The sequence below is a fragment of the Phyllostomus hastatus genome, unplaced genomic scaffold (genome assembly GCF_019186645.2).
Source record: "Phyllostomus hastatus isolate PE091 unplaced genomic scaffold, TTU_PhHast_1.1 phas_scaffold_12, whole genome shotgun sequence".
In the NCBI taxonomy this organism is placed as follows: domain Eukaryota; kingdom Metazoa; phylum Chordata; class Mammalia; order Chiroptera; family Phyllostomidae; genus Phyllostomus; species Phyllostomus hastatus.
This window is the reverse complement of record NW_025334007.1, coordinates 16194976-16438768: the sequence shown is the minus strand read 5'-3', so window position 1 is coordinate 16438768 and position 243793 is coordinate 16194976. Positions and strand designations below refer to the sequence as shown.

At 41.7% G+C, this 243793-nt stretch overlaps 2 protein-coding genes and 1 pseudogene across 6 annotated transcripts; all 3 read right to left on the bottom strand.

Annotated features, from left to right (window-relative positions):
• Positions 1-311: 311 nt before the first annotated feature.
• Positions 312-139114, bottom strand: GPM6B (glycoprotein M6B). Of its 5 annotated transcripts, none has more exons than XM_045855924.1 (8): positions 38670-39111; positions 31470-31589; positions 13208-13394; positions 11306-11462; positions 9057-9228; positions 6678-6751; positions 5645-5710; positions 312-2295 (listed from the first exon to the last, which is right to left on the bottom strand). In XM_045855924.1, exons 1-8 carry the CDS (start codon positions 38728-38730, stop codon positions 2146-2148), a joined length of 987 nt encoding a protein of 328 aa, XP_045711880.1. In that variant the 5' UTR covers positions 38731-39111; the 3' UTR covers positions 312-2145. The 5 variants fall into 5 exon arrangements, with proteins under 5 accessions (XP_045711880.1, XP_045711883.1, XP_045711882.1 ...); XM_045855925.1 differs by having other exon boundaries at positions 2155-3879; positions 38670-39110; XM_045855927.1 differs by lacking the exons at positions 31470-31589; positions 38670-39111 and adding an exon at positions 138926-139114.
• A 43775-nt stretch (positions 139115-182889) lies between these two features.
• Positions 182890-183260, bottom strand: LOC123829969 (annotated as a pseudogene).
• Positions 183261-186421: 3161 nt separating this feature from the next.
• GEMIN8 (gem nuclear organelle associated protein 8) lies at positions 186422-207580 on the bottom strand. Its single transcript, XM_045856129.1, has 4 exons — positions 207472-207580; positions 200445-200489; positions 199433-199889; positions 186422-189870 (listed from the first exon to the last, which is right to left on the bottom strand). The coding sequence occupies exons 2-4, from the start codon at positions 200454-200456 to the stop codon at positions 189614-189616; spliced, it is 726 nt and encodes a 241-aa protein (XP_045712085.1). The 5' UTR covers positions 200457-200489; positions 207472-207580; the 3' UTR covers positions 186422-189613.
• Between the last annotated feature and the right edge of the window lie 36213 nt (positions 207581-243793).

Below are 243793 nucleotides of genomic sequence, written 5' to 3'. Positions count from 1 at the left end.
GAGATTTGTAAAGTGTTCATGTTACTTTATGTGAAATATAGCCCAGTGGGTGACACCATTTTCTCAAATTGCTCTCACTTTTAAGTGATTTGTCAGAGATGAAAAAATGTAGCAGTCCCTTATGAACTTGATTTCATACAAATGTGAAATCTTGATGATGCATGTATTTACCAATGACGCCATACTGAGGACGAAGGTATTTATGTATGTAAAAAGGCAAATGAATGAAGCTATAATTTTATTTCATTTCTGTTAGTACATCCATAGCTATTTCCACCTAAATAGATATTTAAAATAAGCATACACAAGTATTGACTATTATCTACAAATATTTATTGTAACACTTGAATAGAACTACAGGAAGCCCTTGGCACTGATAGAAAATATTGATTCACTGTTAGGTTACAAAAATTTATACATAGCAAAATTTAATGCTCTTTACATAAAAAATATTAGACTACTTAAACAAAACTTTCAAAAATTCTTGGTAATAGCTACCAGAATTAGAAAAGTAAAATTAGCCTTTAGACACTGCTTCTTCTAGAACACTGGACTTGAACAGCACCTGCACTGCTGGAAAAAACATTAAAGTCTGTCATGCCACAGGAGAACAAATCACCAAGCTATTCTGGAACGACTGTTCTACACAGAAGAGAGCTTCTCCCAATTCAAAAAAAATAGTCAAGGTCCAATTAGGCATTTTTAGGCATTAACAACAACAACACAAGGAATCGAAATGAAATGTACTTGATGTTCAGTTTTAATAGCGTATTGATAAAGGTATGCTTCCTTTCATTTTAATACATTTCCGTACATGTATATGTTTTAAAATCCAGGAAACAGCCAAACCACAAGTTAATTCCTAACATGAATATACATAGTTAACCCTATATTATGCAGCCCCTTTTAAAAAGCACTGATGCACCCAACAGTTATATGTATCATTTCATAAAGAACAACACAAAGCCTACCATCACTAATACCCAATACCTATAGTCACTTAATGTTCTGGAACACGATTTAGAAGGCAAGTTTCGTTTGAAAATGGCTTAAACTCAAGCAGTTGTGTGGTTTTTTTTTTGTTTTTTGTTGGTTTTTTTTTTTTTGCTGAACATTGAACTTGATTATTCCAGAAAACTAAGATTTAGATAAGAAAACGTGAAATAAATACCAATGCTAATTTAAATTACTGAAGTATTCAAGTCTATAAAAGTAGGAGGTCTGTGGTCTGTTTGTAATTAGGTTTTAGATAGTTGGTATGAAACTGTAAACTCACTTTTGAGACCACATAAAAATGGTTTAGAATGGTGGTCATTTTAATAAGGTAACACTTCTTCACTAAGAAAAACATTTGTGGAAAAAATTCTATGGAGGATTTTGGGTCTCCCATTGTGATACAAGTGCTTAGAAATTTACAGCAAATACTCATTAAGGCAGAGCTGATATTTATTCTCCCAAGAAGAGTGATGACAAGTGGGTCATTTTATTAAAATAAGATCTTGTATAAAATTGACTCTGGAAAGCTTGTCAATGAGTCACAATTCAGCTTCTTCAGTGGTAGGTATAGCAGAATTTATAGTAGCACATTTTCGCATTATTGAAAAAAGATTTCCGATTGGATCATGAAATTATTGTGTCCTAGTCAGCTGTAAGAATTCTGTTATCTTTGATGAGCCACAGTTTAATAACTGTCAGCTGTCGGAAGTGGAACTTCACACCGATTCCATTTTATCCCCTATTAGATGCTTTGGAGGACAGAGAGCATACGCGGCTTCACGGCCTCATCCCCTGATGCCGGCACATCACGGGGAGGGAGCACGCCGCATTCTCAATGCCTGTCCTCGTAGGATTGCTCCGGCAGTAACCGCGAGCATGCCACAAATTTCCAAAGGGTGAACAATCGTTTTGTCAAAGTGTTGCCTTTTAAAATGGCTAACATGAAACCTCCAATACCTGTTCTAAAGAAAAAGATTTACCTACTGGAAGGTTTTCCTAGAAATACATCCCAGCAGCTTGAGACAGACAGTGAAGTGTTTGTAGTTCTACATGAGTTTGTCTGATGGGAAACACATCTGTACTGCAGGGCAGCTGTCTGATGATTTGTCAGAGCTGTCAATTCGTCGGCCGAAGCACTCGGGCAAACATTTATGTGTAAGAATTGAGTTGTTCTTTTGACCGGGACTGGATATCTTGCAGTTCCTGTTCTTCCTTTGCTTTGATATCCTGGTAAGCCTGCATTTTGCTTGCATCCTTTAAGTAAGCCCAGTTAGAAGACAGTATCATGAGGAAGTGGATCTGGAAAAGAAGGGTGAGCACGATGGCTAGTGAGCATGTCAGAGGCAAAGCAGGCTGCTAGGTAGATTAGGGTTTACTGTCAAAGGGGGAGAGGGTTATTCTGTATTAATACTTATTCTGCGGTCGGAGGCATCAGGTACTGAGAGCATGCTCTGCTAGTAGGCTTAATATTAAAAGGCTGAAGAAAAGTTAGTATACAGACATAATGAACTTGACAAAATGGCCAACGTTATTGTTAAGAAAAGGCAAAAATAAAATACAAGAGGGTGCTTTTTGCCATTTCGAGAGGAATTTTAAAAACTATTGCAGAAGTTCTGAAACACGGTGGTGGTTATTTTTAAATAAGTGCGGTGCAAAGATCTTTCCTATCTGTGGATAAAAATCAATTCCCCAAAAGGCCCAAAAGTGTGAACAGCGTTTATTTTTGAGTAAGTAATAAAAAACTACATATTTAACATGGAAAAATTAAGTGAACGTCAAAACCAAACTTAAGAACTATAAGCAAAGCATGCAGTTTCTGTGTTAACAAGTTTTTAGTAGTGAAACTACATTTTCCATTTTATAACTGCCATTGTTTCATTTCACAAAACGTAAAAAATCCTTATTGTCATTCTTTACAGTTGATGCGGTACACACTCCTTCCCATTTATTTTCCTCATCTTTCCTGCATAATCTACATCTCAAGTTCCTTGTATTTCATATCTCCTTCTCATCATATTTGAGACTTTCAGATCCAGGAACAATTTCTCTTCCCATTAAAATCTTACATGCAGTTTGAGACCTGGCTCTGAGGAATCAGTTACTACTCACCAAAACAATAATTTAAGGTTATCAGTTTTATGGGCTCTGAAAGGAAGGATTGTGCTTTGTCCAAAACAAAAAACCCCCAAAAAACCCCAGACATATAAATCCTTTTTTTTTTTTTCAGAGAAAACAAATACATGGCCTTTATTTTATTTCAAATTTCATCTGACTTACTGGGGGGCATTTATTTGGTAGTGAACCATGTAATCATAAAAAAATGAATCAAAATTAAAATATATTTGTAAACTATATTCCAGGAGGAGTCTGACAAAACAAAATCCAGAATAGGACGGTTCTCTTCCATTGTATCTTCACCACTTTTCATTTTCATCATTGAACTTGGTCACCAAGCCAGCAAAAATAACGGAAAATGCAGGTATTTCAGACTTTTAATACTTCATTTTAGAGACACTACTTAAAGTTTAAGTTCAAGAAAGTTATTTCTTAATGGGTGCTCAGAATGTCAGTAAATAACTGAATCCTTTTCAAACTGGGGAAATAGCCAGATCTCATAACGTTTGTAACTCATGTACGGTAAGTCATCTTATTAATCTCCCACGCCAGATGAGTTCACTAAAGCTATTTACAAATTACTGGTACGAAACCGCAGAAGCCTAGCGTCTGCTTTAGTCTGGGGCGTCAGTGATATTCCTGCTACATCGTACAGCCCTCTAAAGCGCCTTAGGGGGCTCATGTGATTTAGAACTTAGTGCAGCAGTCTTCCCGACTCTTAAACTTCAAAACCGCATAGTTATATGTGGTAGCCATCATGTAGATCAGCTGGTGGAAGAGAACAAAACAGGACAGTAAGATACAGGCAGTGAGGGCCGGTGCCACGAGACTTCTCGACTTGGGTGGGGAGGGGTGCCAGCTCCGCCTTAGGCATTTCTCTGTCCCACTTACAATCACAGCAGAAGACGCTCATGTCTAGCACACAGAACTTTTCTCATTCCACATCTGCTACATCGGCCCTCAGCCCTGCCCTCGGTACATTTATTAGAAAGACGAGGACGTGTTTGAAGAATGACAAGGTGGAGTTCTGGCTCAGCGGCATAAGGTGAGGCTAAACGCCCCTGTTTCCCTCATCTTGCCAAAGGGGCCCGCTCAGCAGCACTCAGCCCCCCCCCCGCCCCCCTGCCTGGTGCTCAGCGGAGAGAGCAGGCAGCAGCACAGAGAACGGGTCGGCACTGTGCCTTAAGGGGGGTTTCCTGTCGTGGGCTGTAGTGGGAAGGGGTGAGTTCGTGGTGGGAAGACCTGGGAGTGACTCATTTCCGAGCAGATGGGATGTCCCCCTTGCTCTCCCGCTCTTAGGCTTCTTGAGGTCATAAACCCAGCCCTCCCAAATTACATATCGATGTGCACATACCTACATATACCTGTTTGTGGTTCTACGGCTGATCCTCATTATTTGAAGATTCTATATTTGCGAATTTGCCTACATAGTAAAAATTTTGGTAACCCCCAAGTCCATACTGATAGCACCTTCATGGTCATTCGTGGACGTGTGCAGAGCAGCGGAAAAGTTAAGTTTCCCAGCAGAGGTTGACCAAGGTGGCAGGCACTGCCTTATTCCAGCTCTCAGTCTGTACACAAGTGTCCTTTTTGCAATCTGTTTAGTACCATGTTTTTGGTTTGTTTTTTTTTTAAGAGAGGGAGAGAAACATCGATGTGTGGCTGCTTCTCATGCACCCCCCACTGGGAACCTGGCCTGCAACCCAGGCGTGTGCCCTGACTGGGAATCGAACTGGCCACCCTTTGGTTCGCAGGCCGGCGCTCAATCCACTGAGCCACACCAGCCAGGGCTGTTTTTTGCATTCTTGTGATTTTACGTTTTAAATGTTCTCTGCTCAAAGCGCTGCGTGGTGTTTTTAAGTGCAAGAACATTGTGAAGCGACTTAACAAAGAAATTAAGTGTGCTGAGTGATTTTCATTCAGGTATGAGGCAGTGATTGACGTAGGCTGTGAGTTCAGTGTTAGTCGATCAACAACGTATACAAAATAAGGTGCCTTTGAACAGATGCACACAAAACAAGGCCGTATATTTGATTGGTTCGCCAGAAAAGGTGACCAGAGGCTTGCAGAAACCTAGGCCGGTGTGTCCTCCAGGAGCGGTGGCTCCGTATTTGTTCAGTCAGTGTTCGAGGACACTTTGCTGAGTGTAACTGCTTGTGCACAACAGGGTCAGCTCTGTAAGCATGTAGGTACACAGGCGTATTTCCCTTTGGAAACTGAAAGGGGCAGTGCCTTGCAGGGCCATTTGTCCCTGGCTCAGTATGCCACAGTGCAGTGTTCCAGTCCTAGTTAACAGGTGTTTGGCTCTCAGTACGCTTTCTTCTTTCCACAGAATCCGGCCTACATTGCCTACAATCGGCGCCAGGACAGCCAGCTAGCACACCCTGCAGTCTAGACATGTGGTAGGTTTACACGGGTGAAATTTGACCAACCTCGAGTCGTCCCAGGAGTGTTTGCTGGAAGGGAAACCTGCCGTTATAGAGACTGCTGGGAGGGGGAGCTAGACTGGGCCAGGCTTCGGGCCATTACTCACCAGGGCAATGACGGTGGCGCCAGCTCCGGCACAGGCCACAATGAACAGGTGATAGGACATGTAGAACTAGGAAAGAAGAGGGCACCAACATAAGCATTTCACGTGTAACGCTGTGTCATCCTCCTGTGCAGCGGTTTGCGGCAAGGCCAAGTGTAAGTGTGCGCTCCCGGCAAGCGCATTGGGAATCCCCCGGTGGGGTTTAAAACTCTGCCATGCCCAGGCTGCACCCTAGGCCAGTTAAATGCGAGTATCTGGGGGCCGGGCCTCAGCCATCGGTACACTGCAATGCTGCGTGAGGACGCACCGTGCAGCCAACGTTGGGAGCTTCTGCTTTGAGCCAGGCTACACTGTGGATATACAGACTGACCAGCCAGGTCAGTAGGGGCTCACTATTTTGCTAAGTGATTGCTTTCTAGAAGCATGTTAGGACTCTCTTACACAGGCAGGCTCCCACTGGTACAGTTCAGAGTTTTATAAACAGTTATAAACCAGTGCCTGAAGAATATTCTAGGGCCCAGAGATTTTAAACCAAAGTGTGTTAGGATTTAGTGCCAGTTAAGGGTGAACGAGAAATAAGAGCAAATCTCTCTGGAAATAGAAATGATTAACTGTGACTTGATTGATAAAGATTTGGCTTGCATACAAATACAGGGGAATCTTTGATTAATTTGCACTTGTTCTGTGACAAATGTTCTAGTTTGAAAAACTATCTGAAGGTGAAAGAGAAGAGTCTATATATATATTTTCAGATGTGCAGGATTGGGATCACTCTCAAATTATTTGCCGAAAGAGGAAAGCTTTCTCATTGCTAAAATCCTCACTGAATGGGCTGGACCAAGTGAAAGGGCCATTTTCTAGGTCAAAGATGGCTGAATGTTGGTGGTGATTACGCACAGTTCACTCTTTAAGCGTCTGCAAAAAAAGGCTTCCCAGGGCAGCATTTGCGCTCTCCTTCCTGCTCTTTCTCCGCAGGAGAAGCGACCTTCTTTTTGTCAGGGGTCCTCTGTGAGCCTGGGACAGGAGAGGGGTTTACCTCATTTGTGTTGCAGATGTTCTCAAGGGCGGAGCCGCATATTTTTCCTGGGAGGGCATTCCAAGGAATGATACCTGTGAAGTGAAGGTCAGTGGGACGTTAGGCGTCAGTGCGCACTACTGCAGGGCCTTGCGCTCTCCACGGCCCTCACCGGGTGGGATGCTGAGAACACTGCCCTTGCAGGCTGCCCTTCTTCCTCAGCAGGGCACAGATCTGCCCTCTGCAGGACAGGCTTCTCGGAATAATGAACAAGTCCCACCTGGGCAGTAGGGCATGGGCAAAGTCAACTAGTCTTATAGACTTAACCCGATGCTGTTTTTCCTACACATTATTTAGTTGTGTTGTTTAGTGCTTAGTGCTTTGTTTAGTCGAGCTGGTATCCATAACATTTTTCTTTCTTTAATTTTTTATGTATTGACTTTATTGAGGTGGCATGGGCTAATAAAAATTGATTTTCAAAGCTAGGTTTTTCCTCATGTGAATTGATGAACTATAGTTATGCAGCTGCAGGCTGACTCCCCCCCCACTTCTAAAGCACTTCCTCATGCTGAGGTCAGGCCCATGTCCCTGTGATTTCCTGGTCTGTGGCCCGTCACCAGACTGTTTGTTAGCAGCTTGCCATGACATAACTTCCCAGATTGCGAGTCTGTGCTCAGAAAGTTCCGTGGCAGCTTGACAGAGTAATTTATGCTCATGTTATATAATTGGGGCTTGTATCTTGTATGTCTTTGCTTTTATATTCATTTCTCTTGTGTTTTACCAAATGCATTGGAACCACTTTGGGGTTGAAAGCCCCGAACTTGGTCACAGAGAGTGGGGCCGGCACGGCCTGAGGTCTCTCGCTGTAACCCTGACTCGTCCCTGCAGCGACGGGGCCCACTGGGAGCTGCTGCTCTCTTCGCCACTAATGAGCAGGTGAGTGCTTCCGTATGAAACACAGTGCAAATTACACATGTCCGCGGGCGCAAGGGAGGAGGGTTACAGAAAGGAGCCCTTGGTCCCATCCTTCCCGTGGGTCAAGACTAGGTCTCCCTAAATGGTCAGTGAAAACAGTGATTTCAAATACACACTTAAAAAGATGATCACCAATGACCCAGAATATGTAGTGAAAATGTTTAAGAGTAGGGCAACGATATACATTTAGACAGTCATTTACAAATACCTTAAAAATCAACTTTAGCCCTGACTGGGGTGGCTCAGCGGGCTGGGCATCGTCCCGCAAACTGAAAGGTCACTGGTTCGTTTCCCAGTCAGGGCACAGGCCTGGGTAGCAGGCCAGGTCCCCGGTTGGGGGGCAAGAGAGAGGCAACCGACTGATGTTTTTCTCTGTCACATTGATGTTCCTCTCTCTCAAAAAATAAACATCAACTTTAGGCACTGTTTTCAATCCATCAGGAAGAACAGTGTGGTTGAACCTTGGTCTTTATGAGAAGGGATGACGATTAGGCGGGTGGGCAGTTTTTGACAAATTTCCTATTATGTCCTAAGGTAAGAGTCCGAGGATAAGCCACATGGGAAAAACAAGCAAGAAAAATGAAATAGTCATCTCTTTCTCAAAAAGCTCTGAAAGAACAGTTATTTCCTCTTTGATTCTAATGAAAAGCTTTTTTTCTATTTGTTTCTGCCAAGCACAGGATTTCCTGCCATCCTGGCTAGAAGCACTAATTACACTCCCTACTCAGGGGCCGCTGCCTTCTCTCAGCAGGGAAGTCAAAGCTCAAATTAATTGACAGGCGCAGCAACGGCCCCTTCTGTGCCTTGTCAAAATGCACCAGCCTTAGCTGCCTCATTGGAAGGGTCCCATCCCTTTGAAAATATGCTTGAAAATATGTTTGAATCTGTTTCCAATAGCCGGCTTTTACAGAATATATTCCGATGACTTTAAAATACATTTGGATTTTATGTTGTGTTTTTCAGTATAGATGAAATGGAAGCAGGCGGTCATTTAAAAACTACCCGCTTTGAAGGGCCTGACATATAAAATAATTTGGATATACAGTACATGCAGTATTGTAGATAGAAAGCAAGATGGTACAGAACTGAAAAATTGAAGAAGAAAATGCATAAACTTTTTACAGCGACCATCCAGTGGTCTTTTTTTGATTGAACTGCATTATAAAGTAGCTTCTCATCATAAAAAGTGTTTTACTGCATATTTTGAAAAACACAACAAAATTCTGAATGGTGACCTTTGGCAAGTAAGAGCCTAAATGGGCTTTTCATTGAGAAATGGAGCCTGCTGAGGGAAAGAGTATACACCATGGCAATAGAGGAATGTATGCCCGCGATCACAGCGGTGACTAGATGCCCACGTAATGACTGAGGTCCAGGTGCACGCACGAGAGCAGACACAGTAATGGGGGGACTAAAAGGGAGCACCGTATTGTCGGATATCCACGCAGATCTGCTCCACGCCGGTGGTCCCGTTGGTCTGGGGCGACTTGATGACTTCACAGGTTGACCATATGTTGTAGAACATAAACACGGGCACTGCGGAGAAACCAAACACGCCGAGCCAGGCCACTCCCAGCACATAGGTGAGGAAGACAAACTAAGCCAAAAAGGAGAAGGAGAGAGAATCATCATTGAACCCGCGCCAAGGCGCATCCCTGGGGGGGAATGATTCTGCGTTTCCGACCCAATACGGAAGCTGTGGGATACGTGCAGTTCAGAGCACTGCCTGGGCCCACAGTAGCGACGAGGAAGAGAAGAACCGAGAGCTGGTGGCTGGGGCAGGGTGATCACGCTCTCCAGAGCTATAGGATGGAGAAGGTTACTACCTGGTAATTGAAAGTCCTTTTAACAAGGACCCAGGATCCCCAGAGCTGATCTCCCCTGTCCAAGATCACAGCTAATGAGTGACACAGCACCTCCCACGTGGCCATAAACATGAGTTCCGTACTTACCCCGGGACGGGGTCTGGGTGGTTTCACAGGCCACTTGAATTATAACTTCATAGTATTTTACCCCAAATTACCTTTATTTTACATAATAGGTGGGTGGTATAATAGCAATTGCTATGGGAAGTTCTTTTTCAAAAAGAACCTCACTAGATTCATGGTCCTGTGATATTACTAAGAGCATTAGATGCTTGAACCTGTATTAAAGATTTAAAACAGCCTTGAACACAAGCTTAATGCTCAGTGACTCTTGATAAAATTCTCGTTTCCCTCCGGTTGTTTTCATCTTTAACATTCACAGGAGCTCTGCAAGCAAAGCCCTGGCTTAGGACAAAATCACCCCGTGCACCCGCACGTTGCCGTGGGCAATTTCAGGAAGAATATAATCCCATTGCTTTACTTTCTTCCTAACCTGCCTTGACTACCAATTTCTTTGAAAGGCTGTTTAAAACACATTGTGGTATTTATATTTTGAGAACGTGCACCCACAGAGTTGTGTGGGTGCAAGTTTGGCATCCAGGTTTGGCTTTTTACTTTTTCAAGCTGATGCCGGACTTGAAGGTTCCATTGACCTTTCTGTCCTGCAGGAAATACCTGGATGGTGCCAGCTTGGCCTTGGGGCACGCTTAGATGGGCCACATCCTGTAGGTCACCCCAGGAAACTACAGAAACAAGGCATTTTATCTCAAGGACGTTGACACTTTTGGAAGCATTTGCATTTCTAAAAATAGTCAAAGACAGATTTCAGCAGTTTCCCAGCCTTCCTCCCCAGCGCTTACAGACTGGCTACTCCAAACTAGGCTTGCTTTTTTTTTTTTTTTACCCTGCAGAAGAAAACTTGACTTTCTCTCTAAGAACACCACGGAGACTTGAAAAAGGGGGGCTGGTGGTTCTTTGCTTGGTGAGCCTTGGATTCCCGCAGCGGTGAGGGCCCCCCAGGGCAGCCGGTGCCCAGTGCGGAGGGCCTGTCACCCGAATTCAGAGTAGCTTTCAGAATAGGCATTCAGAATTCTGGCCTTAGCGACAGACTGCGAGTGGTCCGCAGAGCCCACACTGCCCCCTCCCCCCCCCCCCCGCCGGCCCTGTGCAGACAGGTTTGCTGACCTCTGGTCTAGAGGAGAACAAAGCTTAAAAAGAGCTCATTAAAAGGCATGGTGGAGGGCACCAAGGAGAGGTTGCAAGGCTACTAGCATGCATACACCTTGATGTCCACAGTCCACGTGCAGGACGTGAAGAGCAGCGTGGAGACAACATGAAAGTTCCCTCCCTTCACAGTGGGGACCTTACATGTGAAAGCTCTTCAAAACCCTCACTGCCTGTACCTCGGTGAGGGAATGTTAGATCCCATACAACCAGCCGTAGATTTGAGCTTCTGCTCAATAATGCACTGAAGGTATTTTCATATTCCTAACTGTAATGGTTAAGAACAGCACAGGCATACTCCGCTGTTACTGAGCTTCACTCTATTGCTCTTCACAGATGCCTGTTTTACAAACTGAAGGCCAGACCCTCCCCCCGCTACCCCAGCAAAAATGACGACTCGCTTGGTGGCGGTCCTCCACTGCGGTGGTCTGGAACCGAACCCGCGGTGTCTCTGAGGTGTGCGTGCCTGAGCGTGTCAGGACTCTGCCTGCACTCCGAATTACCTCGTAGCTTTTCCTGGCTACAAAGGCCTACAGAGAGGTGTGGCTCTGGCTGTGGGTCCGAGAGCCCCAGGTGGGCACTCACCATTCCGCTGATGCACCGGCCGCAGGCGGTGGTTTTAAACTCCCCGTGCAGCTCCTTCACGGCGCTCGTGGTGTAAAAGCCCTCCGCCAGCAGGATGATCCCGTACAAGAAGAAGAAGGACGCGATTCCGTAGATGACATACTGCATCAGCTGGATTCTACCAAAGGGAAGGGCGAGAGCCAGAAACGTTACATCCCCTGCATGGTGACCAGATGATGTTTCAGCCTCTGGAGTGGGGACGTGGGACGTCTCCTGCCCCTCTGGGGGCTGCACTGGGCTTGGGGGGCATTCCGGGTGGGCGTGCTGGCCCACCCCACTGCAGCCTGGGCCTGCCTTCCAAGGCGGGCCCACTGTTGGGGTGGACCACATTCCCAGACACGGGGGCTGCTGCCTCCCATCAGGGGCAGTTGTAATCTTGGGGTACTTGACCCGAGTTCTGTGCTCTGGGGGGTCGTTAGACTTCTCGTTTTGCAAATAAGTAACCCCAGGCACTGAGGAGTGGAGTGACTCACACAAGGATACAGAGTTAGTGGCAGAGCAGCACCAGAACTCTGCTCCAGGGGACACCGTGTTCCTTCTACCGTATCAGACGCCTCCCAGCCAGGCCTAGTGGTTCATGTTACCCTGAAAAAGCCCCTAAGGACGCGCTCAGGGAGTCCATAAGTAAAACCTCAGGCAGATGTTTTTGGCATTGAAATTCCCACTATGTAAGTTTCAAGTAGCTTTAAGGTACGAAAAGTTAATTCACAACTAATTGTGCCCTATGAAAGCTGATGGACCCACATGGCGGTTCCTCAACCCTTGGCCACCCACTGGGGAGCTTTAGGAAACACTGGTACCCGGGTGCTGTCCCCAGAGATTATGACTTCATTGGTCTGTGGTGCAGGGCGGGCATGGGGAGTTTTTAAAGATTCGTGCAAGTTTGAGAGCCGCTGCTCAGGCTTACTGGCTACGTGAAGCAACACCCCTTTCCCAGGTTCAGTTGTGGTAAACACTCCTGGTCTTTGCACACAGTTGTATCCATTCAGTAAGTCCCGTGTGCTGCCTGATTGTCCTTACAACCTCCCCTACCTCTGCTCCTTGGTTTGGATGTCATTCGTGAAAAATAAAGAGTAAAATTCCCTAAGGACTCGTCCAACATGATTTCATTACTGCATAAAAATTCCTTCACGCCTTTTCCAGTCTGCCGGAGAAGTCTCTTATAACCACAAGACACCTGAATACTGGGAGGTTTGGGGAGTCAAGGAAAGACAAACAGACAAACCACTGAAGGCAGTGGCGAAAGGGGAAAGTATACGAAGGAATCAGCACACTGCCCCCGAGCCCGTATAGTTAAGACAGTCTGCATGGGAGTAGTTGGGGCTCCACTGAGAATCACTCCAGACTGGGGAGGCGGAGATCTGGGGCTCAATCCACCAAACTTCCCCTTTCGTGCATCGGAAGATGCTCTGGGATTTGTTCTGCCTGAAGCATTAATGCCCAAGTCCTGTTCCTATAGAATTAGAGGGGAGTTAGTCCTCAACAGGGTTCCTATCATTCCCAAGGATGGCCACTTCCTGTGCGGCCACTGGAGGGCGCCTGTTACTTGGGAACCACGATAACTGCGGTGTGATCATGGGCAGCATCAGCCTATCACCCTGCCACAGCCCCGTGTGTCTGCAGCTACGGTGTGCGGAGTGTCCTGTGCGTGCACCCTGCCATTCTCAGGTGGCGTCCCAAACACCTACTGCATTCTTGGCCCTTCCCTTTCCCTTCTCTCGTGGACCTTTTTCTGTCTGCATATGGTGAGCCTTCATGAAAAGCATCAGCTTCCTGCCAGGAGAGCACCCACTAGCCTTTAAAAAAAAACATCAGGGGGTGGTTGCATTTTCAGTACATTTGTAAAGGGAAGCAGGTACTTACACCTCACTCAGCAGGGCGTGGTCACTGGTGTTGGTGGAGAAGTGTTGCTCAAGGATCGCCACGGTGCCCGCGAGAGCCACGTGTCCACAGCCACAGAACAAGGCGACCCCAGAGAAGCAGAGGATGGTGGCCACCAGAGAGGCATAGGGGACTCCTCCCAGACACTTGATGCAGCATTCGAAGCAGCCTGGACCCAAAGGAGAGAGAATGCTGCTGTAACAAGCAAAATGCCTCTCGGTCTTCACGAGCACCACATGTCAGCAGAAAAGGTTCTACTTTTCCATCTTCCCCCTCAGACTCTATGGCTAATAGCGCAACATCCCGAGGGCCAGTGGCGGTAATTGTCATCGTGTCATATTCTCTGTGGGCCAGGACCCTGGGGCTCCAAGAGGGAACATAGCTTAATTTGCTTGGGATGAGTGGCCGAGCAGACACTGACAAATAATTATGCAGTAAGCCGCAATTCTAGAGCTTCCCAACCGACCCAGGGGTGATGGGGGGGGGGACCTGCTCAAGTGACAATGCAGAGCAATCATTCCTGCAGAAGAGCCACCATCAAGTTCCCCGCAACCCCCAAACTTCTGGAGTTTCTAGTACTTCTATTTCTGTAGCAGCCAATACCTTTGCCCAAGCCGTTACCTCCTGGGCAACCAGAAGCATCAAATGCAGTCATTATACTGTTGCTGCATTCAGAAAAATCTCAACGTGATCATTTTGGAAAGGGGACGGGTGTTTTGGTCCCTAGAAGAACAAAGTCACCAAGATCCACTCAAGTGGATCCCCTCAAGTTTCATTCATGTCATTATCAGAAATGAACTTTGTCATAAAAATGTCCCCCAGCCCAAGCAGCACAAGCAGTTTAGTCACAGTTCTCCTCCTCCTCCCCAGCTTCCATCTGCCCCCTTCCCCAACGCACGCGTTCAAAATAAGAACCCAGAACTGGTGGGTGACATTTACGTACTTGAAGAAGGAAAAGGAACAGAAGGGGGAAAAAAAAAGACAAAATGAGCATCCATGAAGTGAAATGAAGGAGAGAGAGCCACAATCCACTCTTCATCTTGACAAGAATGACTTTTATCCATGTTCAAAATAAACTTCGGACTTTCTGTCCGAAGACTTTTATGTTTCACTAGAGCAGCGCTGGCCTCAGGATAATGTCACTACCTCCCTGACCTCCTGTCCCTGTTTATATTATCCAGGCCCTTAAGTAAATGGCTTGTCAGAGAGATCGAACTCTGAAGGCATTATCAGGTCTAACGGCAATCAAGGGCAGTTCATTACTTCAAAGCGAGCACATTAAGCCAGCTACATTGCTTCTCCCCAAATGCTCTTTACAGTGGACAGGGAATGACTACCCAGCAGGAAACACTGGAGACAGGCTTTTCCATTTTGATGAGCACCCCATTTTAAGCCAGCATTTGCTTAAACCCACCACATTACCAGATTTCTCTTCAGTTCATTGGGAAAAAAAAAAAAAAGTTGGGACTTTATAAGAGAGTGCATTTCCTTTTTATTTCAGAAGATGGCGTGCTGTTTTCACCAAGACCTACCTCCCTGCGATGGATTTATGAAACCAGACAAAAGGGGAACCAGTGCACAATGCAGTTCAAGTTCACTAGCAAGTCAGTACCTTAAAGAGCTTCGGACACTTGAGATTTGTGAACAGGGATGATGGAGTTCCATTGCATTTTGTTATATGACTTTCTGGGGGCCGAGGTGAGGGGAAAGACTTCAACTAAAAGTCCAGGCTCCTAAACCAAGAGAAATCCCCAGGCTCAATGTGCCCCATTACATAAAAATCCCTGGCCTTGCCCAGGCCGGTGTGACTCAGTGGACTGAGCACTGGCCTGCAAACCAAAGGGTCGCTGGTTTGATTCCCAGTCTGGGGAATGTGCCTGAGTTGCAGGCCAGGTCCCCAGTAGGGGGCGCATGAGAGTCAGCCACACATTGATGTTTCACTCTCTCCATCCTTCTGTCTAAAAATAAATAAAATCCTTAAAAGAAAAAAAAAATCCCTGGCCTCAAGGTGTCCCATTACATGAGACAGAATCGACCTGCGTGTGTTGTACCATTCACAGCCTCCCCCACTCTCAGTCCGCACGACGTGAGGAACAAGATGAATGTCTGCCTCCCTGGCTAACAAAGTTACATCTGGTCCTTATTAGATAGAGATGTGTGACCTCGAGACTTGTGCTGTCCAGGACAGTAGCCTCTCGCTCTTGTAACTACTGACATTATTTACAATTAAATAAAATGGTAAATTCAGTTCCTCAGTTGCCCATTTCGCATGCTCAGGAGCCACATGCACTAGTGGCTCCCCCTAGTGGACAGAGGCAGACATAGAACCTTCTATCACCGCGGAACACAGCTCCGGAAGATAGTTTCACTTGCCATGTATTTGATTTTTGGTAACGCGACCTGGGTTCCGAGTTCCACTTTGGGTTTTATTCATTCAGTATTTTTTGAAGACCTACTGGGTGCTAAGCAAGCACTGTGCTTGGCAGTAGGGATGCAACTATGAAATCAGACATCTTTGTTTTCAAGGAGATCAGTCTAATGCTGCAGGCAGACACATAGCATAATTATTATAGTGCAGCATGATAAGCTATAGACTGCTGGAGAGCCAGTGGGTGGTGGGCAGGGATGGGGAGAGAGAAATGTAGTTCCTACTGGAGAGGGGTTACAAAAGGCCTTCTACAGAAAGACCTAGCATGCAGAACACCGCTGACATGCTGACACTGACATATAATCTGATAAAGTGCTCATTCATTCTTAAATGTTTATTCCTACTTTTTAAAAAAGATTTTTATTTATTCAAGCCCTGGCTGGCGTAGCTCAGTGGATTGAGCGCGGGCTACGAACCAAAGTGTCTCGGGTTTGATTCCCAGTCAGGGTACATGCCTGGGTTGCAGGCCATGACCTCCAGTAACTACACATTGATGTTTCTCTCTCTCTATCTCCCTCCCTTCCCTCTCTAAAAATAAATGAATAAAAATCTTTTTTTAAAGATTTAATGAATAAATAATTTTTAAAAAAGATTTAAATGAATAAATAAAAATCTTTTTTTAAAAGATTTTATTTATTTATTTTTAGAGAGGGAAAGAGAAGGAGAAAGAGAGGGAAAGATGTATCAGTGTGTGGTTGCCTCTCTCAGCACCCTGTACTGGGGACCTGGCCTGCAACCCAGACATGTGCCCTGACTGGGAATCAAACTGTCAACCCTTTGGTTCACAGTCTGTGCTCGATCCATTGAGTGGCACCAGTCAGGGCCATTCCTAGACATTTTTGTGTTATATGTGTTTATATCTATTTTGAATAAACCCACACCCTTTCCCATTATGTGCAGCTAGGCTCGATGTTACGGCATTGCACACTTGCCCTGTAACAATAGAAGTCATCCTTCCAGATCCAGTTGCCACTTCAAAAGTCTTTCATCCAAAAGGTTATAGCATTCTGCTCCTTTCAAAGGGAAAATCACAGCTGCTCCCTGACTCAAAAAGACAAGTGGGGTTACGAGAATGGTGCTGCTCAGACCCAAATTCCGCACTAGATCAAGGCTAAAGGTTTCCCTCCAGTTTATATCTCTCAAGGACTCCATACACCCCACGCTGTGCGTGTGGTTTTAGAACAGCAGGGGGAACCTGGCACTCAGGAATTTGGGGGATCACACCAACGAGTCCTAGTCTCTCAGCAGATGGTCTCATTTTTGCCTGTGGGAACTCTGGCTCCTATGGAACAGAGCTCACCATACTGGTCATCATTCCACACGCACAGATGAAACTCTTAGGGACCCTGCCGGTCAATGTGAGAAGAGGCTTATGGAATAAAACATGGGAAAGATTCCTAGGAATAAATTCATCTGCAGGGCTGAAACACACAGTTTCACCCACCTATGTCCACTGTGCCTTCCATGTCCATCTAGAAGCTCTTCCTGCCCTCAGCGTGTCAGGTGTCTGAACACTGGGCACTTTGCTCGTGGGCCACCTACTTTTCCCAGAGCAACCATAACTGCTGCGAAAAGCAAAAATAACCTAAACACGTTTCCTAAATATGGCTATCATTACTGTTTGTGCCCTCACGTTAACAGCATTTCCGACTTGAACACCGTGAACGCATGTCTGCGGCAGAGGTGGTGGTAGAGGCCATGATGGTGACGTGATCCGGACAGTCCTGTGGGGCCCTGGGCTCAGTTTAATGCCCTGCTCTTGCCATGTTGAAGTTCTTAACAATTTTTGAACAAGGGCCTCTGCATTTTCAGTTTGCACTGAGCCTACAAATTATGAAGCCAGTCCTCGATGCATTTATGTGGGAGGAGGCAAGGGGGATTCTTTTCACTCTATATGTGCACAGTTGCATTTTATTTCCCTTCACAGTGTTAGGAAGAAATACAGCCTAGAGAGGCAGACGTCGCCTTGCCTACCATATCATCCTGATGTAGAGCCACCACCAGATTCTATATAAAGGGACGACCTATGTCCTAGAATTAATGAGCTCCCCTTCACTTTCAGAGAGAGGAGCCATGACCCACCGTAGTATCCAAGAGTCCACAACTCAGTTTTCCTAAACCAGGGTGAGCCGGTAGTTCTGTAGTATGGGAACAGCTTACACTCATTTATTCACAAGCTGCGGCCATTTCCCCCTACAATGGTCGAGTTGAATGGCTGTCACACAGTGTATTGCTTACAAATCCCGAAATATTCACTATTTACAGGAAAAATTTGCAGACTCATATCCAGGAGCACCGATATTCAGAGTGTGGTATCAGAACCAGAAGCATCAGTATCACCTGTGAACATACTAAAAATGCAAAGTCTTGGGTTCCACCCTGGAAACTGAGGAAGAGGTAGACCCAGTAACCTGTGTTTTAACCGGCCTCTCAGGACATTTTCACATAACTTCGCTCAAATTTGAGAAGCGCTAGCCTAAGAAATCATGCAAGCTCTTTACTGTGTCAGTTCTACCGGCTTTTTTGTTGCTGTTGTTGTTGTTACCACCCAAATTCCGCTGTAATAAAAATCGAACTCCCCAGAATGATTCCTTGCTTCTGGCTAAGATGGATTAACAGGGACCTAATTCATTCTCCTGCCCGAAACAACTAAAACACTGGACAAAACATATGAAACCATGGCTTTTGAGATATTAGACATTGGGCTCTGGAGAAACGGATGAGTTGGTTATTAAAATACTAGAAAGACCCCAAGAAGCCATGTTAGATGGCCTGTAAGTCATTTCAAAGAAGCAGCTGGCCCAGGTTCACCCGAAGTCACAGCTCAGTCCTCACTCACACAAGAGAAACTCTTCCCATAACCTTGCTGTTATCATCACTCTGGGTATTGGGGGCTCTTAAAGGTCTAGTTTAATTGAAGCTGTCAGTTGAGCAGAGTCACAGATATGGGGGAGAGTGACAGCACTGGGAGGGAGGGAGCAGCTGTGCATTCACTCGTTCCATTTCATTCAATTAGGAAACATGCAATGCTCACCGAGTGTCTTCGGTGTCCCAAGCACTTTGCAGTGCTCTGGGGACCCACTGGTGAGCCGACACAGGTGTGGTCTGCACTCTAACAGACTTTATAGTCTATGGGCGAGATGGACGTTAACCATATGGTTCCAAGCCCAGAAGTGGTAGGAGAGCAAACAATGGGGACTTATGTAGGCTTCTGGGGAGTGGCCAGGGATAGCTTCCACAGCTTAAATATGAAGGATGGATTTGAGTTAATACGTAAAGGGAGAGAAGATTGGGTTAGGGAAGATGCTTTGGGAACAGAAGGAAGAACAGCTCTATGGTGGAAAAGAGCAGGGTGCCTTCCCAGGCACGAAAGAAGCCAGAACACAGAGAGTACACAGAGGGCGGGACAGAGAAGGCAGGGTGGGAGTTCTAGTGGAGATAGACCCTTTAGGGGCATAGGCCACCTTAAGGATTCTGGACTGTATCCTCAGAATCATGTGAAGCCACTGAGCACTGCTCATCACAGGGAGCAGACTGGCGTTGCAAAAGGTCGCTGGGGAGGATGTGGCGGGAGCAAAGTGGAAGCAGAGATGAGTAGGAGCCCGGTGTGATGGTTCGCATGGGAGATGACAAGAGCTTGGGCTGGGGCAAAGGGGGTGGAAGCAGGAGAAATGAATGGGTCCGAGAGGCGATTAAGGTGTCAAATGGGCAGGACTTGGTGTGGATTAATGGGATCATGGGGGTGGGGATGGATCGGTGAGTACCAAGGATGACTCCCAAATGTCTGGCGTGTACAGCTGGCTGGATGTTGTGTTGTTCTCTGAGTTAGGTTGACCAGAAGAGGGCTAGGCCTGGAGGACAAAGATGTTGAGTCCCCTCTTAGACATGTTGAGTTTGAGGTGATTGGATGTCATCTTAAGGGAGGACTTCTGGTAGGCAATTGGATGTGTGGGTCCGTGGCTCGGAAGAGCTAAAGATCAATGCCGTGAGCTTCTACTGGACAGCAGGGAAAACTTTCAGAGGTCAAAGAAATGAGTGGACCGCTTGTCAGTTGAAAGTGCTGTAGACCTTTCCTTTTACAAAGTGTGCTCCTTGGACCGGCAGCATCAGCAACGCCAGTGAACTTTGGAGAAATGCAGAATCTCAGGCCCCACCCCAGACTAGCTGAATCCGAATCTGCATTTTAACAAGCCCCTCCCCTCCTGGTGACTTGTGTGCACGAGAAAGTCTGAGAAGCCTGTTTTGAGTCAACAGCCCCATCTTCCCAGTCTCGGGAGCGGCATCCCGCACCCATTCGAAGCATCTGTTTTGTGTTCAACCGTGTTTGGTGTTTTCCCCTGAAAAGACGGCCCGCTGGGCTTGGCCATAGCTTGAGCAAATCAAATGGCAAGTTCCAGGGGCTGCCATGAAGAAAACAAAATGTTCCAAGTTGTTCAGCTGTCTTGAAAAGAGCGCAACTAGAGTGGTTTTTTCTGAGCCAAGCAACTCCTCTTAACCTCCGAGTTTTTGACAAAGATGCTTTAGAGCCGCACCATAGACAGGGGCTGAGAAAACAGATGGACCCCCTACCCCATCCCTCCACGGGGCTGGCTGTGCCTGGACAGACAAAGGAACCGGGTCTGTGATTCAGGCTGTCCCCGTGTGAGAAGTCACAGACAAGGCCGACGTTCTGAAGTACGGAGGTGGTGCCAAGCATCAGCAGAGCACCACACTGTTCAAGTTCACGCTAGCTAAGGCAGGTCAATGCTTTTCTTGGACCCTCCTATAGATCCGCACTCAAGTTTTCCCAAGCTTCAAACCAGCAAGGACAACATCCGTTAATGTGAACCATGAAAAGGCAAGGAAGGAAAGCTTTTCATTTTTTGGGGGGTGGTGACTATGATCAACTCAAGTAAAAAGGAAAAAAATCAATGCCAGGCCTTCTAGCACATTTTGCTAGCAATTCTCAATACCTCTCACTAAACCCCGAGAACCTCTTAGGTTAACAATGTTATAAGACTTCCCTTAGCTGGTCTCTGTGGCTCAAGAGAATGTTGAATTTTAGGTTTGGATTCACACAAAAACTCCAGTGTGCATTCGCCTCAGAGAGTTTAAATATAAACCACATAGTAGGGAGAAAGAAATACGCAGCAGTGCCCGTAACACTCAATGGCCATTTTGTCTCCAGCGTCTCTAGAACCTTTTGTGCGGAACAACAGAATAAAACACGTTTTGTCCTCGCGCTTGTGGATGGCCGTTGCCATGGCTGTGAGTTCAGAATGGCCCAGCGATTTGCCCCAAGTTGTCTGTGATCCTGGCCGCACAGTTAATGCTGGCTCAGAAGGAGGGCCAGCGGGAACAAGGGCTCAGATTCTTCCCCAGGGAATGAATGTCACACACACACACACACACACACACACACACACACACACCCCACACACTCTACACACGGCTTCCCTTGCTACTTTACTGATTCCTAATGAGCCACAAAATTCAAAAGAAACGGAGAAGTAGCCAAGGTTTGCCACTTTCAAAGAACCGGCATCAGGAAAAGGGAGGTGGTGAGAATCCTACGTAAAAGAAGCAAAAGTGAGCGTCAGCTGACAGATGCCTCTCTGATTTGAGATGGCCTGGGCAGAGGTCCTCCACAGGGGGTGACTGTGCCCTCAGGGGACATTCTGTAATGTCTGGAGATATTTTGGGTCATCACATTTGGGGGAGGGAGGCGCTACTGGCTCCAGTGAGTAAAGATGGCCCCCACCAAGGATCTGACCGCAAATGTCACCAGCACTGAGTTGGGGAATCCCTGAGACAGCGTGAGCAGAGAACTCTACAGGGTTATTTCTACAGTGGTTTTCAGCTGGGGATGATTTGGCCCCGGGACATGGTGCAGGATGCAGGGAGACATTTTCAGTTAGCACAACTGGGAGGTGCTGCTGGCATGTGGTGGGTGGAGGCCAGGGGTGCTTCTGAATGCCCCACAGTGCACGGGACAGCGCCCGCTGCAAAGAATGATGGGACAAGTGTCGACAGTGCCACAGGTGAAAAGAGCCCTGCTCTAAGGTGACAATGCACAATGCTGGTCTGAAACACCTACGATTTTAAAAAGAGGTAAGATAAACTTTAGTTTGTTTCAAAGAAATATGATCAAGCAGAAGTTCTCAAGATTTGCTTCACAGGAGAATTATCTGGAGACCATTTGAAAGCCCTGATGCCCAGACTTCACCCCAAACCAATATTCCATGAGCATTTCAGGGCGTGGGAGTCAGGACTGAGAAGTTTTGCTCTTTCAAGAACAAAGCTCCCCTCGGCTGGCGTAGCTCAGTGGATTGAGCGCGGGCTGCGAACCAAGTGTCGCAGGTTCGATTCCCAGTCAAGGCACATGCCTGGGCTGCAGGCCATGACCCTCAGCAACCACACATGGATGTTTCTCTCTCTCTCTCTCTCTCCCTCTCTTCCCTCTATAAAAATAAATAAATAAAATCTTAAAAAAATGCCTGTTCCAGCCTCAGGCAGAGGACTGGATATATTAAAAAAAAAAAAAAAGAACAAAGCTCCCCAGGGGACTTCAGTGGGCACCCAGGTTGAACAGCGAGTTTATGGAGCAGGGTGGGCAAACTGTGGCCCACGCACTATACACAGCTCTCCCTGTGGCCCACAAACCGAGAAGGCTTTTCTGCATTTCTAAAAAAAAATAATAATAAACCTCAAAGGAGAATACTATTTCATGACATATGAAAAGTATGTGCAATTCAAATTTCTGTGTCCATAAATAAAGTTTTGTTGGACCACAGTCACGCTCATTCGTTGATCATGGGGCTATTTTCAAGGTAAAAAGGCAGAGCTGACTGGTTGCCACAGATATTTACCATCTGATCCTTTACAGGAAAAGTGTGCAACTAAATCCCCTGGGGAGCTCAGGAAAATGGAGATTCTCAGTTAGGCAGGTCTGAGGAGAGGACCGTGCATTTCTTACCTGCTGCCTGGGGGTGATTCCGTTCTGCCCATCCACCAGCCCCAGAGCGACTCACGAGGGCAGATAACAGACTTGTCAAAGTGGGGAGGGGTCTGCACAGCCCTGGGAGAATGGGAGACTCTTTTGGGAGGTCTGCGAGGCCCACGCTTTTTATAACAGCACTAAGATGCTACTGAGTTCACTCTGTGGACACCTGCCCAGTAAAAGTGCTGATGGCTTAGCTCTAATCGGGCAGTGGCACCAAAGCGTGCCAATCAGCAGGGCATGCTTCGCCACCATGCACTCGCAGTAACACAGATCAACGCAAAAGAGCTTCACTTAGAAATGTCCTGGATGCCAGAAAAAAATGATGAATTTAATAAATGTGAACCCCTGAGTATACGTCTTTGAAAATTCCATGCTATCAGATGGGAAGGACGCGGAAAGCACTTCCCCTGGGTACCGAAGCGTGATGTTGTTTTGAGACAAAGTCCTTGCGCCACTGAGTTACGAGCTGAACTAGCACCTTTGTTTGTGGAACACCACTGTTTCTTGAAAAAATAGCTGACAAGCTATAGTTATTAAGACTTGGGTATCTGGCAGAAATTTCCTCAAAACTGATCCAAGTGAGCTTATCCCTTGAAAACAATTGATAGTATCTGTTGCCAATCAATTTTGGAAAACTTGCAACTGACATATGGGACATGCCAGCTTCCCAATATTTACAAGGCTTCTTGATAAAATCAGTGGTGATATTAATAAATGTGACTATTTGGATAGGAAATAATGAAAGATCTGCACAAATTAAAGAGCCAATATTTTTCAAACGAGCAATGTGTGATGCTACAAAATCATTCTCGAATACAGAGTCCAGATAGAGCAACAGATTTTAATGGAACAGCGTATTAAAAGGTCATTGATATGGTTTCAGATTGCATATAACAAATAATCTTGTAGAAACCACCGCTTGTTGAATTTTGGCGTATTACCAGGAAGCGCTCCACAAATAGAGGCAAAGGCCATTAAAACATTCTTCCCTTCTCCAACTACATATCTGTGAGACCCTGAGCTTCCTTCATATAATTCAACGAAAACTAGATATCCCAAGCAAGATGCCTTTGCGTAATTGTAGAGGCAGATACAAGGATCCAGCTGTCTAATATTGAGGCAGATATTAAGGAGATTGCAAAAAATGTAAAACAGTACTCTTCTAACTGAGGTTTTATTTTGCTTTGGAAAACAGCCATCTTTTCTAAATATTCTGTATGTTAACATGACTCAGGGACGTGGAGAGTGCGATAGGGACAGATGTCCTTGGTCTAGTACGAGGAGCTAAGGAGAGGGTATAATATGGTGGCAGCAATGTAGACAGGCCTAGAAGAACAGAAGGACCCCACAGCTAGGACAGATGGACAAGCCTGGGGGAAAGAGAGCAGGACCGACCTGCTGATGGGTGCCCGGGGGCAGTTCAGGGTGTGGCCAAGTTTATCAAGGGCATCAGTCTTTCTGGCTCCTTCCTGGACACTGCCCCGGGTCCTCGATGAACTTGGCTACACCCTGAACTCTCCTCACACACTGAACTCCTCCTTCCAGGCACCCTCTCTCCTCACTGTTACCACGATGAAGCCCACGAGGCGGCTGGCTGGCTGGCTGGCTTGGCGCCCCCTACAGGAGACCTGGAGCCTTGTGGGCTTCATCGCGCTGGCAGTGAGCAGAGAGGGAAGGTCTGTGAGCAGCGAGTGACAGGATCCCAGGCATGCTTTTAAGAGACTAATCTGGCACTTGGGTGTAGGCTGGATCGGAGTGGGTGCAAGCTAAACTCGTCCACTGTAGGTGGTGGCAGAGTGGGTCTTTTTGAGTTTTATTCAAAGTGAACAGGGCGTGTTCAATGGAGGCCAGAAGGATGAAAATCGGACAACGCTTGGAGCTATGAAGCAGTTACCGTCACATAACATTGTATGGGAATGGCTTAGAGAAAGAAAAAGTGGGAGGATTGATGGGAACAAATCTTCATAAGGGTCATTCCCGAAAATGTAAACTAATCCAGAGAGACAGAAGGCACATCAGGGGTTGCTGGGCAGGGCAGGTGAGAGGAGGGCTTTCAGAGAGACCTGGGGAAACTTCGAGATTGACGGGCTCATCACCATTTGCCTTGGACACATACATATGTCAAAACGTATCAACTAGGCTACTTTAAATATATGAAGTTTATGCGTGTCAATCACCTAAAAAAAAGTTGAAAAAAAAAAAGGTCTGCCTTTTAAGTTTGATATTCACGAAAGACACTGGTCATTTGAAAAGGTTGGTGGGTGGGGAGTGGTGGAGGGGGACTGGTTTGGTGGAGGGGAATGGAGGCAACTGTACTTGAACAGCAATTATATATATGGTTGTGAATCCCTTTTGGGAACTAAGGATTGGCAGCAAAAGTCAGGGGGCCACATTAATCTCTGTGGGAGGGGAGTGGTGGGGGGCATATAGCCTGTGGGTGCAGAATCCACAGGCTCCCCCTACTTAGTGACAGGTAAGTGAAGGGGCTATTGTCATGGAGAGGAGAAGACAGTGCTTTGTGGGAGCAAAGGAGGCATTTCCACTCGGAAACATCTATATACAGCTTGTGGCAGGCACCCTTCTCAGACACCCCCGGTGACCCCGCCTGCTGAGATTCACACCCTTGTGCCATTCCTCTCCCAGGCTGGGCTGGATCTAGTGACTTGCTTCCCTGATTAGGTTTCAGGAGCGTGTAGCTTCGCTCTTGCTAGCTAGCATTCTCCCTTTCTTGCTGGCACACCATCTTGCCCACTCACTTGCTCTCTCCAATGAAGCCAACTGCCATGCATGAGGGAGCTGTGGGAAAAGCCACATGGCAAAGAATCAAGGGAGGTCTTGGACCAGCAGCTAGCGAGGAACAGAGTCCTGCCAGCAACCACAGGGGCGAGCTGGGAAGTGGATGATTCTCTGGCTGGGCCTTTGCATGATACCCAGAGACAGAGGAGCCAAGCCCAGACCTCCAACCTACAGAAACTGAGATGATATAGGCTGTTGTTGCTAGCCCCCAAGTTTAAGATTAATTTGTTATGCAACAATAGATAACTAACACACTGGTGTTTGCCTACAGCTGCAATGGAATCTTTCTGCATTTTTTAGATACACGAAGAGGCAGTAGCAATACAAAAACAGCAAGAGGGGTTTGTTTCAAATTCAATAGCACCATCTGCTAAGGATGTGGCGATTTGGCTTTGGGCAACTTGATAGTAAATGTGTGTACAAGTTGCCTGAGAATTTCAAGTCTATGTTGGTCTCCAGAAAGGTGTTTTGAACTGATATAATACTTTAGCAGAGATGTTTTCATGAGGACCTATGTCCTTAACCATGTTTATGATCCTCTATGTATATGGTAGTGGTGGCCAGACTTGCGTGTGCATCTGACTCACCTGGGGAGCTTACTAAAACATACCAACTCCCGGGGCCCACCCCAAAGATGGTGGGTGGTGCCTGGGAATCTGAATGTCTACCCAGCATCCTCAGTGATTCTGATTCAGGGCATTAGAGACCCATACTTTGAAAAAAACACTTAAAGAAATGACCCCCAATATTACATATAATAAAATAGAAATAATCCTTTACATGGCACAGAAAATAAAGCTTGCTGAAGTACAATGAAAGGAAAAAAAAATGAAAACAACTCCATGGCATCTATTTAACAGGAGGTGGTCTATTATGAGAATGCTTAGAGAGAGCCCTGAAAGAGGCCAGATGGGCTAAGCTTCCAGAAAGAGCCAAGGGACCCTCTGGAGAAGGGCTGAGCTTTAGTCTAAAGCCTGTGAGATGTGGGTCCCCCCAGGACCACCCCGCCAGAGCAAGGATGCTGGAACCTGGATAGAAGAAGGCGGGGGCTCGTGGATGGACAAGATTTCAGGAAACTGAGTGACTAGCAAAAGTCTTAGGTATTCCCTACCCTAAATAGGTCGTATTTGCTGTATCTTGTAACAATGCATTTGCGCTAGGTTGACTTGGCAATTTTTTTCTGTAAAGGGCCAGATAGTAAATAGTTTTGGCTTTGCAGTGTGTATGGTTGTAATTGCTCTATTCTATTGTTGAAGCAGGAAAGCAGCCATCCAAGCTATAAATGAATGGGCATGGCTGGTTCTAATAAAACTTTATTTACAAAAACACCCAACCATGATGAAGGCTCCATAATGTACACAGAAAGATTAAGGTATTGTTCTCCCTTGAAATACATTTCAAGTGTTTTCTGGAAAAACCTCAAACCTATTGGCCTTACAAGCTCAGGTTAGGACGGAATGACACTAAAGAACATTAACAAAGTCCCACAGCATTTCCCAGGACTAATGGCCATGGGCGTCATTCTATAAAGTGGACCAGTGAGAAAGAAGTCCCAGGATTGGCCCAGCCTGAGCCAGAGGGATAAAGGCTGGAGGTTGCAGGGGGCCTGTCTTCTTAGGTCACACCTAGGCAGAGCCAAGAGTGTGACCTGAGTCACAGCAGTGAACACACGAGATACGTTTGCTTGTCCGTCCCTCCCACACTCCTCCCTCCAGGTTCTTACTGTTCTCTCCAAGTCCCTGTCCCTCCGTGGCTGCTCAGGAATCCCTTCTTGGCAATGGAAACCCCAACAGTTGGGCTTCCTGCTAAGCTCTCTTCCTGTGAGACGCCACCATTGCCCCATGTTCTCCCCACACTCCCCATTGTAGCCCGTACATGAGAGGGCTCTCTGGACTTCTAGCACCAGAGCACTTCGGATTTGGGAGATGGGTAGAAGAGGGTTATTGGTGATTGGTGAAGGGGTTGGTTTTTGTCCTTCTTACCTGTCAGAGTGAATGCTTAACTACAGGTTTACAAATGTATGAAGAGTCATTCTTGGCCCATTAGCTTATAGCCTACGTTAAGTAACAGCACCTTGCATGTCATTGGACTATATTAAAGAACCTGATGAGGGACGCGTAAGAATTCCTCCCAAGTTCCCATGAACTGCTTTCTCCTTGCCCTCTCTTTGCCACAAGGACATGAACCTTTCCCACTTTCACTGCTCCTCCCCCTCTCCTTCACCAAGATTTTAAACAAATGAGTGAGAGAAGGTATGCTTTCAGACAAGTGGATGAAAGAATGCAAGGTCACTGTGTTTCCAACTAACAAAGGTCACTGTCTGTGCATTAATGACTGCCAATTCTCGTGCATGCCTGTCCATGGGCAGAGAGGGGAAGCAGAATGAATACCTTCAGCAACTCTCTTCTTTCTCTAAAACCAAAGAGGGGTCAAGATCTCAAGGGTAAATTCACTTCAATTCTTTCCTGTCTTCTCCTTGCTCCTGGACCTTTCTCTAAATTAGTCCTCAAACTTCAATGTGTACAGGACCATCTGGAAGTCTTGTTAAAATGCATATTCTGATTCTGCAGGTCCGGGGGAGGGTCTGAGACTCTGCCTCTGTAATAAGAAACCAGGTGATGCCAATTCTGCTGGTCCACAGGCCACACTTGGAACAGAGGATTTAAATTTTCTTGTACGATAGCCTGAAGCCTGTGTAACACAATCTCCAGTAGCTCAAAGTATTTCCTCCATGGCAAGCACAATAGCCCATTGAACGCAGGTGTAGCACTGACTATTCCTTCTTTCACTAATGCTACCATCTCAGACCACCATCTCAGGCTTGGTCCCCTAGGGCAGCATGTGGCCATCCACCCTTGGATTTCCTGTAGGCCTAGGGAAGATGTGGGTATTACCCGGGTAAAGAAGTTTAAAACTGAAAAAAAAAAAAGAAAAAAAAGCAACAGATGGTGGCAGATTAACTATCCAAGTCCTAAAAACGTAATTCTGCTGGGAACTTACACCACAAAAGTCAAACATGAAAAGATCAAGGGGAAGCATGCTGGAGCTAGTGGACTTTTCCAGTGGGGAATAAGGACGTTGCGGGGTTGGGGAGAGGTGGTCTTGACCATAATAACTGGACAGGCAGGAGAAGCATTTTCCTTTGGAAAAGATCTCCCGGTCAGCTTGTATCACAAAACCTCTTCCCCCTGCCTGCACTAAAAAGAAACTGAGAACCCCGGAAAAAAAAAAAAAGACACAAGAGCCATATGGAATTCTCTATTTTTTCTCTCACACCATCTGGTTTGGAATCTAAGTACAGAATGGCAAGTGCATTGATTTAGAAGCCAACAGAATCTCCAAGCAACAGGGAAGGTGAGAACGTGGCTGAGTTTGGTCCCCTCACTCCAGGGCCTGTGCTGTATTCTTTATACTGTCCTACCCGCAAGGTCTCTGCAGCTGGTCCCAGATGCAAATGGTCCTGATTTCAGTCATTGCACAGAAAAAGTTAAAACTACGTGTAGCTTAGAGATCCTTTCAAGATCTCGGGAGATGATTCTATAAATCAGGTTCGGTGATTTTGTTTCTGCTGCCTCAGACAACAACCAGCTTGTCCATGGAACACGCACATGAAATATCACCAGCACTCCGGTACTATTAGCGCTCTACAATTTCTCATCACATGGTTCCAGATGTCTAAAAACTAAAGATCGTTTATCTATTTGTTGGTATATTTCATCTGGTAACAAAACCTGTTCTGATGTAAACTTATTTGGTGTCAGAACCCCACCTGAACGGACAAGAGCCTGTCCCCTTACAGGCCTTACAGGCTTCCTGTCCCCAGCGTGGGCTCTCCGCAAAGAATGACGTGTTGGATTTGCAGGGGCGCCCAGACCCTGCTGGTGACATCATGTAGCACACGGTGTACGTGCCATGTTACTTTTCAAACACCCAAACTCCTGAATTCTGGAACAAATCTGGCCCCAAAGCTTTCAGAAAAGAAATTGGAGCCTTGTGTTTTTCTCCTCAGCTGCCGCTGCTGCTTAGAATGCCCGTGCTCCAGTGTTTGGTGGTAGGGTCAAAAGCACACATTTTTCTGATGCTCTTCCAGGGAACCACTCAACTGGTGGACAAAACTCGTCAAGAGCAATTGCTAAGGGACTTTCCCCTAATAAGATATTGATGTTTACTCTTTTTCACTCAATCCAGGAAAGACTTATTTTAGTTTTTTTTCCTCAATTTCCAACTAGCCTGGTGTCTTCTAACACATTCTTAAAAAGGAAGACTATTGTGTCAAGAGTAGCTTGTGATAATTCTGAGACCTTCTTGTTAACAAATGCCCTTGTCTCTCATTCTGTGTTATTGAACTGCACATGTAATGGTGCTTTTTTTCGGGGGGGCAGTGCTTTTTAAAAAAGCTTTGATGAGATAGCTTACATAAAAAATTCACCTGTTTTAAGTATACAGTTTAAGGGGTTGGAGTAAATTTTCAGAGTTGTGTGACCATCAGCACTATCTGGTTTTAAAACATTTCCATCATTCCAAAAAAATATCCCTTGTACTCCTTAGCAGTTACCCCCCAACTCCCCAGCTGCTTGCAAACACACCTCTACTTTCCATCTCTAAAGATTTGTCAGTTCTAGAAATTTCATACAAATGCAATATTTGGTTTCTTGTGACTGACTTCTTTTATTCGGCATAATGTTTTCGAGATTCATCCATGTTGTAGTATGTCAGTCATTTGTTCCTTTTAACTGCTGAAGAGATCCCTCCATCGTATGAATATATCATGTCTCATGACAATTTTTTAAAAAAGAATCAAGATTCTAGAACCCTCCATTCTTTAAAGGACCTCTGAACACAAATGTATGATACTGCTCCTTGCTTGCCTTTTCTAACTAGCATTGTCCAGGTACACACAGAGCTGGCATCTCATAGCCCTATGTTGAATGGAGGAATGCATAACTTCAGATGTAAACCTAAATCCCAAGTGAGATAATTCACCTGAAGCTACAATTTAGGCTTTAAAATCAAAATAAAATTAAAAAGTTATATTTAACCAATTACAGGTGTTATGACTTTTGTCATTTGTAATTCAACAGGCGTATTTCATTGTACCTCAGGATTGTTGTTGCTAGAGTTGTAGATTCTACATGGTCATTTCAGAGGTAGTCCTGAAAGAGTAAGAAACTATTTGGGAAAAATGATGCTAAGGGTTCATGCAAAACTGTAGCAAAACTTTAAACCTATTGTGCTTATTTGATCTGTCACCATCCCCTTATAGTCACATTTTAGGTAACTTGAGGTCATTGAATTGTACTTAACTGAGTTGAATATTAAGGTGCATGCAGACTTTGGGAATGTGGTGGGTGGCTGTGCATGTTACTCAGCGTTCTCCCCTTCTGAGTCCCCCAGGTAAATGTCCCCCTGAATGCACATTTCTCTCAGGCCCAGCAACTAGCAGTTCTGAGAGACCAGTGTTCTCACAAGCAAGGAAACCGGAAACGGACCCAATGGACCTACCTGATGGGATTGGGTCCCGTTATCCGGTTCCCATTTCCTGAGCCTTGACTTTCCTGTCTCAAAGGCAATGACTGGTGTTACATCAGAGTGGTGCAAACCAGTGGGGCCAGCAAGAAATTTGGGGACACTCACAGTACTCAGAGCCAAGGCTCCTCAAGTGTCCTGGCCTAGTTCTTGGTCCCAAGGTGCACGTGGGTGATACCCTCCCCCATGCCATTATCAGTTCAGACACTGGAAATTTTGTGGTTAACCCCAAAGTGTAGCTCATTGTACACTCCTCCCTTTGAGAAGAAGAGGTGAAGGTGAGGGAAGGGGGAGGAGGGAGAAGAAAAAGGCGAAGGATGGGGTGGAATGGAGAAGAGAGAAAAAGAAAGATGATTAAAAAATTGTTGAAGGGCCAATTCCACCCACGCCCCTGTGAAAAATGAAGGCATCAAGCAAAACATAAAATATCACCAATCTGAAAGAACCATTACAAATAATATTAACGATAACAGTTGACTTGCTATGAGAATTCACCCCGAGGCTGTATTTACCTGGACTGCTCAAGGGGCTAGCCCTGTCCCCCAGGGTTGGCACGGGATGGTACTGGTGGTTCTTTGAGCCTGGGTACATCCAGTGGTACCTGCCAATTTCCATTTCAGCTCTGCTGTTCACTGCCAATTTCAGGTGGCAAAGAGTCAGTGTCTCTATCTCCAGCAAAGATTCCATATCAGCATTTTTAGTTATTCTTTTACCATATAGTTCAAGGAAAGGGGGAGTTTAAAAATATGAGATTGGAATGAAATCTTTCAGTACCATCTTATTAACTCAGCATGATAAATTGAGAGTGTTGGAATCTGTTCCTTCGTTTTTTTTTCAATTTCAGTTGACAAAAATCACCCCAATCATCTTTTCTTTCTTTATTTTATCCATCTCCCCCACTCCCACCCCTTTGAATGCTCATATTGAGCAGACAGTATTTATAGTGATTATTGCAGCTGCATGAGCAAAGGTCACGACAGGCTCACTCTCCATTATGGTACTCAGTCCTAGCCTTGAAAATCTGGCAAGGAAGCCCATGATCTGCTGAATCTTGGATGACACTTTTGTCCTCTGACTGTGATCTGCAGTCCTCTCTGTTACCTCATCTTAAACTCAGTACTTGAGAGCCTAGAAAGTGGAGTCAAAATGCCCACTGGGGCATTTGACTGGTGGAAGAACAAGAGGAAGGTCCATTGGTCTCATTCCCGATTTCCTCTTGCTAAAGTGGCCATGACCCCTTCATATGACCTCAAACAAGAGGATTCCATGTAGCTCTATCACTTTTGATCTGAAACATGTCATCCTCCTTTAAAAAAAATTTCTCTCTCTGTGCCCAACACACAGTAGGTACCCCCAAAATGTGTGTTGGATAAATATTTGGTTGAATGTAAAGGAGCTCCCTGCGACCCTCATGGACCAAGAAATGGACCCCCAGGTCCCTCTGCACACTGACCTCACCTGGGCCAGGCAATTCAGACACTCTCTGCACAGGATCTATGTATTCCCTGTCCTCACCTCCTCACAGGATGGGGAAGTCTCCATATATTCGAGCAATGAGACACAGGCTGCTAGGCAATGACAATGAAAACCACAAACTGCCCAACACTAATGTGTTTTCTGGGAACAACATGGCAGCCATGCCTGAGATGCTGAATTCAGCATAAAAATACTACCACTCCAGCAGATGTGGAGATGGGAGCGGGAAGTAGATGGAAGTTTTCCAATACTTCTGGGAAGGCCTTTTTAGGACAGTAAATCTTAAACTATGAAAGGAAAGAAAATCATGTCTATTTCATGTGTTGGAGCCGAACTTAAATGAAGACGTTAAACATAAATTTATTTGCAAAATTTCAAAGAACACAGTATACATTTTGTTTAAAGGACAGGGTCCTAACACTGAGAAGGGAGTCACGTGATTGCAGGGAGAAGCCTCAGCTTGAATGGTATATTATAGGTCAATTCTGGGTGACTGGCGAGAAATGGGAAAACGTGCACACCCAGGATCCTGCCTTAGAGAGGGAAGACAGCAACTGCTCTCCTGAGAGAGTAGAAGAGAGAGATGGACAGGAGACCCACCTATATTCTCGCAGAAGCACAACAGACTGCGGCATCTGAGGTACTATTTATGGCTGGGGCTGAGGAGAGTGGGGGTGGCTGGTGGCCGCAGATAAAACTGTGGTTAGTTATCACCACAGGTGGGTATGAAAGAAACATTGGGAAATTGAGGGAAAAACCAAACAAAACGATGCCTTGTACACTTTGTTTTCCTTTTCCTTAGTTAATGTGATTTAGTGACAAGGCTGACTAGCTGAGCTGCGGACTGCCAAACTTTCTAGTGTGTAGGCAGTTATCACTGGGAGCAACTGAGCGACAGAGACTGAGCTGCCTGGGAAGACCACAGTTACTGGGCGAGGTCTCTGGAAGATCTATCTATCATCCTCCATTTGTTTTTGTTTATTTATTTTTCCTTCTTTTCCAGCCTTCATGTTTAGTTATTATTCAAAACATGAAAGGAAAGCTTTAAGGACACTATAGACTATAGTGGAGGTCATGAAGGATGGCCACCTGCTTTTGGGAATAAAGTTTCATTGGAACACAGCCACACCCAGTTGTTTCGATACCTTCTATGGCTACAATGGTAGTAGGCTCGAATAGTTAAAACAGAGACTGTGTTGCTCCCAAAGCCCAAAATATTGACTCTCTGTCCCTTTGCAGGTGAGGGGTGCTGATCCTTGATTTGCATATGGCTATTCAGGCTGGAATATATAAAGAAGTTAATGCAATTAATCAAATCAACCAACAAAATAAATTATTTTCTCTTACTATAGGTTCTCTAAAGAGAAATAACACTGGGCTGGCTAAGGATCAAAATTCTCTCTGGCATCGTTGTCTGCTATTTCATTGCTATCTATCAGCAAAATTCTAATCAAAACCAAGATTAAACTACACATAATGCCCCCTACAATGAGTGAACATCTTTCTATTCCTATGACATGAGCTGAGAGGACAGAGGAAGGATGATGGTTCGAAAGAGAACACTATTAAGTGAATAAGTGAACAAATGAATGAACAACGAGATATGTTTGTGAGCTAGAACTGTAGCCTCCCTCTCTTCAAAGCCAGTGTGTGTCACCTTCTTCCTCTGTCCCACAGCCATCCTGTTCCTGGCCAACCATCCCACATGGATGTACATTTCGTTCCAAGGAGAAAAAAAGCAAGAGAGTGTCTTTGGAATCATCCAATTCATCACCAGTCCCAGTAAGGGGAAATCTGTCATGACGGTAGCTGGATATTTCACATACTCTCAGAAACATCAAGGCTAGTAAGTCGGGTTATTAAGATTATGTGGGGCTGTCCAACCTGAAGCCCGCAGGCCACATGCAGCCTGGGATGGCTGTGAATGTGGCCCAACACAAAATTGTAAATTTACTTAAAACCTTTTTTTTTTTTTTGCTCATCAGTTTTCATTAGTGTTAGTGTATTTAATGTGTGGCCCAAGACAACTCTTCATCCAGTGCAGCCCAGGACACCAAAAGGTTGGACACCCATACATTGACCTCTACTTCCAAATAACAGAGAAGTACAATTTTTAATGTTGTAATTTGAATGCAAGATTTCCACTCAATTTCAAGGTAGGAAAATCTAAATTTCTAGAACTCGGTCAGAATTCTTTGTCTAATGAAATAGCAAGACCAAGTCTTGAAAAGTATGCTAATGGAAACAATAATATGAAAGTAAGAGATCCACCAAATGGCTCATTGAGATCTTCTCCACACTTGAGTTGTCTAAAAAAAGTAAAAGAAAAGCAAGCTGTATCATACCTACCACATATGCCCAGCACCATCTGGCCGGCTACGCTTTTCGCTACAGCCTATCCCCCAGACACCCTCTCTTCAAATGTCCTCCTGGGCAGATCCTTATAGGGAAAAACTGCATCTAAAACATCCTCTGTACCATATGCATATCATCAAGTTAGAAAACATCAATAAAAATCTCAAAATCAAATAATTCAAAGATCACCAGAAATAGTGTAACTTGTTAAATGTGTCACTCTGGGTTTTCAACATACATGTCATATATTCTAGAGCAGTGATTTTCTTCCTAAACAAAAAAGAAGGTCCAAAGCACACACATTTTGCAAAAAAAAAAAAACCACCCCAAAACCAAAAACAAAACCTAACCATGTAAAAAATTGTATGTATTTGATTAAAAGGTTTAAATGGATGTGTTAATTTTTTAATCAAGTAAAAAATTTGAATTCATTTCTGACTTTGACTAAGTCCTGTAATTTATTTTTAATTACACACTATTTCCAATTTATTATATTTTTCTTCCTATGTGGTTAGGAACTTAATTTGGTGCCTAGAATTCTGGAATTTCTTTCAGCAATGAGTCATAGGAGCTCAACTAGCCTGATGATAATTGCTTTGGTAGATTCCAATTTTCTACATGGAATAAAAATAATTTTCCTCACAGATACTTAGACTTTTTCACGCAGTAGAGCAACTGACTCAACTGTTTTTCTGCCCCATGGTTCTGTACTCCCAGCAATTCCAGATGCACTGACTTTCACAAATGAATTGACATCAAGTAATAATCCACAGAAATAAATAGAAACCACCTAACTCCATTCTTTATTATTAAGTCTCATTATCTATTTTATTTGATTCTAATTCATTTCCTCCACTTATTCCATTTCAGTGAATCTGCTTACTCAGTCCTCACATTTTGATTTAATTTAATGCTTCCAATTTAAAAGCTGTCATTTGTAATAATTTGGCATTTCTTACATCTGTCTGAGAAAAACTGCTTGCTTTCCTTAAAAATTCCTGAGTAACTACTGAATGCTTCCTGTAAATTTTGATCCTTCAGTAGTGTTCCGTGGCAAAAGCTAGGAAACTGTTTCAAAAACACATTTGCTTTCTTTTTTAAGGGACTTGGAGTATTTTTTAAAAATAGGAACAAAGTCATTCTGATTTAAAGAAACAGCTCTTTTTGTCCTGCCAAAACTCCCGGGAAGTGATATCACCTAGAAAAGTTGAGGTCGATTTATAATGCAAAATTTAATTTATATTCTTAATAAACACTGTAATAATTATCCAAAGCCATTAAACCAGAGGTTTCTGGGTACTAGCCACTAGGCAATAATACCCCAAATTACGAGACAGATATCTCCTGTAGTGCTAACTATTAAAAACAAAGAAAGGAACAGACGGAAAAAAAATACATGTGCATAAAAACCGATGGGAAGTGACAAAATAAATAGGATTAAATTTGGTAAACTCAATCCCTTGCTGAAAGGTTTAAAAGGAAAAAAAAAAGAACAGCTCCATCTGCTCAAAAATTATATAATGAATGCTCTAATTACGTCCATTTTTAAAATGTTAATTTCAATGAACTAAATATATATTTTTTTAATTGAAAGTGAAATCTGAAGGAAGACTGGCATGGCAGACACGCACAAACATGTGTTATTCTTGTTTTATGCCTCGAAGGACGATGGGCGAGCGAACTGAGGCCACTATGAAGATGATACCTGTGTGAGTTCTGCCTTGTGCGGTAATGAACTTGTTAGTCTGAACGAGGGAGATTGGGACAGAGGCCGCCCTGCAGACCAACATGCATGGCAGGCAGTTTGCATAGCGATCCTAACCCCTGAGGCTGCAGTGAAACTACACTGCCTGGACCGTGTTCCTACTGCAGCAAGTGCTACATATGTGACCAAAGCTTGTGTTAACATGGCACTTTTGGGATCCTTAACAGATAGCTAGTGTTTATCCATGTTACATTTTTTAAGTTCCTCCAGGAATTATCTTTGGCTTCTAATTTTGTCTCCAAAAGCATCGCTAATGAGTCTTCCTATACGGATGGTCAACGGATGTAGTGGCAGCCTGTGGATTTGATATGAAATAATATTTCTTTGACATAAAATAATAATGGTCTGTAAGACTAAATGATGAGGAAACACAATTGTGTGGTAGGGATTTCATATTGGTTCTATGCCCCTTGCTTGCTTTTGGAGAGAAAAACGAAAGGTATGTGTTTACGGAGACCAAAATGGTTTTATCTGCCACTGGCAGACACCGTATTAATAAAAAGTGTGCACTAAACAGTCATCTGGTTTAGGAAAAACCTGTTATCAACTGGGGTAGGCTACTTCACAACAATGCGATATCGCTTCATTACATCCCCAAACTTTGCCTCTGATCATTATGGAAATGAATCTTTAAACTGTCACCTCAGTTCCTCAGCTTCATAAATTCTGTTACCACTACTTGCTCGCTCATGTACATTTAAAATATACACATACAAGAAAAGGCAGGGTTGTTTGGGGGCTTTTGGCTGTTTTTATTTGGTGGAAAGGGCAGTAGGTTTGATGCAGGGATTGAACTAAACTACCAATTTAAAATTGAAGGACTATGTACTTAATGCCACTGAATTATTATACACTTAACTGGTTTAAATGGCAAGTTTTAGGTATGTATATTTTATCATAAGTTGAGAATAATTAATTTAAAAAATAAAATTGCTCTGTTTAGGATACCATGTTACTAAAGTATTGTGTACAGGAGAAATCTCATGTAAAAACAAGCAGTGCCTTAACCCCGGGGCTCTGTTAAGTTGAAAACATGAAATTGCTGTTTTGTCATGTAAAATGGTTTGCTATCAGCAATTTCACACTCCAACCTACATATTCATAAGTAAAACCTCCATCCTGGACAATTACTACTGTTTAGTCACTGTCCATGGATGCAGGGCCGTGGGAAAGAATAAGCTTCCTTCGCACGGTGGCTTTTGATATTGGAGCCAGTGCGGTTAGAGCATCCGGTCCTGCTCCTCTCTGACAGTCTCTCCCTTTGGGGGAGGGAGATCCATTACCATGCTGAGAGATGCCCTTTCCCTAACAGCAGCCCAGCTGATTCTGTGGGCATCAAACTTGCAATCAGTCATGATCTCGGAAAAGATTCATTTTAGCTTCTATTTTCTGCCACATTCTTACCACAAAATCTTTCTACAAAAAAGCATGCTATATGTCAAAATTGTGACATATTCTAAGATTTCCTTTCTGGAACAAGACCTTTATCAATCCCCCCTCATCCCCCAAATCTCCAAATCATAAAGAGCAGAAGATCCCCCCCCCACCCAATTTCATCAGCAACAGGCAACAGAGCTGATGCCCCCCCACCCTCAAGCTCCAACTTTGATGGCTATGACATGCCCTAGCCAGGGCCTGATACACAGACAGAGCAATCGTATGCAGTCAGAAAATGAGAGAATGCCCAAACTGCTACAGCACGAGTGGAACCGAAGTGTAATTAACATGCATGCCCCTCCGGTTCCTCGGCATGAGCAGCAAACAATGCGTCCCATGTCCCTGGACTAGAACATGCAGAACAGAGAATCAAAGTGATGACATTCCATTAATTAAAAAAAGAGACAGTTTCCCCCAATCCAGCTCCTCAAGGTGACAAGCTGTGGACACCGTTCTATGAAATAGCCTGTTCTGTAGGAAGATTTGGAACAGGAATGGGTTGTAGAAAGGCTGTTCTATTAATTTAACATCAGGCTACAGGAAAAATAACACCCTGAAAGCAAGACCGTGCCATAGGGATTACTTTTGAGCTATTTCACAAGAGACACAAAACCGGGCTACCCCTTTTTAAGCACCCCCAATGAAAAGCTTTAAACAGGCTATTGTCAGCACTGGGTACCTTTTCTCTCTTGGCTTTGTTCAGTATTTTCCTCGGCTGCAGTTTCCATGGCTGGCTTCATACCATCCACCAAAAATGCTTTTCCCCGCTCCCCCCAACACACACTTTTCCCCTCCTCTTCCTTTTCTTTGGACTCCCCTCCGTCTCTTATTTACACTCGTGTGATTGAGAGGTTCTGTTCTTCACTACAGTAGATTACAGTCCCTTCCAAGATGCAAAAGTCTCGTCAGCGTCAATTCCCCTCTGCCTACTGGTCCATAAAGACAGCTGCCAAGGAGCAGGCAGCCATACGTCACCGAGGATCCCAGTTATAAAACAGCCTTTCTCTGTCCGATTGTGCCTCCAATCTCAATGCGGCTCAGCTCGGAGGGGGAAGGACCCGCTCCCCACCGGGCCCCTTCCTCCCTGCTCTCCTACACACGCTCTACGCGCCCTTCCTTCTCCTTGCCAACTGCGCCCAATGAATGCTAATTAATTCTCCCAGGAGAGAGGAGATTCGTGACATCAGAGGAGGGCTTGCGGAGAAGAAAAGAGCCCCCTCCCACCACGTGACTCAGCTGGCCGGCCGGCCGGCCACGAAGTGTGTGCTCTCAGGAGAATGCATGTCTTCTATAAGCAAACCCTTTCTTTTCCGTGGGACCCCTTTAGGAGGCATCACAACTGGATGTATTTCATTTACCACCCCGCCCCACCTAACCCTGGCAGAATATAGTCAAAGGATTTGCCAGGGTCCCTATTTTATTTGCTTTCTTTCAGATTTGTCTTTCACACAGTCTCTAAGTAGATAGACTAATGTAAATATATATATATATATATATATATATATATATGAAAGAAAAATACATAAGAGGGAAGAAAACTCAAACATGCGTCTAATAATAGCAGTGTAGCAATTTAGTATTAGAACCAATTTGCTGGTCTCTAGCTAACATGTGTGGCAGGAAGAAAAACTTTAGCTCAAGCCCAATTCATAAAGAGACACCTGTCCTTATTTTACAATAATCATAATATGCTACAAGTGTACCTAGCTGACATTTTGGATGGCTTCTTGGAATGAAAATCACGATAGAATGTTTTTGTTTTTTTTCTTATCGGATGTGGTTATTTCTCTATGGAGCTTTATTCATTAGAACCCCTGGCTCAAAGTGAAAAGGGTAGTTTCAAGAATATTTGAAACGTTCAGCATAAAAGCTATTGTACCAATGCTGATTTTGATCGCTGGTTTCACAAGCCTTCTCGCAGGCCAAAATACCAGTGGGACCAACATTCTCAGCGTGCCCATCCAAGCATATAAGCCTTATCGTGGTTGAGCCACGTGTTTCCAAGCACCCTTAATTTCTGCACCATGTTTTAAGCATTTGGTTGACTCACTTCACTTCATTTTCCCTATCAAAATATGTATAGGAACTCAAATCAAATACAGGGATAATCAATACTGATAACCACAGTGCAAAGGGTTCCGTGACCAAGAACAGAGTCTGGTAGTTGGTCGGGGTGAGCACCCATCTTAAAAGCAAACATAAAGGCAAGTTAGAGACCACTCTATCCCCCCCAAAATCTCTCTGAGGTTTTCAGGGTGTCTTGCTCAACACACAAAAATGCATAAGATCCTGAATCAAAATCCTCTAACAACCCGATCTTTTAACACATTAGGTCTAGATAATCCCCAAAGCCTTCTGCATTCAATACCTAAAGCTCTGCTAAACCAAAAAAGATTTTGAGAACTCGCTGAGCCTGTTTCAACATTTTCTTTTAATTTTACATCTCATTTTTCACCTTAACCATTGTCCTAGAAGACCTCGCCCACAACCAGCTGTTTCCTTAAATTATGGCCCCACTCAATTTCCTTGTCTCATAGCGAGGGGACTGACAAACATGGCAGTCTAAAATTTCAGATTTTCAAAAAGAGATTCATTATGTAAATATGGCACAGCTTTTTTATCTGCTCATCTACGGATGGGCACTTGGGCTGCTTCCAAATCTTGGCGATTGTAAACAATGGTGCAATGAACATAGGGGTGCATACACAGTACAATATGCAGAGGACTATTAGAGACTTGTACACCTGAGACCTATGTAATTTGATTAAGCAATGTCACCCCAATGGATTCAATAAAAATGTAAAAGGAGGATAGACAAAGAAGAGACAAATAAAAAACAAACAAAAAACCCCAAAAGAGGCCCATTTGTGATGAACTACCCTTACAGAAAAACCTGATGATGTGTCCAAACAGGATGGTCTTAAACATTTTTGCAAAGACTGCATAGGTGCACACAGAGAGAAAGATGGTAATTGTTGCTCTGTGACTGGTTTGTTCTCTCTCAGCAGTTCAAATGAGAATTCAAAGCAAAAATGAAATTCAATTCGGCCCAAAAGGGGACTGTTGTGATTAGCTATATTATTGGTTTTTATTTTAAAAGTATCTAGCAAAATCATTCAATTCAATGTACTTAAAAAAAACTGCAGAATAGAACAACTTTTTCGCTATGACTTAAGGATATTATTTTAAAATGTTGTCAAGAGTGGGGAGGCAGAATATGGAAGACATTCCAAATTTAAGGGCAACTCTAGTTCTGTATCATAGTCATGGAAATCAAAACCATGGGACAAAATAGTCACAAATTCTCCAGTTGATACTTTTATCTACTTTCACCCTGCAAAACTCCATGTATTATTTTTGTATCATTTAATGTACCATGTATCATTAAATCTATCATTTTTGCCTTATTCACAGCATCATCATTGTCTTTTCATTAGGTAAATAATGTATGACAATTCTAAAAGTTACCACTGTAACCTTATAAGCAGCCTCAAAAACCTCCTGGATATTTCTGAGAAACCATCTGATTCAGAAAAATAATAATAGAAAGATTGTTACTAGCAAGAAAGAGGGGTAGATATTTATAACATTTCTCAGGTACCCATCTATTTTTGGTCAGAAAAAAAATGAATATATAGAATGAGTAGGATGGGAAATGTCTTGTAGAACTGAAAGTAATTCTTTGAGCCACATACATTAAGGCATCTGGACTGAAGGTAAAAATACTTCTAAAAGCCAAAATAGGAATAACAAATACTGATACAAAATAGATGTATTAGATTGAAACATACAAAATTGCTAATGCTAAGAAGAATTGTAGTTTCATGTGGCTCAACTTATATATTTTCATGCTTTCTGTAGAATCCTAGCCGGTTCAGTACACATGCACAAAATAAACTTCTAAGTACTAATATCCACAATAAACATACACATGTACAAGAATCAGTAACACACAGACTCAGGAGACCCTCCTAAACCAGGGTGACCCTACCTGCTAGGTAGGAAAAGGTAGGGAAGGAAAAGGTAAGGAAGGGTAGGGAAGGGAAGGGTAGGGAAGGGAAGAGTAGGGAAGGGCACAGAAGGGCAGGAAAAAAACAGAGTGGATAAGAGTAGGGTAGGGTAAAGAAGAAATATATAGAGAAGGGAAAAAGTGTTCCAGAAAAAAATGAAAAAGAAGATATGAAAAGCAACAGTATGGTAATTGTGTGTGCGCGCACATGGGGGGTATAAGGGGACTAAATGGTAATGAAAAAATATAATACAAAAAGGGTATCATCAAAGTGTTGGGGAGATAACTCTCTGACAGAGCGTCCAGAGCATAGGGTATATGATGAGGCTGGTGGGTGGTAGGAGGGAAATGAAGGGAGATGGCTGAATCAGTAGGCTGGAAACCACGTAGACTGAACACCTTGCTAATCTGGGAGGCAGATGGAAGGCTTAAAAGCAGATCTGATCTGTGCTTTTAGAAAGGTCACTCTGTTGGTAATGTCAGAGAGAGTGGGGAAGGGCCAGACTAGAGGCTGACAAGCTATTAGGTGTCTCCTGAAATAGTATAAGCAAGAGACACTGAGGGCCTACATTATGGCATGGAGGGAAGTAAGGACCTGGATGATATCTGGTTGAATACCTATCTATGCATAGAAGTGAAGAGGGAGAAGGATGTGAAGGGGAGTTTGGAGTTTTTAGCTTGGTTGAGCAAGGAGACGGTCATGCTATGAACTGAAATGGGGAACCAAAGAGGAGGCAGCAGTTTGGTAGAAGAAATGAGCATGTGTGGCTCCTGGTGCCCTAGGACATCCCAGAGGAGCTGTCCAGGAGGCATTCAGGAACGTGGCTCCGGAGGAGAGGAGCTACCTGGAGACAAGGATCTGGGAGTCTGGTGCAGAGGAATCCTTGGTAGTATAAGGTGTCCAGCTCTGCCCAAATGCCACCTTCTCGGGGGATCCTCCTTGACTTTCTTGTCTAAAAGTATAGCCTATAAATGCCCAGTCCCCTTTCCTGGGTTTGATTTTCAGCCTTGCTTTAACCATGACCCAACACTGATCTCTCTATTTACTTCTTTATTGTCTCTCTCCACCCCCTCAAGAATATAAGCCTCTTAAGGGCAGAAATTTTTGTTTTGTTCTCTCCTGTATTACCAACTCCTGGAATAGTCCTTGGCACATAGTAGGTCTTTGGCAATATATTTTGAATGAAGGGTGAACAAATGACTAGGGAGAGAAACAGATTACAAATACTCTAAGATTAGAATTTAAGGAACATTGACTGTAAATATAAAGGTAAAGGAAAACCTTTAAAGGGAGGGTAAAAAAGGACTACAAAGGAACGATCAGAAAAACAGGGGAACAATGCCAAAGTGGGATTACTGAATTCGAAAAAGTTTCCATGGAGGGCACAAAGTTAACAGTGTCAAACAGTGCCAAATACTATAGAAGGAGCAACGAGGATGAGGACAAGCAGAAAGTACCATTTACCACCAAACAGTCACTGGAATTTCTGTAACAGTTTTGGTTGAATGATGGGGACAGGAGCAAGACTCCCAAGTCTTTTTCACCATCATTACTGTCAAAATCGCAGGCGCCTGTGGTCTAATTGAAATGTTAATCTCATACATACAGAGGGCTCATGCTTATGCCTGTACATCTTGGTCCAGTTTTCAACTTACCAACATAATCTTGATTTTTTCTTCGATGACCTATTCCACTCATAACCTTCCCAGGTTTATTTTATGGGTGAACAATTCTGGTCACCCATTCTACTTTATGTATGTGTGGTGGAGTCATCTCCCACACCACCAAGCAATTCCCCAACACCAGTAGGGTGTCCTAAAATTCAACCTCATTCTGACACTATCTCCCTGGAGATAATACCAGATCTTACAGGATAACAACACAGTCCCACAAGAACCCCCCTGCCCCCTCCCTTCAGAGGCCAGTCACAAGTCTTGGTTATCACCTGGGCTTCTCACCTATGGGCTATAGATGAGAGGTTCCAACAATCCCTTCCTTCGGTTTGATTAATTCGCTAGAACAGCTCACAGAGCTCAGAGAAACACTTTACGAACTTGATTACTGGTTTGTTATAAAGGATGTTAAAGGATACAAATTAATAGGCAGATGAAGACATGCATAACACAAGGTATGAGGAAAGGGATGCAGAGTTTTCATGCCCTCTCCAAGCAAGCAACTTTCCCCAAGTCTCCATGTCTTAACCAACCTGGAAGCTCCCCGAACCCCCATTCTTTTGGGTTTTTATGAAGGATTCATTGTATAGGCATGACTTGTTAAATCACTCACTGATGATAGAACTCAATCTCCAGTCCCTCTCTCCTCCCTGGAGGTAGGGGCAAGGACTGAAAGTTCCAAACCTATAATCACACTGTGGATGCTACTGGCACCGAGCCCCCATAGTTAGGTTCAGGAAATTCCAAGAGTTTTAGGAGCACTGTGCCAGAAATAGGGATAAAGATTCTTAATATAAATCATAACATCACAGTCTCTTAGTAAATTTGCTTTATGTGTCTTATATGCCTGTGATTTAAATAATTTATGGATATGTTGAACATAACAAGACCAAGGTGAGAGAATCCTGTGTATGCACTATGGGCATCATCCTGGTTGACTGATTGGTTCGTTCATTCATTCATTCATTCATTCATTTAACTGTTATTCATTAAGCACCAATTGCATGCTGAATATTGAGTCGCTATTCTACATTATATGATTATGATTGTTCAGCCAACTGGGAATTCATTGGGTTGCACAATCACCTGCCTACAATTCCATATCATAGTCACATAGCTATTAATAAAGTTTGTCAATGTCTATTCCTTTCAAATTTCTGGAATTATATTTCAGGTTTCTTTTGGCCCCTGAATGACTCCTTAGTGGGGAGTCATTAATCACCAAGAAGGGATGTTTCCAAATTCCCTCCAACTAATTTCATAGCACATTTCCCCCTCAAAGTCCAGCCTCCCACTCAGTACCCAGGGGCAGAGCCTCCTAGCGGCCTTGCAGTTCCAGGAGACAGAGCCTCATTCATCTTTCCATTCACCCCATTTACCACTCTTGGCTTTCTTTCTGTATTGTTTCTTTCCTCCTGGTGGTGCGTATTCCCTCCTTTTCAATGAGTGAGCATGTCCTCCAGATTCCTTAAGTTTCTTCATCACTCTACTGAGTAAGGAGCTAAGACTGCATTTGTGGAAGACATCAATGGAGACCAATGCCAACAATGACAGGTGACTCAGAGACAGTGGGTTTTCTGAGACATACCCCTCCCACAATGCTTCTGAGGCATGGGAGGCATTCACATGGCCCCACATAATTCACATACCCAGCATAACCCTTCCTCTTTGCCCATCAAAAGAAATCAATGTCCAGAGCAACAACCCCCAAACCAAAGACAACCTTGCTTCCTATTCTAGCTTGAAAATCCATTACCTGTTCAAATGGATGAATTTTAAATAAATTGTGTCTTAAAAGAAATCATTAAGTGATTATTATTTTCACATTACTCAAAATTAAAGATGTGCTCTAGTAGTAAGTATCTGAGCCTTTGAAGACAGTAGGATTTCAAATACTCCAAGAATTCTGAAATCTTACACTTAAAGCATAAAGTGAACTCTTTAAATAAAGTAATAATACTGTTCAAAATATGAAGACTTGTCCTATATTCAAAATTTTTAAATTAAGAAACTAGAAATATAGCATAGAGCCAGAAATTTAGAATGTGATTGGATCTTTTCCATAATTAGATCTTCCCAAAACATTATCAATTTGGCTAAGCTTTATCTCCTATTATCAGAATAAAATTTATTTTATAATTTATTGACTTGAGAGAGAGGAAGGGATGGAAGGAGGGAGGGAGAAAGAGAGATTTGTTGTTCCACTTATATATGCATTCATTGGTTGATTCTTGTATGTGCCCTGACTGGGGATTGAACCCACAACCTTGGTGTGTCAGGATAATGCTCTAAACAACTGATCACTCAGCCAGAGCTGAAATTTCCAATTTTACAGTCAATGTGGGGTTTTAATGTCTTTTGATGCTGTACTCTTATTCTCTTTCCTGATGTTTTTTCTCAATACCTTTTTTATATTTGTTATACTTTCCTTTAAAGGAAATAACACCACATGAAGTTAAGAGCTAAGATGACAAACCAAATTGGACGATGTATACAAAAATTCTTATTAATTGCAAAGCTCTGTAAGTGTAAGCCATCATCATTAGTGTTTCTCTTTGAATGTAGAGGTGGTTCCCAAGCAGGCCACTGTCATGATCCTGGGTAATATCTCCTAACAATGAGCACATAGAAAGCCTCTGTTAGCCAGTCTCTTCCTAATCTAATTAGCTGTTCATTTAACAACACACGGTGTCCCCATTAGGAACTGTGGGAGCCACCAAAATAGTGATTTTTGAGTTTGGCAAAAGCAACTCAAGGAGGTGATTAGCCTTTCTCTTCCAGCAAAAATGGCACTAAACCTCTTCATCAAAAAGAGAGCATGAGAATACATTTGGCAGAAGCAGGCCGAGGCTTTACAATCAGGGGTGTCCAACCCATGACCCACGGGCCACCTGCGGCCCAGGATGGCTATGAATGTGGCCCAACACAAAATCATAAATTTCCTTAAAAACTTTTTTGTCTCATCAGTTTTTGTTAGTGTTTGTGTATTTAATGTGTGGTCTAAGACAACTCTTCTTCTTCTTCCAGTGTGGTCCAGAGATGCCAAAAGTTTGGACACCCAGAGGGAAACAGGTATGGCATGAAAAGTTTCAACATACCAGACTAATGAATGGGCATATAGCCCAGGTGGTGCTGTGGCATGACACAGAGTGTGCATTTTCCTCACTGCTGTGGATCGTACCTGTCTATCTCAAAGTCAAGGTCAGCATTGCTGCTTCTCTCCCATCTCTTAAACCAGTGATGCACAACCTCAGAACTAGTGACATCTGGGGCTGGATAATTCTTAGGCATGGGGGCTGTCTGGTGTACTGAAGGATGTTTAACAGCATCCCTGGTCTCTATGAACTGGATACCTTATTTCCCAATAAAGATACATTTACAGGTACCAGATGTTAGGGCTTTAACATATTTTTCTGGGGGACACAGTGTAACCAATAATGGGTAAGGAGAGTTAGTGAGAAAGACTATCAAGTTGGGAGCCACGTGGACCATGTCTGTGCAGCTGCTCAGTCTGGGCAGTTTGGAAATGAAGACTTGAGTGTTACCAGCAGAGAGGAGCCAAGTATCATCATGGGAGTGGGTGAGATGCTAAGGGAGATGATACAAAGGAGAAAGCCTTGTGGGTGCCACCCAATTTGGGGGTTTCTAATGAAAAAACTACCCTCAAACAATGCAGAGGACATTGGAGGAGATCCAGGATAGGGCCTTGTTACGGGGAGGAGGGAATTTTGAAAGGGAGAAGGTGGTCCACAGTCAAAGCAGCCAAAAGGCAAGGATTTGGCAAAGGTCACTGGAATGGAAAATTCCAATTTTCTTACCAGCATCAATAGAAAGATTAGAACAGTTCCCATTAGAACCCAATTCAGAGGTGAGCTACTGAAGGACTGGGAAGTGAAGAAGGAGAAGGAGAAGAAGCCAACTTTCTAAAGAACTTTTACAGTGAAGAGAAGGTGAGAGAAAGATGCAGGCGGATTGAGGAAGAGGGAAAGATAGTAAGGGAGTCCCAAAATATTTTATGCTAAAAAGAAGGCGGCAGTTGAAAAAGAAATTGAAGAAGATACAAGTGAAGGTGGATAAATGACACATTGAGATCACAGAAGGAGTGAAGGGCCAGCTGTGAGTAGGAGGATGGAAGACTTCTTCTGAAGTGAAATTGTGGAAAGAGGAGATGGGAGGAAAAGGAGTTGATCCAAGGTTTAAGGAAGTTCATCTTATAAAAGGTGGTAGTGATATGGAGGTTAAGAGGACAACCTGTCTGGCATGGAAAGGTGTTCATTTGTTACTTCATTTCGTCTATGTTATAGCCCTAAGAGAAAGGTATTATCAGCCCCATTTTATGGGCAACATAACAGAAGACATGGTGGTCTTGGTCTTATTCAGTAAGGGAGGCAGCTTGCCCTAAGTCTAGATTGCTTGGGGACCTGAGTTTTCAGGGTATCAGAGAGCCAGCAAACCCCAGGGCATTAGAAACTGGAGGTTGAGTAAAGGAGATAAACAATACCCTCCTCACTGTATGTCTTATCATATTGGGGAGAAGTGGACCCCAACAGGATGGAACCACACTTAAAACCAAAACAGAAACAAGGACCAAATGATGGGTTTTGAAGTGGATTTGATTTAAAAAGGATAGTTTCTACTTCCTGTGTACACAAGGCATACATCAGGAGCCAGACAGCTGATCTACTGACAAAGTGCTTCCTGATTAATTATCACATCCCTGGGGGGAGCTGAGGTCCCCCATTAAGAGTGGTGCACCATCAGTGCGCTCCCCCTGCAAGGGCTACTAATGAACTCATCCACCAAGCGTGCCTCGGCCAACATGAGCAGGGGCAGGTTTTCCAAACCTGTTAGCTGTAGCAAAGGCAGCTTACTGGGGTCTCAGTCATGTCTTTTTCAAACATAAATCTGGTAGAAAGAGAGTTTTAAGACTGGTTAAAATCTCTTCATGGATTGGGGAGTGTAATTTTCAGTACAACTGAGACAATATACTTATGTACCTTTTACAATGAAAAAAAATAGGCTATTGATATGCTAGGATAGAAGGACTGTGATATGTGTCAGCCCTCGAATTGCCAGGACACACTGAGGTGATTGGGCTGTCACTTTCTTCTTCCTCTACTCTAGATGTGACTTTCCTGAAACCACCTACTCAGATGAAGAACATTGAATATCCCAAACAAGCTGTCTCACACCAAGTGATCCTGATAAATGCACTACAGTCTGGAAACATCAATTTACAGAAGAATATAATTATCCAACATTTAGCTTGATAGAATATTTGAGATTCACTAACACATAACTTGACAGAGTATTTGAAATTTACTTTCTGACATTAGAACACCTGCTCTTGCTAGTTCAGAACCCCACCCCCCCAGGACATGTAGATACATAATTCAAAAGCCCTTGGATGAAAGTCTACAGAAAACCAGTGTCTTGCTGGGTCAGCTCCTGGGCAGGCCAGGGTTGGTATAAAATATGAAATTAAATATGAGCTATTTCATATAATCTGCTTCTGATGAGAATTTACATTAAAAAGGACAAAACCCCCACATACTTTAAAATAGACTCACATTTATTCCAATGGAATATTTTATTAAATGACCTCTTCTGTTTATTTGGTGGGATGAAATTTAGGAGAAGTAGATGAAAGTTATTTTGGTTCTTTACTCCACTAAAATAGTCAGGGGGCTTTGAAAATTGGAACCATTAGGACAACTTGAAACAACAATCTCAGCCAGGTCAGACCCAAAATATTTTAGTTTGTAGAAAAGGCAAACCAATGAAGACTAAATCTTGGCAATCTCACTGGAATGTATCAATGATATTTTACATCCCTAAATCACACATGGTGTCTTCATATTGGGGAATCTACACACTCAGAGCATCTCGGAGGAAAAGGTAATCTGAGGAACAATGTATTGTCTTTGATCTCAGCAATGGACATGTCGTATCTGTGACTTGAGTTGTGTTCATCATGACTAAATGGGAAAGTGGACAATTTTGCTGGAATGTAAGTTTGTCTCCAGGCCCAAACAATAGACAGCAGGATCTTGAGAGGACTTTTAGGTGTGACTGCCTACCTGCTACAGATAATCACCGTGAAGGCGGAGAGGTGCTGGGAACTGAGACAAAAGCTGTCCTAAATTTCTCATGCAGAGAGAACAAAATTCTCTATCATCACAGCAAAAACTCTAGAAGAGATTTTTCTTTCTTTTTCAAAAAGATTTTATTTATTTATTTTTTATAGAGAGGGGGAGGGAGGAAGAAAGAAAGGAAGAGAGATATCAACTGGTTGCCTCTCATACACCCCCAACCGGGGACCTGGCCCACAACCCAGGCAGGTATGTGCCCTGACCAGGAATTGAACTGGTGACCTTTCGGTTTGTAGAATGATGCCCAACCTACTGAGCCACACCAGTCAGGGCTCTAGAACAGATTTTTCAGCTGATCACTAATGAATATTCCTAACAGGAAACTGATTTCTGTAAGCCAGCCTACATTCTCGAGGAAGAAGTAACACGAAACTAACTTCGGACTCATCATACTTAAATAACAGTAAATTAGAAAAAAATACTTTCTCGCATGAACATTTTATGAATCAATTTTATTCAAACCCTTCTTCTGCATCTTCAACATTGTTCATCCAACCAATCAGAATGTTTGTCATCATTGGAGCACCAGTCAGAGTTACCTGTTTCCCAGAGCCTGTTATCTTTGCTTCCTTCCTAGCTGTTTTACACCCAGCACTTCTGAAAAGTCTGCAACAGGTGCTGAGATCTGCCCAGCAAACAAGTACCCACTCACAGGACTATAACCTTAGACGGGCCAGGGAGTTTCAGTTTCTCCTAAATTGTATAATGATCATAATTTTTACATCAGTGGCATGCTGTATTGCTAAACTGAATATATATACAGGGTCTGGCAGAAGTAACACCTGTTTGAATGCAGTTGGTAGGGGAATAATATGGGTGTCATAATTGATAGTTTTAATTTGAACATTTCATGTAAAATGTCATACGGTGTGCTTGAATGTGATATTGTTATGTTACAGAATTATGTGCTTATGATTTTGTAATAAAAGATTTCATAATAAAAGGGATACTCTTTGTGCTAGACCCTGTATTTTTTTCTCTTTTTTAGTTGTTGTGTAAGTACAGTTGTCTCCATTTTCCCCACCACCACTGCCCCCCTCACCCCAGCCATCCCCACCTCCCAGCCTCAATCCTACCCTCCTTTGGCTTGGTCCACTTTTAGGATAGGATCACTACACCAGGTGAATGGCATCTTCTACCTTGACCTTGAGAGCCACTTAATAAAACCCTTCCCATAATTTTGGGACTAAGATCATGTAACATTGGCAACACGCTAGTATATTGTAAAACACTGTGTTCATTCTGGGCTTTCAATCAGCAAACAGGTCACTTCCACGCTCAAGTGGAATCAGAATGGCCTCATGTGCTTTCCAAGTGCTTTACTAAATGGTGGACATCAATGCAGGGAGGAAGGTTTCTAGTGCTGTGCCACTGGGCTTTGTGCTTGCTCTGTGCCATGGAGACAGCAATGTCACCCAGGGCCCTGAGAAGGCAGGCCACTTATGTTCATTTTCCCACCTACGCATTGAAGGTGATGTCACTGGAGTCGAGTCATCCAGAATTTCTTCATAGAAACTACAAGGGGAAGAATTTTGTTCAGTTCTTCCCTGATTTTCTGGCCCTGCCTAAAATAAACATTAAATGCACACAGAATCCTAAAAGCAAGAGGAAAACGTTAAGACTGTCTAGCTCTTCTCTCACTTTCCAGCTCGTAATCAGGAAAGACAGGACTAAAGATGCAAATCTCTTGACTCCCAGACAAATATGCTCTCTCTCTCTCTCTCTCTCTCTCTCTCTCTCTCTCTCTCTCTCTCTCTCTCTCTTTTTTTTTGGCCTGGTGCATAGTTACCAAAGTAAATATTCTGTTCAGATGTGGCCCAAATGCCAAATCTGCAGTGCACACACTGGACACAGGTATTCTTCCTAAAATATACAATATATCTTTGCAAAAACACATTCATGTATTTTACAAACTACCTTTTAAAAGTTCAATTGTATTGGGCCAAGAAAGCATAATAGAGAAGACAACATAAATCTTTGGAAATCGATGCTTGTTAACAGCAATTTATCTTTTGAATGAAAAGCCACTGATAAGCCACGCCATTGGATTAAGTGAGCTAATGCATGCCATGTGCTGCACACAGGAGCTAGGAACCCTCAATGAAAAGTAGCTGTTATGATTAATAGGGCAGCCCAGAGTGGGGTTGGAAAGGCTTTTTCACAAAGGCAATAAAGCTACAGGATGGAGCTTGTCAACCAGCCCCAGCCAGAACATAAGGAATGGATAATGGTCACCCACTCCACCCACTCTCGGGGGGCAACCTAGGATAACCAGCAATAAGCTCCCAAGTCGAGTCCCCACACATCCTTGCCCACTGAAGAAAGTGGATCAAACTGCGAGGGAGTGATGGTGGGATGTGGTAAGAATAGATGTGCACATTTTTTTTTTTTACAAAAGGAGAAAGGAAATCAGTGCACATCTCCCTGCTTCATTGTTAGGAACAGATTGGAATTTCCCACCAATTGTACCGCATGAGTGTGATACGTTCCACAGCAGAGTGGATGCTTTGGGGGAATATGAAATGCTCTAAGCACTTAGAATGATAAAGCATTAAAAGAATCCAAGCTGTTGTTATGTTGCCAAAGAGGAAATGCAATCACAGAGAAAAATCAGGAAATTCTTGATTTGGGCTAATTCTTCAACTCCCGGAGCTAAATAGGAATTTGTAGCATTTTTTAAAAAAGTGCCTGACGAGCCTATGGGTTGACATATGAAGGATACATTGAACACAGCATTGTGATAGAAAATGAAACTCAAATGTATTTAGAAAATTCAGACATGTTTATTTCTACTTGGCCATCCTGATAATGAGCTCTTTTAAAATGTCGGAAATCTTGTTTTGAGCCATTTGCTGTGTAACCTTTTCTGCTGCTTTGTTAGTTTCATGGGTGAAAGTGGGAGGTGATTTGTCATGTTCACACCATATTGATCAGTCAGTATGTTAATCATCCAGCATATTTACTCCTTTTGAGAGAGTAATTTTATTATTTTCACTAATTACTGCCAAACTTGGTGGAAGATTCAAAAGAAATGAGATATGAATTTCAAGCCTATTAACCCCATACTTGTTTGAGCATATTCACTGGGGGGAAGGACAAATGACTACACAGTTTAGCCCTCCCATGATAACTTTTATCATGGTAAATAAAAAGCAATTAGTACATTTGCTGTAACGCATCCCAGATAGGCTGCCCTAACCATTCTCTAAAACCTCTGCCTAAAATGTTAACTGTTGAACATTCAGCAGAATGCTTCCATTCCCGTGTCTTTGCCCTGCTCTTCCTCACTGATCAGAAATCTGGATCTCATCATTTCTGGATTAAAAACATAGTAAGGCTCACAGTCAGAAATACACCCAAGGTGACAAAGGCTGATTCTTTCCTTCTTAAGTACCTGTAATTTACTGCTAGCAACAGCTAAGACAAGTTATACATATTTTAAATTTTAATAACTTAGTTGTTTACTTGACACATGTTTATCAAGTGCCAGCCATGTGGCAGGGATGGTGCCAGGCACTATGGATCTAAAAAGACACTGGATCCCTGACTGGTGTGGCTCAGTTGCTTGGGCATTGTCCTGCAAAATGAAAGGTTGCCGGTTCGATTCCTGGTCAGGGCACATGCCTGCGTTGTGGGTTTGGTCCCCCATTGGGACAAAGGGCAGCTGATCAATGTTTCTCTCTCATATTGATCTTTCTCTCTCTCTCTTTCTTCCTACCTTCCCCTCTCTCTAAAAAATAAATAACTATTTAAAAAATAAAATAAAAAAAAGAGAGTGGAGATGGCTTCTCATTCAAGGAGCTAAGGTGCTTTTAGGAGCAGAGGGCCAGCATTTACTACTGATTCAGCAAATCTTTACCTGTCCACTTGTGTGGGGGGCACTGTCATGGCAGCTTTTAAGTGCTGGGCTTATGCCACCAGTTGAAGTTAAACAAATGAACAAACAAAATGTGACAAGCCATTGCATTGTGATCTCTGCAAGTTTGCATGAGACAAGTCTTGGGCTTACAATCAGTAGCAGTTGGCACTTCAAGTCACTAAAATAGGTGGCTGATTGCTTCTTCACTATGACCTGATCCTTGACCTTCTATGATTTCAATGAGAAAAATAGATTAATGGTAGCTGTTTACAACCTGTGATTTTTAATGCTAAAGTGTGCTTACCATGTTAGCCAACAGAATTCAGAACTTAATTTAAAGTAGAAACAAATGCACGCAGTCTCAGTCAGTACCTGCATGCATCCAGGTATGTGAGCTACTTGTTTGTCAAGGTGAATGAACCAGCTCTAACCCTGGTTTCTATCCCATGAACTTCTGTGGGTATAAATAGCTTTCATTTCTACAGCACAAGATTTATCATTTTAACTTTTCTAAATTTATCCAAATGAGAAATAAAGATGAAATGTTCAATTTTTCTAAAAAAAAAAAGCACATTAGAAACCATTGCAATACAGATATCCTGCATTTTTCTTTCACACTTAAAGCATACTACAGTCCACCCCCTGGGTCTGTGGGTTTTGCATCCCTGGGTCTTGTATCCGCAGATTCAACCAACCTCAGATCCAATAAATTTGGAGAAAAAAATCTCAGAAAGTTCCCAAAAGCAAAGCTTGAATTTGCCACATGGCAAGCACCATACTGAATCCATGGGAATGAAGTGATGTGTAGACATACCTTCTGGTGCCCTCTACTCAAATACAGCCTGCCCACAGGGCACTGTTCCAGGACCCTGCCCCCAACCCAGATCACCAGAGACTCGTGACATGGCATAGCATTTGCCCTCATATGAAATGGCATAGTATTTGTATATAACCTATGACTCACACCCTCATGTTACCTTAAATCATCTCTAGGTGACTGATAATATGTAATACAAGGTAAATGCTACATAAAGAATTGTTATACTGTATTGTTTAGGGACCAACTTTCTGGAATTTTTTCCCGTGAATATTTTCGATCCATGGTTGGTTGAATCCCAAAATGTGGAATCTAGGGATACAGAAAGGCAAACTGTGTGAATTCTATGCAAAAGCTGTGCTATTTCATGTAAGAGACTTGACTATCCTCAGATTTTGGCATCCATGAAGAGGGTCCTGGAACCGAATGTCCAAGGACATCGAGGGACTATGGCACCATCATTATTCATAGGTACTCAACACAAACCTAGAATTCAATTAACATTCATTTTACAGCTTCATGTGATGGTATAAAATTCAATTTCATGAACTATACAGAATACACTACAACTACACATGACAAATATACAAATTGCCTCCAATGAGTCATGTGAAATTTCAATTTGGAAGTACTTTTGCAGGTCTTAATGGCTGTTTGGTAATGTATGCATTATTCTCCAGTTATAAAATTCACACATTTAAAAAACTAACTGAGCTAAAATGTGCCCATAAGGAATTAAATCAATGCACTTCCCTGCATAAAAATCAGCCAGTCAGAGCAGGAAGGAGAACATGTTTTTCCTATGGTTGAATGTAGGATTCCACATCCAATATTGTCATCTCATTGTACAGAAATCCTGGCTAAGTTTGCCACATAAAAATTCAAGCTTAGCACATAAAAATTTAACTACACATCTAGTTATTCAAGCCAATTGAATAAGCTGAAGATTTGAGAAAAATAAACACAACCCAAATTGTATTAAATTGTGATAAAACGGGGCTTTGAAAGCACAAGTGTCTACAAAACCATTCAGTCATGGCCTTGGCATAATCAAGTGTTTGCTGCCATTTCTAAACACTGATTTCTTTTTTCTTGGCTACCCCTTGTCTAGGAGGAAGGTCCCCACCTCCACCCTGGGACCCTGCATAATTTCCCACCCTGATACATTTAATAATTTTAAGCAGACAGCCTTCCTGGGAAGGGGGCGGCCCGAGTTCCCCATAGAACATGTCTGTCTAGCACAGATGACAAGAGGAGGTGCCTGGGGGGAGGGCAGAGCAAACCCATGAGAACCCACTCAGCTCTGGGCAGTCCACAGACCCCAGGGGCTTCACGGGTGACTGGGAGTTGTCACCCTATTCATCCCCTTTCTCCCTGCACAATAGGGGAGCCCTGAGCCCGCAGAAAGCCGCCTTCTCTCTTTATCATCATTCATATCTCAGCTATGACAGGCCGAAAAAAAGACTCAGAGGGGAAATGTGCCTCAAATTAGCATATTTCTCCCCTTCACACAATGGAGGCTTTTGAGCTTCAGCTTTTTAAAAGCAGGGGAGAGAGAGGAGGAGGGGATAGCTAGCTTGCTCTTAGCAACTGTGTCTGAATGTAATGATTTGCCTCCCTCAAAGCGGCTTGTGTTTTTCAATTTTCTTAAAGCAAGCCTCCTCTCAAATGGCCTGAACACTTATTAGAAAATATTTATTGGGCTACTGTGTAATAAACATCCTCCCCCTTGTCATTAAAGTGCAATGAAACTCTTTGATTAAAAAAATAATTACAAACCCTAAACTCTTTGTCCAGTGCAGCGATGGAGTGGGACAGCTCCCTTTCTCCTGGAGAAATGGACAAAATGAAGAAATTCAGTTATTGTAACTACTTATTGAGGGAAGTACTCAAGGGGACTCCCTTGCCATATTTATTTATACACTTCCAATATCCAGTAATACTAATGAGAAAAAAAAGTTGAAAGGCAACATGGATGCTTAAATTACCAAGACTGACTATGAGGTGCAAGCCATCACTTCGGACCTTTCCTCAGAGGCTATCCCTGTCACCATTGTCTTTGCTAAAGGAGAGTCCTAACACTGCAAAGTGGTCTGGCAAACAAGACTAAAACGTTTGAAACGTCGTGAAACCATTAAGCTAGTAAATCTGTAAGAGGTCAGCCAAAGAAATCATTTGTGTTCTATGCCACTAAATATTAATTCTCCAAAAGACTGAATCTCAATTTAAGGGGGAGAAATTCAGATTTCTGTGGCTCAGGAGGAATTCTTTCAGAGGGTTCTGCCCTCCAACAATAACTCAGGACCACCTTGGGTGCTTCATATGACACCCCTCTTTACGAAAGCTCCAGTGCCTTGATCGTACCCCAGGCACATTGGCGTTCAAAGCCCCCAGGAAAGACAGACCCGGGAGATTCAGAGTGTCGGAGCTCTCCTGAGGGCCCTGGTGGAGCCAGGGGCCTGCTCAGCTACACTGGGCTCTGGAAGGCAGCCCACAGAGGGAGGAAGGCAGCTGGAAATGATGTCAGGGCCATCTGCTTTGCCTCCCAACCACACTCCCGCGGAGTTGGTCTCCTGACTTTATTAGCTGCCTAGACATGTCGCCCTCCGCTAAGCACAGGTCCCTCTAACAGGGACCAAAGTTTCTTTTGTATGTTTTATGGAGTCTACAGTCACTGATCCTGCCTCTCTCTCTCACTCTCTTTCTCTCTCTCTGTCTGCGTTCTCTTTTAGTGCCAAACCCTCAGGTCTGACCTCCATCTTGCTTTCTCATCTACAAGTCACGCAATAGCACCTTTTTTCCCTGTTGACTCACTGGCTTGGATAGTTTCTCGGTTTGGGCCTCTCTGCTCAGTTTAGGTCTTCTAGAGATTAAAGGTAAACTTAAAAAAATGATGTTCAAAATGATAGTTTAATTCTCTCCCATTTGATCTGTGGATCCAATGCAACCAAGGGAAAATCTTGGCAGGCCTTTTGTAGCTATCAACAAGCTGACTCTAAAGTTCTTACGGAAAGGAACTAGAACAGCTAAAATCATTCTGAAAAAGAACAAAGTCAGAGGACTCACATTACCCAATTTCGAGACACTATAAAGCTGCATCAATCAAGGCTGTGTGGCTGTAACAAAACACAAACATATAGATGAATGGAACAGAAATAGAGAGCCCAGAAATAGACTCAGCTGATTTTTGACAAAGGTGGTTTGATGGATAAATGATATTCTTTTCAAAAAATGGTGTTGGAACAATTGTATGTTCACATGCAAAACATGAACTTAGACACATACCTCACACAAAAATTAACTCAAGAAGGATTATGTGTAAAGAGTGAAACTATAAAACTACTAGAGAAAAATATACCAAAAATCTGTGTGATCTTGGGTTTGGTGATGGATGGTTAGAGACTAAACCAAAAGCCTGATCCATGAATGAAAAAATTGCCAAGGTAGACCTTATCAAAATAATAGCTTAAGAGAACATCAAATATGTGACTTAAAAGTTTTGAAAGATATCTACTTCATCTAGCTAATACATTTATATGAAATACCTCATTTTGGATGATGCCACTGCAGTGTCACAGTCCTGTCACATGTAGGGAACACCTGGCTGAACATCATGTCACCCACTCCTCAGGTTCAGCCCTGGTGTTCTTCTTCTAGGACCCCACAGTGCCTGGAGCTGCCCTGCTCTCTGAAGCCAGAGCACTCTCCTTCACTCACCACAATGGTATGCTAGTGGTCTGAGCATGATTCCTGCCCCCGCCGAAGGCTCTGTGAGGGCAGGCACCATGTCCGAGATTTCCTAGAGCATCCTGTGCCCTCACTTGGTTTAGGCCTCTCTGCTCAGTTTAGGTCTTCTAGAGATTAAAGGTAAACTTAAAAAAATGATGTTCAAAATGATAGTTTTGGTGCATAACAGTTGCACAGTAAATATTAAAGAACGAAACCTGCTGACAAATATTCACATGACATTTGTTGGGCTCCTATTCCAGTCAAATACCACCTAGAACACGTGCCCATGTGAGAAAGAATCCCTTCTTCCCTCAGGGCTCTCATCCACTGTTTGGGCCCCACTTCTCTTTCTCCTTGTGACCCATCTGTGAATGTTTAAGAGGCTCAGTGAGGTGACCAGTCTCTCTCTCATGAAGTCACCCTTTCTAATAGATTCAAGTGGTTCCTCTAGGTTGGAACCCTCAATTCTAAGTTTTAAGCCACAATTTCTTTTTAAATCTACAGTGGTTCATTATAACACATACATGTATATGTGTATATATATATATATTTTACACAAATTCATATATATACACATATATACACACACATATATGTGTGTGTGTATATATATATATATATATATATATATATGAATGATGAAACTTCTGATGAGGACAGGGAAGCTGAATTCAGCTTAGAATATTTTGCATTTAGAAGGATGTAAAATATTTAAATGAAAGTATGTGGATGTATATATGCATGTGTGCACATCACATATCTGCATGTACCATAATATATACATAAATACACATTTCATGAGCTCACAAACATACATATATACATGCACGCAGGAACACTCCATACATAGATGTGTACACACAGATGCATGCATGTTTACACACCCATGCACATAAACATATGCATGCACAAACATGCATGACAACAGCATGCACACATGTGCATATGTACACACAGATTTATGAATACACATGTGTTCATTTAAATATCTCACATCCTTTGAAACTCAAAATGGGTTATGTGGAATTCATCTTCTTTACACCCATCTGATGCCTCCCTCATCCCTCCCAATTCTCTTCTTCCTGTCAAAAATATCACATTCTCCCAACAACTTACATTTTATAAGTGTACAGATTTACCAGCTCCTCCATTTGTCAGCTAAGTCACTTTGGAAAGTTATTTAACTTCTACCTCTCCTGACATCCATTTCAACATATGTGTAATTGTCATAATATGTTCCCACACCACTGTATTGTTTGGAACAGTCATTCAAATTCTTTAAGATCCCTCTATATTTCTCCATCTTTCTCTCTAAAATACATATTAATGGCTATGACTTCTCCACCTCTGATTACTTACCAGATGAGTGTGTGTGTGTGTGTGTGCGCGCGTGTGCATATGGGCCGGGGGGGAGAGAGAGAGAGAGAGCAAGCTCTCGAACAAATCACTCCTTGGCCCTTTATCCAATCTCTCCTGGCCTCAGGCTTGGATAGTAGCAATAACTGTCTAACTGGTTATCAACCTCCACAATCTCCCATCTCAAATCCCCGATCAAGGTGTGTCTGTCCCAAATAAACACCTTCATCGAGTTGTTCCCACAGTCTACAGTGGAAACCTGCTTACTAGCTCAAGTTGACTCTCAGACCCACATGGGTCACTTTCCTCCAAACTAAGTCATCCATGCTCAGCTGCCATGCCCCTCTTGGTTGCTCACAAGTACTGCACCTTCTTGCTACTGCCCCTTTTTGCTACTGCCCCTTGGACAAATTCCCCTCATACTCTTCCCTTTCCCCTTCCACTCATTCTAATTCTATTCATTTTCAAGGCATAATTCAAAGGCTACAGCTTGTGGGAACCCCTCCCAGTTATTCTGTTCTAAACAAGTCTCAGGTCCATGCTGCCCAATTTACCACATTATGACATTCTATCCTTTTTTTCCCAAAGCATCCATGCATTTATTTAAGTCTTACATTCTGAAAAGACTTTGACCTTTGATGGAACAGAAACAACATATGTTACTTCTCTGGTGCCAGGCCACAATACCTAGCCTAGGCTTAGAAAAATGTTGTCACATTTAATGAGAACTCACTGATTTTTCAAATAGTAATTATCCAATTATTTGCAGTGTTTATGTCCTGTGGCTTTTAAAGTAAGAGTATAATGTTTCTATTTGAAAGAAATAAAAATGGACCACACAGAACCATATCTTTTAAGAAATTGGTAAGAAAATAGCACTTCATAACTAGAAAGGGAAAATTTGGAAAAGTATACTATAAAGTATAAATTTACATATTTAACATACTACATTGGTAGGGCTCAATATGTAGAAACACTAAGTGGTTTTAAATTTCCACCTACAGTTTGTGAAGCCCAGGGGCTCAAAATGACCTCGATGTTGAACAGGAGGCACATCCATCTGCCAGCACTAATTGTTTTATTGACCTGATTAAAGAACAACAACTTCCATGGTCAAAAAGATCCAGCCAAACCCATCAGCCTTAGGCACACAATAACAGTAATTAGAGATGCATATTTCCCTAATTAAAATATGAGTCAATAGGCAGAACATAAAATAATGTACTATCAACATTTATTCAACATATTTCTTTCACCGGTTATGATGTATGATTAAGCCAAAACCATTTTTTAAAAAGTGTATCCTATAATTCACCCACTTAATGTGTACAATTCAATGGTTTTTAAACTATTCCACCCTTTCCACTTATTCAAATTCTATGGTAGCAAATGTCACCACAACCTAATTTGGAACAGTTTGGTCATCCTTAGAAGAAATTCTGGAAGCACTCTCCCTCCCTGGAGTACGCCTGCACCTTTCCTTTCCTCCTCTTCTTCTCCCACAGGCAGGCATCTCTTATACCCTAAGGGATCCTATGAGCCTCGCAACTAGGGAGCAATGGGCAGCGGCAGCCCATCCTAGGCTAACCAACCCTTGACCATGTTCCCAAGGCCCCCTTTTCTCTGACTTCTAAGGGAGCCAAAGCAGCCCAGCTTAGGCTCATTCCTCCACCTAGTCCCTCTCCCATTGCTTCATCTATGCTAGGCTCTTCCTTGTCTCACTGTCCTCAGCTTTGATAAATATCCTCTAAAAATAGAAGAAACGAAATTCTGATCACATAGGCAGTCAATCCCCATTCTTCCCTACCCTACTGAACATCCCATCTCTGGTTCTACATAGCCACTAATCTACTTTCTCTCTAAATTTGCCTATTCTGGACACATGATAGGTGGTCCTTTGTAGCTGGCTTCTTTTACTTAGCATGTTTTCAGGAGTCATCCATGTTGTAGCATGTGTCAGAATTTCCTTTTTTTAATTGATGGATAATATTCTATGGAAGAGTATACTACACTTTGTTTATCCATTCATGAGCTTATGGATATTTGGGTTGTTTTTACTTTTGGGCTATTATGCATAATGCTGCTATGAACATTGGTGTATCAGTTTTTGCATGAACATCAATTTTCATTTCTCTTGGACTTATATCTAACAGTGGGATTGCTGGGTCATATGGTAACTCTATGTTTAAGCATTTGAGGAACTGCAGGACTGGTTTCCAAAGCAGTTGCACCATTTCACATTTCCACGTGCAATGTGTGAGGGTTTCATTCTTTCCCATATCCCCACCAATACTTGTTATTATCTATCCTTTTTATTCTAGTCATCCTAGTGGTGTGAAGTGGTATTTCATTGTGGTTTTGATTTGCATTTCCATAATAACTAATGATGTTGGACATCTTTTCATGTGCTTATTGTACATTTTTGTGTCTTTTTTTGAAAAAGACTTAAATCTTTTGTCTATTTTTATTTAGGCTATCTTTATATTATTGAGTTGTAAGACTTTATTAGAAATATATTATGGGTATAAGCCCCTTAGATATATGATTTTCAAATATCATCTTTCATTCTGTTAGTTGTCTTTTCACTTTCTTGATGGGACACTTTGCAGTACAAAAGTCCTTCATTTGATAAAGTCCAGTCTATCTATTTTGTTGTTGCTGTTGTACTTTGGGTGTTGCATCTAAGAAAACAATGTTTAACCAAAGTCATGGAGATTTACCCCCATGCTTTCTTCTAACAGTTTAAAAATTTTGGCTTTTACATTTAGATCTATGCTCCCTGTTGAATTAATTTTTGTGAATGATGTGAGGTAGGCATCTAACTCCATTTTTTTGCATGTGGATATTCAGTTGTCCCAGCACCATTTGTTGAAAAGAGTATTTTTTTTTCCATTATTGTCTTGGTACCTGTTTAAGCCATTCAGGTAGCCATAACAAACTACCATAGACTGGGTGGCTTAAACAACAAGCACTTATTTCTCACCATTCTGGAGGTTGGGCAGTCTAATATCAAGACACCAGCAGATATCATGTCTGGTAAAGCTCCACTTCTTGGTTCATAGACAGCCAACTTCTCATTGTGTCCTCCATGGTGGAAGGGGTGAGGGAGCTCTCTGGAGCCCCTTTTATAAGGGCACTAATCCCGTACATGAGGGTTCCACCCTCATGACCTGTTCACCTTCCTAAAGACCTACCTCCAAATACCATCATTTTGGGGATTATGTTTCAATATATAAATTTGGTGGAGGGTGGCCACCCTTGTTGAGAACCAATTGACCATAAATGTAATGGTTATTTCTGGATTCTATAAATCTATATGTCTATTCTTATGCCAATACCAAACTACCTTGATTACTGTAGCTTTGTAGTTAGGGCTATTTTGGGGGGTCTCAAATTCCATTTTGATAAAATTCTATTTTAACACAAATTTTGGCTATATTAGAAGTGACTGGAAAAACTTAATTTCACACGTGACTGATGCTCATTATATGGCAAAAAACTTTGAGTGCCTAATCTTATGATAATTGAAACATGCTTTAATTACATACACAGCCTATGAAAGTAAAGATCCCATTTAACAAATTCTTCAACTTAGTATGTTCAGAGTTATTTGAACAAGTAGTGTCAAAATTATTGTTCCAGTTGGATACAAGATGACTGCTGAGACTTGAACAGAGACTTGGAGGCTAAGGAACTGGAGGATGTCATTTTCCAAGTCAAAGCTGGGATCTCAAAGGATCTCCAAACAGCATTTAGGTAAGACAAAATATTTCATGGTGTGGTCTACAGCATTTTTTGGTGGTCTACAACTATAGTTGGTTCCTCTGTAGAACCTACCAACATATTTCCTAGTGTCTGGCCTATCTAGAGTTCTTGAACCATTCTTTACCACTGATTATATACTGTGAGCAAAAATAAGAAAACAAGAGGCAACTCATTGTTATTAATATAAAGTCAGACAAAGAAAGCTGGGATATACCTTGCCTTACTTACTCAATTATCATCTAACATCTGCCAGAATGTTTTCTTTTCTACAGTGGAAATTTAAGCACCCCAAAACCTTCTAGCTTTTTCAGTATTTATTTAGGATAGACTGTCACTTTACATCTCACAGAATTTTTGTTCATTTGCATGAAATGGCCTTCATCTACCCTATTCCTATTGCCTGTTCCAAAAACAAAAGCCTTCTTATATACATAGAAGGTAGATTTTCTTTTTCCATGCAAGCATAAGTTGAGGGTAAAAATTCTTTCCCACTAAAAGTTATTTAGTTTCCAGCTTACCACTAGTTATAGATTTATAAATTAGTTTTTAGAATTTTGTTTAAATCTTTAGCTTCCACCCACTTCTGTGGAATGCTTTACCTTCTCAAGACTAAGGACAACCAACAACTTTGCAGGAAACTTTTTATTAGCAGGTGTTGAATTTTCAGTTACATATTCTGTACGGAGTATACACCCACACACAACCTGGTGTAACCTTCAAGTCAATGAGCCTCATTATGTGTTTTTTCTGAAACTTTCCCTTCTTTGTGAAGGAAGTTGTATCCTTCTGAGGATTTTTCCCAAGCCACGAAGGGGAAATGTGTGCAAAGCGGTGGGTTCTTTGTCTCAGAGAGAATGGGTGAGTAGCCCCGTTCCCAGAAAAGAGTGCCAAAAACCCTGCTCTCCACCCTGCATTCCTTTCTTCCTTTCTTATTTTCCATCTTCTCTTCCTCCATCATTTGGCTGTCTCCCTGTAACATTTAAACCTCTAGTTTTTACAACCGAGCACTGTTCCTTTTCCATACATTCATTTTCTCTACTGAATTCTCAGTTTCCACACATCTATTGATTGCATCTCCTAGTTACCCCCAGAACTTCTAGATTCATTTGTCTAATTCTCATCTGTGTGCCTGGACACTACCACCCATGGTCCCAGGCCCTCCTTGAGGGTGGGAGGTGGGGGTGGGTGGAGCAGGGAAAAGTGGTGGTGGGAAAATGAAGACAACTGTACTTGAACAACAACAACAGAAAAGAAATGAATGATCCTGGTTAAAAATAAAATAAAACAAAAAACCAGACTCAGAAAATCCACTAGTCATGAAAAGGCTGTCTTACACTAATTGTAGGTCTATATTTCTGTTTTCTGTTCATATTTCTATTCCATATAGTGAAGTGCAAAGACCAACTAAGTAATACAGACTTCTTCTCTCTCCCACCCATCTTTTTTTTAAAACTAGTTTTTTCTTCTTTCACTAATTATCTTTCCTAGCACTGATTTACACTTTGTAGGCAAATGTTAGTACTGTGATGGACCACCAAACATGCACAACAATTGCTCATTTTTTGGCCTCAACAGATGCAGGTGCAATAAAGGTGAGTGCCCTCTGTCAACTACACCAATGATACTACTACTGGTGGACAGAGACAAGCAGATGGCTTGGTTGTTCTGTCAATATGTCTATTTGTATTGAGCTTTTTGCCCAGCATTGGTCATGTTTCCATATGTTAAATATATAAACATGGTACTATAAATTCAAAATCCTAAAGTCAGTAATGATATAAAGCTGAGACCTTATGAAACTGTTTGTGATGAGGGCAAATACCATTTTATACATCTACCAGTTCCCTTACCCAGGAGTTTTTGCCACAGTTGTCAGTGTTGAACACAAGAATTTCACAGAAAATCCGTTAAGAGAACAATACATCAATTTTTAAAAATAAAAAATATTTGTAATGTAATTAAATTACATTAATGATAACTGTTAATGTTTACCAATGAGTTTCTTTCTCAAAGCCTAGTTAAACAAATAAGGATTCTTGTTCTTTGTGGATTTCAGGATTTATTTCTAAATACCCCATCTAAACTCTAATGCAATATTAACTCCACCTATATTTTTGCATAGTTTGAATACCTGGATTATGATTCCATTCAGTCTCCTCACCATCACTCAGGCCCTCACAATATCAATTTCTTGATAGAAAATGGAAGTGTTCACTAATCCGATAGCCACTCAGCTTTAAGTGGATTAATGTTGGTGCATTAGAAAATGGCTCCTACATATTACATCAAATAAGTAATTCCAATATTGGACTTCATAACAAAGCCAAAAAGGCCTTCCAAATTACAGCTTCCACACTAGCTGAATAGCAGGGCTCTTTTCAGGCAACTTTACAAATACTGTGATTTAAAAATTGATTTTTGAAACTCTGTTATTTTTTTAATTATATTTGTTTCAAGATAGAGAAGGTTACATAGAGAACAAACATTTTCTTTCCATAGTCTAAACCTGGAACTACATGAATATTCAGTGGCCATTATAAAGATAATAAGGGGGATACCAAAAACATGAACTAGGATTTCAAACACTTTTCCAGTTTACTCAGATAACCGCCTCACATCACAAATGTTGTTCACTGGCAAAAGTGCATGTGAGAATGAGCTGGCACTTCATACAAACTAGAATGGCCAAGATCCAAAAGATAATAACAACTGTTGGTAAGGATGTGGAGACACAGAAACACTCTCACGTTGCCTCTGGCAGGGATGTAAAGCAGTGCTGCCCCTTTGGGAAACAACATGTAAGTCTCTCAAAAAGTTGAATATAGAGTTACCATATGACCATTCCACTCCCAGGTATATACCCAAGAAAAATGAAAACATATGTCCACACTAAAACTTATACATGAAAGTTCAGAGCAGCAGTAGTCAGAATGGCCAAAAAGTACAAACACATCCAGTGTCTATCAACTGGTTAACGGGTAAACAAAATGTCGTTCATCTATATGACTATAGTGGAATATTATTTGGCAATATAAACAAAGTACCAATACATGATACATGCTACAACACATATGAACCTTAAAAACATTATGCTCAGTGAAAAAACCCAGACATAAAAGAATATATACTATATTAGTCCATTTATATAAAATGCTCAGAGAAAGCAAACAGAGACAAAGTCAATTAGGGTTCCCCAGGGACCCTGGGTCTGAGGATGGGAACAGGGATTAACTGTAAGTAAGCTCAAGCTGTCTTATTGGGTGATGGCAACGTTCTAAAATTGGATTGTGGTGATGGCTGTACAACTCAGTAGATTTACTTAACATCATTTCATTGTTTTTAAAATTGGTGAACTTTATGGCATATAAATTATACCATAACAAAATTGTTTTAAAAAATAGATGTGGGTGAAATAGGCAGGAAGCAGGTACAGTCATTCAAGTCAGAGATGATGGTGGCCTGGACCAGGTAAGAACGAAATTAGAAGAAGGTGGACTGATTCAAAAGAAGCTCAGAAGACAAAACTGTCAGGATTTCTATAATGCTATTCCTTCCCCACTTTAGCATTCTGTGAACTCCTATGGCACCAACACGCTGTACCACTCATTTGGACATAATCACACACTGTCTTACATTATCAGTTGATTGTTTTGTGCATAATGTCATTGCTTGGAGGCTGGATGTGTACATGGTGCACCATAAATACTCATGGACAAATGAATGGCAAAACAATTAAACATAATCAGCCCCATGCTGAATATCATTGATTATTCTGGGTTATATTAACATTCATCATAATGTTCAGACAATAAAACTAGCAATTACCTTCACATAGGAGTTGCTAAAGTCATCAACACAATAGTAGAGTAAAAAATCAATTTGTTAGAAAATAACCACCATAACTGATAGAAAGAGGGAACAGAAGACAAAGTCAGGAAGTTAGCCAAGAATAATATTTGCAATATGTATATTTTTTGGGGGGGAATAAAAATATAGGAATACTTTGAAGAACACATTTGTCTTCTTAATTAAGAGTCTGTCCATTTACTAATTCAAGTCTGAAGCCCATGTAGTGCAGTGGACAGAACAGGGTCCAGGATATAGGAGTCTGGACCTTGGCTGAACCATTCATGTGAATTTGGACAGCATCCTTGAAAAAAAAATATGAGAACCCTAAACATCTTTCACAAACTCCATGGCAGACATTAATGAAATTATGTGTAGGCTTTAGGACATACAATAAATCAAAGTATTATTGTTTTTGCAATTATTTAAAATTATAGTGATCTATTTTACAAATGAATTAAAGCTATATTAAACTCCCTTCTTGGAAAAAACTGTGAAGTTCATTTGAAAAGAGTTCTACCTAATAGCTAATTTCTGTTCCAAGTCACTGAAGTAAAGGGAAGAGAATAGAGATTTTGAGTCAGAGCTGGGTTCTAATTTCAACTCTGCCACTTACCAGTTGGATGACCTTGGGCACAACTTAACCTCTCTGTGCCTTAGTTTTCTCACTTGTAAATTAAGGATGATAAACCCCTAATACTGGTGGGAAGGTTAAATAGATATAATACACGTGAACCGTGGCATATATTACCAGGGACCCAGCAGGTCCCTGATGAGCAGTAGCTAGTATCATTATTACTCATATCAAATCATGATTATTTAAAACATGACTAGCTTATGGTTCTACATGAAGTTTTTGCTAAATCACCAGATGTCTCAAGGAATAACAACACATTTTGTTCTGGAAGGATGGATGAAGTCATCTCAGACATAGGATGAGATAAACAGTTGAAATGGAGGAAACATTATCCTATCCTGAATACTGCAGGCCTCAGTTTCCCCTAGAGAAGTTCAGTGTCCATGATTTTTAACAATACTAACCTTTAAAAATAACATCTAGCTAGGATATCATGGCAAGAAATGTAGGCTCTTATCTTAGAGGCACACATATTTTTAGAAAACAGATCATATTACTTTGCTTCTTAATATTTCACCAATGAATTAATAGTGTGCCTTTGTAGGAAAGAACAACTGACCCCCCAGTGATCCCAAGCAATCACGCAACCCACATAGCACATACCAAATTCCATGGACATTTGTTCAAAGTTTATTAAAAAATGGCTTTTTTGAAATGATTGCTACTTGCCTTGCCTATTACAAATGAATGACCAAATCAAATTAAAATGTAGCATGACATCCTTAGGTAGGACAGCAACTTTGATTAAGAAGTGAAAACCACTTTTAAAGTTATCATGCACCGTTCTCATTGAACACATGATATGTTTAATGAGATGTGAAGACAATTCCCTTTGTACAGTCTAATGTATTTTTGTCTTTAGAATAATTAGGGGTTCTTAAAGAAAGATAACTCAGTACATGGAAAATCCTCTGGTGTGTTCATTTATGAAATACAGAAAGAATAGGAACATTCTAAATATTTCATATGTGAGCCTAAAGCCAACAAGAAAGATGTTTCATTAAAATCCTGTCTAAGTTTGAGTTCTTCCAGGAGCTGAGCCTGAAACAGGGCTTGGTTGCAAGTAGTTCATTTGGAAGCTGATCCCGGGAAATATGAGTAGGGGAATGGGAAGTTAGAGAAGGGAAGAGATGGGAGCCAATAAAGATAGGTTAACAAGCAAGTTACCACTATGGGTGACTGGGTCTTAGTCCCACTGGAGAATTCTAAGAGACAATATGGAGCACGGACCGCAGAGTCATCCCACCAAGGGGCAGGGGGGCAGGGGTTTTTATACACCAATTTCCATCAACCACTGGTTGGGGGTTTCTCCTGGAGGGTGATAGTTCTCTGGAACTTCTGGCTTGTCAACAGATGAGCAAGGCAGTCTCTGTAGGCCAAAGCCCTCAGTTGACAAAATGCAGGTCCTGTGACTTTGAATTCAGACCAGAGTTCGCTGAAGTGGTAAGGGGAGGGGACATGGGCAGGGCTCCACCGCATAAGCTACAGATACATTACTTAGACTGTTAAAAGGAAGCCTCACAAAACATACATCAAGATGAGGGCCAGAACCTCAAAATTTCCAATTACTGCTCAAAAGTGAGTCAAACCACTGGAAAATGAATCTGATATGAGTCCACAGAGTAGTGAAGAGTTTTTTTTTATTTTGTTATCAAATGCTTTTTGTATAAATGCAGCATTGACCTGAAAAAAAAAAGCAAATAAGTTAATTAAGATATAAACCATAATGAATCAATACAAATTATGGTTTATAACTTATTTGGGTACAGGGCTGTCAAACTTTTTCTGTAAATAGTAAAAATTTTAGGCTTTGTCCACCATATGGTCCCTGTCCCACCGACTCAGTTCTGTAGTAGCAGCCATAGGAGAATGGGTATGGCTGTGTTCCAAAATTTTTTACTGCCAAAATCAGGTGGCTGACTCATGGACCATAACTGATACGAACAAAGAGAAAACTAAAATCAAAGAATGTAAATTTTTTTTACTTTCATTTACAATAGCAGAATTTTGATACACCTCATCTACACCACCTCCTCTCAGCCCTTTTTATTTTAAAAAATTTAATATGTAATACAGTGACATGATCAAAAAAGCAAAACCTATAAGGAAGTATACATTGAGAATTCTCACTTCTCTGGCCTCTACTCACTGTCTTACTTGCCCCTCACAAGTTACCACGTTTAATAGATGAAGCATGAATACACACACTTCCCACCTTTCCTACACAAAAAAATCGCATAGCCTGTTTACCATTCTGCTGCTTGTTTTTCGTTTCATATGCTCACAAAAAAATCCTTTTATATAGCAATGTGTAACTTCCTCATCCATTTTTCTCCCAGCTGCCTAGCAATGCCTAGTGTGACTATACTGTGGGAGATTCAGCCAGCCCCTACAGACAGACACTGGTTTCTGGTCTCATGCTATTCCAAATAAGTTCTCTGGGGAGAATACAATGAACAACTTTCCTGTGTATCATTTTGTACAGGTATAGTACAGCCAAAAGATACATCCTCAGAAGAGGGATTCCTGCACCAAAGGATTGATGAATTTATGATTTTGATAGAGACTGACAACATATCCCCAACAAGGGTTTCTCTGCGTTTGTACTCCTACCAGCAGCACATGGGAGTGTTCCCTCAACTCATTTTCAGTGGGGAAAAAAGCAGAAAAACTACTTTAAATATTCACTCAGGTCTCCAAGACTATGCCTGTGATCAGATTCACTAGAAAGACTCATGGGACTCAGCATGTACTTGTACTCATGGCTACGATGTATTAGAGCAACACAGAATCTAAGGGGAAATGACACACGTAGGGTCTGGAGGGACCCACACGCAGGCTTCCTTAGGCTTTCTCCTGCCCATAAAGAATCACACAGGGCACACAGTCCTCTGCCCTGAAAACACAACATGTATGCCCAGGGAAGCCATTAGAGACTCATTCTAGTCACATAGTCACCCTCTGCCTAGACATATCATAATTCCAGACTCCAGGAAGGAAAGCAGGTGTTAGGCATAAAGCATATTTTTTTGTACAGTGTAGGCACTCTGAACCAGCCTTATCAGCTAGGAAAGTTTCATACCCATGAAGGCAACTGTTTACCAGTCGGTTTCCCAGTGGCCAGACGAGGGCCAGCATTGCAAGCAGGCCTTATTAAGGAGAACAGCCTCGGGCCTGCTATGTCAACTCTTTTCTGCACAATCTCATAGGGTAAAATTACTTCAGGTCAGCTAATCAGCTCGTTTGAAGCTAGATAGCCAGTGGCAGGAAGTGGATGTGGCTTTTGATGAACTCTGGCTTAGAGGGATGAGTTCTGGTTGGTCGACTGCTCCACTTCATGCCGTTTGAATCCAACTGTAGCATCCAGGCGCTGCCGCAGGAAAATGTGCTTGGCATGACAAAATTGTCTCCTAACAAAATTACTATTTATTTCAAGCAGCTTCTTTGAAAAAAAAATGACCCCATTCTTTCATTCTATAGAACTACCAAGAGCCAAAAAGGAACTGAGTGCTGGTGCTGCCTTTATAGATTTTCATGAAAGAAAGACTGTACCAGCTCAGTGAGAAAGCAGATGATAGAATAAGTATCTTTTGGTTTACAACTGAGATTTAAATATAGACATTCCTTTAAGAGAAGGTTTCTCTCTGTAGCATGTATTTTTTAATGATTCTACGAAAGCACACATACTTTCTAATGCAATCTACCTGCACACCTTTAAAAAAATCAAAACTAAATTCTCCAGAGACACATAGTAGAAAGGCTAATGAGAGGTTCTTCTGTAAACCTTCTAATAGCCCCATTTTAATTTTTAATTGAAATATAACATACATAACTGAAATGTACAAAAGAGAAATGTACACCTCACTTCATTTTCACAAGATGGATATACCTGTGTAAACAGATTCCAGATCTAACAAAATATCACTAGCACCCAAGAACCCCCTCCCTCTTGTGCCCCTACCACCCTCTTCAAAGTTAGCCACTAGTCTGATTTTGAAAACCACTGATATGTTTGCTCAGTTTTGATGTTTGTATAAATGGAATCATATGGAATGCTCTCTTTTGTGTCTGGTTTCTTTTGTTCAACAAGTTGCCAGTGAGATTCATCTACATTGCTGTATGTCACAGTGGTTTATTTACTCTTGCTGCTGCAGAGAAATCCACTGCATGAACATGCAACAGTTTATTTGTCCAGTCTACTTCAAGGACATTTGGATTGTTTCCAGTTTGGAGCCATTATGAAGACTTCAGCATGTTCATTTTCAAAAAGCTAGCACAAAATTTTTTTAAATGGATGAATAGGCATAGAGTCAAGTATGCAAACCCTAAGTATACAACTCGATGAATTTTACACACACACACACACACACACACACACACACACACACACATCTATATAACCAAACCCAAGAGCAAGATACAGAATATTTCTGTCACTGCAGAAGACTCCCTGAGACTCTCAATTTTCAATCACTTTGAAAAGATAAGCAACTGCCAATCTTTAAACCCCCTGTGCATCCTCCACTGAGGTCATCCAGTGAATGTAGTCAAGCCACATACTCTATCATTTGCTTGTGACCTTACAAAGGTCACCCTGCCACCATTTCATCATCTGCAAATGAAGCAAATGAAGGTGTGGAGCCAGATGCATCCCAGAACCCTTCGCAGCTGCGTTAGTATACATAGTCAACAAGAATCACAATTTCCTCTGCCAGTCCCTTGTGCCTGAACCCAAGTTCTTTTTGCTGCTATTTTTCCCTGGAGCTGCCTCAGTAAAGAGGAGGAACAGTTAATCACCATTTCCCACTTATTAACTTTCCTGTTTCTTACATATCGTTATTAAGTCATCCTCAGCCTTTTCTTCCTCAGGTTGAATGACTGCAGCTTTTCTTCCCAGGCTGGCTCTACTCCAAGCCTTTGTGGCTCACCTCATAATGTTTTTGAATTCTCTACATGCCTCTAGAAACTAAGGAGCTCCAATGAGATATAATATTTTAGTAGTGTTGAGCAGAGGAGATTAAAGAGAGAGAAGCCTGGACAATGAATACTGCCACCAGAGCCTTCCCATTCCAAATGTGGGCTGAAACTGAGCCCACAGCATCACCAGGATCTCAGTACAAATGCAAATGTTCTCGCTGTGCACCACACTAGAATCTGCATTTTCATAAGCTATCAGGTGACTGACCCCATGTTCATTGAAGTTTGGAAGGGAAAGGATGCTATATTCAAAGTAAATCTTGAGGAGGGAAGTCTTACTATTGCTGCTATAACAAATGACCACACATTTAATGCCTTAAAACAGGGGTCTGCAACCTCCTTCCTCCCCATCCATGGATGTCCCTGTCATTACCAGCTGAGCTCTGCCTCCTGTCTTCCCCTTACCCCAGTCCATGGAAAAACTGTCTTCCATAAAATGGGTCCCTGATGCCAAAAAGGTTTGGGGCTCCTGGCTTAAGTCACCAACTTTTGACTTTTTTCGTCTCATGGCATCCATAAAATAATTACTAAAATTCTGCGGTGCACTGAAAAAATATATTTTTGGCTGATCTGACAAAAAATAGGTATGGTATAATGATTGATTTACAAAAGAATAATAATGATAGGATCCACCCATGACTTTAAGTCCACAAAGCCTGAGCTTTCCTCCCTCTTAGAACCACAGCATCTTAGACTTGGAAGAAACCTTGATAGTAAATTGCTTCAGTTTCCATATTGTACAAAACCACCAAGATGTTGGCAGACTAGTGCCCCCCAACAATACAGGCCAGTATTTGAGCCCATGTTTACTTAACCCAATGCTACCCCTTTTTAATGTTTTAAGAAACGCTTGGGGTTGTTTTATTGAACAGACTATTCATCAATCTTTTGATAACTACATGTTATATAAAGCTGAAATCGCCTAAATTCATTTATGATTTCAATAAGCATTACTTGAGCACCTACTGTGTGATGGTAAGTGCTAGGATATGCAGAGATACAAAATTACGGCCCTTCTGGAGTTCACACTGTTAAGTAGACAAACAAGCAAACAAGACTTTGTGTTGTAAGCATGCGGTATGAATAATAAGGATTAGTTCATGATTTCATTTATTCCACCGCTAGGACTGCCTTCCAAGTGACAGAAACCTAAAGAATGCTAGAAAGCACAAAGAAGGGAAGACCTGATTCGGCACTACATGCATTGACAATTTCAGTGCTGCCTTGTATATCTCAAAGAAGCAGGAGGCAAGAGGGAGCCCCATTGATTAAGTGTCTGTAAACACCCTACTTCTCACAAGAGGTGCTCATTACATCTGTGCTTGAGATAAGCCATGCTGCTGTTTCATTTCTCTCAGGAACTATATAAAATCATCCTATTTGTCTTTTAGCACTACATATTCGTGCTTCCCCCCTTAGTAGTAGTTTTCTTTCCCTCTCAATGCCTTCTCAGCCATCTCTATATCATCTGTTTGCTACCCTCTCTCAAGTTCATAATTATTTAGGATTGCAAACAATGGTACACTGGTAAATGGTTACCAACTAGCTCTCTGGTGGGGTGGGAATAGGGGGAGGGGGAGCCAGATCTGTAACATTTGTCCTTTTGCACGATGTAAATACTACCATGAAGGCCAATCTTAAGCTGCCAATTTTATGTCACTGAATTTGTAGTTGGGAGGAGACACTCATAATCAGGGCAAGAACCAGTATGTACCAGATCCCGCACAGCAGTGGGCAATCAGGAAACCTCTGCAACTGTATCTGTGAAGTTGACAAACCCCAGAGTACTATATACAATCTGGATCTTCCCAACATGCTCCAGCCTGGCCGGTTTCAAGCATAAGTTTTGACTTCCACACCATTGCTCCAATTATTTCTAGGACAGTGTATCCAAACCTTTCAAGTCTCATCTTTGCAAGGGGCCTTCCCTACTTATGCCTACCCCCACTAAATTCTCTCCCTTCTTGCTGATCTGCCCCAATACTTATCTGCAACACACCCCTTGAATTCCATTTGCTTATGTGATTTCTTGACAGTTCAGTGTACATGAACTGTTAGTAGCCTACCCATGATTTCTGTAAAAATAAAGACTGGCATGGGTCCCTTACATCATTCTTTGTATCTACCACCACAGAGAGCATGGTGAGAGCTCAGTAGCCCCTGCATTAATTCTCCTTTCAAATAATCTAAATAGTTCCAAGAACAGGATCTATGTCAAAACCATTCAGCCCTGTTCTAACATATAAGAAAATCTAATATCGTACAACCTTACAATTTGCAGCAGGTGTATTTTCTGTAGTTTGAAGTAGAATTTACATATATTAAACTTTACCCATTTTTAAGTGTATAGTTTGATGAAATTTAGTAATTGCACACAGTTGCATAGTCACCACAACCAAGACATAGAATAGTTTTCCCATTGTACAGAGGTCCCTTTCTTGTGCCTTTCTGCAGCTGGTCTCCTTCTCTGACCCCTGGCAACCACTGATCTACTTTTTGTCACTATAGTTTGGCTTTGCAAGAAGGTCACATAAATCATATAGTATGTTCCCATTTGTCCTTTTTCACATACCATACTGTTTGAGAGTCTTGCACATTGTGTGTGCATGCGCATGTATTTCCTTCTCATTGCTGAGTAGTATTTCATAGTATGGATGTATCACAGGTTTTTGAAAAAAAATATTTACCATTTCATGGACACTTGAGCTGTTTCTAGATTGGGGTTCTTGTGAAAAATGCTGCTGTGAATACTCACTTTAAGTCTCTGTTTAAGCAGATTTTCTTTGTATTGCTAATTTTGTTTATATCTTTGGGGTTTCTATAGATCAAGCACAATTATAAATATATTACACCGATTATCTCATTTAATGCTAACATCAACAACAAAGGATGGGTACTTCTCTAGTTCATCTAAAAAAGTAAAGGTGCACATGTTTTGCAGTTAAGAAGTTGAGGAGACAGCATTTGAACCTTGGTATCCCATATGATCATCACAGGGATTAGACCAGTTAATAAAGTGCTTAGAATATGAAGTGTTCAATAAATGTTCGCTATTATAACTATGTTCTTCCCCACACACAATGCTACCACCCACCAAGTATTCGATAGTATTTGAAAGGGAGGCTGTACAGCTACTGAAATGAGTGATGTGCCTCACCAACGTATGCCTGTCCCTTTCTTCTCAGCTCACCTCTCCTTTCTTCCCCATCCTCCATTTGTGTCCCACATCCCCAAACAAATTCATGTTTGATCATCTTGGCAACAGATATCACACTGCAGCAACAGCTGAAACATCACTCAGTGCTAGCACATGCTCTAGGACAAACACTACACAGTGAGTTGAAAGAAAAACTTCATTAGTTGGCCAGGTGGTTTTTATACAGGAAGGAATTTTAGAAGATAAGAGAATCCTTACTCAAGTTTTTTTTTCATCATTGACCTCTTTTCCTTCCCGTTACTTCCCTTTAGTTACTTCAGTTTTATGGATTTTAAGAACAGAGCACAAAAATGTCACATAAACCTTGTTGGAAAGTAAAATATGACTGTCATTTAAAATATACAGGAATCTTACACCATTCTGGCACAGTGAAAGATTTAGTATAAAAGATGGCTCCCGTGTGGAGTCCCACCAAGGCAAAGCAGTCACTACAATTCTAGAAGATTCTTTTTAAATAAAAAATACAGTCACACAAGGTAAGCTCTGGTGAGAACAAAGTAGGGAAGTGTCCCAGTATCTCTGCTCCTGATATGGTAGTTGTCCATTCTTACCTTTTTCATGCTATCGAGTAGCAATTTGGCAACTATAACATTTTTTCCTTGTGAATTAGACCATTAACACAATCAAACCCAAAACATATTTACATCTGCTTTTAAATAAGGACTTTTTTTCATATTATTTGTTAAAAATAAGTAAGTAAACTAGATAGAAATACCACCAAAGTTAAAACCACAAAGTATCCAGCGGATCGTGGACCTTGGAGACTCAAAAGCCAAAAAGAAATTTTTCTCTGCCCTCCATCGCAGCCATACACGAGCTACAGAGTAGCCAAGATCCAGATGGGGAAGGGGAAGGGCAATGGGAAAACACTGACAGCTCTCTCTTTTGCTGAGGTCACATGCCTGAGCTTGTGAGTTAACTGTACACATCACAGGACCCACTGCAGTCAGTGAGGATTTCTCCTGAAGACAACAGAGGCTTCGGCAGTCTTGGCTTCTGTGACTTTTTAAAATTCATCCCATGGTCTCAGGTTTGAATCCCAAACACCATTTTTTATAACATAAATGATATATGCAATGTGGCAGGTAGGTACAATATAAATAATAAGGAGCAACAGTAATAAATAAAAGGACGTTTGAGAGCTTTTGGAAAATGCCCAATAAGAAAAGTATGTTACCCTTCCCCATCCTCAAAGAGCTGTCTCTTTCACTTCTGACTTTGTGGACATATAGTTTAAAAATTGGTGGAGCATAACCACAGGAAGCCCTAGAGCCTGAAAGCAATGTCCCCTCTCCCCAACCCTCAACCTCACGAGTGTTTTGCATGTTGCATAGGCAGCAAGCAGAATCTTCAGGAACAGTATCCTTCTCAGTTCTGCTTGGATGATAGGGATCTTTTGCATTTTTACATATTATTTAATTTCATCAAGCCATCCTTCAGGAAATCTTTGAACAATGAACAGCCAAGATATAATTTCACACAGTCTAAGTACATCTCATTTCTGCGTAAGAACAAATGTCATAACCACATGCAACATCCATTTGAAATAAAAATCTACTCCGTTTTGTTCATTCGTGCCATAGTAACTGTTTCCATCTCCCATGAAAATGGTAGATTATAATTCCACAATACAGAGTGGTTTAAAAGAAGAGAGTCAGACTCAGTGGAAACTTTGTTTGAAGACACCAGGGATTCAGCCCCAGAAAAAACCACAAAAGCTATAACACTGCAAGCAAAAATAAGCTAGTAGTAGTTATTCAGACGCCAAACTGTCAATTGTGCGACCTTTGTAGGCTGGCCACTTCCCAGGGCTCATTATGAGAAAGGTTGTTCTTTCTCTCTCCCAAATGAATGCAGCTTTTGAACACACTTTTCTAGTTACACTTGGTCCCAGAGCCGATGGATTATTTTAACTGTGGATCTCCTAATGGGAAACTAACTCACTTTCTTTCTAGAGAAAGAGCTGCCTTGTGATAATTATAGTGGTTTTAAAAACCCCAGGATGTGTGGAGTTTTGAAAGGAAAGTAGAAGAAGTCTTTGGCATAACAACAGAGAAATAATTTCCCTTTGGTCCATCCTTGTCCCTTTTCTTAAGTTTTCAGCACAATGGTGAAAGAAACCAGAAAGAAATACTAATGTTGCAGTTTCATATTTTATATCATATGTGATGACCAAATCAGTATTTTTCCTAAAGCAATTCTTTGTGGTACCTTGTTTTATTATATTCAGAACTGATAACCAATGGCTGCAGGATGTGGCCCATTTATTTCTGGAAAGCAGTAAAAGGTTAATGAAGGCAAGAAGAAAAGTTGCCATAAATTGTATCAATAAAGTTATATTAAAAAGGTCATCCCTTTGATTGTGCCCTGTGTAGTACAAAGGAACATGGAAAATCAGCAAGGTATTTGACAAATCTGAAAGAAATCGATGCTGACCCTTAACCTACTGCGCATCCCTCCAAGGACACGCATAGTAATGTAGATAAATCACTAAGGTAGATCCAGGGAGTGTCTTATTCAGCAAAAAAGCTGAACAGCTGATAAATTCTGAACTGCCCTGCCTGGTACTGCTGCCAATTCCCTTCTATAGAAAGCAGACAGGGGGCTGCCATACTAGATCAAATGCTGACACCCCGCCTTGGGGAAGAAGTTGGCAAAGTGAAAGAAATCTTGGGAGGAAGTGGCTGTGTCTGCACTTATTGGGTGGTGACACAAGATTCTTACCCCAGGCCACCCAGCACATGCAGGGAGTGATTTGCACTTGAGGGTTTTTCAAAGGTTCAGAAATTGGCAATTTTGAGTCCAGGGTCAGAGTTTTCTAAGGAACATGGCTTTAGAGGGTTGCAATGATGTCATTAATGATATTCGGGCAATACGCTCATCAATGAGCCCTCAAAAGACCTGAAAAAAAAAACACAGAGGGAAGTTGAATGGTTTATGGTAATTGCCCTTCCCATGCAGTTAGATCAAAAGAGAGAGAAAGGGCATGTATTAAAGGACAAACAAGAATTTTGGAGGATTGAGTCAGAAAGGTGAGCTTTCAGAATATTTGTGTGTGTGGTAGATGCAGCAAAGGCTATCTGTTGGGAAGGCCAGGAGGCGCCCAGCCCTTCTAGAAACAGGCTTCATGAAGCCAGGAAAGTCACTCAACCCTATACATCCTGAAATGTAAGTTCAATTCTGTTTCCTGATTTTCAAATGTAGGTGGTGAAGTGACTGGCTTACAGGGCAGTTGTAAAGATGAAATGCGCACGAGAGCACCTTGTAAACCACAAGGCAGCTCATGCTGTCATGATCAAAAAGAACAAAGAGGTCATGGGCTCGATCGTGCTTCCATTCCAACAGGTAAAAGAAAACCCGATTATCTCCTCAACTTCATTTTGCTGCTGACTTCTTGGACAAGAACAATGACCTTCAGCCAGGAAAGAGTAGGAAAAAAGTACAAAGAAGAGAGAAGTGAGACCCCAAATTGTTTAGGAGATATTCTAAAGGAATTTCAGCAATACAGTGATGACAAATTGTACCCCAGGCACTCAGAGAACTGGAAGAATGAAATAGCTAAATCCTCCCAGAAAGTCAAATGGAGCAGGGAAAATGCATTTGCAATTTTCAAAAAAGAAAAGGAAGATATATGCCTCAAAAATTATGGATTGCTGAATTTGATAGACATCCTACTCAAGAGTCTGGAATACATTATTAAAGCATGTCTTGTGAGTGCTTAGGGGAGGATGCAGTGGTTAAGAGATGAGAGATTAGCCTCTCTTGCTTTTTTTTGTTGTTGTTGTTCTTTTTTCTGAGAAGGTAATTAGGTTGTTAGGCTGAGGAAATTTTTGAGACATGAAGCATCTGGGTATGGCAGGGCACTTATAAAGGTCTTTCAAACTGCCCTATTCACAGTGGAATGTGGAAGAGACGACCTTTAGTGCTGCTGGGGCTGAACAGATTTCAAGGCTGTGGTCAGCAGCGGTGATAAGCTGTCGGACAGCCTCCAGTCATTGGAGTGGCTTGGGCTGGCCCTTTCCCTTTCATGTTTATCAGTGGCTCAGACAAAGTTACTGACACCTTCCTCATTAAGCCTGTAGGTGATATGGAACTAGGAAGTGAGGCCAATGCCCTCGATGACCAAATCATCAGATGCCAAAAGCAACTTGACAAAATAAGGAGAAATTGAAAAGGATAAATGTCATGGGGACAAATGTTAGACCCTAAATTTAGGTCTTAGGAACCAAATGCATGATTTCAAGGTGGGATCGACACAGTGAAAAGGACTGAAGGACTTAATAATATGTTCACCCAAAGAGGCCAATTCAAGCTTACACTGAATGACCAAAAATGTGGAACCAAGATGATATCTGTTGGTTGGTGTTCAGTTCTGGATGCCATACTTCTGGAGTAACTACAAGGAATCACAGAACTGGGTGGGAGGGCTGGTGGGAAGATGAAAAATTATGCATGCAAGTACCTAGCACAAGGCCTCATTCTGCACTTAGATTCTGTGAAATGTCCCCATTTCGCATCCAGGTATGACATTAGAATACTGAGGAAGATTGAAGTTGGGCAAAGAATTTTTGAGAAAGTAAAACATTCTTCGTAGACATTAAAATTGTGCGTATGTGTGAAGGTACTTCTGGAAAACAGTTATTTAAATGATGGGAGAAAATGTTTTGCATTAAAAAAAAACTTGTAGAGTGCAGCAACTAACAACTGGTAGATTTCAAAAAGAAAAGGTCAATACCTCAGCAAAAGTAGGTTGACAGTTTATTCAATTTCTGACTTTTGAAGGTAATCTTCACGACTGAATAAAACTATAGGATTTTAAAATCAGATCCAAACCCAATCTAGGGTTTTTCTTGCATTTTCTATTTGCCACAACTTTTGCTAATAGAACATGAATTAGATATGCAAATCATCTCTCACTAAAAGTGAAATACAGGATCTTAGTCATCTTTTCTGAGATAAAATTGTCTATTGTTGGTTATTAACCAGCCTACATATAAGAGAATCACTTTGAAAATGTGATGGTTGCATAAGAGTTTTCCTTTACCCCTTGGGTCAAATGAGGGGAAATTCCATGGCACAGAATAAAATGTACGCTGTTTCCACAGAAAAGATTGTTTCCACAAAGTTTGGCAATAGCATTCTTGGACAACTAATATCTTTTTTCCCCCTCACATTTATTCAATAAAGTGATTCATTGCATGGCTCCCTAAAGTGGTGATTATTGATTTGGACATAATATTACCCACATTTTCCCCCTTTCTGGGACCCTGGGGTCATTTCTTGCCTCAATCCTAAAGGCATTCCAAAGTGGTTAACCATGTACATAAGTAAACAATACTGCATGGAAGGCTTGCAAATAGTGTAGACACTTTATTCTGAGAGTCTATCTTCTAGAGCAACAGATGCAGACAACATGGGACCCTAGGGCAGTATTCTACTTTAGGATTTGACCAAAAGCTATCAGAGTGATGTACAAAAGATATTAGATGTCCATCAACTGATTAATGGATAATCAAAATGTGGTTCCTATCCATACAGTGGAATATGATTGGACCTTAAAAAGAAATGAAGTATTGATACATGTATGGCACGACATGGCTGAACCTCAAACACGTTATGCTAAGTGAAAGAAGCCAGACCGAAAAGAGCACATATTTTTCCATGAAAAATAAGAGTCTACAATAGGACATGATCAGAAAATGACCTATAAAGACAGAGAGTAGATTAGTGGCTGCTTACAGCTGGGACAGTCAGGTAGGGGGAAATGTCCAGTGACAGCTAATGGGTATAGGTGTTTTTCTTGTAGTGGGCCAAATTGTAATGATAGTTGCACAACCATGCAAATGTCCTAAGACAGTGAGTTGCACACTGTAAATGGATAAACTGTGCGGTCTGTGAATTATTTATGAATAAAAGCTACTCGAGAAACATTAGGGACTCATGATGGCTATGTGGGCTATCAATTTGTAATCCCTGCTTATCCACCGTAGGTTCCATGTTGAAACTGTCTCCCTTGGACTTCTTTACTCTCCTCCTGGAATACCCTGTTTGATGACATTTAAATTATTTTCCATTCCTTTATTTATAATTTATTTTTTAACCACTCGTTGATGGCGTTTGAGATAATTTTAGACTTTCAGAAATATCACAAAAACATTACAGTTTCTTATATCCATACAGCTTCTCCTTATGTTAACATCTTACATAACTACAGACCATTTATCAAACCTAAAAAAAAATTAACCTTGATATAATGTTGTTAACTAAGTACAGAACTTATTTGGATTTTGACAGTTTTCCCACTAATGTTCTTTTTCTGTTCCAGGATCCAACTGAGAATCTTACATTGCATTTAGTTGTCCCATCTCCTTAGTCTCCTTCAATCTGTGACAGTTCCTTAATCAATGTTTTTCATGACCTTGACTCTTTTGAAGAGTTCTAGTCATGTATTTTGTAAAGCGTCGGGCATTTTGAATGTACCTGATGTTTCCTCATGATTTCGTTGAGGCTATGCATTACTGGGAAGGAACCCAGAGAAATGATGCTGTGTCCTCTGCAATGCATCATACCAGAGGGCAAATGGTGCCAGTATATATTACTTGTGATGTTAACCTTGATCCCTTGGCTAGGGTGTGGTCTGCAAAGATTGTGCACTGCTATTTATAATTGAAAACTTATTTCCATACACTCAAAGTATTTATTCATGTGTCAGAATACATTATGCTCTAGGGTGGTGATGCTCCTTCCTGTCTGCGAATCAAGGTGGCCTGTAAAGCCCTGACCGGTGTGGCTCAGTAGGTTGGGCGTTGTCCCACAAAGCAAAAGGTCACTGGTTCTATTCCTGGTCAGGGCACATGCCTGGGTTGTGGGTTTGGGCCCTAGACAGGGTGCATACAGAAGGCAACCAATTGATGTTTCTCTCCCTTTCCTTCTCCTTCCCTCCCCCTTTCTCTAAAATAAATAAATAAAATCTTTTAAACAAAGAAGATGACCCGTGAAGACTTTTAAACACACATTCCTGGGCTCAGTCTCTTGGGCTTCCCAGGAGATGCTGACAGTGGCCAGGGTGGAGAGGCAGAGAGAATTAGGACAGTGGCACTACTTTGAAGGATCACTTAAAGTAAGAATACGGGCACAGATAAGTCATAAAGTGATGATAACCATTCTAATGAGGTAAGAACTGAGGGCTGTGTGAGCACAGAAAACACAGCCTCAAACAAATACTTCTTCAGCGGGAGTTGAATTCCCTGTACTCAATCTTTGGATGTACCCAGCTATTGAACAGCTCTGCTCTCCATGCCTATTCCTTTAACGAAGTACATCTTTGTATGATGAATGTATGTGTGCAAAGCAAATTATAAAGTCACTCATGGGGTCTGCATGCATTTTGTCAGAAAAGTCACAAAGTCTAGAACAGTCCTTTATAAGAAGGGAAATCCTTTACAACTGTGAGGCCAAGTTTGTGTGACAGCTTCCAAATCTTGTTAAAGAAGTCAGAGCTGTTCCAACCTCTGGCAGTGTCAGGAGATTTGGGGGAGCAGCCAGGTAGGAGGCCCCCAACAGGGACTCTCTGCTCCAGATAAATAAGTGCCACACAGGAACATCCCAATGCCAAGGTTACACTCTGAGCTCCTGATTTAACTGGTTTGGGGCAGAGCTTGGGTATCTGGCAGATTTTTAAACCTTCCCCGGTGTGACTAATGAGAGCCAGGCCTGAGAATCACTTGGTTAGACTAGAGTTTCGCTCCTCAGACCAGCGGCATCAGTTTCACCCAGGAGTCCATTAAAAATGCAGAATTTTAGGTCTCATCACAGATGTACTGAAGCAGATGTTGGCTTTTAGTAAGACTCCCAGGTGACTGGTTTGCAGGTTAAACTCTGAGAGGTATTGCAGTAGAACACTCTGTACCATATAGTAGTCACTAGGTACACGTGGTATTCAAATGAAAAGTAAGTAAAATATTGGAGTTCCTCAGTTGCATGAGTTTCAAGTACTCAATAGTCGCGTGGGCTAGTGGCTACCAAATCGGGCAGCATAGACATAAAACATTTCCATCATGGTAGGAAGTTCTATTGGACAGCTCTGGGCTATGCTGTTAAATGAGCACTAGCCCTTGATGTCCAAGGGAGGGTGAATGTCAGGGAACAGAATTGGAGGCTACTGGGTCCAGCTGTCCCTCTAAGTGTGGCAATGTCCCCTCATCCTTGGAAAATAGGTTTCCTTATACATATAATTAATCAAGATAGACAAAGCCAGGGCAGCACAGCCTTTAGGTAAGACAATAAGGAATCTGCTTTTGATCAGTTGAACTTCATATGCCTGCAGGACATTCTATGAGGATAGAGGCACTGGGGAGAGTTGCAGTACATGACCATATGTCACTTTTGAGGGTGACAGGAGGTACTGCCTGTAATGATTCCAAGACAACAGGCATAAATTAGGACTCTGCAGGCCAGCCAGGATATGTGGTCACTGAGGGTGAGCATGGAAGAGAGAACAGCCCTAGAACTGTAGGTACAAGAGTCACCAACACACAGATGCGAGAACATGGAGTGGATGGGATGACCCAGCTGGGTATGGAGAGCAAGAAAAAATGTAATCAAGCACAGGTTGCCAAAATTAAGGGGTACACAAAGGAGGAACCCCAGAGAAGACTGCAATCAATGGTCAGAGTCAGGATGAAGAAGGGAGGGAGGAGGATCCTAGTAGTCAACGGAGGGAAGAATACAGAGAGGCGAGGAACAAGAGGCAGTAACAACTGAATATGATCTTGGAGGAGGCACAGGGCAAGGCCAGGACTAAGGTGAGCTAAGAGAGCCCTGACTCTGAGCTTAGACTAGAATACCTCCTAACTTTTGCACCCTGAACACCCCTCTTGCTTTACCAAGTCCCAGCCCTGGAGAAGGGGTTGGAAACTTCTGAAATGGGTGGATGAGTGCTGACATAGATAAATGCATAGGTGGAGTATACAGAGGGAATTCCCAACTGGTGTGTTGTTTGCTCTGCAGAATTAGGGTTTGGATATTTGACAGAGGAAGAAAGGTTTGGCCTGATTCCTAAGAGGACCAGTGTGGGAAATTTTGAGTAGCCCTGTGGTTTCGGCAACCAGCAGGCATCTCACCTGCTTTTCATATGAAGATCGTAAAGTTAAAGAGGCTAAGTGCTTTGCCCCACAGTGTCCAGGGTGGAAGGTGGAGCCTGGACTCAAGCATAGATCTTCAACAATGATACAGGGTAGCCCCGAGTCCCAGGTTCAAACGTGGGCTCCATTACTTACTAGTCGGGTAAATTTAGGAAAGGGGCTTATGGTCTCCATGTCTCTGTTTCCTGATTCTTAAAGAAAGGATGATAGGGTGTCCTTTGTGGGTGACAAAAACATTTTTTAACTAGATAGAGTTGGTGTTGTACCACATTGTGAATGTACTAAATGTCACAGAGTCGCTCAATTTAAAGTGGCTAATTTTGTTATGTGAATTTTGTCTCAGTAAAAAGGGAGGGATGACTGCATGTGCTTCATAAAATGGACTTGGGATTAAATGGGTCAATCCACATTAAGCAATTAGAACAAAGTCTGACACACAGTAAGCCCTCTAATGATACTGATTATGATTATGATTATATCATTGTCCAGCTGCTTCATTCCATGTAAGTGCCATTAAAAGGTGCTCAAGGGATCCAGGCCACACAAGTGTCTCAGTTTTTTGCCTCATGAGTAATTAGAAACCAAACATTTATATTTTACAATGCATTTCATTGTAGAATGTATCTGAAGTATCCCATCCTCCACATTCTCCATCATCAAAAGAGCAAGTTCCCATTTTTATTAAGCTGTACTTTGTCTCCTAAAATTAAAAGAACACTAAGATTTTTTTAAGTGACAAAAAACATTCTGTCATCTTTTCTCACCCTGAGCAACAACACAGAATACTTAATAGTATGTATTGTGCAAAAAGACACATTTCAAATTGAGCTGCCAGTGATTTACAATGGATATATTAATACTATTTTTATCCAAAAGAATGAGATTAAGAAAGACATTATGAGGCAGTCAAAAGCTTTGTTTCAACAGTTTGTAAACAGATGCAAATAAAGAGTGAAGCTCCTGCCTAGGAATAAGTAGGAACAATTTCATAAAAAAAAAAGCCTGCACTTTTCTGGGGCTTAACCAAAAAATTGGATGCTGGGGAAAATTAACACAATCAATGGCATATTCCTTGGTAATTAGATTCAACCAATATTCATTGAGCAATGGGCATACCCCAAACATCTGTAAGGTGCTGGGAAATATAGAACTGGTGGGCCACTTACAAAGCTGGAGGCTCATCAGTAATACCCACAATGCTTGTACAAGAAGTGATGACAGCAGTCCACTCTTAAAATGACAAAGGTGTGGCAGCAGTCAAGAGCTTGCACACTGTTGAAAAACTTACCTATATATTTGAGGGTTGAATTGCATCCCAACAAAAAATATATTCTTAGACCCTAACCTCCAGTGTCTGTGAATGTGACCTTATTCGGAAATAAGTTCTTTGTGGATGAAATCAAGACAAGATGAGGTCATGCTAGATTAGAGTGGGCCTAACCCAATGATTGCTTCCTTTACTTAAGGAGGGAAATTTGGATACAGAGGAGAGACATAGGGAAAATGTCAAGGTAGGGGTAGAAGTTGGAGTGATGCTTCTACACACCAAGGAATGCCAAGAATTGCGGGCAATGTCAGAGACTGGGAAAGAGGCATGAAATGGATTCTTCTTTAGAACCTTCAGAAGGAACCAACCTTAGTTTTGGTACCTTAGTTTTGGACTCTAGCCTCTGGAACTGTAAGAAACTAAATGTCTGTTGTTCAAACCACCCTGTTTATGGTATTTTGTTACAGCAGCCCTAGAAAATCAATACCTTTCCATACGTGTTCCTTAAAGAGGTATATCCTCTTTAAGGACCATGAAAGGTTGAATAGAAGAGGGTCAAAGGCCTGGTCTCTGCAGTCAAACATTTCAACCTTGCCACATAATAGCCATGTGGCCATGAGCCAGGTACTAAATCTCTCTGTGCCTCAGTTTCTTTGTTTTTTTTAAAGATATTTATTTATTTTTAGAGATACAGGAAGGGAAGGAGAAAGAGAGGGAGAGAAACATCAATGTGTGGTTGCCTCTCACATGCCTCAAGCTGGGAACCTGGTCCACAACCCAGGCATGTGCCCTGACTAGGAACTGAACCAGCAGCCCTTTGGTTTACAGGCTGGTGCCAATCCACTGAGCTACACCAGCCAGGGCAGTTTTTTGTTTTTAAGTGGGGACAATGATAGGATCTACCTCACACAGTTGCCCTGAAGGTTAAATGAGCTCAAAATCAGGAAGTCTGCATTAATGCTATTGTACTGAAATTTTTAGTTTTTACTCTCTATGCATAACAATTCTTCCCTTCAAAGTCCCTTTTTCTCTTTGGCCTACTTTGTGATTCTCTGACATTCTAGTATTTTAAACATGGTAGAATCTACAATGCCTATATTTTAATGAAAACCTGAGCTTCATGAGCAATAGAATCAAACCTAGTTTTGTAACCTCCAGTTGTTACTAGAACAGCCCAGCAATAGAAAGGCAAAAATAATACCCAAGTGCCATTGAGCATGAGGAACGTGCATCCGTCTCTGTCTTTGAGAGGCTACCGTTGGTTCAGGTAACACAACAAACATCCTTGAAGCCAAAGAAACTAGGGTAGACACAAAAGACATGAAAAACTAAAAAAAAAAAAAACTCCAAAAAACTAGGTGGAGCTGAATGAGAGGTATCCATGGGATTGCCAAGGATGCATGAGTCATTGGAAGCTACAGAGAACCACCAGGAGAGAAAATCATGGTGGAGGTGCATCGTAACGTGCATTCGAAAGAGGATGGGCATACGTGGCCGAGAAGGATTGGTATGAGAGTGGCGATGTTTGTACAACATGGTGGGTGTATGTAATGCCACAGAACTGTATACTTTAAAATGGCTAGATGGTACGTGTTGTTACATGTGCTTTACCATAAAATAAAAGTAAATTAAATGAAAGGAATGAAAGCCAGGAAGAATTCCACAAGAATAACAAAAAGCCATGGCCAGGGAGACAGGACAATGTGCTATGTGGGAAGAGAACTAATGGAAATATATTTGTCACAGAGATGAGATTAACCTTGTTTAGCACCTAAGGCAGTCCTTTTCAATCAGAGATAAGAGCAAAGCCAAAAGCAACAAATGATAGCCATCCTTAGGGCTCTACACAGCGTGATACTGCAGATGGGGCCCCTACAGGACATCTGGATCACTCGTGTGTTAATCTCTTTAGAAAGTCATTGATAAACTGCTGTTGATTGGTTATTCATCAGGGGAGACACACACAGGTTAACATACAAGGTGTCTACATCTTTGTCTTCAAAATTTTAAGTCTCACTTGTTAAAAATTTCCATATGCAAATGTTCTCTGATGAATGCCCACAGGTCCTGCATTCCCAGCATAACTGGTCACCCAGGAGTAGTACTAAAAGCTCTGCCTGAGTCGATAATAGCACAGGGAACTTCAGGCTGTTCATTAGAAATATTGGGGAATGATATGCCAGTGTGTAGGACAGATGGAGGGCTAAATCCGGCCAGATGGTCAAGGGTGGTCTGGAACAATCTACTGCTTGTGAAGATGGCCTGCTGTGACTCTGAAGGCAAAAGGAAGCTTCTGCAAGGCTGGGCAAGCTCGGGCACAGCACATCCACCTATAAACACTGGGGACAGTGGACAAGAGAATGGCTGTTTCCCAGCGGAACCTAGCCTCCATTATAAAGTGCTGTATGTCTGCCTTGAGTGGGCCTGTTGTCTGGCAATGTCTGATGTGACATCATGCACATACCACGATGCTGTGTCACCTCCTGTCCAGTTCCAGGAATAATGGACAAGCCACTGGGATAATTTAGAAGCACTATATCAACTCCCATGCTGGGTGGTGTGGTGGGGGAATCTGGGGTTTGTATGAGAAAACAGGCAAGGCCATTTTTGGGGGGTCAAACAATTTCCAGCTGTGTGTGTTGGTGTCATTGCAAGGTCTGGGTCATGGGGCAGGAGAGGATACTTCTGCAACCATAGCCTCCCACAAAGCAGCCCCTTGCTTCCCTCACAGAGCTAAAGATCAAGAAGCAAATGCATACCAGTTAGAACAGTCAATGATCACATGAGCTTTCTGCCCTAATAAGCAATACTGTCCATCTAGAAGCTGGATGTGTCCTTTAAAAGTTGAACAGTGGATTGTGATATGAGACAAAACAAATGTACCAAGATGTTAACATTCTCTAAAATGTAAATTATGTTCCACCCAAGAGCACAAAGAGCATGTGAAATTGACAGGGATGCTGAGGTACAGAGTTTCCTTAGAGCATCTGATAAAGTGTAAGTTATGTAAATAGAGTAGAGTTTGGGAGCCAGAGGACTATAATGGGTGAAGGTCTTAGGATTCAACTTACTTCTCCAGTGCAGTACTACGACAAAAATAATGGTTTCAGAAACTATTTCTGGCCATGTGTGACCTTTGATTATTCATAGTATTTTCAAAATAATTTCACTATATTTACATTATCTCTTTTTTTTGTAAAGATATGAGGTATGTCCAGAAGGTATCCAGCCATGTAATATGAAAAATAGGGACATTTATTGAAGAAGATACAAGACAAGAAACATTGTATATAGGACAATGACACTTCAGTCCCCTCAAAGCAGACATGGTGGGACCTCACACAGTTCTCCCAGTTGCCATCAGCTGCTCTATCATATTTTCCTGAATCGCATGGATCATCTGAAATCTCTTCCCTTTCAAAGGTGATTTTAGTTTGGGGAAAAGGCAGAAGTCACAGGATGCCAAATCTGGGCTGTAGGGGGGCTGAGTCACCTGGGTGATTTGATGTTTCACAAAAAACTGTGCACCAGACGTGATGCACAAGTGGGCGTAATGTCACGATGAAGCTGCCAATCACTAGTTGCCCATAGCTGCAGCCTTCTGAATCCTCTGAATAGTTTCCACACAGGAATGTTCAAGCTTAATGGAAAATTTGATGCAGCTTCATTGTTCTACTCACTCAGTCACTTTGAATGCAACAGCCACACAGCACACACGCTCACTCAATGGCATCTACTGCCCCTACTGACTAGTACGGTGAAATCATCATTGTTCACACATGCACATTCCAGCCCACTCTCCTTGGCTATCAGGTTACATGGGCGTCACGCAAACTGTTCTCATTATATTAACAATGGCTGGACTTTTCTCGGACAGGCCTCACTCATATTTCACAACTAAGTATTTCAGTATGTATTTTAAAAAGCATATTTTCTTATATAACCACAATAACTAATATCACCTCTACAAGAGTTAACACCTTCTTAAGATCATCCAAGATCCATGTATTATCCCCTAAAATGTCATTGACAGTTGGTTTGATGGACCAGGATTTGACAAGGCCCTGAATATGAGACAATGAGAAGCAAATCTAGAAAGCAGAGAAATAAAAATTAAAAAATTATGCCTTAACAAAGCTGATTTTTAAAAAATCAAGTAAAGCCCTCATACTTTGTTGTATTTTTCCCCCTAGTCAGGGTTTCAATTAGGGGGGAAAATGGGAACAAATTATTTGGGGTAAGGATGGTCCCCCTACCACCTTCCATTTACGAATGCTCTGATTACCCCTGAACCATCCTATCATCATGGGGCAAGGGGAATCACCATCAGTGAGGGTGTCAAAGAACAGAGCAGAGGTCTGGGAGGGAAAAGGATGCATTTAAGTCATTTTAAAAAGAATCAATGTAGAGACTTCGGAAACACAGAAAAGGTGTTGGAAGATTTGAGACGGTCACAAAGGGCTGTCAGCATTTACTGAAGAGCAGCTCTGTGCCAGATATTTTCACATGGATGTCATTTAATCCTCAAGCAGAACCTTCAGGAACTTCTTACTATTCCCACTATATAGATAATGAAACCGAAGTTGTAAGGAAGTTCAGTGGCCTGCTGTGTAGGCAGAATTATATTTGTACTGTTTTAAGGTGCAATACTTGTGATCTGTTACAGGAGTCCTGGGAAACTAACAGGAATAAGTACAGCCTTTCCATTTACCATAGAATTTGGAAGGTATATTTTCTTCACTCCTTCCAGTAGGTAGTTGTACTTTTTATAACACACTTCAGCTAAAAATCAGTCAGTGTTCCTTGAACAATGCTATGGTCTGAGTGTTTGTGTGTCTCCCCTCACCCCCAATTCATACACTAAAATCTAATCCCCAATGGTATTAGGAGGTGGGGCCATTGGAAGGTGCTTAAATCATGAGGGTGTGGCCCTTGAGAATGGAATCAGTGCCCTTATAGTAGAGGCTGCAGAGAAATCCTGCCCCCTGCCACCACATGAGGACACAGAAAAGAGAGCAGTCATGAACCAGGCAGCCAGTCTTCACTACACAGCAAATCTGCTAGCACCTTAGTTTGGACTCCCAACCTCTAGAACTGTGGGAAATAAATTTCTGTTGTCAATAAGCCCCACAGTGTGCAGTACTTTGTTATAGCAGCCTGACAGGCTAAGCCAAACAGATAATTTATAACCAGGAAGGTCCACATACAAATAGGGCAGCTGGTGGCATGAGCCACCCAGGGATTTAAAAACTCACAGAGGGAATTTGCAGTGTAGACAGTTCACCTGTGGGCAGCCGAGAATACGGTTTTTAAATTCAAATACAACACCCATTTGTTCTCAGTAGAAACTCTTTATCAGGACTACCAGAAGCTTCTTCCAGTGCAGACTGTTAAATTTGACTCAGGAAGGACATAATTACATCAGTTATACAGCTCTGAGAATTCCGATAAGAAGCTAGCCCAGAAACCTTATAAATATTCCACCCCACCATTGCATCCAACAGGAAGAACCTAAATAAAACATGAATAGCTATTGGCAATTTTCAGCTTCTGTGAGGGTTTCTTTTCCCTTGCTTTGCCAATAACACAAAAGACCCTTTGCTCACATATCCACTGATCCTCCTAAAAATGTGTGAGCACATACATAGCTATATCAATCTGAAGTAGCAGACCACAGTAGGGGAAGGGCCCCACTACACATCAGTACAAGCGGAAAATGATGCTTTTCAGACCCCAGGGCTGGCAGATGAGAGTGTTGGGGGTGGGGGGTGCTCAGCAATGTTCCAGGCAAAGATGGGAGAGTGTGCCCAACCTCACAACCTCATGGAACACAGACAGGGGTGGCCTTCTCCACCACTCCCACAAAATCCTATGAAGCCAGAGCGCAATTTTCAAAGGCAATTCAGATCCTATCACCTCCGTGCCTTACACCTTTTATTGCTCTTAGAATAACATTTCAAACTCTGAAAGGGACAGCACCTGTCTGCTTCTTGACTTCCTCTACCTGCTGTCTACCCCCACCCCAAACACATGATTCAGCTTTTGGTCCTTCAAATAGGATAGATACATCAGTTTCTCCATGGGGCCTTTACAACCTGCAGTTCCCAGGACAGACACTATGTCCTAGTTCCACAGCACTTGGAAGCATCTGCTCCTGCAGGTCTTAGCTCTACTGTCACCTCCTCACCTCCATGGCAAGGTTCTCCTTGATTGCTTATGTAACCCCAGCTCCTCACCGTCATGCTAACCTGTCATAGGGACACCAATGCATTGTTCATACTCTGAAATGCTCTTGTTCATTTACCTGCCCCCTTGTTTATTGCCCAGGTCCCTTCACTAATACATATGATGCAAGAGCAGCCCTATGGTCTGCCTCATCCAGCAATGGCCCCAGCAATGAAAACACTAAGTGGAATGTGGAAAACACTCAGTAAGTAGTTAGCAAATGAATAAATAAGCCAGTTGAAAGTGAGATCCGGGGCAAAAAAACAACTTTCCAATGAGGATGATGCTCATTTAATAGCTAATGCTATTATACAGGGTGGGGCAAAGTAGCTTTATAGTTGTTCATATGGAAAAAGAATACAATAACTAATAAATAATAATATAAAAATAAACTCTATTTCATGTACTCACAACTACAAAGCTCCTTCTGTCCCTTTCTGTATCGTAGCTCACTGCATCGTAGCTCACTGCTTAGTACTACTCCTTTGTGTCTACTAGCTCATTTGATCCTCATAGCCCTAGCGCACAGATGGCAAACACAAGGCCCTCCACCTTGTTTTATCCAGCCTCATTTCTACCCAGCGGCACCACCGAGCTCTTCCTTAACAGTTAAGGAGTAGTTACATTTATACAGTCCTAAAATTACATCCGTCCCTTTGAAGGCAACCATGAGGCTGATGTGGCCCCTGGTGAAAATGAGTTCGACACCGCTGCCCAAGGAGATAGTTCCTATTATTAGCCTGAGCCTTCAGCTAAAGAAACTCAGGCAGGAAGAGGAATTTGCCCAAGATCACAAAACCAATGCATAGTCAAGGAGGGACTTGAACCCAGGTGCTGTAGCTACAGAGATCTTCACTTAACGGCTGGAGTACAGTACATCCACCTCCCAAAGTCATCAGGATCTGGTCTTTGACAAGTGCAAACTGAAAGAGGATGCCCTTCCAGTTCACAAGGGAACATTGTACGGAATGGTCCTCAAAGAAAAACAAGATTTTGTATGCAAAGTGGTTTAGTTCCTAATACCAACTGTTACAGATTTCTATCACACTTCTTTTCAAAGAGCTCCTTTTCTCAGTGTTCAAGCCATTGCAAGAATCTTGATTAGTTATTGATCTCTCAGCCTGTGAGTTTAGGAATGAAGGTCTTGAGTCGTGTCAATCCAACACAGTAGCCACTGTCGACATGGCAGTATTGAACACTTGATCGAGGCTAGTCCTGTTGAGAAGTGTTGGAATTATTAAGTTCACCCTGGACTTCAAAAAGACCTAGTATAAAAAATAATGTAAATATCTCAATTTCATATTGCTTACATGATGAAACAACATTTTGGATATATCGAGTTAAATGAAATATTACTAAATTAATTTCACCTAGTTTTTAACCTTTTAAGTTATTTGTAATAGCCATTTAATAATTACATAACTGGCTTACATTATATTTGTATTGGACAGTGATATTTTAGAGCATTCTACAATAGTTCATATTGTATAAAATATTTAGAATATTTTTCCATGTTGGAAATGCATATTTTATTTTATTTTATTTTTATCCTCATCTATGTACATATTTTTCATTGCTTTTAGAGAGAGGGGAAGAGGGAAAGGAAGGGAGAGAAACATTGATGCAAGAGAGAATCATCAATTGGTTGCCTGGACTGGGGATTGTATGCATCTGGATCAGGGATCAAACCTACAGCCTAGGTGTGTGCCCTGACTGGGAATTGAACCTGCAACCCTTTGGCTACTGGATGATGCTCCAGCCAACTGAGCCACACCAGCCAGGGCAGAAATGCATATTTTCTTAATCAGGTTTTTTCTAGAAACAAATATCAGATCCCCCTAGATTTTGAATGTCAAATTAACTCATCAGGCATCTTCAAATGTACAAATCTAACTAATCTGATATTCTACACTTTATCTATTTAAAGAGTAGTACATTTAGTAGCCATAAAGCAATTCTACATTGTTTTGAAATAGAGAGGAAATGTTTTAAGAACCCATCAACCGCTAATACAAACTCCCTAATCTAAAGATCCTGCAGATCTTACCTCATCTTTACTTATTCCCCTTAAAAGGTTCTGGAACCATGGTGTGAGAAGAAATAATAAGCAGTCTCCATTTTTCTGGCACATTTTTTTTCTCCTGAGAGCTACAAAATAATGCAGCATGTCATTAAGTGGGCTGAGTTTTCCCATAGACTTTAGATAATTGAGCCTGGGGTCCTGACCAAGGACTTTAGATCCAAGGGATGAAAACATAAACAAATGTGACAGAAGGAAATAGACAACCTCCAGCCGGCAGAAGTATACAAAACACTGACGGGGGGACCCGGCAGTGGATGGGCCCAGAGGAGGTGACCTCACAGAGCACTTGGGCTTCCTGGAAATTTATATGAGGGGAAACTGAAACCCAGAGGAAGGGGTAGAAAAATAACCTTTGTTGATCATCTATACATATTTTGCATAAGTCACCTTAAGGAGAAATCCAGTAACTTGTTAGTGCAGTTGTCTTGTTCCCAACTTTACATTCCCAGAATGGGGCTTTTTTTTTGTTAAACCATTCTGGACCAATTTTCTTACAAAGTCTAAAAACTGTGCATAAATAAAACTATAATTATACATGTTAGACTGGTTTATTATAAAGTATATACAGGCATTGTATACAACAAGAAATTTCTCTGTGACTTTATGTCATCCCAACTAACAGATTAGCTAACACAAGCACTAAACATTCCATGAATTATCTTGCTTGCCACCTTAGAAAGAGAAATTCCTAACTATTCAAGCAGATGTCCAAGAAGTGTAAGCTGAATACCTTCCCCCCAATAAGTCCTCCCCTGCTCCCCAGAAAATAGAGACACTCTCCAAAAATATCCCCTATAGTCTGGCAATAGTGGAGGCATCGTGAAGGTTTGGCTGGCAAGTTAGCAGGCAAGGATCTCTGGAGGTAGACCTGCCCTGCTTGCTGTCCTTGGCTATGTCTACCCTCCTCGGCACAGTCTTCAGAGGCAAATCGAGGGTGTGAATGGGGCAGGACTTAGTCACCCCCTCAGAAGGACACAAAAGTGCCCTTAGTTACTTACTTAGTTATAAGTAACCCTGCGTCTGTGTACACAGGCCACTGCTGCAGACGGGAGTGATCGGCGGAGGGAGTGATGTGCAGTAGAGGTAGAACATTCGAGAGCAGTGATGGAGCAGAGAAGGCAAGCGCGCATGGCAGAGAAAGGCTTGCCCTTACAGTAAACAGCAATATACTATTTTATGTTTGGATTTTGAGAAATTTGTTTTAGTTTTCACCCCGATTGCTTCCAACTGTTATCATAATGGCTCCAAGTAGAAACCTGACATATCTTTTTGAAAGCTAAAACATGCAGAACAAAAGGATCAAATACCTGACAAACACAAAAACACTATATGCTTTCGTGATACACTTACAATTTGTTAAATCGGCAATAGAAATGCAATTCTGACCGTACTACCTATCCCCTTCCCTTGATTCTACAACTCATAAGCATAAAACACTTATTGTTGTTTTGGTTATGTACCACAAAAAGACTTCACCAAATTAATATTCTACATATGCATTGATGCAAATTTATTCAAATTTTAAGCAATGAATTACAGAGCAAAATCTCATCCTGAAATTTCGCTTTTAATCAATGATTAATTTAACCCAATGCCTTTGGGAACTCAAGTGATGTCTTTGTAGGCAACCACATTTTTCTCCAGTGAAATCTTAAAACACTTCCCTTAAATATCGCATTTCTTCATCTTTATGTTTATAGTCCTGTATGTTTCAGGATATAGCTGTTTCAATTTAGCATGTGAAAAATGCCTCCACACATAAACAGTATTTATAAGCTCCCAGCACTGTTGACATTACAGGGCACAGAAGGGATAAAGTCCCTACATAATCCAGTCCTCTGTACTCAAATTGCAAGACACATTTCCTCCCTTAGTGAACAGGAGGGGAGGCCGTGAAACCCTAAAGCAGACATTCTCCTGCTGCCATCATCACTTCCCCAGCCCTCAACAGGACTGACTATCCGCATCAAACCAGAGAATGACTTCTAGGTCCCACTTCTCTCTGCCTGAGATCACTGCTGAATCAGATACGGCAATAGCAAAATATAGAAACCCTCATTCTCAGTGGTTGATGCATGAACTTGTACATGGCCCTTCTCATAGGAACCCTTGTCTTCCAATGACATTAAGTGCAGTCCTGTCCATGCCTACTGTGTCCACTGACAAATGCTTCGTATTTCTACTTCAGGTGACAAACAGGTAAGTCAAGCTCAGATGATGATGACCAAAGTGGGAAGAAAGAAGTCATTAAGTTCATCACCTTGGGTTTCTCCTTCAGGAGGGTGTTGGGGTCATCTTGGGGGAAGACACTGATTAGGGTGCTGGAAAGAATGGCATGAACTTCTTCATACCGGCCTGACTACACTAGAAACACTAGTAGCAGGCAGACACCACCTCTCTCCACAGGAAAGCCTCAGAAGCCCACTAAGAGGGTTTCAATCACAGACCTGCCATCATCGACAGGATCCCCTGAGCCTTACTTCACTCCTTGTTGAAGTCTATGGTGAAAACAGTAATTCCCAATGTTGGGAGAGAAAGAAGCATGGTGGGCTAAGGCAGTGAGTCTCCATGTTGACTGCATGTTAGGATCACCTGGGGCGATTTCCATAGTCCTCCACCAGGCCACATCCTGGAAAAATTCAATTCCAAGCTGGTGGGGTGGGGTGGGGTGGGGTGGGGTGAGGGTGGGGCTGGGGCAGGGCAGGGAGCAAGCCAGAGACCAGTAGCTCATAAAGCTTCCCAGTAAAGTTTAAGAACTAGTGGTAGATGGAACATATCAGAACTGCTGAGCACCTTTTGGTTCCAAAATGACCTCTCTGCCCTGAAAATTCATGAATTACAGAGCCCATGCTCCCAACTGCTGGGTTTTATATTCTGCACGTGGGTGGGGACAGAAAACAGATTGAGAACCACTGAGTTAGATAATGCCCAAGACCCCTTGCAGCACCTAAAGTCTATTTTTCTGTGATCCTACTAGGGCCTCCCAACACATATGGAGCACGATAAACACTAATAGAAAATGTCACCGTTTTGAAACATTTCTGCATGCAGCTATGGATTACTGTAATGTTCACTTTCTTGCAGAAAGCCATTTGGTTAGAAGTGTGGTACTGAAAAAAATCTACACTTTCCATCATAATGGATCTTCCAGTGCACACACTAAACTCTGGAAGGTAAAATTAATGACTTTCAATTGTCTCAGGCAAAGCCTCAAAGGAGAAAGAAAAACATACACATTTCGTTCTCTTCCGCCCTGGTAAATGAAATCAGCAGTGGCATTTGTCACATGGTCTCTAACCGAGCCAACGTTTGGCAGTTCAAACTCTGCCCTTTCAGCCACTTCTATATTCTTTGTTCAGCAGCCACACACACACTGAAGCATTCTGCTCAGGCTCCCAGGGAGGGCAAACAGGAAACACATTCTTTTCTGAGAGAGAGAAAGATGTAGCTTTTTGCCTTTCATTTTTCTTCCACACGGGGCAAGATTTTTTCATGCCATCCAGTTGGTTCCTGCATCTCCCACCTCCTCACCCTTTTTTTTCTTGTTCTGCTTGGTGATGGTTTTAAAAACAGAGATTAGTAATGAAGTAGAAAAAAAAAAGTGTTGTTTTTGGCCTGTTGTTGCCCAGGCTAATTATCTAAAATAGAATCACAACTGATTCTGATGGTAACAACACCTCTCTCTCTGCAAAATATTTTTGCATTGTAGATCTCTCTTCAGCCTCCAGAAACATACAGTGCTTTTCTTTATGGTGGAGTCAACAGCTCTCCAAGCCAACTAGAATAAAGGGGCATTAACCAGAAAGGAACCTATACAGTTTCTAAGACTTGGATATACAAACAAATCACCTGGGGGCTTTGTTAAAAATGCAGACTGATTCCACAGGTCTGGGGCAGTGACTGAGATTCTGGATCTCCAACAAGCTCGCGGGGCATGCTTATGCTGCTGGTCTTCTGACTGCATCTTCAGAAGCAAGTGTGGAGATGATGGTTCGCAACTTTAGTGCTCATAGAGAGCTTTAAATACTACTGATTTCCAGCCTACCACAGATCAAGAGAATCTATGGGTAGGGGCTGAGGCACTAATAAAATATTACAGGTGATTCTGATCTAAGCCAATTCCCAGAGCGGAACATCAAAGAAGTAATGCTTAGAAATAAACCCTCTGCCTTGCAACTCCTCTGGCAGAAAACAGAAGATAGTATATCTGAATGTGTGGATAAAGGCCAATGCCCATTCCCAGGGAGGTTAGCGCATATGCAGTGCTAGTAGTAAATTCATCCATCCAACAGATACTTGTGGCATGCTTACTAGGTCCCAGAAAAACTGGGCTGGACAATGAGGATACCGTGGAGAACAAAACAGAGTGGTCTTTTACCTCAGAAAGCTGACAGTTCAGGGTGGAAAGGCATTACTCAATCACACAAATCCTTATAATATCAGGCCGAGATAAGTGTCAAGAAGCACAACTACCAAGTATAACAAGAATGTGGAGCAGGGTGATGGATTCACATTGGAACCAGGCAAACATGTGGTTTATTGTCCAACCAATCACAGAATGTTTCAAATGAGAGGGACTCTGGGAGCTTGTACTTCCATAGCCTGATTTTCCAGAGGAGGAGACCTGACTTTCTGGTTTAGAATCCTTGCCACTGTGGCATGCTGTCAAATAGAATTAAATGCTAAAGAGAAGCTATCATTAGCTACATGCTATTACTGAATTAGTAGTCACTGAAGAACGAAAGAACTGTTGAACTTCCCAATCCATCGAGGGCAGGAGTGACATAAGTTATACCAAGTTACTCCATCCGGCACCATTGATACTAGGGCTCGGTCATTCTTTGATGTGGGCACTGTCCCGTGAACTGTAGGGTAGGGAGTAGCATCTCGGGCATCTACCCACACAATGCCAGTAGCACCCTGCTCCACTCATGAAGCAAACATGTCTCTAGACATTGCCACATGTCCCCTTGAGGACACAATGTCCCCAGTTGAGAACCAGTGAGTTAGAAGGATGCTTTCTTCAAGGGCCCTGTCTTCAAAGGTTGAAGAACTTGGCTCAGTGAGACTCAGGACCCAAAAGGAAGACATATCCTCCATTCTCTGCAGAAAATTCCAGTTCTTACAGATGGGAAGCTGTGATATCTCCACCATAGTGCATATTAAAACCACCAGGGAGTCTCTAAAGCCCATATGTCCAGGCCATACCCCAAACAGCTAAACCAGGCTCTCTGGGGACAGCACTTGGGCATCAGTATTTTTGAAAGCTCTCCACCTGAGCCCAAACCACAGCCAAAGTTGAGAACCACTGATCTAGCACTTTCTACTCAAGTGTGGTGGTCCATTAATCAGCAGCGTTGGCATCATCTTCAGGTCATTAGAAATGCAGGGTTTCAGGCCCCACCCCAGACCTATTGAATGAGATCCCCAAGTGATGCAAATGTACATTAAAGTTTGAGAAACTCTGCTCTGGAATTCATTAAAAATAGTACCTTGACTTGTGAGTAGTCTTGCTAATCTTTTTTTCCAGCTGCATGAAACAATTCAGATAAAATCCAAAGTAAACTTGCAAATGGTAATTTTGAAAGAGCTGCTTCTCCATTTCCCTCCTCTAAGCCCAAGAGGCCACACTTTCGGGGGTGGAAACACCAAGGGAGAAATGTGGCCTGTTTGCCATTGTGGACATTTGTCTGAGCTTGCAGTCCCCAAAAGGGGGCCGGACACACTGCTATGCACTCCGTGGGTGCTTAATAAATATTTGTTGGCTAGCTAACCAGCCCAGATGTGAGAACAATGTGTGTTTCTCTCCGAGTTGGGGGAAATTTATCCACCTAACCATTTCATATGATTTAAGGCGAGAAGTCACAAGTCTGCTTGTCTCTTGGTTTTGGAAAGCAGTGGAGCTGGAGGAACGGAAGGCGAGGGAAGACTAGAACAATCAGAAGCAAAGCAAGAGGCTGCAGAGAGCACAGAATGCATTACTGTACTCAAGGCATGAAATAAACAGAAGCAAAGTATGCCAATCACCGCATAATGAATTTGCTTCTGGCTGCCAAAGTAGGAGCCACAGAACAATGAACAATGTGAACGGCTTCTGTTTCCACAATGCAGCCTTGTGAATGTCCACAGGCAGAAAATTTTGCCTACCATGCACTGGGCATTTTTCTTTTGGGGCGGGGCTCTTGACCTGGGCAGCAAATTGTGTACCTAGGAACCATTTCATATCAGGGCTGGGAAAGTGAACATTTGAACCTCCTGTCCTGCATTATCCTGGGTATGACAGGGTTTCCTGTTCTGGAAACCATTTTATTAGTTGAAGCAAGCATTGAAAAGAGCAGTTCCTTGCCAACCAGACCATCTCATAGGCACGGCTTGGGAATATTCATGCTGCTTTTGAGTGCTCAGTCTTTATTTGTCAACGAACTTGACCAGTCATGTCAGTATCCTCCATAATTAAGTTTTGACATGTATTAAAGTAGATCATGATAATACCACCCACCCCATCAGTTTATGCATGTGATTATGTTTAGAATGGCCTACCCAAATTATCCCCCGACTGGCATTTTGAGAAGTACAAGAATACTCACTTCTTCAGACAGACCTGGGGTCTTTTTATTCATGTTGACCTGGTAACACATAGGACCGATTTTCATTTTAGTTTCTCCTTTGTGAAGCTGCTTTCAAACAATAAAATCTCTACTTCTTCAATCACAGACAGGTTCACACATGCCTGAGCCAAAGATGGGGCACATTACTTTTCCTCTCCATGTCTAAGTTTCCTCATCTACATACTGGGTTGTCAGATGGTGGCTACATTATGTGATTTCTGGAGAGAGAACAAGCTCAAAAGATACCTGTGATGCTGCACCTATAATGAGAAAACTCCTCATGGAAACACACAAAGGCAACTTTTTTATATCTTCCAATACCACCCTTTCCTTCTCAGTTCCAATAAAGAAGCACTTTGGTCTATTCAGTTTCCTTGAAGCCAACAGCTGCCTGTGGTAACCTCCTTCCTTCCCTTTCTCCTTCCTTTCCTTCACAGTCCTCAGACACCCTTGAGACTCCCTCATCTTCCTTGGGGTACCAACTGGTCCCACAAAGAACCTGAGGCCTCTTTCCTGGGGCCTCTATTTAAAATAAGTGGTCTTCTATGTAGCACACAGGGGTTAGGAAGTATACACTTTGACCTTTTTTTTTCCAACAGTCTCCAAAAAAATGTTATTGATATACCTCTATTTAAAAACAAAAACACATATATCCCCTATGCATGTAAAATTAATTATATACTATATCCTTAAAATACTAGAAGTATATGCATTAAAGTATATAAAGTTAAATTTATTTATTTTTATTTATCTATTTAAGTTTTTAATTTACTTTTAGAGAGAGGAGAAGGCAGGAAGAGAAAGAGGAAGAGGAACATCTCAGTGCAAAACAAACATCAATCAGTTGCCTGTCGCAGGCCCCCAACCCTGCATCCAGGCATGTGCTGTGAATGAGAATCAAACCTGTAACCTTTTGCTTTGTGGGATGACGCCCAACCAACTCAGACACACCAGTCATGGGTCCCTCCCAATTTTTAACCACCATATGTGGGTGTGGGACCAGCCCATTTTGAGTCTCCACCCCTTCTACCAGGCTTGATATGGCTTCTTCATTATGTCCTTTATTATAGGACTTCTGTTCAGCTAGATTTTAGGCAGTTCTGAGTGATGACTGTTTTGTAGCTTAGTTGTAATTTTGATGTGATTGTGGGAGGTTGTAAGTACCACAGTTTCAAATTTCTTTAGTTTTAAATTAGTATAGAAGTGTCAGTATTTCCTTCTTGTGCCCAAAGAACCACCTATGCTTCCCACTATGGTGAACATAGCTCTTTTCTCCCACACTCTACTCAAGTGTGTCCCACTGGGTAAAGGGAATTTGAGGCAATGAGGGAGAAAGAGAAAATATGAATCTGCTGTTCTCTAACCTGTATCATGAAATTTTGGTTTTAACCTCAAATGCATTTCTGAGAGTTTCTTTTCCTTTTCAGAATGTGCTGGTATGAAATTCCAGTTCCATTTTCCTGTAAGCACTTTGCTGTGTGGTGTGCTAACTCATTATTAACAAGACGATGAGAAGTTCCCACTCTCATCACTCATCACTCCGAAGTTCAGCCTTACCACTAAAGCAGAAAGCTTAAGGATAGGCTTAAGGATAAAACTTTCATGAGCTCAGAAGAATGCACTAAGTTATCTAATTCTGGAGAAGGGAGTCCCAAGAATGGTCTAGAAATAGGAGGCCTGTTTACGCTTCCATCCTAACTACAGAATGAAACAACCAGTGAGTGAATGTACATGTGACCATTTGTCCATTAGAATGAGGTTTATTGAGCACCATATCATGTATCAGGCTTTGTCCTAAATTTAAGAAGTTACAATCATTGCCCACAAAGTACGTATGGTCTCATGAAGGAAGTGGACATGTAAGCAAATTGAAAAACCATGTGATCCAGTGGGTAAGAGAGGCACTTCATAGGCAGAATGGTACCACAAAGGAGGGAATCATGAAGTTGCCCATCGCAGGAGGGGAGTACTGGACGAATTAATTAAGCAGACAAGGGGAAGAAGGGAACCAGAACAAACTATGCAAAGGCATAGCAATGTGAAAAATCACGGCAAGTTTGGGGAAACATACTGGTAAGTGAGTTGGTATGATGGAAGTAAAAGTATATATGGTGGTTGAGGGAATGAAATAATCCCCCAAATCACTAGAGTTTAAGGTGGAACACAGGAAGCCACATAAGAGGAAAATAAAATGCCTTGTGGGCTTAGAGTATGGGGGAGGAGCGAATGTAGAGATCACTTCTGTCTTCAGTGGCCAGAATGTAAACTATGTGGTGGTTTTCTCCTGGAGGGTGTTGTTACTTCCTGTGACAGACACTTGGGGGCAGACAGTAAATATTTCAGGCTTTGCGGGCCACATACGGTCTGTTGCAATGACTCAATTTTCTCACTGTAGTGCAAAAGCAGCCACAGATAACAGGAAAACAAACGGGTGTGGCTGTTGTAATATTGAAGGCAATTTTATTTATGGACACGGAAGTGTGAATTTCATTTAATGTGCACACATAATGAAATATGATTTTTCTTCCCAACTTTTAAATATATAAAAACCACTCTCAACCTGTGAGCCACTCAAAAACAGGGGACAGGTCAAATTTTGTCCATGGGTCGTAGTTTACCAAAGGCTGATTTAGACAGTCATTTTATAATCAGGTTTGATCCCCAAATTACATACTTGAGTTGGCAGTTGTGTTTATTCTAACTTCTATCAAGTTCAAGACTTTCACTGTAAATGTAGTATTTCTTAAACATGGTCTCGGGTATCCTCAAGACCTCACTTCTAAGAATTTCACATCATTACCTTAGTTTCTCAAATGACCAGATTTTCATCCAAGCTTAAATTGAGTTACCTGCTAGAGTGAGACACGGTGGTGGTCACACTGAATTTATGACAAAACAGCATTCTTTCTGTCAAATATTGGCTTCCACCTTGTCTCCGATCAGCACACTACTGAAGTTGATGACAATTTGTGTACTGTACTAGCCTAAATTTCACTTCTTTCTCCTGCTCTGTGTCTGAGGGCCAATCCTAATAAAGCATTGGTCATGTTTGACTAAATGGCCACAGGCAGGCAGAGGAAGAAGGAAATCAGGAGTACAAAGTGCTGTGTCCTGGGTTACTGGTCCCTGGAGAGCCAAAGGTTTTCCATACGCTACAAGTAAGGGCTCATACCCCAGAAGTCACCGACTAGCTGGTACCTTTGCTTTCACACATGAATTGAAAGTCTCCATGTCAGTGAGGAGAAGCCTTCCACAGAGCTGGTTTGTTTCATTCGCTGAAGGTAACTAAGCACAGTGTGCGTATACTTTTGTCATTAGGGTGCTGTGCAAGGAGAAGAGGTTGCCTTCTGTGTAGGAACGTTATACCACTGATGGAGGTCTCTCGCCTCTTCTCCCAGAGGGTCTTCAACTTGCCCAGACAGTGAGTGTAACAGGCTGCAACTCTGCAGGGCGCCCTGTCTCTCCATGTCATCAGAGACCTCGTGGGGAGAACATGCTGGCACTAGGCCTGGATCCTCCCCACGGTGAAGCAAAGCTGGTTCCAAGACTGAGACTCCCCGTCGCTTAGGAAAGGTTTCTCTCTCCAGGACATCTCAGGGGACACTCACTGTTTCACTGTTCTCAGGGCATAGGGGAGACAAAGGGGCAAAGTGTGTCCACTCTGATTCCCTCCAGGGGACCCCCAAATATCTCAGTCCACTAAGCTGTTAAGCGAGCCCACAGATTAAAGGAATGTGCATCCCGGCCACCATATAAATGACAGAACTCTTCCTTTCTGAACTAAACCCTTACTCTTATATCAAAAGACTTGGAAAAACACTATGCTTGTTATTGTGGTAAATGTAGACATAATACTGTAATACTGTGAAATCTAGCTAATCAGACAAGCTAGACAGTAAAAGTTAATCTTGACATTGCCATCCCAATTTGATCTTTCTGTCTGTGTTTGTATACGGCTATTCTTTTCATCCATGAATCTTTGAGTATATTTCATTTATGTTATAGTTAGCAATGTAGTTTTTGTGACAAACTAAATCATAGCATCTGACATTTAATTGCCAGTAATTATTTATGTTGAACAAAAATTTGTAAACCTCATGAGAAGAAAGCATATAGCATTATCAAAGTCGGTTACAAACACAATATTGGGTTCTTTTCTGGGTAGTCATTTGCCATGGAAACACTTTCTATTTTATATGTTGCATTTGTTAGAAAAGGGCATGCTGATTTTAACCTACTTCAAGGAAGTAGCATATAAATTTGCTGAAATGTGGAGGTTTATGTAAGCAGAGAACCAAAGTAGGCCTCCCATATACTCCCTCACTCCTCCCCTCTCCTCTCTCTGAGGACTGCTCAGCCCTGGGAGATATAAATGACAATAATAAATGAGTTTCAGTCGCTGTTTTCCCTGAAATGTTACAACACCATTTTGGTGAGAAAAGGGCTCTTCGTTCCTTGCCATGCAAATATTTTCTTTTGGGGATTTTTCTTGTAATGAGAGAGATCTTAATTTGAGAGTGTCTACTGGGGCATCTTGGCTGATGCTCTGCTTTTATTACAGCTTCTAAATATACTCACATCATCACAACAGCCCAGAGGGGTCAATAAGCTCCTTACCATCTTGCTGCTCGGATCCAGCCCCACAGTAAGGCACTGACAATGGCCACAATTAAACCTGAAAATCTAATTTCTGCAGAGCATAAGAATAATCGGGTTCACTTTTTTTTTATCTTTAGTTGTTTCAAGATTTCTAAATTTGTGTTGAAACATGCTGCTTTCATTTCCCTAGAGAGGAATAATATTCCTTTAGCAAAATTCTTAGGTCAAGCCCATGTGTATTTTGGAATGGACCAAAAGCTGGAAAAAAATAACAGATATTATCTGGTGGGGGAATCGTAGCCAATTTGTAACGAATCCTTTTGGAAAAGGACTAGTGCGGAACAGAATTTTTCAGATTGTATATTGAGGATTGCTAGTTCCATGAGATTGTTAATAGGTACTCCAGTTAACATCTCTGTAAAATGATACAACTGATATCTCCATCATGGAAATTAGCAATGAACTTTAGAAGCTTAGCAGGAAAGCAACTATTTGTTAAATCTCAGGGTTCCAGACACTTCTGTGACCTCAAAATCCTCACTGTCACCCACAGAATATCTGTCAAGATATTGAGATATTGGTGTCCAGTTGATGGGACAGAAATGTTGGGATACAATTAGGGTTTTTTTAAAAAAAAATCTTAAATATGGTGCTTATGAACAAGAATTTGAAAACATATATAGCTAGAAGATAGGTAGTTCATCATTTTAAAAAGTAAGTGAAATGAGACCTCTGTGTGTCTGGAAAATAACAGAATGAACCACTGTGACTCACACAATGTGAAGTTTCAGGTGCCAACCCCAAGTGAAAGGTGTTACTGATATGAAACCATATCTTCTACAGAGATTAAAAAACCCACCAGACAGAGCCAGCTACTTGGAAAACACACATTACACCTAGCTATTACTCCTCAGCACTCATAAAAGCTATTTTTTTTCACAGAAGAATTAAAATGCATTACTACACAATATTAGACTGGACTATGTGCAATGACCAATTTGTAGGTAAAAAAAATGGTCACATCTTGGCAATTTCATATGGTTCCCTCTAGCAGAGGAAGGACATAGAGCTAGGTAGAAGATGGGATAATCTAGCATTAAAAACTATTAAGCAAGAGAAATTGTGATGGTCCACCTGATTAATTTGATTTTACTAGTGGGAACAAAAAAATAAGAAATATTTATTCCAGATGACAGAGTCAACTGTTCAGCAGACATGTTTTTATTTGTAGGAAAAGTCTGGATGTTCTTGTTTTAAGTATATGTAACTCACAGGCTTAACAATTCTTGCTCAACAGCTGAGCTAAGTCAATGAAATGCCACTGGCCTTGGGATGTTGGAATTGTGTTTTTTATTTTATTTTTCTCTCCTTCAAGGTCAACAAGTTTTAAAATCATCTTAAATGACCCAACAAATCCTTTTTTTCCTTCCTTGAATGGATCAGCATTATTCAGTTGACATTAGTTGACTATTGTGCTTTTTTTTTACAAGAAAGACTGTAGTTAGTATAAACCTATAAATACCTCTCAGGAACAAATTGCATATTAAAGTTCTTTTAACCCAAATGGAAAATTACACTTGACAGAAAAGGACTTTGAAACAATCCACTCTCAGATGAGCTACTTTTATCTCTTGCTATTGTTGGTTCAAATGATTCAAATACAAACTGATTATGTCACTACATTGAAAAATCCAGATGCTGCCACGTGTCCAACCCATGAAACAAGGCTGGTTTGCTAACAACCATACCCAGACCTCTGTATCAATCTGCATTTGCCACTTTTGTGAGGGGAAACTTTTCTACCGTGAACTATTCGTATGGTTAAAAGGAATGTTCAATCTGTGGGTCATAACATTGCACCACTTTCCTACCCAGCTGCAAGTCATATTCAAGAAGCCAAAGGAATGTCCCAAGTTCGTTCCAAAAACGTCCAGATGGGCTCACTCACATACCACTCCAATAAACAGTGCCGGCCAAGCGTGTGGAGCCTGGTCAGCCCACCACATTCACACTCTGCGAGGTACAGTTCTTCCCAGCCTTCCAGCAGCAGGGTCTCCTGCTACACATACACGTGCATGTCCCTGTAGATCTCATGATTACTTAAGTGTTTTCCTTTTAATCTACTTTACCGCAGTTCTTCATGTTGCTATTACCTCACTTCCCCATTTAAATTGATTAGAGATATTTATTAATGTCAATTGCAGAGCCTGACCACTGCAAATTGTTTGGTGCTACAATGCTGGGTTAATACCACTGTCGAGGAAGAGAGGGGATATTTATATTAGTCTGTGCTGCCTTATTGGGGGTAAGTGTGTCATCTCCCTTAGGCAAGGTTTGCAATTTCAGCACTAGTGACATTTTGAACCAGATCATTCTTTGTAGTGGGGGCTGTTCTGTGCACTGTAGGATATTTAACAGCATCCCTGACCTCTACCCACCAGGTGCCAGTACCATCCCCAGATGCAACAATCAAAAATGTCTGCAGAGATTGTCAAATGGTCCCTGGGGTGCAAATCACCCCTGGTTGAGAGCCACTGCTTTAGACATTCTGAAATTCTGAAACTAGTTTGAGGACCTCTCACAACTGCCTTCATGTTCTCTCGAGATGTTGCCGCTCAAAGTGGGGCCCCTGGACCAGCAGCATCTGCAGCAGCTGGGAGCTTGTCAGAAATGCAGACCTTCAGGCCCCACCCCAGACCTGCTGCATCAGAATCTGCATTTTAACAAGATCCATGGGTGATTCTGCTGCACATTAAAGTTTGAGAAGCACTGATCTCTAATACCCTAGAGGTTGGAATCTATCATTTAGTATCTTATAAAGACAATGATTCATAACAAAAGTTGCTAAGTATAGGCTGACAAGCTAGAATCAATTATTATTCAACAGCTGCTTTCTTTCCATGTTTTGGGCTATGTGTGTTTTCTCTCTCTTTCTTTCTTTCTTTCTTTCTTTCTTTCTTTCTTTCTTTCTTTCTTTCTTTCTTTCTTTCTTTCTTTCTTTCTCTCTCTTTCTTCTAAATATGCCTCCCTTCTTCCTTCTTTCTCTCCCTCCCTTCCCCTTCCTTCCTATAGAGAGGAACTGATGGGAGCAGTAATCACATGCTCACTTGTGCCCCACTTTCTCATAGGAATTGGCTCAATGACAGTTGCCTAGCTGTGAATTCTGGCCCCTCACTTCCCAGCTGTAGGGACCTTGGCCAATGTCCTCCCTCCCTCCAAGCCTCAATTTCCTACCACCTGAGCAAGTTGTCATGAGGATAAAATGCAGTGATCATTAGAAGTCGTCCAACATGATCTGGAATGAAGTTTGCATGAAATATCAGCTTTCTCTTTTCCTGTTAATCAATCTCTCCAGCTGTAAGATTTTTAAATGTCATTAATTTGGGGTGGAGAGTTGGCAAATGAATCTATTCTTCCTTGTTTGAATTCTAAATGACTCATAAATAGAACTTTAGTATACTATAAAATATCTGTAAATAGATGAACCTCTTATCTTATCCTGAAGATAACATTAAATAGGGTGAAGCCAGGTGGAAGTTTTAATGCAAACACTCATACAGTTACTTATGCTACAATGCCACATAAGTGGCTCTAAAAATCATAATTTTTTTCAAAAACCACACAATAAAAGACAAAAGGCTTATGGGAAAAATGGGGTTAGGGACACAACACTCAAAAACTTCAGCCCTGGTTGATGTGGCTCAGTGGATTGAGTGCTGGCCTGTGAACTGAAAGATTGGTGGTTCAATACCCAGTCAAGGCCCATGCTTGGGTTGTGGGCCAGGTCCCCAGTGGAGGGTGTGTGAGAGGTAGCTGATCAATGTATCTCTCTCACATTGATATTTTTCTCCCTCTTTTTCTCCCTCCCTTCCCTTCTCTCTAAAGCTGAAATTCAATGTTTAAAAAACTTCATCAGTGACATATATTAAAGAAGATAGAAACCTAATAAAATGGTTTTTACACATTACATGATTAAGAAATATATAAATACAACTATAAATATTTCACATCACCTTGCATAAAGACCTGAAGTTTGCTTGTGGAGTGGGCATCAGAAGGGTTGCAGGTTATGAGTTACTGGGAAGGGGTGGAAGGAGGGTGATCTGACATTGGGGGCCAGGTTGTAACCCCAGGTGTAAAGAGGTATGAGTCCTAACACACAGGATGAACTGAGAAGGCTTGGAGGTATATAAAGTACGAGCATGTGCGTGTTTTGTGTATTCCAACTCTGTTTGGTTCAGTTGGGTACACTTTTCTGCTTTCATGCACGACGAGAGAAAGAGACAGAGAGAAACACTGATGTGAGAGAGGAACATCAATCAGCCACCTTCTTGTATGCACCTCGATCAGGGATCGAACCTGCAACCCGGGTATGTGCACTGACCAGAAGCAAACCCCCATGACCTTTCAATCTAAAGGAGGACACTCTACTCAACTGAGCCACACCATTCAGGGAAGGGACCCTTTTTCTGAAGAACATTTTAATTCAGAATCAGAACCATCAACTGTAGTCTGAAGCCTCCAGAGACATCTAGCTCATTTCCCATAACAATGGTTCCAATACTATCTCACACGATTCTGGGGTTTCCATAGACTTCAAAGATTCACAAGTTACACAATGTGGTGAACACAAGAGGCAGCTGTGGAGAAGGTTCTAGACTTACAGAGAGGAGTCTATATCCAAACCCCTGTATGACTTGCATCTCCTTTTCACCTGTCTGAGCCGCATTATTAAATCTCTAAACTAAGGCTACTTTGAAGATCAGATGAGATAACATATCTTAAAATGAACCAAACCAGTGCCTAAAAATATCAGTTCAATGTAAATCTGAACACAGATTGACTCATGATCATTAAGAAAGCATAATCCTTAACCTTCTAAGAAGTAATATATCAAAAAAACCCTTTTATTTTACTACCTTGGCATAAAATTATCATTGAGGTGGCTATAAAATGAAGAGAGAAATAGAAAATGAACATCCCAAACACTAAGGTAGTTTATAGACACACGAAGACATGGGGGAAAGCAGCAACTTCCATCAGCCCAGAGAGAATTTCATTTCCTCCCTCAAGGTTTTATTAGACTTTGTCTCCCTGGTTTCTAGTGTTCCAGTCTGGAATGCCCTACTTCCTTGTATAAAAAAGAAGATTCAATCTCCTGAGTCTACAAAAATTACTCTTTCTCAATATATCCCTCCTGTTGTGGCATCTGAAGGAACTACAGAGTCATCTGACTTGGTTTCATTCTTCCCCTAATCCCACCAGGACTGAGGACCTCTTGTTCCCAAAGTCTAGCCAGACAGAAAAGGTCACGTTGCAAATCCAAAGACTTCTGCTCACTTGCTTTGGGGACTCCAGGGTAAATCCAATTCTGGAGCAGAGAACACACACTTGTAGCTGAAGACAGACACAGATTACAAGAACTGGGCTGTGAACTTGGTGGATTCTCCTCACTATTACTCTCTGCTCAGCCTGGCACTGCTATTTAGACCCCAGGGAGCTTTCCCAACTACAAAAGAGATGTCCTGAAGGCTGAAGCCTGTCTGCTAATTTTATTGCCCATTACAAAATAATTAAACGACCTCCATTTTTAAGGTTCATTTTTAAAATACAATTGCTAAGTGTTATGTAAAAGCAAAGGGTGACAACACAAGGGTACACCAGAAGTGCACACTTCTAGTAACAAGACTCATGATTTGCTGCTCTGAGTTCAGAATTCATACATAATTCTGAGGTTATTAGTGGAGACAGAAAATGAGTTGACTGTGCAACAGGAGTCCAAGTACGTGATTTCCCTGGTAGACACAGTCTAGGTAGACTATGGTAGAATCTTCTTTAATGCATATCCTTCACAGTAGAAATACAAAGAGGACACTATTGAATACAGTCTTTATTCCTTTTGGACAATGGGTATCTTCAAAAGTAAGTGGGAAATAGTCCAGGCCTAAATACATGAATGTTTCTTCTCTCTTAATTTGTTATTAAAGGTGATTCCATAAACATGGATTGAATTTATTGTAGCATTGACATTGATTATCTCACTTGACCATTTAGCCACTCTGAGCTAGAAATAGCGTGCTTCACCGTTGTGTTGATGAAAATGGTTTACCCATAAAAGGATTTCTCAACATGGCCTCATTCACTCCTCAGGGAAGGTATTACCCCATTTTTGACAAGGTCACTTAAACACACAGGTGGCTTGCCTAAAATCATGAGATAGTGCATGGAAGTCACAGCACTGACACCCACATCTCTGGCCCCATCACTGCCCACAGTGAATCTGACTCTGGAAAGTAAACTTTCCTAGCTAACATGTCCCAAATGTTTCTACCCCTTTGTCTTCCACCTAAGATTTCAAGTCATCTCTGGGGTTCATAGGGCCAGCCTACCGTCTGAATTTACAACAGGCTAACCCCAAGTACCCAGCTATCAACCAGCCCAGGCAAATACTACCTCCCAGTTACTGTACATTTGCCATGCATCAGGCATCATGTCAGGTGCTTGACTTACAGCACATTATTTAGTATTCACACCATATCAGGTAAGTGCAATTCCCAATGACCGATGAAGAAATTGAAGCACTTGCCCAGAGCAGGAAGTTGGCAGAATAGAAACATGAGCATTCTACCCTTGAGCTCAAGACTCATTTTGTTGCGTAGGCCCGCCCGCAGTATAGGGCCAGTCTCTAGGCAGATAAATGTCAGGATGGCACAAGGTCACCATCACAGTCACCATCACCTAACACCAATGCGTTTCTCTGACTATGCAGCATTCTCCAAGTGCTGGGAGAAGTGGTTCCTTCCTCAAGGAATCACAGACCTAGTGGATTTCAGAGCTGACTGTCTCTCTAGGGCCAGGACATAAACATAACGAATATGACATGACTATAAGGCGAGGCCAGGCTTGAGTGTCTGTGACTGGCACAGGGTGGCAGGGCCAGAGGAAGGCAGGGCCAGAGGCAGCCATGTTGGATTCTGAAGGCTGGTCTGGCCGTGGATGTGAGGAGATCGAGGTGGCCCAGGCAGAGCTAAAGACAAGTGCCCTTCGGGGGTTAGGAAGAGAAGGACGGGATCACACGGGCTTGCCCATGTTCATAAAAGAATAAATGCTAAGGTTCTGTTAGAGGACAGTGAAAGTACTGGTGTATTTTTTTCCTATACCACTTCCTTCTGAGTTCCATCCCCATGGACCCCTTGAAGGTGTTCAGAGCCCTTCAGAAGCCCTTGCTCTAGACCAGGGGACAGCAGACTATGGCAAAAAAGCCAAGTCCAGCCTGCTGCTTGTTCTTGTAAATAAAGTTTTACTGACACACAACCACAGCTATTCATTTACACATTGTCTAGTGCTACGTTTGCGCTACCATGGCATAGTTGAGTAGTTGTGACAGATATTTGCTATTTAGCTCTTTACAGAAAGAGTTTGCTGAGCCCTGTGTTAAGACAAACTCAGTGAGCTTGGAATTCTCTAAACTTTTGGGACCAGCTGGGGTCAGGCCAGACACACTAGAGGTGGCAGAGGGGCCAAAGACTCCAAGCATATCTTTTATCATTTAAAAAGATTTTTAAATTTATTTATTTTGGAGAGAAGGGGGGAAGGGAGGGAGGGAGGGAGGGAGGGAGGGAGAGAGAGAGAGAGAGAGAGAGACATCAATTTGTTGTTCCACCCATTATGCATTCATTGGTTGATTCTTACATGTGCCCTAACTAGGGGTCAAATCCACAACAGTGGGGTACCAGGACAATGCTCTAACTAACTGAGCTACCTGGCTAGGACTCCAAGCATGTCTTTAAGACTTGATCAGGCAAGCACCTAATGCCTTACTGTCCTCGGGGCCTCTTAATCTCTAAAACTTCAAAAGGAGGAGCTCACTGCACAAGCAATTTGTCTCTGGGCCTGAGATAGAGTGAGACCAGAGTAGGCTTCCTGCAAGCCAGGCTTGCTTCTGTCTTCGAGAAAAGTCAAATTAAGTGATGATTTAAGGGTACGCTATGGTCTTTAGTAGACAACATCATCCATACTCAAACGTGGATCTCTTATTAAGAGTTCCTTTTAGTTCTTGAAAGCTTCTTAGATGCAATGGTTGACATGGAATATTTTCTAAGTACTATGAAAAAATTACCTTTCAGAGTGGGCTTCCTTGTAAAATTCAAGACTGTCTTGTGGTATAAAGAAATGCAATGATATAAATATTACATATGCATAAGCCATCTGTACAATATGGAAATGAGCATCTCCATGAAAGTGTTTTCCAGTTCAACTAGCCATTCCACTTCTTTCATGTTGCCCTGGGTGCTTCTGAATTTTTCAGAACGGCCATGTATACAATTTAGTATAACAAGATATCCTACAAAGGTTCTACCACACTTCCTGCCTTCCAAGTTGGCCCAGCTTTATATCATGTGTATCTGTTCGTTGTTCTAAGGGTAAAAACCTCTACGTGATCTTGGATGTGAGATTTGGCCTGAGAGAGCTATGCCCTCTGTTCATGAAACAATGGGATACAACCAAACAAAACAAACCTCCAAATGCAGCTCTACACTGAATATTAACCAACAGTTCAGAATTGTAAAATGAAGCAAGAACTATGTTGATTCAAGAGTCACTGATCTCATATCAATTTCATTTATGCATTAATCTACTAGCTTCATACACATACTTCATTTCTTTTCTCTCCAAATAAAGAACATCTAGAAACCTTGAAAAATTGTAGAGGGATCACATGCAACGTGAGGGCTTCCTCTTTTGATAATCTGAGCAGCTGCTGTGGCAGAATTGTTTTTCTTCACTCCCCTTCACTGGGTTTGCTCTCTAGCAGCTGCTTTTGTTTTTTGTTCATGCACCTCCTCCCACTTCCCCTCCCCTAACGTTACAAAGTTGGGGGCTGGGGGGGGTTGCTGAAAGACAAAGCAGTGCTTGTGAAAAATTTGAGTAAATCTGGGCTAATAGCCAAATTTAATTCTAAAGACCCATTTTGGAGGCTCAGGACTAAAATGGGACTTAGTATAGGTCTGGCTGTTTCTAGGACACCATGTCCCTCTTACAGGGGAGGGCGGAGAGGGGGCAAGAGATTAATTTGAATCTATTGGTCATCATGTTGTGAAGATTTGATACATATTAAAAATAAATCATTTCTCATAGAGCTAGGCCATAAAGAGATTTTTCGTTTGAAATAATTGATGATGAGATGAAATTTTAAACTTAGTAAACGGTACTACACATCGATCATATAGTTCTATATTTTCTAAACCACACCCTTACTAGGCCTTACTTTCCTAGAAATAGAGCAAATGCAGCATTTTTATGTGCTCTTTTTTTAAAGAAATGTCCAACCTAAGGACCTTCACATTGTAGGATGAAATCCATTAGACATATCAAGTGCTTCAAAGAATAGAGTAGCTGTTGGAAAAGAAATTCACCACCCAAGTTCATAAACTCTTTTCAATGATCAGATTACTGCCAAAATGGATTCCAAAAAACAATGTTCATAAGATAGTCTCAATATGTCATTCTTTTATTAGTAAGTTATGTGGGCAACAATGCTCTGTTGTATTTCATAGTCATCCCCAGAAAGATGATAGAATGATGATCCCAGAAGTAAGACCACTGACTTGAGAATGATCTAACTGCACTTAAATTTGAGGGAATAAATGTGCAAAAGAGCCTGCGTGCTTTTTCTGTTTCTATGTCTCCTATTAGTTCTACAGCCCAACTGCAGATTAATTAGGACATAAGCCTAATTGTTTATCTTTCCACGCTCTGTCAAATTGGAAGAAGCCACAACAGCCCTGTGTGGAAGAATGTTACGGATAGCACTTGCCATGTACACACACAGTGCCAGGTACATCCCTTACATTTTCCCATGCACACTTCCTGACAACCCAGAGGGTTCGAGCGGGGAGCCTGTGTCTTGGAGAAGCTGAAAAACTTGCTAGTAAGGGATGATAACAAGATTTAACCAGGTTTGTCGCACTCCCAAAATTATTCTTAAACATTTAAATTTAAAGTTAGATTCAAATCCAGGCTTGTCTAACTTTAAAATGGACTTAAATATTGCACTTCATTTTGAAAGTGAGCAGAAAAAAGGCTTCAAAGAACATCTATCAAAGTTCATGTACCGCATTTCCAGAGGAGTCTCTCAAATCTTAATTTATGCCCTATTAATTTTTGATTTACACATGATTATAACAGCTTGATCATCTCTTTATCATCCACTGTCTAATGGCTGAACTCTAAAAATGTTGCGGAGGTGTCATCGAGAGTACGAATGAGATTAAAGAAAGAAAATAATGAAAATGACACATAACACATCAAAAGCACAGCTATTTTGAAACCACTTAGTGCTTAGGCATAATCCCTCCCATCTCATCCTTATATTGTAACATGGCATAAGAGTGGTGTCCATTACTAAAGATATTTATAAAAATTAATCAAAGTTCAGAGGCCCCCTGAATTAAATGATCAGGTTTAATATCACAGTAATGAGATGTATTGACATCATGTGTCCCCAGATACAATGTATTGCAAAAGACACAACATTAGACGTTCTATAGCATTCTTGCCCCAAATGCATAACCTCAATCTAATCATTAGAAAACATCAGACAAACCCAAATTAAGGGACAGACTACAAAATACCTGACCAGTAATCTTCAAAAGAGTGGAGGTCATGAAAAACCAAAAAAAAAAACCTGAAGAACTGTCACAGATTGGAGGAGACTAAGGAAATGTGACAACTAAATGCCATGTAGGATCCTGAAACAGAAAAATGACATTACAGGAGAAGCTGGTGAAATTTAAATCAGCACTGTAGTTTGACTTACACAGTATTAAACAGTACTGTAGCAATGTTAATATCCTGGTTTTGATTACTGTATTCTGGCTTTCTATGTTAACATTGGGAAAGGTTGGTCAAGGGTCTAGAAGAATTTTATACTAGTTTTACAACTTTTCTGTATCTAAAAATTATTTCAAAACAAACCAAACATTTTAATAGACCTAATTTGGTTCCACATACATATGGAAATATATGTTTTTAGAGCTATCTGCCTCAGAAATATTTATTATTTTTTAGAAGATTGTATATATTTTCAGAGAGAGGGAAAGGGAGGGAGAAAGCAGGGGGGAGAAACATCAGTGTGTGAGAGAAACACCCATCAGTTGTCTCTTCCATGTGCCCCAACCCAGGACTGGTCCTGCCACCCAGGCACGTGCCCTGACCAGGAATTGAACCAGCAGCCTTTTGCTTTGCTGGATGACGCTCCAACCAACTGAGCCACACCAGTTATGGCCCCCATATATATTTAAAACAAAAACATTTTAGTTCTTCATGAAAGTGCCAAAGTTGCCATTTACTAAGCACAGAGTTGGCACACAGACATTTATTGAAAAATGAATAAATATCTCATTCCTATTTAAGGCAGTACTGCTTGATAGTAACTTTTCAAAATAAACTTATTTTTAAGAAAGTTTTAGATTTACAGAAAAATTGCCAAGATAGTACAGAGAATTCCCATAGACCCCATTCCCCGTTTTCCCTGTTGTCAACAATATTAGTATGGAGTGCCTATCATAATAACAAGCCCTACCCTGGATACTTCCATTCATACAGAGGTTGATCCCATGGGCCCTTTGGGCAGGTTCATTACATGGATGACAGTGAAGATCAAATTGACAATAATTACATATTCACTGAGCACTTTCTATGGACCAGGCATCGTACTCACAGTCTGCAGAAATCATCGGATTTAATTCTCACAATAACAGAATTAGGTAGGTGCCTTTTATTATCCCCACTGAATGGAGGAGGAAACTGAAGTCCAGCGAAGTGTAGTGACATGCTCCAGATCACCCAGGAGGAAATGGTGGAGCCAGGATTCACAGTAACGACTGGTTTCTAAGTACACACTCCTAACCACAGCAGCTGTCAATCAATTGAAATGTCTCCACAGCTTTTTGACTGTTTCCCATATCCTATACATGTTCATATTGTTTGAAGAAAAGTACGTAAAAGGTGTTATACTCTTTCCAGCTTAACTTTATTGGCTATGGGTCTAATCAGCGTGCTTTGTCCTGATTCACATGAGTGAAGAAAAGTGAGGAACTGGACAGGACCCTATAAAAATTCACCAGCTACTTCCATCCAAGGTCGTGTGGTTCCACTAGCCAGCAATGTTTGAACCACACTTCAAAGAGTGCCCACTCTGTCTCACCAGGTAGAGGCTGGCCCAGCATACCATTGCTGGCTATACATTAGAATCACCTGTGAGCTTTAAAAAGTCCCTGTGTCTGGGCAACACTCCAGAAAATAACACCATGATCCTGGGGCGTGGGACCCAGGAATCACCATTTTTAAAGCCCCCCCTCCCCCGGTGATTCCAGCATGCAGCCAGGGGGCAAACCACAGGGCCAGGGCACATTTCCCTTTGTCCACACGGAGACTAGGGATAGGATTCCCAGATGTGGATCTGGGCAGTGCCCCCTCTTTCAGTACGGTTACCCACAGACAAAAGATGCTCGCCACCTGTGGGGTATGACAAAACCTTCATGAACAGAATCATGGCCCTTGTGACTTCTTCACTCCATGACTGAAGGAGCTGGAGAGATAGGAACATAAATATCATCCAAGGAGATGCTGCTCCTAGAATTCCTCAGCATTGGCACCAAGCTCATTAATTTCTTTGGGGAAGAACTAATTACACAGTTGAAATATAGACGAGCAAACCTTGAGCATGCCATTGTAAATAATTTATTCTCCAAAGAGGCTTAATTTATGCAGGACAACATAAGCATTAAGAAGCCACAACGTGGCATGTTTATATTCATGTGGAGCAACATGTTGCAAAGAGGTTAGGAAAAACAGAAAATCCCAGCACACCGAAGCCATCATTTGTAACAGAAAAATTTTATGGCACATTATACTCTTCAATAGGTGAAATTAATAATAATGGTGATGATGGTAATACCAATAATAGAAATAATAGATTACATGCTGAGTATTTTCCATGGCCTGGGCATGGTTCTACGCACTTTACATATATGAAAACATTTACTGCTTAATCGTACAAAGTAGGTACATCACTGTTCATTTTTCAGATTAGAAATCAAGGCCCAGAGAAGTACACTTGTAGGTAACTGGTATTTAAATCCAGCAGTCTGTCTCTGAAGTCCACTCTCTTAACCGTAAAATGTCGCTATTGCATCTGACCTCATGTTAGCTCTATAATCTATATTAGCATACAAAAGTAGTGGTGGCAGTATTGACATGTCTGCTGAGGCCTAGAGTGGCTCACACTATGCCTAGATAGATATGATCACAGAGCTTTTAAGGGTTCAAATTAGAACAGAATCATCTACTGACTTCCATTCCAAGCCTCTTTCTTGCTATACCATACACGGTTCTTTTTTAGAAGCCTATCTATAAATAGCAATGTCCAACAGAATCTTCTGTGATGGTAGAAACATACTATGTTTGTGTCATCCAATATAGTAGCCTCTAGCCACATGTGACAGCTGAGCATTTCAAATGTGGCTGATGTGTCCAAAGTACTAAATTTAATTTAATTTAAACTAATGAAAACTGAAATAGCTAGTGACTATCATATTGGAAACACCGCTATAGACACCATGAAAGGCCTATCATTTTCACCTTTCCCAATTACCTCTCAAACCAAATTCACTTACAGGCTCTGTTCCCATGCTCATTTAACAGCTCATCAGTCCATCTCAAGCTCTATTGAAGAGAAAAGACCACCAAGGGGTTTATACAAGCATGAGCTCTGTAATCTCACTGGGTATTTGCCAGGCACATCCACCACAGCAGGCTCAGCTATAAATTGAAATATGTGACTCACAAAATGTAGTCAAGGAAAATATTTCCTGAAGAAAAGCCATCACACGTTTCCTTGCATGTTGAGGATGTAGTTTGTTTTTTAATGAGCTGAAAAAGGTCTCAGGATAAGGCAAATGTGGACTCCACTGACAAGGAGCCAATCACCTGGCCTGCCTAAAATACTACCGTAAACCAAAATTTAAGACATTGCCATCCCACATAGGGCACTCATTACTTCCTTTGTCTTTTCACCATTTACTTTTCCTAGCTGAGAAAACTGATGCCAAGATGAGGTGAACAAGCTTACCAACTAATCATAGGCTTAATAGATAGTAAATCCAAATTTAAAATCCAAATTTTGGCTTCTGTAAGGGTTCAGAACAAGGCATCCCAAGAGAAGGGTTTGCCTAACTTTTTCTTTTTCCTATTGGCAGGAACGTGGCAGTGATGGCAGGAGCTGTGGCATCCATTTTGGACTGTGAGATAGAAGCCAAGTCTTGAGTATGTCGAAACAAAAAGACAGACAGAGCCTAGATCTTTGACTCCTTTTTGTAGGAGAGCCACCATACCAGCTGGCACTTTTACATCAGAGGGATACAAATTTCTGGTATGCTGAAATTATTATTAACATTTTTGGGGGCTCCATTATAGTAGATAAACCTATACTGCAGCTAGTTAACATGATAACAAGTAATAAACTCATCTGTGTTTTATTCTATTAAAAATAATTACAAAAGTTTACATACAAAGAACTGTTCTTCCAAGCCACCTGGCATCCAATGGTGCTGCTGAAGTTATCTCCAGAGAGCATAAATATTTACATTATTTTACTGGGTCCCAAAGTGGAGTCTTCGGGTTGGCCACTCACTTTACTCATTGGATCTGGCCTGATTGATTGTAATAACTTTCCAAAAACCTACCCTACCATCAAAGATGTGCTACTGTTGAGACCCAGAAAACAAATGAGCCACAAGTTTCCCTATTCCCTTTCCTATACTGGCTTTCTCCATATCCCATCTCTCTCTCTCTCTCTCTCTCTCCCTCTCTCTCACTGAAGGTTCCTGTGGCTATAAGCATCAACACCCAATGAATCAACCATACAATTAAATGATATTGACTGTACCACCTCCCTGAAGATGAGGTGAGGAACACAGAGTGCTGAGGTTCAAATACCAGCCTTGCCACTTCTTGGATCTGTGACCTCAGTGGCTGTATCTGTGGAATGGTGAGGATTACATTGGTTGATGCAGGTAAAGCATTTAGAACAGTGCCTACACATAGTAAGGACTCAGTAAATGTTTTTTTGTATGTATGTCTGTACCATGTATGTGTATATACATGTATGTATTATATACAATGGACATGTATGTTATACATACAACTTATATATGCATGCAGTCTGTCTGCATACATCTATGTTATCTATTATATATATTTATTTTATATATACTGGGTTTTAGGTTGGCTCAAAAGTTTGTTTTTTTCTGTAAGATGGCTCTAGTAGCGCTTAGTTGTCTTTAACTTCGTTGTAAACAATTTTGTTAGATTGTATTGTGACAGCTGTCACATCAGCATGCATTTTTAAAAACTTTACAAAATTGGTGAATTTTTGTGGAGTCATTTTAATATTGAGGATGGAACAAAATATGCAACATTTTCAGCATATTATGTTTTATTATTTCAAGAAAGGTAAAAGCACAACTGAAATGCATGCAGTGTATGGAAAAGGTGCTGTGATGGATGGAGTGTGTTAAACGTGGTTTGTGAAGTTTTGTGCAGGAGATTTCTCGCTGGATGATGCTTTACTTTAGGGTAGACCAGTTGAAGTGGATAGTAATGCAATCGAGACATTAATTGAGAACAGTCAATGTTCTGCCATGCGGGAGATAGCCGACCTACTCAAAATATGCAAATCAGTAAAGTTATTGATGAAAATGAGAAATGTGTCTCTTATTTTACAGAAAAAACCCTAAATGAACCTCTTGGGCAACCCAATATACATGTATATACATTTGTGTGTGTATTTCCATTTCTTGACTGATTTGCACAAATATTCTGATTTCTGTGAAAACCAAGTTGATTCATCAAAATAAATTGTCCTTATATCCCAAGTTCAAAACCTATCAAAGCTTATTATCCTGCATTTGTAATACACCTAATATTAAGTGCATCTGCCACTTAAACATCTCCTTGGGAGCTCTGAAAGGCCCAGCGGGATTTTTGGCTGCTCAGGCCCAACCCCAGGAGGGGGATGTGGCGTGTGAATACTGAGCAGGAAGGGCACCTGAGGCAGCAGTTTCTGGACCTGCTTCACAAGGCTTTCAACTATCATTTTATTTTCTCAGTGACCAAGGGAGCTTGTTTGAGCCATCAAAAAAAGGATGCTAGCATGGAAATACAAACACACTGCCAATGAAAGATTTCCATAAAGGCAGAAATGGATCAAAGAGAAGCTCACAATAGAAGCAGTACTCTTCCCTACACTGCCCCAAGTTTTTTGAATGGATTTTTTTTTTAAAGTCAGTGTTGCCATTGCCTACGTCTCCAAAATGGGACAGATCTGCATCACCAAAGTGGACACAGAATGCACTTTGTGCCCAGATGCATCTACTCCAACTGCCATTCCCCACTGATCGAGAAGTTGAAACGTTTTGGAAAACATTTCCAAAATGTATTTGCAAAATAGTCAAGTATAAGCAGATTTGGAATGGTCAACAGCTGCCATGAAGCCCACTCCGAAAAGGGAACCGCAAAGCCCCTGGGCACCCATTTCAGGTCACCGAATGGAAAATAACGCAGCACTTGGCAGTGCTTAAGTTACTTCACACAGAACGGGTATTCACTTATTCATTCGTGTGTGTGTGTTTTAAGGAGTCTCCATCTTAAAAACAAACAAACAGAATGAAACAAAACCAAACCAACCACCACCAACAACAACAAGAAATCCAAGGCAGCAGACTGGCTATAAAGCTAGCTCTGTGAGAGCACAGGGGAGACAGAAATACACTGAAATATTCAAGTCTAGCATTGCAGTAGGGACTCAAGTGAAAAGTGGGCACTTCTGCCTCAGCACCTGCTGCTCACTGAAGATACCCATATGGAGCTGAAGCGCGACTCATCCTGAGTCCCTCAGATAACCAAGCTGAGAAGGTTGTTTCACTCCATTAACCATGGCAAGGACACGTATAAACTATTTCCAAATATTCCAGTTTTTCAATGGTGGAAATTTTAAATCTCTTTAGTGTTTTATAGTAATAACCTCTGGCATTTCTCAAAACAACTTATGTGACCAAGTCATTCACTGAAATGCCAGTTAAAGTAGGAGTGACTCACTGGACATGAGAAAATTATGTGTAGAGGTTTTTTATAGCAATCAAAGTATAGATATTTTTAAAACAAGCATAGTCTGACATTTTAGGTACAAAAGTTACCACGGCAACCATAACATACACCATTTCCTTTAGCCTAAAGATAACTTTTCATAGGTAATAAAATTGCAGAAATAATTAAACGAAGCATTCCATTTAAGATGAAGCTATGCAGGAGACTAGAATTTGTCAGGCATTCAAACAACACCTTAATTAGTTTTCAGGTTCCTGCAGTGGTGTTTCCAGGCTTCTAAAGAAGGAAGTCTCACATAACAATGACGTTTCATTATGTTATTACAGGTCCTGACATCATTTATGATTTACAGTGTGATACAACTTGTGGTTTTGATTAGTTGTATTAGCAACCCTCTCTATTTTACTAATTGCATTAAGGTATCAATGATAATAACTTACTACATTTAAAAAATGCCTTTTTGCAAAGTTGTGATTCTCCCTGAGTGAATACCTTTCAGTAGAATGTTCACTTGCTGAAAGATGCAGATAAAACTAACTCTGAAAGCTGTTAATACTGTCATTAAAATAGTCAGGACTATGTAAAAGAAAAGAGAAATATCTCCTCTATGGTGATACATGCAGCAGGAATGTAGACCAGTATTGCTGCCATTCTATCACCAGAAGACAGTGCTTTTTGAATACATCCCTTTTGTTTTGCTTTTAATCCTTATCATGGTTTCTCTGCTCAGAGGTACATCTTCCCCATTGGACTGCATGTTCTTCCTCAAGGCCAAGGACTCCGTTATTTACCACTACAGTTCTCACAGTTTCAACTGCACTTGGGCAATGAATGCACACAGTGAAAGTTTAGAAGCTGTCTCTAATAATGCCTTTGATAATGTCAATAAAAGCATCAACATCACAGCAAATAACTACCAAGGATGTTCAGAGCTTGGGCTTCAGGTGGTAACAGTTTTCTTTCTCCCCAGGCATCTCTGTAGCTGATTGTCACAATGACAAAACGTCAGACCTTCTCGGTAGCATCATAAAGACATTTCCTCATGGGAATGGCAGCAAAGCTGGCTCCCAGTTACCTGGGCAGATGATCTACCATGCGGTAGATTGTTCTTTCCTTCATGACCACTTACTTCCCTAACTTCTCAACTTCTGTTAGTACTTATTGGGAGAAGCCATCTCAACTCTCTTCAACTTCAGGGAATGGTCAAGAGAGTCCAAACTTTTCATCCTTCAGATTTCAAATAATAGTCTACCAGTATGGCAGACATCCCAAAGAAGGACTAGGCAAAAGGCCTGGAGGTAGGAGTGCATGATGGGAAGAACAGAGTTTCCTGACTGGCCAATATGTGGCTGTATGATTTTTGTTTGATAATATTTTCATGAATAAACACCTGTGTTCAAATATAACAATAAGTACTATAATAAACAGGGTTATGATTCCTTGATGTTTCATATTAGGATGAACTCTTAATTCTAGAAACCCAAGGTATGAGTTTCCCCATTCTTAATGTCACCCTCAAAGAGCAATTGCATATTTATTTTGAGTAAGGCCCATGAATGCGTAGCAGCTTTATAGAAATAATACTAGAGGATAAGACTTTCAAATAACCCGTGTAGACATCTCAGTGGGTGAAATTATACTTATTTTTTTTCCTCACAAAGCTGTTAAGGGAAGATGTACCAATTGAAAACTCATAGTAAAATAGTAGCATATTCAGATATGTTTAGGGATAATTAAAAGCTGTATGGACATAAAAACTGGACACTTACCTGGAACTGACCACATTTGTATCAATTTCAACTAAAAATATGGAGGAAAAACTTTCCTGCAAATATATAGTTAATTCTCTATGCCAATATTAGAGCCACCAAAAAGCATTCATTAGATAGAAGTCGGATAACAGGCTGAACATAATGAGAGAACATCTTCCATGTCATTACTGAACAATTCCCCACACAGGTACGCCACACACCCGAAGAGAACTTGGCACACACAAACCCACATTTCCTGAGGAGATAAATTTGGGGGTGATTTTTTGCTTCATCAAAGGAGCTGCTCGAGAACAGCATTCTTTGGTACTTAAGCATTTGTGAGGGGAACTCCAGGTTTGGGGACAGAGAAATCTAAAGCCTTTGAAGACGAATTAGAATGAGGCTATAGTGTCATCTGCAAAGTTTCAGGAAAAAGTGAATGAGCACTTCTTTCATGTCACTGCAATACTAGGTTAGAATTGGCCTCTGGAAGAGAACATTTAGGCTGCAACTTTCTTTTTAGCTGTTGGACAGGTAGGCTGTACTAGCCTGAATGGTACTCTGTGCCAGAAATAGTCTAATGTGGTCTATTTCATGTGTCTCAATGTAAGAATTTCACCAAGGACTGAGAAAGTTGGGGAAATGTGACACTTAAACCAGCCATTGTACTATCAGCAACTCTTAGAATAAAATAAAAAGGTTAAACCCATTACTTGAAATTAGATGGTGAATGCAAAAATAATTGGCTCACTTCAATGCTCGATGCTATCTTCTTTTGTTATTGTACATGAATATTTGAGAGTTTGCCAGAAAGAAGCTGAAATAAATAAAACCTTCAGGTGAAAAGAATTCTACAGTTCAGTTTTATATCATACATGGTATTATTATTTGCTTCAGTATTCTCATCGTAAAGAATGACTTGCTTGTGGTAAGAGTTTAATGGGTATTGATTGAATGAAACAAGTAGGTCCAGATCAGCACCAGGAATTAGCAACACCCAGAACTGGGTTTTGTCTGCATTGAGAGAGGCTTGTCCTGTTGGCACCTTCTGAGCAGGGCAACTCCTTCGACACCTGGGTCCCTTTATTTGGTGTGTAGAATCTCTCACCCTCTTTCATCCCAAATTCCAAAACTTCCCATGGGCTACATATTTTAAAGGCTTTCAAAGACCATCTTTTACAACTTCGACAGTTCAGTGTTCATCAGTGTATCCCTAGCTTGGAACTCTTGACATTTGGGGCCGGATGACTCTTTGCTTGGGAAGGGAGCTGCCCTGCACACTGTAGGATGCGTAGCAGTGTCTCTGCCCTCCACCCACTGGACACCAGTAACACTGTCCCCTCCATTCCAGTTGTAACTACCAAAAATGTCTCCAGACACTGCCAACTGGCCCCTGCGGGGTAAAGTTGACCCCAGTGAAGAACCATCAGCATGACGTATTCTTCTTGAGATAAAAAATAACTCCCTGTTGCTTTTTCAAGAATAAGAAGCCTCCATATCTCACCAGTCCCTGAAAGAATGACAGACTGACTTTGCAAATACTGTCTCCGTGCACTGAGGAAAGAGCCTGCTCAGCCAGCAAGTCAAACATCTTCAAGCCCCCGACCAAGCAGAGGATTCTAATCAACAGCCCACTCTGTCACAGTCAGTTTGGTCAGAAGTTTTATCTTTCCTTTCAGTGATAGCTCACTTGTCAGGTTAGGCTGAAGGAACTGCAAGTCAATCCCACAGCAGAAATAGCACCGTTTTTGCTCAAATCCCTAAAGGCTAAAATAGAATGATAAAAAGTCAAAAGAACTTTAATTTTATACCTGAATTTAGACTTCAGCTTAAAATTCTAGAGTTTCTACATTGAAAGACCATTCCAAGACAAAAAGACATATGACCAAAAAAGGTAAATGTCAAGAATGGATTCTTGCGGCTGGGCCTTTCAGGATTACTGACATCTCAAAGTATGGAAATGTGTGTGTGCGCGTGTGTGTTGGCTGGTGGGGAGGCAGTAGGCAGTGGGTAGAAAGTGTGCAGCAGTCCTGTTTTGCTCTGGCCATCATCACCAACAGTGAAGGAGTAACAGCACTCTATTAAAAATTGCATTTCCAAAGATATATTTTAGGACAATTTACATTTGTGATTTCTGTTGTCTCCAAGTAAATAAAACTTTGAGGCCTTGTGCAGGAATAAGAATATTTCTGTGATGTGATGGGGAACAGCCGTGCACGTAATCTCACTTGACGGCTGAATAAACCGCTTTCCAGAATAAATCAAGCTGGCCCTCCAGTGCCGTGCTGGCCTCCTCTTTGTGGGGTGAGCAGCTATGTAAAAATATTCCAGGAAAAATTTTCCATTTGACTGCTTAGGGAAACTAGGTAATCTTGAAAGGACCGAGAAAAGTTCATTTTCACGAGTAACATCACCAAAAATGGAAGTAACACTCCAACAGAAGAGCCATTTTTAAATCATTCTAGGGTTACCTTAGCTATATTGCTCTAAGGTATCAGTGGAAAATGAGCTTTACCCCCTTCTCTTTCAACTAAGAGTTGGCATCTTGAATGTGAATGTGGTTTTTCGGATGGAGCAAATTGGGTCAGACTTTTCTTTTAGAAGAAATCCACATTTTAACATATCAAGGATTTTATTTTCTTATCTCATTATAATATGTCAAGGGTTTAAGTAAAAGTACCTCACTTTGCTTCAGTTGTTTGGACCAGGCTGGGACATGATAACTCAGGATCAGCTTCCCCCACAGCTTCTATGTTAATCTAAACAAGCTTGTCCATTTCTGCAGAAGTCACCGGTCTGTGGCAGGAAACATGATATCCCATGGCATTACATTTAACCCTGAGTGACTGACTTTTTCTTTTGTAAAAAGCCACAGAAACTATGACTGACTTTTTCTCGTTTAAAAAGCCACAGAAACTATGGCCTTGAATAGATTTTTAAAAACATTTTATTTATTTATTTTTAGAGAGAGGGGAAAGGAGGGAGAAAGAGAGGGAGAGAAACATCAATGTGTGGTTGCCTCTCACGCACCCCCTACTGGGGACCTGGCTCGAAACCCAGGCATGTGCCCTGACTGGGAATTGAACCAGTGACCCTTTGGTTCACAGGCTGGTGCTCAGTCCACTGAGCTACACCAGCCAGGGCAGATTTTTAAAAGGTGTGCAGTGGCATTATTGGGGGATGTAAAAGAAGATCTAATTGTATGAAGGGATACACTATGTATACAATTGGAAGGTTCAATATAGTAAACATAGTGACTATCATGAAAATCATTCTGTAAATTCACTGTGATGCCACTCAAAATCCTCGTAGAAATGTGTGTGGCCCATGAAGAGCTGATTCCAAAAGCAAAAAAAGAAGAATATCTCAGATACTTTTAAAGAAGGGCAAGAGCAGAAAAGTTCTGCAAGGAAATAACCAGGCATATTATAAATCTACAGGAATTAGAACAATGTAGCATTAGTGCACAGATGGCAAAATATACCAAAAATCAGAATGAGTCCAGAGACATACACACATACACAGCAGGGAAATTTAATAGATGAGAGACCGTATTCTGTAAAGATCAGTGGGGAAAGGATGAATATTAAGTCCCTGGTGGTTCATGCATAGGAAATATAAAATAAAAATAGATTTGTAACTCAAACTATTCCAAAAAACTAGAATCCCAATGGAATAAAGACTGAAAATGACAAGAATACTTAAAAAAAAAAACTTTAAGACAAAATACATTAAAACAGGAGAACATCTCCATCACCTTGGAGATAGGAACAATTTTAAAACAAGGTAAAAATAAAAGGCAGAAATCATAAAAGACTAGAGAAAAAGACTTATAATTATTCTGCACAAGAAAATATGTGTTTGACAGTTGATAGCTAAGCCAGAGAGGAAGATGATATTGACAACATATTTCACTAAGAGTTAGTATACAGAAGGTATATAGAATTTCTATAAATCAATTAAGAAAAAAACAAAGAAAGATATAAATGAAGTAGAAAACACGAATGACCAATAATTTATCAAAAGGTGTTGACCTCTTTAGGGAAATTGAACATGAACAGTGAAATACCACCTCATACCTATTGAATTTTTGAAAAATTAAACACTGTGACAAAGACAAAAATCCTGTGAAGATACAGAGAAACTGGTGTGCTCTCACACTACTGGGGCGGGTAGGAAGTGATACCACTTCTTGGAATGCAGTGGTGACACTATACAATTTAAGGCCAACTTTATGTGATGACAAAGCATTGATTTTGTTGACTACATCATTACTTCAGTCAACAAGATGACAAAATTCCTCATTGAAGAAATGAAGACATGATTATCTATTTCCAAAGAACACAAGAAGAAAAGTTATTTTGGCAAAACAGTTTTTTGTATCTATTTCTGAAGATTGTCAGGATGAAAACTAGACTCAGACCTTCACCCCTTCTTCCAAATCTGCACTCGGCTTGGAATACCCACAAGCCAACAGCTGATTGACTACGGTGAATTCAGACAATTTCTAAAACTCCATCTTCTTCGGGAAACTAATTGAAGGGAGGTCTCAACATATTATATCCTTATACTCTGAGGACACAAAATATTCATACTGATCATATCCTGACTAAACACGTAACAGCTCCAACTTCCTCTTTATTCACAACCCCTCAAGATGTACTTTCCATTCTGAGGTGGATCATGGGGATGCCTTATCTTTGTAGTCTCTCATCAGTTATTTGCAAAGTCTTTATCACACCTGCTGTGTTAATGTGTCCCCCTTAAGACAGAGGGTAGGAGTCAGTGGTTTGTGCTGACAGCTTTATGCACATAGGCATTAAATAAATACTTTTAACCATAATGATTTGGAAGCAGGTCTATTTTCTGGACAGAAAACATCACGGCGTTTTAAAATGATGTTATTAATGTTGATCAAAAGCTGTCAGACATAAGAGTTCATACTGTATGATTCCATTTCTATAAAGTGCAAGAACAGGCAAGACTATGTCGGGAAAGGGAGCTGGCTGGGGATTTCTGAAGGGCTGATAATGTTCTGCTGCCTAATCTATGTTCTTCATTCTGTCATACTTACCATGGAATATGCCATGTGAGAAAACTAAAAGGAAATAGTTTTTTTAAAACTGCTGCAGAAATAGAGTTATCTTAAGGGTTTGCATTTCCCTGCTAATTACATAGCTCCTTGTGTGAAGGAACAGATGCCTGAATTTAAGCTGCCATTTAAAAACCCACCTAAAAGAGTGACCTGATGCACATACAAAAGAGCAGATTTTCCAGCCTCCTTCTAACCTTTGCTTCCCACATTCCTGCTCAGATCTCTCAGAAAACCCCACCTGAAGGGCAGGAGTTGAGGAAGGCAAAGCAGGGCAAGGAGATTACTGACTGTCCTTAAAGGATCTCTGTTACCAACAAAGGAAAAACCAGTCCCTCATCTTACAACTCCCGTGTCTCTCAAACACATAGAAAAACGTGATGAAGTCATGACTACAGGCTCCAAGGAAGGAACAGAACGTGCAGGAAGGTTGCCTTAAAGACTTAATCTGGGTAGATTTGATTATAGCTAAGGAGATGAATTCTAAATTTAGAAAGGCCATCAAGGTAATTAAGGATGTTAAGAAATGGGACAGGATCCTTGATGTCTTTCTACTTAATGAAGAGAACAAAAGATGATGAAAATGATTTTAATAAGCAAAATGAAGTTCATATTGATTCAGTCCTTTCAAAGATAAAGTGCCCTGAACATCAGGACAAGTTGCCAAGGAAAGCCAGGCACTCTATCCGCACGAGGGTTTGGTCTCATTATTGAGACGGTTTAGGGGCCATTTAACTGCAAAGAAAGAGTGAATTGGGGGGCCTGAAAGGCTCCCCCTTGTAGCTCCAGATCTTTTGGTAATATTGGCAGAAGGTAAAACAAAACACAACTTTCTTCAGCTAGAAAACTCAAGCATCCCTTTCTGAAGGCAACATATTTTAAACCAGGGATCTTCCCATTTTGCAGATGTGTTCAATCAGGTCCTCAATAATATTGTACAGCACAAAAGGCTTTCCATCCCTTTACTGTAAAGCAGTGATTCTCAAAATGGGGTGAATTTGCTCCCCCCAACCCAACAGTTGTCATTTGGCAATGTCTGGGGACATTTTTGGTTGCCACAACTATGGGACCATTATTGGCATCAGTGGGTGGATGCCAGGTAAACATCCTATAGTGCACCGGACAGCTGCTCAGGACAAAGGATCATCCAGCTCAAAATATCAATTGTGTTAAGCTTGAGAAATCATACTTTTAAAAGTACACTTGAATGGGAAGGAAAGGAAACTTCTTTTATTTCAGTCAACAGTCAACATAAAACAAATACAAAGGGGGGAGGGACCCCAAAAACCCGGGATTTATTTATTAAAAAATCGTGTATTCATTCTTACATGTTTCAACTTCAGTCACTTTCATAGTACTCTCCATCGGATGTAATACACCTACTGAGACGTTTTTTCCACTGCTCAAAACAGTTTTTGAACTCATCAATTTTGATGCCTTTCGGTGCTTCTGCCATTTTTTTGTTTCACTTCTTCCACATTAGCAAAATGTTTCCCTTTGAGGACTTTTTTCATCCTGGGAAACAAAAGTCACTCGGGGCAAGATTGGGTGAATAGAGAAGTTGGGGCATGGGGGTCATGCCATTTTGGGCCAAAAACTGCTGAACACTCAGTGCAGTGTGGGCAGATGTGCTCATAAATCACCCATCATGAAATGGGCAAATGCATTGAAAGTCTCCAAAAAAAATTCGTTGCATCTGAATGCAGCCCCTCACAACAATGCCAGCTGGTACATGGATACAGATGGGTTCCTAGAACACTCACCTAGTGAAGGAAGCATGGACTACAAGGGGCTCTCCCTCCAGAAGATAATTCTGTTTTGGGGGGGGTCCCCTTTGTATACCAGCAAATACTATACAATAACTCTAACTCAAGATTATTTACAATAGATCTTGCCACACCAAGTTCAAATATACTGAGTTACATAGAGCAATTAAAAGTAAAATGTAAAACATCAGGTTTAAACACTTTTTCCCTCAGCAAAATTTTTTTGTAATCAAGTAAGCAATTTTTACTTCTAGACATTAAAATCCTACTTTCTGATTTCTAGAAAATGTATTTCTTTTTAATTCAGTGGTTAGCTCATCTGTCAGATGTACTTATCAGATATGAGTATCAACCTATAAAAATAAATTTTAAAATAAATGGCCAAGATTGATCAAGAAAAATAAAGATAATACAAATTATCCACCTCACTAGGAATGAACATCACTACTGATCCTACAGACAAGAGGATAGAACACATATCAATGTTATGTACAACTTTATGCCAATAAAGTTAGTAACATATAACACAGAAGAAGTCCTTGAAAAACACAACATATCAAAACTAAAACAAAGAGAAACAGGAAATCCAATAGCACTATCTTTGTGAAAGAAACACAATTCAAAAACATTTCCACAAAGAAAACTCCAGACCCACATAGCTTCACTGATGAATTCTTTCAAATATTCAAGGAAGAAATAATACCACTTTTAAAAGTAATAATCAAATAAACATATAGAAGAGGCTCCATTTCACCAGCCCTTCTGGAATCACACCAAAGATTACCCTTTCCATCCTGGAAAGGCTCACACTTTCTTTCTTCAATTTATCTTTTGAAAGGGAGGAGGCAATAGACAAGATTTAAAACATTTTTGCAAGATTCATTTATATGTGTCCATTTGAAATCAGTTAAAATTTGTTACATCTCATCTGGCTTTTTCTGCTCCACCCCGCCCCTACCCTCCCCCCTCAGCCCCCAAATTCTTATTTTCTACTTTCCCCCTACGCCTATTTGCTGCTATGGCCAGGCCAGTTTCTTCAGAATCCCACAGTAAACCTTGCTCACTCCTCCCTGTCTTCCACGTGTACCCTATTCCTTCCCACCCTTCTCAACACACCTAAAATCCAACTCTCCACCAGAAGTTTCATATGAGCTGGAAGGTCTCACCCTTCTCAGAACTCCTAGACTATTTTTTGGAATTTTTCAATTAGGCAGTGATTCGATCTCACTGGCTTTCTTTTGTCTCCTCGGGTAGTATGTCATATCCCTCCAGCTGTTGCTTCCCTGCTTAACATCCCTTCATGATTCTCTCTGTGACCCAAAGGGTAAACAACCAAGCTCTTGACTGGCCCGGCCCGTGCTCCAGCCTCAGTTCTCCCCAGTCCTCCCGAATTCAGGCCATGCCAGCTCCTCAACATGCCCAAGAAACAGCCCCTGTTGTGCCTCCTGCTTTTCCACATCTGTGCCCAGGGCCTGGAATGCCCTCCCCCGCCACATTCTGACCCCTGTCACTCTGCTGATTCTTCAAGAATCAGATCAAAGGTAACTGCCCCCTCCAGGAATCCCTCTTTGAAACACCATCCCCTTATATTCCCTCTGAGGACATTATTCTACAGGATCTTGAACTTATTTCTCTTATAATTGTTTGCCTGCCTCTATGACGTGATTGTGGGGACCTGAGGATGGGGCTGGGTCTTGTTTATGTATGTATTTTTTTTTGCTTCAGGACTTAGCAGAGCACCTGGCTCAATGGAGCAAGACTGGATGCTCATAGAGTGAGCACCCATCTTATACTTGAGAGCTTGCATGGTGATGGGTGTATAACAGGAACTCAAAGGCTTAGACAGTGGCACTTGCTAGTTACGTGGCATTGCAATAGGTACTCATGTAACCCAATTGGACAAGATGAGGGTGGAGACACAAGGCTACCGTTAGCTTTCAATTCTCAGGGCAACAATGAATTTCACTGAAACCATGTTTCACTCCAAGCTTCCCTGAACTTCAAACATCCGACAAGAAGGAAGTATTTTTCACCAGAGAGAGAAAAAATATTTTATAACATCAAAAGAAAAAAGCTGAAGGCAAAAAAAAGCAATGAAATAACACTCAAACTGCTCTTTAAATTGTTTCTGTGTCTGTGTATGCCTGCAGCGATCCAATTACTTCTAAAGGGACTTCAGGCTCTGATTTCTGTTATTCTGGGAATATCTGTGCTAAAAGTATTAATATTATTAAAGAAAAAGAATTAATGTCATTTGCCCTGTGAAATTAGTACAGTCTATCACAGCTTATAATATATATAATAAATAAATATAATTTTACATATTATAAATATTTATTTATATCTATTTATTATATTTTTATATATTTATTTAATTTTACATACCTTGAAATCTAGACATTTATCATGTTGATAGACCTCAATAATGTGCATTTGATGTGATAAAAACCTTTGTCCTTTCAACAAATGTTTGTGGAGCACCTACTATACACCAATTATTTAAATGGACATTGGAATACAACAATGAATAAAAGTCTTTGCTCTTGACAAAGTTAGTATTTGAACAGAAAAGAAGGCATATGCAAAACACTAACAAGCCAGATAACAGTAACCAGAAAAACCATGTCAAAATTATTAAATGGGCGATATTAGCTTTAAAATACAGTAGGAGCTCTCTAACGAACATTCACCTGATAAGCCCACATTCTCTGTTCTTTTTGTAAACCACAATGACCATTGTCCACAGAACTTGACCTCAAAGCTAGCTGTTCTTAAGACATCTCTGGGCTACTTCTCCCACCAGCTGAATTGTGTACCTAAGAGTCAGTTGTTTCTTCCTAAACCTGTTTATGCCAGTTGTACTTGTTCCTTTAATAATTAAATGTAATTCAATATTACACACATGAATAAAATCTGAGTGCCAAAAAGTGAGTTTTTATGTCTTGGAAAACCAAGTCGATTGCTTTGGAAAGTCTTAACCAAGAGAAGACACTTAGAAAAATAGTTGCAAAAAGAAAAGCGCAGGCAAGACAATTTTGAAGCCATCTAACTGCTTGACCTTGATACAGCAGATAAGGATCTGCTCTAAGAAACCCTTGGACGGGTCAAGTGCTTTGGGCAACAGATTTTTCTGAAGCAAAAATATACTAAATAATTAATAACTTCCTGTTTGTCACAAACAGGACTCCTATTAGGCTACAAGGTTTCTTCAAAATGTCAGCCTGCATGGGAAACTTGAAGGGAGTGCTCTCCGGGACCCAGGGTGGGCTGTTATTAGATCTTTACACCCAGAGGGAGGGAAGCTAGCACATTCTGGGATACTTCCTGCCGGGGTATTGGTCAGGATACCATCCCTTTTACTCCAATTGTTTCTGAATTCCTGAGCAAACTCCCAGAACGGGTGTTGTCTCTATGGGTCCTCAGTGTGCTTCCTTCTGAGTCTTGCCTTGGAAGGTGGCCTGGGCTCTGTGTGGGGGGTGCGGAAAAGCTCTCTGGAACAGCCAGCTCTAAGGAGAAGGGGGCAGAAGCCAAAGCTGGAAGCACTCCCCAATCAGTCTCCTTGGAGAAAGGCCAGTCATCCTGTTGGCAGGCACGTCAAGATGCCAGACTTCAATGCAAGGGCAAAGAATGCCTCTGACACTGGCTGTGTGGAAACTAACAATGCTCAATTAGGAATCTGTTTTCTCCTGTGTTTCAAGCATAACATTACCCTTGCATTTGTTTTCTTAATGTACACCCATTGCAATGTGTAAGAGCCCCCCACCAAATAATTTCACCATATATTTTATTTTGTAATACATTGAGATTAAAAAGAGAAAATGATTCACCCAAGGTCTCACAGCAAGTCAGTGGAATTGCTGGGGTGGGCCCCTGGGCCTCTGGCTCACCCAGCTTTTCCTGTTTCTTGGTCCTGGGAATGACAGTGCTGGCTGCACCTGGGAGCTTGCTAGAAGTACAGAGACTCGGGCCCCATCCAGGCGCAGTGAATCAGAAGCTGCTTTTTAAACAAGATCACAGACGATCTGTATGCACATTACAGTTAAAGAAGAACTGCTCCAAACCAGGTTTTTCAATCGATTATGTGAAGCGATAAGTTCATAATCTTCACAGAAATTTTCTTACCACAAGATGGATCAAAACAATTACTTAGCTACTTCTCTGTATCTGATCATCTCACCTAGACTTTTCACTTAAAATTATAGGCAGCTAATGAAACAAAATCGGCCTTCCTCTCTGGATACATGACCCATATTATAGCAGGATGGATAGCTCATATGTGACTTATAAGAGGTTACTGCATTGAGTCCATTCATAGTTGCTATGTCTTCAGGCCTATGAATAAGGTAACAGTCAGAATTCTGTTAGGCAACGTGAGTTTCCATCAGAGCAAAGCAGAGTGACACTGAGAATGTGTGCATGTGTGTGCACACGCACATGCACAATGGCCAATGTGGAACCCCTCAGCCAGTGAATTGATTAGTTTCCTCACACTCATTTAGCTGGTGTACTGCATACAAACAATACATCAACATCTTCCCATCGTGCAAAACAACCAAAGTTACTGAACAGTCAGACACACGGCAAACATCAATTGGCTCATTGCATTTACATGAACCGTCCAGAATAGGCAAATCCATAGAAAGTAGATTAGTGGCTGCTGTGGCTCGGGCTGGGGGGAGGGGACAATGAGGAGTGGCTTATAATGGGTCCAGGGTTTCTTTTTGGAACAATGACAATGTTACTTAGTGGTGGTGGCTGCACAACTCTAAATATACTAAAAATTCCTGACTCTGTACCCTTGAATGTGCCACCTGTAATGGTATGTGAATTATATCTGAACAACACCATTAAAAAATCACTGGGCTCAACAACAAAAAATGTTTTCTTTGAAGACACACAGAAACATACAATCATACACACACCACGGCTCGTTTTTTAAAAATGTTTAACTTAAGGATTTCGAACACCTTAAAATTGGAGTCTGAAGGGGCTTTTATGTCCACAAACCTCCCTCATTTTACCAGGAAATGAACTGATACCAATCTGAGGAAGTGACGTGCATGAGAACCCAAGTCCCAACTCAATGGACCAATGGTCAGAATTTTCCCAGCATTACATCATTTCAATTAAAGCATTCATCGGGTATGTTCGGTAATTGAATACATCTGGAAAAATAAAACCAGTTCATGGCCCTGTGGTGTATTTACTAAGAACCTACTAAAGAAAATCAGTTTGTTTCCTTATTAGCATGAAGGGAACTTTCTTTTTTTATGTAAAAACTAAAAACCAAAACCAAGGATACAGGCTGAACCAGCGAAGTATGCACAAATTAACATAAATTGGCAATTGAAGTGCAGAACTAACAATTGTCCAAGACACAAAGTACTTCCTTGAGAACAGGCCTCTGATTTGGGCATTTGCTTCATGAGAACTCCCACACCTACTGAAAAATAAAACCCTCACTTAAGCCCAGGGTATTGTGAAAGCCGTTCTCAAGAAGGTGCCCGTGTGATCATTAAAGGCTCAATTTCTAACCTGTACAAATCCCAGCGCTTGGCATTAGAAAACCAGAAATAACTTTATTTCAGGAAAATTAGTGAGTGCTTTTGTCAATGCTGCACTTTGTGGAACTTCAACATCCTTGCTCCAAGCATCGCCCAGAGAGTTACAGGCTGAGCAGCAGCCCGATCTTTGTGTGTGAACCTCATTTAAAAGGGAGATTTAGAGTCAGCGAGAGGCGCTGGGGAGAGAGCAGGGACTGCGGGGCAGGCGGTAGGGAGGGGGGACAGGGAGATTTAAGTGATGTGACTACTCACGTGGGGGCATTAGGGGAAGTGGGAACCAGAGTTACAGGTCCCACAGTTCTGCCCCTTCTAGAAGGATTTTACCCTAGCTCTCCCCCAACTCTTTGGTAAGCAAATTTCCTGTTGGATTCAGAGGCCTTATTTCCTTTTGTATTTTGATCACCTAGTAAATTAAAAAAAAAAAAAAGAAGATTTAACTACAAAATTCTTTGCACTTCCTTTTAATACAAAATACTGTGCCCTCCTTCCTATACCTCGCCAAGATTTTAATTGGCACAAAATTAGACCCCCCCCCTCCCCGCCAACCCACACTCAACAGCAGCGGGGATGTGGGATGCCGTAAGGGGCCAGGGATGGCGGGTGGGGGGACCGGCAGGGAACTCCCTAGCCCTCGGCCATTAACCCGCAATGGTTAAACCCACGGACTGCCTCATTAGGAATGCTTGGGAGAGGTCTTCAGTCTGTGGCTTTTGTGGCGCTGGTGGCTGGAGTCTGTCAGCCACTAGAGAAGGGTAACAGAGCAGGAAGAGAACACCCTTTCCCCAGCGCGGCGCTCAGACATTGCCCAGCGTGCAGTGACATTAGGTTGCTTTCCACCGCACTCGACGAGTTTCCCTTTTAACGACGTGTTGCTGACCGCGGCATTTCGGGGTGTTAGGAGGTGACAGAAAGAATCCTCCAACCGCCGAACATACGCCCCGGCCCAGGTTGGAGATTTGCAAGCTCCAGAGCTGGCTCTCACCATTACTAGTCGATCCCCAACTGCACCGAAACCTCCTTGGCACACTGTCTCCACCTGCGCCCAGGTCCGCATTTTGATACTTGGTACAGGGGACAAAGAAAAGAAACCCTCCGACCCATCCTGCCCCTCTCCCCTCCCACCTTCCTGGTTTGAAGAGTCGTGGTTCTCAAATGGGGTTTTCCGAGAGACGTGGGGCACTGGGCGTTTGTCTCGGGTGGGTTTAAGGCCAACTGAACCACGGCATGGTGGGACTGGACCGAACTCTGAGCCGGGAGCTCGGGCAACAGGGAGGGAGAGCGTCCCGGGAAATGGGCAAGAAGCTAGCTACTCTCTAACAACCCCATAAAATAAAGCCGCCCGGGACGCTCCGTCTGCTCTCTCTGAAACCCTCCCGGGAGCCCTGCGCTTCCCTCCCCAGGGTGTAGCCGAAGCGCTGCCAGAGCGCAGCCGGGGCGGGGACGACCCCAGGACGGGACAGGGACGCGCACCTGGGCGTTCCGGACACCTGCGCTGCGCCCCTCCCACCTCCAGCATCCGCGCCCACACCCTGGCCCAGTGGTAAAGGTGCCCCCAGGAGGCCCCACCTGAGCAGGGATGGGCGCGGGGCTGTGGCGGTAGCAGTGGCACGGGGCCAGCGCGCTGGCTTACCCATGGTTGGAGACGGGCGGGAGGGGCACTGGCTCCCCGGGGACGGGCTGAACCGGTGGTACGAGTTTGCAGGTTGGGCGGGCACAGGCGCGGGCAGGGCTCCGGGTGGGCTGCGCTGGGCTGCTGGGCTGGCGGCTGGCTCCTGGCTCCCGGGCTGGGGTGGGAGAGCAGCGCGGCTCCGCCTGCACTAGGGGCCGGCCGCGCCGAGAGGGGCCCTGACGTCAGCGCCGGGGGCTTTGTGCGTCCGCAACTGGGCCCGAACCCGCCACAGGCGCACCCAGGCGGCTGGCCAAGGGGGCCGGCGTGTCCTGAGACCCCGAGACAGCGCCCAGGGGCCCGAACACCAGAAAAGTCACTGGAGGGATGCAGAGAAAGGGGAGTGGGCTTCCAGGATCTCAGAAAAGAGAACTCAACAGCTGGAGAGGCTTTGCGGTCTTAGTTATCACCCATTGTGCGGGTGAAGAAACTGAGACCCGGGTCACTGCCGCAAGGACACCCAGTGTTTGACAGCGCTGTCCCATTCCACAGTCCCGGATCCTTTTGTTCACATACGGGCTGCGGGTGGTTTACTTAATTCAGCTGGTCTCAACCCAGGTTGCACGGGAGAGTAGGCTGGGGAGCTTTTGTGTCATCGGGACCTCAGCAGGGTGGGGCCAAGTCAAAGACTCCCCAGGTGATTCCGACATGCAGCCAAGGTCGCCAATGCAGACTGCACTTACTGGTGGGTAACAAATGATTTCAAAGGGCACAGGCAGCACTTTCCGATGTGGGGTGGTGGCAGATTTGGTGGTGTTGGCGATCAGCTCACTTGCTCCCTGGAAAGCCCACCCCTGGCATGCTCTGAGAGATGGGCTCAGACTAGCCCCAGTGACCACGTCACCCGCTCACACCTCCTGCTTGAGCCTGTAAGTGAATTAGCGGTTTCACAGTGTCCGGGGTTTACATTCCTCCTGTCTCCTTAGAGAAGAATTTTCCTGTTTCCGAAGGTATTAGAAAAGTGCTGAGACCCTGGCAGTTTTTCTGTGGCTACTGCTTTCTGAGACATTTCTGAGCCCCTGATAGTTTATGGTGTGCTTCTTGATTGTTTCGAAAATACATCATGTTACTTGAACTGAGGGTTACATAAACAGTAACAGTAGACAGTACACTTAAGGGACATTTAAGCCAGAAGAAAGAGGCTTCAGGATTGAGAAAGCGTGGAGGAGGCAAACATTTCATCTATTGAAATTTATTGGATTAGAGAAGATTTCATCAAGGCAGAGCTCTAGAAAGCCTAATAATATTTTGCATAAAAGGACAGAGATTTGTGCTTGGCGGATCAGTGGCTCATTTTCACAATCCCCGGGGAGCAGTCGTAGCTAACCACCCTCACGTAGGAATAAAATAACAGAGAGCTCATAGGTTTAACTTTTTGTCCTCTTGCTACAGGAAAGCAATCCATTTGGATGGGGCCTGAATGCATGTGTGTACAGGAATGCAACTGCAGGTGACAGTGACAGGGATGGCCTGCAAAGGGCAGAGAGAACAGGGAAGTGGGTGGGGGCAAAGAGGAAGTCCTTCGAAGTCAAGACCTGATTTAGGGAAGACTGTTCGGTTTCGTTGGTTCCTACATGGTGGGAGGCCCCTAGGAGACAGTGAAAACAACAGAATGGAACTTGGCATGGCACTCTGAAATAGTATTTGGGAGCGACCATGGGAGCAAGAAGTGTAAGGTTTTGTGCACTGGGATGAAAGGAAACCCTTTCATATGCTTTCTGTCATTCCCTAGAAGTCTCAGGTTTTTTTGAACCGAAGAAAAGAAATAACAGCTGTCCAAATATTGGTACTCATCACATGGGATGCCGTGATAAAATCCAAGTTAGGGCAAGTGTGTACACAATGTCAAAGGAAAGCCACGTTTTAATAGAAATTTTTACTCACTTTGGAAATGTCATGGACGGATTTCAACAGGCAATTGTCCTGAAAACCCTTAAGAAAAACAAAACAGCAGTTGGGAAATTAACAAGGCTCTACTACAGACAGGGTGCAGAGGACACCTAATAGGCATACTTGACTCTTAGTCAAAGAAATGGTATTTGAAAAAAAATAAACCAATTTTCTCACATTGGTAACTAAAGCCTTTTAAAAAATCAAGCAAGTCTACCTTGTACGTGGGCGAATAAATTGGTAGAGCCTTTCTGGAAAGCTATTTGGCAGAATGAATCAAGCGGCTTAAAAAAATTCATAGTCTCTGACCTAATAATCCCATTTCTGGGACTCTCTCCTAACTAAAGAATGACTGTTTCAGTAAAAATTAATGTAAAGAGATGCTTATCACACAGCAAGATGGAATAGCAAACAAAACAATAAAACAAAAACAACAAAGGAAGCAAGAACTGTTCCATAAAAGGGAAGTAGTTATATAAATTATTATTGACTTAGCTCCATGGTTCTCAGCTGTGGATGATTTTGCACCCCCACCCCCCCAGCCCACCTGCCACCGCCACCAGCAGACATTTGGCAATGTCTGGAGACAGGTTTAGTTGCCACATCTTTAGGGTGAGGGCATTCTGAGATTTCGCAGTGCAAACAGGGATGGAACTCTCCAGTCCAAACTTTTGCTTTATTTTCTTTTAGGCAGGCAGAGGAGTCCTCACTTGACTCTGCCTCCATTCTAGAGTGTGGGAAAAAAATAGTTGATTTCCATTCTTCTCTTACACTGTATTTTATTTATCTACTTACTGGGGATGGATGGGGCTCAGGTGGCCTTGACTAGTGAGCAAATAGAAAGTAACCCAATGTAGCAAGAAGCAACAGAAAATTAACAAAGTGACTTTCCTATGAAGTTGGCTGGTACATCGCTTCATTAGGGAAAAAATGAGTTTAAATGCACGTTTTAAAACTGCAAATACCCCCTAAGACTAAAGATCCCTCACACCTTGAGTGTGAATCCAACTGGCTTTCTAAATGTCTATATTTTCATTGATATTAGAAATATGGCCACCCTGAGAGTTGGCAAGTTGAAAGGAAGAAGGGCAGACAAAAAGTTCTACATAGAGTTCTATAAGGCAGAGGTGGTCAGTACCCAGCCAGGAGGTTGCGGCTTGGGGCTGCAGGTGACAAAACCTACAAGGAAGAGCTGCCCGGATCTTGGAGAGGAAACTGAGATAAAGATTAAAGCACCTCCAATATGCTCAACTTTGCTTTGTTCTACATTTTTCCATGTTTAACTTGGGAATGGAAGAGAAGGTACAATTTTTGCCTGCCTAATGTTTAAGGAGCTAATCTGCCCCTGGGGTCATCATGAGTCTTTAAGTGGCTTTTCCGGTCACCTGCAGGAGACAGATGAAGGTGTCCTTGCTCTCTGTGCCCTGGTCCTCTCCTGAGGAACTTCCTGAGCATCTGTGGTGAGGGCCCTAGATTCCTTCCCACACATTCCTAGTTATCTTCTGACGCCCTGACCTTTTGTTGTGTTTCCTTTGACGAAGAAACTTGGCCTTGGAGATATTAAGCCGGGTGTCCCAGGTCACACTGACTGCGTGGCAAATCTAGACTTGAGCTCTGCTCTGTCCTAATCCAAACTCTGCGCACTCCACGGCATTACCATCCGTAAAAAATGTTTCTCAATTGTAAGAAGCCTGATCTGGGCTCTAAAGAACAAGTGCAAAGCCTCAGCCAGGAGTCTGTTCTGGGGTCCCCTTTGAGAATCAGTCTCTCGTTCAGCTGCAGCTGAGAGGATGGGGAATGTGGCTGTGTCCTGCCATAGGTCTTGCAGAGTCACAGGCTAGAAGTGAGCAGAATGTAGGCAAAATAGAACACGGCCACCTCCCAGGGGGCCCAGGATTCAAAGCAGATCCGGCCTTTAAACACAGGTCATTTCATGCTGTCTTTTTGTGAAGCAGAGCCATTGGCAAGTGGTTTTCCTTTGGTTTGTGCTGAGCCTTTCACTCCACAAGTCTGGATGATATCCACCTCTAATGCTTGTGCCTTTCACAGGACTCTGGACTTTTAGACTGTGGCCGAGTTACCCACATACATGAATCTAGCTCAGAGTTCACAGTGGGGCATCGGGAACTCACAACAGACACCAAAGAATATAGCTAATGTGACAGTGTGTCCTTGGTTTTGCCGATGACACTTTAAATGAAACCATGTGCAGAGCTCAAAATTATTTAATTATTAGCCCATCATTTTTATTAGCTGACAATACTTTTCCCACACTGCCCATTTGCCTAGTAATAATGAATTTGATAGACTTTGGGAAAAAATAATGTTGCTTTGGGCTAGGATGTTCCTGTCATTTCTCTTGAGTGATTCTCGAGAGTGTGCCATAGAGTGTCTGAGTTAAAGGAACTTTATAACTCATCCAGTCCAACCCTCCACATTCAGAAATCCCTTGTGTCCTGCCCATGGCCATTCAGATATAATTGAATGCTTCTCAGGATGGGAAGATCGCTACTATTATTTCTCCATAAATGTAACTGTGAAAACATATTTCCTCCCAAGTTACTGTGGGCCTCCCAACCTCCTCCTCTAATTTTGCCAAGTTCCTCTTTAAGTAGGAGGTCTGGGTGAGATGTAAATCTCCAGCTGCTTAGGTTGGAGCTCCTTCTTCCCTTGAGTTGGAAACACTCCAAATGATATGTATTTATGTTTGTTTGTTTTTATTGAGGTAAAATATACACAACATAAAATGAACCATTTTTAATACATTTTATTGATTACGCTATTACAGTTGTCCCACCCCCCCTTCACTCCCCTCCACCCTGCACACCCTCTCCCACCCACATTCCCCCACTTTAGTTCATGTCCATGTATCATAAGTTCTTTGGCTTCTACATTTCCTATACTATTCTTAACCTTCCCCTGTCTATTTTCTACCTACCATTTATGCTACTTATTCTCTGTACCTTTTCCCCCTCTCTCCTCCTCCCACTCCCCTGTTGCTAACCCTCTGTGTGATCTTCATTTCTGTGGTTCTGTTCCTGTTCTAGTTGTTTGCTTTGTTCATTTTTGTTTTTGTTTTAAGTGTGGTTGTTAATAATTGTGAGTTTGCTGTCCTTTTACTATGGATGTTTTTTATCTTCTTTTTCTTAGATAAGTCCCTTTAACATTTCATATAATAAGGGCTTGGTGATGATGAACTCCTTTAACTTGACCTTATCTGAGAAGCACTTTATTTGCCCTTCCATTCTGAATGAAAGCTTTGCTGGATAGAGTAATCTGGGATATAGGTCCTTGTCTTTCATGACTTGGAATACTTCTTTCCAGCCCCTTCTTGCCTGCAAGGTCTCCCTTGAGAAATCAGCTGACAGTCCGATGGGAACTCCTTTGTAGGTTACTGTCCCCTTATCTCTTGCTGCTTCTAGGATTCTCTCCTTCATTTTTACCTTGGCTAATGTAATTATGATGTGCCTTGGTGTGTTCCTCCTTGGATCCAATTTCTTTGGGACTCTCTGAGCTTCCTGGACTTCCTGGAAGTCTATTTCGTTTGCCAGATTGGGGAAGTTCTCCTTTATTATTTGTTCAAATAATTTTTCTACTTGTTGCTCTTCCTCTTCCCCTTCTGGTGCCCCTATAATTCGGATGTTGGAACATTTAAAGATGTCCTGGAGGTTCTTAAGCTTATTCTCATTTTTTTTGAATTCTTATTTCACCATTCTTTTCTGTTTGGTTGTTTCTTTCTTCCTCCTGGTCCACTCTATTGTTTTGAGTCCCAGTTTTCTTCCCATCACTATGGGTTCCCTGTGCATTTTCCTTCATTTCACTTAACATAACCTTCATTTTTTCATCTAATTTGCAACCAAATTGAACCAATTCTGTGAGCATCCTGATCACCAGTGCTTTGAACTGTGCATCTGATATGTTGGCTATCTCTTGGTCGCTTAAAAATATTGGTTCTGAGGCATTGCTTTGTACTTTGGTTTGAGCCATTTTGGGGGTGGGGTGGGGTCTGGTCACATCTGTTACGTATGAGGGGTGGAGCCTTAGGTGTTCTCCAGAGTGGGGCACCCAAGTCACTGGGTTGTGACATTGTATGTGGGGCCAGGGTCCGAGAGGGAACAATGGTGCTTGCTCCTCTCTCTGTTGGATTTCATTCCCTTCTGCTGCTTCCCCCAAGCTAACTGGGCCTTTCTGGTGTTAATTCCCATGTGGGTGGGCTTGTGCACATTCTCGGACCCCGTGGGTCTCTCTAATGCACTCTCCTGTGAGGCTGGGAGTCTCTCCCTGTGCCTCAACCCACACAGGTGTTTTCAGTCAGTGCCCCGAGGCTCTATTTCCTGGCACTGGGACCATGGGTTGCACGGTCTGTCTCACTGCCCAGTTTCACCTGCTTTATCTGCGTGTTAATGTGGCCCAGACAGTCAGGCGCCTTGCACGCAGTGCCTCGCTTCACAGCCGCGGCCTCCCTGGGTCTGCCAGCTGCCTGTGCGCTCGGGATGCCTTACACACCCGGGATGCATTACGTGTTGCTTTTTGTGCCGGGACCCCTCTCTGCCTGGCTGCCTGACTTCGCCCCTCCTACTGGTCTGGATGAATGTGTCTATTTTAACACCTTGGTTGTCTGACTTTCATACAGTTCAATTTTCTGTCAGATCTGGTTGCTATCTAAATTGTTGCTGACCTTATTTTGGTTGAGCAAGGAGGCACAGTGTGTCTACCTATGCCTCCATCTTGGCCGGAAGTCCAAAATGAACCATTTTAAAGTGTAGAATTCAGTGGCATTTAGTACATTCACATGTGCAAACATCATCACTATCTAGTTCCCAAACACGTCACCACCCCAAAGGGAAACTGCACCCCTTCAGCACTCACTGCATATCCCCCAACCTGCCAGCCGCTGGCAACCACTCCTCTGCTTTCTGTCTCTATGGACTTGCCTGTCCTGGACATTTCATGTAAATGGATTCATATAATAGGTGGCCTTTGTGTCTTGGCTTCTCTTACTTAGCATAATGTTGCAGCATGTACCAGTACACCATTCTTTTTCAGGACTGAATAATATTCCTTTGTATGGATAGACCATATTTGTTTATCCATTCATCTAGTGAACATTTGACTTGTTTCCATCTGGTGGCTATTGTGGGTAAAGCTGCTGTTAACACTGGTGCACATTTATCTGTTCAAGTCTTGCTTGAAATTCTTTTGGGCATATACAGGGTCTGGCACATATAACACCCCTTTTACATAACAAAATTTTTTATTATAAAATCATAAGCATGTAATTCTGTAACATAACAATGTCACACTCAAGCACATCATATGGCATTTTGGGGGAAATGTTCAGATTAAAACTATCTATTATTACCCTACCATCCACACTCAAGCAGGTGTTACTTCTGCTGGACCCTGTATAACTAGTAGAATTTCTGGGTCATGTGATGATTCCATGACTAACTTTTTGAGGAACCATCCTACTGTCTTCCACAGTGACTGTACCATTTTACATTCCCATCATCAGTGTCTGAGGATTCCAGTTTCTCTGCCTCCTCACCAGTGCCTGTGTTTCACATTTTTCAAAATTGTAGACATCCTAGTGAGAGTGAAGTGGTATTCAAAGCTATCTGTGTTTTTTTTTAACAATTTTATTTATTTATTTTTAGAGAGGGGGGGAATGGAGGGAGAAAGAGAGGGAGAGAAACATCAATGTGTGGTTGTCCCTTGTGCGTTCCCTACTGGAGACTTGGCCTGCAATCCAGGCATGCGCTCTAACCGGGAATTGAATCGGTGACCCTTTGGTTCACAGGTCAGTGCTGTATCCACTGAGTCACACCAGCCAGCGCCGAAGCCATCTATTTTTTAAGACTCCTTGATATGGCCTCTGAGGCCCTGCCTAGGCTGATCCTAATCTCCTACTACACACCCTCACTCTCCATGCTCTAGCCTCACTGCTGTCCCAGGCCCTCCCTCCCAATGCAGAGCCTTTGTACATGCTCATCCCACTGTCTCTTTGCCTGGTTTGAACCCACTCAACTTTTGCCTTGCAGCCTGAGCATCACTTCCTCCAGGAAGCCCTCTCTGACTTCCCCATTAGGTTGAATGCCCCGATAGACAGTCTTATCACATGGACCGCCTCCCCTTCCTAGGTCCTGCCACAGTTGCGATTTTTCTTCAGATTATGCGCATATATAACATACACGTTTTTCTCTGTTAGGCTGTGACTATAGTGGGAATAAGTTAAAATATCCCAATTAATTAATGAATTGAAAACTTTTTGAGGAACCTTGGGAGACTTCATGTCTATCCCCTCCTTCCCAGGACTCTGTTTCTGCAATAATAGCCTCCTGCCTTTCCTGAATCATCAATATCTACCTTTTGACTCAATCATTCCTACCGGTTCACACACACATTCTAGCCACTGCCTGATTTTCTTGCTCCCTTTCTTAGCAAAACCTCTTGGAACCATACTTGCCTGCATGTCCTCACCAATCACTCTCTGAAGCCTACACCAATAAACCTTGTGTTCCCATCATTCTGTTGAGACTGCTCTTGTCAAGAACACAAATGATCACATGTGGCAAAATGGGACTCTTGCAGTTAGAGGCCTCAATACTTCTAGAAACACATTCTTATCTAGGCTTCCATGAACCCACATATTTCTGGTTTTCCTTCTACCTCACCAGAGGAAACTTCTCAGTCTCCTTTCCTACAACCTAAATTTGTCTTGTCATGCCTATGTTTATTTCTTACTGTCAGTTTCACACCATGGATTGGATGCTCCAGGTGGGCGGAAAGCTTGTTCCTCTTGACCATCACTACAACCTCCCTGCACAGAACATATCAGATGCCCAAGTTTTTATTAAATGAATGAATATTTCCTCCATTTCAACTTATATAAAGTTGAACCTAGGGATCTTTAGAATTCCTGCTTGTGAAAATATCATGGCATCTTATAAGTATCATTCTGAGGTTTAATTCTTCTACCTAACATATTAGCTACCTCTTGTGAAAATGAATAAAGGAAAACCACATTCAAAATGAAGTCAGGAAGCCATGAAGGGAGGGCTTTCATGCGTGTACTACTTGTTGCAGCTTCCTTTATATATCTCAGCTGGAAGAAGCTTATTTTACACACCTCAGCAGGAAGAAGGAAGGTTTTCTAGTTGCTCAGCAACAACTCAGCCAACAAGAAGCCATCACAACTTAGCCAATGAGAAGCCACTGCAGCTAGAACCCTTACTCCCCTCCAATGAACTTTTGTTCAGAATCACTTCTCTCAATTTCTTCCCTTCCCCTATAAAAGCACACCCCTCTCTTTTGTTCTCCAGACTTGCCTATGATTCCTCTGCTATTTCAGAACAAACTAGATTTTCCTGGCTAAACTGCTCACCTTTTTGTTTTAAAGCTTGACACCCTCTTGCTTTTGGTGAATATGCTTTCTATATTTTCATCATCTTGTAGATGAAAATATTGATTCTGACCATCTTTCTTCCTTCCCATTGACCTCAATTCATTGATTGGCATTCTTTGAGCATGTTTGTTTTCAGCCAGCTGGGTAATCCTCAATTGTGTTGACACCCAGCACACATTTCTGTATGTTGTCCACAAGGAAATAACAACTTCTGTTGTGGAAAAAGGCCATTGTCTATTTAGCACACACAAAGTTCAAGGTTGATTCAGCTGTTCAGCTGGGGCAGACACCTGTTAACAGTGTGATTTCTAAAATGCACTGTGAGCAAAGACTGTTTAAACCCAAGAAAGAGGAACAGATGTGACAATTATGCAATCCCTGCATATTTTAATGCCCAGAAACTGCCTCATCTCTTTTCTCCTCTCTTCTCCTCTGAATGGCTGTCCCTGTGCTTCCACTCTTCCTGAAGTACAGAGAGGATGTTGAGCATGCCCCTGTTATCCCATTTAGAAATTTTATCCAGGAAAGCAGTGAAGTTGGAGGAGACAGGGGAAAGGAAGGTGGGGGTCGGGGAGGGAACTTTTGTGCCTTAGTATATGCGAGTTCCCCACAATCAACTCTTTGTTTTAAAAATGCTCAGAGAGCTTAATTGTAACTGTGCCATACACTTGTTGGTGCACTCTACACATCACTGAATGTTTCTCCCAGTGGATTCCTGAGACAGAGGTAGACAGGGTCAGCATTATCAAAATTTTGCAGAAGAGATCATTAAGACTGGGAGTGGTAGAGTGCATTAGGCATGGTTATAAGACTCATGGATAATTAGAAGTAGAACTTGCTGAGTGGAGCCACAATGGTTCCTTGTTAATTTTCCTTCCCACCTACCAGTATCAGTGTCTAGTCAAAAGTGTGACAAGGTGGCTGTTTGAACTTGCTATTTTCTTTGGGCAAGTGCTCTAATTCCTTTGAACTTGATTGCTCATGCTTGAGAGGCAGATAATAATGCTCATGGCACATGCCACCTTGTAGAATTTTGAGCAGGCTCAAAAGAGTATTTGAAAACATGTGGTTTAAGGTAAAGCCCTACCTCCAGCTTATATTTTTGTTGTTATTGCCATGATGTGCCAAATCAATATCTCTCTTTCTCTCTTGTACTCCCTTTATTTAAGATGGTGGCTTCTGCTTCAATCCAATTTCCTGGTCCATGATCATATCTGCAAAGACCTGCAGGGTCCAGGGACGTAAACTGACAGGCTTGAAATCCTGGACTCATGTGAAAGGAACAGGAAGTGTTTATTCCAAGCTTGCCTAGAGGTGTCCTGAGGACCAGCTGGACTTTTTTACCTATACTCCTCTGTGTCCTCAGTCCCTCACTGCTGTTTGTTGAGTGAATGAATGACTACAAAGAGCAGACAGACTTGGGGTCAAACCTCACCTTGGGCCTTGACTAGCTGAGCCTCAGTTTCCCAATCCACAAACTGAAGACAATAGACTTTTCTTAATTTATTTTAATTTTTTATTTTTATTGATTTTCTTGGGGTAACATTGGTTAATAAAATTATACATAGGTGACCATAAACTCTTTGCAGGATTGGTAGGAGGATTTCAATAATAGTTATTTGGTATTTTTCTCTTTCCCACAGTCAACTTATCCGTAGTTCCCCGCTTTTATAATAGTATCTGCTTTAGATTTTGTTGTTTCTTTTCAATTTTTGCTCCTTGTCAAAGGCAGAAGAAAACTAGATGGTAGATTGTTCTGCCTTCTCTCCATCAATTGATCTGTACCAGACAAGTCTTTGTCCTTCCTTTGTCTAGTCATGAGTTTAAAAATATTTTTTGTGCTTTGTAGGTAACAAATAAATGCATAGCCCAGGCAAGGAGAAACTATTAGCAAATCAGTCCACTTTTTTTAAAAAAAATAAGGCAATCAAACACCACAATTCTGCCCTGGCTGGTGTGACTCAGTGGGTTGAGCACCCTCTTGCAAACAGAAAGGTCACTGGTTTGATCCCCAGTCAGGGCACATGCCTGGGTTGCCGGCCAGGTCCCCAGGAGGGTCGTGCAAGAGGCAACTGATTGATGTATCTCTTCCTCTCTTTCTCCCTACCTACTCCCCATTCTCTCTAAAAATAAATAAATAAATAAATACCATAGTTCTAATTCTAAAAACTGTTACATTTCTTTTGTTTCTTAAAATGCAATTGAATTTGAGATAAAGAATCAAAATCCTTTATGAGAATTACATTGAAATTGCTTTCTATCGCCCAACAGGTCATATTTTGGGAGCAAGTTCCCAATCTATAAAATGAATAATGACTGCTTTAGAATAATCATAATTACATCCCCAAGAGAAAATTTAATCTCAGTTAATTTTTTCTTTGTACTGTCAAATGACTGATTCTGAAGCAGTTATAAAGTCCAGCATTATTTTTCACCACTAAACAGCACGCCCATCACCCTTCACACTTCCCTGGTTTTCCCTGCCATGCAGGCATTTGAAAACAGTAGTTTGTGATTTAAACCTAACAAGCAGCAAAATGTCATTTAGGAAGCTGATTTGATAATCCACCTTTGCACATGTGCGTCTTTGTGCCACAGCAAAGGGCCAGGAAAAAAATATGTAGGCATGTGGCTGTGGGGGTAGGATTAATCCTCTCTCTGCGTTCAGTTTCCGCTTTGTTAAGGAGTTTCGTGTGGGTGGTGGGAGCAGATTGGCCATCTGAAAAAGCCAAGCTCCCTTTCCTTTGTGGAACAGTGGCCCCTTCACAGCAGCTGTGCATGGGGTGTCTTTGCCTTCCCTGTGTATGGCTGCATTTTGTGTCTGTCTTTACGGCCAGGTCCTCTGGGGATGTGGTATGTCTCTCCACCTCTTGCGATGTCTGTGGTATTGCATCTCACCTCTCTATGGGTCCACTTGAACCAAGCTCCCTCCTTGGTGAAGTTAATTATCACATCCTAGTAAGAGAGGCAAAGGGTGCTGGTGGGTGGCACTTTGTCTGCCTCAGTTAAATATGCACAGCTGACAGGTGTGACCTGGTGATTCAGTTAAAAGCATGGCCTTGGAAGTGGACTGGCTTCAGATCCTGCTCCTGGCTTCACAGAAGCTGTGGGGACTGAGGACAAGTGACTTGAACCTCTCTGTGCCTTCCTCCCCAGCACAATGGGAGTAGAATGACACCTCTCCTAACTAAAGGGATTGTTATGAAGAGGCAATGAGTTGATGCACCTGAAGAGTGGGATGCAAAGCCTCACTTTCAGTGAGTGCTCCATAAACAGAAATTATAGGTATAGTGCAGGCAGAGTGGCCCTGGGAAGACCAAGTGTGGGCAAATCCAGCCTCATCTATACTCCTTACACATGGCTTCTTCAGAAGGCTTTGCTGATTGAATCATTTTTATTTGTGTGTGTGCGTGTGTATTTGTGTGGCCCAGGAACACCTTCCAATTGGACAGTGATCTCCAAGCCTTTTATTTATATATCTCTCTGCCCATCTCTATCTATATGTAGAGAGAGAGATGGGTAGAGATATAAATTTCTACATACATACATATATTGACACCTCTCCCCTTTTGGTAGCATTCAATCGTATTTTTCTGGTTGCCTCATTGCATTAAAGTTTTATCACAAGAAGCTCCTGGAGTGGAGTTCTAAACCCAGTATTTATCTAAATGTTCCTTTGGGGAGCTTTGTCTCCCCGAAACCATGTAGCATCTATCTCATGGCTCCTTGCCATGGGTGACGTGAGCAGGCATGCCTTCCTGCATAGAAAGGGGACTCTGAGGTGGGGGGCGAGGGCCATGGTACAGCCTGGTGGCTTTGACAGAAGCCACCGGCTGCACAGACGGCTGTCCCACCCCCACCCTGTCCTTGGCTCGGACGGCACAGCAGTTGTCTCCCTCGCAGCTCCCACATCTTACTCATAATCACTGACTGTTCTCAATCTGTCTTTTTCTGGTTTCCTTTTTCTTATTCCGCCACCCCCTCAATTTTGGGGGGGCTTCCATTTTCTCCTCCGAGTCCCAGCAGCCCAGCTTGACAGGTTTTCCTCTCTTATGCCATCCTCCGTGTTGACCAGGCTTCCTAGCCCTTTCCAGCTTTTTGTGCAGCCGAAGGTGAGTGATGTTGTGTGTCTACTGGGTCCTCAGAGCAGTGGTCCATGCTCTCTGTGAACATCTCCTCTGTATAGCCAGTGGGCAAAGTCCTGGTGGCCCTGATGATCTATTTCAGTCTGCTCAGCTGATCCAGAGGCACAGCAAGTGACTCCTCTGTGTGGTGAACTGATGAATTAGTTGGTTTGAGGGGGCCTCACAGCCTCTCTGCAGCACTGGCCTGCCAGACAGCAAGGAGTTCCCACTGTCGGTGTGCTCAGGTTAGGGTTATGTCTCTGAACGTGACTGCCAGCCACTTGGCACCGTCCACTGGGGATGCTTGCCCAGGGCTCTGCGTGATTCGGATGCCTGCTGATGTTGGACTGGGGGAAGGCAGTGTGTTAGTTTCCTCTTGCTCCTGTAACAAAGTACTGCAAACTTGGTGCCTTAAAATGACACAGATTTATTCTCTTCTGCTTGTGGAGCTTAGAAACCTCCAATCCGTTTTACTGAGATAAAGTCAAGGAGTCGGCAGGCCTGAATTCCTTCTAGAGGCTGCAGAAGAGAATGTCTTTCCTTGCCCCTTTTAACTTCCCATGGCCGCCTGTATTTCTTGGTTTGCGGTCCCTTCGTACATCTTCAAAGTGTATCTCTCCAGTCTCTGCTTCCCATATTACATTGCCTTTTCTCTCATTGCTCACTTTACAAAGGGATATTAGATGGGTAGTCTAATTTAACATGAACCCTTAACAGCAGAGAGGTTTCTCTGGCTAGTGGGAGAAGAAGGGGGCAGAAAAGGATGCCAGAGAGACTGGAAGTCTGAGAAGGCCTCACCTCGCCATTGCTGGCTTGAAGATGGTAGGGCCCTGAGAGAATGAAAGGGAGCCAGCTTACAGAGCTGAGAGAGAGGCTCCTGGCTGACAGCTAAATAGGAGTGGGGACCTCCATCCTCAGCTCTACAACCACAAAGAGCTGAGTTTGGCCAACGACCTGAAAGAACCTGAAAGCATGTTCTTCCCCAGAGCCTCCAGAGAGGACTGTCGGCCTACCCATGTTTTGATTTCAGCCTTGTGAGAGCCTGTGTGGACAATCAAGCCATGTCATGCAAGGACTGCTGGCCTGTGACAATGAGTTAATAACTTTGCATGGTCTCAAGCCACCCAGTTGGTGGTACAGTGGAACCTCAGTCCTCCAAGTTAATTCCTTCCAGAAGGCTGTCTGAGAAGCGATTTGCTTGAAAACAGAATCATACAGGTGACTGATCATATGGGTATCAACACATAAAGTGTTGTCAGGTTGAGAAGTGAACTTCTGTTTGACAACTGACACACCTCTTCAGTGAACAACTTGGTTGAGAACTGAATTGTCTGAGATGGGAGACATTCGAGGATCAAGGCTTGACTATAATTTGTTATGTAACAATAGAGAACTACCAACAGTGAGTTAACATACCACCACTCTATGGTTGATGACTTTGACTCTAGCTCACCTTGAGTGTCAATCAAGCTATTCATAGAAAGAAAAAAAATAAAAACAAGGGGCAAGAAGCTCTGGGCTATGAATAGACCACGATCATAAGAGAATAATATCCTTGCTCCCCCAAAGATGTCCACCTAATTCCAGAACCTGTGACTATGTTACATTATATGGTAAAAGGGACTTTGATGATGGGATTACATTAAGGCTCTCAAGGTCAAAGATGATTCTGGATTATCTGGTGGGCCCAATGTATTATAATAGCCAGCATTCCTATAAGATGGTAGCGGAACTAGGGTGTCAGAGTCAGACAAAGGAGGTGGGAGGACGAGAAGCAGAAGTAGTGGTGATGTACTCTGACAATTGTGGCAGCCTCCGGAATGAATGCATCCTCACCAACACCTTGATTTTAGACTTCTGACCCCCAGAACCATAAAACAGCAAACCTGTGTTGTTTTAAGCCACTGTATTTGTGGTCATGTGTTATGACAGCAATAGGAAATGAATACAACCCCTCACTGAACAGTGTGGTGATTCCATGAGCAATAGCATCTAAAGGCCACAGATCACCCGAGGGAGACAGAGCAGAAAAGCTTCTCTACATTTTAGTTTAGGAGTCAGGCCTGAGAGGGTTCAGGTGAGTTATCACCCAGTGAAAGCCCTCGGGAGAGAGGGAACAAGCATTGTACATTTCACAGAAAAGGGCTCCTGGCTCCTGATTGCTTTCTGCTGTGGAGGCCAACAGCTGAGGGGCCATTTGTAGAAAGGGAAGGAATCATGGACTGGTTCCGGGGGCATCTAAACTGAACTCAAGTCACTTAATAGGGAACAGAAATGTCCTTTCTGTTCATGTTGAGTATTCATAGCACAATGAAAAAATAAATGTAGTGAAATCTGTAATGATGTGGAAAACTGACATTTTCTCAAGCTTGTGTACATGAATAAAAACACATTTAGGAAAAAAAAAAACATAAAACCAACCTGGGGGGAAGTTTGGCTACCTGGCTCTCCATGGTGCCAATTTATAGGAACTCTTTCCTGACTTTAAAAATTCTCAATTGGTGTTTTTGGTTGTTTGTTTGTCTTGGGTTTGGATTTTTAGACAATTTATCTCAAAACTCTTCTAGACACTTTGCTATTCAAAGTATGGTGCATGGAGTAGCAGCATGAGCATCACCTAAGACCTCATTAGAAATGCAGTCTAAACCTTGACTGGTGCAGCTCAGTTGGTTGGGTCTCATCCCACAAAGCAAAAGGTTGCTGGTTTGATTCTTGGGCAGGGCACATGCCTGGGTTGCAGGTTCAGTATGCTCTGAGAGGCAACCTGTAGATGTTTCTCTCCCTCTTTTTCTCTCTCCCTTCCTCTCTCTCTCTCTCTCTAAAAAAATAAATACAGTCTCAAGACCCACCAAGCCTGCTGAATCAGAACCCACATTTTTAATAAGATCCTGAGTGATTTGCATGCAGATTAAAGTTTGAGAACTACTGTTGCAGACAGCCAGGAAGTATAGGCAATAGTTCACAGTCATAATTCTTTTCTATATGGAAAAATATCCTTTTAATTCTCATAATGATTTTTAAAAATTTAAATTATTTTACCTTAAAAGTAATAAAAGCTCATTATAGAAAAATTGTGAAAAGTACCACCTGCCCTTCCAACACCCTAAGGTAACCACTATTTTTATATGTGTACTTTTCCACATATTTGCGTTGCGCAGCCACACCACACTGTCATTACTTCAATGGCTTTATGATAGTGGAATGGCATATTTCACCATTCCCCAATTTTTAGGCAATTTTTCACCAATCTGAGCAATTCTGTGATAATACACGTCTCTGTGCACATAGCTGTTTTTCTAAATTGAAGATCATTTCTTTCGAATGGCTTTCCAAAAGTGAAATTACTCACTGGGTCCTGGTAATAAACACTCAGAAAAGATCATTTTAAGAAACTGGTGGTACAGTGTATGTATGTGTGTGTGTGTGTTTAGGAGCATAGAAATCTAATCTTTTTCATCTAAATGCCACCACAGAACAGTAACGCTTCACCCCTACCTTGTGAACAGGTTGGCCTGGGTTCAGCCTCTGAAAATGCCTCTGGCTCCAGGACATACCCAGTGACATTGCTGTGAGGGAAGAGCTGTGCCCCACCTGGAATTCTTGTCTTCTAAGACACTACTCTTGGTTGTCAGCATTACCCCGGGACAAAGTGGGCTATGGGACTTGCTCACCCTACAATCATTTATGGTTCACAGAAATGCATGGGTGCCGATTTCCACTGTTTTGACAGATCACATTAGGAGCAGTGGTTGACTGTCATTTGATTTCTGTCCCTTCATTTCTCACATCTGTCACCAAAGTGGGACAAAGCTTTAGAATTTTTTTTGGGGGGGGTCTGGTGTACCTTGTGTGTGTGTATGTGTTCAACTTCAGTGGTTTTAAATAGCAACCATAACCACAATCAATTTTATACCATTTCATCACCTCTGAAAAAAACTCAAGACCAAATAGCAGTCATTTCCAATTGCCCCCAGTACTCCCCCACCCAAGATGACGACTCATCTGCATTCTGTCTCCAGAGATTCCCCTATTCTGAATTATTTCATAGATAGTTGACACTTAAACAACATGGGGTTTAGGGGCGCCCTCCCCCTCCCCCCTGCAAAAAATCTACATCAAACTTTTTTTTTATTTTGCATTTTTAAAATTTTAATTGTTGTTCAAGTATAGTTTTCTGTCTTTTACTCCCACCCCAGTCCACCCCCCACAGTCCTCCCCACCTCCCTCCCACTTCCAATCCCCCTAGTTTTTGTCCATGTGTCCTTTATACTTGTTCCTGCAAACCCTTCCCATTCTCCCTGAAATTCCCTCCCCTCTCCTCTCTGGTCACTGTCACTTTTCATTCCCTAAGAACTGAAGAACTAACACTTACTGTTGACTGGAAGCCTTACTGATAACACAAATACTTAACACATATTTTATATGTTATATCTATTATATACTCTATTCTTCTAATAAAGTAAGCTAGAGAAAAGAAATGTGAAGAAAATCATAAAGAAGACAAAATGTACTTACAGTACTGTATTGTCCCAGTACCAGTACAGTACTGTATTGTACCAGTACTGTAAGGTACACATTGTCTGTTTACAAGGTGAATCATCTGTCAGTCTGTCTGTCAGTGCCTACATCAATATTGTCTTATATGATACAAACACTGTCACTGTTATATGAATTATTAATGCTAGACATAAAAAATGCAAAGATAATATGAAAAAGAAATTCATATTTATTTACAGGTATAATGATTCATGCACTGATAACTAAGAAGCAGCAATATAATTGCTTTATGGTAGCCTAATTTAATCTATATGATTACTTCACTGTATTAAGGAAATCTCCAAAGTTTTTTCCAATATATTTATTGGAACACATCCACATATAAGTGGACCTGCATAGTTCAAACCCATGTTGTTAAGGGTCATGTATATTGAATCATACAATACATGACCTTTGGTGACCAGCTTTTGTCATCCAGCATAATATTTTCAGGGTACATCCATGTTGTAGCATATATATTTTCTTCTTTTCATGGTTGAATAATATTCTGTTGCATGGATAGCTCACAATTTGTTTAACCATTCATCAGTTCATGGAAATTTGGGTTACATACTTTTTGGCTATCATGAATAATGCTGCTATGAACATTCACGTACAAGTTTATGTGTAGACATATGTTTGCATTTCTCTTGGGTACACACCTAGAAGTGGAATTGCTGGGTGGCATGGCAACTCTGTGTTTAACTACGGCCACACTGTTTTCCATAGTGGCTGTGCCATTTAACATTCCTATGCTCTGTTGTCTTCACTAACACTTATTATCGTCCATCTTTTTTTGTTGTAGCCATCCTAGTGAGAGTGAAGTGGTATCTAATTGTGGTTGTGATTTGCATTTCCTTCACAGGTAATGGTGTTGAACATCTTTCATTGTTCATTGGCCATTTGTGTATCTTTGAAGAAATGACTATTCAAATGTTTAGTGCATTATTTTACTTGGGCTATTTATCTTCTTATGATTGGGTTGTAAGATTCTTTACATATTCTGGATCCAAGTCTCTTATCAGATAAATGATCTGCATATATTTCCTTCTATCCTGTGAGTTGTCTTCACTGGTGCCCTTTTTAAAGTTTACACATAAAAGAAGCTATAGCATTTAGCAATTTGCTTTTGGTCTTTCTCCAAACACAATTTTCTAGTGTGTGTGCATTAAATCTAGACATTAAGCAGCTTTTAAAAAGAAGTTCCCAGAGCAAGAGATAGAGCATTTGTTTGCCTGCCTGTTCCTGAGGGTTTGATTCTTAAGTGAACGAAAGTGAACCAGCACCAAAAATGAGTTTATTTTCTCTCTTCTGTGCCCCCCACCAGCCTTCCTAACTAAACATAGATTTCCAGAGATGGTAGAATGGAAAAGAGAGGCAATAAATCATCCACATTTTAGTAGGATCATTTTGCAAATAACAATGTAATACTCTAAATGACAGGATGTGATCATAAATTGACCCCAGTGAAAATTACTGCAGATAAGGTCTTAATGGAAAAGAATAATAACAATTTTCAGGAAATTATCCCACATTGACAGGAAATAGGAATGTTCAGTGTATTGGACAAACGGTCCTTTCTGAAGAAAACTTCTGATTCTTCCACTAGTGATACATGTATGAAGGTTGATTTGAAATGATAGCTGAGCATCTGAAGAAAAGTAGGGACACTATCACCCAAGCCCCCTGCTCCATAATAGAGTAGTGTCAAGAAAAAGAATGGATGGTTCTAGAAGATCCTTCTGTTTCTTTGCTGTCTGCACACATCCCTACCCCCCAACCTTCAAGCTCTATCAAGCCCCAACTCTCCCCTGCATCCTCCCAACTCCCAGCAACCCACACAGCACCCCCCACCATTCTCTGACTGCCCCCAGGGCACGGTGTTCCTCCCACACAACTTTGGACTTAATTTTCTGCTTCCTGAGATTATTTTTTCTGTTAACATCTTATCTACCCCATCTCCCTGCAGGTTTCTAAGGCTGAGGCTGTTGCTCCTCACATAAAAGAAGGGAGTCTGTAGGTGTTTGTTGCCGTGATGTTACGGCCTCTAAGTGTGGGAAACGCTGCTGGGTCAGCTCACACTCCCTCATATGGTTGTGCTTTGCCACAGTTTGCAAGGGCTATTGGCATAAGAGGGGAACAGCAGGCTCGGGGGCGAGGCTTCTGTCACCACACTCTTTGGCTCTTCCTCTCGCCTCTTCCGTTCCTGTGCCTCTGCTTTCCATTTGTGTCATTTTCAAAAAAAATCTTCTGTCCTTCCCAGTAAATGACAAGGAGAAAAATTATGGTCATAGAACTCAAAGAATATAAAACTGAAGGAAGCAGAATGATTTGTTTCATTTTTTGCATGTTTACTGTTCTTTCATCTTTTTCTTTTTTAAATTTATTGGGGTGACAGTTGTTAATAAGATTTTATAGGTTTCAAGTATGTGTTTCTACAATACATCATCTGTATGTTGCACTGTGTGCTCATCACCCAAAGTTAACTCACTAACTCAATCATGACAATATTCTTGTTATTCATCTTCTTCAGTCACCACGTATTTTCCCCCCTTTGCCCTTTACAACTCCCCCACTGCCTTCCCTGTGGTAATCACCATGCTATTGCCTGTCTATGAGTTTTTGTTTGTTTGTTTTTCTTGTTTGTTTATTTGTTATTTTCAGTTTTGTATCCCACATATGAGTAAAATCATATGGTTCTTAACTTCATCTGACTGACTTATTCTGCTTAGCATGCTATTCTCAAGGTCCATCCATGTTGTTGCAAATGGCAGTGTTTTGTCTTCTCTTATGGCTGAGTAATATTCCTTTGTTTATATGGACCACATCCTCTTTATTCAGTCATCTCTCAAAGGACACTTTGGTTGTTTCCACATCTAGGACACCATGAATAATCTACAATGAACACAGGGGTGCATATATCTTTGCAAATTAATGTTTAAAAATTTTCAGGTAGATACCCATAATGGTTCATCTTTTCTTTTTTTAAAGATTTTATTTATTTATTTTTAGAGAGAGGGGAAGGAAGGAAGAAAGTGAGGGAGAGAAACATTAATGTGTGGTTGCCTCTTACACCCCTCTACCAGGAACCCAGCCTGCAACCCAGGCCTGTGCCCTAACTGGGAATCCAGTGGGTGATCTTTCATTTCATAGGCTGGCACTCAATCCACTCAGGGCTCATTCATCTTTCCTATTTTTTTCATTTTGTAAAATTTGGCTGAGTTCTTAGAAATATTTATCTATTGAGAATTGCAGATAGTGCAAGGGACTTGAGATAGACCATTGCAGTCTATAACTCTACCATAGAGAAAGGGAGGTTCAGAGAATATTAAAGAAGAAAGAAAAAGCAGGTTCATAAAAGTGTGTGCCCCAAATAGCCCAGAAGTGACTGGTAGGGTAAAGGCTAGAACTTGGGTATCTTGACTTTCTGCCAGAACTCTTGCCCATGGGATGGAACTTTTATGCATATGACTTCCTGGTACTTAAAGAAAGAACTTTGGATAAATGTCTCTATTATCATAACTAGCAATGACTGCAAACCTATATAGGTCTCTGTTCAATTTCAGCTGAGTTCATGGTCTAAAATCAAGGAAGTAAATTCAGTATCACACATAAAATAAACAACAACAATGCATTGGTCTGACAGTTCCCCCAAAACTCACCATGGCAGAAATCTCCTAAAACTCTACATCCTCCTACCCTGAAAAAATGCTGGCATATTTCTGGCAGATAATTAAACTCAATCCAATGCAAAAACAGAAATTGGGAGCTGAAAAGCTGAGGTAATATCAAATTCAGAAATGAGTGTGGCTGTCAAGAGGCCTCTACTAGCACTTTCACGGCTCAGCCCTGGCACACGTGGCTCTGAGTCATGCTGTCCAGTAATGAAAAGTTATGCTGCCTGTCCGGGGAATGGCCTGTTCCTGAATTAGCAGGAAATGGTGCTGCAGGAAAAGGTTTCATGAAGTGTATCTGTGTGAGAATCAGCTGATTGTATGGAGGGCACGAGGGTGAACATCATGACCCTGAGAAATCCTCATTATCTTGCTTTGAAAAACTTCCAGCTAAAATAGAAATAGGGCTTCCTTTTCAGTAGAAAAGCCTTAGGATTCACTTCTTCCCTTTCATAGTCAGTAGAATGAGCATTCCCTTGTAACCCCTTCTTTTAGCACAGAAATCTTGGTTGTATGATACAACGAATGATAAAAGAAATGGGAAAAACATGGGACCAAGACGCTGAGATAAAAGGCATTGCAGAATTTTTCTTTTTGATGTTTTCCAAAAAAGTATTATCTGATTGGATTTTCACTTCCTTCATCCTCATGATGGTCCAGGCCCCGAGTATAGCAATCAAAGTCGAGTGCAGTACCAGCTGAATCCGCCCCCAGGATAATGCAACTATGGGAGAACTGTTGAGCTCACAGCTTTAGATGTAATGTTCATCATAATCCTGCTGACATGCTGGTTGTCAGGGAGATGATCGGTGTAGGAATTCCGGGGGCCTGCAGCCTAAAGTCTTCTGTGACATCCTGGCTAATCAGTATGCTCCAGGAGAGCACAGTCACTTTCCACAGTGACATGACACCAGGGAGGTGCCCATGTTGTTTCAGTCCTGTCTTTTGGGCTCTTGTGGTTCATATGTTACAGCTCTAAGAAGGAACCTCAGGGCTTGTCTATCTCTACATTAACCACTTCTCTGAAGAAGCAAATCATGGGGCTTTAGTGGTTTATTGAAATATCAAGAAGGTGGAGAGCATTTGTTCTATAAACACCAATTGAGCATCTGCTCAGGGAGCATCTCTCTGTGAGAGGCAGTGAAGGCTGGGACAGAGGAACCCAGCCCTCTGGGACCTTACAGTCAGAGGTTGTCTTTTGAAGAAGGACTGCAATTGACTCACCTTATGCAAGGATGATTCTTTATATAGAGCGCCTTTGTGGCACAGATACTGAGACAACCTCAGTCCCCACTCTCCCCCAACCCAAGAGTCATGGCTCCTTAGGATCCTGGGACTCATAATAAAAAGGCAGGAACTGCCTAGTTCAGACAAATCTTAGGACACTTAGTTGCCACGTGGCATCTAGCACAATGGAATCAGATGGTATCCCACCTGGTCTATGCCTGATTCCAAGAATGAAACTTGAGGGAGGTCTGGCAAATTCTGGTGTATCACTATTTCTCTAGGTTTCTTGTATCTCTTCCCATCAACAAGTACACCCACATTACACAAGCTGAAGTAGGAAACGGAATTCAATGGCTTTGCCTCATCCTTTCATAGCCCCTGATTTGCACCACTATGTCCTGGGTTTTAAAAATCCCAGATCACTTCACTTTGAACCATCAGAATCGGAGTTCTTGCATGAGTGGTTGAAAAACAGCGGAGTCATTCCAAAGCCGAAAGAGTGAGAGAGCAAGGAAATGAGAGAGCGTGAGAGAGAGCAGGAGATTTTATGCAGATGTTCAGGAAGTCCAATGTGTGCAGCCCTGAGGTTTAATTAGTGAGATCAGTCATCTCAAGCTTGGACACTTTGGAATGGTGGTTCTCAGCCTGGCTGCACATTAGAATCCCCTGGGGAGCTCTTAAAATGTACAGATGCCCAAGTCCTACCACCGAAGAATTAAATCTGAATCTCCTGGGATAGTTCACAGACATCAGCATTTATTAAAGTGTCTACTGCTATAGAATCATCAGACAACTGACAGCAGCTGAATTAGATTTCTGGTAGCGGATTTAAGAGGACCAGATTAAAAATCCCCTGCTCTTTCTGAGTATACTTCAATTTTATTTCCTTTTTTGAAAAAGATTTTATTTACTTATTTTTAGAGAGAGGGGAAGGGAGGGAAAAAGACAGGGAGAGGAATAGCAATGTGTGGTTGCCTCTCATGTGGCCCCCATTGGGGACCTGGCCTGCAACTTGACTGGGAATCAAACTGGCAACGCTTTGGTTTATAGCCCATGCTCAAATTGCTGAGCTACACTAACCAGGGCCAATTTTATTTAAATATAAGACCTGGACATGTTAGTATCAGGCCTCAGTAACTTCAGCTTGTTACTATTCTCAACATTTTATGTTACCAAGAGAATGCTGATTATATGTATCCACAAGCGTGTTTATGTAGAGTAATGTATCTATGCAGAGAGATTGGTTTATCACTCTGTTTCTGAAACCAAAGTACATAGGCTTCATTTTTATCAGGGAGGCTTTGCCTCCTTTTGTGACCCTTTAAAACCCATCCATTCCTTCCAAAGCAGGCACAAAGGAGAAAAGACAGCAGGGCAAGTCTGTGGAACCTGCCCCATCTGTGGGGGAGAAGAGCATGGTAGTACCCAATGAGATGGTGTTGTAATGAGGTGTACTGGGTGCTAACAGAGGTTTAGGACTAATGGTGGCATTAAGGAAAGAGCTAGGAGGGGTGGATTTCCAGAGACTTGAGGGAGTAGCTTGCCTGGCAGCTCAGGGTGGGGATGAAATAACAAGACAGTGGTAAAGTAGTCTCAGAGGCAGGAAAGAAAGAAGTTCCTACATGGGCCTCCATCTTGCCCTCATCTATAATATACCATTAAGAAAGAAGACAAAAGAGGAGTGTATAACCCTGTTTCCTCCCAACGCAAGGGGTTTTGAACATTCATTCACATGGGTGAATGAAATACAGTTACTGCCTTTTAGGAAATTTTGGTTTCATCAGGGGCTCCGAATGATGTTCTGCATTACACGCTTTCCTTTCGAATGGATTTTCCCCAGAGCAGATTGTTGAATCCGCTATAATTGAATATATAAGAATAACCCACCAAGAAGAATTAAAGTACCTTATTATATATAAGTACCCTAAACAGCTTGCTTGAGACTTCAATATGGTAATAAGACCCTATGGTTATATATCACTTTTTCATTTATTAGCATATTTGATCTTCATAAAAGCTTTTTGAGGTAGATGAGACAAGACAGGCAATATTAGTCCCACTTTACTTGACTCAAAGGGTCAAGTGATTGACCTGAAGTAAGGAAGTAATGAATTGTTCTAGAACCCACATCTTCCTACTCCTTATCTCATCTTTCTGCATATTTCTTTCCTTCTGGCTGAACACCAATTTGTCACAAATGACTCCATGTCATACCATTTAGAAAGGAGAGATGGCTAGTCCTGGAATAACTCAATTTGAGGAGAATGTGTTAAATGTCATTTTTAGTCCCCATTTTAGTTACTTAGCAACCACATATATTTAGTGATGACTGCTTCTATGCCTGTAAAGCATACCCAGTGTGCACTTGGTTTCATATGTACTCCTTGAGCTGGATCATAATTTAACTGCAACTTTAGTCTAAAAACCCTAATGATTCCTTCATACTCAGAATCTTATTTTCACCATCCTTGCTATGCATATGATGTGTGAAATTCTGAAACTTTCTCATTTTTAAAAAGATTTTATTTATTTATTTTTAGAGAGCGGGGAAGGGAAGGAGAAAGGGAGAGAGGGAAACATCAATGTGTGGTGCCTTTTGTACACCCCTTACTGGGCACCTGGCCCACAACCCAGGCATGTGCCTGACTGAGGATTGAACTGGCGACCTTTTAGTTCTCAGGTCAGCTCTCAGGCCATTGAGCCACACCAGCCAGGGCAGAAACTTTCTCATTTAAAAAAAAATTTCTTTAAGAGAATGTTAATGAATGATATTTTTCTTAAACATTGTTTATGACTTTGGTAAACTTATGGGAATTTATATAAGCACAACCTTTTTGGAAAAAAAATTTGACAGTGAGTACCAAAATCCTAAAAGAGATTCTCCATTAGAAATGTGAATTCCACTTCTAAAATCTGTCCTGTGCAAAGCAAATCCAAACTGCAGACCAAGCCCTGACTGGTGTGGCTCAATGGGTTGGGCATTGTATCGCAAACTGAAAGGTCGCCTGTTTGATTCCTGGACAGGGCACATGCCTGAGCTGCGGGCCAGGTCCTTGTTTGGGGTTGTGCAAGAGGCAACAGATCGATGTTTCTCTCACACATCAATGTTTCTCTTCCTCCCTTTCTTCCTCCCTCCCCCTTTCTTTAAAAATAAATAAATAAAAATTTTAAATAAAATGCAGACCAAAATTTATGCATAAAAATTTCATTAATATATTTCTTAGTGGATTAGTTGGGTTACACTTTATATGGTCATAAAATATAATATTATGCTTCCATTAGAATAAATAATTCTTCTACTGGTAAAATGCTTATTCTATTAGGTTACAAGATCAAGCAGAATACCAATGTACATGCATGTTATGAACCTTGCTATGTAAAACCACATGAATGAGAGAGAAATACACAAAAATATTAACAGTGGTTGTATCTGGCAGGTATCACATTGACAATTTTTTCTCATGCATATTTTTTGTTTTTCTCAAGTTTTCTGCTTGAGATGTGTTATTCTTATGATCAGAAAGAAATTAGCTTTTAAAGGCTGTATGTATTGAGTGTAGGGTCCTTCTTTTAATTTTTTTTAAAGAATTTGTTTATTCATTTCTAGATAGAGGGGAAGGGAGGGGGGAAGAGAGGGAGAGAAATGTCAATGTGTGGTTGCCTCTCACACACCCCCTACCGGGGACCTGGCCTGCAACCCAGGCATGTGCCCTGACTGGGAATCAAACCAGTGACCCTTGGGTTCTCAGGCCAGCACTCAATCCACTGAGCCACACTAGCGAGGGCTGAGTGTAGGTTCTTGCATGCATCTACTCTGAATAGCTCTAAGAATGTGCTTCAGGGAATGAAATTAGGAGTAGCAGAAACATTCTGACACTGGCCTCCCTGCTGCTAACCTTCATTCCCTGCAGCATGTTTCCCACACAGTAGCAAGAGGGATGCTCTTAAAATGTAAGAGCAAGTTTCACTCTTCTATTCAATGTTCTTGGGTGGTTTCCTGTTCATTAAGGCAGTTTCTTTAGCAGAATTGACAAACTCCTGGGGCATAAGCTACCTCCTCTCCATCATCTATGTTCCCCCATTCATCTACTCCAGCCACAATGGCCTCCTTGCTGTCCTTTCAATCTGCTAAGGAAACTGAATCAGGGCCTTTGCACTGGCTGTTTCTTTGCCTGGAAGGCTCTTCTCTCAGACACCAGACTGGCTAATCCTCCCCGTCTCCACATCTTTCTCCAAATTTTACCTTCTCAGGGAGCCTTTCTAACTACACAGTTCAGGTCTGTACACCCACTCTCATCTTAGATATTCACCGCCCCCTCCTGATCACTCTTACTGGATTCATTTTCCTTTTATCTGTAGGTTGCATCATCTTTTAATATACTGCACAACCCACTTATTCACCATGAGCCTAAATCTGTAATTGGCAGGCCAAGATTGAGCTCTCCTAGCTCACTTGAACTGAATGATGTACAAATTGCCCTTTGTGCCCTTGTTCCTCTTCCACTTTTTAGGGGGTCAGAAAATGAGCGCATTGTGTATTAAGTATCACATTTGTCTACTTGTGTATTATTGCAACTGGACACATAAAGAGACATCGTATAGGTCATTGCATCTGATTTAGGTCTCTACTGGTTCTGTTCGAGCTATTGTTGAATACATTTCCAAAATGGTCCTAATATAAAGGCATACTTTATTTCATTAAAATTTATATTCTTTTTGAAAGGGTAGTATATTCACATAGCTCAATAGTCCAAAAACACAAAAGGTTAGACAGCAAAAAATTTCATTTGTATTCCTGTCTTCTAGTTACTCAGTGTCCCTCCCTAGTGATAACTGCTACTAGGAATTTCTATGTATTCTTATAGAGATATTTTATTTCCACCAAAGCAAGTTCATACACAATGTACAGTTTCCTTTTTTACCCAAATGGTAGCATATTATACACACTATTCTATACCTGTGTTTATTCTTCATACATCTAGGATATCATTCCAGATTAGTACATTAAGAGCATTCTCAATCTTTTGTATACTCCATTGTGTGCATGCATCAAAATTCACTTAGCTAGACCCATATAGGTGGATGTCTGGATATCTGCATTGTTTTCAATCTTTTGCCATTGTGGACAATGCTTGTATATAACTCATTTTGCACATATGTAGAGTATATGTAGAATCCATTCCTAGAAGTAAATCAATTTGTCACTGTGCATTTATAATATTGCCACATACTATATTTTTGGATATGAGGATACAAGATTATAAAAATGTCATCCTTTGTAAATTAATGTGAGATGTCAATGTGACCCCAACCAATATACTTATAGCATCAACTTTTGGAACTTTAAGTCAGCTCATGGCACACCCATGCTCAATACGCTCCAGTGGGTCCCTACCTTCCCAGAGAACCAGCCCTGATCTTTTCATTTGCCCACAAGACCATCCTTAATCATTCTTTGTTATTTCTCTGCGATCATCACCTTCTCTCTCTCTCCCTCATTCTGCTTCAGGTATCATGTTCTCTGACCTCAGGGCCTTTTCACATGTTGCTCCTGCTTGTCTTCCTCTTTGTTTCCTCACCTCCACTGCCATGTTCTGAAGGGGACCTTCCCCAAGTACTTGGTTTTCACGCACTCCTCACTTCCTATCTTCCTTCCCTATCTTGTCTTTCTCCATCTCACTTACCATCTTTTGACACTGTAAGCATTTGAATCAGTTAATATGTTTAGGTCTCTCACAGCTGGAATGTCAACACCATGTGGGCAGAGATTTTCCCTGTTTGGTTCACTACTGTACCCTAGTGCTTAGACCACTGCCTGGCACTTAGCAGGTGCTCAGTCCCATTTATTGATTTAAGTAAACATGCGAGGATGGCTAGGAAAATACTGGGTTGGGGGGATGACAAATGAGTAAGGTATGATTATTAGCTTTATCAGGTAGTGAAAAATATGTTATAAAGTAACAATAACTAAAATGGTTTGGTTTCTGGACTAAGAATGGATTGAGCAGAAAAGAATAGAGATTTCAGAAATATACCCCATTCATATAAGAATTTAAAACATGATGAAGTCACATAACAAATCAAAGCAGAACATGAAAAGATGGATTACTCAGTAAATGGTTTTGGAGTACCTGTCTAGTGACTTGGAGAAAATAAGATGAAATCTCCATGTCTCCCACTTGTACCAGATAGACCAAAGATATCACAAAATAATAAATCACAAATCTAACACTAATATTTAAGGGAATTAATTTGTAATCATAAGGATAGCCTTTCTATGAAGGATATTAAACTAAGAAGATATATAGAAAAAGATTAATAAATTTCACCACAAATAAATTTTCCCTACAGGGAAAATTACTGTAAAAAATAACATGTATTAGTGAAAACTTTACAACATATATGACTTATGACTGATGTCCTATAGCTACAAAAAGCTCCTACAAATCAATCAGAAAAAGATAAAGAAACTAATAGAAAAAAATGGGACAGGACATGAATAAGTAGTTACCAGAACAAGAAATTCTAATGACCAATAGTGGCAAAATACTCACTTTCATTTATAATTTTAAAACTGCAAATTAAAATGTATGAAGAAAATATACTTAAAAATATCAACTTAGCAAAAATCCAACAATTTGTTAATAGCTACCACTGGCAAGAAAGGGAAATAAATGGGCACTCTTACCCACTGTTAGCAGAGGTCAATTTCGAGTGATTTCTTTGCAGAGCACTTTGGCAATATCTGTGAAAATTCAAGCTGGACATGCTGTTTGATCCAGCAATTCCACATCCAGGAATTTGTACTGCAGAGACAAGTGAAAGATATGTATTCAAGGATGTGCATTGTAGCATTGTTTGTACTAAAAGTCAAACTCCTAATTATCCAATAATAAGGAAACACTGGTTAAATGAACTATTCTGCCTTCATTGACGGAATACTCTGTAGCCATTTAATGAATGACCTCGCATCTTATATGTGATTATATGATACAAGATACAGTACATGCAAACAATAATCAGCCTTAAGGGGTAAGTCCTAATAGATAGAGGCAGGGCAGGAACAGCGCATCCTGCAGGAGGGGAAAGGACCTGCAGACAAGTGCAGCTTCTTTCCATACCCCCACTCCTCTAACATAAGAGGATTTATGGGATGGGCACTGCCCCACAGTTAAGTTCAAGTCAGTGGGGATGTATCGGAAACTCCATTTAGCCAAGAGTTAAGGTCACATTCTTCAATCATCTTATCAGTAACAAAAGTGATGTTTCCATCTCCATTGGTTGCACTCCTGAATTTATTTCTCAGTTGGTTTTGAAGTTGGGTGGACAAATGGTTGCAATTTATTAGGCTCTTAAACTCCACACATGATTATTATTTGTATGGATTGACTTAATTCTTTAAGTTCTTTACAGAATCTAAAATATTACTGTGAAAGACTCAAACAATGCCTCACTTGTGGAATGGATATCTTGTGGTTATATTTGCTCAGGACATTTGTTTCCTCATATGAAATAAAACTAAATACAAAGTACAAAATGTTGTATCAGAAGTTTGCTCTTCTAACTAGTACATAAAATTTTCTGGAAAGATGACAGGAAAGTCCTGTGTACTGGAAAATGCTCATGATTGAGTAATATCCTTCTCTTCATAACTTGGGCAACAATGGCCTTTGGTGACCTAAGGAGACCCACTATATTCTAAAACAGAAATAACAGATGTGCACATCCACCATATGGAGCCACATGCACAGGGGTGCCATTTACCCATGGGAAAGTGGAAGGAGCCATAGAGGAGAGAACACTAATGCTTTTCATGGTTTCCCTTTAGAAACTTGATTCTTATAACCCTTTGCTTTTGACTTCCTATAGGGGTATAATGAGATCCTGTGTTGACTGTGTTGTTTATAATGGTAGCTCCTTCTATTTTTACTGTATTGAAAGAAAAAATCTTGAAATAGCTCATGAAATGGTCCTAACAGAAAGTAGAAAGAAATATGACTACATGTAGGGAAATAGAAAAGTCAGACAAAGCAAATTATTATAAATGTGATGAAGTGGGCAGAGGATGTGAGCCCATGACAGGAGGAAGTTGCCATGTGTGTCTTCCATCTTGAATAGCCCGGGTCCTGACTGTCCTGACATGGGGCTTTCTCACAGTATGGCTGGTACAGATCACAGTATTTCTCACAGTATGGCGGCACAGATCAGAAAGGATAAGGTATAACTGTAGCTAATAAAGACTCCAAATCATAGTAGCTTAAGAGATAGAAATTTACTTCTCTCACGTAGAAGTCAGGACAGAGCAGTCCAGAGCTGGTGTGGCTGTCATACTTTACAAAGTCCTCAAGGATCCAGACTCCTTTCTTTTTTTTTAAAGATTTTACTTATTTTATTTTTAGAGAGGGAAGGGAGGGAGAAAGAGAGAGAGAGAGAGAGAGAGAGAAACATCCATGTGCAGTTGCTGGGGGCCGTGGCCTGCAACCCAGGCATGTGCCCTGACTGGGAATTGAACCTGTGACACTTTGGTTCACAGCCTGCGCTCAATCCACTGAGCTACTCCAGCCAGGGCTCAGACTCCTTTCATCTCACTGAGCCACCCCATCCATGGTCTAAGAGAAGGTCAGGACCCCAGCCACCACATCAGAATTCTGGGCAGTGGGACAGGAAGTGAAGAAGGAGAAAATGGCACAATGGTGTATGCCAGCTGTCTTTTAGGGTAGGTGCCTGGAAACAGTGACAGGACACTTCTGTTCACATCTCATTAGCCAGGGCAGAGTTGTAGTTGCATAACTGCAAATGAGTCTGGGAAATGTAGTCTTTTCATGAGTCCAGCTAAAAATCAAGATCTCTATTACTTTGGGAGAAGGAACATTGAATACTGGAGGACAACCAACAGTCACTGCCACAATGAGCCGGAAATTGATCACTAGAATCTGTCCTTCACATGTTGTTCCCAAACACTGGTCCTTAGAACCAGGGCCAACCTACAACATAGTATTCATTGGGCTTTGTTGAAATGTAAACAAATTTGTGCAATGCAGTGTTTTTGTAAATAGTTTTTTTTTTAAAGGAACTGTTCTGGGAACTTCCGGGTAGTTCCCTAAGACACTGTCCACTTCTGCCACCCTCAGACACATGACAAACACTATAGTGCTCATGCCTGGCTACCTGAGACTCCTTTGTCACAGACCAGGGGGCAGCCAAAAAAGAGCATATCCACACTGGGGGAACGTGGGAGCCAACTCTACCAGGGAACTCGTGGAATTGGCGTAGAGCACACAATGATGATCTCAGAATCATTTTGCCCAAGAGATAAAGGACTTTGTGCATTTCTCCAATTCCCATTAGTCATTCACTGCAAGTTGCTCCCAGGAAAGTTAATTCTCGAGCACTTCCACCTGTCCAGAGCATGGGTCAAAAGGTCTCTGTGGCCAGAAAGACCCTTCAGGCTGAGTCACAGAGTCAGAGGCTGGGGTTGTCAGGGCCCAGTGCTCGGGCACTGACAGTGCCTGCCGGCTCCTACTGCTGACCCCCAGTCAGCTTTCCAGGTACGGCCACAATGTTTCATGCATATCCTTAGAGATATTTTTGCATATAAAGATATAAATACATGTAATACATTTATTTCTTTTGTCTCATTTATACATATGGGATCATTCCATATACATTTCTCTGCACTTTGGTTTTTGTACTTAACAGTATTGTCCTGGGGATGTTTAGTTGTGGTTGTTCCTTGAATTTTCTCCACTTGGCTGTCTTTATCATGAAAATGTTCAGACTTAAAGAAAAAGAGCTGCAATGGCTTGGCTGAAAGAATGCAAAGATTTGTGTTGAGCTTATGGATTTAAAAAGCAAGCTGTCTGTTGAGACTGCAGAGATCTCAATAAGGCATTTCAGGATGGCGTGATTTTCCTGTTAAAATAAATGGGAATTTGCTTGGTGGTAAACTCGGGCAGTGTGGGGGCTGATGAGACAATAGGATATGCAATCAATGGATTAACCTCCTAGGATGACTGTAGTAGCTGAAGGCAGCTGTCACCGGGGTAGGGCATTCCCAGCTTGCCCTGACAGAGGCATCAGGAATCTTGGGTTCAGGCCCCAGCTCTGCCATTGACTTGTCATGTCATTGTTGAAGGCTCTTGATCTCTCAGGGCCTGTGTTTTCTTTTCTGTTAGGTGAGAATGGTAATGCCTATGTTAACCTCTGTCAGTGGGTTAGATGCATGGACCACTGTGGGGCCTGGCAAACCCAAATGCTTTCAGTGGCTACGTGGTCAAGTACCCAAGTCAAGTAAGGCTGCTATCACTACTACAGAATAGTGGAAACTATAGCTAAGAGGGGAATAAATTACACTCCCATCTCCCAGGTTTAAACCTGCAAACAAATACTCTCCTGGCCAAACAAAGCATATTTGTGGACTACTTGCAGCCCTTCAGCAACAGTGTGCATCCTATAAATCTGAGTTATGGCTTCCACGTAGAGGACACGGCACCACCGTGCTTACTAAGCCTCATCTTGATTGACTTTCGAAAACTGCATCTCCCACTTCAGCTCTCCCTCCCCACACCAGCCAGGAGAAGTTGTGTTGGGCTGTGGGGATGACTGTAAAATGTCAGTGCCTTTAAACAAGGAAGGTTTGTTTCTTGCTCATAGTACATGTCCCTTGCGGGACTACTCTACCATGTGGAAAACTGGATGCTGATCGCCACATCCTCGCTCATGCAGCCTAATGGGACTCACCATCCTGGCCCTCACATCATCCAAATGCTGGTATTGCTGGGGCTCAGGGAAAGGAAGGAACACTGCATAGGCTCTTAAAGGCCTCTGCTTGCATTTCATTGGTCAAAGCAAGTCACGTGGCTTGGGTACGCTCAAATGCCATCCTAGGTTATCTGGAAGGAGGACTGGAAATATGTGTGCATAGCACTGATGAAGCACACACTCCTTCAGACATCCAACCAACTGTGTGCCTTCCTTTCTTCTCCTTCTACAAGTCACTGGACATGGACATTCTGCAGTTGGATAAGCTCATTACTTCATAGTTTCGACTGTTACTGAACCTGCAGGCTGTTTCTTCTTCCTTGTTGCCATGGCACTCAATGCCTGAACTCATTATAGCCAGAGCAGTGGCATAGTGGTGGGTTTGTCCATTTTCTAGCTTCTGCTGTAACCAGGGGTTCTCAGGTTGGGGTCCATCCTCTGGCAGTTTTTTTTTTTAAAGCTTTATTTTTTACAAAAGAAGTTGTAGGTATACAATAAAATTGAGAGGAAGGTACAGAGATTTCTGATATTCCTCTGCCCCCACACATGCATAGCCTCCCCCACAATCAACATCACTCACTAGAGTGGTACATTTAAAAAAATCAATGATGATCCTATGTTGATACATAATAATCACCCAAAGGTAGCTCTTGGTAGTATACATTCAGTGGATTTGGACAAATGTATGACTATATACATATTGTTATATCATAGAGTATTCCCACTGCCCTCTGTGGAAATATACTCTCTGATACAGAAAGTAACACATACTCTCTGACATGTATTATCAGAGAGTATCCTCTCTGCCCTACTCATCCTCCCACCCCATCCCAGCAAACCGCTGATCTTTTTACTGTCTGCATAGCTTTGCCTTTTTGAGAATGTCACATAGTTGGAATCACACAGTACGTATCTTTTCAGATTGGCTTCTTTCACTTAATAATACACATTTAAGTTTCCTCTGTGGATTTTCATGGCTTGACAGCTCATTTCTTTTTAGCACTGAATAATATCCCATTGTCTGGACGGGCCACAATTTATTTATCCACTCACCTAGTGAAGGACATCTTGGTTGCTTCCAAGTTTGGAAATTATGAATAAAGCTTCTATAAACATTCATGTGCAGGTTTTTGTGTGGACATAACTTTTCAACTCCTTTGCATGGATACCAAGGAGTATGATTGTTGGATTGCAGGGTAAGAGCATGCTTAGGGTTTTTTTTAAAGATTTTTAAAAATTTTTATTTTAATTGTTGCAGTACAATTTTCTATCTTTTACTCCCACCCCAGGGGAGGGCTGGGTGGGTGGGTTGGGATGGGAGTAAAAGAATTTTTTTTAAGATTTTGTTTATTCATTTTTAGAGAAGGAGAGAAATATTGATGTGTAGTTGCTTCTCACATGCCCCATACTGGGGACCTGGCCTGCAACCCAGGCATGTGTCCTGACTGGGAATCGAACTGGCGATCCCTTGGTTCACAGCCCGCGCTCAATCCACTGAGTTACACCAGCCAGGGCTATGCTTAGTTTTTTAATGCAATTTATTGGGGTGATACTGGTTAATAAAATTATATACGTTTCAAGTATACATTTCTATAATATATCATCTGTATCATTGTGTGTTTACTATCCAAAGCCAAATCTCCTCTGTCACCTTATATTTGACCCCTTTACCCTTCCCTAATCTTCCGCCCCTCCTTTGCTCTGGTAACCACCATACTGTTGTGTTCTTCCATGAGTTTTTGTTTGTTTTTCTTGATTGTTCACTTGTTTCTTTCAGTTTTATGTACCATATATGAGTGAAATCCTATGGTTCTTAACATTTTTTGTTTAACTATTTTGCTTAGCATGATATTCTCAAGGTCCATCCATGTTGTCACAAATGGCAGTATTTCATCTTTTCTTATGGCTGAGTAGTTTTCCATGGTATATATGTAGCACGTCTTTATCCAATCATCTATCAAGGGACACTTCAGTTGATTCCATGTCTTGGCCACCATGAATTATCTGCAATGAACATAGGGGTACATATATCTTTGCAAATAAATGTTTTCAATTTTGGGGGGGTAGATACCCAGAAGAGGGGTTGCTGGGTCTCATGGTAACTCTATTCTTTTTTTTTTTTGAGTAATTACTGTACTGTTTTCCATGGTAGCTGCACCAGTCTACATTCCAACCAACAGTGAATGAGGGTTCCTTTTTCTCCACAACCTCTCCAACACTTGTTATTGATTTTCTTGTTGATAAAAGCCATTCTAACAGGTGTGAGGAGGTATCTCATTGTAGCTTTGATTTATATTTCCCTAATAGCTAGTGATTTGTATTTCCCTAAAAGTTGAGCATCTTTTCATATGTCTAGTTTTGTAAGAAGCTTTCAAATTGTCTTCCAAACTGGATGTACCATTTTGCATTCCCACCAGCAATGAATGAGAGTTCCTGTTGCTCCACATCCTTGTCAGCACTTGGTGTTGTCAGTGTTCTGGGTTTTGGCCATTCTCTAATATGTGTGTAGTGGTACCCCATTACTGTTTTAATATGCATTCCCTTGATGACATATGCCATGGAGCATCCTTTCATATACTTATTTGCCATCTGTTTATCTTCTTTGTTGAGAATTTTTGCGTACATGTTCATGAGAGATATTGGTTTGTACTTTTCTTGTGCCTTTGTCTGGTTTTGAGTATTAGCATAATGCTGGCCTCATGGAATGTGTTAGGAAGTATTCCCTTTGTTTCTGTCCTCTGAAAGAGATTGCTAAAACTTGATATATTTCCCTTAAATGTTTTTTAGAATTCACCAGTGAACCCATCTGAGCCTGGTGCTATTTTGGAAGGTTATCAACTATTGTTTCAATTCCTTTAATTGATATAGGCCTATTCAGACCATGTTTTCCCATGTGTGAGTTTCAGAGTATTATGTCTTCCAAGAAAGTGGTCCACTTCATCTAGGTTATAAAATTTGTGGACCTAGAGTTGTTCATAGTATAGCTGACTCTGGAACAACACACATCAATTGAAAAAAATCTACATATAAGTGGACCTGCACAATTCAAACCTGTGCTGTTCAAGAGTCAACAGTATTCCTTTATTATCTCTTTAATTTCCATGGGATCTATAGTGATGTGCCCTGCTTCATTTCTGGTATTAGTAACCTGTGCCTCTCTCTTCTCTTAGAGTTCCTTGTCCCTATTTTTATCTTTTACTTTTTCTTTCCTTTTGTGGTTTTTATTAAGCATTTTATATAATTCCATTTTCTCTCCTTTTTAGCACATCATTTATATTTTTTAAAAAAATGTTTTTAAATGGTTGCTCTAGAGTTTGCAATATACATTTACAACTAATTCAAAGGCCATTTCAAATAATGCTATGGTACTTCATGGGTAGTGTGAGTACTTTATCAAAACAAAATTCCTAATTCTTCCCTCTTGTTTCTTCTATTATTGCTGTCATTCATTTCACTTATATATAAGCATACATAAGCATATACACATATACACACATAACATATATACATACCTAAGAGATATACACAAGCATACACAATTGAATACATTGTCACTATTATTATTTTGAACAAACTGTTGTCTGTTAGATCAATTAAGAATGAGAAAAATAAAAAGTAGAGAATAAAAATAAAAAGTAAAGTAACCTTATGCCATACACAAAAATCAATTGAAAATGTATTAAAGACTTGGATGTAAGACTTGAAGCCATAAAACTCCTAAGAGAAACCACAGTGGATAAGCTCCTTGACATTGGTCTTAGCAATGATTTCTTTGGAGTTAATACCAAAAGCAAAGGCAACAAAACAAACATCAATAAATGTGAGTACAACAAACTGAAAAGTTCTGCATAGAAAAAGAAGCCATCAACAAAATGAAAAGACAACCTAAGGGATGGCAGAAAATAGTTGCAAATCATGTATCTGATATTTAGATGATTTTATCCTCAACATATATAAAGCACTAATACAACTTAATAGAAAACAAACAATCTGATTAAAAAATGGGCAGCAAATCTGAAGGAACATTTTTCCAAAGAAGACATACAAATGGCCAACAGGTACATGAAAAGGTGCACAACATCACTAATTATCAGGGAAATGCAAATCAAAACCTCAATGAAATATCACTTCACATCATTTAGAATGACTATTATCAAAGAGACAAGAAACAAGTGTTGGTGAGGATGTGGAGAAATAACAACCCTTGTACACTATTGGTGGGGTTATTAATTGGTACAACCACTGTGAACAATGATACAATGTCCCTCCAAAATTAAAAATAAAACTATTACATGATTCAGCAATCCCTCTGCTGGGTATCTATCCAAAGGAAATGAAAACAGGGTCTTAAAGAGACATCTGCACTCCCGTGATCACTGCAGCACTATTCACAATAGTCAAAGCATGGAAACAACTTATGTGTCCATAAACAGGTGAACGGATGAGAAAATATCATGTAAATGTACCATGGAATATTATTCAGCCACCAAAAAGAAATCCTACAATTTGCAACAACATGGATAGACCTTGAGAGCATTATACTGAGTGAAATAAGCCAGGCAGAGAAAGATAAATACCATATGATGTCACTTATATGTGAAATGCAACCCCCCTGCCCCCCGAATATAGACACAGAGAACCAATTGATGTTTGCCAGAGACAGGGGATGGGGCATGGGCAAAAGGGTGAAGGTGGTCAAAAGGTAAAAACTTCAGTTATAAAGAATTTGTGGGGATATAATATACAGCATGGTCACTACGGTTAACAATTTATATTCTATATCTGAAAGTTGTGAAGAGAGTTTTTGTATAAGCTCTCATCACAAGAAAAAAATGTAACTGTGTGGTGATGGATGTTAATTAAACTTATTATGGTGATCATTTCAGAATACATATTATTATCAAATTTTTATGTTGTAAACCTAAAACTAATACAATGTTATATGTCAATTATATCTCAGTAACATATTTAAAAAAATTTTTAAAGTAAAATAGAAAGTAAAAAAAAAAGTTAAAGTAAGACTGGTGTTGGAATTTAGCTGCCAAAAGACGTAGCCGGACAGGTTAACAAGACATATTGGCAAATGATGGGTTTTGCTTTCTGCTTTATAATTAGCTAAGGTTTTCAAATGATCACATTTCAGAATTGTCTTTTAGCCTATGATTAGGCCTCATCCTCTTTGACCTAAATGTCTTACATGTAATTTGATAGAGCCCATCAGCTCTATGGTGAAGCACCACCCATTGTTGTGGGATGTGCTGCAGCATTTCCTGAAGAACCGTACCTGTAACTGTGTGTAATGACTGTACTCAGACACCCTCAATTTTTAACTGGGGGAGACCAACTGTAAGTCCCCCTTGCACCTATATACACAGATACCTTAAAGCAGGAGTGGGAATGTAAAGCATAACATAATTCTCTTTCCTACAGAGTTTCTATTTTATTCAAAATCTATTTTTATGCTAGTTAGAATCCTGCTTTTTTTTTGGCCAACTACTTGTCTTGCATGTCTGACTTTGCAGAAGCTGGGGGAATCATAGCATACTAATGAAGAGATTTAGAAGTAGTTTACAAAGCTTGCTTGCTCTTCGTTTCTCTGTGATCTCCTCTCCCTCCTACCACCAGCTGGGAGAATACAGATTTTCAGTTCAGGTGGGATAAATGTTCTGAAAGGGTGTGCCCAGAGCAATGAGCAAATAGGCAAATGTTCCCAAAGTACTTGAAGGTTTAAAAACAATGTTCCAGAAGAAATATCTTATCATGGAAAGAAATTTTTTTTAAAAAAACCATCCAAGTCATGTTTGAATTTGATAAAATTACATAAGATAGAAGCTCTGTTCTCTTGAGGATGGAGATGAACCACTTAACATATCCATCCACACTATCCTGAACAATGAAATTGCACCAAAATGACCAGACTTTGAAATGAAAAATAAAGTAATAAAATGAAAGTATTTATTTTACCTCCATTTATTTCTTCTTTGCTGGTCTTCTTTTCTTTATGTAGATCTGAGTTTCAGACTTCTTATTTTCCTTCTCTCTAAAAAACTTCTGTTAACATTTCTTGCAAGGGAGGTCTACTGGCAACAAAGTCCCTCAATTTTTGCTTGTCTGAGAAAGTATTCCTCCTTCACATTTGAAGGATAATTTCACCAGATACAAAATGCTAAGTTGGTGGGTTTTTTTTCTCTCTCAATACTTCAGATATTAACTCAAGTCTCTCCTTGCTTACATGGTGCTGAGGAGAATTTGGATGGAGTTCCTGTCTCTGTTCTTTTGTAGCTAAGGGGTCTTTTTCTCTGGTTTCTTTCAGGATTTTTTCTTTATCTTTTGACTGTCTGTGATTTGAAAATGACATTCCCAGTTGTGGGGTTTGGTTTCTTCTTCTTTTCTTTTCTTTGCATTTATCCTGCTTGGTTTGTCTGAGCTTCCTGGATCTCTTTGGTGTCTAATGTTAATCTGGGGAAATTGTCATCATTTCAATTATTTCTTCAGTACCTTTCTCTTTTTCTTCTTTTGGTATTCTCATTATGTCTTTACACCTTTTGAAGTTGCACCGCACTCCTTGGATATTGTTCTGGGTTGTTTTAGTCTTTGTTTTCTGATTCTTGGTGTGTGATGATTCTATTCCTATATCCTCCAGCTCAGAGATGTTTTCCTTCAGCTGTATCCAGTCTACTAATCAGCTTATGAAAGGCATTCAGCATTTCTGTTATGATGCTTTTGATCTCTAGCATTTGCCTATTGGTCCTTCTTAGGATTTCCACCTGTGCTTACACGGCTCGTCTGTGGCTGCACGTTGTCCACTTTACCCTTCAGAGCCCTTACATATTAATCATCATTGTTTTAAATGCCAGCTCTGATCACTCCTACGCCCCTGGAATGTCTGGCTGTGATGGTTGCTCTGTCTCTTCTGATTGTTGCCTCTTGCTACTCCTTGTAATTTTTTCTCGATGGCCGGACACGATGAAGCAGGTGAAGTAAGGAAGTGCCGTCCACGGGCTTGCAGCAACGTGGGCTGAGGTGTGGGGAGGGCAGGAGCTCTGTGGCCCTGCGACTGGGTCTGTCTCTGGGTGAGCCTGTGCCTCCGCGCTGCGTGCTGCACGAGGGCTCCCGTCCGCCCTTCCCACCCCTGCGGTGAGCCGGGACGCTGGAGTGGGCTGAGGGGGGTCTTCTTCTTCCCTCAGGTCACTTAAGCCTTGATAATAACCCAGCAGGTTAGGCTCTGGTGAACTGTTTTCATCCGAGGGCAGGCTTGGTTAAGAACAGAGTGCCCTGAAGCATTTTAAAATGGTCCCTTTTCCTCTTTTCCTCTCCCTCTGTGGAAACCAGAGGGGATTCCCACCCCCCACCCCCGGACCCAATACTTACCATGGGAATCTGGTCAAGCTCCTGCAGAGAAATGTCACAATACTATAGGGACCCCATGTGACTGGGGCCCCCTGAGCTTTTAAGTCTCAGAGTTGTCCACACTGAGCATCCAGCAATATGTCATTTACCATTCCTGTTTCCTGCCCCAGCACTGGTTCCCACGGTGCTTATAGCTCTGAGGCTCCACCGTGGTAAGCCACAACTCCTTGTATTCCCTGCTTTTCAGTTTTGGGGGCAGCGGTTTGCACTGTGTCCTCCCCTGTCACAGAGCATAGAAGAGTCTTTGATTTTTCAGTCTGTTCAGCTTTTGACTTCTTGTTAGGATGGAGTGCTGACTCCTATGCTCCTTACATGTGGAACTAAACTCTGGCAGGTTTTCTTAAAAGATTTTATTTATTTATTTTTAGACAGAGGGGAAGGGAGGAAGAGAGGGAAACAGAGATATGTGGTTGCCTCTTGTGCGCCTCCTACTGGGGACCTGGACGGCAACCCAGGCAATATGCCCTGACTGGGAATTGAACCGGTGACCCTTTGGTTTGCAGGCCAGCACTCAATCCACTGAGCTACACTAGCCAGGGCTGGCAGTTTTTAATCTCAACAAACAAACAAAAACAAATAGAAGGTATACATGCATTAAAAGTCAAATAATCCTGCAAGACTTAGGCTCAAACAAACCATAGTCCAGACCCCATCATTCCACACCTGATTGCACTTCCCAGAGACCACCATTTGCAGGTGCTCATAAGGGTTATGGGGGAAATAAAGGCAACAGAGGGGTTAATGACTGCCTTCCTGGTGGAGGGGGCTGCAATTTTAAATAGAACATTGAGAAGGCGGAAAGTGAATGCAGGAGGGAGAGAGTGATTTTTGTGGCTATTTACAGGGCAAGCTGTCTGGGTAGAGAAATGGCAAGTGTGAAATCCTGGGGGCAGCAGGGTACCTGGCTGTTCTGGATCATTCGTTCCCCCTTTATTGGTGCAGAGGAACCCCTGAGGGTCTTGTTAAAATGCAGATCCTGACTCAGTAGGTCTGGGGTGGAAGCAAGGCACTATTTCCAATGAGCTCCCAGATGCTGCTGATGCTGCTGGTCTAGGGACTGACCACGGCTATTCTCAGTAGCAAGGTCCTCAAAAGAGATCAGCAGGGCTGGAGGAAAATGAGAGTGGGCAAGTAAACTGACCCAAAGTCAGAAAGGTAACAGGGGACCAGGTCTTGCCATGCCTTGAGGCCACCCACTGTAAGGACTTGAGCTGTTATTATAAATGAGATGGGAGCAGAAGAGTGTGGACACCTGGCTTATGTTTTAGAAGCATCTCTGTAGGCTCTGTGCTGGGAATAAATCGTAGGAGGGCAAAGGAAGTTAGGAAGGCACTGAATGAATCCAGGTGAGAGAGGGTGGTGCTTTGGGCACAGAGGCAGCAGTGGGAATGTGGAAAGTTGGTAGCACCGACTACATTTCTAATGGATTGGCTGGAGGAGGGAAAGAGAAGAGCTGGTTGAGCACCTGGAAGGATGGAGTTGCTATTTCTGCCCCATCTCTCACATCTATCTTCTCTCTCCAGTTCCACTGCCACTTCTGTCGTCAAGCCCCATTAATTCTCATTACTGTATCGCCTTTGAACAAATACTGCAAATGTCTTCTTCTTGAAAAATGGCCTTTGCAAAGACCTTGCAGTTGCTTGGAGTTCATAGTCTAGCAGGGAAGGCCCTTCATAAACTGGCCCTTTCCCATGCTTCTGGGTCATCACTCTCCTTAGCAAACCTGTTACTGTAGCCCAGGTCTTTATGACCTTCTCCTCATCGCGATGCACTTGGCGTGGGGGATGAAGAGCTGCGGGACATTTGCAAGTCCTGGCATGGCTGCCCTAACGCCACCACATTGTCTCCCATTTGAGCACTTGAACTCGCTTTCGTGGATTACTCTTTAAGCATGCTATTTGCAAACCTGTCTTTACTAGTCCTTTATTGTTATCACATTGCTGCCTTCAGTGCTAGTCAATGTGAAGTCTCTGTACCAGTAGCATCAGCACCACCTGGGAGCTTAATAGAAAGGCAGGTTCTTGGGCCTCCCCTCACACTACTGAATCCGAATCTTACAGTAGGGCCCAGGAATCTGTGTATCAGCAAGCTCCCCTGGTGACTGTTACACATGCTAAAGTTTGAAAGGTAGCATATAACGTCACACTCCAATTTGAACACCAGTACACTCCAACACCATATTCGAGAACAGCTCAACCGCGGTTGCACACTGGATTATCCGGAGAGTTTTAAAAACACTCGGGGTGCCTGAGCCCCTACTCCAGTGATTTTGATTTAATTGGCTAAAGAAGGATCCAAGGGATTCCAATGCACAGCCAGGTCTGAGGACCTTGGGAGTCTGACAGATGGATGTGCATTCTATTTCCCATACACAACACATATTCTGCCTTTTGCTGGTAGTTCTACCCAGCGTGTGTGTCCATGCCATCTGTATGTTGCCAAATCTATCCTCTCTAGGAATAGACTGAGCCCAAATACAGCTTCTCTTCCAACTGGTCTCTGATCCTTTTCTTCTCTCAATTTCCCAAAGCCACACGGGTGGCTCCTGTGCCACCCGGAGCCAAGTAAGACTCCTACATTGTTCTATTTGTTAAAATGAGGACTCATTCAGTGAAAAAGTGTTTCTCAAACTGTGTGCTATGGAGTATTATTAACATTCTGTCATGTACTAATGCCTGTGTAGTGGAACAACTGTTCTTTGGCCAAAAAAAGAAAAAGAAATTGAGAAATATTTTACACCACATGATTTCTATCCATCACTCTCCAGGTTTTCTCCCATCCCTAGACCACAGATTCTTTTTATAAGGTTTCAAATACACTTTATTTCTTCAATCATTCCGCATTTTAATGTGTACACAGTGCTTTCACTTGGCATCAATTATGACCTGGTTTGGAGACAATTCATGATCGCACCAGCTGGACTGAGTACTGATCTCCCCATTCCTTTGGGGTGACTGCTAACAGAAGCAGGTTCCATTCTATTCCAGTTTGTGTGCTGTGTAGGGCCACGTAGGAACACAGAAAGTGGCGCCACTAGCTAATACAGTGCTACCATACTCGCCACGGAAATCAGGTGTTCGTGTCTGGTGGAGCTGCCTTGCCCTTATTTGCTGACTGCTTCAGACTGGGAGATGGCTCAGCACGTCTTTGGCCAATGGAAACACCGTGAAGCTGAAGATAGAACTGCAGCAACTGCAGCTGCCGGTGTGTTGAAACTCTGCGTTGAGTATCCTTACAAAGAACCCGGAAAAACTAGACTGTAGCTTCTCCATCTTTTTATTATGACCCCCCTTTTTTTTTTCATGGAGCTGCCATTTTTATAACACAGAAGTAACTGTTTTCAAGTGAATGATTTAGTGGCATTTAGTACATTCACAGCGTTGCACAACCACCACCTCTATGTTCCAAAACGTTTTCATCCCTTCCAAAGGAAATCCTGAGCCCACTAGCTGTCACTCCCCCTTTCCACCTAACCCCCAGCCATTAGCCATGTTGTTTCTTCTTTCTTTGAATCACTTTGCTCATCAGAAAACTGGGGATCATGCTTCATCGGGTTGTTCAGAGAAACGAAGCAGGTAACGTGCAAATCGTGCAATGCTATACACATTAGGTACTAACAAAGGTTGGGTCCTGACTTCACTTACCCTTCACTCCCACCATTCTGGTGTCTGAGGGGTCAAATTCTATAGCACTCAAAAGAATGAAAAAAGCTTTGTAAGTTCCTTCTTTAGAAAAATAAAAATCTCTCTCCCCCTCTTAAAGGTGGAACAAGAGTTACATATACAGTTAGCAAGAATCGATATAAAATTTCCATTTTTATTTCAAAACTCTTTATTTTGGAATTATTTTAGATTTAGAGAAAGATTGCAAAGATCGTATAGAGCTTGTACACAACTTCACCCAGTTTCCCAACTGTGGTGTAGGTCTGTGTCAAAACTAGGAAATTAACATTGGCACATTCCCATGAAATGAAACTATGGACTTTATCTGGGTTTCACTTTCCCACTATCCTCTTTCTGTTCCAAGATCCAATCCAGGGTCCCACATTGTCATTACTCATCATGTCTGCTTAGTCTCTTCTGTGACATTTTCTGTATTCCTTGCTTTTCATGGCCTTGAGGGTTTTAAAGAGTACTGGCTAGGATTTCGCTAGAACGTGCCTCAATTTGGGCTTATCTGACGCTTTTCTCATGATGAAACTGCAGTGATGGGTTTGGAGATTACCAGAGGTGAAGTGCCCTTCTCGTCACATCAGCTCACATCAGGTGGCACACCGTACCCACGGAATTCATCACCGGCGATGTGAACCTTGAGCACTTACATGATGTGGTCTGCTCAAGTTTTCCACTGAAAAGTTATTTTCCCCTTTCTCTACTCTGTTCTTTGGAAGTGAGTCGCTCCTTTAGCCTCTCCTCAGTGGGGAAGGGAGGATAAGGTGCCCCTCCTACAGGGGGCAGATAGATATTATTTGGAATTCTTCTGTAAGGAAGATCTGTCTCTTCTCGCCATTTATTATTCAGGCATTTGTTAGTATGGACTTGTGTGTATTTCTTTTATACTCTGAAACTGTATTGGTTTCTCGCTCATGTTGCCCCTTTTGGGGCACCAGGCTGGGAGCTCTTTCAGATTGGCTCCAGTGCCCCTCTGACATGCCCCAGTCCTTCCGCACACCCATCTCAGCTTTGGATGTAAGATCTGGTTTCCTTGCCACCTACACACTGAAATTGCTTTCAGGTCCTTTACATGACAATGGTCTCTCGGCTGTCAGGCCAAAGTCTCCCTTTCTGTTCTTAGTTGACCAGACCTTTCTGTGGCAATACTATTAATCTCTTTCCTTCAAATTCCATTTCATTTTCTAAAAGTTTACTATGGCATTTTCAAACATAAACACAGCGAGAGGAAAGAGCATAAGGGGCCCCCAGGCATCCAGCTCCCAGCTCCAAGAATGTTCAACATTTTGCTGATCTTGTTTCAAGTGTCACCTCTCCCATGCTCTGCCACTGCAATGCTTTAAAGGAAACCCAAAACAGCATATGAATGCAACCATAAAGAGTTCAGATAAGAACTGAAAAAAAAACAACCCATAACCACAAAACACTCATTACTCCAAACAAATTTAATAATTGTTTAATAGCCTCTAACAGTCACATTCAAATTCCCTCACGTTTTTCATAATTTGTTCAAATTACAATTCATACAAAGTATACACAGTACATCTTATAACAGTTCTTCCCCTTGCTATCACCTCCTCTCCAACACATACTTTTTGAAAGTCCATTTGTTGAAGAAACTAGTTTTTCTGTCCTATCAAATTTCCCTTATTCTAGATTAGGTTGATTTTGTCTTTAATATGTTTTAAAATGTTAGTCTTCTCCCTGAACTTCCTGTAAATTGGTACTTATAGTTTTTTTAAAAAAGTACATTTTATTGATTATGCTTTCACAGCTGTCTCATTCTTTTGCTCCCCTTTATCCCCCTGTCCTCCACCCCACTCCCTCCAGAATCCCCCCGACCCCGCTTAGTTCATGTCCATGGGTCATACATAGAAGTTCTTTGGCTTCTCTATTTCCCATTTACTACTCTTAACCTCCCCCTATTTTGTACCTGACATTTATGCTTCTTATTCCCTGTACCTTCCCCCCCATTTTCTCCCTCCCCACTGATAACCCTCCATGTGATCTCTATTTTTATGATTCTGTTCCTGTTCTAGTGGTTTGCTTAGTTTTTGTTTTTTAGATTCAGTCATTGATAGTTGTGTTTATTGACATTTAACCTCTCATAGTTTTTGATCTTCTATTTCTTAGATAAGTCCCTTTAACATTTCATGTAATAAGGACTTGGTGATGATGAACTCCTTTAACTTGACTTTATCTGAGAAGCACTTTATCTGCCCTTCCATTCTAAATGATAGCTTTGCTAGAGTCATCTTAGATGAAGGTCCTTGCCTTTCATGATTTGGAATACTTCTTTCCAGCCCCTTTTTGCCTGCAAGGTTTCTTTTGAGAAATCAGCTGACAGTCTTATGGAAACTCCTTTGTAGGTAACTGTCTCCTTTTCTCTTGCTGCTTTTAAGATTCTCTCCTTATCTTTCATCTTGGACAACTTAACAAGATTCTTTTATATATACAGACACATATTTGAAAGAACATTTGCAATGCATTTGCTATAGACACATGTATATACATAGCTGTGAAAATATTTCATTGGCGCTCATTTTAACTTTCTAATGCATCCCAGCAGAAGCCACACTGTCTGGTTCTCCCACTTTCCCCCTTTGAGACACCTCTAGCTCCTGGTTTTCCTCGTCATTTCTCCTTCCCTTCACAGGCTCCTCTTATGCTTTGAAGCACTATTACAGATGTCCCCATTCCCCACCCCCTGCCCCGCCCACCGCCTTTGCCCACCTCCACCCAGCCCCAACCCCCCTTCCCTCTGGCCATGGCCACACTGTTGTCTGTGTCCATGGGTTATGCATGCAGACCATCTACACTGAGTCCCAAACCCAAATATCCAATGACTGACAAGATGTCACTGGATGTCTGTGAGCCTTTCAAACTCAGTGTCCCACATAGAATTAGTTACGCTTCTTCCCAAACTGGTTTCCTATTGGTTTCTTTACCTGAATAGCTAGAACCACCATCCAAGACAGAAACTTGAGCCATCCTAGATTTTTTCCTTACCTGCCGCAAATTGCTAAGCCACAGAACATCTACTTCCTCAATATCTCAAGTGTATCCCTTTTCCTCTTGTTGCTATAGCCTCAGTTCTTAAATTCAGACAAAAAGTACAAATGCATTATCCAGAGTCAGACATTCTCAAGCAGAGCTAGGACTAGAACCTAACCCCACGCTCCAGCATGGAATGTACTGGAATCCTGCTGAGGGCTGTAAGTGGCTCCAGACTCTTCGCAATGCTTGGAAACAGTGTGCCTTCCACGTACTGACAGTATGGTTGTAGAGGCTGAGGTCAGCAGGGCAAAGCAGCAAAAAGTGGGGAGTTTAGGAGTCAGAATATCTGCGTTTGACACCCACTTCCACCACTGAAGGTGAGCCTGGTTCAGTGGGTTACTTTCTCTGTGCTTCAGGTTCCTCATCTATAAAAACAATCATATTTCTTCACCCCTTTTCTGAAATCCCCAAAGCTCTGGAAACTAGAAGTTATTTTTTCGTTGTTGTTTTTTTTTTTTAAATGATTTGTCTGACAGCCTAACCTGACTTAACTGTAAGGATCTGATGGCAAAACCTGACCTGAACGGAACTTAAAGTACAACAATATCTGCATTCCGGAACATGCCTGATCTCATGGTTTGGAAAACGGCTGTGAACCTATAATAGCTACTTCACAGGTCGGTCCTAGGTTGGTTGCTAAGGAAATGAATATTTCAAAAGCAACTAGAAGAGTATGTGGCCCACAGTAAGCCTTATATAAGCATTTGACAAATAAACATTTCATGTAACAATTACCCCTAGAAATGAAGTGAGAAAAACAATAAACATTAGAGACAGAAAAGCCACTTTTGAATGGCACTCCAACCCCTTCCCCGCTCAGAACTACCCACTATTGGTGGGTAGTTCTGAAACTGGTGTGTATGAATTATTTGCATGCAAGTCTCTTGACTTTAGTACATATATATGTCCATAGTATGTATTTTTTAAGAACAACAAAGAATGATGGGTCCCAAACATCAACAGTGCTGAGACCGAGAAGCCCCACCCTCATCCTACATTCTTGTAGTTCCTGCGCATGCGTGCACTGCACACATGCCATCGCTATCTTTACACACCTGTCTGCCTCTCCTAGAATGCAAGTGCCCTGAGGGAAGAGACTATGGTTTAGCTATCTGGAAGGACTCAAGTATTTGCTGAATAAATGAATAAATAAGCCATAGGTCTTCCCATCACACTTTATCTACGAGGCATTTGGGAAGAAGGGCAGGTGGGAATGAGATTTAAGCCAGTGCATCCCTTCGAAAGGCTGACAGGGAAACATTTCTCCGTATTTGGGAGAAGTTCCATACCCAGGACTTCCACAGCTCTCTTTGGTAATTTTTAAAGACAGGGAATAAGTAAGTATCAACATGTGTTGAGTATTTACTGTGCAGCCAGCACTATGTTTTACAGGCGCTGACTCAACGTGGTCCTCACAAGGACTCCATGTGGGGGAATCAGTAAGACCCACTTGAAGAGTGAGGAACAGGAAGCACTGAGAGGTGAAAGGAACTCCAAGTTCACAGCCACAATTCCAGCAGGGGTGGCACCGGCATGGCGCCTTCTTCGGGGGAAAGGTAGGAGAGTTCTTTGTAAAGAGGTCCATTGCACTGTCAAACAGCTAAGGACCTGCTGCAAATATAACTAGTTTGTATCTGTGCCTGAGTCACATCTATATTCCCATTGAGGCGTATGAGTTTAAAATTAAAAAAAAATAGAGAGGACTACTAAAGACTTGAAATTTTAGTCATGTGTCACCTCAGGGGAAATTAATACTGATTTTGGTCTGCAATACCCAAGCTCAAATTGCAACTCCAGTAATAAAACAAGGGCTTGGAAAAACAAGCACCTGGGGCTGATGAAAGTAATGCATTTGTCACAGGGCAGGGGCTGAAATGTGGAGCTAAGTGTTCTCAGGGAAAAACATGTCAATACTAAATCTTTCCACCAACCTTTGATGGATGTGCTAATCTTCTCAGGTCAACAAGGCTCACCCTGGCAACACACCGTAATAACTTATTTAAAAGGCAGCTGGCTTTTTTTTTAAAATGGACCGTTCTATCAATCTTTAAATTTTCATTCTCAGAAATGCGTTCTCTTTCCAAAATGATATCTGCTATACAAAGTAAGAGTTCAATAATACCTTTTTGGCAACAGAGGAGACTGCAGAGGGGAGCAGGTTTGGGAATGACTGTTTTTTTTTTTGCCCTCAGTTCTGTGTGACATGAAAACTCTGTAAAGAGAACAAGAACAATGTGAGACAGGCCATTTCATTCACTAGAGCACCGGTCCACAAACTACTGGCCATAGGCCAAATCTGGCCCATGGCCTGTTTTTATCAATAAAGTTTTATTGGAACACAGCCATACCCACTTGTTTACTTATGGTCTATGGCTGCTTTCAGGCTGCAAGGGCAGAATTGAGTAGTCATGAGACAGAACGTGTGATCTGAAAAGCCAAAAAAATACGAACTCTCTGGCCCTTTGCAGAACCTGCATGCTGACCTCTGCGTGGGAGAAGAGTGGTCATCGTCTGGCTGCACGTTTGGGTCAGTGTCAGCAGGGGCAAATGGAGTGCCAGTAGGAGACCACAGTTGACACATTTAAGGCATTTAAGTTGGGTTAAATACAGAAGAAGGCATAAAAAGACATAAACAACTAAACAGTATCTCTGAGAACTTCAAAGAACTGTAAGTGTTATGCATATGAAATGATCATTTTATGTCAAAAGAAAATCTTGCAGGTAGACTACAGTACACACCCTGATGCTGAAAAATGCCTGGCTGATTATATTACCCCCATGACGGGCCCCCTGGCACTTTGGTGAACGTCTCAGTATAAATTCCCGTTTCCCCAAGAAAATGCACAGAAGCAGGAGGAGGAGCAAGCCCCAGAGGAAGGGAGCCCAGAAGCCAGGGCTCAGAACTTCAGCGGAATGACCGGCCAGTATTTGGGCCGCTTTCGGTCAAAGTGCTTGTTAAAGCTCAGCTGCACGGCGGCCTCCATGGCCTGGATCTTGGCAGCGCTGTCTCCGTACAGGCGCTTCATCTCGGCCTGGCGCTGCTCACCGGGCCTCTCGGACGGTGGTTCCATGGAGCGGGCTGTCTTGTAGTACAGGTCGTGGTCAGCGTTCACATAGTCCTCCAGGCGCTGTTCGTCCAACTGCTGCTGCCGCCCTAGGAACAAGACAATACAGTCAACTGGGGTGAATTCCATGGCACCCAGACTTAACGGCGGGCAGTCCGGCAAGTCCCCTTAGCTGTCCCTTTCAAACTGTGGACCCAGGCCCAGCTATGCCAGCTCGGATGTTCTCTAGATTCTAAGGCTCAACCTGCATCTTTTTATCTACTCAGTTATGAAGCTCATTGTTCACTTATCAGAGGGCTATATGCTGAGAGCAATGGCAAAAAGCCACACGGAAACATGGCACCCCAAACTATCAAACCTCTGGGAAGAGTCCTGAAAACACAGAAGAAAATGACACCACCTGGGTTCTTCTCCTTATCTACACCCCAGCCCATAGCCTGCCTAGCGAGGAAGGGCTGGTGGAGCTCCCTGGGTTTTAAACACGACACCAGGCAGGCAGGAAAATGCAGTGCTTCCTGGAAAGGCCAGTGTGGAAATAAGTAGTAGTTCCCACCACAAAAGAGGTGGTGGTGGTGGTGGGGAATGATTTTAGGTAATCCAGAAAGAGCAAGTGCTGGCAACAGAGAATGGCCATGATAACCAAGGATCCTTCCACGCATCCAAAACAGAAAGCGTACCAGGCGATGGGAGGTCCAGGGATTTAACACTTGCTGGAGGGTAGAAGGGCCGAGCAAGGCAATTCTGCAAATGGAACAGAAACCTCTGAGGTCTAATCTTCCTGCTGCTTAAACCTGTAACTTGGTGTCAACATCCTCACTATGGGATCTGACTTCCCACTTCACAGATGAGCTTAGGCAGCATTTCCAGCACCACGGGTTACATGCTTTCAATTCTATTCATTTCAATAGATTCGAGTACAGCCAGAAATGTTTATCCCCTCTCTTTTATTATAGCAAGTACTAACATAACTTTTATTCTTATGTAAATAAGCACAACATAAAAATATCAGAAAAACTGCCCTGGCTAGGTGTCACAGTTGGTTGGAGCATCAGCCCAATATGCCAAGGCTGTGGATTCGACCTTCAGTCAGGGCGCATGTAAGAGTCACCAATGACTGCATAAATAGGCACAACAACAAATCAGTGTTTCTCTCTCTCCTTCCCTCTCTCTCAAATCAATCAATAAATATTTTTAAATGTCATGCAGAAAAAAATGGGCTTAAAAATTACCAGCAAAACGATGCTACAAAAAGTCAAATGTAGCCTAAGCGAATACGTAGATTTTTTTCTAAGCTACTGTCAGGAACAGAGAAATTGATAGTAGAATGTGATAGTAGAACATCGATAGCTGCTATTGCTACCAAGAGAAATGCTACTAAGCAGGGAGTGAGGATGTTGTTGAGCTAAACCAACAACATAAATCATCCTTTTCTTGTTACAAAGAATGTAGCAGAAAGAAAGCTTAGTATGGAAGGGACGACAGAAGTGAACGAATCAAGTGTGAACGGAAAGTTATTTATGTTATTCACGCACAGTCACCCTCATAAATCCCGTTCTTTATAAATGACACCTAGGAGTCGGAGGGAAAGGGTTTTATCAACTTGGAAACATTATTAAAAATGTATGTGGCCATTTCTGTCTTAGCACATCTGCAGTTCATTTTCACACAAGGAAGCAGTACACGGATACGCCAAATGACTGTCAAAATAAATACCGTATCACTGTTACCTTATCCATGGAGAAGATATAATTGACTTACTGTGAAACGCAGACCGCAGCCAAAATATTGACCTAACATGCAAATGAACGGGAGCTCAACAAGCACTTGTTTCTCATTTGTGGTCTTTCTGATGAGCCTGAAACATCAGGATGCAAGTTGTTCCGTCTTTCTGGGTGTTCACATTCTATTCCCCACCGCACCCCTCAAGGACTACTCTGCTGAAGGCCTGGCACGGCCACATTAGCCAGGGACAATAGGGTGCCACCTGTGAGAGCCCCGCTGCTGGCCTGGAGGACGCGATCCCACACGTGGGGCCACGGGGGCCTAGGAGCCTCTGCATCTAGAGGGCGGAAGTTCCCAGACCACAGTCCTTTCACTCTCAAGTTTGTACGAAGACCATCATCAGCCTTCCTGACAGCTTTAGTGACACAGCAGATGTTCAACTTCCTGTCTAATCGGAGTCTCTGCGTTTTGAAGTTTAAATACACACTGGAATCTTCCCTATCTTAGTAAATGTTGCTCCCTGCTGTTAGGATATGTGAATATGAACTTTTTACTTCGGTATCTTCAGTTTCCTTTTCCTTATAATCTAACCTGGTTATCATGATGCTTCTTTCCGCCACTCTGCTGACAAAAACTGTCTCACCGATATTAAGTTGGTGTCTCCATTCTCTGTCAAGAGACATTTTCTCTTACTGTTGACATCTATGGACAAAACACTTAATACAAAGTGACCCCATCTGGCAGCCCATGAAGCCCGTGCAATTTTCCAAGTTCGCACTCGACATGGGCTCATGGGTTGCCATCACTGGATTTTAGTTTTAAACAAAGTTCACACAGTATAAGCATAAAAGATACAGGACTTTGCTCTGTTCTCTACTTGTATCTCCTTCCCATCTGGCCTTCCTCATGAAAAATATAAGGTCCAACCCTGTCCCCTCCCTGCCCACAAGAGGTTTGCAGGTTCCAGGTTTCCTGCACGGTGGATAGTTGTCCTCAAACATAGATCTAAGGGGCAGGAGGCCTGTGCCTTGCACTGAAAGGACAGCTAACGGATGGGCTGCAGGAGTCAGTCGCCTGTGGGGGAGGGGCCCTGTCGCCTACATTCGCCCCATCCCCAGCCCCAGGAGGACACCATGCCTGACACAAAGCAGGTGCTCAGGAAACGAGTGTTGAGAGAAAGTGCGGACAAAGGCCATACATTATTTTTTCCTTTGGTGAGCAGCTCTGTTTCTTCCAGATGGTCTGAAAGAAAAATGCTGACAGCCCAGGGATAGAGAAACAGATGCTGAAATCACAAACGGTGCTTGGAGGCACGCCCCTCACTAGGTCCCTCAGAGCCTGCATGGCGGAGAGGCTGGGGGAGCAGGCACAGGAGGGCCCCAGTAAGTTGGGGTCTGATTTGTTCCCTTCCATTTGAGCCCCTTCACCTCCATTTACTCACACAATTAAAAGAAATTGTTCTAAGGCTGGACTACATATTTGGAAACCAGCCAGCTTAAAACCAAATACCCTCAGACTGGCCGAAAGTGCTTTGGTGTACACTGACCTACGGGATGAAGCAAGCCTCAGGGTGGGAGAGAGTCCTTTGAAGGCATCCACTTATTCTGGTTTCTATTTACTGCTTCCTTCCTCCCACTGAAAGGAAGGATTCTTCTTAATCACTGGTAGTATTTCTTCTCAAAACATGGTGAGGGCTCCTCCAACCCGATGGACCATCAGCTGACTGGAGCAGAGAAGGAGGGACTGTCACACCTCAGACATAACTGAACAGGGACCTGGTCGGGAGTGGGGGGGGTCACTTTTACTGAAAACAGCCATGCGACTCGATCTTACCAAGAGCCCTTTTCTTCTAGGATACTTGGTCATGGGAATTTGTTGGAATACAAACCATAACCTTTTTAGATTCCAGCACCAGGTTGTAGTGGGTTGACTAGTGTCCTCCCAAAATTCACATCTGCCCGGAACTTCTGAATGTGACCTCATTTGGACACAGGGTCTCCGCAGATGTGAGGAAGGGAAGGATGGAGGTGAAGGGAACGATGGAGATGAGGTCACACTGGATTAGGGTGGACCCTATCCAAGGAGTGTGTCCTTATGTGAGACAGAGAAGGGCAGCTAGAGACACAGGGGGAAAAGCATGCAAACCCGGAGGCAGGGCTTGCAACTATGTTGCCACAAGCCAACCAACATGAGGAGCCAGGAGAAGCTGGAAGAAGCAAAGCCCTAGAGCCTTTGGAGGAAGTGTGGCCCTGCCAGCACCCCCAACTTTGCGTTTCTGGGCTCCAGAACTGGGAGAATGAATTTCTGCTGTCCTAAGCCATCCAGCTGGTGGTAATTTGTTACAGTGGTCCTAGGAAACTGATGCAGGGTGAATATGCAGATAGGGTTAATGCAAGAAAAACACTCAGGATTGCACTGTTAAGGAGCAACTCTACTGGGTTCATCTGGGTTCAGGATATGTGACAGCGATATTTTTGCCTCACTCGATACATTTACGTGATGTTACTGATAGAGACTTGCAGTGCGTAGAGGAAGAAAAAAATCACGGAAAGTGACTTGGCCTCTAGGGAACCTCACATAGCAGGAAGACATGCCTTCAGTATTCCACAGATAATTAGCCTGAAGGCAGAACATTTTGGAGGACAAAGCACTAAGACAAATGAGTGTTAAAGAATGTTAGTTTTCCAGCATTAGCATGTCTTTCTGATTATAGTCACTGCTACATTGCTAGAATTAATGATCTTCACACAACCGAGTGAAAGCACAGGCTTGATTTATATCGGGAATGCCTCGTTTCTGACTTGTCAGCAACACACCCAGAACACAGGTGCAGACCCGGAGCCATTTCTGATGGGTCTTCTATCCTCACCCCACATCCCTCAGTCCATGACACACGCACGCCTGTGGACAACCACCATGTCCATTTGTAGAATAAAAGGGCATTTCCATCCCTCCCTCCCACTTTTCTGCAGCCTTTCACACATTTCTTCTCACTGATTGGCTTTATGCATGTCTCAACATCTGGACTGGATGAAACGCTCACACAGCGGAATTATGCTCAATCAGTGTGATTCCACACTCGAATCTCATTGACTTAACCAAGATGACTCATTAAATTCTGGGGTGGAAACTTTGTTATATTCTGTAGGTTTTCCGTAGAGGGGGACTGAAGGAGCACCAAACAGATGGGGGTCCAGCCCACTGACAGAGTCTAAACCTCCCTCCTCAGGTAGACATAACACAGTGGGGCAGATGTCTCCCATCAAATGTAAGGAAAACACCCCGGGGCCATTGGGTAAGAACAGTACTTTGAGTGCTGAGTGGGGCTGGACTACCTCCTTTCTTTCTCTCTCCTTCCCAATCGACCCCATCACTACTCAAAGCTTAGGGCATATTCCATTTCTCCACAACTAGCCCATGGAGCTCCTTCCCCGATTACCAAGTTCACTACTGGTGGTCAGCACTCTACCCCGCTTTGCAAAAGGAACCATGGACCACACCGCAGATGGCTCTTCTAGGTACCACTTTTTCATTTATCTCCCCTTCCCACCTGGGTTTGCTCTTTCCGAATATGTCCCTGTTTTGACTCAACACCTGACCCCAAAACACATGATACATCTCTGATTGGCTGAAGCCCGAGACAACAGTGGCAGTGTTTGTTTCAGGGGACTTTCTTGTCTATTGCAAATGATAACTTGCACCTGTTTTCCCGCTAAGACTTAGGATGATAATCCTGTAGAACCAGTCGGTGGTTATTTATACCAAAAACTATGTTTCCTTAACTTAGCAATAAAGATTTCCCCCCAAGAAACAGGTAAGAACACAGCCGACCTTCAAAACGTCACGACTGCCATTTTTCCTGTAAGTAATGTTACCACTGAAGTTTTAAATAATGGAAACATCTCATGAGGAAATGATGACATAACAGAATCAAAAGCATGCTTGTTCCCACTGCACAAAAGGTCTTTATCCGACGTAATGTTTTGTTATCATTGAAGGGTGTTCAATTAGAGTTTATCTGGAAGAGTAGTGATCACAACAAGCAAGAACATGCCGTCTATTCTGAAGGATTTTATCCTAAGAAAATATTACATAAGATTCAGATGAGGAAAAGCTAAATCCAATTTAGCTATGTTTTTCCTTTGCTAGTAATATTTTATAAACTTCTGTGTTCTCTAAATGATTCACATTCAAAGTTGAATTTGCCCTTATTGAAGAAGCAGCTTCTAGTGGCTCAAAGAGCAAAACAAAAACAACTGTTACCAAGTATGCACACTCTCAGGTACTACTCAGGTCCCTTATCTCTTTAATAATAAGCATTTCCTGACCGTGTATGGAGCTAAACCTCAGGTACATTCTAGTAATGGCAAAGGCTTGGACAACACCCCGGGCGTTCAAATTACTTATGTCTGAATTCCATCATTCATTGCTGCCTGAAGGAACATGTATTCATCCTATATACCCCCCAAAGTGCTGTTGAAAAAAACAGTGCTGGTGAACCGCTGCCCATGATTTTGTTACTGGGGGTTCAGGGCTAAGCCCTGGCAGCTACTTCTAATAGACAAGCAGGTCTTTAGCAGTAAGAGTTTGGCACCAAAGCCTGTTCTCACCCTCACCAGACACTTCTCACATCTCCTAGGGACTTCATAATGCTTTCAGGACAGACTGCAGGGCCCAAGAGCATGACAGGGACTCGAGGACAAGTAGTGTTGAATTTTGCTACAAATACACACTTTCCAAAGCACAGACAAGTGGAAGCTCGGTGTGTTCAGGGCTGTGATTAGTAATGTGCAAGTGGGTTCGTTTTTCCAGCCCCAGTATTTTACTATATCATGTCCAACAAGAATGTCCTAGAAATGGAACTAAATGACTAAACCTGACAGACACAAAAATTTAATTCTTTGGTGTTTTAAATCTTTAAATGTTAAATATTTAGATCAATTTAAGAGTGTAAGTGCTGCCTAGAGCAGAAATATAGCACTTTGTTTGAAGTCACAGAACATCTTTATCAAAAAGGTACAGGATCGGAATCAAGCACTAATCAGGACAAACAGTTACCAGAGTAAAATCAGTTTGCAGTGAATAGTCCACAACAAAGGATGAGCTATAAGCAACTAACCATAACAACTAACGTTTCTTGGGCACTGACTTTGTACCAAGCACCATTCTCTAACTTTTTTCTTATTACATCATTTAATCTTCATAATTACCATTGCATTAATTAGAATCCCCACTTCACAGGTGAGGGGGCTGAGGCTCAGAACAGTTAGGGCAGGGGGCCCACAAGAGGGTTAAGAACCTCTGGCTCAGAAGTGGGGGAGCCCATGATTTGAGAAGTTCTGCCACAGCTGCACTGGGAGTGAGGCTAAGGATGAAGACTGTAATAGTTTTCATCAAATTCCCCTTTCTGTTGGTTTGCTATCTAGACCATAGTAAAGCAAACACACACCACATTTTCCTCACAGAGGCGATAACATGTTTCTGGTACACTTTCCATCCCACTCACAAAGACAACTCTTGCAGGGGGATTGTATTAGTTTCCTAGGGCTGCCATGACAGAGCGCCCAAAACTGGGAAGCTTAGAACAATGGCTCACGGTTCTGGGGGCCGGAAGTCCGAGATCAAGGGTCAGCAGGGCAGGGCCTCCCTGGGCAGGGGAGGTGCCAGGGAAGGGTCTGTTCCGGCCTGTCTCCTGGTTTCTGGTAGTTCCTTGGCTGGTGGCAGCAGAACTCCGGTCTTCACGTGGCATCCTCCCTGGATGTGCCTGTGTCCAAATGTCCCCCTTTTAGGGCACCAGTCCCACTGGATTAGGACCCACCCTAATAACCCCATTTTAACTTGATTCCCTCTATAAAGACCCCATCTCCAAATAAGGTCACATCCCGAGGCCTAGGGGGTGGGGGTTAGGACTCTAATATATCTTTTATAAGGGACATAAGTCAAGCTGTAATAGTGATGATAACAGTGCCATTTGGAGCCTTGGAGGAAATGAAGGAGATTTAGGAACACTATCCAACAAAATTTGAAGTTCACCAACTTTATAAAGCGTTCCAACCGTAACTCACTTGGTAAAATGTCTCACAGAACCATAGCAAGTTCACTACTTTGTGGGGTAAGATTAGAAAACCTCTGTTTTAAGGCTCATCATTGATAACAAAATACTTCATTCATTCATTCATTCAAAATAATAGTAAGTGCCAGCCACAAAGTAAGAGATAATTTGCATGACTTTTTAAAACCTACTGGATTCTGACAAAGGCGAGAGGGCGGAACAGATCAGTGTGCACCTGAACAGAGTAGCAAAACGCCTAGCAGTTAAACAGATGTTCTTCCCCATATCTGTGACTGAACCACTCACCCTGGAAGAACACTTTTCATTATCTTATGTTCATTTCATTCACGTCTATCTTGATTGGATAACTATATCAGGTTTATTTGAAATCAGCAGATATTTGAAAATGGCCTTTTTGAGGACCGGGGTTTATTCCTATCCTCAACCACAACTTTTATTATAAAATTATCAGTTTCTTAGAGGGGGGAACAACTTCTGGTAAGGACAACAGAAATAAGCCCTATCACCACCATATTTTCTTTTTTAAAGGAACAAGGAACACTCCAACCAAATGTGCACATGGGCCAATGGCTACTTTCCCTCAGGCGCCAGACTAATGGTTATTTTGTATGTATTTTGAAAAAAGCTTGACTTCATTTCTGGAGATCCAGGAGAGAAATGTATTCTATGTGTAATATAAAGTACTGTTTGAAAAGTACTTGTTTGGGTGTACTTTCTAATGCACATCAAAGAAGTCAACAGTTTAATCAAAAGAAGGGAAGTTGAGGGAGAATGATGGGCAAAGACACCCAAGGGCATGTCGTGGCATCTGTGAACACTCGCCGTTGTTATGAAAACATGGATCATTGAAAACAGAACTGCAACTCTTCCGAGGCTTCTATGTTTCTATTTACTAACAATCATAGGCAAACTGTCACATCATTAGTGATACAAACAATACAAACAATATCGAGACTCTATAGTGGTTATAATAGGCAGCAAATAACAGATATGTGTATATCTGATCTGTTACGGACACTTAAACTGTAAATGGTCTGATAATCTTAATAATAAGGAGAGCACCAAAAGCAGTTCTAACTCTTGGAGTAAGAAATAAAAAAAAAAAAGAGACAATTCCTGCTTTCTGACTGAAGATATAAGACCATTCCCACAAGTCTGCAGCCCCAGGCAGATCACCTCAATGCAGCAGGATTGAATCAGAAAGTTTGAGTACTAGGCATTTTGTTATTGTTTTGGTTCATGGCAACCTCTGCTCTGAGGGGAGGGAGCCTACCATTTAAGATTTGGCAGCTCTGGAGCACCAGGGAAGGCTCAGAGCTATCTGCCTGTGACCTGGCAACAGTATTTTAGGAACCTAGCTGTCGTAGGGACAGAAGCTAATCCCTATGTTTGTGCATGAAGAAAATGTGTGGTCATGTACCATGGAACAAGTCAGTCAACCTTCTGAAGGCTCACCTTCCTCATCGGTAAAGTGGGTTTAATATCTTGAGGGCCTGTTGTGTAGATTAGGGAACACATATGTGTACACATGTACACACACCCACATGCACATGTACACATGCACACACATGCACGCATGCACACTCTCTGTCTGGTGGAGTCTCTAACATTCAATAAATGTGAGACACACTACTGGGTTGAGCTTTGTTCTAGAACTTAAAAAAAAAAAAGCCCTATATTGAAACAGCTCTGGAAACTAATATAATTGAGGTGCAGCATCAGCATAGCTCTTCCAAGGTCAGGATTGGCTATGGAATAGTCTCTGTGCTCAGCCGAGGAGTGAGAAAGTAACCTGACATAGCCTAGGGAAGATACAACAGCAGAGTGCAGGGCGAGAAGAGGAAGCATGCACTTACGCCGCTCTTCCCTGTGCCTCTCTGTCTCCGCAAAGTACTGGCGCAGCTCCTCGGTGATCTCCATGTTGCTGACGTCGCACTCCACCCCCTCATCTGAGTCGGTGTCCTCCTCGTCTTCTTCCTCCTCCTCTTCCTCCGCAGCCCAAGCCCGGACTTCTCTCGCGCTGTCAGGACCGTGCGGCTCAGGCCATGGGGAATGTGCATGCCTGCAGCAGGAGCTCTGGGAAGCCCAGTAATGGCCCCAGGAGGACTGGGGAGACCTGCCCTCCTCAGCATAAGGGCCCTGGGGATGACCTTTGGGAGTGCAGTACCATGGGGACCTGACGTAGGACTCCACGGCCTTCCAATAAGCCATCTGGTGGCTTCGCATCCAAGCCATTGCTTGATAATAATGACGCCAGTATCTTGCATATGCCGGGTGATGAGACCAAGGCTCCCCAGTTCCCGATGGCGCAGCCTACAAAGTCAAGGGAGGTGTCGGCTAGATACCACATGTCATCCCCAAGAGATAAAAGTAGGTATGATAAAAGAGACATGATAGGTCCATGCTCACCAGACACTGAGTGTACACATACTTGCTCTGAAGTATGTGTACATGAGGTACACACAGCACAATCAGCTTAAGGTTATGGCCATTAAAAAGCGGGACAGAAGCTAATAATGGTCATTTTTAGAAAGGATGCGCGGAGAGAGAAGGACCGGACATCTATTCCCTTGGCCCTTTCTATCCACTGTAGTTAAGCAACTAGTTCCAAGTGAGAAAGCCAAGAACCACATGGATGAATGAATGGGATGTTGTTTTCTGCTTTCCCCTTTCTGCCCCCCAAACGCCTGCCAGCCCAGCCTACTTCTCCTCAGTGCCTGGGACAAAAGATGCCGGCAATGCACCCAGTGGTGCTTTTACTTTTTATTTCTGATGTATTTCTTTGCCATTCTCAGCCATGGAGTGAGAACACCAGGATGTTGAAGACTCCATTTACCTTTTTCTCTTATGTGTTAAACAAAATCTTACCTGTGATGCCATCTCTGATTGCGAAAGTCCAAAGGGGCACCGAAACTAGGAAAGAACAACCACAGGGCAAACAGCTGGTCAGCACGGGCAGGGTGTGACATTTGTGGGTGATTTGTAGTTTGTCGAGCAGCCCCTTGGAGGGCGCCTCTTCCCAGGACAGTGCCTGGCCTTCACACAACTCACCCCTATGGAGCCTGGCACATGCGCATGGCCTTGTGGTCTGAAAAGGAGGGATCCCCTCAGGCATGACTAAGTGGCTCAAAAGACCTGGTTTTGCCAAGTCCTTGTTTCTCTGTTTTCTTTTTCTTTTCCAATTACAGTTTACTTTCAATATTATTTTGTATTGGTTTCAGGTGTTCGTGTAAATAGTTAGTAGTTACTATGTATATAAAAAATAATACACAGAGCACGAGCTAAAAATGGACAAGGATATTGTTTTATTTACCAATGCTTAACTCAAATTTAAATTAAATTTGCGTGTCCCTGAGGCTGGAATAAACTATATCTTGTCAACTCACTGGAAACCTTTGTTAGGTCTTGCCCTCAGAGTGGGACTTGGAGAAGACTCTAACAGGGGTTTCCAACCTTTTGGCATCTCTGGGCCACACTGAAAGAAAAGTTGTCTTGGGCCACACGCTAAATCCACTGTGACACGTCATCACAAAAAAAATCTCATCATGTTTTAAGTAAATTTACGATTTTGTGTTGAGCCTCATTCACAGCCATCCTGGGCTGCATGCGGCCCGTGGGCTGCAGGTTAGACACCCCTGCAAGACATCTCTCCAGCTTGGGTTGTGCCCTGTGCTTGAAGCCCCCCCTCAATGGGCCTTATTTTGGCTCAGATTGCGAGACGCACCTCTCAGCCAGTGTGGGACATGGCGCTGTCCCTGTCTGACCACTTTGCCCCTGTGCAGGGGGAGAAACCCTTTCATGGAGACCCTCCACCAGGCCTCAGGTGCAGAATGCCTTTGCCCAGCAGCCTTGCTCTACATGGGAGGCTCCTCCCCCCAACTGCCTACCTGCCTGTGATTTACTGATAGGGCAGGAAATACCTAAAGGTAAAGTTCAGGCTGTACCATTTACAACCTATTTAAAACAGGCTTTGAATATTTTTTCCTCCTGTTCAGGAGTTCAGAGCTACTAAAATGACAGTCTACACTAGAATGTGCTTTAAAAAGTGAATAACAATAAGATAAAACAAAACAAAATAAAATAACAAAAACAGTAAGTCTAAAATGCATGAGAATTGAAGCTCCTGTGAAATTGGAGCTCCTGAGAATTGAAGCTATTGTGCTAGTGAAAATCACTAACACAATACTAACCCAATATGTCGCTGAGCAGTTACTTAGCATCTGAAACTTTAGAAATCAGATATGAAGGAGTGCTATTTTTCTAACTTCTCTTAATCACAGGATAACATTTAAACAACTCCGAGTCTTAAGAAATAAACTTGACTTATTTCGTAATCTCGATCAGATGTTTTGCTATGGGTACTGTTGAAAACTGCAATGTGAAAATGACTTCTTTTAACATTTAACCTAAAAGAGAACCATTTCCCTTCTTTTTAAATATTTAAAAAAAAAAACTTTCAAATAGGGTATTTCCAAGAGGGCTGACATGACCTTCTGTCATTTTACCTCATACATAGCCCACATTTCCTGTTCACCGTTCTAAATTCAGAAACTCATGCACATGTAGTGAATGTAAACTGGGAAAAAGTGAACAGATGTGGTGAAAATGTACGTGCAAATTTAGTTCCCATTACTTTGAAACTATACATTGAAAGGTTTAAAACATGTGCCATTATCTGAAAACCTGGCTCACTGCTGTGTGCTGTACAGGTTATTGAGGAAATATAAAATGCAATGCGATTCAGGGGCTAACCGCCCGGAGAAATAAGACTAGCACAGAATGAAATTCCGGTAGAAATCAGCACATGCTTGAGTGCTAAACCGTAAGGTGCAGCCTTTAAGTGGCAAATTCACTCCAGCCAGTTTTCATCTAGCACTGATATCTGAATCGCTGAGAGCCTGCAGTGCATAATGACATTAAAGTGAACTCCAGTATGTCTTAATCAAATTTGTTTTAGAAGATTAACAAGGAGCATAGAAATTAGATTAGAAAAGTCAAGGAGACATCTGCACGTCTTCTAAAGAGTAAGAGTTTTGAACCCAGACTTCTATGCCCTATAAAGTGTGCTTAGAACCAGATTAATATGAATATTAATGATCCCAAATGGGGAAGTGTGACAGCCTCAAGTATTAATAAACACTATTGTCACTGAACACTACTGCAGACCTCAGAAAATCCTGTTTTTATTCATAATTGGGACAATCCAGCCTGGCTTTAAAAGTTGGAGTTACCATATTCTGCAAATGTATGAGGCAGCATCTGAGAGGTCCACTCTGTGGAGTGAGAAGTGTAGGAAGATGTGATAAAGTAGGCAACTGTTTAAGAAGTTCAAGTGTAATCCATCATGTCCTCCAGGCTGCTCGTTGTCTATGGCTGTGATTAAAAAGGTGGAGGGAGTGCTAATTTGAGGAGAGATTACTTATTTATGCCTTTAATTCGACCAGTCATTTGATAAAAGGGCTGCCATGTTACGCTGCCTTAGAGATCACGCAAGGCACACTGAACATTTTTGCAAGACAGACTCCAGGACCATGAGCTGAGATGCTCAAAAAAAAGCCAATTCCAGCATTTGACGCAGAAGCAGCTCTGATTCAGACCAGTGTGCTGACTATTTATAAAGTGTACCAATTAATCAGTTAAAGTGCTAGACTCTTTTAAGACCCAGGACATTAAGAAAAGATGGATTTATATTAACGATGGAATACAAGTGACTTTGTCCTCAACTGTAATGCTGCCTGCACTGTTGTGGACGCTAGAACATTTACTATCAAATGCCAAACATCCTAGTTCTTCCTCCCCTTCCATTTGGAAATCACTGGGGCAACTTCGGATTCTCACACTTAGACTCGCATAGGATGAGTGGAAGCAAGACAACGGGGATTACAGCCAACAATCTCAGTGACCAGTTCCTACTATTTGGGACAAAGGAATCATCTCCATGACTAAATAAGCAAATTGAACCATGTCTTAAAGACCGACATAGACATTTAGAGACTTAAAGGAAAAAAAAAAACCTCAACTCCCACAAAAGAGTATCAATCAACAGGTGTATGTTAGAATACACCCGCGGTGCCACAATTTCTGATGGACGCTCTACCAGCTGCTGTGTGCAAGGCAGTGACCCAACAGGGAGAAAAGGGAGAGTTCCCAGTGTCTAATCACTGAAACAAGGAATCCATATTCTTCCCTGCTGGCTACATCAGTTACCTCCCAAGGGAAGGGTCCTGTTAACTTGTTAAAGTTTGTTACTCTTTCCACATACAATGTTTAAAGACTTAATAAGACACCTGGGTTTCTGAAAGGGCAACATTAAAATAATTCTAGACATTAGAGCAACACCGCCATCAGACACCATTACCATTGCAAAGAACAGAATGCGTACGGTTGCAGCAAAACTCCCATGCCTTTTCACTGGTCTTTACTTTCATCTTTCATTCCCCACCTCCCTGGGAGTGTCCCCTACTCTATAATGGCGCGCACTTCGGGGACTGAACAGCCACTTTCTTTTCTAATGGGACGGCGCAGCTGAAAGAAAAGAGATTGGCAATGTCAGGGCAGGCCCGGATCCACAGCACTACCAACCGGGCAGCCCTCCCCAGTGAATACAATGGCAGAATAGTCACTGCCCAGCTGAGCCCCGGCAAGTACAGAGACTGAATTCATTGTCTGTCCTCAACCAGCAGAAAAGGAAGGAATAAAAACAGCATTGAGGTCATTCACTGAACACTGCTGAGGCCCACAGGCAAGACACTGCCCCTGAGTCATCAACAATGTATTTTCCCAGAAAGCCTTTCTGAGAAAATGTACTCATTCTTCATTGAATCTGCTTATCCTGGAAGATACATTTTGACATGCATAAGTGTACATGAATAACGACGGACAAGAGCTTTGAAGTTTTCAATGGATACACTGTGGCTAATTTCATCAATTAAAAAAAGATCCACAAATAAGTAATGCGCCTTTGTTCAAAAGTAGTGGCATTGTGTATCTTCTTTTCATTGCATATTTAAATTCTTATAAATATAGGATGCAGGGTGTGTCACAGCAACCAGATAAATAAAACCACAAATACCCCTGGAAACGATAAATCTATAACCGCATTTTCCTCTCTATCCTCCTTTTCCCCTAGAATTCTGAAAATTAAATATATGAAAAGTCACCTGCTTGGATTTTTGCAAAGAAACACATGGAAAGTCAGTCATGAAATAAGTTATGCTGGTTAAAGCCCTGAAACTTGAGTGGTCCCTGTTAGGCTCCTTCTGATTTGGTTCCCTGAGCCAACCAGGTAATTTGAGGGATCCAATTAGGCCTACCAGTCCACTGTTTCAAGGCAGAGGGAAGGGGGGGGGGCGTTTCTGCTGGAGATCACTCAAAATATGTGAAAGTACAGAGAGAAACCTGAATTACATAAATTGAGTCATGCAATTCTAAGGGATCTCTTGTATACAGTAATAACCGTAGTAGAATGGCTGTCTTTCAACAACACGTGCAATGGCAGGAACTTCCCCAACTAAGAAAAATAATAAAATGAGGCTTTTTGAGAGCACCGTTTCCTGCTCCCACCCCCAGCCGCGTGATAAGGTTGGCAAGTTCATCTGGCCTGATGCCTGGATGGGCTCTCTCCTGTGGCTGTGCGTGGTCCCTGCACAGTGTTTTGGGCATCAAAGATGGCTGAACGGTCTTCCGCTCTCAGCAGTCCAAGCTCCATCTTTCAGACACGGGCCTCCCACAAGTGCACAGGCTTTTGTGTTCAGTAAGCCCACATCTTTCTGTCTCTAACAGCCACTGTTAAAACTTATGGGCAAGGGAGCCCCCAAACGGAGTTTTATTTCCTCTTCCCTCAAACCCAAACCCCAGTTTACGCTCTTCTGGGTGTTGCAATAAGTAATGTCACAACAAAGGCACAGCCCAGGGAAGGAGAAAGACTGAAAGGATGTAGTTAATTCTTCTTTATAACATTACATTCTGCCACAGAATGACATTGTTTCATTTGTCCTCAAGAGTGCTAGATTTGTGAATGGATTTATTTACAAGTTCACCAATTCCCTATGTGACTAACATCAGAATCAGAAGTGAAATATGAGGACATCCCAAAACAAAGTTACCCTCTGATCCATGAACCCAACAGGCAATGCGAAAGCAGAAAACTGAGGCAACTGAGGACATACAAATAATACAAGTCATAGAAGGAAACAGATAAGATCTCTTCACTGCAAGTTTATGCTTCATACAGTAAAACCTCGTGTGAGCATAAAGGAATAAGGGTTGAACAATCAGGTATTACAAGTTAAGAGCCTACCAGCAAAACCCACGACTAGTTTAACTTGGTTAAGACCATCAGTAGATTTTAGGAGCCTTATTTCAAGTTTTACTTCTATAAACATATACATGGTAATTGCATGTTAATGTCTCTTTTCTGAATGCACACAGCACTCACTATGCCTCACTCATTTGGGTGTTTAATCAATTACCTGAAGGCATGGATTCTGCAGTCTATTTTTTTTAAATGTCCTATTTTCCTTCCAATATATAAAAAAATCATAGCTAATATTTCCTGTTCCTGGATGCTGTTGGGATTGCTGTTTCCCAATAACACTCTCTCCTCCTACCCTTACCCTTCCTGAAATCCCTGAATAGCTAGTCACTCAAATATTATAAAGCTCCAAACCTTTTCAGAAAGAAATTTGAATGCATTAATGTTTTGAAAATATATTTTCAGTTCATCTGATCAACCCTAGTTCTACTTCCTTCACTTGTTCACTTTTGTCACTGTTCTGTAGCTGGATTTGCAGTTGTAGAGCAGCCGATCCCAGAGTTCTGCAGCAAATTTGGCCTTTCCAACCTCTGCTCCAGGCTAGTGGTTCAATAACCCCTAACCCTCTCATTGAGCCCCATCCTTCAATGGTGGATCCTAAAAACCACAAGGCCTTCCCCATCTGTCAAACAGTTTTAGAATGAAAGTTTCTCTGGAGCTTTGGTTTATATACTTTCCCAGCAGGGCAATGAGCATATGTAGGGGATTTGTACACCTTACAGTGAACTTGCTTCAGTTTAAGCCTATGTCAAGTTCCTAACAACATTTCTGTTCACATTGCCATGGCAGAGACTGCTACTTCTATAAGCTATGTAGTTAGAAATTGCATTTTTAGAGTAAATAACACCAGAAGTCTTACTTGTGTTACTAATCTTTAGTCTGGACTTTCAAGTAATGTTCCAAATTTAGGTGCAAGACAGCTGAATACAGAACCCAGCCTGTGAAACAACTTTAACAATCATTCCTGAAAAAAAAAATTGTTCAGAACCAACTGGCCTGTAATAAGGGACTCGGGATTTCAAACCTAAAATGTACTTCGTTGGCTGCTGGTTCAATTCAAATACTGAGGAAGAAAAAAGGGCAAAGACATTCTCCACTTCACAGGCAAGGCGCATAAAAGACCACAGGTGCAAATGTTCTCCAGACAACTTCCACCCAAACCCCTGACTTCCCACAAAGATTAAAGTGCGAGGGGAAATAAAGCACCGACTTTTGAGAATAAGAACCAATACTCTAGACATCCCTCCACGCATGAGGCTGCCCTCGCTTAACACAATGTTACTGGCACTTCAGAACTACATGGCGGGGGGCGGACTTTAATAAAAAGACCGATGCCTAGGCCCTGCTTCTGGGGATATGAATTTAATTAATCTGGGACGGAGGCCTGGGCATCAGAATTTTAAAAGTCATATAGTAATTGTCATGCTCATCAGAGCTGAGAGCTTCTGGAACCCGTCCCTTCTCACATATAACCGCGGGATGATAATTACTACGACAGTGTGACAGCCAAGCTCTCGGCTCTGGAGGCTTCCAGGCTCCACCTTCACTTCCCAAAGAAAACCCAGCCGTCCCCAGAGTCACCTCGTGGGCTCGTGGCTTGCAGATCCTGGGCGGTGGGACTGCAGGGACCTATTTCCTGTGGGTCGAGAATGGGAGTAGCTGTCGCCTGGGCGACTAGTGAGCTTCCGATTGGTTTAGGTAGTCACTGCGCGCCGGAAGACCCGCCCCGCCTGGGTCCTGCGTGACGACACACTCGTGGCGCGTTCTGCACCACACTATGGGGCGGGCTCAAGGTGAAAGTCCACCTCTTCGGCTGAGAGTGGGAACCGCTGGTGGCAGGTGCTGGGTGCAGAGCACTTACGTGCAGCGCCCTGGTCGCGGCACTAGAGTTTGGACCCAGGCGAGCGCCCGCGTCGGGCAGCTGTATCTGTGCCAATGGGTTAACTGAGTGAGAAGACGAGGGTCGTTTCTGCACGACCCAGGTCCTTGGAATAGTTTCTTGGCTTTTGACATTTCGCTCTTCCCTCAAGGGAGAGTGGTCGTGGTTCAGGGAAACGGCCAGGCTTTGAAAATAGCTACCCAGATCTGAGTTTGAGCGCGATTCTAGCGCTTAGTTTATTAACCTCCGCCAGCCTCAGCTCGTGAATAATAAGATGTGAATAATACCTAGTGCACAATGCCCGGTGCGTTAGAGCACACAAATAGTGCCCACTAACATTATTTTTTATCATCACAATCACTGTCAGCAATACTTTCCCTGTTAGTGTCGCAGAGGATTCAGTAATAACCAAGTATAAACCACTCGAAGTCTGAGTAGCTTATTTTTCTGGGGTATCTTGGCAAACTATGGCAAGATCCTTAAAAGGGGGTGTACTTTAGTTCTAGAATTTTCACTTTTGGGAAATTATTGCAAGAAAAAACAGATGTAAACTGGATGCTCATTGCAGAATTAATAAGTGGAAACTGGAAACCAGAGGAGATGGCTAAGTCGGGCTAACTAATGTCATGGACATAATTACCATGCTCTTCTTGCACTACCGAAGAGTCAAATAGCACAGAAGAATATTAACTTTAACAAAAGTGTACTGGACGCCTACCGCGTTCATGAGTTATTCTTTGCCTGTACTGCCCATTGCAGCCGTTCAACACATGTGGTGTTCACAGCTCGGAATGTAGCTGAATTGAGATGTGTGGTAACAGTAAGGTACGAAGTGGATTTTGAAGAAGTAGTTTGAGAAAAAGATGATAAAAATCTCATTGTTTAATAGTGAGAGCATGTTAGGGAAGAACTATGTAGGCAAAATATAAGAATAAAATTAAATCCACTTATACCTTTTTACTTAACACAGCTAGTAGAACATTTAAAATTATATATGTGGCATGCAGTGTATGTTTATGTATGCCTATTGGACAGTGTTATTCTATTTACCAGATATGCAGTGGTGAACAAGACATATTTTGACCTCATAAAAGTAACCTTCAGTAGAGCATAGACAATACACAGAATATAATTGTACATCATGGTAAGTTCTATGAAGAAAATCTAGTAGGGTATTGGCCAGAAAGCATATATTGAGGGGGATTTTCTTTAGACAAAGTTCTTCCTCTACTGTTTAAAAAATGGTCCCTGGCTGGGATAGCTCAGTGGATTGAGCTCCAGACTGTGAACCAAAGGGTCACCAGTTCGATTCCCGGTCAGGGCACATGCCTGAGTTGCTGGCCAGGTCCCCAGTTGGGGGGTGCTTCAGAGGTAACCACACATTGATGCTTCACTCCCTCTCTTTCTCCCTCCCTTCCCCTCTCTAAAATGGATGGGGGGAGGATGAAATATCTATGAATAGAATGAGGGTAGGGAATGATAGGAGTGTAGTGTCTTCTGGGAAAAGTCAGTTGTAGAGTGAAGCTGATAAATAATCAGTTGGGGCCTGTTGAAATATCTGCCTTAGGCAATAGGCTGCATCCGGGGAGGAAGGAAAATGAGAAGAAGAGGGGTAAGTAGGAGGGGAAGAATGCTGAAGGAATCCTAGGAAAGGCAGAACAAGCAGGCTAGAGTAAGTATGTTTCAGGTAGAGCAGTTACTAGAGTACTGTGAGTCTATATACTACAGTACCATGAGTGTGTGTATACATTCTATCTGGATGGAAGGCGTCCAGAGAAGTAAGGTAGATCCACTGGGCCAGGGACTCAGATTCCACCTATTTTGTAGCGTCATGCTCCCTGGTTTGTTGCCTTGGCCCACATGGCCCAAGATGGCACACCACTGGACCTTCCTTCCAGCCAGTGGGAAGAGAGGTGTGGGAAGCCCTTGCATGCCCCATCCCTCTAATATGCCAAAGTAGCATTTCTCCACCTTGGCACAATTTACATTACAACCAGGATAACTCTGTGTTTGGGGGCTCTGTTGTGCATTGCAGGATGATTAACAACATCCCTGGGCTCTACCCACTAGATGCTAGTAGCATCTCTCAGTTCTGATCATTAAAAATGTCCCAGACAATGCCACATGTCCCTAGAGGCCAAATCATGCCGAGCTGAGAACTACTGCCTTAAGGGTATTACCCAGAAGTCTCCAACAGCACTTCTGCTTAAATCCCACTCATGGACAGAGCTTCATGACTCGACCATCCTAAGAGTAGTGGAGTCTTGGAAGTGTCTGCTGGCCAGGTTCCCAGGTAAATGTTAGCTAAAGAAGAAGGCAAGAAGCTAGCAGATTCTTCCACAGCCTTGTTGCTACAGGTAGTGGAAATGCTGTAGCTGACTGAGAAGGTGGCCCTGTTCTTTTTATCTTCCAGGCTAAGAGTTAGTCATTAATCCTTTTAATTCATTTGCATGAAAATACTGCTGGTGGGGAACACTGAGCACAAAGAAGTGACAATCCCTTTCAAAAAGGATGGGCATTTGTTACCCCAGAGAGCTGAGCAGGGTGAGTGAGAAACTGGATTCAGAAATGGAGGCTGGAGAAGTTTAGATTTTCATGTGTTTTAGTGCCATCCTGTGGAAATTTATAAGTCCTACCATTTGTCACTCTGTTGTCTGGCATATTCTTTGATTTGTTTTAGACATTAACCTCAAATTATAAATAACCCTTATATGGACTTTAGCCAGACTCTAAAAGGCCCTTACAGCCCTGGCCAGGTGGCTCAGTTGCTGGGGCGTCTCCCCTGCATCAATAGGTTGTGGGTTCAATCACTTTTCAGGGTGCATATGGGAGGCAAGCAATCATTCTCTCTCTCTCTCTCTCTCTCTCTCTCTCTCTCTCTCTCTCTCTCTCTCTCTCTCTCTCCCCCTCTGTCTCTGTCTCAAAATTAACAAACATATCCTGGGGTGAGGATTTAAAAAAGACGAGAAAAGGTCCTTGCAGGTAAGGAGCTCTTTAAAGCAGGGTCTCTCACTCTCAGCACTCTTGACATCTGGGGCCAGATCACTCTTCACTGTGAGAACTGTCCTGTGCACTGTAGGATGTTTAGCAAAAATTGCCAAATCTCCCCTGGGCAGGGAGGCAAAATTGCTCCTAGTTGAGAACCATTCATTTTAACAGAGCACCTAAAAATTCCATGGTCGGTAAGACCATATGCCACAGTAATCTTTTATCAGTGTTTCCTGGAGGTGGGAGGGGGGTGTCTGGGAGAGGTGGGTAGTCAGAGCTACGACAAAACGAGGTTCCAGCCCTGGCTGGTGTGGCTTGGTGGATCAAGCACAGGTCTGTGAACCAAAGTGTCGCTGGTTCGATTCCCAGTCAGGGCACATGCCTGGGTTGTGAGCCAGGTCCTTGGTGGGGGAAAGGGGTGCACAATAGGCAACCACGCATTGATGTTTCTCTCCGTCTTTTTCTCTCTCCCTTCCCCTCTCTCTAAAAGTAAATAAATAAAATCTTTAAATAAAAAAAGAAAACAAGGCTCCAGCTGCAGCATGACATATCCTTTTTTTTTTTTTTGTGGTCTGGACAGCTCCCAGCAGCTGGAGATCAGATTGACAGAGGTATGCCAAAAGCCCGGTGAGAGGATGTACAGCTTCTTCAAACCCGATGGCAAAGGCATCTTCAGAGACCATTACCTAGAGCAGGAAATAGCGCAGAGTCATCTCAGACTGTGATGCTGAGCCCCCAGTTCCCCTTAGAGATGTACAGGCATGGATGATCCTGCCAGGTGCGTGAAGGCATAGATACTGTAATCTGATGGGGCTTCTTAGGTCCTTCTGGCAGCCCTGTGCCACCTGAGTATTGTAGAGAACTGTCCCCTTGCCTCGATCACATAGATAGTGTTAGCCCAGCTGAGGTTTACTTTGAAAGTGGGTAAAGGAGAGGTCACTTTCCCAGGAGAATGCCCTCGAAGGCAGGGCATTGGGCTCCTCCAGTTTCCCTGACATTTCCCCTTCCTGGCAAACTCCTGCCCACCACCCAGACACTCTCTCTCAGTGGATGGCTTCACCTCCTATTGATAAAATGAAGACCAGGTGCAAATTTTATCACTGCAAAGTGTTTCACCGTCTGAACTCTGTACTGACCGTGCCTCTCATTTTAGAAGATGGCTTTGGCTTTTGCCTAGGCCAACCCATTCTTGTGTTTGTTGCAAACAAGCCCACGTCCCCACAGGCACCTTGCTCCTCAATCATGCACCTCTCTCTTACATTAGTACCTCTCTTTTCCCCGGCCCCTTTTCCATTGGCATCAACCTCGCCCAGGCTCTCTGATCTTTGCTGTAGTTTTGGTTGATTTTTCATCTCCCACTCCTTACTGTTCTGTTTTTCAACTTCTCTTTGTGGTCCTACTTCTGGAAAAAATGGCCTACTTTGATTCTCTTGCCTTGATTCCTCTCAACCCACTGCCATTTCCCTTCTAGCACATCCACTACAACACAGCCGACTCACCGAGGCGCTCTGCTGACTTCTTCCTCTCTATTATCTAGTATTATTTGGCCCCTATGCAGTGTTTGATACTATTGACCATGCCCTCTTTCTTTGCAATTATGACATTTTCCCTCCCCAAATTGCAAAAGTAGCATGTGCCTCATGCACAGAACAAAAAACAAGAAGAAAAACATAAGAACAAAAACACAAATCTCAGAAAACACAGGTACTTAAGCACAAAAGAAAACAAGAAACAGTCCAACTGCTTTAAAATACCCACTTTTTAGGCTGGTGTGGCTCAGTGGATTGAGTACTGGCCCACGAACCAAAGGGTCACTGGTTTGATTCCCAGTCGGGGCACATGCTTAGGTTGTGGGCCAGGTCCCCAGTAGGAGGCGTGCAAGAGGCAACCACACATGGATGATTCTCTCTCTCTCCCTTCCTCTGTGTAAAAATAAATAAATAAAATCTTTAAAACAAATTACTTTAAAATACCCAGTTTTTAGAGTATGACCTTCCAGTTTGTTGTATACTAATACATTTAAACACATATATACCACTCTCTTGCTTATATACACACATATAAAACCAAATGGTTTCTTGTGATAGATCCTACTGTGACTGTTCCCCAGCAAGCTGACTCAGTGATGGAGTTTAGGGTGCAGGATGTTTACTAAGGAATGACCTTGGGACAAAGACTTATGAAGAGGAAACAAAAGAAGTGATTGGGTTGACAGGATTTCTCAACTGCCAGCACATGGGCTTTCTGGACTGGGTAATGCTTTGTGGTGGGGCTGCCAGTTGTGGCTGCTGAGCAGCATCCCTGTCCTCCACCTTCTAGATGCCAGTAGCACATATACACAACTCTCCTGCCACTAGTTTTGACAACCCAAAATGTTCCCACATTGCCAACTATGGGGGTAGTGGGCAAAATCATCCTCCCATGGAGAAGCACTTGGGTAGAGAGAAGAGCTGAACTTGGATATGGCCTAACAACAGTCTTTGCAGACCCCACAGCATCTCAGGACCTAAAATTGCCCTTCTCAGTCATCAAAGGCAGGCTGAGATGTCAGGACCTCTATTCTCTCATATGGAGCAGTCACTGGATGTGAAGGGGGCGTGGTGTTGGTGAGCCTCTCTGAGCCTCTCTGAGGCTGGAGCAACAGGTGCTTCATTGACAGGGGATCCAGGCCATCCCAGCGTTCGCGACATGCTACTCCAGAATTGTTCATTTGCTTCTCAGCATCTCCCACTCAATGATAAAACTCCTGAGAATTGGGGCCATGCCTTATTTGGTTCTGTGTCATTAAAACATTGCATACCGCCTGGGAAGAAACACTGTTTCAATGACCTAATGAAATTAAATGGGATGATACTTGTGCTTATTTGGATATTTGCAAACTTAAGTACCAGAACGAAAGGCTCCATTATGCATTTTCTTGAGGTGGGGGACACTCCAAAAAGATTAATGTATATTTATGTTATTGTATTAAATCATGGGTACTTTTTTTGGAAGTATCAAGTCACTACCAGCTGATAAACAGTATTGACCTAATCTTTCACAGTATTTTGAATCTTCAGTAGATGAGATTCTTTATCAGCAATTTATAAAGAGGATTAGGGGATTGGTGTTGCATGGAGCCAACTAATTTATGAAAGATCACTCAGAACTCAAGTAATGAAAATTTCTACTTAAATAGATGTGATTATAACACACTGTGTCTATGTTCAGCTACACAAAATAGTACCCATTTCAATCCAGCAGAGGGCACAGCTACACATAGTTGTTGATGGAGAAATACTTGCAATAGCAAATAGAAAGTGCATTAATCTCACAGCCATACACTATAGTGACATGTTAGCACATGTGAGTGTAATTACACATTTGAAGTTCAATCATGTGTTGTTTGGAGGCTGCATTTCCAACTCTATTCTTTCACATTGTTTTTTATGTTATATCTTTAACAAGCTCTGGATCAGGTTAATCTCTAAATATTACCATATGATGTCACTCATACGTGGACTCGAATGAACAAATTGAACTAACAAGTAGATAGAGACTGACTCATAGATACAAGGCTGACAGCTGTTGGAGGGGGGTAGTTGAGAGGCTTGGTGGTGGAGGGAATGAGCAAAAAAGAGAAAAAAAAACCCTCATGGACACCGACAACAGTGTGGTGATAGCCAGTGAGGAGAAGGGGAGCGGGGAGAGGGTATAAGGGGATAAAAGGTGATGGGAGGAGACTTGACGTGGGGCGGTGAACACGCGATTACAGTGTACAGGTGATGTGTTGTGGAACTGTGCACCTAAAATCTGTGTAATTTTCTTAACCAGTGTCACCCCAATAAATTCAATGAAAAGGAAAAAATACTAGTGATAATTCCAACTGGCTAAAATCATTTGAACCCAACAATGTGTAAGGGCATTTTAGAGCATAATTTCCCATATGGTGTGTTTTCTGTTCTCACAAGCCATTTTAAGAGTCATGATACGGAAGCACACCAACATATATGGTGCAGTGTCTCCCTCACAGTTAAAGTTAACAGTGCCCTCCAATGTTTTCAGATCTTGCTTGGCATGGGTATTGTGCATGATGAGCTCATCTGGTGAAATGGACAAAGACTTGCTCTAGGGGGATGAAAGGTTTGGCTTTGTCCCTTACTGGTTGTGACACCTTGGCCAAGTAACTATGTCTCAGAGCCTCCCTATCTTCATCTGTTCATAGAGGAATGCTAATGCCCACTGGGGCCCTTTCACCGATGGGCAATGAGTGCTCACAGCGTAAGAGCCATGCACATTGCACATGAGATGCATGCGATCATCTGGGCCATAGCGCAAGATTAACTGAAGCAGTGTCATGAAGTGTCCACCAGATGGTGGTCAGTCTCTAGTTTTCCCCAAGTGAAGAATTTGAAGGAATCTCCAGGTTCTCGGGCAATTCAGAGTAGGGGGAGGAAGAGATCTCTAGAGGTTCGAATTTGCTATTCTAGGGAGGAGGGCTTTGATTGGTGTTCCGACCTTATTTTTACCACAGCCTTGTAAAGCTGTTCGCTCTTTAGATATGTTTCTTACTTCACTTTAGATGCATTTCTAATTTCATTTTGGGGAATTTGTCCTTTGACAGTAATTCAGAACGATAAAAGGACATAATAGCTACATATGTATGGATGTTTATTTATTACAGTATTGTTTATGGATAATTAGTGAAACTGGAAGCAATTTAGGAAGCAATTTGATGGCAGCCATCAAAATGAAAATTGTGACTATTATAGAAGTGCATGGAAAGGAAGTCTGATGAATGGTAAGTAAAATAAAAGCAGAATGAATTATATATCATGTTAATAACTCTGTCAAAATTGAGAGCACATGTGGCTGGAAAACAAAGGCAAGAAAAATGGAATGGTAGTAACCCCTGACAGAATTAGCAGTCTCTGCCTTTCTGTACCTCAGTACCTTTCTGTATCTCTCTCCCTGTCTGTCTCTCTGCCTCTCCTTCCTAAATCTCATCATTGCTACAATAATGATACTTGTAGAACATGGCACTTCTAAAGAGATTTTCATGCTTTGTTTGAAATTCAGTAACGCCTAATGTACACAGCATGTTAGGGAAGAAGTGGCATATTTATTTAATTGTTTAAAAATGATTTTATATTATTTATTTTTTTAGAGAGGGGAGGGGAGGGAGAAAGAGAAGGAGAGAAACATCAATGTGTGGTTGCATCTCATGAGCCCCAAACTTGGGACCTGGCCTGCAACCCGGGCATGTGCCCTGACTGGGAATCAAACCGGCAGCCCTTTGGTTTGCAGGCCGGTACTCAATCAGAAGTGGCATATTTTCAATGACTTATCATTTAAATAAGCTTCAGATTTTTTTCTGTTAAAAATTTTTAACTAATCTGATTAAAAATTAAGAGATCTTTTTTTTTCCTGATTTTCACTCAAACACAAACACAACACCAGCAAGACCATTTTGGCTAGAAATCTTTCTAAAGCATATTACATACTTTCCTGCCTCCTCCAATAGTTTCCTGGGCATATCTTACCCTTTTCTTCATCAGGCTTGCCATGACGACTGTCAGTTTCTCTCCTATATTAGAATACAACGTTGTCCTCATGTGCGGTTCAAATATAGGGTTATTTGCCTCTCCTGCGCATGATCAAATCTCCTCTGAGTTTTAATTCCTTGATTCTTGTTTTTACAGGCTTTCTTTTGTTGTTGTTTGGCCTGTTTCTCTCTTGTGGTCTCCTAGGTGTCATTTTCATGGATGCCAGTTTTCCAGTCTTTGACTGCCTTATTTTTTCTAACCTCCTAACAAATTTGCTGCTTCTAACATGCCTTGTTAGAAAATAACACAATGCACTTTACTAGAATTATGTGCAGAGAGCTCCAAAGGGCTTTCCACTTTATGTAAGTTTTTGGACCGTGGGGAAACGGCCATATCTATTTTGGTTGCTCAGAAGTATTTTGACTTATTTCTTAGCTCTTGGCTGCTTACTGGATACTTGAGGTCTCAGAGAAATGACCTATGCACAAGGGACATGCGGCTGCGGGGAAAAGAAAATACTGGCTCTCAGAAACAAAGCACAATAGTAGTAAATCCAGTCAACCCCAACGAATCAATGGAAACTGAAAGCAGAGTCAAGCAATCAATAGCCATCAAAACCCCTACGCTTGCATCTGCTCCATTCTTTCTCTTTGTCACTTCATCCTTTCCATTCATAGACTTCATCCTGATCCAAATGTATCTCTAGTTTAGGAGGGAGCCATGGAACAAGGAAAAGCAGAAATTATACAAAAATAAACTAGAGAATAATTGCTGATGTGATGCAAGAATCGTTTCTCTTAGCCAACCAGTAAATAGCACATATCTTGAACATAGAAGCATATTTTAAACATATAAATCAGGTTACTAGATGCAATGGTGACTCAAAAAGATGTAGGCATTTATGCTCCCTCCTCTCACTTTTTAAATAAAAGAACTAACTGTAGGATAGAGTGGACCAATTGTGCAATTAAAATCGAATTAAATGTAATTAAATTAAAGTACACATAACTCTCTGGGAATCTAGGTGTCAGATAAATTCAGATATTGCCACTACCCAGCGCCAGTGCTATTTTTAGTTCTGCGGTCTACAGTAGGACTCCAATTCAATGTTAGCCATTATGGGTGTATAGACACTCTTGGGAAGAGCATTTCTACCATAGCTTATTGGGCTCCACCCCACTCTTGAAAGGCATTTTTCAGCTTCCAGGCTTGGGAAAGCTTTTTATACTTCCCAGCCTTCTTTTTACTCCAAAGAACACCCAACCAAATGGGCAATAACCACAAAACGAAATAAGCAAACACACCCCTTAATATTCAGAGTAGAGAGTGGAAGATAACTTGTAATGGGACATAATTTTTTGTTGTTGTTACATTCTGGAGAACCTTACAGATTCCATGGCTCAGTATGTGAGAAATAACCCACACTCAAATCCGTGTTTGAGAAACAACCCTCTCCTAAGATTCAATGCAAATTGCTGGACACATTTTGTTCAGTGTGATGAGACATGGTCGGTGGGATTGGAGGAATGATCAGAAAGCACACACTTTGGGATTGATTGCTTGTGTGCAGGTGTGGGCTGCCCAGGGAAGGAAAGGGAGTATATTTGGAGTGAGCAGCAGTGTTGTGTGTACACTAGACAAGATTCACTGGTCTTTGGGATAGAAAGCTAGTTGAGAAAATAGTCATCAGTTCTATAGTTTGAAGGCTATCTCAATGAAAACCTACAGTGTCCTATTGTCATCTGGATAAATCACATGTTAGACACTGATGCATCTAATGAATTCCAGATTATTCACAGTAGTAGGGACAAGGTTAACTTTGAGAAACACCACTCAAGCAAACATATTGGAATAATCAAAAAATTATGCCCTGGCTGGTGTAGCTCAGTGGATTGAGCTCAGGCTGTAAACCAAAGCATCGCAGGTTCGATTCCCAGTCAGGGCACATGCCTGGGTTGCAGGCCACAGCCCCCAGCAACCACACATTGATGTTTCTCTCTCTCTCTCTCTCTCTCGCTCTCTCTCTCTCTCTCTCCCTCCCTTCCCTTTTTAAAAATAAATAAATAAATAAACTCTTTAAAAATTATTTAGAGTGTTGAAACCATTCCAAACCATATTTTCCCAGTAATTTTAAAAAGTCTTTTTACACTGTTGTGAAAAATTATGAAATAACCAATATGCTTTGCATCTCTTTTGCTCACTTTCTATTGGAAATGATGACATGAGACAAGATAGCCCAAAGGTTAGAGACAAGAGAATACTTTCCCTTCTGGCTATAGAATGCTATGAGTGTCTACAATTGGATGGTCACTAGCTCAACGGATGTTGAGAATAGTGTATGTACTCAGTTTCTTAAGTAAGCATTTGGTTTTCTGTTAAGCTAAAGAAATGCAGTCAATTTAATATGCATAATTGATAAGGCGAGTTTAATTGTTTTTAGCCATGGTTCTTAGCTTTGGATTCATGCTAGTAACACTTGGAGAGCTTTTAAAAACCCTAAACCCAGGCCACATCCTAGACCAATTAAATTAACATCTCCTGGGGCTGGGACTCAGATATCAGTATTTTAAAAGCTTGCTGGGTAATTCTAATACATAGCTGAGTCTGGGAAACACTGCTTTATAGAATATCCCTGCTCACTCTTAGTTAAATTTTAGTACATTAGGGACTTTTTTTTTTTTTTTAAAAAAAAAACAATCTTTGACAGTCTGTTTCTTTAACAGTCTTTAGGGACCATTTCTGTTTTGTTTCTTTTGCTTTAAACAAAAGCAAATCGTTAGAAAAGAATAATCCTATTTATTTTCTTTTATTTCTCTTTTTTTTTCTTTCCTTTTTTTTTGGGAGGGGGTGCTTTTGGTTCTTCTGCCATATTGATCAATATAGCATAATATATGGCATCAGGTCATCCTATGTTTGAATACAAGTTAGGCTCTTAACTAGTCATCACTGATTGGCAATTTATTTAATCTCTAAACTAGGTCCCCCCTCCCCACTATCTATAGCAGTGATTCTCAACAGCAGGTACTTTTACTCCCTAGGAGACATTTGGTAATGTTGCAGACATTTTTGATTGTGGCCACTTGGGGTTTGCTTTTGACATCTAGTGGGTAGAGTCCAGCAGTGTTGCTAAACATCCTGTGGTGCACAGGACAGCCCCACAGCACAGAATTATTGGCTCCAAATGCCATGAGTGCTGCGGTTAAGGAACCTTGATCAACAGAGTGAGGCTCTGGTGTCTGACAGTATGTATGCATATTCTTGTTCCTCTACTTCCTAGCTGTGTAACCTTGAGCAACTTACTATTCCTGCCTGAATCCATCTGAAAATGTAACTATTATTAGCACTCACCTTGGAGCTGATATGAGGTTTAAATGGGTTAAGGCATGTGGAGCCTTAACACAGTGCCAAGTAGCTATGCATCACCAAAATATGTCTCCTATTCTAGAGTGTTTATAGTACCTTGTCAGGGTCCTTGAGATCGCGTTTGGCCATACTCTCAGCATTAGTATTTCATGACTTGGGGGTAGGAGGGGGAGAGGGGTTGAAGGGTGGAGTTACCTTTGAACATGCACCTGCTTTGGATGATAAGCGGAAATTCAGAGGAGACGGTCCTACAGATGCTCTTAATTTCCTTTTCCCACCTTTTGTGTTCCTCTCCCAGTTTACTACTAGAGCTTGACACTTGTGTTGAGGTGGACCATCCAAATAAACAAGTTTGTACTGGCTCAGACAAGGCAAAAACATTCTTGTTAGTGTTGATTCTAAGGGAAGAGGGCTTAATAGCAATCAACACAGTTTATTAATAAACTTTATATTTGTTATTCACAAGGGACAGATGGCTACAGGAGTGTGAAACTCGGGAAAAGTTCTGTGCTGGAAATACATTTGGGAATCATTATTACAGAAGGAGTCAAAATTCTGGGCGAGAATAAAAGTGAGAGGAAGGGTGTAGGGAGAAGAGAGAAGGGGGCTCGGGATATAGCCCAAGAAACACCTGCTTGGCTAATATTTATTGTACACCTACTGTGTGCTTGCCAGGCACCTTTGGGGTTATATCTGGGAGTGAAACTGCTGCTTCATATGGTAACTCCATGTTTAACCTTTGGAGGAAGTGCAGGAATGCATTCCAAGGCAGTCACACCATTTTACATTCCCATCAGTAATGTGTGAGTTTTCAAATTTCTCAACATCCTTGTCAATACTCATTATTACTTCTCTTTTTGATTCTAGCCATTGTAATGAGTATGAAGGGGGCATACCATTATGGTATTGATTGTATATTGTTTTAATTAAAGTGTTATTTGATATGCATTTGCAGGTTGCTATCTTTCATTATCAGTATTTCAAATGACTTCAAAATATTCTTTCAAATGGCTATATAGGAATTTGTTAGACCATTCTTCTGACTGGGGACACTTGTTTCCAGGTTTTTACCATTATAGATAGATTTACCTGCATACAGATTTTATGATGTTTGGATTACCTTCTGAAGCTACTTTTAAGACCCATTTTGAAGTCTTTATCTGTGAAGAATGAATAAAGAAATATACAACTGGAAAACTTTGTGTGATGGAGAAAAATAATCCATCATGGATTACTATTAATCATCAAAGGTTTAAACTGGCAGCAAGTTCTCAATAAACAGGATTCCAACCAAGCAGTGAATACTAGCACAGCCACCTAATCCATCTTTGAACAGAAATGGAAAGGTCCTCTCTGATTTCCAGTTGAATAAAAATGAAACTCCCCATGTTCACTATTGAGCTTGGACACTCAAATTTATTATTACCTAAAAATGGATTTTCATTGTATAAAAAAGAGGAAACATAAGCAAAAGGAAGGAACAATCCCCCTCCCTGGCAATAATCATTGCCTCTCTCTACAGGGTCCCTGGATGAGCATCTTTGATTCATTAGCAGGTCTGAACTACCTCCAATGGTTGAGCCTGAGAAAAATCACCCACAAGCAGATTTAATAAATGACCAGCAACCTTGAGCTCTGAAACTGCTGGAGTTTCTTCATGGAAATCTCCTTGGAAAAAGTAACATTTGTTTCTATTTCTTTGGTCTTCAGATTAATTTATATGGATTTAAGAAGGAAATTCATACAAATATGTGAGGAAAGTTTCAGTGGGCTCTTCCACTTCAGAAAATTGATTTAAAATTACAGTGACAGTAATTCCCAATGCATTAATTAGACAACTTGCAGGGTTCATCTTCTGCTAATTTAAATTATTTCCCTAAGTTCTGCTTTTCGATTTCTGCATGCGAAGATGTGCCACTGAACTAATTCTATTGTCACAAAAGGGACTTGTTTTTTGACTGTAATGAAACCCCTGACCTTAAAAAAAAACCCTACAAATGTTAAGTTATAGATACAGGAAAATTTCTGTACATTTATCATTTATATTCAAACATTTTTGGGGTACTTACTGCACATGAGGCAAGATGCTGGGACCATGTACTTGATTGCAAAATAGGTTGGGTGCTAGGGAGAAACAAGATTAATCCTTAGGCAGAAAAGTTATGAATGGAAGGAGGTCCATTGTGGATGGATTCACTGAGGATTTTCTAGATGCCAGCTTTATTTCAGTTTCCTTTTTTATTTTGATTTTTTAAGAGTCAATTCTTTTTTTTTCAGTTTCCTTTTATAGAAAGCAGTGATAAAACCCAGATGTGATGGAGGCAGGAGGGGTCCTGGGAGCATTTGACCCGCAGGACTGCAGGTGTAGAGGTGAGGTGTTTGCAGGACTAGGGAGGAGCAGGAAGCTCATCAGAGAGCCCAAAGTTCAGGAGAGAGAGGCAGACTATTTCATGGGGCAGTTTTGCCCTAGTCTCTATAGGATGGCATTAGGTATTTGCAAAGGTATCTTTTCTTAGACTCCTGTGTCTCTTTAGTTAAATACAAATAGCTTGATCCCAGGTTCCAAGATTGTGACTCAGTTGGTGGGTGAGGAACTTGGGAATCTGTATTTTTACAAAGTTTCTGGGTCAATGCTCATGTACAGCCAGGTTTGGGAATCTCTGCAGTGTAGTCATTCCATGGAACTCAGGGGTGCTGGGTGACTTGGCTGCATGCCACAATCACCTGGGGACTGTGTTTATTTGAAAAATGTTCATTGATTTCAGAGAGAAAGTAATGGAGAGAGAGAGAGCAAGATCAATGTGAGAGAGAAATATTGATTCTCCCAACCAGAGATCGAATGCACAACATTTAAGTGTACAGGACAAGGCTCCAACCAATTGAACCACACCAGCCAGGGCCACCTGGGGACTGTTAATATAGATGCCACTGGGTTCCATCCTTTAAGAGTCTCACAGTGGCCTTCGGTGGGCCTGAGCATCGGGATTTTTCCAAGCTCTCCAAGTGATTGCAATGGGCAGCCAAGTTGAGAACCACTGGCTTAAAGGCATTCAATCCTGATGAATCGTCCCTCTTGCTATCAAAGCTCAAAATGAAGAAATGGTGGCAGTTTGAGTAATTGAACCAGAGAATTCAAGAGAACTGAGAGAACAGGATTCAGCGCGGCAGCTGCAGAGGGAGTGTAGTAGGCACATCGTTATCCATGCAGCAGCACTAAGAGTACTTTCTCTCAGGGACAGCTGTACTTTATCATCTAGGGGGTAAGGGGCTGGAAACCCAACCACTCTTTAAAAGACCTCCTATTTCTGAAAGGTTCCTAAAGCAGCCAGTGCCATGATTATGAAATGAGACCTTTGTTTCCAGAAGATAAGCAGTCTCAACAGTCCTCCAGAGCCAGAACAAATCTGGAAAGAGAATGGACACCACCTGTGCAGAGGGAGGGGAAGGCTCCACACAGGTGACAGAGGAACTTGGCTGATTTTTCATAGACTCCACACTTGTAACTGTGCCCTGTGTTTCTTCTCATTTATAAATGGCACAGCAGATGGCAGTCCACCATACAAAGAATGAGCTGGATCTGTCACCATCTCCAAGGTGGCAGCCAGGCTGGAGACAGCAGAGTCTGGGAACTGTACAGCGTCTGCAGAAGCACTGTCCCCATAGAACTTTCTGGGATGATGGAACTATTTTATATTTGTCCTGCCCAGTACAATAGCCACCAGCCACATGAGCTCTTTAGCACTTGAGATAAGGTTAGTGAGACTTAGGAACTGACATTTTAATTTTATTTAATTTTAATTAAGTAGAATTGAAATTTAACTAGCAACACGAGATGAGTGGCTGCTGTATTGGGCAGTGCAGTTCTAGAGAGTGAATCTTGACTCTGCCACTTACTACCTAAGGCAAATTTCTAAACTTCTTCAGGCTCCATTTCCCTCAGCTCTGTTTCTTATTTGCTGGTATCTGAGTCCTCTTAGGGACAGAAGTCTCTTTGAGAAAATAAATTGATGGATAACTTGGCTATGCAAATATAGGCCTCAGAGAAGGGTCTGGAAAGGAAGTACAGAACACAGGGAGGGCCAGTTATTTTTATAACAACATGGGAGAAACTGTTCATTCACTGCTGGCCCTCGTGAAAAGGGGAAGAGGAGCCAGTAAGAAAGGCTGAGGCTACACGGAATGTTGGGGTGGCCAAAAGGACTCTAGGAATGGGGCAACTCATATTCATTTCAAGTTCTCTCTGTTGCTGTGTTGTAGACCTTCTCAATCTTTCCAAATCTTTGGTAACATTTGCTCTAAACACAACTGGTTTGGCTGGATTTGTTTGTGTGTTTGTGTGTATGTGTATGAATGTGTTTTGTGTGTGAATTAGGGAAGGGAATGGCTCAATGTTGAGACTACAACTACATGAAAAAGGAAGAAGATGGAACGATCAGACAATTAGGTAAACTCATATTGTGAAAGCAGGAGCTCAGAGGCAGGGGAAACCACAAAGAAGTAAGTCCTTAAGGAAGTTTTAGGAATCATGGGACTAGCATTGGTTTTTATGAAGTGGCAGTTAACGGCAAGTTTATATGTATCTCAAAAGGAAGGGTTATTCTAGCTAATACTTGTACTATATGTAAACTGGGGATAATAATAGCTATTGAAGGGTTGTTGTGAAGATAAAATGAGATAATGCCTGTAAAGTGCTTAGTTCGATGCATTATACATAAATAAGAGCCTAATAAATGATAGTCAAGCTTCATTTTCTACTTTCAAAATGAATATAATGCATTTGTTTTAGTAAGAAAATTGACTGAAATACCACATGAAGATCCCAATTCACAGCAAGCATTTCCTTTTTAAAATTTTATTTATTTTTAGAGAGAGAGGGAGGGAGAGAGAAAGACAAGGAGAGAAATATCAATGCAAGAGATACATTGGTCAATTGCCTCTCACACACCCCCAACTGGGAACCTGGCCCGCAACGCGGGCATGTGCCCTGACTGGGAATCAAACCAGTGACCTTTTGGCTTGCAGGCTGGTGCTTAACCCACTGAGCCACACCAGCCAGGGCCACAGCAAGCATTTCTTAAATGCCATACTACTTCCTTTTGAGAAGGGGACTCTTCCAGACACTTATTTCAGAGCTCTATCACTGCATATTATACATCCACCCAGAAATTCCCTGGGAACAAAGGAGGTCTTTCCTTCTGTCTCTTCACTCAGTTACATATGGTATCACTTTTAGGAACCCTGAACTGATACAAATCTTTGTGTGGCAGTGCACCACTTCTATGGAGCTGCTGTCTAATGTCCATGTTCATCTACCGTCTTTATCCACCATTGTCTCAGACTGTTTCCCTCTCTTGTAACTCCTGTGGGATCATTGCACTGATGAGGCCAACTTTTATCTAATTTTACCGAGTTGCGGGTCTTGTTTACTCAAGCAGTTGTCCTTGCCTCTCCCACAGTGACCTTCATTTTCAATCCTTTCCTTTTAATTATTCCTGCTTTTCAAATGTCACTAATTGCCTATTCAGAACATTTTGTCTTTGGCCGACATACGTTATTTGCATCATTTTCATCCTCTTATTTATTTCAGCCTGCTTCTTGTTACTGAGTTGAGTACTTAAAGAACATTCTGTACGTAAAAATCAAACCTCATCTTGAGAGCAGCCTCAGAAAATACGGACAATTACAGGGTTCAGACAGGACAGGCTACTCTAAGCAGTCACCAGACAGACATCTGCTTTTCCTCACAGATGATGTGGTAACTTTAAGTTTGATGATTCAAATGAAAAGTGTTTTATGCATCCCTAAACAAAACAAAACAAAGCAAAGCAAAGCAAAGCAAAACAAAACAAAACAAAACAAAACATAATTACCACCTCACCTGCAATTCAGCTACCTTACCTCTGGATGGTGGCCGCTCATCAGCATTTGTGGCGGAAGGAAAGTGTTTTGATTGAAATAAACATAAACCTGCCTTTTGTCTTTCCAAATATGTTTCTTATTAAAACAGCTTTGTGTAAGTACCATGGCAAAATGTATCAAATTTGTTACTTCAATTTTCAGTCAGCATTTCTATTCAGTGGCATCCTTGCAGATTCTGGTGCCGGGGAATCTTATATTTTCCAGTACGCTTACATTTTGTTAAATGCAGGGGCTTGGGTGTCCTAAGGAAAGACAACTGCAGCTACACTTCTGAACCCCCAGAGCAGAATGATAATGCAACAAAAGCTGTGTTCCACATTCTGATGACTAAAGAAAAACCTCATTTTGTAGTCATTTCATTTCAGCTACTTCCTCTCCATGGTGAATAATAAATGCAGGCATAAACTGAAAAGAGGTATTTTCCTTTCCAGGAGGTGGAATTGCCTAGAAAACTCTGGAATTAAAAAAAAAACAACCTGAACATAAATCTTGTCAGACCTGTTAACTAATGCTTGCAATTTTTATTTACTCTAAGTGGTGAGAGCTGCCAAATAGTGTATTAGAAAAAGCACCCCAGTTTGCCTTTGCATACATAGGGCGTTGAGCAGTTGGTGTTATATTTGAAGACTTCTCCACAGGCTTAGCCCATCCTGTCAGGCCCTCTTGTTTTACTGTGTTTGTAAATCATAGAGCATCTTTGAAATATACAGCGATGGCCAACTCTGATGTGTGATAAAAGGTTCCCATTAGTGTCTATTTTTCCTCCTACATTTTTACCTAGAGCTTTCATGAGAAAAATACTAGTGGGTAAAGGTAAATGCTGAGGAATGGAAAGTACCTTGAAAGGTACCTAGAGCATTTACTTTTCCCCTTTTTAAAGAAATTAAATGTATTAGGGTGACATTGGTTACTAAGGTCATATAGTTTTCAAGTGTACAATTCTGATACATGATCTGTATATTGCATTGTGTGTTCACCACCCAAAGTCAAATCATCATCTGTCATCACATACTTAACCGTCTTTACTCTTTGAAGTCTCTTTGAGAAAATAAATTGACGCCCCCTGCCCCCTTCCCTCTGGTAACCACTATACAGTTGTCTGTGTCTATGAGTTTTTGTTGGTTTCCTTTGTTTATTCATTTGTAGAGCATTTACCCTTTAAAAATACCTTTAAAAAAGATTTTATTTACTTGTTTTTAGAGAGAAGGGAAGGGAGGGAGAAAGAGGGAGAGAAACATTGGCCAGCAACCCAGGCATGTGCCCTGACTGGGAGTTGAACCTGCGACCTTTTGGTTTGCAGGCTGGGGCTCAATCCACTGAGCCACATCAGCCAGGACCCTTTTTTTAAAAAAAATACTTAAAGCTCATCATTTACTTCTAGATATTTACAATTGAAGAGGAGCATTTACTTTTTTTGAGGAGGGTTCCTCTTAGATCCCGAATCATAGGTTTTGAGTACACCTAAGTAAGGTTGGTATATCAGTTAAGGTACAGCCAGAAGAGAGAAATCACAAAAGTAATATGAACCCTCACTGAAACGGTTTGTAAAGTTCTGAATTTTCACAGAAGGCTACCTAATATTTTCTCATCATCTTCTTGGTGCCACAACCAGACTGTCACCATAGTCTTAAATGAGAACACACAAGTTATGCATTTTAGCAGTTTCCATGACACAAATGTAGTGAGGTTTATTCGAAAAAAAATTATGCTTGAATATTAAATAATTATATTGTAGTAGGAAATCCTAACTCTAAAGGAAATGGTCAAGCTAAATGGTTAGGTGAATACAGCAAGTTACCAAGAAGATTGTAATAGAGGATTTCCAGTTTTAGTGATGGCAGAATGGCTTGGATTGGACTAACCCTCTTACATATATAAATTGTAAATGTTTCAGAAAATATTAACAACATAAGTATTTGAAGGCACTAGAAAGTGACAAAAGGTTTACAGAAATTGGATTTGACTCTTGAAAGAAGTGAACTACACTGGGTAAGATCCACATTTGTATAGCTTTTTTTCCTCTGAAGGCATTCTCCAGTCTATGCTAAAGCTCAAACAGAAAGCTGCTGTCATATTGGCTAGAGGTGTCAGAAGATTGAATTAGGGCATGTAAGAATGACTGGAATTTGACAGGTAAAACCCTCAAAGTAGGGAGTCACAGAGGGGGCTGCATATAATCTCCTCTTGGACTGTATAAATGCATTTCATAAGTGCATACAAATCTGTGCATAATCTCCCCTTACATCATTGGCTGATCCCTGAGCTGAACTTGCACCAAGGAGCATGCAAGGAGACTCATGGAAGTAAAAGCAGCAAAGCTGAAATATGTGGGCAGAGATTGAAGCTCCTGCCCATAATGGGGAGACAGAGTTTGCAGTCCTGCCAGGTCACATAGCTTTGGCAAATACTTTGGGATTGCCATTGAAAGTCTAGAAAGGCCATGCCCGGAGTGCTAAAACTTCGTTACAGGACTAAGAGATTAATCCTAAGAGTAAGGACAAATCAAAACAATTCCACCCCCACAAAGTGTTAAACAAAGTCTCCTCAAGTTCAAGGCTAGCCAGTAATTTAAGTAGCTGGTAAAACAAAACTGATCAATTTCACAGGGTATAACAGAGTTCAGATTCTCTAAAACATACCATCCATAATGTTCAATATATGATAAAATGATAAGATGTGCAATAAAGCAGTAACATATGACCCAGGGCCAGGGGAAAAAAAAAGCAGTGAATGGAACTAAACATTTGCAGACAGGAACTTTGAAGGCACTATTATCATCATGTCCAAAAAATTACATTAAAACCATTATTAAAACGAGTGAGCAGCCCTGGCTGGTGTGGCTCCATTGGTTGGGCATTGTCCTGCAAACTGAAAGGTCACTGGTTCAATTCCTAGTCAGCACACATGCCTGGGTTGTGGGCAGGGTCCCTGGTTAGGGGCATGTGAGAGGTAATTGATCATGTTTCTCTCACAAATTAATGTTTCTCTCCCTCTCTTTCTCCCTCTCTTACCCTCTCTCTAAAAGTATATAAATAAAATCTTTTAAAAAATGAGTGATCAGATGGCGAACCAAGGCAGAGAAAAAAAAACTATAAAAAGGAACCAAATAAAATTCTAAAAGTGTAAAATATGATAACAGAAATAAAAAATTCACAGGGTGAGCTTAACAGTAGTTTGGAATTAGCAGAAGGAAGGCTCAATTAATTTTAAAGACAAATCAATAGAAATTATCCAAACTAAAGAATGACAAAAAAAGACTGAAAAAAAAAAAGAACAGCCTTTAGTGACAGGTGGTACAGTATCAAGTGATCTGACATACATGTAATTGTTGTCTCAGAAGAATTGGAGAGAAAGGAGCAGAAAAAATTTTTGAAGAAATAATGGCTGCAAAGTTTATAGTGATGAAAACCATCACTTTATAGGCCTGAGATGCTTAGTGAACAACAAATAGGAAAACAAGACAGAAAACCACACCTAGGTACATCATAGTCAGCCTCGTGACAACCAAAGATATACAGAAAAATCTTAAAAGCAGCTTGAGGGGGAGGGAGGCTTTTTAGAAAACAATGGCATGAACAATGGTTGACTTTTATCAGATATAATAGAGACACAGAGACAATGGAGTGACATTTAAAAAGTTCTCAAAAAAAAATTCAACCAGAATTCTAGATCCAATAAAAATAAAATAAAAATGTCAGTTTGTTCTTTTTTTCAATGTCTCTGATTAGAGGGGAGGGGGAACATGGGGGAAAGAAGGGGAAGGGTCATCAAGGAACATGTATAAAGGGCCCATGAACAAAGCCAAAGGGGGGTAGGGTAGAGGGTGGGAGGTGAGGGTGGCTGAGGTAGGGGTGAGTGGTGGGAGGAAAATGGAGACAACTGTGCTTGAACAACAATAAAATAATAAAATAAAAAGTAACACATAAATCTACACGCATAGAAAGGTTTTTTTTAATATAAATAAATTAAGACCCTACATGCCCTGATTGGCGTGGCTCAGTTGGTTGGGCATCATCCCTCACAGCAAGAAGTTGTCATTTTGATTCCCCGTCAGGGCATATGCCTGGGTTGTGGGTTTGGTCCCTGGAAGGAGCAAGTACGAGAGGTAACTGAATGATATCTCCCTCTCACACCGAAATTTCTCTCCCTCTTTTCCTCCCTCCCCTCACCTGTCTCTAAAACTAAATAAATAAGAAATCTTTTAATACAATTTAAAAAAATTGTATTGTTGTTCAGTTACAGTTGTCCCCATTTCCCCCGCCCCATTACTCTCCCCTGCCCTACCCACCCTGCCTCCCACATTCAATCCTCCCCTCCATTGTCTTTGTCCTTACGTCCTTTATCCATGTTCCTTGACTTGACCCTTTCCCTTCTTTACCCCATTATCCCCTCCCCCTCCCCTCTGTTTTTTTTTTTAAGAGAATATATTTTGAGGAAAACAAATGCTGAATGAATTTGTTCTAGGCAGTACTAAATTGCCAGAAATGAAAAAAGAATTTATTTAGGCTGAAGGGAAATGGCATGTTAAATGCAAAAGAAGGAATAAAGAACACTGGAAATGATAAATATTTATATAAATGTAAAAGACTCTTTTGATTTTGATCTTAATTTCTTTAAAATACAACTGAGTCTTTAGAGCAAAAATAATATTTTATTTTGGCATTAATAATATACAGGTATAATATATAACAATAATAAGGGAGGGTTAATAGAATTATACTATTACAAGGTTTTTACACTTTATGTGATGTGGTAAAATGCTAAATCAACACAATGTCTGATAAGTTCAGGATACATGTTCTAATGTTTAGAGTAACTACTAAAACTAATGCAAAGAGATAGATAAAAAATCAATAGAGTAATTAAAATGGACTAGTGGAACAACATTTGAGTAAGTGCATAGAAAGCAAAAAAGAAGAATCAAAGGGACAACAACAAAAAAAGGGAGAAATGAAACAAATGGTATTCTCCAGAATAAACCAATGAGGAATAATGAAGAAAATAACAAGAAAAACTTGTTCTACCTGATATAAATATGACCCACAAAAAACTATAGTGATTAAGACATTGTGATACTAGTGCAGAAAAGGATCAATGAGAAAAGGTCCATGCATGTAGGGGAATCTGGTATTTAATAGAGGTGGCATTTCAGCTCGGTGGCGGTTGCGGGGTGGGGGGTGACCTACAGCTCACATACTCAGTGGTGAGAGACTGGGTGTTTCCTCTAAAGATTGGAAAGAAGGCAAGGACATCTGCTCTCACAACTTCCGCTCAACATCACGAAGGTGACGTGACTGTGTCAAAGTAATCCTATGGAGGGAAGGAGGATCTTTTCAACCAATGTTTCTGGAACAACTAAATATCCACATAGAAAAAGGTTAAGCCCAGTCCCAAACTGATCCACAGACTCCACACAATTCCAATCCAAATCCCAGTAGGCTTTTTGGTAGAAGTGCACAAGTTTACCGTATTCGAAAATTTACGTGTCAATGCGAAAGGCCTAGAATATCAAAACCATCTTGAAACAGGAACAAAATTGCAGAATGTTACCTTACTTGAAAACTTGCTTGTGGTTCAGATGTGATGAGACAATGGTGCCGAGACCATGCCATTTGTAAGCAGAAACTTTATCCAAGACTGCCCTCGGGAGCAACGCTTGTGAAGGGTGCAGGCAGTGTGATTAAGCAGAGGGAGAAGTGGAATAATGAAGGAGCTGCAATGGAGACTTTAGCCTATCTCTCAGGGAACCCAGCAACTGAGATAACCTTTCTGAGCTGCGGTGCTTTGAAGTAAGAGAGGCCTCAATGTGACTACTCATGGGCTGCCGGCTTCCCTTAGCGAGGGACTGTGACCTTGGGGCAGTCAACATTCTTCAGCTGATGGCCATCAGCCACTATGACTTCCAGCAGTTATAGAAATGAGTGCTTTAGTCCTTAAAAGGGATCTTGGCTGGTACTTCAGAGTATCCACTACCACCCATCCTTTGTGCCACTTGGATGCCCTTGAATCTTAAAATAAGTGCTAGGAACAGCTTCTCTACAAGTCTGGTTGGTCTCTTTTCCTGCAGAAAATGTTTTGAGGAAAGTTAGTGAGTGCTACAGCTTTCATCTCTGCAGCTGTTCTTGAGGCCACAACTGATACTTATCAGCACTCCCTTCTACTACCCATTCCACGTTCTATTCACCCTTGACTATCAATGGGAGATACAGTACAATGGAATGCCACACCTCCTCCAGTCTGAGGCTCTTTGTAAGGGGTCCCAGACAAAGGAGGCTAGGGTCCTAAGCGAGACTCTAACTACCTTACCTCAGGATGTAAGGAAAAAGAAAAGGAGAAAGAAAAGGTCAACAAGCAGTCACAGGACCAGAAGCCACTCCCAAAAGGAGATATGGAGTTACAATTCATTCCCAAAACAGGACACATTCTTTCCGGCCAGGGGCCCCCTGGCAGCCTTTGTCACAGGTGATGGGACAGCCATGTATTGACCCCACAACATGCAACAACATGAGTGAATCTCAAGAACACTGTGTTGTGTGACTCCTTTTTATGAAGTTCAAGAACAGGCAAAACTTATCTAGAGAGACAAAGATCAGAACAATGGTTGTCTATGGAAGATGGAGATTGACTGGCAGGAGCCATAAGGAAAACTTTGGGGAAGATGAAAATGTTGTACTTCTTGATTTAAGTGGAGGTTGCATGGGTGTATACATTCATCAAAATTCATTTAATTGTACATAAGTCATAAGCTAAAATGTTAACCATGTCGGAACTGAGTGATTTTGTTTTCTTACCTGCTATATTTGTGTTTTCCAGGTTTTTCCCAATGGACACATATTTCTTGAGTAATTAGAATTTATTCTTAAGAAATAATTTTATTGTTTAAGCTGGTAAGCTATTTTTCTAATTGACCATTTACAAATTGGTCTCTACAGAAGATCACCTTTCCCCTAGATGTACTTTATGCTGTAAGATTTGTATTAGCATATTGCCTACAGATGATTTCAAAGTTCTAATGAATCATACATTTGTATGGCTGGATAGTAAGTTGAAAAATCAGCTGGTCCAAAAGATTAATGTCCATAGCACTCAGGAGAGGTGGTTATTAATTTTCTTCTGGTATGTCTCTAGGTACAGAGCCTCCACCACTTTCTTTAGTAAGCCTCTTTCAATACTTTATCATCTTGATGGATCATTGCTTAGAAGACCCCTTTGAGACAGGTAAAAGTCAAATAGCATACTGTTATATTGAGGGCAAAGTGAGGTTGCTGACTTCTAGAATGTTCTTCTACTCACCTATTGCTTCATACCTGATATTTCTATAATTCGATGTTTCTAATTATCTTTGATGAAATTAAAGAGCTGTTTGTATGCATGAAACTTGTTTTTCTTTAGGAACAACTTTTTATTATATATGAAATTTTAAGCATGGAAGCACCTCTGCTCCACAACGATGTCTTGCCTTTCATTCAGAATAAAGGCATTGTACCCATCCATGCCTTCTTCTATCTAGTAGACTGCTGTTTACATACTAAGAGGGGAAATACTTGTCAAGAAACTTCCAAATCAGGACACTTTTGAGAGGGAAAATGGAACTATTGCCAATTTAGCTAGCACAGCAGCCATAAATGGGACTATCCCAGGCTATTTAGACTAGAACAAGTTCATCTAAGCCACTTTTAGCCAACCCGTGAGTGATGGCTGCAGTTGAATGTGTGTCTGTGTGCTGAAGTTGAGTGAGGGAACAGTGTCTACAGAGAGGACATTCCAGTTAAGGCAGGTTTCGTCTTTGTGAGTTTAAGAGGAAAATTGGTCTATGTTTCCGTTGAAATCCACAGCTGACATGAATGTTTTTATGAGTGTAGATTCCATTACTTTTATGTGGTTCTTGATGCTCTGCATATTGATGGAGCTATGGCTTGGTGGGAAGCTCTTTTATTTTGAGGGTGGTCTGTCTTCTCTTTATAGACTTCTCTGCGAGCAGTTCTGTGTCTGTTTATGAGAGGCAATCTGTTTGCCTATTCATGAGGAAACTTCCCTTTGATTCAGTGTTTGGCCTGCTCAGCATTCCCCTGCATTACTGTTTTACTTTACACTAATAAATATTGATAGCTATCGACCGACTCTGACACCATTCTGATTTTATGAGTGTTTTTGCACACAAACTGCTCCTTGGTTATGCTTATCATTGGTACAGTGAATGCAAAATAATTTTTAGATTTAATTGGTTGTTCTTGACTTACTTTCAGGTAGTTTCTTGTGTGCCAAACAACTGCTGCACATAGTCTGATGAGAATGTGGTTCGTCAGTTTAAAAACATAATCCTAGGTCTGCCATGAGAAGGAAAAAGTGTGCTAATGGAAAATATGTAGGCTATGAAGTGGAGCCTCAATGTTCAGTCATGCCTGGGAACAAATAAGGGCAATATGAACATGAGGACGTTCACTTAATTTAACTACTTGTTAGTTTGATTCTATTTAATTTGATCAAAAACCCATGAAACCGAACCATTTGTAATAAAGGCAACACAACTCCTCCTCTTTTATTTTGATGGATGTTAATTACTGCAGGCAGGAGCTATGGAGTAATTCAATTACTGGCTGTAATAATGTTGTCATTTAATTAATAATGCATGCCTCATATCTGAGTGAGAGAGAAGAGTGTGAAGGCTTTGGAGAGTGATTACAACAACAAAAAATGTAATTCACACACATGTGATTAAGGTTCTAAAAACTATTGCCAAGTGTAAATGCCTGCTGTAGCCTACAGGGAATGGAAATAATGTCACATCGCTTAGAGAATAAACTATTCCTTTGTGAAACAAGGTAGGAATTTTGGGACATTTATTAATAGTGAGGTTGCCATCCCTTAAAAAATGGAGATACACCACCACCACCACTACTATTACTACTACTACTACTACTACTACTACTACTACTACTACTACTACTAAACACATGTAGTGCTTATTATATGATTGTCAATTTTCTAACACTTTATAGATATTCACTCCTCTTTGCAGCATCAACTTGGATTCCCTTAGAAGAAGACTCTTGGGAAAGAATTCAAATGCAAGTACTTTATTTGGGAAACTCTAGTAGATGAGGAAAGTGAGACAGCAATGGGTGCTCATGAGCTTACAAACCACTTCCTGAGATTGTTTTCTAATGTGATCATGCAATCATTTCTGTACTTCCTAGGGACATGGAGGTGGACACCATTATCCCTGCTTTCCAGAGAGACTGGATTTGAAGCCAACCCAGATCTACTTGACTCCAGAGCCAATGCTCTTTTCTCCCCATCTTCAGATCACACACTTTAGTGTGTATACATTTCTGATTCTCTAAGTCTAGGCTGTGCCCAGGAATCTGCCTTTGGTGATTTAGATATTGGTTGTCAAGTGAATGTCACTTTGAAAAACTCCTGTTATGACATTGAATTAAATTGGGAGGGGAAATGGGTGGGTAGAGACATGGTAAGAGGAGACTTTTTCCTAAATGCCCTTCGGTAATTTTGAATTTTTTGTTTTGAATTTATTGAGGTGACGTTGGTTAACAAGATTATAGTGTTCTCAAGTGCACAATTCTATAACACATTGCCTGTATATTGTATTGTGTGTTCACCACCCCAAATTAAGCCTCCTTCCATCACGATTTATGCTCCCTTTATCCTCTTCTCTCCCAGCCCTTTCCTTCTGGTAATCACAACATTGTAGTCTGTGCCTATGAGGATTTTTTTTTGCTTAATCCCTTTACCTTTTTCACCCAGCCCCGCAACTCCCTCCCTTCTGACAGCTTTCAGTCTGTTCTCTGTATCTATGAGTCTGTTTCTATTTTATTTGTTGATTTTGTTCATTAGATTCCACATATAAGTGAAATCACATGGCATTTGTCTTTCTCTGACTGGCTTATCTCAGCATAACACTCTCCAGATACATCCATGCTGTCGAAAATGGTAAGATTTCGTTACCATTTCCATACCAAGACATCTGAGTAGTATCCCATTGTGTAAATGTACCACAGCTTTTTTTATCCACTCATCTACTGATGGGCACTTGGGCTGCTTCAAAATCTTGGCAATTGTAAATAATGCTGCAATGAACATAGGGGTGCATATATTTTTTTTGAATTAGTGTTTTGGGTTTCTTCAGATATATTCCCAGAAGTGGAATCTTTGTGTCATAAGGCAGTTCCCCTTTAATATTTTGAGAAACCTCCATACTGCTTTCCACAGTGGCTGCATTAATCTGCATTCCCACCAAGAGTACAAGAGAGTTCCCTTTCTCGACATCTTCACCAGCACTTGTTTGTTGCTTTATTGATGATAGCCATTCTGATAGGTGTGAGGTGATATCATATAATGGTTTTAATTTACATCTGTCTGATGATTAGTGACATTGAATATCTTTTCATATGTTTATTGGCCATCTGTATGTCCTCTTCGGAGGAGTGCCTGTTCAGGCTCTTTGCCCATTTTTGAATTCGGTTGTTTTTTGGTATTGAGTTGTATATGTTCTTTATAAATTTTAAATATTAACCCCTTATCAGATGTATTATTGACAAATATGTTCTCTCATTCAGTGGGTTGTCTTCTCACTTTGACAATGGTTTCCTTTGCTGTGCAAAAGTTTTTAGTTTGGTGTAGTCTCATTTGCTTATTTCTTCTTTTATTTCCCTTGCCTCAGGAGATATATAAGAAAAAAGATTTGTACAGGAAATTTCTGAGATTTTACATCTTATGTTTTCTTCTAGGATATTTATGATTTAAGTCATTAATCCATTTTGAATCTATTCTTATGTATGGCATAAGAAGATGGTCTAATTTCACTTTGTGCATGCATCTATCCAGTTTTCCCAACACCATTTATTGAATAGATTCTCTTTACCTTATGGTATGTGCTTGCCTCCTTTGTCAAATATTAATTGGCCATAAGATTATAGGTTTATTTCTGGGCTCTCTGTTCTGTTCCATTGATCTATATGTCTGTTTCTATAGCAGTAGCATGCTGTTTTGTTTACTCTTACCTTGTAGTATAGTTTGATATCAGGTAGCATGATTTCTCCAACTTTGTTCTTCTTTCTCAAGATTGTTGTTGCTCTTCAGACATTTTGTGGTTCCATATACATTTTTGGAATATTTGCTCTAGTTCTATAAAATATGCCATTGGTATCTGAATAGGAATTGTGTTGAATCTATAGAATGCTTTGGCTAGCATGGACATTTTAATGATGTGAATTCTTCCTATCCATGAACACAGTATGTGCTCTCACTTTTTTGTATCTTCTTCAATTTTCTTCTGCAGTGTCCTATAATTTTCCAAGTAGAGGTCTTTTACATCTTTGGTTAAATTTATTCCTCGGTATTTAATAAATATATATTTCTTTTCTTCTACTCACTTTGGGCATTGTTATTGTGTGTTATTTTTTTTCTAGTACCTTTAAGTGTAAGGTTAGATTGTTTATTTGAGATTTTTCTTGTTTCTCAAGGTAGGCATGTAATGCTATGAGTTTACCTCTTAGCATTGCTTTTGCTATGTCCCATAGATTTTGGATCATTGTGTCCTCATTTTCATTTGTTTCAAGGTATCTTTTGATTTCTTCCTTCATCTCATTGTTAACCCATTCATTGCTTAGTAACATGTTATTTAGCCTCTGTGTCTTTGCATGTGTTTTAGTTTTCTTCTTGTGATAGATTTCTAGTTTCATACCATTATGATCAGAGAAGATACTTAATATGATTTCAATCTCCTTAAATTTATTGAGACTTTGATTGTGTCCTAACATGTGGTGTATCCTGGAAAATGTTCCATGTGCACTTAACAAGAATGTGTATTCTGCTGCCTTGGGATGAAATGCTCTAAAGATCAATGAAATGCATCTAATCTAGTGTGTCATTTAAGGCTGCTGCTGTTTTCTTATTGAGTTTCTATCTGGAAGATCTATTCACTGATGTTAATGGGATGTTAAAATCCCCTACTCTGCCTGTATTACTGTCAGTCTTTCCCTTTATGTCCATCAAGATTTGCTTTATATATTTAGGTGCTCCTATGTTGGGTGCATAAATGTTTACAAGGGTTATATCTTCTTGTTGGATTGCTCCTTTTATCATTATGTAGTGTCCTTCTTTGTCTCTTACTATAGCCTTGGTTTTAGTCTATTTTATCTGATAGAAATATTGATACCCCTGATTTTTTCATTTCTGTTTGCATAAAATACTTTAATCCCTTTACTTTTAGTCTGTGTGTATCTTTTGTTCTGAGTTGGGTCTGTTGGAGGCAGCTTATATATGGGTCTTGTTTCCTTCCTTATCCATTTAGCTAACCTACATCTTGATTGGAGCATTTAAGCCATTTACATTTAAAGTTATTATTGATAGGCACATATTAATTGCCATTTTGTACCTTATAACTATGTTCCTTTGTTTCCTACTCCTCCTCTCTCTCCCTTCCTCCTTCTTCTTATTCTTCAGAAAGACCCTTTGACATTTACATTTCTTGTAATACTGATTTGTTGGTAATGAACTCAGCATTTTCTTGTTTAGGAAGCTCTTTATTTATCCTTCAATTTCAATAACCTTGCTGGGTTACATAGTTGTAACATGGGTTGTAAGTTCTTGCTTTTCATCACTTGGAATATTTCTTGTCAATCTCTTCTGGCTTGAAATGTTTCTGTTGAAAAATTAGCTGACAGTCATTTGGAAGGTCCCTTGTAAGTAATTAACTGTATTTTTCTTGCTACTTTTAAGACTCCCTTCGTCTTTAACCTTTCCCATCTTAATTATGATGTGTCCTGGTGTGGGTCTCTTTGGGTTCATCTTGTTGGGTACTTGTACCTTTGAATTTTAAACTTTGAAAATTTAATATGCATTAAAAATTAATTTGAAATTCTACATAATACCTATACTGATGTAGCAAACTTTTTTTTTGGATTGGACTATCTATCTACTACACCTCTTATAACATTTACCTTTAAGAATGTGGCTGACAAGAATCCAGATTTAGGGCATATCATGTGAGTATTTTGGACAAATTTCCCACGAAATACATAGAAATTAGTTGGCGGTAAAATGACACTATCTATTTATATCACATTTAGCTACCCAATAGATTCAGTAAAATTTTAGATTGTCTTGACTTTGTTTCACACTGTTTCTATGGGATTATATGTTTCAATTTTCCTAAAACGTAGACTTATTAAATGAGCACTTATAACAAACTTTTGTAAGTTGTCATCATTTAGATAAAACGTACCTATGACTAATTTTTTAAAACCATTTTGTTCAGCATTTTTACCTTCATGTAGGTAGAGATCCTAACTTTTTGTGTTGAAAAGGGAAAAGTCAGACTTTCATTTCACAATAAAAGAGAAAAATGACAGGATGATGGTGACAGGAGTGAAGAGCATCAAGACATAATTCTATAATTTAAGCAGACTCTCAGGCATCAAAGAAATTTTTGGATGATTCATTTGCCTAGTTAAAGGAGAGAATTTTTTTCCTCTTCTGTTCCTTCTTGGATTACTGGTATTATTGATGTGAACAGAACATGGTTCTTAAAGAAAGAAAAAGGGAACTATGTCTTTATTTTTAGTGTATTTTTTCTAGTGGAGTTTATTTCACTTACTTCATTAGAGCAAAATAAAGATTTTGCTCCTTGGTGTTGCATATGTTCATGTTTAAGTGGGACTTTATGTTTATCTTAAGAATATTTTGGCTTAGAGGCAGCAAATGAAGTCTTTAAATCTCAGGGAGTACCATCTGACTGTCTGAATAACACTGAAAATTGTGCTTTGATGACTGGGCAAGTCTCTGTCTCAGGAGCCTTGCTAATTGAAGATTTGTCACACCACCCCCTTAATTTAAGCAGTGTGCTCTGCAAATGATGACTGCTCTTTTACATTTGTGCTTTCCCTTCCAAGCAAATCATCTGTTACTCTGCTTCACACCAAAGAAGACATAGGGACTGCTTCATGGGATTGTCAAAAAACAAACTTCAACCAAGTAAATCTTAACTATCTAATTCGCTTCTTCATTGAACAATTCATGAATTGGGCAGAATCTAACAAATAGAAAGATGCCCTGAAGTGCTACAGAATGGGAAAGGCTTTTAAAAGCAAGACAAGGAAGGTATAAATAACCAACAAAAAAGGATTATTTCAGATTAGGTCACCTCCTTTTGGGGGACAAAAAAGTCTTTTTAAGAGATTACCTCATGTTCCTCTGAGAGATGGAGAGGGACCATGTGGCAGATTATCTCATTGGTGATGACCAAAAAATTCTAGATGGACCTTAAGATTACATTACTGGGGGAAGACTGAAACTGCAGTTAGTTAGGTATTAAGCCCTCAGTTGGTGATGTGGTCTGGTAGAAGTGACTTCATTTTGGGCCTGTGGTTTTCTTTTTAACAGGATGAAGTGCCTAGCACCATGACTAGTAGGTGACAATCCTCAATAAATGATATTATTATCTAAATGCATTAAAAGGAAGGTTTGTCTGAACCCAAGCTCCCCAGAAGTGGACCCTGACAGGAGAATTTGAGAGCAAGTGACTTCCTAAGGAAGTGCTCCTGGGAGAGAAAGTCCAGGAGGGAGGGAGCAGGACAGAGAAGTCATAGACTCAGCCCAATCTCTCAGAGCTCTGAAGGATAAAATAAGTGTTTAGATGTGAAAATATGCTCATGATCTATTACATGGAACAATTGGATTTTAGAATATTGACTATAATGGGGTCCTCATTTTGTTTTAAAACCGTATCTGAAGATGTTTAGTCAATGGCAATGGCCTCTAGAGAGTAGAATTGGGAAAGACTCTAGCATTTCTTTCTGGGTAATGGAAAGTGACATTTCAGAGGCAGACTTCTGATGTCAAACTCTCAGGCTCCAATTCTGGCTCTGCTATTTACTAGATTTCTATTGTTAGGCTTGTTTCTTAATCTCTTCCAGCCTTCATTTTTTGATTGTTTAAATTGGGCACAGACACAATGTCCAGCTCACAGGATTGTTGTAAGTATTCAGACATGTCTTGATTGTTTCAGTTCAGCATTGTGTTAGCAAATGGCCAGGGCTTAATACATTTTAGCTATGGTTATCACATTTTTCTACATGCCTTGAACTTTACAACAAACGTCTACTACTTTAAAAGTAAGAAAGCAATACATATGGAAGGTGGCCCCAAAGGTTGGAAACGCCCACACATATTCATATGTAATGACTTATTGATATTATATCACAAACCAATAAAACAGCATCTATAAATCTTGAGTTGGTGACTACCCTGTATATTTACATTTCAAAGTTATTTTTAAAATTAAGTGAAATTCACATAGCTTAAAATTTACCATTTTTTAAATTTTAACCATTGTTCAAGTACATTTTTCTCCCTTTTACTCCCAATCCAGCCCACCCACCCAACCCTCCCCATTACCACCCTCCCCCTAGTTTTTGTCCATGTGTCCTTTAAATTTGTTCCTGTAAACCCTTCCCATTCTCCCCTGAAATTCCCTCTTCTCTCCCCTCTGGACACTGTCAGCCTGTCATTTTAAAGTGAACAACTCAGTGGCATTTACTATATCTGCAATGTTGTGCAATCACTTCTTGTATACAGCTCTAAAAGATTTCCATTACCTTAGCAAGAAAGCCTATACCCATTAAGCAATCACTTCCTAGTCCCTTCTTCCCACATAGCCTTGGAGTCAGAACCACCAATCAGATTCTGTCTCTATGGACTTCCCTATTCTGGACATTTCATGCAAATAGAATCATATAATATGTGACCTTTTGTGTCAGGCTTCTTTCACTCAGCATCATGTTTTTGAGGTTCATCCACACTGTAGCATGTACCAAAGCTTCATTCCTTTTAATGGCTGAACAGTATTTCACGGTGCAGCTAGACTGCACATTTGTTTATCCATGTGTTAATGAATGGACGTTTGCACTATTTCCAGCTTTTGGCTACTGTGAATGGTGCTTCCATGGACATGTGTGTACAGGTGTTTGTTTGAGTGCCTGTTTCATTTTTTAAAGATATATATCTAGCAGTGGATTTGCTGGGTCATATGCTAATTCTAGGTTGAACTTTTTGAGGAACTTCCAGGCTGTTTTCCATAGCAGCTGAACCAATTTACATTCCCACCAGCAATGCATAAGGGTTTCAATGTCTCCACATTCTCTCCAACACTTGCTATTTTCCATTAAAAATATTGTAGCCATCCTAGTGGGTGTGAAGTGGTATCTCATTGTGGTTTTGATTTGCATTTCCCTGATGTCTAACAACATTGAGCATCTTTTCAGGAGCTTGTTTGTGTATCTTTTTTGGAGAAATATCTGTTTAAGTCCTATGCCCATATTTCAGTTCAGCTGTTTGTCTTTTTGTCATTGAGCCATAAGAGTTCTTTATATATTCCAGATGTATATTTACCTTTGAACACAAAAAGCGATACTCGTCCTTTGAGGACTCAATTCAGATCCTCCAAAAAGCCGAATGTTCCCAGCTAGAACTTATTTCTCTACACTCAGAACATGTAACAAAGACCATACATGGCCGACAAAGCTGAAAATATTTACTACCTAGCCCTTTACAGAAAATGTTTGCTGACACCTGGACTATCAATTCCTTGAGTGCAGAGATGGTTTTTGGTGGAGCCTTAGATGCTCAAAACAATGGCCCTTGGTCATGAAAAAATTGATATGTGTTTTGCATATAAGTCCACAGTAAAGCAATCTATTTTGGAATTTTTTTCTAAGATGATTATGACCAAGATTTCTGAACTTCAAATTTAATGACATGGAATGTTTACATATATGGAATACCTCATTTTCTGATAAAGCAGAATAAATAAAGTGTTCCTATAATTTTGTCCACCAAATTTGTGGATGCACTTTTAAGAAATGATTTGAAAAGCAAGTTACATGCTTTGAACCCTGAAGTCTGAAACAGCGTAACACCGAGAACATTGTTATCATTTGGTCTTTTTCTGCTCTCATTTGCCTCTGTGGAAACACAAGATTATTGGTACAAAGTGTCACTCAATTTATGGCTCAGGAACTTAACCGTTTGGCCTACAGCCAGCAATTACCTCTCTTTTAGCAAAGGCCTGTGAATGTCTCAGCTCCTACCTGAAGACGCTTCAGACTGACACTGGAAATGTGTTTAAAAATAATGCATCTATTTTGGAGATCCGCAAACTTGGATATTTCCACATTGCTATATTCACCTTAGCCTAGGTTTCTCTTGTGCATCAGAAATAGCATAACACAAGAGGCACAGTGCCCTTTTCTTAACTGTTTTACCTTGATTTTTTTTTAGTCCCAGCTTGAGCATTTCTCAGGCCTTGACAATTCAGATTGAATTAGAAGCTGACTGCAGCCTTAGTGGAAGCAAATTAAACGTTGTGACTGCATTACCCTCTGGTTTTCGGTGTGAATGGCTGCCGTTCGGGTTCGATTCTAATTAGAGGATGACAGAAATGACTGGGGTGAAACTAAAGAGATGTAAGAGTGCCTTTACAATCAGTGAGGTATCTTTGCAGGGGTCTGCCCTGGTGGGGAACAGCGAAGCCCATATTTCGGGACGTACTCAGCAAGTTTTCTCTAGAAAGGGCTGGATATTAAATATATTTAGCTGTGCAGGCCACAGTTTCTGTTGCAACCATTCAGTTCTGCCATTGCATACACGGTAGGAGAAGGAACTAGCGTGGCTGTGCTCCACCCAATTTATATAGGAAAAAAGGCTGCAGGTTCGATTTGGCCTGCGGGCAGGTGGTAGGTGGCCAGTCCAGCTGTGTACCATCAATCTCAGGTCTGGCTGCTGTGTTTCTTCCTCCTGCTGGCACACTTTTGAGGATTTCTTGTGTTTACAATTCACCAAGGAAAGTGACCAGGGAAGGCAGAAAGAGATGCTCTTTACACAGAGCACATTTTCTGTGAAGGGTCTGCTAATACATTTGGTCGGGGACAAGGCTAAAGTCATAGCTAATATGGGATTGATGTTCCATGGAGTTCTAGAGACATTTTTATTGTAGATTTAACTGGAAGGAAAAACCAAGAATTGACTGACTGTTATCTGTAGGCCTAAAGTAAATGGGGCGAGAATTTCTCCCAAGACAGTGTGTTTGCCACTCTCGCGGATAATTATTTTTGGGGGGGGCTCACATCTGGTTCTTTTCTCTTAGTAAACTCAATTTCTGTGTGGCTTTTGTGTAGATTATTCATGTATGTGACAGGTTTTACTTTCCTAA

Bases quoted from the DNA above. Each gene is read 5' to 3' on its own strand.
- GPM6B (XM_045855924.1), bottom strand. From the start codon at position 38,730: ATGAAGCCAGCCATGGAAACTGCAGCCGAGGAAAATACTGAACAAAGC. The intron at 11,463-13,207 runs GTAAGTACCTGC...TCCCTTTGGTAG, and splicing joins CACGCCCTGCTGAGTGAGGT to AATCCAGCTGATGCAGTATG. The intron at 6,752-9,056 runs GTGCTCCCTTTT...TTCACTTCACAG, and splicing joins CGTGGATATCCGACAATACG to GTATCATTCCTTGGAATGCC.
- GEMIN8 (XM_045856129.1), bottom strand. The intron at 189,871-199,432 runs GTAAGTGCATGC...TCTTGTTCCTAG, and splicing joins GAGGCACAGGGAAGAGCGGC to GGCGGCAGCAGCAGTTGGAC.